This window comes from Leptinotarsa decemlineata, unplaced genomic scaffold, assembly GCF_025532065.1.
Source record: "Leptinotarsa decemlineata unplaced genomic scaffold, Ldec_3_MD MMD2_P_RNA_scaffold_14, whole genome shotgun sequence".
NCBI lineage: Eukaryota > Metazoa > Arthropoda > Insecta > Coleoptera > Chrysomelidae > Leptinotarsa > Leptinotarsa decemlineata.
This window is the reverse complement of record NW_027412528.1, coordinates 5,086,877-5,322,002: the sequence shown is the minus strand read 5'-3', so window position 1 is coordinate 5,322,002 and position 235,126 is coordinate 5,086,877. Positions and strand designations below refer to the sequence as shown.

The 235,126-nt window shown below is 35.1% G+C and overlaps 4 protein-coding genes, 3 long non-coding RNA genes and 2 other non-coding genes across 11 annotated transcripts; 4 read left to right on the top strand and 5 right to left on the bottom strand.

Moving 5' to 3' along the window:
- Positions 1–7,659: 7,659 nt before the first annotated feature.
- On the bottom strand, positions 7,660–12,574 carry LOC141483001 (uncharacterized). The gene is made up of 3 exons (XR_012465848.1): positions 10,255–12,574; positions 9,841–10,195; positions 7,660–9,792 (listed from the first exon to the last, which is right to left on the bottom strand). It is a non-coding gene; the product is annotated as an uncharacterized lncRNA (long non-coding RNA).
- Positions 12,575–14,726: 2,152 nt separating this feature from the next.
- On the bottom strand, positions 14,727–15,065 carry LOC111511279 (uncharacterized). Its single transcript, XM_023167290.2, has one exon. It carries the CDS (start codon positions 15,063–15,065, stop codon positions 14,727–14,729), a length of 339 nt encoding a protein of 112 aa, XP_023023058.1.
- A 23,323-nt stretch (positions 15,066–38,388) lies between these two features.
- LOC141482998 (uncharacterized) lies at positions 38,389–44,266 on the top strand. Its single transcript, XR_012465846.1, has 3 exons — positions 38,389–40,051; positions 41,069–41,381; positions 41,467–44,266. It is a non-coding gene; the product is annotated as an uncharacterized lncRNA (long non-coding RNA).
- Positions 44,267–51,050: 6,784 nt separating this feature from the next.
- On the top strand, positions 51,051–57,153 carry LOC141482995 (uncharacterized). The gene is made up of 3 exons (XR_012465843.1): positions 51,051–51,139; positions 51,224–51,401; positions 51,814–57,153. It is a non-coding gene; the product is annotated as an uncharacterized lncRNA (long non-coding RNA).
- A 7,203-nt stretch (positions 57,154–64,356) lies between these two features.
- Positions 64,357–224,515, bottom strand: LOC111515406 (uncharacterized). The gene is made up of 14 exons (XM_074177075.1): positions 223,795–224,515; positions 216,602–216,676; positions 214,528–214,632; positions 186,954–187,061; positions 182,691–182,798; positions 179,891–180,061; positions 177,371–177,532; positions 172,853–173,024; positions 170,306–170,457; positions 158,033–158,293; positions 155,351–155,521; positions 155,105–155,296; positions 150,166–150,312; positions 64,357–64,410 (listed from the first exon to the last, which is right to left on the bottom strand). Exons 2-14 carry the CDS (start codon positions 216,659–216,661, stop codon positions 64,357–64,359), a joined length of 1,863 nt encoding a protein of 620 aa, XP_074033176.1. The 5' UTR covers positions 216,662–216,676; positions 223,795–224,515.
- Positions 65,993–74,336, bottom strand: LOC141479868 (uncharacterized). 3 transcript variants are annotated; one of them, XM_074177067.1, is made up of 7 exons: positions 73,098–74,336; positions 72,172–72,380; positions 71,902–72,021; positions 70,822–70,926; positions 69,777–69,884; positions 69,005–69,112; positions 65,993–67,754 (listed from the first exon to the last, which is right to left on the bottom strand). In XM_074177067.1, exons 2-7 carry the CDS (start codon positions 72,374–72,376, stop codon positions 67,681–67,683), a joined length of 720 nt encoding a protein of 239 aa, XP_074033168.1. In that variant the 5' UTR covers positions 72,377–72,380; positions 73,098–74,336; the 3' UTR covers positions 65,993–67,680. The 3 variants fall into 3 exon arrangements, with proteins under 3 accessions (XP_074033168.1, XP_074033158.1, XP_074033163.1); XM_074177057.1 differs by lacking the exon at positions 65,993–67,754 and having other exon boundaries at positions 67,824–69,112; XM_074177062.1 differs by lacking the exons at positions 65,993–67,754; positions 73,098–74,336 and having other exon boundaries at positions 67,824–69,112; positions 72,172–72,698.
- On the top strand, positions 74,404–213,197 carry LOC111515407 (G2/mitotic-specific cyclin-B2-like). The gene is made up of 2 exons (XM_074177078.1): positions 74,404–76,026; positions 211,631–213,197. The coding sequence occupies exon 2, from the start codon at positions 211,632–211,634 to the stop codon at positions 212,790–212,792; it is 1,161 nt and encodes a 386-aa protein (XP_074033179.1). The 5' UTR covers positions 74,404–76,026; position 211,631; the 3' UTR covers positions 212,793–213,197.
- Positions 224,516–227,925: 3,410 nt separating the features above from the next.
- TRNAR-ACG (transfer RNA arginine (anticodon ACG)) lies at positions 227,926–227,998 on the bottom strand. Its single transcript has one exon. It is a non-coding gene; the product is annotated as a tRNA-Arg (tRNA).
- A 1,081-nt stretch (positions 227,999–229,079) lies between these two features.
- TRNAK-CUU (transfer RNA lysine (anticodon CUU)) lies at positions 229,080–229,152 on the top strand. The gene has a single exon. It is a non-coding gene; the product is annotated as a tRNA-Lys (tRNA).
- Positions 229,153–235,126: the final 5,974 nt, after the last annotated feature.

Below are 235,126 nucleotides of genomic sequence, written 5' to 3'. Positions count from 1 at the left end.
TATACCTATGTCAAGTAAGGAAAATCAGAATTTCATTCGCTAAACTTGGCAATGAAGAATGTGAAACATGTTCACAGTTTAAACTGCATGATCACAAAGAAAATAACTTGATTGGTGGTTGTCAAGAGTGTATTAACTGGAAAAACACATCAATGCAGCTACGGAGGCAAGGAAACTGTACAAAGCACAAAAGAAAATTCTAGATCCAACTACTTTGGTAGTGTCAGCCGATTTGCAAAAAATTATAATGCTACCCAGAGTAGAAACTTTTAAAAAAGTTTTATTCGCCAAGAAGCTTGTAGCCTATCATGAAAGCTTTGAACCTGGTGGAGATAAGCCTTCTTCTAAACCTTATGCTGTTGTGTGGCACGAGGCAATCACTGGCCGAAACAAGGAGGATTTAATAAGCACATTTTATGCTTTTCTTAAAAAAAGAGAGACTTCAAACACATCATAATTTGGTTAGATAATTGCTCGAGCCAAAATAAGAATTGGTTTTTTCACACGTTTTTGATTCAAGTAATAAATTCAAATGAAATACCTTGTGATACAATAAAAGTCAATTATTTCGAGGCAGGGCACACTTCCATGAGTGCGGATAGCTTCCACCACAATGTGGAGCAATCGCTCGAAAAACCAGGAAAAGTGTATTACTTCCAGGATTTTGTCGTAGCAGTGAGAAATGCGAGGAAAGAAGTAGATGTTGAAGAAATGACACTTTCTGACTTCTACTTACGGAAAGATTTAACATCACGAAAGAAACTTAAAAAGAACCCGAACCGCACTTAGACGTGTGACATTGTTCAGGTAATTTTTGTACTCTTGTGGACACGGCACCTTTACTACATTTCCGCTTCTCTCCCTACGATCTACTTCAGTGATGCTTTCTGGTTTGTGGTAGTTAGAAAAAAGATCAACAGATCTCTTATCCTTCCATTTCATGGCAAGCAGTCCCCTGTTACCGGTGTACCAGTCAAATTCACCTCGGTTCAGTTGCTTATCTGTTTTGAAGATAGGCATGTGACGGCGTGAAATGTTCACAGTTCCAACAGTATATATCCCTCTTTCTTTCAAATATTCCATGAGTTCAATACTATTGAAAAAGTTGTCGAAAAACAATGGGTGATTCTTTCCTGAAAAGCCCTCTGTCAGTTTCTTGACCACTCTGGACCCCAAACATTTTTCCACATCCCCTGTGGAGGATTTTCCGGTATAGATATCAAATTTCAACCAATACCCTGATTTATCACAGATCATCTATACTTTGTACCCTCTCTTGATGGGTTTTGTGGGCATGTACTGCTTCATCGTACTCCTACCCTTGAATTTAATCATAGATTCATCTAGGGCTAATTCTCTACTGAGCAGCAGACACTCTTCAAATTTTTGTGTGAGGTGATCCAACATTGGGTGTACTTTATAAAGTTTATCATACAATGGTAAATCACCTGAGGGAATCATAGAATTATCGTTCATATGTAGATGTGACAAGAGCCAACTGAATTTTTTCAAGGTCATAATTAAACTTATGTAAGTATCATGAAGTTCTAGAGCACTTGCCCAGTAGTCCTTATAGCTTGGCTGCCGTTTTATTCCCATCAATAAGTTCAAACCCAAGAACGCCTTCATTTCTTCAATATTTGTATTAGTAGAGCTTTTTCCTGTTGTCAAATGTTGTTGTTCTGCATATAGATTAGTATGAAATGATAAATGATGGATGAAGTCATCTGTGAAAAATAATTGAAATAGTTGATATGGTGTCATGTCAGTGGAATTCTTCAAAAAACCTGGAACGCTATATTCAGCTACGAATAACGGTGGCGATGTTGGCCTATTCAATTTACCCCACACATGTGGCATACTTTTTTCCTTTATTTGTTTCTTCAGATTGATGCGCAGCATGGATAAGGGCATATCGTCTTCAGAGTCAACAACATTTCACAGGCAATTTCGTCATGATCATTATTTTCGTCCGAATCTATAGCATCAGATATAACTGACTCATTATCAGATGGTAAAGAGTCGACGTAAGCATCGTCCAGCAGTTCATCAAATTCCTTCGAGGTCATACCGACTAATCTGAATGATCTTTCTTCTTTGTTATTTACTATTATCCTGAAAACCATCAGGTACTTTGAAAAATATTTTACGTTGCAGTGAAGCGGTAGTCCAAAAAAATTACCACCAAATCTAAATAATTTTTTCAAACTTCTAAGACAATTTTCAAACGAAGAATGGATTGTACTCACCAACAGTATAGTAAAGAACAATATATAAATATGTATATGACATCAAATTGCGTTACTTCACTGATAACTGTGATTCGATGTAAACAATGAACCTAACCTCCAATCCGCAGTTCGGGAGACTGAGTCTCGATAGGAAAACCAAGCTGGCGCTAAAATCATGATGTCACCAAGTCATGTAGCAACCCTCGGAAGCATTGGCGATGGTGAACGACAAAATGAACCACCATTCCAGCTGAAAAAATGTTTTCAGTAGCGACAATTGGGATGTTTGTTATGTGGTTCAAATCATTGACCACCCAACCAATAAGAGTTAAATACTAATTTTGTGGGGTGACGTTCGTATTTTGATTTCTGACATATGTCACAAGTATTAACATAGTTTCTGACGTCTTTGTCCATATCGGGCCAATAAAAATGTTTTTTTAGTGCCTTTAAGTTTTCGTTAATTCCTCTGTGTGTTGTTTTTGTTTCATAGTAATATTTTAGTTTGAGTTTTCTTTCATTTTTTTCGGTGACGTCGGTTATCATTTTATTCGAAATTATAAAAGTATTGTGTTTGAAATTTGATTTTATCGTTCGGATAAGGGTTTGTACACATAAGGGCGTTAGACGCCGCGTTGAGCGCGCGTTAACAAATGTGAATCCGGTACACATGACAGCGCTAGACGCGGCGTTAGTTGAACCAGTCTATTACCAGTGCCACTATGGAGTTAGAGGAGGTAACATGTCTTTGGTTGTTACACCGTAGATACAGGGCAAGGCGAAGAAGACAAAGAATGATAATTAATGATAGATTAACCATGGGTTCATACGTGACGCTGTACCCGAAATTGAGGGAACACCCCAACGAGTTTTATAACTACTTTCGTATGAATGTAACTTAATTTGATGAACTGTTATCTTTAGTCAAAGGTGACTTATTACCTTGTGAATATTTAGTGAGGTATGCGATTTCGCCAGAAGAAAAATTCGCTGTAACATTAAGGTAATTTACTTAATGTGTCAAAAAGAAAATAATCAGTTGTAAATATCTGAAAAATCTGAGTTAGCTTGCGAAACGCTACTGTCTATTGGCGAAAGGACTGCTCCTGTTAACACAGATTGAGAATAAAGTGTGTTCACTGCTGCTGCAACTGCTGATTGGTTGCTGTAACCGATGTGCTCGGAGAAACTGTCTTGTATTAGGGGACGTTGGTTTATTTGCAGATTGGACCCGTAATCAAATTGATTGAAGGTCTGGGGTGGTGCATGGCCACTGTGGGCTTGGTACGAGTGATAACTCTGTGGTGCTGGATGATGAATGCTTGAAGGGTTGTAGAATTCTTGGGCCCTCTGAAGTACTTCTAATAACTGTATTTTTGTACGGAGACGTCCATGTCCAGGTACTTTTTGCAGCTCCGTATACAAAGACAATCAAAATAGTTTGTCATCATCTTCCTTTGGAACTCTTAGGTCTTTGTTTCCTAAGAGCAACACTTTTATTCAAAATATCTATGAATTGCTTGTCGATAGGGTTCATCTTGAACTTTTTGTTACTATTAACGTTCCTATCAACAGCACTCGTTCTGGTTTCATCTGAAAGTGAGTCTAATTGATTGCTGCTCCCCCATGTGGAAAAAAAATTTAACTATAGACTTTCAAAGGCTCGCCGCTACATAGAATGCACGTTTGGAATCACGGCAAACAAGGGGCGAGTATTTCACAGAGCCCTGAATGTTAATATAGAATTTGCTGAGTCAATTATATTGGCGTGCTGCCTTCTACACAATTACGTCAGACGTAAAGATGGCTCCAGGGAAGAAGATGCTTATTATTAAGCACCATTTGAAAGTGTTGATGGCACAGGACAAGTTCCTCGGGCAAGTAACTACGCAAGAACTGTGAGGGACAAGTTTGCACAGTACTTCGTGACGGACGGCAAACTCCCTTGGAAAGACCGAATGGTGTAAGTGTTTATGAGCAATGCACACTGGTATGTGTTACTATTTTGTGTACTAGTACAAAGACATTGTCTTAATTTTATTATGTCAAGGTATTGCAATTTAAATAAATTGTTATCACTTATACTACGTATATTTACCCAAAACTGTCCTCTGTTCTTTTGTACTGTTTTCTTCTGCAAATATGTCCACAATCTCCTGCCAAGCTGACTTTTTCAATACTCTATTTTTATAATCTGGACACTCCAGGTCCCAGATGAATCTTTTTTTTCCACTTCACCAATAAACAATTCTGCGTCCATTATATACAACATACATATCACAACACAAAAAAGATGACACCACGTGAACTGGGCAAAAGCGCGCGGTCAACCTTCATATGTGTACGCTCTAATGCCCAGTCTAGTAACTCGAAACGCGCTGCAAACGCAACGGTTAAAGTGAAAACTACAAGCGTCGCGTTTTGGGGACGTTGGTTCAAAACGCGCGTTTGCATGTGAACGATCCCATTTGTTCCTAGGTACTTGGCTAACGCGCGTTTGACAAACGCGGCGTCTAAAGTCCTCATGTGTACAAAGTCTAAGAAGAAATTTCAGTTTTTCTGACTTAAATAGTAAACAATAAGACGTTTTTGGTTTCAATATATTCTTTCATTAAATTTGAATATACTTCATCTAGATTCGAATCGTCCGGAATATGCCAATGTATTCGGTTTTTGTCGAATACTTTTTCGAAATTTTATTTTACTTTGTCATTTTTACAGGTTTCTGTTTAAAAAAAACTGTTTTTCCGTTAATCAGCTGTCGCTTCCATACGAACGACAACTCTCAGAAGTTTAGAAACTTGTGTGAGCTAAGGACTAACGAGGTCATACTTTTTAACGTGTAATTCCTAACACGGTTAGGTTGAGATTATTAGGTTGAGATTATTATTTGATTTTTGAATGTATTTATCGGTTTTTCCGTAAAAGGTATGGTAAAAATGGTATCTTCATGACTCATGTGAATTGTTTCATTATCACGAATATCATTTTCTTCGTTTTCTGTGAGTTTAATTATTACGTCTGATAATATTTTTATTTTATCCTTTTCATTATTATTATGACTTTTACTTATTTCTTTTGAACTGCCAGGTTCATTGAAAAATTCGGAATCGATTATTCTTTCAATTTCTTCTGGTGATATGTCGAGAATTTTGTCGATATTATTTATTATTGATGAATTATCTAGATTATCAGGTATTTCTAATGGATGAAATTCTATGCAAGATAAAGCATCCGCGTTAGTATTAAGTTTACCTTTCTTATAAATTATATTGTAGTCGTATTCTTCGAGTTTCAATCGCCATCTTATTAATTTAGAGTTTGGTTCTTTTGATAAGAATAACCATTGAAGTGGTTTATGGTCACTAATTATATTAAACTTCAATCCGAAAACATAGGGCCTAAAGTATTTGACAGCCCAAACTATAGCAAGAAGTTCTCTCTCTATGGTGATGTAATTGCATTCAGCGGGATTTAAAGTTCTCGAAGCATATGCAATAGGCAGATCTTTGCTAATGGGTCCCTGAGATAAACCTGCTCCAATTGCAAAGTTAGAAGCGTCCGTAGTGACGTTAAAAGGTTTTGAAAAATCTTTGTGTTGTAGAATTGGATCATCATCATTGGCACGTTTCAAAGCTTTCTAAGAATTATATATACAGTATATATTTAATTTATATATATATATATATATATATATATATATATATATATATATATATATATATATATATGTATATATATATATGTATATGTACAGAAAGATTTACAAATTTTGTGCAATATTATATACTTTCTTAGCAAAATTCAATTTTATCAAAGAAGTTATTTTAATTTTCAAACTGCAGGAATTACATCGGTCCCTTTTGATAGTTTACCCAAAAATCACAGATATATATATATATATATATATATATATATATATATATATATATATATATATATATATATATATATATATATATATATATATATATATATATATATATATATATATATCTAAACTATCAAAAGGGACCGATGTAATTCCTGCCGTATGAAAATTAAAATAACTTCTTTGATAAAATTGAATTTTGCTAAGAAATTATATAATATTGCACAAAATTTGTAAATTTTTCTGTATTATCGTTGTGCAATACTTAAAGTATATTCCCAGTCATATTTTTTCAATTTTAATAAGATTCCAGAACTACATATGTTTCATTAGAATCATTCTAACATAAATCACAATACAATTCGAAAAAAAAAAATAAATAGGTACAATAATGATATTTTCATTGTAGATAAATATCAAGTACTCTCATAAAATAAAACCCTCTTACATAAAACAAGACTTGCACTTATTACCAACATTAATTTCACAAAATGTTATAGAATATAACCTGGTTTTAGTTCAGGCACATCTTATTTTACTTAAGAAACATTCAAATACAAAATAGGTACAAAATAAAATAGCAATTCTGCACCAAATCAGAGAAATCAGAAGCTTATAAATTGAATATAGGAAATGTACTGGAAGATTTAGTGATTTTGTTTAAATGTACTTTTTTATGTATATCTCTTATTCTAAAGACTGGCACTTCAGCTCGTACTCCATTTTCACTCTGTCTAGTTCTATTTTATTTATTTCAATTTTCATATCAGCTAGCTCTTCATACTTTTTTGATAGGTTGGAGGTTGCAGGATAGGTTGGAGTAACTAATTTTTGATGCCTTCTTCTGGAACTCCTGTGTTGTTGTATTTCAGTATCATTATTTTTCACTGGTGTCACTACTTCACAAGCAGGTTTAGATGGTTTTTTCAATTTTGGTACCAGTTTTGGGTTTAAAGGGCTTTTAAGATGTTTTTTTGTATAATCACCCTAGTTTAGGGCATTCACATAATTTTCTGCACTTGCATAAAATAAAAAGTAAATGAGCTAAGTATATCGCAAAGTTAATGCCATAAAGAAGATTTTTGAGTAAATTTGTTTTCATTTTTTACTTACTCTCCCTGTCAAACTCTGTTATGATTTCTTCCTGTTCAGGGTCTTCCACCACATTAAAATCATTACTATCTGGATCTGGATCCAAACACACTTGTTTTATTCATTATTGATAATGCCAATTATTTGTTTGGATCGTTGACTATAATCCCAGACCTTCCTCCAGTACATCGAATTGACGTTTTCTCTTCAGCTACTTCCTTCCTAATATTCCTCTTGATATTATCATATAATTTTTTCAAAGATTCCACTGTTCTGTATTCTTGATTTGCATTTTCACTATTGAACAAATCTGTAATTTTGTTCCATGCAGTTACCTTCTCTTTCCAAGTAACTCCATCAATTTTTTTGGACTCTACTACATGCTTATATTCACTCACACAATTAAGAAGTAATGATCTATCATTTTTAGTATACTTAGTTCTGGGAACGTTTTCATTTGCCACTTGAGGATTCTGTAAAAAATAATAATTAAATGAATCAGTCTGATATAATATGCCTGATAAAATATGAAAAATATTCAATTATTGATCAAGACTGTTTTTATTTATGCCTAATGACAGGGCTTTCTTTTCTAAAAAAAACACTGCATGCTTTTGGAGGCACATAATTATGGTGTCCGTCAAAACTAATAAAAAGCATTTCAAATACTTACCCATGTTCTAAACACTATGAGATCAAACAAAATAAAGCTGGAGAGAGAATGGCCGCGACCATAACGTTGTAAAAACATGACAAAATATATTAATTGAAGTTAGCTAAAAATGAATCCCAGTGGCTCTCAACCATTAATGTTAACCGTAGTTAAGGTCAACTTGAAACCGCATCGTGCAACAAACTTTATCTTTAAGTTCCACTTGGTATTAAGTGGAGCTTTGTTAAGGAAAAAGTTGAGTTGGGTCGATGCAAATGACCCTAAATATTGAAAGTAAGAACTTATATATTGAATCAAAACTATAATACTGAAAGAACTCTATCATCTATAACTGGCCTTTCATCCAACGTTGATTCTAAAGAAGTAACAACCGTAGAGCAGATGAGGTCCTCAAGCAGTAAGAAAGGAGGAGTGGTTGTATTTTTTTTTTGTCTTATCTTTCGCTAGGATTTGGTAAATCCGGACTATGATAGAAAATACCTCTGTTTGAGTCAAAGATGACATCCAGATGGATTAATGAAGCCGAATCAGTGAATAGGAACACTCTTGTGGCATCCTTCGGGATGCAGGATTAGCTTGAGAAAATTTTACGTAGGAAAGAAAAACCCTATAAGAATATTCGCGTACATTCTTGGAATAATAAAAACACAATGGAGTAGTGGACTCACCTCTGGTACCAAGAGGGTTCTCTTCAGCAAATGAATCGACAACTAGATTCTCCGAAAGACAATATTTTTAATATCAAACACAAAAGGGTACTGCCATTATACAACACATAACATGATTCGCTTCTAATTAAAAGGGATCGGTACTCCCTATCTGAATTCACCTTGTCGACTCTTGTCGTTCTCAGAAATAATTCTGTCAAATTTGTGGGATCTTCATGGAGTTCACACACTAGAGACTATCGGAACTAAACGAAGTCTAACAGTTTATTAGAAGAAAAGAGAGATGGAATGCAGAAAGGTAAATTTGTCAACACGGAATGTCATTTGCGAGTGTATAGGTGCTCCTTGACAATTTACCAATAAACGAAGTCTAACAGTTTATCAGAAGAAAAGAGAGATGGAATGCAGAAAGGTAAATTTGTCAACACGGAATGTCATTTGCGAGTGTATAGGTGCTGCTTGACAATTTACCAATATACTGCTTTCAAAATGAACGTTGAACGAGTCAGCTCAAGATTATTCCAATAACTATATACAACATTTATGATTATGTATATGGGTACATGTGTACATGGGAGGTGGTTGATACGTTTTTATCAGATTGGGTGGTTTAGGAAAACTAGTTAGTGAATATATTACTATCTTTTGCAGTTCCTAAATGGAGCAATGTACAGGGTGGAAAATTGATCAACTTAAAACAAAAATGTACGCAGTGAGTGAAAACGAAAACGTTACAAGAACAGACGTAAGAAGGAGGATAGGAAAAACTCAGATAGTCAAAACTCAACATTTGTTAAAATGGATGTGTTACAAGACCTTGTATTTGATAGTGAGTGACGGTGAACTAGGAGGTGAGCTACATAGGAGACCCCGAGTAATTAGAGAAAGAAACGATCACTTTGCAAACCTCAATGATGTTGATTTTATTAGATGATTCAAGTTGTCCAAAAGGTGTGCACTTCAAGTGTTAAACATGATAGATCAGCGGCTAGAGTTTTCCACTTTTGAGGAAGACGTACCTAGTTATCAAGTGAATATTTAGATCATTCAAAGTAAATTTTTTATTGCATGAACAATACGGTTTCACCTATGAATCGGCTTTTAGTGTGCTTGAGGTTCTATGCCACAGGATGCACTCGGCTCACTGCAGGTGATTTTAGTGGTGTGGGTGAGTCAACCGCTCATAGAATTATCCATAGGGTGTCTGAAGCCATTGCCTTACTGTACCGAGATATATATTTTTCCCGAGAATAGCATCTGAAATAAGTAGGACGAATATGGACTTCTATCAAATTGTAAGATTACCTCAAGTAATAGGTGCTGTAAACTGCACCCACATCAGAATACATTCTCCAGGTAAAATATAGCAAAAATATTTCGAATTGCTCCATTGAAAAAATATATTGATGCTTCGAAACTGCAAAGTTTCGCAACTTTCATTTGATGACTGATGTCATCTTTCAAAGTCTTCGTTTACAATTTTTACTCCACTTCAGTTCAGCCTCTACACTTTTTTATGTGCATGATGGAGTTCACCTGAAATTTCCTCTTCGTTAGAAGTTGATGGTGTATTGTCCGCTTGGCTAACACGTAATGAACCTGGCTTCCTTTGATAAAGCATATAAGGTACCACATCATTCCATTTATTCTTCTACCCGGGCTGTAAATATTATAAAGAACAATTAAACAAAATTATATATTGCAAAATATTAAACTCACCATATCAACCGTTTGGATATCTAGTGGGATTTTAGTGTCATCAATTACATGAACAACAATTACAATTTCTGAACGAAGACTTTCTGTATCACCTCCAAATTTTATCTCAATTCCTGTGCCTGACATCTTTATAATATCTAATATTCTCAAATCTATTTCTGAGGGATCTTCTACCGAATTCCTAGGCCCTCCTCCTAAAAACAATGAAGCAATAATTACAAACAAGTTATACAATGTAACGCAATTTAAAAAAACTACTTACCGGTTCTAATATTCTCAGCACTCTGATGGGCAACTGCTTTTCTAGCACCCCTTTTCAAATTCTCCTAGAGACTCTGTAGATTTTGAACACTACGATGATGTGAGGAACTCCTCGAATTCAACTCATCACATAGTTCTGACCACTTTCCAGTCTTTTCAGCATTGCTCATAGCGTGTTTTTTGCATTCAATAAATTTTGAGTTCTCATGTAGTAGCTCCGTGAAAAAGGGTTTCTCAGACTTCGTAAAATTTGGGCTCCCGTACGTTTTTGTTTGGAACATTCAGTAAGATTCAAATCACCCTCCATAATTCTTGAACTGTCACTGCACACTTTGCTTCTTTCACTGACAGTCAGAGATTTAATGACCACGGAACAAAGAACTCTCGCTTAAATGGCAACGCCTCACAATTAGCTAACTGCTTCTTCTCCAACTGCCAATAAAGGCTGGTGAAAGAAATGCTACTATCAGTCAGGTAACGAGCCTATAGTTCTGTTCTGGTGAAAGTGGCCCTTAAGGTTAAAACATACATGTATCAGTTATATAAAGAGAAAACGGAACACAGTAAAGATGTTCAATATCTGTGACAAATAATACAGAAGTATTCAGTTGCATAAATACTTGGCATATACCTTTCCGGTTGTTTTGTAAAGCTTACTATCATTATCACAAATACCAGTTCACCTAACTTAGATAGACAAGGGCAAAAATTCAATAATACATAAAACCATCGTATAAGACCATCGTTCTCATATATGTCTTTATGATTGATCGTGTAATAACGTGCAATTAAACAACTGGGCTCTAAACAACTTTTATTTCAGAACTCAGGAAAAGACCCGCTTCTATCAAAAAGTACAGTCATACCATAGATTATATCTTAAAACTACCCACTCTATTGTTAACCTCACTTTTTTACAAAAACTGTCAAGGCATATTTTCGCGACAACACGGTGTATACGGTAATTGACACGATACTACAGTACCTCCCCTTATAAATTGAGTCGTACCACTGGTTTTATAGTGCGTTTGGGTTTCTCATTAACATTTACTTTTTTATCCTTAATTATAGGAGTTGGTGAAAATGTCTTAGACACTGGTGATTCAATTTTCAAGGTACTATCACAAGTACTATTCTACTAGCCTTATCCTTCCTACCTCTAGCCTTATCCTTGACTAATTCATTTTGTACAGGCAAACCCGATTTTTCATTCACAGTTGAAGGCAAATTCAAGTCGGTATCACATACATTCGGGTTTATATTTTCACAAATTAGTTCTCCAGTAGAAACTGGTAACTAACAACCTAAATTTCTATCAAAAGCGAAATCAGAATCCTTATTATAAGATAAATTGCGTCTAATCTGGTTAAGATGTCTTTTCCAAATTAAAGCTTCATGAAAAAGTTTACCATAATAAATCCTATTATTTAAAACTTCATCTTTTAAACATTCTACCCATACTTTTCTATTAGGGTTTTTATAATCTCTACACCAAAGTCTACAAAACTTTCTTCGCGCTTTCCTTTGAAGTTTTTAATTTGCTTCTCTGCACTTTTTGAACTTTGAATATTCTTAGGCAATAATAGATTTAGTCTTGTATGAATTTTATTATTGAAAATCATACTTGGTGTCATTCTGGTAGTTGCGTGGATAGAATTTCTTTATGAGAAAAGGTAGCGATACAGTAACGTTTCCAATGAACAATTTTGATTTTTAGGATATAATAATGCTTTCCTTGATCCGTTTTTTACAGATTTAACCGAATTTTCCGCAAACCCATTGGTTGCTGCATGAACAGGCGGTGATGAAACAAATTTCACACCATTTCGCGATAGGAAATTACAAAAATTTTCTGATGTATATTGCAGTCCATAATCGGGTTCAACAATTTTCGGTAATCCATATCTTGAAAAACATTCTCTAAATCAGGTAACAGTTGACTTAGAATCAGTATTATCCATTATAAAAACTTCAGGCCATTTCGTGAAAGTGTCAACAATGACTAAAAGCATTTTACCTCGAACGGGACCCAAGAAATCAGAATGGATTTTCTCATAAAAATGATTTGACACCTGATTCTTAATAAGTCTTGCTTTAGGTGGATCTGGACAAACTTGAAAATAGATCTTATAGTTCTTGTTCACTATCAGAGTTTAAAGATGGCCACCAAAAATATGACCGTGCATTAGTTTTCATTTTTGACATTCCCTTATGGTCTACTTGGTCTAGTGGCACATTTTCAACCTTATTAGGAAAACCATACCTTATATAATTAAAAACTGCACCCAACAGTGCAATTCTGATAGAATTTTTATAGAATCAATTGGCAATAAACTTTCTACCATATTCAAATAATCCTCTTCAGGCTCACTATTCTCACAATCGGGAAATGGCAAACGCGACAAAGCATCCGCTTTTACATTGTCATGTCGCCAGGATGGTACCTGGGGATGTCGGTTGAAGATGACACCCGGCTGGGCGTGGAGTCTCGAGACACCATCGAATCCCAGGTCGCCTGCCGCACCAAGACCAGAGCTGGCGAGTGCTAGACCACCAGGTGATCTGTCCATCGAATTTCCTTCCAAAAGGAAAGTCGGTTCCAACACCTCGGTTTTACGGTGTTCATTCGGCATCACCAAATGTTTAAAAAAAACAAGAGCTCGAGTGGAATTTTTAACGTCCCTACTTCTAGCTATTCTAGTTGCGCCGCGGGAGTACAACTGGCCACCACAATGGCGCTAGTCCGGACCAGAGGGTTCCCTACGATCCCTATCCCTGATTCCACATACTCCTCGAGACTTGACCTACCTATCGTTCCTCTCCCCGAAAACGAGAACAGCCTCCGGAGGCACACGGACGGTTTAACGCCCCCAGACGACAGTGCAATGGAGTAATTCACGTGAATTGCTCCGTAGTAGTACTGGGTCGGCGTTCCTACAGATGTATTTGTGCCTGGGTAGGTCGAATACGTCGAAGGAGGCCGGCTAGTTGGTCCCTCTATGATATCGAATTCGTTTTAGTGAAGTTCTGAAAAGGACAGTTTTGAACTGATAATTTCAGTTTTTGTTATAACTGCAGGCTCCTCGTATTACTATAAAGTTCGGTTTTTATATCGTAGCAATCTCCTCGTCGAAATGGAATATATTTTTCCAGTCTCCCGCAAGAGTTCTGCTTAGGAATTTCTATTAATACTGTTTGTCTTGAAAAAGGCAAATCTAGTAGTTGTTTATAACGAATCCACTTAGGGAATTAATTTGGGGTATTTGTTTTACTTCCCTAGTCTCAGTATAAAGAAACTCGCAGCCGTAGACTCCTTTTACAATTTCAAAGATTTTTATAAAACCAACTTCCAATATTTCTACTATCATTTACTTTGTCAACAACGTTTTCTTGAAGCGCGCTCTACTATGGTCAGAGCCAGACTCTTGCTGCTGCGGCATGCGAAATGCTCTATATTTATTCTTCGGTGGCGCACGCGCGCGTAAGCTCCGCCCACCTGCTATTCATTCTTTGTTCTATCCTAATTGGTTCATTTCTGTACTATATATTGGTTGTTGGTAACACCCCCGCCTTAAGAAGTCGCTTGCAGTTTCTTTAAACCGAGACCAGGAAGTGCTTTTTGTTAGGCAAATCTCACAATAGGTCCTTATCCGCTAGAGCTACAATATTTTATCCCCTTTAACTAATTCCTAACTATATTAGACAAAATATGGTACTTAGTTTCTTGCCTGTCTCTCCTTTCAGGCTCCACTGGCAACCAAATTATTACATGAGAGATCTTATCTATATTAATTCTAAGCTACTTAATCTAAATTCACCGAACGCGGGTTAAGGTGCTCTTGACCTTCACGTGGATGACCCGATCTATACCACCTTTATTTACGACGTAGGTGCTGGGACCGAGCTGCCTCTGGACTTGACAAGGGGTTGTCCAAGTTGGGCCGAAATTCTTACGGGCTCTCCTGTCGTGATTCCTGCTCAACACCTACTGGCCTGGTGTGAAAATGACGGCCGGTGCCTTGTTTTTGTCAGGAAGACTTGTTGCGATATGCGCTGGAACTCTGATGGGCTTCCTCTATGCGTTGGGCACGATTCTCATTATGAGGCCTTCGCTTTCTCTGTAGAGGAGTGTCCCAATCGCCAGGCCGAGGTAGCTCGTAGCCCAGCAAGAGCTGGCAAGGGGTGACGTTGGAAGCAACATTGGTTCGGGTTCATAAATTGAATATGATTTCTGCGAGGCATCGCTCCCAGTGCGACTCGTCTTTGCCTATCAAGGCAGCTCGCAACATCTTCTTTAATTCTTGAACCTGCCTTTCTACAGGGTTGGCCTGCTGGTGGTATCCCGGGCTAGTTCGTATTGTGATTTCGTTCTTTTGACAGAACTGCTCCCAGTTCCTGCCTAAGAACATCGCGGCACTGTCCGTTACCCCCACCTCCGGAAACCCCCATCGATAACATATTTCCTGTGCAAGAAACTCTATCAATGTGGTCGACTGCACGGACTCCGCCGTGTGGACTTCCACCCACTTGCTGAAACAATCTGTAGCCATTATGATGTACCTGGTACCCTTTTCTGTATGGCTGTAAGGGCCAAGCACATCAATCGACACCATCTGCCAGGGACGGTCAAATTAGTTTGGTCGCAAGGGGGCAGCTTCCTGAGGAGGACTTCGCTTAGTTGTCGCACAAGTCAGGCCCGTGTTAACATATGCTGAGACCTGCTTCCGCATATTGCTCCAGTAGAAATGTCTACTGATCTGGTTTTGTGTTTCCTCTATCCCAGGATGACCGGCCTGGTCATGATAGCGCTTGATTAACTTATCCCAACAGCGCCTTGGGACCAGCAATCTCTTGGCATCCTGGTTAGGTCGTATTCTTTTCTTTTCTTTGCTCATATTCTGTTGGATGAGGGTTCGCTCGGGCCCTTTCGATCCGTATCCTAAACCGCGTCACACTATCGCTTGTACGTTGCAGCTCAGCGACCTCCTCGAACCAAGTCTGCATTTGGTTCAACGACTCGGGGTAACAGGCTGCCGCACAAGCCAAGTCACACACATTGAATAACTCGCCCAGCTCATCCGCGAGCTGGAGCAAGATCTCGTTTTCAACTTCATTATGTGCCTCTGACTCTTTATGGGGAAAGAACATTCTTTCCACGTCTGTGTCGAGGTCCATGTTCGTTTGGGTCTGGGTTGGATTTCGGGATAAAAAGTCAGGTAGCTGATTGCTTTTGCCCGGAATATGCTCTACCTTGAAGTCATACTCCTGTAGGAGCAGGGACCAACGCTACAGCTTGGCTTTTTCATCCTTCATCTTATCCAGCCATAATAAAGCCGAATTATCTGTGAAAAGGGTAATGGAGATAATGCTTATATTTTTTTATCGCCCACACCACCGCGAGACATTCCGTTTCGTTAATGTGATACTTTCTTTCGGTGGCGTTTAACTTGGCGCTCCTATAAGCAATTATTCTCCTAGTGTCCCCTTGGGGGTCCATCTGAAAAAGTACTGCGCCTATGCCAATATGACTGGCGTCAGTTTGGAGGCCATACGAGAGGTTGGGGTCAGCTCCAACGGCTGTGAGACAGCTTGTTTTATAGTCTAGAAGCTATCCTGAGCTTCTGAGCTTCACAAGAATTTCCTCCTCTTGTCAATGAGGTCTGTTAGCGGTGCGGCCATCTCGAGACGAAATTCCCGATTTCCGTACGTTCATAAAAATGAAGTACAAACACAAATATCGAAAATGGTCAACGACGAAATAATAAGACCTTCACAATCCCCCATGGAGTTCTCCTATTTGGATCGTTCCTAAAAAACTAGATGCTAGCGGAAAACAAAAATGGCGGATTGTAGTTGATTACCGAAAGATAAATGAAAAAACAATTGACGACAGATACCCTTTACCGAATATTTCAGATATTCTTGACAAATTAGGAAGATGCCAATATTTTACTACTTTAGATTTGGCATCAGGGTTTCATCAAATTGAGATGCACCCAAACTCTATCCCAAAAACTGCCTTCAGTTTCGAACATGGACACTATGAATATGTTAGAATGCCCTTTGGATTGAGAAACGCTCCAGCGATATTCCAAAGAGTGATGGATAGTGTTCTGAAAGATTTGCAGAATAAGATATGCCTCGTCTATATGGACGACATAATAGTGTTCTCAACATCTTTACAGGAACATATTAACAACCTGAAACAAACATTTGACAAATTAAAAGAAGCTGGGTTAAAAGTTCAACTAGATAAATGTAAATTTCTTTGCAAATCTGTGGAATTCTTAGGCCATGCCATAACCCCAGAAGGTATCAAACCCAATAAAAAAAAATAGAAGCCATCGAGAAATTCCCTATTCCGAAGACCTCAAGAGAAATTAAATCGTTTCTCGGACTTGTAGGCTATTATAGGAAATTCATTAAAAACTTTGCAAAATTGACTCAAGAATTCATTCACGCTTTCAATACTTGCAAAAAGATATTGGTAAATGAACCTATACTTCAATATCCGGATTTCTCAAAACCCTTCAATTTAACGACCGATGCTTCTAATTATGCCATCGGCGCTGTTCTCTCTCAAGGCCCCATTGGCCAAGATCTACCCATCGCATATGCCTCTCGTACGCTTAACCCGGCAGAAATCAACTACAGTACTATTGAAAAAGAACTTCTTGCAATAGTCTGGGCCTGTAAATATTTTAGACCGTACCTCTATGGTGTGAAATTCAAAAGTATAAGTGACCACAAACCTCTCCAGTGGTTATTCTCCTTAAAAGACCCTAATTCTGAATTAGTAAGATGGAGATTAAAGCTAGAGGAATACGATTACGGAATTATATATAAAAAAGGCAAGTTGAATACAAATGCCGACGCACTCTCGCGCGTCGAGATGAACCCAATAGAAACGCACGAGGATGATGAAATATCACTAATAGTAAACCCATCGGAATTATCTGATGTCGCCAGCTTAAAAGATCAAGATATAGACGAAATGTTAGCTAATCATAATTACGATATCTTCAATAATACCGAGCCTAAACCAAATCCGGTCGACCAAATTCAAACTACTACAAAAAAACCGAAGATCACAGTCTTAGAAAATATACAAATCAAAGCACCACTTAACAAATCTAAAAAGAAAAACCAACCCGAAATACTCGATAACAATCAGCCGAGCACCTCAAAAGCAGCTACTGAACAAAATCACGAAGAAACGGATAATGAAACCGTTCACACTAATTACGAAAACCCTATAATCACTTTTCCATACACAGAAAAGAGTGTAAATACCTATAAAAATCAAATCATCATAGCAAGCACAGAAAATAAGAAGCTTAAAACAACTAGAGAGAAAATTTTCGACAAAACTAGAGTCCATTTGACCATCCCAAAAGAAGACAATAGAGAATTAATTCTTACTATTATCAAAGAACATTTTGTACCTAGACAAACGTACTGTTTACACTTCAAAGACAAAAGATTTGAACCCACTTTTATTTCAATCATTCAGGAATTTTTCAAAAACGGCGCATTCACCTTATGTATTTCAAACACCTTCCTCACTGATTTAACCGACGAAGACGAACAAAAGTTAAAAATACGACAATACCATGAATCTAAAACAAGCCACCGCGGGATACAAGAAAATCTAAAAGCCATCAAAAGGTCGTATTACTGGCCAAAATTAGATCAAGATGTACGCGATTACATTAACTCTTGTGATATTTGCCAAAAAACAAAACTCATATTCAAACCCACGCCATTGGGTCATGAATCTTTCGACCACGTCTACGCCGACACATATAAAACACACGGACAATACTTTATAACTATAGTAGACAGCTTCTCAAAATTTGGACAAGCCTATGCGATAAAATCATTAACCGCAATCGAGATCGCCAATAAATTAGTTCAATATTTTTGCCACTTCGGGTTATCCAGACGAATAACAACCGATAATGGACATGAATGGAAAAACGAAGTTATACAAGGACTATGTAACCTCCATCATATTGAAATCCACTACACGACACTCTATAATCCAAATAGCATTAGTCCCGTAGAACGTTTTCACTCAACATTAGCAGAAACTATATTCACCTTAAAAAATACCAAACCCAACGAAAGTATAGAAGTACTTATGAACTATGCCTTACTCTCTTATAATAACTCAATTCACAGCTCCACTGATCACACACCTTTTCAAATCATTCGCGAGCGATTAGACTATAAAAATCCATTCGAAACCAACATAAAAGAAAAAATTTCACAATACGTCCAAGATCACACAGAAAATTTGAAAACCACGAACGAAATAATTCATGCCAAACTAAAAGAGAAACAATCAAAGACATTACAAAAAGCGAATGAAAATCGACAACAAACATTAGATATTGACACCGAAGTAAACCTTTATTAATTCCAAAAACGAGACGCCTCCCAAAGAAAAACGAAAAACAAATATGAGAAGATAGAAAACCCAATCGAAATAAGTGACCACAAAATAAAATCCAAATCCAAAACATATCACAAGAAAATATTAAAACCAGAACGTGTTATTTCAGGTAGACGGAATGTACATCCTACTAATCCTCCTCGGACTAGGAGCAGTAGAAGACTTAAAAATAAAAGAAATTAAAAATCCCATACTACCAGTCCACATAGGCCAAGCAAAAATCATTACCTCGAAACACACTTTCCTTTACCATGTCAACCTTACAGAACCCGAATTAACATTAACACATATCCGACAATCTCTTACAAAACTAAACGACAGACACTATTCACAAACAACAATCATTCAATCACTTTTCCATATTACTTGCTGACAAAGCCTCAAACGTAATATCTTTAGCGGACATAATCATTAGCAAACTAAATTCTCTGTCAGAAAATCGTAGGTCAAAAAGAGGACTCATTGATGGAATAGGTAAATTGCAAAAATGGCTTTTTGGTACTTTGGACTCTGACGTCGAAAAATCCATAGATTCATATTTAGAGATTTTGCAGTCCAATGAAAATAAGTTAAATGATAACATTAGGCAACAACAAAGTCTCTTGAGACATATATCGACATCTTTTAATAATAATTTCAGAAAAATAAATGAAAACCAAATTACTCTTGAAAGACAAATAAGGCAGTTGTCACACGATATTAAGGATTTTGTCAACTTACAACACGTATTCTCTTTTTCCAATATTATTGACAATTTATCAATACAACTACATTCCTTACGACACATCATAAATAACTTATAAATTGCAATCTCTTTTGCAAGAATCAATATTTTACATATCTCAATAATCGAACCAAATAAATTGAAAGCCCTGTTAGAAAAACCCAACGAAATTTACGGTGTAGAACAAACACCCGACCTCAAAAAGTTATTGAACTATTATTCCTTATTTTCAGTACAAGTCAATATTCGAGACAAATTGATATTATTTAGAATTCACACCCCTATCGTTACTTCCCTTTTCAAATATTTCCAAATACATCCTGTACCCATCCAAAACCAAACAATTATACCCGAACAACCCTACCTGTTACTCAACACAGATGAATTCTGGACAACATCAGAGAAGGCCCAGGAATAGAAAACCAGTATTTCTGCCTACAACAACATCTTCATAAACGACAACCCTGTATCGCAAACCTCATAAGAACAGGGAAAAATACATGTTCCAGAACCCTGATACATCTCTCGGAAACCAGCATTTCCCAGATCAGTTCGAGAGAAATAATAATTATCCCAGCAGACCCAATAAGCATGGAAACATCCTGCGACGCCGACGGAATCTATGAAATATCTTCACCCTGCATCGTTTCTCTAGAAAATTGCAAAATTTTCGTAAACAGCAAGTAGTTCAGAGCAGAACAAACAACACATGAAGAATTCATTTTCGAATTACCAACCTTCAATATATCGAAAGATAGCAGTAATCGATCAGAAAAAGTATTCCACGTGAAACAATTGGACGCAGAAAGCACCAAAAGAATCGACACCATTGCCAATAATTTGCACACTACCAATCTGCAAGTTATTTATCCAAGAAACCACCACTCTTGGGTCAACACAGCTATAATCATCGCAGCCATCGCAACACTAGCAGCTTTCGTATATTATGTAAAATTCCACCGACTTCAACATCAAGGAATCCAAAAATGCCAAGAAAAAGACAGTCAGAAAATAGAAGACCCCCTATTTTCTTCTCTGGGAAGGGAGGAGTTATGTAGACAATAATCATCCACTGTTTACGTATTTACTTTCTAGAACATTCCTTAGGGTACTTAAGATAACGATAAACCAATGTTTTGTAAATAGCCTTGACAGTATAAAAGGGCACATTTCATGTACACATCAGATTAGTTTTACTTAAGATTTTACTCTGTTAAGATCATTGTAACCAGTAGTTCTCAAAATTGTTAAATAAATAGTTTTTAAAAACAAAGTTCCTTCGAGAAGAAACTTAATTCACGCTGTAAAATTGTTGACACCGGCTGTAAAAGTGCTGCAATAAATCAGGTCTCTGAGAAATTTCAGGGTTTTTTTTTTTCATTAAAAATCTCTACTCCAAGATACATTTGATTTGTTGGTGAAAAGAAAGTTTGGTTTGCCGGATCAATTACTGATAGTCGGGTCGTATTTACATATTGTCGCTGTATGTAGCAAAGTGGAAATTCCCTATAAAAATTTCTTAAAACTGTATCTATTTTAGAAATTACTACTTTTTCTGATTGAAAATATTTGTTTTAAAGTAGTAACTTTTGGCAAGACCTGATTTAAAAACAAAAAATACAATTTTGTAAATAGATCATGTAGTGCTTGGTGTACCTGCTCAATTGCCAGTAGACGTTCGTCCATCAATTTTGATGTAAAAAAAAGTTGTAAAGCTGACCACTGTTCCAATATTATTTTCACTACTGCAGCAACTGAAAGCCATCTGGTTTGTGACGGATGTAATATTTTACGAACATCTGCTTCTACAAACATTTGGAATTCTTTAAATTCGAATTGTCTTTCGCTGCTGGACTTGAAAAATGTGTAGATATTTCTTGTAAGATCCTCGAGTGATTTTGGTAAACTTTTGTAAGCTTGGCTGCTGCATGAATGAAGTGAATGGCACCCGCATTTTAAAATAAATATACCTGGACATAGTTCTTTAAACCTTGATGCAACATAATTGTTTTGGCCCATCATCACATTACAGCCATCCGATCGGAATCCAATTATATTATCTGGCGGTATTTCCTGTTTGTAAAAAGTGTTCATTATTTGGACAAATAAATGTTCGGCAGTTCCTTGAGATTGTACTTCTTCTTCTTCCTTAAATGTAGAAACTAACTCCCACAAAGATGTCAATTTTGCCAAGACTGTCATTAAAATACCTTACTACTATACAAATTGATTTTGTAGTTGCAATGTCGGTGGATTCATCGGTGAGAACACTGAATTTGGACATTTTCAATATATCGGATAACTCATGTTTATGACTTGGACTTATTACATTGGTAATAATTGCTTTAGATTTTGTTTTTTTAACTGCTAAGCTTTTTGCAATTTTTGAATCTGGAAATATTTTTGGCAGTAACGGACATAGGCGATCCATGGTCAAAAATGAAATATTGTGTTCTACTAAAAATCCGCAGAGTTTAAGTTCGGCTATCTTAACATTTTCATCGTGAGTCGAAGATGCTGACTGCATAAACTTCATTAGAATTTTAGAATCTGACTTATCTAGACTCTTAAGTTTTGTCTTGTGTTTGTCAGAGTTTTGATGTGTTTTAATCGTCGACAATTCACTCACAAATTCAGCATTACATTTATATGGATTATCAGGTACAGAACGAAGCCAAGATTTATATTCAGGCAATTCAATCCATGACTGTTTGAATTGCTAAAACAATAAAAAAAATCAAATACTACTTGTTACATTTTTGTTTCTCCTCAATTCTTTTTGGTTCAGTGCACTCAAACTAGTTGAACTGGAGTCATTGTCAGACATATTTAAAACTATTAAACACACTTTTAAATTAAAACAATTCAGTCGCACGCCCTACTTTCGTAAAATGCTGTCTATAATTCGAATGAATTCGAGCTCGCGATATATTAATATTTTTTTCTCCGGGGATTCACTTATTTTTAAATCGGGGATTTACCGATTTATGGATTTTATTTAAAAATCCGCGAATTTCTACTGAACCTAACGCATCTAACGGTATGGCATGAAACTTTCAACAGGTCACTATGATGGCTCGTTCAACCTACAGGAATCTCTTCGCTACAGGTGCCTATAGGTTCAGCCACCATAGCTAGAAATATAGATTGCTACAAATTATTGAATACTTACGATGCCTACTACTGCTGAAACATGATAGATGGCGCATCTGCCGAAGAATCTTCGAAAATGTATACCGACGTACAGGATGTACAGGTGTACACCATAATATAATTCTTCAATTTTTTTAATTAAATTATCGTACAATTACGTGCGGTAATGATGTCAGGACCGTATACCGTATTCGATGTTAAAATACCGTACATGTACGGTAATTACCGTACGGTTGGCAGCACTGCTGACCAGTAAACAGCTAATGCCTCCTTCATAGGAGGCATTGTTAAAACACAAGAAATATAACAAATCGGACTTTCTGAACCTTCAGACATTTCATGCAATAACACAGCGCCCAATCCATACTCACTCGCATCACACTATAAACAAATTGGCTTACTTGGATAATAATGAACCAAAATTCTATGTGAAGCTAATTCCTGCTTTGCAAAATTAAAAGCATTCTCACATTTTTGCGTCTATTTGAATTCTTTACCTTTACCCTCTAAATCATACAAAGGTTTAAGCTTCACTTAAAGATTGTTACAGAACCGTGAGTAATAGTTGATCATTCCACACCAAGCTCGAATTTCAAATATATTCTTCGGTTTAGGTGAGCTAACAATAGCTCTGACTTTTTCTTGGCCCTTTTCCAACCCTAATTTTGAAATTTCATGACCTAAATAAAAAATATTCTCTTTGAAAACCTCGTACTTTCTGACATTCAACTTGAATCTGGCCCTGTCTAACCTTTTCAAAACTTCTTTCTGAATTCTGCAAATGCTATAATTCATCCTTACCAGTGATAACTACGGCATCTAGAAAATTGACTGTCCCTGCACAGCCTTGTAAAACTTTTTCAACAAAATTTTGAAAAATGGAACATGCAGGCTTTGTACCATAGGAAAGTCTTTTAATTTTATAAATACCCCAAGGTGTATTCCAGGCCAGTAATTCACTTGTTTGTTCATCTAAAACTAGTTGATTGTGGCATTTTTAAAATCAAGCTTGGTTAACTTTTGACCACCCTGCAACGCAAAAAAAAATCCTCAATTCGTGGAAGTGGATGATTAAAATCTCTTAAGAATTCATTGACGGTAATTTTGTAATTAGCACTTACTCGGATATCTTCACCATTGGGTTCTATCACTAATGGAGTTTCCCAACTAGATTTTTTTTCTATGGCTCTGTCAGACTCTAATCTTTTGATTTCTGCTTCAACTTTATCCTCTTCTTTTTCAACTAATGATGAACCCTGTATCACAATGCCATTTATTACAATATCTGAGTTATTATTCAGTAACAAATTAAATTTTTTAATAACATCTCGGCCTAACAAAATTTTTGTAGCCTTTTTAACAACTGTTAAATCACAAAGTTTCTGGACATTCTGGATAGTAACAAAAAGTGAAACTTTACCCTCCGGAATAACAATTTCCCCTGAGTAAGTTTTTAAGCGTACATTTGTGCTATCTTATGGCAAATGTCTTAAATTTTCTTGGTAAAATTTCAATAGTACACAGCTAATTCCAGCACCAGTATCTAACTCCATGTAAGTTGACACTTTGTCTAGCAAAACAGGTACAGATATTGGCTTAACAAAGTTAACATTTTCAAAATTTGACAAACTAGAGACATTAGAGAGGCTGCAAATCGTCTTCCTCCTCAACAAAATGACTTTTCTCTATTCTCTTCTCTTTGCATGCTGCCAATATATGTCCTTTTTTACCACAATTTCTACAAGTAAACTTCCTGTACTTACATATCTTGAAGTTATGATTCGTGTTATTACAAAAATTACATCTCAATTCTACTACCTCACTAGTACTGTGCTTCTTCTCCGCCCTCTTATTTTGACTTCTGCTAACAGTTGCCGAACCAGTCCCATTACTTCCAGTCATTCACTGACTCCTGACTTTGTCTTAAAGCACCAAAAACAATTCTCTTTCGGTAAATTGAGAGTCTTGGCTTGAAATGATCCCTCAGTTGGTTCATAAGCTCGTCAAATATTTTTTGACTAGGTTTCAGTGGGCTGCATAAGTCTTTCAAAATTTTATATGTCTTCGCAAAACATTAACTTGTCTGCATTCAACAATAAATATTCAAGTTAGAAGGATCCAACAAATGATCCAGCTCTTAAAACCAAATAATGTTGATGTTTGAGAGAGTTAGGGTTCTGCCAGCCGAAGAAAGGAAAGTCATCTCACCTGGAATCCTGGACTTCTCTGGCGTCGGTGGTTTCCACCGCTCTTTCACACGTAATACAAAAAAGGCACTTTTCCGTGTCACGTTTCTCGTGTTTTCGAGATTGCGATACGACTTGGAGTTGCTATTGCCAGCACGAGCTTCTCGGTGAGAACTGACATACCGTCTGGCGGCTGGCCAGAAATTATGATACAGCGGGAGCAAAAAGTGAGGGCCAAATATTTTGATAGAAAATCTCAAATATTTCTGTTGAATGACCGAGTAATGTGTTTTGAAATAGAAGTAACATAATATATAATAATTAAATGCTTAACCTAAAAGAAGAAAAAATTGAACTAAACTAGGAAGGAACGAGGAGTGAACATTCTCCCCGACCAAATACGCAGTATTTTAGGTATGATCATCGGAAGGTAAAGGACAAAGTTTTACGCAAGGTTTTTGCATAACCCCATGTGCGGTACGTAAAGTTACGACTCTCGTTATTTCGTCCGAACCCGGATGTAATTTTTCAATTCTCCCCAAACGCTGTAGGGTGAAAGTCTGCTCATCTTTCATAAGGACCAGATCGCCCACGTGAGGGGTTCTCGAAGGAGATATCCATTTATGTCTCTGTTGCAGAGTATACAGATACTCATTATGCCACCGTTTCCATATATCTTGATAACGTCTTTGCAGCAGTTGCCAGCGATCGAGGCGATTGATGTTAAAATTAGTCAAATTAGGATCAGGGAGGACTGTCATAGGTTCGAGCGTTAGAAAATGACCTGGGGTCAAAACTGTCAAGTCGTTTGGATCATCACTCATGGCGTAAAGGGGTTTAGAAATAAACAGTGCTTCGACTTGCATCAATAAGGTATAAAATTGCTCATAAGTGAGAATTTGATTTTCGAGTGATCTCATGAGGTGAGTTTTTACCGATTTGATACCTGCCTCCATGAGACCATTAAAATGTGGAGAACTTGGGGCGAGGAATGGCCATTCAAGTTTCTCCTGAATAACAGCATCTCTCATAAGGTTGTTGAGGACGCGGTATATAAACGTGTACAACGATCTCGTCGACTAATGAATCGTCTGAGTGCAGCTATGAAGAAATCAGAGGAAATATCACTTGCCAGCTCGAGGTGCAGAGCTTTTGTTGAGAAACAGACAAAAAGACAAATATAAGCCTTCTGTGTTTTCACCCCACGACACTTTGACATAGTAATTTTGAAGGGACCCCTATAGTCAACCCCTACACACTGAAACGGTTTCAGCTGAGATACTCGATATGTTGGTAGAGTTCCCATAGGAGGCGCGATAGAAGTTGGCTTAGATTTAAAACAAGTGATACATTTACTAAGAATTCGATGAATTGCATGTCGAGGAGAAAGTATCCAGAAATTTTTACATAGAAGGTATTGAAGAGTGCGCAAACCCGGATGGGAAGGATTGCTGGATGTTCATGCTCAAATACGAGACCTGAGAAATGTAGTCTCCCTCCTACTCTAAGCACCCCATCATCATCAAGAAATGGTTTCACTTTACGAAAAGACTCTGATAAGTACTTCTGATGCTGCAGTCGGTGAATTTCTTCCGAGAACGAAACACCTTGAACTTGTTTAACAATTATCATGAAGGCATGATGGGTGTGAATCTGAGTTAAAGGAGAATACGATTTTGTTTCATTTCGAAGATTACTGATGAATCGATAACACCAAGCAATAATATCCGTAATTTTGTCGAGAAACGATAATTTATTCAACAGATTTTCGAAGATATTGATAGTGACATTAGCCTCGAAGTAAAGGTGCCGCTCTTCTTCGATTGATTCTGGAGGACAGACGGGACTTTTAGTGGGCTATTCATCTTATTTCTCTCTGAACCAAGAGGGACCATGAAACCAAAGAGGAAAATTGAATAACTGCGAGGGAAATAAATCTCTAGAAAGTTATTTGTCAATAACGTATGGAGGAGGAGATTGGCCCCAATCCAAACCGAGACACCATAGATGTTGGATGAGATGCTTTGCAGTAAATGTTATAGGAGAAAGAAATCCAATCGGATCGAATATTCTAGCAATTTCAGAGAGCATACTTTTTGTGCATGCATTGTTTGTAGCTGATATGGAATACGAGAAATAATCTTGAGAGGGCAACCATTTCAGACCAAGGATTTTAACAACGGAATCTTGTGTATCAAAAGAAAATACATCTTGCTGACAGTCATCAGGAGAAAAATTTGCAAGGAGAGCAGGGTGATTTGAAGACCATTTCCTCAAAGAGAAGCCACCTTACTCAAGGAGAGCAATCAGATCAGATTGAAATTTCATTGCACCCTCCAGTGTGTTACTTTCTGTGACTATATCATCATGATAAACATCACTGCGAATAACACGAGACGCATCTAGAAAACCGGATTCATCTTCAGCTAGCTCTAACAAGCACTTGATTACAAGATATGGACTTGATGATAATCCATATGTTACAGTTGAAAGTTTGAAATCTAGCACTGCATCCTGAGGGGAGAATCTCCACAGTATGCTCTGGTAATCGCGGTGAGATTCCTTAATTAAAATTTGTCTGTACATCATTTTCACGTCTGAGGTGAACACATGTTTGTGGAGTCGAAAGTTGAGGAGAATACTGATGAGAACTCTCTGAAGTTTCTCCCCTGTGAGCATAGTGTGATTGAGAGAGAAACCTTGGGGTGATTTACACGAAGCATCGAAAACGACGAGAAGTTTTGTGGTAGTACTATTGGGATCAGATACACCTAAATGTGGAATGTAATACATATTGTCAAAAGAGGAGGGTATGTCAACAATTTCCATGTGGTTACATAAAAGATATTCTTTTATGAAATCGGCGTATTGTTGATATATATTGATAGGAAGGAAGAGAGACAACAAATCTTCCGGAAGGAAGGCGGAAATGTGTTTCTTTGAAGAGCTTGTCACACAATAAATCTTCAGGAGAACGATTATTCATTCTAGGGACCTCTTCTAACTCCCAAAAGCGTTTCATAGTGTGATCAAGCGAGGTATCACATAACAACAGATGTGAGGTGACAGCTTTCAAAGTAGGGGAAGACTTTTCCCATATTGATCCATCTGAAGGAAGTATCAAGAGCAACAGGGATATTGGGGTTTGGACCTCCTTGCAGGAGATATGGAAAATATCTGCACCAAGAAGCATATCGATTGGAGCTGAGATATTGAACTGAGGATTTGTGTGATTGAGGTTGGATAGGTGGGACCACTTATCACTATTGACAGTGACACTCGGCATGTTTGCGCAAATATTTGGGAGAACAGCGACATCTACTGTGAAAAAAGGTTCAGGCTTATTTTGAGGTTTCAAATGATAAGTAATTATTGAACATGCATTGGAGAAAGTATATCCTATATTACTGATGCAAAGGACAGATTTAGTTTGAGGTAGTACGAGCTTATGGACACATTTTTCAGTGATGAAATTTGCTTGACTCGCACTATCCTCGAATTGGTTGAAAACATCCCCGAATATCTCTCACGTGAATTCGGGCTGTGGATAATAAAACTGTGACAGATGCGTCATTTGCACTAGAATGGGCGGATGTGATAGTAGATAAATGAGTAAGAGCTGTCACTAGCATATCAGAGGAACTCTGAGCATTGGAAGTTACTGCGGAATTGGGGGGAATGTTGGCGGTTATCGAGGAGGTGGAACTCGAATCGCTACGGAAATGCAGATAAGTATGATGTCTATTCTGGCATACCCTGCAGCAGGATGATGAACTACAATTTTTTGATATATGAGATCCCAGACAGTTTGCACACCATTTACGCTCTTTAACTATTTTAGATTTTTTTTGAGGAGACTGCTGAGAAAGCTGGACACTTATAAATACTATGATCTGATTGACAGAAAGAACATTTATTTTCATTAGCATCAGAATTTGCTAGACGGGCAGGTCTCTTAGAGACAGACGACTTATGATGGGTTGATGATGTATTGTAGCCACTTTTATTAGCCTTAGAAAGAGAAACAGAATCGAAAGCGGTGCATTGTTTTCCTAGATAACTAAATAACTCATCATATTTAGGTATACCTGAAGAACCAAAATGAAGTTCGAAATGTTTCAAAGTTTCGGGATCTAACTTTTTGATAAGAAGGTTAATAGGAACGAAATCCCACTCTTTAAATCTGTTCTGTCTGTTTTTCCGTTAATCAGATGTCGACCCCATACGAACGACAACTCTCAGAAGTTGAGAAACTTGAATTGAATAAACCGATGAATGTTGACCAGTTTTTTAGGTCACCGTTGAATGTAGGTATATTCAACTTTGGAAGTCGAGTGTTGTCGGTACTTGAACTTGCTATTGTTTGTGGATAAGTTTTTTCAAACAACTCATAATGAATCGATTTGGTTAAATAAAACTTTTTGTCAACTTCTTGCCTAAGCAACTTTTCAGTTTCTAGATCGTTATCCTCTTGAGTAGAGATAATTTTTATTAATTCATTATGATGTCGATTGAATTCCTCGTATCGAACTCTAAAATATGAATGCTGAAGTTCATCGGTTTCTGATAATTTCGCTAAATCATAAAGAACACATTATATCAATTGCGGTATCTCGAAATGCACGAATTTGTTTCAACTTCGTAGTTACAGCACTACTCAGAAAAATGAATAGATCTGAGCAGTTCAGAGAATATATTGTCGAAAAAATTGTTTTGTTAACTGAAACAAGGAAAAAATACCAATCTCAAACACGTGAAGTAACGATACTTCAATGTGATGAAAAATGGAAGAGATTTTTTGCGGTCTACGATATACTGCATATCTCGTATTTCTTGACGAAATAATAAATAATTCACTTATAGAGGAGCATTGAGAAAAATTATGAATAATATAGAATTTTTGAAATGAAAACTATACCTCATCAGTAAATAAGAATGAGTTAAACTATCGAGGATCGATAGAACAAGTTATAAAAAGAGGAGTAAAAAACACCGACAAACACTGTGACCTGGACAAAAAAGAATGTTCACTGAGATGTAATCTTATCAATTGCGTATATTTCATTCAACAGTAAATATTCAAGTTAGAAGGATCCAACAAATGATCCAGCTCGAAAAACCAAAAAAATGTTGATGTTTGAGAGAGTTAGGGTTTTGCCAGCCTAAGAAAGGAAAGTTAACTCACCTGGAATCCTGGACTTCTGGCTTCGGTGGTTTCCACCGCTCTTTCACACGTAATGCAAAATTGACTGTATTCTGGGTATGGACTTATCGACAAAAAAAGCACTTTTCCGGGTCACGTTTCTCTGGTTTTCGAGATTGCGATACGACTTGGAGTTGCTATTACCAGCACGAGCTTCTCTGTGAGAACTGACATACCATCTGGCGGCTGGCCAGAAATTATGATACAGCGGGAGCAACAAGTGAGGAACAAATAATTTGATAGAGAATCTCAAATATTTCTGTTGAATGGCCAAGTAATGTGTTTTGAGAATAAAGTAACATAATATATAATAATTAAATGCTTAACCTAACAGAAGAAAATATTGAACTAACCTAGGAAGTAACGAGAAGTGAACACATCTGATGATGAGAAAACATTCAGGTTAAAAATATGAGGGTATATTGTAAAATTGACTGATTTTAAGTTTTAATATAAATTATTTTTATGGTAATAAATAAATTTTCTGACAGAACATTACATTCAGTTAGGTAAAATCACATTTATGTCTTAAGAACCTATGAATATAAAATAAATAAAAATAAAGTGAATAAACTTCAAATATCTATCAATAAGCAACAGAAAGTTACACTTCAGAACATAAGAAAATTAAATAAATAAAGAAAAATTCATAGATATCACAAATTCACTCTGGAATCAATAGCAACAAACTAAATCTTCGATTTTGTCTTTTCAAAATCATATTTTAACAGACTTATTTTAGACTCTTGCTTTTTGGTTTTCAATTCCAGCCAAAGGCTAACTTCCACCCTTCCCAAAAATTATACAGTAAGTGTAAGAAAATAATTATAAACATACTTATTTAGTATCATAACAATGATAGAGAAGAGAGAAAATAATACATCATCTAGTTGCTAATAACTTTTAATTTTCTTATCATTATTTTGGTCTATTTAACAATTTCATGGTACTACCGTACATTGAATTTTAAATATTTTAAATTAGCACTGAGCAGTTAGCATCTGTGATTTTATTTCTTAGTTGAATTGATGAATATTATGATTTAAAAGGGGTCAAATTTCATTCAGATAGGAAGGGGCTATATAAGAAAAACATCCTTGAAATTTGGAAGTACGGTATCTAGGTATGTTGAATGAGTTAATTCTCAAATTGACCATATGTATGTCAGAATGCCTTCTTAGTAAACTATATAATTAACTAGGTGTTTCAGATTGAAGCAACTCAAACAAAAACATTTTTCACAAATATTGGACTCTGTACCTCATATTCAGCTCCTTCATTTTTAACAAAATTGGGGTGACATGTTCACCATATGGTATACAACATACTAATCGCATGCAGGTAGTTTGTATACGTTGTAACTTCTGTTTGTTATATTGCGGCAAAAAATTGTAATACACCAAACAACAATACTCGATATGGGGGTAAATAAGAATTTTAACCAACCTAAGTTTCATATCTGATACTTGAATTTATATAGTGATTTGAGTTTGAAGAATGATACTTTGAAAATGTTTGTCACATGTTCGTGGAAAGACGAAGAGCTATCTATGGTTACGCCAATATTTTTAGCACTGTCTACCCAGTCAATGTCTGCAACTTTTTTTCAAGTTCCACTACTTCAATTTTTTTTTCAGCTAGCAACTCAATTGACTCCAGCCGAGAACATCCTTTTTCTTTTTCAGAGAAACAGGCTTTCTTCGGCTGTACCAACTTCCTAAAATGATATTTGAATTAAATCTACAATTTTTCAATCAGACATGCCCCTCTGAATATTTTTCAGGTACGGTCAGGTGGGTAGCAGTGTTACAAAAAAAATAAATTAGATAATAGTGACAAAAATATTTGTTTAATCAGTCTGCTTTTTGCATACAAATAAACTTTAATAATCCCTGTTCAATTGAAATAACTCAAATAATAACATTATTTTAAACCACTCAATAAAATTTGGACTTTAAAAAAATTAGTCTATTGTTACACTGAGCCCCGCATCTGGGGTACTCTGTTACAGGGTAAGGGGCACAGTGTTACAACATAAAAGTTATCGAAAGACTAACAAATAATAAAGAAAAACAGAGTTACAACATAAAAAAATCAAAAATTAACAACATTTTAACAAATATTAAATTTCTTAACAATATTCTTTGGGAACGTATAGACATCTGTCTGGCGTTTGGTCTTCCTTTCTGCAACATTTTCCAGAGGTAGCGCAATTTTGATATCTTTTAAATATACTGTTGCCATATCCGCTTCAATAGTAGAGTAGAAATTATTGTCAACTTTACCACTTTTACGTAAATAGCTTATGTCATATTCATTATTCTCAATATTTGTGAGTAATTTTCCAACATAATGCCTGACTAGCTGTTTTCCAACAAATTGAACGACTACAAAATCGTCCTTTTTCGGTTCCACAAAATGAGCTAGTGGCAGTTCATCCTCAGACGTTAAACTATCAGAGGAGGCTATCGAGATGTTTTCTGTATCAGTTTCATCGTCAACAAATATAACTCTTTCAACTGTTTCTTTTGCCTTCAGTCTCTTGCTAGGAATTCTTTTTTTAGGCACCTTATTTTTATTTCCTTTTCACAATTTTTTACGTTCTCTTTCCAAGGATTCTCTTTCCAAGGATTCTCTTTCAATTTCATTCTTGATAGGGGTATCAGTTGGGATGCAGCTTTTTCCTCTCTTTCTACCACGATGTGACTTGTATCTTGGCTGAGCTTTTGGATAAGCTCGACATTCTAGAGGAGAAACAAGAATTAAATCAGCAGTAGATGGATGAAGAGTTGTGAATGAAGAGTGTTCATTAGCTGCTATGGATGGTGCTTCCGCAGGTTGGGTTAGCAAACTTGGGCTCACGGATTCAGAATGTCTATTCTTCATCACTTGACGATCGGGAGTAGCTGGCACTTGAACGATCCAAGATGAATGTAGTTCTGGATCAGTAACATGGTCATTACCATCTTGACTTGAACTGGAGGCATCTGAAGAATCTTGCTGAGGTTTAAAGAGCTGTTTGGATCCAAGGGCATCAGAAGACGAAGCTGTTTGAGAATCATGTTTTTGACCAAAAGTTTGACTTGTACTGGGAGCACCAGAAGAAGCTGGTTGAGTTTCTATGATCTGACGTAATCCAGAGGCACTAGAAGGATCTTCATGAGATCCATGAGGCTGACTAGGATCGGGAGCATTAGAAGGGTATTCGAGTGGCCGATTTGTTACTTCGCTTGGCATGAAATCATTGTCAGTAAAAATGTGCCTATCAAATGGAAATATTCCAGTTTTCGGAATCCTGATTTAATATTTGAGGGTGTCATGGCTCGATCGAAAGCTTGTCCTAACAATTCAGTAACATTATAGATGGAAATTGTCTTCCCAGGGTGACGCATCAACCAGGAATTCATTGCTGCGTTGTAATAAGTTTGCAGAGACCCAAATACCGCCACATCAAGTGGCTGTAATCTGTGGCTTGAGTGTGGAGGTATTGTTAGTAAGGTAACACCATTATCCTTTGTTATATTCAACACTGCAGGTGCTAGGCTGTTACTTTCACAAAATGTTTCATGACTTCAGCAAACAATTCGCTATTCATCCATTCGGTGGTTGTGCTAGACCTAGGGTTCCTACTGGTGCACCATTAATCATGAAAGACTTGTATTGCTTTCTGGGAAACACCATTGCTGGAGGTAGTGCTGATCCCGTTGCAGCCACAGCACAACACGTGGTAACGAGTGTACCTCTCTCGGCGCTTGTTACTTTATTTAGCTGTCTAGCTTCCTTTGCTGCAATGACTTTTTTGGGTTTCTGGACAGTAGTGGTCCCAGTTTCATCTAGACAATATACTCTACTGCCATCTGCAAAACTAGGACATCGCCTCATAACATCTTCCAAATTATTAAAAAATTCATTCACATTGTAACGATTGAATGATGTTGCCCGGGTCAGGCTACAAGGTTCAGCCTTTCTTGAGTTTAAATCACTATGCCGTTTTTTAAACCCATATAACCAGTCAATTCCTGTCATCTTCTTGTCTTCCCAGTTTTTTGGAATATTCAAATTATAATAAACAGCCATCTCATAAGCAAGCTTTCTGCACTCAACCGTATCGAGACCATAGCACATCCTGGAACAGTTAATTAAATATTCAACGCAATTTCTTGAATTACACTGAATACGACTCTATTAACATAATTTGGTGTAAGTCGCATATTTTCGGCTTTTTGCGGTGTAATTTTTTTCTTCTTTTCAACATATCTTTGCAATGTCATGAAGTTAACATTCTTTTCAGTTGCTGCTTTTCGAAGACTAATACCACTTTCAACCATCAGAATCGCTTCTGCCATATTTTTTTCAGTATGAAGACCGTAATCCGTCTTCCTCTTACGATTTCGCACCATTTTCCTTTAATACCTGTTAATAATAAAAAAATATTTTAATTGGGGCTGACTGTTACAGTGTCACACAGTGCCCCGTAATACAGTACTTCGGAGGTACAAGCCTAATAGATAATGCGGATGAGTATTTTAGGTTATGTTTGCAACAAACTACTTGCCGGTAATTTATAGCAAAATATACATGAAATAAAGGGAAATTAACATGACTTACCCAAACACGATACGCCCGGAAAGAAATGAAAAACTTTGAAATGATTTTTTCGGCGTTTAATCACATTAAACTTTTTTTGTTTTATATTTCTAAAACACAGTACAAACTGCAGGTATGACATTTGTCTTAATATGGCGGCTTCTGCACTTGACCAACGTGTATACCAACATCATAAAAATAAGGAACAGAGATATTTGCATTGTAACATTGTACCCCGTGTAACACTGTGCCCCCCCTGACCCTACTTGAAACATTTTGGCATGCACTTCAGAAACATTAAATACAACAAGAATATAATCAGCTCAAACAATATAACTTGATCATAAAGATTATAATTAAGTCATGAAAAGTAAACTACTAATTTTTTGAAGATACCTGGCAATTTAAAGGCGGCTAATTTCATTCTGGTAGTATTTTAAAAAAATTACATATTTCAAATCAATGTGAAAAAACTCACTTTTGGCTGCTCCTGGATATTTGTGAATCTTTTTGTCATTAATGTTTGGAGTTTTACCATAAGAATGGTCAGCCACGTATTCAAAATCTGCATTTTTTTGTCTGCCATTGTTATAGTACTTATGTCACATTCAGTTTCTATAACATTTTCATCTTCATTAACGGAGTTTTCATGCGGTTTCAATATAGTATTGATATGTGTTTTCAACAGTCTATTATTTAGTAGAGTCCAATCATCAAGGACACCTTCAGTTTGACTTTCCTCAACTTGGGTATCTTCATAAGACAGGCACGATATACCTGGGAGACATAAATAGAGAAAAATCAATAGGTGTATTACTTGATACAATAATCCCAAATATTTCCAAATAACACTTGTACCTACCAGCCACATCATCTGAATCAAAAGCATTTTGATGGCCCTGAATACTGAAACTGATTGTATCTGTCAATATTTTCTCTTTATCCGTTTTTTTGAGTTGGCGGACAAATATATATTCCCCCTCCTGTGCCTGTCACATATTTGTGTTCTAGGTGAAATCTTTTCTTCAACTCTTTCTTTATGGCTTCATATTTTGTTTTCAATTGCTTGGCAGTTCTGGCTACAAAATAGTAATTATAAACTGTTTCGACTTCAGTAAGAAGTTTTATTGCCACTTACAGGTCATGATGAAGAGGAATTGAAATCAACTCCAACTATTTTCCAGGCCTCTTCTTTCTCCTTCCATGTGATAGCATCAGTTATTTTGCACTCAATGATAAATTTATAGGAATTGACAATTTTTATTAGAAGTGGTCCGTCTGTTTCGGTGAAATTGAATGTTCTTTTATTGCTCATTTTCGATTTTCATATGCCCTCGGAACCCATATAGGTTATAATGTATAACTCATGAATTTTTTGTTAGCAGTTGTCAGTAGAGGGGGTACAGGGCTTCTATCCCACATAGCAATAGATATTCTAGGTATATTTCATGAATATACATTTAAGGATATTGTATTATGCTATGAATATGCCATGGATATATATATCTTCTGGAGAATATTCCCTGGAAGTGCTCCTGGCGAACCTTTGATATATTTTAAGAATATTCCTTGGGAATATTCTTGGAATATCTTATAATATTCTTAGAATATCTAAGGTATATTCTATTAAGAATATTCCAGGAATAGAACCCGAGGAATATTCATAAAATATTCAGGATATTCTTAGTTTATTGTAGGAATATACAATAGAGAAACACCATAGAATATTCTTTAAATATATTTTATGAATATTCTAGGAATATTTGGAATATTCCAAGAATGTGACGAGTAACCGCTATTAGGCATGTATATATTGCATTTTGATACAAGATTCACACAAGTAATAAAACACATAATATTCATAAACAAATATATTTTAAAAACAATATACACTGAAATATTTGACGTTTCAACCAATATTAAAAATAAAAAATCTAATTCAAAATATTTATTCACTGAATAAAATATTCCTGAATACTGTCATATTACAAATATTAGAAATGTATTCAAATTAGGATGTTCCTACTCTCAAACAAATGTATACTAAAAAATATACTAAAATAACAACTCTGTGAATTCATCAGCACTAATTAAAAAATAATAAATATATCATTTCATTGAAAAAGAAAAAGTGTATTACATCAAGAAATAGGTTAGGTTAGGTTTCTCACTTAGAAAAATAAACCCACAAATGAAGTATTTAAAATGAGTGGTATGATGGGTTCTTCAATGAATTTCACTTACTTAAAGTTATCCAAACTTTGCTCACCAGAATAGTTTTCCTTATATTTGTCCAACAATGCATCAGCCAGTGTTTCAATAGTAATACCTGGAACAAAATGTACATTACCGTTCATTATCACTATTTGAAAATGGCACAATAAAACTGGAATAAAAATCAAATAGATATTTTTCGCATAGGTTACTCATGAACATTTACAACATTTTATGACTTGGAGAGCAACTTGCATTGTCTTGTTGAAAAGTAATCATTACGTTTTCAGTTCCTTGGCGCACCTGCCTGTACCAGGTACCACTCTGTTTCCTTTTGGGCAAATTGATACTATCTTGAAAACGAGTGATAAAAATTATGAAAACAAATGATACAAAAGAATGTGTCATTCACTTACTTTTCTCTATTGAAGATACACAACTGAAATCACTCTAGTTCAAACATGTACTTAGTCAAACCAACAAATCCCACACACCAACTCTCCTCGAACCTAAAATAAGGTATAGTAGGTTAATCACCATGACTTTACTATCGATATTATTGCATTTTACTTACTTTTCTTGAAGACTGAATAGATGCAACTCTCCTGTTTGAAGATCCAAAATCAAACTATTCGCTGTACTGCAAATTGGACAACCCCAAATTATAAATGGTACACTGAACGTGACAGAATTATACTTTGATAATAACACCAACACATCATGCATTACACACGCGAACCTGCCACGTCAACCGCCATGTTGAATCAAATGTCTAATTTAACACAAACGCAAATGTACCATGCATTAAGGAACAGCCGCTTTCACAGAGCTTATTCGACTGTCGCGCGCTACACTTCAATTGACCAATGAGAAACGTTTACTCCAATTATTCACTTCCCCATTTCTCTGTTTCCAGGATTTTTCGCTTTCTAATTAAATAATTTCAAATACAAAAAGACAAATAGGATGAGAATTAACCAATTTATTGATGCAATTGGTTCATTTATTGGCCCATTCAAATTTTTTTGTCGTTTCCAACAGTTGCTGTTGGAGCAATTCATCCAGAATCTTTGCGTTGAGTTCAAAAACTGGTTAACACTATCAGGGTTATATATACATTAGGTTATGCATTCGATTAAGATCTTCAAATATTTTTGTTTTTAATAATATTGAATTATTTGAATACGTTATTATAAGATAATTCAAAATTCCATTGTATAGAATATTCCAAAATATACCGTGGGGATATATTCTAAGAATATACCATATGGTATATTCGATCGACAATATTCTTAGAATATTCAAGGGAGAATAATCCATTTATAGACATTCTATGCACATTCTTTCGGGAGACGTGTGCGACGTGATCGACGCATAGAAGGATGGAATGAGCATCGAGTAAATTCATTTGATAGATAAGAGCGCGGTGGAATTACAAAAATAACATGTGTGTCATACAGGGTGTCTCATCGTTTGAGAAAAAACATGTACGGGGTGTTTCAAATAGTCAGCGCGTAAAAAAATGATATAATAATAATAATGAACGAAAAATCGGATTGAAGAAAAAACATGGCCACAGTCATTAAAGAAAAAAACATGTCTGTCATACAGGGTGTCTCATCGTTTGAGAAACAACATGTACAGGGTGTCTCAAATATGTCAGCGTGGAAAATAGTAGTATAATAATAATAATGAACGAAAAATTGGATTAAAGAAAAAACATGGCCACGGGCGTTAAAGAAAAAAACATGGCTGCTGCCATACAGGGTGTCTCATCGTTTAGGAAAAAAAAACATGTACAGGGTGTACGTCGGCGCGAAAAATAATGGTACAATAATAATGATGAATGAAAAATCGGATTGAAGAAAAAAAAAACATGACGTCACTATGTACAGGGTGTCTCAAAATACGTTATTTAAAAAAAAAGTTTAACGAGGCTCTATGGTTTTGACGTGTGATTCTTCAATGTGTACAGGCTGTCTCATTTAGGGAAAAAACATGTCAGGTGCGGGGGGCCTAACGTTTTAGCGTGCGATCCCAATGGGAAACGTTGGAAAATGGGGCAATAGGGATATTCAGCAATGACATTTCAAAATACGTCAGATGCGTTTTTTCCTGTTAGTTGGGAAATGAGGGAGTGGGGGTAAAGAAAACACGCGGGTGGGTAATATTATTTTTTTCGAAAGAATGTTAATGTCGTTAAACAGTTGAAATATTTAGTGATAAAATGATATCTGAAGAATACAGACGGAAAGTTGAAGAGTTTTGTAAACGTGTTCAAGAATTGAAGAAAGCCATTCAATTTTTCGAAGAAAAAAAGCTTGTTTTGAATCGGCTGGATAATTTGAATATTCAAGACAGAGTGTTTGAACGAAAAGTGTCTCAAACGATGTATCCGCTGCGAAGAATTCAACCTCACCGCGTAGAATATGTCACCGCCAATGCTGAGCATAAATTTTGTACTTTTGAGTGCAATAATAAATAATGCTTTGTATGTAAACGTACCAAAGGGCGTTAAATTCATGGCAATTTGTGTGAAGCCCAATAATTTCGATCATGGATGCAATAGAACACAATGGAAATTGATGAGTTCAACATTTGTCAATGACGACCAATTGGCAGTTTTTGCAAGCAAAGTCCCGAAAAATACCTCCTTCAAATACAAACTGAGGCTGATATTCCACGATCTTCAAGAAATTGATACAAAAACTGTCGAATTCATTCCAGAACACGCAAGGCTAGCCAAAAAGAAGTCACAAATGAAATTTGACCTTTACAGAATTCTCATTATAGTATCTACGATATTACCATGTATTTTGATTAGAGTTTTCCAAGAAATAATTATGAAATATTCGTTTCATTTCGAGTCAAGGATAAAATATAATATAGGGAGTATGAGGCGGATGTTTGTTACGGTTAGTGGGCCATCTGTTTGAAAACGGTCGCTTCATCAGTTGTAACTGTAACTCTGTTGCGTTTGTTTGTGTGTGCATTATCTTCAATAAACAGATGTAAGTACAAAATTTGTTTTGAAAACAATGTTTAATCATGTATTTTATTTTCGAAACTCAGTGAAATGATTTTAATTGAAGAGTCTTCAAAACCTTTGGTGAAAATTGCGTGTGTGTGTAATCGAAAAATTTCATTTTTCATTTCAAAACCGAAAGATTTCGTTTTCCAAGCTATTTGTACGTACTTCTAATTATTTCAGAAAATCTTCAAAACTTTTGGTCAAAATTGCGTGTGTGTAATCGAAAATTTTCATTTTTCATTTCAAAACCGAAAGATTTCGTTTTCCAAGCTATTTGTACGTACTTCTAATTATTTCAGAAAATCTTCAAAACTTTTGGTCAAAATTGCGTGTGTGTAATCGAAAAATTTCATTTTTCATTTCAAAACTGAAAGATTTTGTTTTCCAAGGTGTTTGTACGTACTTATAATTATTTCAAAAAGTATTCAAAACTTTTGGTGAAAATTGCGTGTTTTTGCAAACGAAAAATTTCATATTTCCTCAATTCGAAATATCTCGTTTTCCGTAAAATGTTTTGAAAATTTTTGCTCAAAATTGTGTGTGTGTAATCAAAAAAATTCCATTTTTCATTGCAATTCCAAAATATCTCTTTTTCAGTGAAATGTCTTGAACATTTTTTTCAAAATTGTGTGTACTACAGTGTTGGTGTAATCGAAAAATTTCATTTTTCATTTCAAAACGGAAAGATTTCGTTTTCCAAGGTGTTTGTACTTGTGATTATTTCAAAAAGTATTCAAAAATTTTTTTTTCAGATTATGTGTTTTGAAGTTTGAAATACAAAATACCCCGTTTTCCGAAAAATGTTTTAAAATTTTTACTCAAAATTGCATGTGTTTGTGCAAATAAAAAATTTTATTTTCTTTCAATTCTAAATGCGAAATATCTCGTTTTTCGTAAAAAGCTATCAACATTTTTCCGTAAAAAGTTTTTAAAATTTTTGCTCAAAATTCTGTGCGTGTAATCAAAAAATTTCAATTTGTTCAATTTTTTGTTGTAGATGGATCTAAACAAAATTAACGGAATTTCTCTTGTAGACACAGAGAATAAGAAACCTGTGGAGAAATTACAAAATCTTTCGCTAGGAGAGCCGCAGAAAATTTTCTCAGCCCGAATCGTGCAGACGAAATTTGGAAGGACAGTACTGCTCGAGTTGGAGAAGCATATAACGTTTCTATCGCAGAGAGTTACAAAGACCTACGAGGGATTCATAAATCATTTCGAACAAGAAAAGTACGCCATCGTGTTCAGAGGGCTGATCAATACGGGAAAAGCCAATCCTGCAACATCTTTCGAAATTGTAGAAAATTGAGGTTAGTATTGTTGTTTTTCAGTTGTTTTTCTTTAAAAGTGGTAAGATGGGTGATTTTAAAATAATTTTTCTTCTTCGTTTTCCAGATAGTTATATACCCTCCGCCCCTCAGTACAACAGAAACATTTTTCGTCAAGCTTTCCTTTGGGAATCATCTCCGTTCATCGCTTCACCACATTTGACCAAGGTTCGAGTTTCCTACAGTCCTTCTACAGGGTAGTACTTCAAGCTTCCTTCTGCAGCGTTCAGCAAGCATTCATTTGCGTATTCGTCGCAGGAATTTTTTTTTTGTAAGAGAAAATGGTGTTTTCAAAAACTTTATCGCAAATTGATAAATTGCTTGAAGCAATTAAACAAAATTATTCAAGTTCCCTTGCACAAACGTCGTTGAATTTGATTGGTAGGCATATTAGAAAATGTGAGTTGGCAATGAAAAAAATTAAATTTTCAGTGGGGAAAAAAAGAAAATTATTAGTAAAATTAGGGAATTGAAACGCATTAGATGTATAATAAATGTTATGAAAAACGATAAGTATATTGGATCAGGTTTGAAACGAAGCAGTAGAGTTAAATGGGAAACTGTAAATGCAATTTTCTGAGGTAGAGTGAGGACAGGTGTAATTATAAATTTAGCGCACAAAGAAGTGCGAAAATTTTTGAGTGACGCATATTTACTTTTCAAATGTAGAATTTCCAAAATTTTGAAGGAGATGCAATGCCTCAAAGTGAACATGATATCCTTGGGGGATTTCATCAAAACATCGAATGACGGGGAAATTATCGATAGAAAATATTTCAATACTCGTAATGAAATCATTGATTTGGGGACAGATTTGTCTGCTTTGTACAACGAACATGTTGTGGATGTTATTTTGAATAAACTCGACGAATTTCAGGAAAGAGACTCTGGTTGGGCATTGACTAAAATTCTTCTACTTGAGGTAGCAATCAATAAATATGAAATGGGCAACGGTGCATCATTCATACGATTGCCCAAAGAAATTGCAAACAAGCGCGCATGTGTGAATCTTAATGATCAAGATGATGCGTGTTTTTTCAGAGCAATCGTAAGTGGTTTGTATCTTCCCAAAGGAAAGATTACACGTGCATCTTCATATCCAAATTATGATTCGGTTTTAAATATAAAGGGTTTGGAAATTCCTATGCCAATTCGCTGCATCACAAAATTTGAAAAACAAAACGATATTTCTGTGAATGTATATAGTTTAGAAATGAATGTTGTCAAAGAAAAGACATTTTACGAAGTAGTACCTGCACGATTAACCAAAAATAAATTGAATAAACATGTAAATTCACTATCAACTCAAAATGTATATTTTCCTAAATTAAATGAGTATGACGCTTTACCTCAAGATACAGATGACTGTGAAATCAAATAACACTATTGCTATATTAAAAATATGTCTAGATTATTTTCAAAACAAATGAGTAAATATAAAGTACGAAAGTTTTTTTGTGATCGATGTATCAATTATTTTTCAAGTCAGCAGAAATTGGATGAACATATTGTTTTGTGTGAAAATGTAAACGAGTGTAAAATTTCATTTCCAAAATTTGATCATGTTGAATTCCGAAATTATGTATATAAACAAAAATGTCCTTTCGTTTTATACGCTGATTTTGAATCAGTCCTCGAAAATTGCAAGGAAAAGATTTCGGACAAATGTAGAAAATTTCAAAAACATAAAGCGTTCAGTATAGGCTACTACTTGAAATGTTCTTATGATGACAGTTTGTCCAAATTTAATAGCCATCGAGGTGACGATTGCATACAATGGTTTACCGATGAAATGGCTAGCATTGCAAAATTCGTTGAGTCAAAAATTAGGAATATCGAACCGATGATATGCCCTCCTAATATTGTTACTGCCAAGGTATGTCATATATGTGAGAAACCTTTTGCCGAAAAAGACATCATCGTCAGCCTAAAACATCCATTGTCAATCAGCCAGCTGAATTCTTCAAATTGTTGCTTCAGGTGAAAAACTGAGAACTTTGGATGATATCTGTCATTGTTCTTTGTCGAACATAACAGGGTGAAAACTTCAGCTCTCATAAGTGTCAACATTCTGATGATGAACGGGCATTAACCGGGACCTGGATGATTGAGGAGATTGAAAAAGTCGTAGAGTTGGGATATTGTATTTTCGAAACCATGCAGATTTAGTCCTATGATACAGTACAGTTTGGTGTAAATGATTTTTTGACCCCTAGTCATTATTCTTTCAATATTATCCCGTTTGCATATCATGCAAACCGCAACTAAGTTGCGGTTAAGGTCGTATTTTTTTTCTGTAACCCCATGCTGGCGTCATTACCACCTTGCCCACACATGTTTTAAAATGTTTGAAATATGCTTTTTTTTCCGTTAACCAGCTATCACACCCTACGAACGACACCCCTCAGAGGTTGTGCGAGCTAAGGATTAACGAGGACTTACCTTTTAACGTGTGATTCCTAACACGGTTGGACGATAGCAAGTGAAAATGGAGCGTTCAGCCTGCGGCTTGAACCAACGACTCACACATCGGCCGATTGACTGAGTGAACAAAGCACCCACGTCGAACCGCCCGGTTACTTAATACCGACATACTCACAAGGATCATATATATGAAAATGAAGAATGACTTGTGAATTCAGTATTTTTTCAAAATGTTGTGGTGGGTACTCATATTTTTTCTTACCTCACTACTTGTGAAAATGTCATCAAAGAAGAAACAGTGTAGTATATATTTCGATATGGGCACATCCATAACAATAATTCTCTCGTAGATTTTGAATCGACTATGTATAGTTTTCAACAGAAATATAATATTTCCGTGGATGGTACACTGAATTCAGATACTCTGAGTTTGATTGAAAGACCAAAATGTGTAATCGCTGAAAATGCTTTCACGATTCGGGATAAATGGAACAAAATCATTGACATGACGTAAATTTGATTATATAATGTTGAAAAATTCATTAGAATAAAAAAGAAAACTGAAAATCAATGAAAATCGATCAGAACGAAAACAAATTTTCACATAACGTTAACGCGAGAAATTTGCCGAACTTTGTGTGGCATCATATTGCTGAAATGATTTCAAAATTCCTTCGTCTCAGTACGCGCTGTATGACAATTCCAATGAATTATTATTGAAGACGCTATCTCTGCACATCATAATCTTGGTTTTGTTTTCTTTCTCAATAAATTGAGCATCTCTCACAATTCAACAATTATTAACGAAGCCGCTATGTTTGTTTCTCTCTATCACTCGCTGACGTCGAATGACATCACAATTTCCCTACGATCAACCGACTATCATTAACGGCTTATTGCTTTTCCGTCAAGTATTATTTTTGTTTTTTAATTACGTAGAAAAATGTACTTCTCATTGAGTTTTATTTTTATGTATTTCTTGAGTGATTAATGTGATAATTTGGCACATATGGAAATATATGGGTTATTGAAGTGTTCAAAATGGGCGCGTTTATTTTTGGGAAAATATTGATTTTCATTATATTATCAAATAAAATACACTTCATATTGAATCATTCATTACTGAAATAATGTTGACTTCTTTAAATTCGTTGAATATATTTTCATGTTCTTCAGTGGAATTGTGAGGTGACAGTACCCACACACATCTCTGTATCTCTAAAAAATAACAAAGTTAGTTTCCTCAGTCCAATGACGTCCCTAATGTTTTTCGTGAAAGATGTATTTTGAGGCATCTTGTATACGTTTCTCATTGGGATAGCACACACCTGGTATACATTCCTGATTGAAATCGCACGTTGAAACGGTTGTTCATCCTGTAAATTTTCTCTGTTATATGTTTACACACATTCGAAATTTTTTGATATAAGGCATCTCCTGAGATTGCTAACTGACCAAAGGCGCTATTTTGAGCTTACCAAATATCCAAACATAATGGATATACTGGAGAACGAGATTTTTGAATTATTTGCAAGATAAAAAGAAGCATATGCGTAAACTACAATGTTCCACAGTTGATAAATTTCGATTCAATAAAGAAAAACATTTCAAATAACACAAAAACATTACCGTTGATTTCATCAATGTCTTATTGTTTGAAAAAATTTCGATTCTGGGTTACTATATTTTACATGGAAATAAAATCACAAATCCCTTCGATCAACCGACTATCTTAAACGGTTTACTGTCTTTCTGTCACGCGTCTAAAATGTAATAATGAAAATAACCGGTTCAACGCATTGAATTTTTGTGAAATTTATTAATGTGACTTTCAAACACGCGTCGAAATATCATAAATGACAAACGACAGGCTGTCCTTGTATTTTCTCAAGTTGAACTCATGATCAAAGCCACCTCGATTATCGATACATCATTAATGACAAAATTATTGTACGCTTCATATAAGTCACACTGTAAACGAAGGGGATCGCACGTTGAAACGCTAGAGCCTCGTTAACACATCGTGAATATTCAACCATTTTTAACTAAATTTCATAATTATAAAGTGCTACTCAAATGCATGCTAATATTCTAGATACTATAATGAAAATTCTATAAAGGCCAAATTCCATTTGTGACTTCTTTTTCGTTATCCTTGCGAGTTCTGGAACATATTCATCACTTTTTGTTTCCACTTCTCGAAGATCTTGGAATATCAGCCTCAGCAAAAACTGCCCACTGTTTGTCATTGACGAATGTTGAACTTTTTAATTTTCATTGTGTTATATTGCATCCATGATCGAAATTATTGGGCTTCACACATATTGCCATGAATTTTGCGCCTTTTGGTACGTTCACATACAAAACGTTATTAGTTATTTCAGTTAAAAGCATAAAATTTATCATCAGCATTGGCAGCGACATAATCTACGCTGTGATGTTGAATTCTTCGCAGCGGATATCTCGTTTGAGGCACTTTTCGATCGAGCCTTCTGTCTTGAATATGTAAATAATGCAACTGCTTCGAAAGTTTTCAAATTCCAATTTCGAAATTTTGCTCAGATTGAGACATAGCGATGAAAAATCTTCCATTATGTTTCCTTGGTATCAACAAAAACCAATTCAATTAGCGATGACGAAATTTGCAATTGATTTTTATATGACTGAAGTACCAGCACATTCGTTATTCCATTGTTCTCAATTACATTCTATACTTATTCAATCAGAAAAATCGGTTCTAGTTCATATCATAAACGATTTTTGATATTTCTCATGCGTTATTTGTTCGAAACGTATTTTGAAGCACTAAGTGTTTCTGTAAACGCGTTCATATATTTTTTTGTTCGGAAAGTGTGTAGCAAATATAGCGTTTTTTCAAAGCGATTGGAGTGCCTGAACGCATTGAAATCTGAAATTTTTCATGCGATAATCGCGGCATAAATGAACGTATTCGGTTCTAGTTCATATCATAAACGATTTTGTATCTTTCTTTCATGTGTTATTTGTTTGATACTTATTTTGAAGCATTAAGTTACTGTGTATATGCGTTTACGATTTTTTTGTTTGGAAAATGTGTGGCAGAAATAACGTTTTTTCGAAGCGATTGGAGTGCATAAAATTTTGATTAGCGAAACATCCTGAATAATGTTTTGAAGGAAATGATTTCGATATTTTGAATACTGAATTTGCATAGTAATTTTGAGATGAATTTCATTGGCTGATAGTCTGTATTTTCAGACGAAAATTGATTGAAACCGAAAAATCGGTTTTAGTTCACATCATAAACGATATTCAATCTTTCTGTCATGCGTTATTTGTTCGAGACGTTTTCTGAAGCACTAAGTCTTTCTGTATACGCGTTTATATATTTTTTTTGTTCGGAAAATATGTAGAAAATATAGCGTTTTTTCAAAGCGATTGGAGTGCCAGAACGCATTGAAATATGAAATTTTTCATGCGATAATCGCGGCATAAATGAACTTATTCGGTTCTAGTTCATATCATAAACGATTTTGTATCTTTCTATCACGCATTATTTATTTGATAATTATTTTGAAGCATTAAGTTACTGTGTGTATATGCGTTTACAATTTTTTGCTTGGAAAATGTGTGGCAGAAATAACGTTTTTTCGAAGCGATTGGAGTGCCTGAATTGATTGTTTCAACGCATTGAAATTTCGCGAAATATTTCATGCGATAATCGCGGCATAAATGAACGTTTTATCGCGCTTAATTTTTGACATTTTTTTGAAGCGATTCTCATGTCATTTTTGCATCATATTCCGTGACGCGATACAATGCAAATCATATGGGTTTTTAGAAAAAATGAGGGTTTTGAAAATGCATTCTTTTCGATGCGATTCAAATGACGAAACTGTCTCATTTATCGCATCGAAATTTTGCGAAATTTTTAATGCGTTTTCGAGACAAAACTGAACGTTCTATCGCATTATATCCTCCTAGATCCTCGCTACCACATTCCTTTCTCAAACGACATTCTATATACATTTTTCTGTTATGTTTACCTTTATCTGATTAATTCCTCCTGAATGTTTGTTTTTCTTTTGTCGATGTTTCTGCATTTCTTCTCCTTTCATTTGACGCGCTGTACATGACGGTGCTACTATTATTAACGAAAATGTGGTTAAGTGCCCTTTTGACTGCAATCTTTGTTATTTATCTACTCCACGCTGACTTAAAATACACTTCTTTCTCATATAAACATATATATATTGCATCGTATAACTCTCACACACGTCACATCTACCTCGAGTTGGGTATTCCACAAGGTTACGAGGTTTGAAAATGACTAAACTTAAGCTCCATAAGAAAAAGCATTGGATTTTGAGCCAGAAACGATGTTTTTTATTAAATGACGTATTTTGAGACATCCTGTTGAACTGTCATGTTTTCTTAAATGACGTATTTGAGACACCCTGTACACACTGAAGAATCACACGGTAAAACAAAAGAGCCCCGTTGAACTATCCTGTTCCTTAAATGACACATTTTGGGGCATCCTGTACACATTGAAGAATCGCATGCTAAAAAGATAGACCCCCTTAAACTGTCATGGTTTTTCTTGAATGAGACATCCTGTACATATTGAAGAATCGCACGTCAAAACGATAGAGCCCCGTTAAACTGTTCTGTTCTTCAAATGACGTATTTTGGGGACATTTTGTACACATTGAAGAATCGCATGCTGAAACGATAGAGCCCCGTTAAACTCTCATGCTTTTTCTTGAATGAGACATCCTGTACATATTGAAGAATCACACGTCAAAACGATAGAACCCCGTTGAACCGTCATGTTCCGTATGATGTATTTTGAGACACCCTGTACACTTTTACAAATCACACGTCAAAATGATAGAACCCCGTTGAACCGTCATGTTCCTTATGACGTATTTGAGACACCCCGTACATGTTTTTTCCTAAACGATGAGACACCCCGTATATCTCGATGGCAACCATGTTTTTTTCTTTAATCCGATTTTTCATTCATTATTTTTATAATTCAACAACGCCGACGTATTTTGAGACACCCTGTATACATTGACGTCACTAACACAAAAACGAAAAAAAAAACGCATGTGACGTATTTTGAAATGTCATTGCTGAATACCCCCATTGCCCCATTTTCAAACGTTTCCCATTGGGATCGCACGCTAAAACGTTAGGCCCCCTCGACTTGTTTTTTCTTAAATGAGACACCCTGTGCACATTCAAGAATCACACGTTGAAACGATAGAGCCTCGTTAAACTGTCATCTCTTTTAAATGACGTATTTTGAGACACCCTGTACACATTGACGTCAAGTTTTTTTTCTTCAATCCAATTTTTCATTCATTATTATTATTATATCATTATTGTCCACGCTGACGTATTTGAAACACCCTGTACATGTTTTTTCCTAAACGATGAGACACCCTGTATGACAGTCATGTTTTTTTCTTTAATCCGATTTTTCGTTCATTATCAATATTATACCGTTATTCTCCTCGCTGACGTATTTGAGACACCTCGTACATGATTTTTTTTCAAACGATGAGACACCCTGTACACATTGAAAAATCACACGTCAAAACGATAGAGCCTCGTTAAAATATCATGTTTTTATTGACGCATTTCGAGACACCCTGTAGATGTTTTTTCCCCAAACGATGAAACACCCTTTATGGCAGCAATGTTTTTTTCTTCAATCCGATTTTTCGTTCATTAATAATATTATACCGTTATTTTCCACGCTGACGTATTTGAGACAACCTCGTACATGTTTTTTTCTCAAACGATGAGACATCCTGTACACATTGAAGAATCACACGCCAAAACGATAGAGCCTCGTTAAACTGCCATGTTTTTAATGACGCATTTTGAGACACCCTGTACACATTGACGTCATGTTATTTTCTTTAATCCGATTTTTCATTTATTATTATTTTTATATCAATATTTTGTAACGGGATAATTATCTACTTAAAAATATATAGTTCAAAATATTGATAATGAAATCAACTTCATGAGGAAAAAAAATATATTATTCCGTATTCATATAAAATAAACATTTTACATTCAACAATTACAACATTATTGGACATTACCCCCGGACATCATGATTTTCCGCGCTACTGGATGAATGTCAAAAATTAGGTGAGCCCATTATTTGTTTGGAATATATTCTTTCGTTTCGCATAGCCTTTCGTTATAGGATAAATTTGAGGTTGTAAGGATACAGGGAGCAGTTGACATAATTTGAGCTAGATTGTCCTCGGTTTTCGATGTGGATACCTGAAAGTAAATAACACTTCAAAATACATGTGTTTCCAAGCCTAAATAACTAACTCTTACGGAAATAATTTTCCTTCTAATTGAAAATAACTATATTATTGTACCCACCTGTTAGCTGACCGTCCAGTTGTAGTTTAGTTCCATAATCCTTCAGATTGTTTTCGTTGTACCATTTAGGTTAGCTTATTAGTGGTTCTGTTGACCCAGTTTCAGAAAATAAGATTCATCAAGTTAGATTATTAGTCGCGATCTGTGAAACAGTTGTCATCATAGGGCTCGTAAGACAACGTTTCTCTGTTCGCTGATGGAGGGCGCGAGAGGTACCGTTTCACGATTATTTATAAAAATTCATGTCAAGACGTGTCGAAAAGGAAATTATTTTTACTGTTTTTTTGATTATTATATCAAATTGAATTCGGACTAAGTGTAGGTGAATAATTGACAGCTTGTTTAAATTAAACAATAGTGAACAAACATTATCAATTATCTTTCGCCATCTATGGGTCAGAGGGACTTAGAGGTTTTGTAATTGTAAATATACCTAAAAATTTTAGATGTCGATAGGTTTCAAATTATTGCCCTTTCTGTTTCACACACCTTTTCCGATAATTCAGTGATTTAACTTACCGACTTGGAAATGGATCGGAAGTCACGTATTTTACTCTTCACCGATTGGTTCACCCAACGCTGCTCATGACATATGGGCATGCGCTTCAATAAGGAAACGTTTTTCAAAATAGGCTCTAACGGATATAATTTCCCACTAGACTCCAAATCTCAATTTCCGGCTACTCAGGACGGGAAGGAGAAACAGATCGACCTGATTTGGTCATTTTTTCTTTTCGCTCCGTGTGTGTTCAGAAAGAACCATTTTGGAAAATCAGTCTATTAGACACCTCATAGGGGATTAATTTCCATAAGGTTTCATTTCAAGTAAAAAGGTGCCTGTTAGTTTCGTACTTATAGAATATTGCTATTGTTTGGTTGTGGCCCTTTCACCCTGTTCAGGGATCAGAGAACCTCACGTGAGTACGCCATTTTTGTCAACCTTTTCCGTCCATTTGTGCTTTTTTGAGAAGTTTTCTCATTTTCATTTTCTCCTATTATAGGGCGATCTACGTGTGATTAGTTCATAGACGATTTTGTTGAACCATTACGAGTTGGGAACTACTCAAATCAGTATTTTGGAAAAATACTGAAATCTATTTTGTGGAAACCGAAAAAGAAATACTTGTCTTCAGTATTTCTCCGGATTTTATTGTAAATGAAACCCTTCTGAACTGGAAGGTAAGTTGCTCTAATTCAGACGGAGTGTACCTAAAGTGTCTTGTGTAAAATATTTGTTGTTTTCATTTGGTTTTTTTAGTATACGGTTACTAGACATTTGCCAATAAAATATATAATATCATAGTAACGTTCTATCATAATTTATTTTATTTTTGTTATTGATTCTTCCGCTGGAAATCAGCGCATTAATTTTTACTTTCGATAATTTCAGTAGATTCTTGCCATGTTATCATATATATTAGAAAACTTTTGGTTTTTTATTGAAGGTAAAGAAAATAAAATATTACTTTTCATTTCGATCACTGTTTTACGGTGTTGTCCCATTAATTTAAAGTCATTAAGTATACTACTTTTGTATTATGTACTTAGGATGATTTCAATAGAAATCAATGAGGATTTTTTTTCTTTAAAGGGTTTTTTTTGGGGTACCGTTTTCCTGTAGGAAGAATTCACGCCAGATCAACAACCACTCTGGAACATTTTCACTACCTATCTTGGCGGATTCTTTAGATTCAAGATTGTTGTTGGGACTTGGGGGCGGAGAAGACGCGCAAGTACCTGAAACAATAAAAAAATCAGCTATATTTTTTTATATATTATTTACATTATCGTGATTAATAGCTTACTGTTAATTGTGTAAAGCGGAAATTAAGTCGTGTTTTGATCCAGTTAATAATTTTTTTCGTGATACTGCGTCTGCGCTCTGGGCCCTCAGCAAATGACTTCGGAATCCTTGTAAAATATTCTTGAAGGTGACTTACCTGCGGCTTCACTTCCTGCTCTTTGTGTATTTAAGTTTGATTTATACGTAGCTGGCTCTATTTTTTTTTATTGAGAAGTTTAAGGTAACTAGTAAGGAAACTTAGAAAGTTATCAACTCCGTTTGGCTTTAAGTATTGATTTGAATTTGTTTAAAACATATCGATTAAATCCATGAATGCTAAAAGTTTTTTTTAACCTGTGCTAATTTTATTTTCACGTTATCAATATACTGATCTATTGGAATGGTGGCTGGTCAATTTTATTTCTTTTCTCTTGGTAAGTTGGAGAATTGGTAAAGATATTAGTGAAATCTATTGGCATTTCAACTTACCTAGCGCCCAAATAAAAAAAAAAATATAATATACAACATCTGTAAACTCACTCCCGTCTCCTCTGTAGTGAACCGGTATGCCTTGACTGTCATCGTGACAGCCCACCAATCGCAATTTCAAGTATTGAGGTTACAATTTTCCACGCTGACGTATTTGAGTTACCCCGTACATGTTTTTTTCTCAAACGATGAGATACCTTGTACACATTGAGGAATCACACGATTAAACGATAAAGCCTCGTTAAACTGTCATGTCTTTTAAATGACGTATTTTGAGACACCCTGTACACATTGACGTCATGTTTTTTTCTTTAATCCGATTTTTCATTTATTATTATTATTATATCATTATTTTCCTCGCTGACGTATTTGAGTCACCCCGTACATGTTTTTTTTTAACAAACGATGAGACATCCTGTACACATTGAGGAATCACACGACAAAACGATAGAGCCTCGTTAAACTGTCATGTCTTTTGAATGACGTATTTTGAGACACCCTGTACACATCGACGTCATGTTCTTTTCTTTAATCCGATTTTTCGTTAATTATTTTTATTTTATCATTATTTTCCACGCTGACGTATTTGAGTCACCCCGTACGTGTTTTTTTCTCAAACGATGAGACATCCTGTACACATTGAGGAATCACAAGACAAAACGATAGAGGAGGTATTTGAGATACCCCGTACATGTTTTTTTCCTAAACGATGAGACACCCTGTATGACAGCCATGTTGTTTTCTATTACGTTGGCATCCATGAACGATTTGAGTAGTAACTGCAACATTGAGAATCAGCTAAGCTCAGCTTCGAGGTATCTAACAGGAGCATTCAACTACGTATTGATAAACCGATCCTAAGTCTGTTTCTAATATTTTTATCTCTTATTTGTTTTGTCTTATGCTGAAAGCATTCTCTTGTTCCATATAAGTCAACTGCATTTCAAATAACATCAATCTCTTATCTGAGAGAAGGTCATACTTTTTGCCTATGTCGGAGGATGTTGATCTATTTACCACGGTTGTTGGTCTTCTACGGTATAGATTTTAAATGGTGGGGCACCTGTAAAAACATCAGAGTTATGTACTAGAATTCACAAACTTTCAAAATGAGTGAACTTTGTTTTACTTGTATGTTTATCACTTCTTATTAATTTCACAAATCTTAGCATCATTGATTCAAATCTTCTTACGTTTTTTTGTTCTATCTTGCTTCAAGATTGTGATATTGGTAACTAAAGCTGGGCTGATAGGATACAGTAGCATCAAACATTGGGAGATAATTATAAAGTAGGTAGTTATATTTGTGCAATAAATATGTAAATGACAACTTTAAAATAATTGTTCTTGGCAATTTTTTGTAAGAAAAACAACCCAGAAATAAATAACTTTGAGTCAATTCACCAGGCTTGTCTCCTTTTCTGTGTGTGTGTGTGTGTTTTCTGTGCTGTGCTCTGTGTTCTGTGCTGTCTTCTATCTAAAATTCCACTTCGTTATCTTCATCAGAGTCTCTAGACACAGTAGAGCTTTCATCTGCATCATCATCGAATTTGTTGTGAAAACCCACGAATGTTTTTTATTGATAATTGACATCAGCAGTTCATTCATTGTATCTCTTTTTTGTATTTTTGGTGGTGGACTTCAGCCAGTGAGAGTTACTTCCCTCTTTTTATCAGCTGAGGTTTTCCGAAGGTCTTTTTATCTATTTTCTTAGTATTTCTTCAAAGAAGCAATACCGCATATAATACCAGTAAAAGAACTAGCATTGAAGTCATCTGTGATCTGCTGCCAGGTTTTAACCTTTTTCCCTCTAGAAACCCTATCGGTTTTCTTACCCCCTATTATAGATACATATTTATGAGCTACAATTCGAATGAGTGGAGCTTCTCCGTTGAGGTAAAGTTTGGAACTCGTACTTTTTCATTATTTTTGTTAGTAATAGATATGAAAATTCACTGGTAGGTATGTTGTTTTGTCTGATTTTGATACTTGTCGATAAAAAAGTAAAAGTAAACCATGGAAACCCCAATTTTTATTAAATTCATCTAGTATTCGGTTTTTGTAATTCGACAATTGACGCGTAATGAGTAATTATTTCCGAGAAGATACAACGTTGCCAAGTTATTTTGGCGCTTGGCTAAGCTAAGTTCATTGTTCTGTAGTGGATACCGCAAACATTAAAGCTTAGCTTGAGTTTCAGGCGGTCTTACGCAACCTTCGCTTTACAGACAAAACGGCGTATACGGACACAAATCATTTGATTGATGAAAAACTTGATTGGGACTATTTAATGATTTTCTTTCTAAAAATTCCTCAGTATCCAAGCACCTCCATGTTGACTTTTACACTTTTATGGGTGAGTAACATTTCTTCGAGTAGTTTCAAAACTGTTTGCTACAATTTATTAAAGAATGTGGGGTAATCGACATGACGGCTTCGATTAACCACTCTAGCTCATAATTCATCACTTGAATGCTGTGCGTATGATTTTAACACTATCTCCATATTAATAATAATAATATTTATTTGCCATTCAATTTGAAATACACAATAATCTTCGTTAACGACAAATAAATATAGTTCACGCAGAAGGATAAACCTGTGCGTAGGCTATATCATTTTAATATGCAATAGATTATAATGAATGAAATATGAAAAATAACGTTTCTTTTGGTATGAACACAAAAAGTACCAGAAAAATTGTATACAGATATTACATTCGAATCATATATAGTCAGTGTAAATAGAAACATTCAGCATGAACAAAAAGAGCACTAGAAATATTATATACAGATATCACATCAAAATTACATATAGTCAATATAAATAAAACATTTAGGTTATACCTATAATGAAACAATCGCAATAAGTAAATTACATCGAACATCACTCACACATCAATCAAACAAATACCCTATTTTTTAAAAATGAAAAAAACAAACAAACCATGGAGAAGTTGACCTACAGATTACATAACTCTAATCACATACATCTTCTACAGACATTTATACATTGTAGTAATATATATTTTTCACATCAACATATTGGTGTATCTGTGCTCTAGGGAAACCTGAGATCCAAGCTTTAAGCTTATTTTTGAACATATTAATGCCAAAGATAGTTTTGATATGTGCTGGAATAAGATTATACAGCCGAGGAGCTAAGTAAGTATAACAATTTTGTAAAGATTTTTTCTCTGATTTTGGTACATAGGTTGAATTCATTTTGTGTCGAGTTGCATAATGGTGTTCAATTTTTCTAAGTTCATGTTTATTTTTGTGTTGCCTTATAACAGTTTTGTCTTATGTCTAAAGTCAATGTTTCATTATATAACGCTTCTGTGGGGTAAGTTCTTTTTTATTTGTGATTATTTTCAGCGTTAATTTTTGAATTTGTTCTAGGATTTTTATATGAGAATTACTTGCTGCTCCCCAGGCAACTATCCCATAAGAGAGGTGACTTTCAAACAAGGTATAGTATAGCATGACCATTTGAGCTATATCTAGGTAGGATGTCATGCATTTCAATCTATATGTAAGACTACGTAATTTTTTCACCAAATAGTCAATATGTGCATCCTATTTCAAATGGGCATCATCTGATTTTATGAAGCAAAGTTCATTACTTTTGAAATTAACATATTATACACTATCCCTCCGATTATCAACTGAACCAACCGCCGCTGTTTTATGGTCCAACTTACTTCTCGTAAACAAAGTTATGCTGCCTTCAATGTAAGGATGCAAAATGCATCTCTATTGTCTTTTGTTACTCCGAGGTTTTTTTTATTGAATTTGACATCTGACACAAATTGAATCATTCCATTCTGGTGAATCTTATAATTGATGACGTCACTGCGAATCGTTTTTAAATACACGCTCGAATACGAATAAACACCAGAAAACACCCCTAGCTAAGTACAAGTATTTTTAACACGATTTTCTGAGGATATTTTTGGTTGAAACTCTTTTTGCAGCCTCTTCAATATCGTCGGGAACACAATTCCTCACTATTCTTCATTATACCCGACATTAAATACCAGCAAGAACTTAATGTCAAAAATGTGTTTTTATAGAAATATTAAAATTCATCTGTTTTAGTATGAAAACGACAGTTGTACAAAAAACTTTTTATTTTTGCTATTCCGGAGCAGAATTTCGGAAAGTGTGGGGAGAAAATTAAAAACAGAAAGTGTGGTGAAAAAATAAAAATAATGGAAATGTATGATATTTGTGTTAAAAGTAAGTTTTATTTTGTTCGTGAAATTGCTCAACTCGCTACACTCGTTTCACAAACGTTTTCACTCACAAAATAAAACCTTACTTTTATTAACACTCATATCATAAATAGCTATATAGTTCAATGTGAATTTACAATTTTTTTATAGTTCAACCAACATTATTTTTTATATCATCATAATAAATATCTTTAAATATGGTACACACTATCGATTAATGAGAAAATATTGGGATAGGTAAAATAGAAATAATGAAAAAGTGCTTTAATAAAATCTTTAATAAAATCAACCAGTATTTTTCTTCTTCTTATTCGTGTTATTTATGAACGCTCTCAACATTTCTGGTGTTGTCTTATGAAAAACACTATTGTGTTCAAGTATTTCTTGACAAAAGGCTGTGGATGGTAATGTATTGGTCCTCACAGTTCCTTTCCAAAAATACGAAAAGCTTCTTTTTTTTCTGGACTTGTCCATCTGGTTCTTTTTACTGTAAATTAAATTGGAAATAGAAAAATTACCAAATAAATATTATACTGGGTGACCGCTAAAATAGGGTAATCGCTGTTTGAAGGTGGTTGACAATGTTTCGTGATGTATTTCATCAGTTCAGACTTCCATTGTGTAACATAACATAAATTGATTAATTGAAGGATTTCACACAATCGTCCACAATCGTCTTCGGGTGATAACTGGACATCTGACTATTTATAGGTCATTCCCTCTTCTCTCTTTCTGCTACATTGGTTTTAGCGGGAGATGACCGTTTGGCGGGAGTTGGTCTTTTTTTGCTTTATTTGAGGTTTCCATATGTTATGTATCTCTACGCTAGCTTGACTAAATGCGTTGTTAGACAATAGAAGTCCGAACTGATGAAAAGGGTAATCGCTGGAACTCCAATACCTCAAATGATAGTTGGGTGAAATATTGCTGCAATTCTCAATATAAATGCCATCTTTTGACATACCATACAGAAATTCTGGGATCATTTTTTGAAAGTATTGGAGTCAAATTTTGTTAAACTGCTCATGAAAACCCACCGACTTCAATATTCACGTAGCAAAGAATATATACAATAAGTAAAAAGTTAAAACTAACGAGGAGAGATACATACAACAGTTTTCACTTTTGGTTTCTGTTAGAGTTTTGATATAGGGGATGTTTCTTCCCTTTACGGGGCTTTGTTTACGAGATGGAGTTGTTACTAGTTAACAATCTTTCTCTCAGATGAAGGTTTCATATATGTAGCGGAGTCGTGTTGAAATTGATCGAGTCCGAGATACTTTGCTGTCTGGGTAGAATTCCTGTACTGACGAGAGGTAATACCTCGAAACCGCGGTCTGCAGATGATCTATTTGAATTATTTCAGCATGGTCCCGCTACTGGATGAACGAGAGACATCTGCGAGACCTGCCTCTGTGAGTAATCTTGCATAAATGTCTGCCGGATATAATTCAATATCCAGCGTGGTATTAGCCGGGGAAGTAGTTGTTTTTCGACAGATGTTTACCAGATCCCACTGTATAGGACGTTGGGAGAGATTAATATTTCGAAATATTTATTTCCTTATACATACAATAAGTTTTTGAGAATGCCGAATTCAAATTCACTACTCTTATTATGATAGTATGATAAAATACGATACCAGAATGAAAATGAATGTGTATTTGTAGTATGAAAATTAATTCATTTCCATTTTGTTATGGAGAAGATCCAGTTCCATTTACTATTTACAACAATCTGTCACACACTTCATATAATGCAATTTTCCAATTGAAGGAAGAAAGGAAAGAATATCGGGAGACTGATGTTATACCTAATAATAAGAGACAATGAATAAGTTGAAAAATAAAATTGATCATAGGTGGTTATGATTGAAATTTCTGGATCAAAGTTCGATTCTGAACAATATTTTTCCCCCGACTTCTGATTATACTGTGAGAAATGAAGGCATAAGATTTTTGGATCAAAGTTCGATTCTGAACAATATTTTTCCCTCGACTTCTGATTATACCGTGAGAAATGAAGGCATAAGATCACAATATTTAAAAACAACATGTTCTTTTTCCTCCGTATAACTGAAAAATTCAATTCTGGTGTAATAAAATTTAAATTTTGAATGGGGGAGAGGTTTATATAAAGAATTAATTTTTTGAGAAACCAATGATAAGAGTTTTCAATATGCTGAGATCTTCATGCCGAACACTGTGTTCATAAATATTCCTCAGTAACTGATGGAGCAAGTAGTGGAAAAACTATCGCCATAAATGTGAGAAATACTTTTAATTTCTAAGTTACTTTGAAAATACTGAATTCTTCAATAATTTTTTTTTGTGGTATAATCGTTTAAGCTGAAATTTCTTAGATTTTGATTGATACAGCTTTTCAAAGTATGTTTATTTTATTCTAAATTCAATGATGTATTCTGACCTTTTTTACCAATAATCATGATTACCTTTGAAACATGATTCCCAGTTACACATTTTTTTCAGTTCAGGTCTGTACTCAAAGATTTCAAAATTCAAGGGACGGTCTAACACTTAACAAATTCGTCATGCGATATGGCATTGATACAGTATGAGAAATACTTGAAAAAAATTGCTTATTGAAGCCGAGTCCTATTCAAAAGTTCCTATTTATGAAAAGTGCATGTGAAATAGTGTTTTTTATCCTGCTCTTGCTTCAACAATAACATCAGAAAGATAGAAATTAAGAAATTAAAAAACTTGAAAATCGAAACTTGTTTTGGAAAGTTTATAATTCTCCATGAATGACCCATCTGTTATACAACTTTTGCCTCATTTGAACAAAAGCGTATTTATAACCATTTCCGATATCCCCATATTGGATATCCTTATCTTAGACTCACTATTACAATGTTCAAAATCGTACCTGTACTTTTATTGGATATATCTCGGGAATTGTTATTGATCTCATCCAGCTTCTGAGAATCTGAAAATTATTTTTACATCAGTTTCTCTTAATTTAATGTGATCATGTAAATCTGTACCTTTACTTTCATTGGATATAATAATAATAATGTTTATTTATCAAAAAATTACAATATTGAATATATCAGTAGTGCTTGAGAGATGCATAAATAAACAATGGCATCACTGAAGAAACAATCGCAAGATTGCTCCTTGTGCGTGATATAGCCTCTAGAAAAGATTCAACAAAATGACAAAAAAAAACATTCATGTAGCACATAAGACAATATTTAAAATAACACAATGATTGGTTGTCAGTTTCATGCAAGATATTACATGATATAAATATCACAGTCGAGTCGGTAAAAGCGTCGCATCCAGATCAAGTGAATAACACGATCGGTTTGAAATCTCAGTGAAACATAATATACATATATCACATTATAAATTATCTAAATATCACCAATAGATGGTTAACAGTTTTATGCAAGGTATCACATGAGATAAATATCACAGTCGGTAAAAAGTCACATCTAGATTCTTATTAGAGATATATGTCATTGTTTTTTGAATATGACAAACAATTTGTTAAAGCTTATAAATTATAACAGGTTTGAATTTTTGCACTTTTTACAGTAAAATAATTTTTTGGAATATATCTCTGTCATAACTATTTAGCCAATTTTTTACTTGTTTCTTGAACTTAATGTAGTTTTGACTAGTTTTTATGGTTTCAGGTAGTAAATCCCAAGTTTTTGGACCCAGATAGCTGCAGTGTCTCTGTCCCACTGTTTTGTTACATTTCGGAACCACAACACTATGTTTTTGTCTCCTAGTATTGTATGGGTGATCCGAGCGTGTTATTTTAATTTCATTTTTTGGCAATAGAGTTGTCTAACATCGAAAATGCCACTTTCTTTGTATAAATTATCGCTTGGATACATCCTTCCTTTGCCCAAGATAATTTTAAGAATTTTTCTTTGTACAATATTGAGGCAATTTAAGTGTGTGTCATTTACTCCTCCCCATCCTATTATGCCGTATGAAAGTTGGGACTGAACTAAACTATAATACACAGTTGTCAAATGGGTGATATCAAGGTATTTTTTCAAGAGTTTGAATCTTGATATGAATCCTCGAAGTTTATTTGTGAGATACGATATATGTAAATCCCATTTCAAATGTCGGTCAATTTTTATACCGAGGTATTTAATGGAGCTGGCTTCTGGAATTGATATATTCTGGTTTATATTCAATGGCCCCATATTCGGCAAATTGTTAGTATAGGAGGTGAAGGGTAAGTATTTGGTCTTTTCCGCATTCAAAGTAAGTTTATTGTATAAAAACCATTTATTAATATTATTGAAATCTTTTTCCGCCTTCGCTTTCAGTTGTTGCCATGTATTGTCACTATAAAATACTGCTGTGTCATCTGCAAAGCTCAGAATAGTTCCTTCAGAGGTCATTTTCAATAGGCTGTCTATATAGATGGTGAACAGAAGAGGGCCTAAGACCGTGCCTTGGGGAATCCCGTAGGTAATCGTCCTTGGTGTACTTACTGCACCATCAATATCGACTACTTGCTTGCGGTTTGAGAGATACGATTTCAATAGATCATGCGGCTTACCCCGCATGCCAATTTTTTCCAGTTTCTCAAGAAGCCTTGTATGACAAACAGTATCAAAGGCTTTGGAAAGGTCAATAAAAATGCAGAGTGACGGTTTGGAGATGTCGAGTGATTTGTAAATATGAGTCGTCAGTTCCAATATTGCATCTTCTGTAGATCTTCCTTCTCTGAATCCATACTGTTGTTGGGACAGGATATTATGTTTTTTCATGAAATGTGTCATTCTTTCTTTTATTATTTTTTCAAAAATTTTTGCTATGTGTGATATCAGAGAAATGGGTCTATAGTTTGGAATGTGTTGTTTATCACCACTCTTGAAGAGCGGTTTGATAACACCTGTTTTCAAAATGTTTGGAAAGATTCCGTTTTCGAAGCCACTATTAATTATGTGGGTAAGAGGGACTATTATAAAATCTGCTATATGCTTCAACATTTCTGCAGTAAAACCGTCGTGTCCAGGACTTTTTTTTAGTTTTAGTTTTTGTATAATTCGTAAAATTTCTTCAGTGTCTGTGGGATATAAGAACATATTTTTATTGATTTCAACTGTTTGGTCTTTAAAATAACCGGGTTTTAGGATTTTGTCAGCAAGTTTTTGGCCTATTTCACTGTAATGTCTATTGAATTCATCAGAAATGACCTGTTTATTTTTCGTTATATCACCATTATTCAATACAATTTCAGTTATTTTTGTTTTGGGACAAGTTTTGTTGCATATTTCATTTATACTATCCCAAAGCCCTCTTGATTTGTTACTATTTTTATTGATTTCGTTTTGGAAATATTGTTTCTTTGCTTTTTCTGTAAGTTTAATCAAGTTGCGTTTGTAATCATTGTATATTTGTTTGAGTTGTTGATCATTGGGGTTTTCAATTGATAGTTTGTAAAGATTATTTTTTTCCCTTATTGATGTTGACAACCCTAATGTTATCCATTTTTTTCTAATTTTTTCATTATTTTTCAATTTGATTTCAGTTGTATTTTTGTTCACATGATATTTCAGTCTATTGATGAAGAATTCACATTTTGAGTGGACATCACTTTGTTCATAGATGTTGGTCCATGTTTCAGTTTGTAGCGCTAATTTCAACCTTTTGTAATTAATGTACACTTTTTTATTTTTGGGTGTTTCGTTGCCAACTTTCTCGCCCATATCTATTGTCAAAGCAATTGGTCGATGGTCGCTTATTTTATCTTGAAAGATAAAGGACTTTATACGGTCGTGTGTTTCTATATTTGTTTTTACGAAGAAGTGGTCGAGACATGTGGAGGTATCTGGTCTAGTGATATCATTTATATAAGAAATGAATTCGAAAAATTCCAAGTTGTTTTTATAATCTTCAATGTAATCATTTTCTGATAACAAATCTATGTTTATATCGCCAGTTATTATATGGATGTCATTCGGATCAATAGTTTGTAAATAGTTGAAAAAGTGTTCATTGAAATCATATGGACATGAACTCGGAGATCGATATATCGAGCTCAATATCATCTTTTTGTTATTGAATTTTATCTTGAGCTCCAGAATTTTTATGTTACCTAAACTAATATTTGTTTGATCGTAATCGAGCTCATTTTTTATGAATATTATCACTCCATCATTTTTATTAAATGAAGATTCATTATAGAGTGTGGCAAATCCTTTCAATCCGTATATATTAGCATCAGTGACTTTGAAAGTTTCCGTCAATACGATTATTTCAAAATTTTTTTCCAACTGATTTAAATAAATGAAAAGTTCATCTATGTTTTTGGCAATACTTCTTATATTGGTGTGGAAAATTTTAAAGTCGCTGAGTCCTTTCATCAAATGTACATTGAAGTCTGTGACCTCTTTTATATGATGTGCTTGAACGGGTTCATTTTGATACTCTCTTATAAATGGATCCATGATTACTTCAGACGTAACTTTCGCAGAACTGAATAAAATCAATTGAAACAATAAAAAAGTTTAATGGGTATCATTGAGTTATTTTTTGTGACTCGAGCCGTGGCGCGTTCTCGGTTTATCCTGTAGTGACTTTTGTACTTGGATCAACTGGGTTGGCTTTTTTGATGTTGTAGTCTGTGGAGTAGATAATTCTTTCCTAGTATTCTTTTCTATCAACGCGATTGTTGCTGTTGGTGTAGAAGGTGCACTATTTGATTTTGTTTCTGTGTTACCTCCGTTCTCTAGCTCTTCAACTCCATAGGAAATATCATCAACAATTAGCTTGTTTCCTCTTATATAACACTTATTATATTTCTCTTCTTGTCTAGCAAGAGAGAGATGTTTTCTCAGAATCTTGTTCTCTCTCCTTTGAACCGGTGTTAAGTCGTTGACGATAGATATGTTTTTTCCTTTCAACTTATTACACTTTCTCAGTATTTCCTTTTTTTTCAGATATGAAATGAATTCTATTTTCACTGGGCAGTTGTTGGATTTACCTAATGGATAAACGTCACTCAAATCACTTTCTTCAAGTTCAATTTCAAGCAGGTTTTTCAGATCTTCGCTTAAATTCTCAGCAGTAACCTCTTCACGTTTTTTTTTCAATCCGAATATAACAATATTTTTTCTATTTTGGGTTCTTTTCAAGTATTCCACTTCTTCCTTTAGTTTAAAATTATCCTTTTCTAACTTAGCAATACTACTTTTCAACTCCTCAATTGTCAACTGAAGTCGAGTTTCACTGGCTTCAATGCAATTTTTAAGTTCTGCACGATTTTTCAATATTTCTTCGCACAATTTGTCAATTTTCTGTGCAACGTCCGTCATTATTTATAGTTCGTGAAGGGAGGTGTATGGACACCTTTAGCGATCGACGAAAAGAATTTACACTTTATCAGAGAAGGTTTTGTACCTTTTTTGTAATCTATTTATCAATTTGAACACGAGTACTTACACTTTAATAGCTGTTATTCAACGTGCACTTTAACTCAGGTTCTCATATGTAACACAGTAAAATACGGCTCTTTTTAAACTTTTGTTAGGTACCACTTTCAGATTTTAAATATTATTTTTACTAGGTATAAACTTGATTTTTCAACAGAGGGTTATTTATACGTTCTACGTATAAATACTTGTATCATCGGTAATCATCATTGCTCATCTCCAGGTTCCCCTCAGGTTCCCTCAGAATCTATAGAATTATTAAAACATATTAAATATTCCACACAATTATCCTAAATTGACAAAACTGAAAAATTAACATTTTTCAGATAACAGCAGAAGTGACTTTATAAATCATCAAAAATACATTAATTTATCCGTGAATTATTTTCGCCAAATAACACTTGTATACTGTATCCTGCTAAGTTGGGTCCTATACTGCCAAATAGATTTTAGCGTTTTCTGAAAAATTATTTCTGAGTTGATGTGTGACTTGTTTCAACATAAGATTGAATATAAGTAAGATATTTGAGGGTTTTTTTGAGAAATAAATATGGAAAACTAACACAAGTAAGCTTAATGAGCTTCAGTTTCTATAAAGTAAAAATGAATTTTTCAATTTGAGAACCAGTGCTTATGCTATATACTTCCTTAAACAAATTTTAATAAAAAAAGTGAAATTGAATAATTCAGTAATTATATGGTTCAGTTTAATGAAATTCTATAAAAAACACTGGTCATGGTATTTTTTGAAGTTCTATTAGTTTTCAACGGTAGTCCTGTCAACTTGAAAATATAATAAAATTATTGTTTGAATAAATGAACATTTGGAACCTTTGATGTGAACATAAATCAAGAATAGGAATTACCCAAACAACAATGTCAACGTTTTTTTTTCAAAATCAAGTGTGGTCCTACGTGCTTCTGATCACGACCACTGATTTTACGAGAGCTTGGAAATTGAAAATTTTTAAAGCAATATAAATTCGGATGAAGGTCCGATTCAGTTCTCTGCATCCTTTGAGTTCAAAATACAAAATATCAAGGTCATTAATCATCATTTTTCAAGAACTGTCTACCAACAAAACATAAAGCAGATAAGTAAGTAATCAAGAGTAGGTAGATGAAGTAAATATTTTTGGTTAGAGTGGAGCAAGAGTGTTATTAGCTCGAATCAGTATAGGAAAGACTGGACTAGAATTGAGTACATTCTTTTCGGACTTCTATCGTCTTATAATTTGAAAAATTCACTATGTATCAACTGCTACTATCCGCAGTGAATATTGACAAATTTTTAAAGGTTTACGAATTTAAATATTATGGCAATCTTAATTATAGTTAATTTAATTGGCTTTTATTGATGAATAACTCTTCCAGTTTTCTACCTGCTACCTGCCCATAATTAATTGGGGTGACATTAATTTGTCAGCTTCCTGACTTTTGCCACATTTGGTAGTCTGTAATGGTATTACAGGAAAATGGAGAATTTAATGTCACCTCAATTGAAAATGGGCAGGTAGCAGGTAGAAAACTGGAACTAATCAAATTACCTATAATTAAGATTACCATACTATTTAGAGGATTGTAAACGTCTGAACACAACTGCGGATAGTAGCAGTTGAAACGTAGTGAACTTTTTAAATTATAGTATGATGGAACTCCGAAATGAATATACTCAAGTTACATCACAGTCTACAACCTTCAAATAAACTTTTTTGATTGGCGAACACACGTCGAGTGGAATGGACGTTAAATTGATGTTTGGGTAATTTCTATTCCTGAAATAATGGTTTACCTATCACAAAATCAATGTATATTGTCAAATGGAAATATATAATTATAATTACCTATCGTTTCAGTGCACATTTCTGGATATGAGTCTTGAGAGAGATTTCCATCTCCATCTCCTTGGGCTTTTTCCAGTATATTAGACATTCTAACTATGTCTTTTGCTACATTTGGCAGCCTGTAATGGTCCAAATGAATCTTTTCATTATGACCCAAATAATCTGCGATATCTTTCAGTTCCGTTTTACCCAAATCCATCGTAGCACATTTGGTCGCTATATGCTTTCTGAGTTGTGTTCCTCGTAAGGTATTTGGCTTTTCTGCGCCACATAATTTTGAGTATTGGTTCATTAATTTACTAGCCGAAAGATGACTGTGGGAATTGCCAGGCAGGCCAAATAAATATGTATTATCAGAACTGACTCCTGCTTCATTTCGAAATTTCAAAAGCAATTTGAGGGCAATAAAGTTATCTTTGTTTACCATCACAGGTACTCCTCTCATCAATTTACCTCTAATCAAAAAACGTACATAATTATTTACTTTCTTCTTTTCATCTGAGTCTAGATGCCCTAACATTTCGTCATTATCTTCAAGTCTTTCATAATTCAAAAAATCTGAAATTGCTACTCTCTCAATTTCACCAGCTCTTCGCCGATTGAAAAACTGTAATGAAGTTAGGGTCACACTTAATAGTTCTTTCCAAGCTTGAAAAGTAAACTTGTCATTGAGTTTCTTTATGAAAATGCTTCGGCGGTTATCCAAAAATATTCTTAAATGCTGAATGTCTTGAGAGGACGGAAGAATATTTTTTTTCTTTCTGTTTCTCTCCAATTGATTTTCTTGTACAGTTTTATTGATGTCATGTGCAAGACCTTCTTGTAGGAGAAGAAGAAAGTCTTTGACCTCTTCTTGTCTGGTTTTATTTTTTTGTTTAATATACTCTGATATCATATAGAATGCAATTTTCTTGAGATGTGACCCTATTGCAAAAGCAGTTGCTGGACTTTTGTATCTTCCAGTTTCTTGATTCAAGCCACACATTTTATTGATGCTTGAAATACAATTTTCGTAGTGAAGTGGATCAAATATCTCTTCCAATTTAATTTTAGGTATACCAGAAATCTCTCTAAGGGTTATCAGAAATGTGGCAACACATCTCAATTTTGCTCGTATCATTTTGTACAGATGGTGAGATCTATATTTTTGGCATAAGCGATTTCCAAACAAAATGCTTACTTCATCAGATATAATAGTTTTCGTTACTCTGTCATCACAAAGTGATGGCAAAACACTGCTTCTAAGAATATCACTGGCTTTTGAGGAGATGAACATACTTTTCTGCTTAGACATTAAGAAGACATCTTTTGCTCCCTTGATCCTATTTTTTTGACATTTCCGGTAATGAGCTGTTAACGGACATTTTTGAATACATGCCGCCACAATTTCCACAGGGCCTGAATTGATCGGCTGTTCTCTGCTTGGATGTAGGACACCGAACAACAATCAAATTACCCTCTAGATTGTATTTATTTTGGGTATTATACAGGAAATCCCCTTCTACACGAATTTTTTGTATTAATTGACTTCTGGAGATGTCCTTCTTAGAGAGTCTTAAAAACTCTGCAACTGACTCTTCATTCTTGTGCTTGTTCTCTAAATGACGAGCAAATTTTGTTTGAAGCTTCATACAGTATTTACAAAAATGAACTTTTGATTTAGTCCGATTATTTCACTTAAAGACAATTAATTTTTTGTTATCCATATCTGGAGTTGGTAAGTATATTGGAGCAACAATTTGATAATCTGCAAAGCGAAATTTCAACGAGAGTGTTCATTTATAAAGAAGCACGTCATTTCAAAACTCTCCCATAGCTGGCTGGCAAAGTAGCCATATTCTGAAGCTCCTTCATTTCGATGTGACGATAAATGATATACTTAGTGTTCGAACATACCCGAATGATAATATATTATCAAATACTATTATACATTCCTGAGTTAAGAAAGAAACATTTCATTCTGAACCTATTTCGTCACTGCTATATTGTGTGTACCCATGTTTCAATGCTTTTAATATACTTTTTATCTCCGCATTCACAAGTTTAGTTTAAGAGTAGATCTAATTCTTCTAAATTTTTTAAAGGAAAAGTGTCTGTTAACATTGCATCATTCGGGTAAGTTCAGAGACTATTTGGGCATGGTGAAACTGGTATAACAAAATAAAGGTGCGTCAGACAGTGGGTTAAACACCATGTGTAATTTATTACTATTAGTTTTATAGCAATAATATAAACAACTGAAAAATGAATCTTAAGTTATTTTCGGTTGACGAGGTCTAATAAAATTAAAAATGATCCTATAATGGATAAAAGAATGTAATGAGATATGTGATGCTGACCATCAAAAATTTTCCAAAACAGTGGCCAGCTAATTATATACTGTGTGTAACAGGATCATGGTACAACCTCATTTTTCTGTAATTTTTTAAAATGAATGAGTAACATTTGGCACTTCATAAAATATATATTTGTCACTCAACTTTCGAACTGAAGAAAAGAAGGGGGTGTACCAGATTCTGTCAAACATGGTTTGGGTATTTACTTGGGTTCAATTTTAGAACTGAATTGATATCACGGTTCTTTATCAAATATTTTTTGTTACTGTATCCACGAAGACCTTCAAAATTCTGTGCAGTGAATCTGCATTGATACAGTAACAGAAAAACATTCACTAGAGAACCGCGAGACTATTTCAGATCTGAAACATTCCCAAAGTGAATAAGACCTCACAACTATTTATGAAATCTTTATATTTTTGGCATCTGTGCATGCTAGAATTTTTGAAATTTAAGTAATAATGTTTATAATGATATTTTCAAAAAAAGTTATACAGAGTTATACAAGTTAACCCCTTGAACTTCTGGAATCAAAACTGAAATATTATAATACGGTTAAAGAAATTGTTTACGATTACAATTGCGCTCTCTAGTGACAAATCTTTACAAACAATGGTTTGTAGGTATCCATCGTTTAACAGACACCCAATACAATACTCACTTTCATTTCTGGTCCGGGCAACTTCTGAAATTCTTGGTTCAAAGTCGGCATCCATTACTGAGTCATTATCAACTTTATTTGGATTTCGTGATTTTTCATTCTCGGTAGCTGGAAAGTAAAAATAAATCAGAAAAAAAATCGCCTGTACTCTGGTCAGTTTTCATGATTATGGCATTGAGTAACCGAAAAATTGGCTTCCGTTACAACTTTTTCGTATTCTAATCCACAAGCCATGCTATTATCCATAAATGATATCCATAAAGACTACGATGTCTAACCGGCCTTCTTACAGGTCACTGTCATTTGAATCATCATATGCAGAGACTCAGACTGTCGGAAGACAGTGTGTATCGCCTATGTTTGGAAAATGATGAAACAGCAGAGCATAACTTTGTGCCAACCCCGCTGGGAACCGAATCAGGTTTTTAGAGTTCGGCAGAGTCGTACTCTTACCATCTGACTTGCAACACCACCCAACATACAAATTAATCGGCTTCGTTAAAAAGCTGGGTTCATTTGGTCAAGTGTGTGAGCCACAATAAACCCTTGCGGGTTGCGGTGGAGGGTCGAATAGATCCACTCGCTTCAGACCTAACCTAACCTAAGTGTTTAGCTCTAAAAATTCTGGAATCAGTAAAAATTAAAATGTTATAATAATGTTAAAAAAACAGTTTAGCATGCCAATTTCATCCTCTAGTGGCAAATCTGTATAATGAATGGTTTCATAGATATAGATTTTCATCCTTAAATAGACACTCAGTACAATACTTACTTTCATTTCTGGTCTGTTCAACATCTGAAAGTCTTGGTTTAAAGTCGGCATCCATAATAAAGTCATTGTCGACTCCATTTTGGTTTTCTGATTCTTCATTGTCGATAGCTGGAAAGTAAAAATAAATCAGAAACAAAATCGCCAGTAATCTGGACAATGTTTATGATTATGGCAATGAGTAGTAAACAGAAAAGTTGGTCTCGATTACAACTTTTCTTTATTACAAATCCACAAGTCATGCTCTTATCCAGAAATGCATAATTTCTGACCGAAGCTGAGTTGTAAAGACTGTAACGGTAGATGACAGAATTAATAATGGCATAGTATTCTAGAAATCACTGCCCAGTGAAAAATGTGCTGGGTTGTAAAGACTGTAACGGTGGATGACAGAATTAATAATGGGATAGTATTCTTGAAATAACTGTCCGGATTTTCAAATTCTAATATGAGGGTACCATTTTGTCTTTGAAATTGACAATAACAAAGTGATTTGTTTTCCAATATATGCGGTAATGAAGTGGAAAAAAAAATGAGAAAAATTCTGTTTTTAATTTTAATTTCAAAAATGAAATCATGAACTTCATTCAGTAACTTTATTTATTTTAGCTTTCTACATATCTCTTTTATTTATCAACATCTCAATAAGGAACATATAATTTGAATAACCCTGTTTATTTGATAATTGATAATGTTTATGTTACAAAGGTATATTATTTTAACATGTTCTGTCGTTGTTGAGAGGTATACATTTAAACATTTTTTTTCAGAAAATTTTGAGAAAGCCTTAGAAGCATTCATTCTTGATGAGAACAATTAACTGAGTAGAAAAAAGTCATTATATGCTAGAACATTTTCTGAGAACGAAAAGAAGATATGAAAAGTGATTAGGTGTTTACTTTCTGGATTCAATAGACGTTAAATGTTATAATACTGTTAAAAAACTGTTTAGCATGCCAATTGCACCCTCTAGTGGCAAATCTGTTTAACGAGTGGTTTCGTAGATATAGGTGTTCATCCTCAAACAGAGGCCCAGTACAATACTTACTTCCATTTCTGGTCTGCTCAACATCTGAAAGACCTGGTTCAAAGTCAGGATCCACAACTGAGTCATCGTCTTCATCTTGATTATCTGATTCTTCATTCTCGGTTGCTATAAAGTGAAAATTATGAATTAGAAAAAAAATTGACAGTATTTTGTACGATGTTCATGAACATGTCAATGAGTAACCACAAAGTTGTCTTCCTTTCCAAATTGTTTGCAAAGTTTTGAACATTGTCAGAAAATGTTATGATTACCTTTTTTTATCTCTCCTAATTGGTGGTGAAATCTGAATGATCAATAAAAAATAATACAGGGTATTTCAAATTCGATCCTCACCATTGGGATCTCGGAAACTATGAGAGATACTTAGATGGTTGAATTGGGACAATATTGCGCATTTACCTGACTAACAATATGCAGTTGAGAAAGTTCTGAAATTTCGAGTATATTTGGAGATATTCTGAAAAAACAGAAATTTCATAAAATGGTTTTAATTTTTTTGTGGCTTTATTTTTCGAGGGATTCGAAAATAAATTTGCACTTCCACATTGTTACTTTTTTCCTGATACATAATGGTGTTTTCAGACTTGCTATCCGACGTTTCATCTTCCGGCCACCATCATAACAAAGAATTGGAGATATTGAAAAATAAAAATTCTAATCACAATAGGCTTTGACTTTCATATTTCTAAATTTGACTTTCACTCTGTTACACTCAATGAAATTTTGTTAATGTACAAGTCATTGAATTTTTGACGAAAAATGGCTTTCACGAATGAAGAAAAAAGATATATGATACAAAACATATTTAAACTTGTATCTCGAAAGACAACCACATCGAACTATGTTCAAGTTATTGGATCAAAATCTCAGCAAGTTTGGTTCATTTGAAAAGCCGAGGAAAAAAATTGTTAGTCAGGTAAATGCGCAACTTTGCCCCAATTTAACTGTCTTTATATCTCTTATAGTTTCCGAAATCCCAATGGTGGGGATCGAATTTGAAAAACCCTGTATAATCCGGTAGCACAAAAAGTTCTGTGGATATTGAATAATTTTTTATGGGATGGACTTAAAAGTGCTCACTTTCAGTTGCATTCTGCCTAACATCTAAATAATTGTTATTCTCATTAACACTCTGCATATCATCATCTCTATAACTTTTCTGGGCCAAAACATCTACTAATGCCACTTGTGGTATGGTACCTGTAATTAATTAACAGAGGGAATGATGACTGAATTTTGCATTTTGGTTAAAAATGAACATTCTAAATAGTTCACATTAAAAACTAGACATGTAACTAATGTATATTATGAACCCACCAAAACTGCTGTAATGAATGCATGGTAACTCACCGAATTTCTTATTTCCCTGTTCTTTCTTTTCATTTTCGAGCAATGTTCTGCTATCATTATATTCCATTGGAGTAGCCTCATAATAGCCTATTCCTTTATAAGGGGCCCACACTAAATTATCCTCAATGGGAGTAATTTTATTTGTTGACACCACATATAAAATATTGTCGTCAACAAACCTCACAAGACAATATTTCTTGGACATATTCCTAAAAAATAGAAATGATAAAGAAAATTTCGTAAGCCTACACCTGAGAGTACAGTAATGTTTATTCAATTTCGTGTTAATTCTCAATTCGCAGTGAGGAAATTTACTCTAAACCTAATATTTTTTTTATTTGCCACGCACATACATATTTCCTTTTTTGACGAAAAACTTGATTTTTAATTGAAAGGCAATTTTCGATTATAGTTCTTAGTATAAGTAAAGAAGGGTGGTAAATTCTGTAGTCAGGTGGGACACGTTTGCACTCAAGAATCTTACCTGGGTACCATGATTCACTGATTTATTTCATAATGATATCGCAATAAACGAGATAATTACCAAAACAAAAATTATTATCGCCACCCTTGCTTCTCAATCACAAAGGATTTGCCGATTGCGTCTCTCTCTCTCTCTCTCTGTCTAGGTTTTTTTGGCTATTGCTTCCTTGCGGCGCATTTAGCTAAATTTGCCAATTGCGAGTTCGATTGTATATTTTATGTTGTCTCAACTCTCAACTGACTGACGCGCATATAAAATTTGTTGGTGTTGAATTCGTTATTCATTCTTATTCATAGGTTTAGTATTTGGTAACGTTGCATAAACCAAACATTAAAGCATCTGTTCACTTGAGAAGCCGACTTTTTTTGCGATCTTTGAAAGTGTCATGTTCCATCAACTGAATAACTATAAACAACGAAACAAATTAACTATTATAACTTACCTGAGGATTTTCCAAGTTCAGTATTGCCAATCGAGCAATCACCAAAAATCTATAGGGCAAATCTTCAATCTATAAATCTTATCCTGAGACTTCAAATCGAACACCTTCAGCTCTCATTCAATGATCTGTGAACTACTAGATTAGTAACTTGTCGGGTTTACTTGTCACTGTCTTCACAGCATGCTGTTGTCACTTGAACGTCCACTTGTCGCATGTCTGCGGTCTACGCTTGGCCCTTACCCCCCCGTCTCCCTCGTCTTTTGATGCAACAAACCGACCTGCTTATAATACAGAAGACAGAGACAGAAAATTTGCACATATTTATAGAAGGCTAGTTTTTTGTCAGTTTGTTTTTTCGTGTAACACGTTATGAGAGTCTACCACTCCGATGATGTTGCGTTCACATACAGTGAGTTTCAAAAGTTTGCAGAAGTTCGGCAACTTTTTTATTATCGATTTGTCAGAAAATTTTATTCCTCATAGAAATTGGTGCATTGCGAAAAAATTGCATACGAGTTGTCAAAATATCAAAATTGAAATTCCAAAGAGTGTTCAGAAGTAAATTACCTTCATTTTTGACATTATCAAAAGAGTTAATTCAAAGAAGCTGTAGAATATTGAAAGCATATTATTTTCTGTCACTGCCTCCCGAACAGGGTCGTCATAAAAAAAATGTGATTTTATTTTGAGGCCATCTGTGGCCTGTGGCCTATTCCCGTTTTGAGTAAATACATATTTCACAATCCAACTGTGTTAACGTTGAACATGGGAATGTTATATGCAAATAAATTAGGCAGAGTATACAGGGTGACCCGTTAAGACCACGTCAAGCTTAAGAAGAATGTAGATCAACACTCCACCTGATATGTAAAAATTTCCATTATAACGTTTTCGATAGTTATTTTTGTATCCAGCGCACGGGTTGCAAACGAACTTTCTTCTTTCTACAAACGCCCAAAAATATTGTTCTAAAATAAGTTATATGTTTAGCTTGATATAAAAAAATAACGTGAAGGACTCTAAATAATTGAGTTGGAAATTCACAAGCATAAACATTGCGGGTGCAACCTGTTAAATGATCAAATCGATTTAGTTTACTCGCTGGTTTTTAAATTGGCGCATCCGCATTGTAAACTGTAAATTCAGGTACTCAATCAAGCAGTACCTCTGTTAGTACCTACAGAGGTGGTATATAATGGCTAATGTAATGAATCATTGTTAGTTTATTGTATAAGTTTGAAAATGTTCATATAGGACGAAACTGCAGTTACAAATAAAAGTGGTAAAAATTATAGAAAGTTTCATTTATCCTTTCTTCATCATAATTTTTGTATCAATTTTTTATATAATTAAATAATAACATTCACATAACTCGTCAGCCATATTGAACCGCTATTTTGATTTTATGAATTTTGGCAAAAAATCATAAACCCCGAATCCGTGAATTGCCACATAACAATTATGAATAATGACAATTATGAAGAGAATCGGATCATAATCACAAAACTTAGCCGCTATCTTGATGCTATCATCTTAATTTTATGGATATCGACAACTAAACCATAATTTCTAAACTCAAATTTTCCTAGATATAAATTTTCAATGAAATCGGATAATAATAAAAAATTATCTGCCATCTTGGAGCCAATATCTTGATTATAAGAAAACTGTCGCCAAAAACCCCACATTCCGATTTTAAGGATAATCTTGATTTTCTGATTGTTGACAAAGAATCATAATCATTAAACCCGAGAACTCCCCAAAAACAATTATGAATCATACCACTTATCAATAGAATCGAATCATAATAAAATTCATCTGACATCTCGTAGTCACATTCTTGACTCTATAAATATTGCCAGAAAAATCATTATTTTCATCCCTAAAAACCTCCAAATACTAAGTTTCAATTCGACAAAAATCACATAATCCGTCCGCCAGCTAGGAGCTACCGTCTTGATTTTATGGATATCAACAACAAAATCATAATTTCCTATCCGAATTTTTCTACATACCAATTTTCAATAGAATCGGTTCATAATAGGAAAAACCCATTGGCCATATAAAAACCGTCATCTGGAGTATATGAATATTACATAACATTTTAATATTTGTTCCGAAAATCAAATACCAATTTCTTCATATATTTGAATAATAATCACAAAACTTGTTCTTCATCTATTCATATATTGATTTCGAGAAGAATCCAACCGTAGTTACAAAACTCGTCCGATATTTTTGAGCCGCCATTTTGTTGTCACCGGAATTATCAACACCTGTAAAATAACAAGTTATTCCGACGACTCAAAATGAGTCTTAATTTGGACAACTCGTCCTCCATCTTGATTGTATGATTATTGAAAATAATCATTATATTTTACCTCAAGAACTCCCACATAATGATTATGAATAAAATAGGATCATACTCACAAAATTCGTATCTCATCTTGAAGCCACCAACTTGATTTCATGGCGAAAACAAAATCAATTTTTGATCCCGAATTTCCCCACATACCAATTTTAAATGGAATTGGGTCAAAATAAAAAACTCACCTGCCGTCCTTGGACCTGAAAACCCCCACATACCAATTTTGGAGCCGCCATCCTATATTATGAACAAACATTCATAATCTCCGACCCCGCAAACCCTCATATACTAGTTTTGAAAAGACTCGGACCATAGTTACAAAACTCGTCCGCCATCTTGGAGCTGCCATTTTGTTTTTCTCTAGCAATAATTTCATTTTATTGTCAGCTATAATATCCCAAGGACATTGATAACTAACGAAATAATTTTATCACAGTTTTCGAAAGCACGTTATTTGGTAACATCCCGACGCCGAAGGCGGAGGGATGTTACCTAAAATAACGTGCTTGAGGAAGTTGTGATAAAATTATGAGTTATTTATCAATGTTCGAGGGATATTCGGTGAGAAAATTTTTTGCAATTCGAACAAAATTATTTATTGAACACACAGTTATTAAAAGAACAATTCGTATAATGATATTCCGTTGATCTTGCTGTATTTGCCTCGGTTACTGCATAGGTGTTTCCACGCATACTATTGATTATTTGGTTATGATGTTCCTGAGCTTGTTTTGCGTTTAGTGGGATCTGTTTGTAAATTTCTTCGTGCTGCGTCGCGTGCATTCCGCGCTTGTTTGAATGCAACACTTTTAAAGGGGTCTAGCATGATATTATACTCCTTGTAATACTTTTCTTGTAATAATTTGCTTGTTATATTCCATACGGTTTTAACAGTAGCCTCCTTAAACTCTGTGCTATCCTTTTTTCTCATATTAATCGCCCAATCCTTGAGTATTAATGCAAGCTCTTCGAGAGTACGATTTCCATCCAATTCATATTTTCTGGCGTCACAAAACTCCATAAATATTTTCCAAGTGTATTTTTTACTATTGACAGTATTTTTTGGTTTATTTTCTTCAATGATTTTGTCAATTGCCGCATCATTTTGAACACCAAAGCGAGGAAGTGACATTTTCGAAATAAATTGAATTACTGAAATGTCAAACAACTTTATTGTGTTGGTTGCTTAGCAATGTCATGACATAAGTGATAACTACCCGTGAAAACTATCCATGGGTAGTTATCAGTGTAATGATGGTTTCATTGGTTATTTCGACACACATGACTAGAAATAGACAAATTTGATAGGATAATTTTTTTGACAAAAAATTTTCACCATAATTATCAATTCCTTTAAGTTAACAAGTTAATCGGACGACTGAAAGTGGGTCAAAAATGCACAATAGTTACATATGTTCAAGGGAGTAAACAACTCATCTATTTCTCTTGTTTTCATAATATTCATCTACCCTATTCTCGAATTCGAGCTTCACTTTTCATAACCTCTGGCAATTCATTCAACCCGAAGGACTAGAATTATTGCGATAATTGTCAGTAGTGATGTTAGTGAATGAACTTCCCATTGCAATTTATATTTTGAAATGTTTTCCATCTAATCCGAAATGTCCTCAAATTGAATTATTCCTCGGAATCATTTCCGATATGGTATGTCCTCAAACTGTAACAAGGAACTCCCATTGTCCCCAAAATGGTGGTGTACCTGAACTTACAGTTGAATATAACAGAAACGTTTGAGGACAGTCCTCAAATATAGCCGTTTTGTCCCCAAACTCACAGTTACTGGAGAAAACTGTCCTCGAAGTCACAGTTGGTCATACATATATATATATATATATATATATATATATATATATATATATATATATATATATATATATATATATATATATATATATATATATATATATATACCAAAATACTTTATTTTATTTACTGAAGAAATAGTGAGATTCACGTTATCATATTTTATAAGTAGTGATTTGAAACTTGGTAAATGGCTAGCATAAGATGTAAAAGTAATGTAAAATATTTTAGCCACATTGATACTCAGTAGTTTACTTTCAAACCATTGAAATTTTCTTCAACTTTTTCTTTCAGACAGCTCCACGTTTCCGATTTGTACATGACTACTGTGTCATCTGCGAAGCTTATTATGTCCCCTTCCACATCTAGCATGCAAAGATCGTTTAGGTAGATATTGAAGAGAATTGGACCCAGAACTATCCCTTGGGGTTCACCATATTGTACTATTCGAGATTCAATGAGAGTGTCTTTGATTTTCACACATTGGTTCCTTTCATGGAGATAACTATAGAGGGTGTTCCTCTGAATCCAATACTCTCAAGTACCTCCAGAAGTTGATCATGGCTAACTGTATCAAATGCTTTCTTCAAGTCTACAAATATACATAGCGATGGTGATTTTTCCTCTATATATTTACTGATTTTGTTAGTAAGGAGTGTTATTGCATCTTCAGTTGATTTTCACTTTTGAAATCCGAATTGATTGTTTGACAAGATTTTATATTTTGTTAGGTATTTTTCAATGCGTGATTTCAAAATGGTTTCGAATATTTGTAATTACGGATATTGGGCGATAGTTATCCACTTTGAGTTTATTTCCAGGCTTGAATATTGGTGAAATAACAGCACACTTGAATGGAGCTGGACATATTCCACTACTGAATGACCAGTTTATTATGTATTTCAATGGAATTGCTAGTTCTTTCGCTATTAGTTTAATAGTTTCAGCTCTGAGAGTGTCAATTCCAGAGGAATTTTTATTCAAGTTCTGAATAACTTGCAAGACTTCACATTCATCAGTTTTTTCTAGAAAAAAAGAATTCATAATTTTGGCTTTTGGTTTATTTTTTTTATAATTTGATCTTTTTTGTATTTCATCCGCCAAGACTTTACCAATTTCGCTATAGTGTTCAACAAATTTGTTAGCAATTTTTTCCTGGTCAGTAATCATAGAACCATCATTAGATAGAATTTCTTCGATTGTATTCTCGTTACTTCCTTTATTGTCATTTCATTAATAGTTTTCCACAGTTTAGAGAATTCTCCTTTATTATTTTCAATTTTGTTTCGATAACAATTTATTTTGGCTTTCTCTGTTATTTTTTTCACTCTATTTTTGTACTGTTTATATTTTATTTTATTTATTTGTGTTGGGTTGCCTTTCATTGTTATATAAAGATTACTTTTCTCTTCAATGGACTTCAGTATACCATCAGTAATCCACGGATTCCTTTTCATATTTTTCCTACTAACTTTAATTGTGTTTGTGCTTTTTTCCACGATTTTGTTGGTTTTTTGAATTAATATTTGAGTAGTTCAATGTCATCTGTCGAGTATAAATCCAGCCAATTTTCCTCACATATTTTTTTTTAGTTTTTTGTTATCAATAAATTTTTTATATTTCAATAAATCAAATGATTTTTTCTTTGTTTCAGGTGAAATGATTTGTAGTGCAATAGAGAAGTGATCAGTTATATCTGTTTGAAGGGCGAATGAATTGTATTTGTAGTTATTTGAAGCATCTTTTACGAAACAATGATCTATACAAGTACCATAGTTAACCCTTGTTACCGAATTTATATAAGATATGAATCCATGAGCGCTAAACGTATTCAGATATTTATGTGATGTCATCATTCTCCATTATATTAATATCGATATATCCTATCAGAATATGATCGTTAATATTGTTATCTTCACAAGATTCTAGAAATTCTGACAAACTTTCAATGAAATTATTAGTTGATGTAGATGGTGGTCTGTAAATATATGTTAAATTTGATTCACAGTGAAAAAGTAAGGTAACATTTGTCTAGTATTTAATAAATGCAGTTCATAATTAGTACTTCTATCGGCCATAACTCAATAAAAATTTTTTCATTCCATAATGGTTAATCAAATATTTAAAAACTTAATTTTCACTGCTCATGGTGCGTAAAAAATTCAAAAAATGAGATCTACATCTTGTATAGCTTTTTCGTTGCCATCAGCGCCCTTCAAAACAAATTGATGTTCACATAATACTTGTTTTGATTTTGTTATTATTTTTATAATGTTGGGCATTTCTACGAAATTCATAAATGTACTTATAAATAAGACGATGTAGATGTTTCCATTTGTCTTTGCTAACCTATAAATTGTTCATCTGAATTTATAACTTTTACTGTCAAATAATCCGTTTTGCATAGTTTTTTAATTTTCTAGCTTTTGTTATACTGAAGATGATCACAATTGTGAACATGTATGATTTTTCGATCTAACAATTAAATATATTCCTCCTTTTTGTGTGGAGAAAACTTCGAGTTCACCTTCCTCTTCAAAACCGTATATTATTTGACCATTTTATAATAAACAGCTAGTATCATTATAACCCGGTATTGAATATGAAGAATTTCTTGGCAGTTTTAAAATTTTAAATTGAACTCGTTCTGCTTGTATGTAGGTTCCACTTTGATTAAATTTACTTCATTTTCAGTACGCTTTTTTTCTTGATAAATCACCATTGTTGTCACATGGTCGATTCTTTTATCATTGAAATTATTGTTGTCTATAGCTTTATGGAGAAATAACGATGAATTTCAAACGATATCTTTCGAAATTAGCAATTTTTCGTCAATAACTTTAAATACAATGGGGATGATTACGGGAAACTCATCCGGCAGAGTGCGCTGAGTGTTTGTCACATTGGTCATTAGCTGTCAAAGTTTCCACCGTTATTTATTGATTTATTTGAAAGTTTCTTATTTAAATTGCTTGCAATTCAAGATGTATTCTACATGGCGTATCGCTCAGTTGAAGGAGGAGTTGCAGAGGAGAGGTGCAACCCTAGGAGGGAAGAAAGCTGATCTAGTGGAAAGGTTCATAATTTTGCATATTTGAACAACTCTCTCATAATAAAGACAGTTTTTTGCATCTAATTTGCTCCCAAGAAATATATTAATGAAAAAAATCATAGATTTTGTGTTTTTTCACTAATAATTAATGAACATTATTCTAACCTCAAAAACATGCAAGTTTTAAGGTTCAATTTTGTTTTCAGATTAGAGGCTTATGATAGACATTTTAATTTCGAGAATATCCCTCAAGAGAGACCTGTATAATAAAGAACAAATTTTTGTTCATTAGAAATTCATCATTGGAAAATAATCTGAATAAAGTTGGTGTTTGTGTGGACTGGCCGATTAGGTGGCTTTCCTTATCAGGATTACCTTCCTCGGGGTGGAAAGTAACTTCTTAGGCAATTTCTTGTTGGAGGTCTAGATAATTTATATCTGAAAATCAAATGGAATACAGTGGTGGTTGGGCAGTCAATATAATAAATTTATTTATTGGATACTTACCATTGAGAGGAAGCTGGTATCTTTATCTTCGAAAAATTCAGATGATTCACTACTAGCTGGCTTCAAATCACGTTTAGCATTCCTGTTTTTCTAATCTCAACATCCGTGGAGTGACAGAATTCGAAGTACAGCGAAGTATGGAAGGTACAGCTGATTTTTCAAAAAAATTTCTTTGGGGTGAAAACCCTATAAAATTTTATAAAATTAATATCACATATAAGTAAGTAGAATGAATGCTACTTACCAGTTGTTTTTGAAGTAGTCTCAAAAGCAGAATCTTTGAAATGTTCACAACAAAACCTAGAATGATCAGTACATTTGAACTTTACTATCCTCAAAGATTTTTCCCACTTTCTTCTCATAACAGTACCTTCAGGAAACTTATAAACTCCCATTTCTTTGCACCCGAAAGAAGCACAACGACCCATTTCTCTGAATGAAAACGAAAAATCACAAATGTTCCCATATAAACAATGTATCTTTTGATGACAAACACTTAGCGCCCTTTATGTACAACAAATTGACAGTTTGCTTCCCCATTGACGTTGTTCAGTATCAAGGTGTTTCAATGCTTTATAATTTATACAACGCCCAAGTTCATTCAATATCATGATTGAATGTTTCAATATGTCAAATGATGTCAATGTATGATGTATTCCGATGCAATCGAGATCTGGTAACCAATAATATTACTAAAGGAGGCGGTGTCCTGTTGGCGTCCAATAGGTTGCTACCAATTTCGTTTTTGGATCTAAGAGACACACTCCCTGAAGTTGATATTGTAGGCTCCAAATTAGTACTTGGCAGCTTTACTTTAAATATTATTGTAGTTTATATACCCCCTTGTTGCTCCAATATTAACTATGAAACATTATTCGATTTTCTGGAGAGCTCTGATTGTGTTACTAATGGAAATTTTCTACTAATTGGTGACTTCAATATCCCTAAATATGATATAGACTTTAATGATACCAAATTTCAGTACATCCTCAACTTTATGCAAGCAATTGAATCTCAACAGTACAACTCGATAACGAATATTAATAATCGCAAACTGGATCTAGTTATAACAACTGTGACGATTGTATCGTCTCGAAATGTGATCAACCTTTTGTTAAGATAGACGTTCATCATCCTACACTTTCTATTTCATTGAACTGTCCTACTCCTCATATCAATGACTGCTATTAATACAACAGATGCTATCAAGCAATTTAATTTTCGCAAAGCAAACTTTCCAGCTATATTGAGTACGAGCGAAGTTTATGGAAGGGATATAGTAAGCGATGGCAGCGCACAGTGTGGCAGAATTGTGTAACAAAAGGGGTTAGTGAAACTTGTCAAACGCTGTTTTGAAGACGGGTCATTATTCTTGTTGTGTTATAAACTGCAAAAATACCAGTGGAAATGGTCGGTTTAACTTCTATATTTTTCCAAAAGCAGCCTGGAAAATAGATCAAAGAATTAGATGGATAGCTGCGGTTAAAAGGAAAAAGTAAGTGATCGTCTGGCGAATCAAGGATGTCAAGTCAATATCTTTTCTGAAATCAATCTAAAGAAAACAACCTTTATTTGCAATAATTTTATTTACACTGATCACTGTGATGCAGAAATTCAAGTAGATATTGCAACAACTACGAAAATTGTAACAATAACTAGTCCCAGAAAAAAAGATAAAAGCTGTTGCACCAACAAAAAATCATTTCAAGACCAGTCTACTAAAACTACAAGCCGAGAATTTGCTGGTATCTCATCAATAAAAAATTATTATGAACTGCTAGATCTTGCTGGCGTGTCATTCAATAATTTTGTTTTTTTACTAACCAAATTATTAACTGAGACAAAATGTACAGTTTCAATTAAAGTCCGGCTTCTAATATTTTTAATGAAAATCAAAACTGGCTTAACATTTTCAGCATTGAGCGTGTTATTTGGTAAACACAGAACAAGTATCTCAAGAATTTTTCATTCAATCTTAAAAAAATTAGCTTCTGAATTTGCTGATTTGGTATTTTGGCCTACTAGAGCTGCAGTGCAGGGAACAATGCCAGAGTGTTTCAGTCCAGATTACACCAATACAAGAGTAATTATTGACTGCACTGAATTCAGAATAGAAGTACCATCAGCAGTGGATGATCGTGTTGCTTGTTACTCCCATTACAAAAAAGGTTTCACTGCAAAAGTTCTTATAGCAATTACTCCCGGAGGATTTATTTCATTCAAATCCAAAGTAGCGGGTGGGAGAAAAACAGACTCACAAATAACAGTAGAATCTGTTTTAATTGATCTTCTAGAAGCTGGAGATGTAGTTTTAGCAGATAAAGGTTTTCCTGCAATTAAACAAGTTCTAGATCAAAGTGGCCAAGAAATTAGAATTATTATGCCTCCATTTTTGTCGAAGAAAAAAGAATTTTCTCAAGAAGAAACTGAAAAGACTTATGATATTGCTCGAGTAAGAATTCATGTCGAAAGAATTATGCAAAGATTAAGAATATACCGGGTTCTTGATAAAATTTCACATAATTTATTTAATTGTATTGATGATATTTTACATGTATGTTGTGTTTTAGTTAATTTACAGCCTCCAATATTCTCTAAGAGTAATACTGTTGTAAAATGTAAATAAAAGCAAGCTTTTAATAATATGTTTTTTATTTTATAAAGTATTGCACTTTACAGAACTAAACTATTCCTTAAAGTTTAAATATATTATTATAGGTACTATATTATTATTTACTTAAAGCTGAATATAACCTTCAGTTATCAGTTTGTTAACTTACTTTGTTACTGTTACAGTAATTCATTGATTTATCTTTGGGACACTTTGGGTGAGAAGAAGAGAGATAAGTATATTATAAATCATAAGTTAGAATACATTTGAGATATTTTTTCCTGTAAAGGATCGTTTCTGGAGATCAATACAATAAGTTTGGTTATCTTCACAAAATTCTTTAAATAATGCTCAAAGTAAAAATTTTTACTTTTCAAAATAATTTCTTCAATGAATTGTTCATCACGGTTAACTTGTACAGCTACACTGGTATTTCTCAATGGTGAATAGACAAAAATATCACATATTGTCATTCCAGTCACATACATTTGTGACTGGACTTGAGTGTAGTATGGATGGCTATGCCTTATTTCTAAAACATTGTTTATAAGAACTAAGTAGTCCACATTGCATAAATTATTAGCAAAGTCAACTACAGGTTTTTTTCACATGAAATTGGACATTTTACTTCGACAAGCTTTGTCACACGTCCATCTTCAACCACTACTCCATCAATGCTAACGCACAGCCAAGGTTGCTCTTTACTAATAATTGCACCAACAGTTTTCACTTTACAGAAATTAATTTTTTCGTTAAGTAATATAGGGTCTTTTTCATTACGTAAGCCATACCGGGTTGCGACACAATCAATTTTCTTTGGTTTTAAAATATTTGACACTAAACTTTGTATGGATTTGGTTTTACGTGATTTTATACTATGTATATTTTTACTTGCAGTTATCCTCAACTGTCTAATTGCATACCAGTTTGGACATTCTGATTGCTTCATTGTATTACGACAAATGTTAATTATATCTTCATTCGTTACAGCTACATATTTCTTATAATATTCTTGTAGATCTTCTGCTAACGGGTAATCACGTTTGTAGAATTGAAATTCACTCCTAACTGTAAAAAAAAATCAAATAAGCTAAGCAGTCTTCATTCTCCAAATCAACTTTGTCCGATGTTTCAGATACAACTTCAGTTACTAGGCTTGAATCTAGAGTCTGCTCTGTTGCCTGTAATATTCGTTTCAACGATGACTCTTGCAATAATTCATCATACCTTATTAGTGATTGTGGTTTACAACATTCAGTCTTGGATACTGATGGAAACATATCGACTTGACGCATGCAATATCTCCTAACTGTTGACGAAGTAAGTTTTCAGGAGATGAAAATTATTGTTTTTTACCTTTATTTTTAAAGCTAATTTTTTAGTTTATGAGAATTTATGGTTATAATATATATATATCTTAAAGTAACAGTTGAATAAAATAAGATATTTTTGTTTTTTAACTGTTATTGATAGATAGGAGGTATTGATATTTTTGTTAACGTAGATAGGATATTTTCACATGTGATTTTAAGAAATAAATACAATAAAATAAGGTAAAAATAAACATTTTATTTTTAACCAACAAACCAAACAAATTTAAACATTATTAATTGTTATTTAAACTTACTACATACATTATAAAAAACAATTTTAGTGAGGTAAGTTGTCACAACAATGGTGGACAGCCCTTGGTAGGACTGACTTTAATTCCTGTAGATGTTTCAATTTATTAATAGGAATTTTGCATCTTTGGTTATGCATACGGGGGTATGTAGTAATAATTGGAATTTCCCTTGCTCTGGCGGGTAGATCCAACCACTCAGCATCAAAGCTTAGTTTTACTTGAATTTTATCATTTGCATATTTTAGTACTCTAATATCTGTTACTACCGGGTCATCTTTTTTCCTGCCAGGGCGAATCGAGGGATATCTGAAATGTTCGGTTAGGGAAAAGTTATAAAAGAAGTTATAATTCAAATCAATGGCTTCATATGGTCTAGGGTTTTGCCGTGCTTCCCTGGTTACAGACAGATAATCGCTGGGTAGATGAATCTCTCTATTTTTCAACTTGCGGTCGATAGCTGCGTGCACTGAGTCGCACTCCATAAAGGTATGACCACTTTCCAAATACTTTTGAAAAATTGTCACTTGGTGCTTCATTGAAAAGTTTAGAAGTGCATTAGCCATTACAACATTACGATTCTGATAGGTACACCCATCAGAATAGATAATAATTGGTACGTTCGCTGGAATACATTTGTTTTCTAGATAATCTAAAAGGCAAGTAACAAATGTTGACGCTTTGAGCTCATTATTTTGATCTTCTGAAAACCAATAACACGTAGCGTTATGGGTTTTCAGGTCGTAAACTGTGAAATTGTGTACACATAATTTTGTTTTGTAGTAGAAGGCACCGGCTTCCAAATAAGGGGATAATTTTACAGTTTGTAAATCCGCACACAATACTATACACTTCACTATACACTTTTTTTACTATACTTTATACTTTGCTATACACTTTTTAAAGCGTTGTTCTTATCAAGTTCCTTTTCTTCACGTGCTCGGTATTTCCGATTTCTATGCTCAATGTATTTAGCCTCAGGAAGATTTCCAGTATTGTAAGAACAACAGGTATTGCATTGATCTTTTTTGAGTGTGTATATAGATAAATTTTTTTTCTTTGAATCGCTTATGAAAGTATTTCTTAGATAAAGCCTGTAAGTTGTTATCTGCACAATAAGTTCTATAACGCCTGTAAACTTCAACCAGTTTTTTAAAAATTGGCTCCAAAAACAGTTTGGAAGAACTTTTCCTAGCATAATGCGATGGCAGTTTTGGTAATTCATCGAGAAATGTATCTATATTCCCAATACTTGTAGCGGTGCGAGTCTGTAGAGCCTGTCGAACGGTTAATTTTTTTTCTGTGTTTTGGTGCATTCCATAGTTGCTATTATTAACCCATTCCTGCACTGTCTTATATCCTAGATTAAAAGTATTTAGAAACATGGTCCTGCACACTTGTACCTTTTGTCTATTTGTATTTAGATAATATATGAACGTCCCTTGTCGCCTAGATTCCCGCTCAGTACTAATAGTTGTCCTCCTCTTTACTGGTATCTTTTCAACGTGTATAGATATGTATACCTTCCTCTGATCCCACGTCATATCCTTCCAAAAGTACTCGAATAAGCTTGTTCTTTGCATTTGTGATATATCTGAACACCTACTCACTTTGGACAAAATTCTGATTTGCAAGCTGATTTTAATTTTCGTTTCGGTCGTTTTGTGTCGTGAGTCATTTTCATATTTCTCTTTTTGGAAAACCCTAAATAGTCTTCACCTTGTTCCCGCAATTTCTTGTTCTTCTGACGGATCGGTGGCAAGTTAATATCACAAAATTATTTTCTGTACCATTATCAAGGTCTGAATGAAATGGACTATTGGAATCTAAAATGTCTCTATGCAAAGGACCTGGCTTAAAACAGCCTTAAGTTATTAAAACATCAAACACGTAACAAACAAAATGTTACTTATACTATTGTCCTAAACTGGTGTCCGTAGGCTCTAACTCTGTGGCCACAATGTTACTATTATGACCAAAGTCGCATACCTCATAATCAGGCAAAAAAAATTGATTGATTCCTAAAAGAAAAAAGTAATAAATCGAAAATATACAAGCGCTTGTTTCGAATTACCTTCGTTGACTTCTGGGACCAAAAATGTACCTTCGGTGATGGAACTTACATGGTCACTATCATTATGAGCCAACTGTGGTATACTAGACCCATCTTCTAAAATCATAATGGTTTTGTAAGATCATCTACGATTTATTAAGAAAATCAAACTTACCACTTAAAACCACAACGGTATTCTTAGTTTGACCTTCTTCTACTACATTAATTCCCATAATGTCAACCGGCAAATTTGTTAAATTTGTAGCTTGGGCTAGTTCCAAAATTCTTCTGGATCGATTCATTTCAATTCTAAAAGAAATAACCTGTGAAATATCTCCTAACTATACAAAATGGGATAAATTATGTTCCAAGTCAAAAACTCCTATCTATCAATAAAGTTATAACAGTTCTAAATGATACTTTTTTTAACTAAAATATAGTAAAATATTACTCAAATATCGTTATAATCCTTTCTCTCTACTATAAACATTATACAAGGTATTAATTTTCATTAAATATTACAAAAAGTACGTACTTACCCCAGAACAACAACTAACATGTGGATACGGCTGTAACTTTATGTAGTTAGGAGACATCGAACGAAATAAATGCGGGAAAATGTTAGGAGGTATTGCATCAGCCTAATTTGAGGGGTTTTAACGTTCTATGTCGGTTACGAGAATTTGCTAGTACATGCGCACTAATGCATTATATTTACCGTCACTTAAATCTCCATTTAGCTAAAAATGTCAGTTAGGAGATTTTGCATGCGCTGAGTCGATATCTTGAAAGTACCTCCCTTTGGAATATTTACATTGAACAAATTGACGAATGCTAGGTTTGCCCCATTGCTGTTCACAGCTTGTTTTTGAATGACTAACTTTGTTGTTAATGTAATATATTGAAGCAGCAACATGTTTGCATTTGCCGCTTTGGTTGTAAACGCAGCTGCACTTTACTCCGGTGACAACTTGAGAATTATTTATCTGTAATAAATAGATAAAATCGTTAATAGATATAATTTAACTATCGTAGAGTACCAAAATGTGCGAATATTTTCAGGCTAGGAAAGTACTTACGTTTAAACTTGTGTTATAGGGTGTTAAGGTCACCGATGTTTGACGAATGATGTTTGCTCGTATTAAATAACTATTGCCATTGGTTCTTAGTTCCTCGACATTCCTTACGTGTTCAGCTAAAACCATTTTTCCCCTTCAGCATAGTTTGAGACTGGAAACTTATTTCATGTTTTACGCTCTCAAAACCAGTTTTTATAATCACATCCATGTTCCCTTTAATTGTTTTAACAAATATTTATAAAAACACTATTTATTGTTTTTCTATATATTTACTTTATTTATTTTATAACAAAAAACATTATGTACTTGTCATTCACTGTTTGACATACTCCCTTTTTGTTGCGTTTACATGGTGGCGCTGGTGTCGTGCACGTTCCGAATATGAACTGATCAGAACAACCGAATGGTGTGACGTTTCTGAATGTACTGACATCGACTCGGCATGTGATTTATGATATCAAAAATTACACAGTATCTTCTTTCAAACAGTTCCACTGAAAACATTAAAAATACGTAAATTTCCCCGATGGTTCAATGGCGATGTTATCAGCCATATAAAGAAAAAGGAATTAGCATATAAAAACTATAAGAAATATAAAACAGCATTTTATCAAAATCAATTCTCGGATCTGAGAAAAACTGTCAAAACTAAAATTAAAGCAGCATATAGTCGATTTACAAACTTAGCTGAAAATAATATTTTATCTGACATCTCGACTTTCTGGTCATTCATACACAGTAAAGAAGGTCATTCGCGTATACCGGGTATAATGAAACTTGATGATGGGGTATTTGATAAGAACGGCTCGAATTTGTCCGATATTAAAAAAGGCGACTCTAGCGATATCACAAACTACAGGTCAATTTCAATTTTATGTAACTTTTCTAAACTCTTCGAGATATGTGTGCAAAATGTTATTCCTCCTACTTAGCATGGTTTCGTACAACAAAGATCATGTATGACAAATCTTGTATGTTTAAATTAATATCTCTGTACGTACCTGGACAAGCCAAAACAAGTCGATGATGTTTATTTAGACTTTCAAAAAGCCTTCGATCAAATAGACCATTACGTTCTTCTCAGCAAATTGACAAAATTGGGACTCTAACCAACTGCTCACTCTAATTGAATCATATCTAGTTAACAGAAAACAATTCGTTGAATATGAATCTGTCAAGTCGGCCCAGTACATAGTTACATCTGGGGTACCACAAGCTTCTAATCTTGGAACTCTTTCATTTTCAATTTTTAATAATGACTTGGCAACCTCTTTGAATATTCCTAACCTACTGGGATACTTTGGATTATGTTTCTCAGTAATCACGAAATATATATCATAAAATACAGACAACCCTCTACCCTCTTTATGATTCTAACTTAATTTTTGATTTTCACCACTGAGTAATGCTTGCATAAAAATTTGCTAAGTAGCCGCTAATTGACCTTCTTTCAAAAACTTCTCGATTAAAATTTCATGATTTACATACCCATTGGGTATTAGTTCGGTGCTTGATATTTCTTTGCGAATTTGAACAGTGTCATTTGTAGAATTTATTGTGCGTATGTATTCAATCAACGTATTCAGTGGTATGTTGCTCATATATACCGATGATGATTTCGTTTTATCATTTGGATATGGAAATAAAATGTTTCCGCTGGTTTCATATCGCGATTTTCTACGACTCTGAGTTCAGTTAGTCATTTAGCCAACTGAGACACTTAAACTGATGTTCAATTTCATCAGTCAGCTTCTCAACTGCCTGTATAAGTAGGTCGTGTGGTATTTTATTTGAAGGCCTACCTACTGGATTTGAAGAATTTCTTGGTAGTCTAAGTTTGAAAATGTCCTTATAGGATGAAACTGCAGTTAACGTTAGTTACAAATAATAGTGGAAAAATATAGAAAGTTTTATTTCCGTAAAATGAAGTCAATAGAAACAGTTTTCGACTTTTCAGACTCTATAGCTGAGTTAGTATGTAAAAGAAAAAAATTGGAAAATGCGTGTCATTGCTGATATGAGAGAAGGCCTTACCATCGTCCATAGATATTCTAATAAGTCTGGTAACTCCTTTGATGTGGGTAAAATATGCCGCTTTTTTGCGAGCGGTCGTAAATCATGCGGCTACCAGCAGAAATACGTTATACGAGAGTCAGTCAGCAGCGCGAACAATATGTTTACTCGAAAGTGTGTCTACGAGGGTCAGGCGTCAAGTGTTGATCATATTCATTACATATTATTTATGTGTTTGTATGATCTTTCATAGAGATGATTATATAATATGAGATTCTAATAACAATAAATTGAGGAATATTTCGTTGTAATAACTGGCATGAATTACCTGATTTCTTAAATTATGGGCAGGTAAAAAGGTGAGATACTTATAAAGGGACTCCACAATAAAGAGAAAATGAAGATGAATAATCTTTATTTACATATTACCTAATTAAATGGTGATTTTTTGTTTTCTTGAGTATACCCTAATAGTATAATTATAATCTGTTCAGTACTTTGGCATATATATTTAGACACATTTCAAATATTTAGCTGGGGGTTGGTTGGAGTTAGGTCGAATAACTGAAACTACTATTATTTCGTTGCCGACGTTTCGACTTTTATGAAGTCATCTTCAGGGCAATACAAAGTTACAGTAAATCAGATATAAATACACACAAGGTAAAAAATTATTGAAATTTGCGACAAGAATCACTTCTGCGAATGAGAGGTCAAGATTGAGTACATTAGTTTGGTACAATTCAATTGACAGTAAAAATGTAAAAAGAGACATAAACAAAAATTAAAAACTGTAGGAAACGGTTGAACTCACATAAATTTCTGGTTTTCTTGTCTATCAAAATAAAAATTGAAGGACATTTACATAAAAATTAAAATTTCCAGTTTTCGATACTGAAATATATATTTTGTTTATATAATATATATATGTATATATATATATATATATATATATATATATATATATATATATATATATTTATATATATATATATATATATATATATATATATATATATATATATATATATATATATATATATATATATATATATATATATATATATATATATTTTGAGTGCAGGAAGTAAGTGAGTTCCTAATTTTATTTTCAATTGTCGCTCACACAGTGAACTTTTCGTCGGTCAGAAATATACTTCTGTATATTTCAGTATCGAAAACTGGGAATTTTTATGTAAATGTCCTTTTATTTTGATTCTAATAGACAAGAAACCAGAGATTGGGTTCTACCGTTTCCTACATTTCTAAAATTGTTGTTTATGTCTCTTTTTACATTTTTACAGTCAATTGAATTGTACCAAATTTACTCAATCTTGACCTCTCATTCGCAGAAGTGATTCTAGTCGCAAATTTGAATAATTTTTCACCTGTATGTGTGTATTTATATCTGATTCACTGCAACTTTGTAGTGCCCTGAGGATGACTTTATAAAAGTCGAAACGTTGGCAACGATAATAGTGGTTTCAGTTATTCGACCTAACCCCAACCACGCCCCAGCTAAATAAATCTACTAAGGTCAAAAAACGACATCTAATATTTCAAATATTTACAAATTTTGCAAAATTTTGAGTTTCGGATGTTGTTTATTTAAACATTGAGATCTTATTTGCCTGTTTGCAAATTTGATTGTGTAATAGATTCGAACTCTTGTAAACAATGAAAGTAAATAGTCTTTGGGAAAATTGCTACATGGATGGGTGAATTCTACATTGGAATATTCTTTTAAAAATATGTTTTCTACACCATCAAGTATGCAGTAATCATTAAAATTCGAAACAAAAATATTCTCTAATGGTATTAAATACTTCGAAAAATCATTGGGAGGGACTGTTAAGCCACCAAATATATTATTACTACCTTTGTAAGCTTTGAGCTCACAAAATGAAGTAGACTTGTCTCTTTCGGATGATGAACAATATTCCAAACAAATATGACAAGAATGTTTAAAGAGACATCTACGTAAAAAATATCCACCAACATAGACCAGTGTATTTCCCTCCTCTGATATCAAATTCCTACAATCGGTTGATTCTATTTTTATAATTGGAGAAATATTTTCGTAATTTTTTTCCTGAAAACTTTCAATATTTTTCAATGACTCCGATGTTATATTAAGCAAAATATCGCTACTGCCTTCCATACAATTGCTGCCTTCTGTCTCGTGAAAATATCCTATAGCAAAAAGTTTTTTAAATGCTCTGGTAAACTGAATGGCAGTTGGATTTCTAGCGTTTCCACAAGCATTTCTGATTTGACCAAAGTAATTCTTGAGACAATCCTGATTGAGATTACGCGTCAATAAAAATTTATAATTTTCATTATTTTCCATAAATTCAAAACGGAGGAGATAGTAAGCCTCCAACCAAAAATGAATTTCAGAGAATTCGTAACATTCTTTCCTCTTTTGTCTAAAACTTTCAAGTTTGAAAAAAGCGTGTCCATTTTCTTTAAAAATTCGAATTGCCCTGTAGTTCCCATAAAAGCGTGGCATGTTTCCAAATTGCTTAAATTGAATACATCAAACAACTTATTCATGTCTTCAACGAAGTTAGCAGTTACTTTGGCTTCTTCCGGTATTTTTCCAAAGTCTATATAAGTGTGCATAGCAACGGCCACAGAGTGACTGAATACTTGAGAAGCCAATTCAACCTTCATTTTTTTGAAATTATTCGGATTAAGATGTTCGTCACTCAGCCTTGGCGCCAACCTATATTGTTTTGCCTTATCAAAGGTGTACATAATTTCTAAGTAAGATTTTGTCGTAACACCATCAACAAGACAAAAGTTATAGGAGAAAAAGTTATTCCTTGTTGACGTGAGTAAATGTGGAACATCGAATAAATAAAACATATTGGACTCGTCCACGACAAAATAAGATTTTTCAAAAGTTAGTTTCAAACAATTTTTAACTAATTTATAAAAATTTGGGCCTTGATCGGAAGTGACTGCAAGAACATTCAGTCCAATGCCCCTAAGTTTGCGGATAGTCTCGACAATTATTTCTTTCAAATCCTCAGCATTTACAGAATTTTTTGTAAAGAAATATGAAATAGGTTGTTTCCAATTATGAGAAATCCCTCTTACCATAGTCACTAATGCCGAGGTAGCTATGTTGGTAGATCTTTTGTTTTGTAAATCCTCAAAGCCTACGACGACGTCTCTTGACACATTATAAACTAAATTTGATTTGATTGCATAAAATTGATGCATAAAATACAATCCTTAGCTTCACCTGACATCAAAGGTACTCTTAATTCCAAAATTTTAAAAATGAATTCATTGAATCCTGGGGTAATTTTCCAATGTTCAGTCAGCTTTCTCAGAGTAGAGGGAGATGGCAATCTCATAATTTTAGATAATTTCTTGTATGCTTCTGGTCCTAATAAAAATGAGCTCAAAGCAAAATGCTTGACTTCTTTAGAGTACCTGGCTCCTTTGGGATTTTTGTCGAGTAATGTCAGTTGATTTTTCATCAACATAGTGGCCTCCTGTGGGTACTGCTCGTCCAAAAATTGTTCAACATCTTCTCGTGTTACCGTTTTGCACCTTTTTGGAAGATTTGAGCTCGCTTTGCAGCTCCTTAATTCTTCTCCTTAGTCCTTGCTTTCTGGGACTGCTATCAGATAATTTGGAAGAAGTTTGACACGATACATCTATAAAAAAATTAGCACATATTAGAAGTGATTCGAGGAATAAATAGAAAGAATTTTAAGTTAGATTCAAGTACCAATTAGTGTATTTTTACTGAGGAATTAGGTCTTTTTGTGGAGAGGAACAATTTTTTGGTTTTCTTCTTCTCCAAATCAAAAAAATAGATGGACTCTTTCTTCCTTTTTGTTAATGATTCAAACGTCTTTGAATGATATACACGAACCTATCAACAGAGTGTTTGTAATTTTTTTTTATTTTACTTCTTTCATGGAAGTTGTTATTTCTTTTTTTTGATTTGGAGAAGAAGAAATCAAAAAAATTGTATTTTTACCTTCCACGAATTCTTGAGATAAGCCACTTTGGACTGATTTATTGGATTGTAGTACATAATCAGTTTCTTTGTTGGGAATTAATTCTAAAACACATTTGTAATATGAATGAGTGATTATGTTCATCCTCATAGAGCTTTGGCATTTACCTTGTTCAACTTCCTGACATGTATCTGTTTGTGTACACGCATCTAATTTTGAAGGAGCTAATACGTTGGAGGGACCTGGATTGTTATTGTTTTGATCATTACCTGAAAATAACTCATTTGAAAAAATATTCCATGCTTGTGAAGTGGAAAATTTCTTACCGTCCAATTTTGTTGGAAACTTTGAGGGCACAACAGTGGTAAGTAAATGTTTTCCAGAGGAAGTGAAGGATTCATCGTCAAAATGTTTTCTACAAACTCGTATTCTAATGTAGGCTTGCTCAGGTGTTAAGTTAGCATATTTTTGGTCTCCAACAAAACCAAATGCTTTTTTTCCACTGCTGACACCTGCGAAATATAGTTTGAACATTAGTTATAAATAGTATCTAAATCACATTACTACCGAAACATTTTTGACCTATAACTGACATTATGTATTTGATGAATTTATTACCTTGTGGCATTTTTGGGGAATCGAAAAAATGAAATATTTTCACGTAAACTATCACAAGAATCCACACTGCAATAGGTACGGTGAGAAGTCATCACAACAATAAAATATGTTCAAATAACTACAAGAATAAAAGTTCCAATGGAATGTTTATTTCACGCACTAAGTATAACTGGCCGGAACGATGCGAACTGTTCAATCGGAGACACTCTGTTAAACTGGCTCTCCCGTCAAATTACGTTGTGCTTCCAGCAGTCTGGGGTTCGTAGAAGCACCAGTAATGTTGAACTAGTTTTATAACTCTGACTAATTGAACTTCACACAAATAAAAGTTATTCAGACTTCACTATGTGCTTTATTCAAATAGAAAGCTGGTCACAAACTAATTGTGTACAATAACAATTCATGTGCTTATATAGACACACTATGACATTGGTAAAGGTAAAAAGATAATTCACGGGAAAAGGTCTTACTATGCAAGATAATTCCCGAGTAGAATTCATAATCATCAAAAGATAAGTCTTGGTTAAAATGCTTATGATATGTTATAGGTTGTAAACATCAAACAATGGTTGTAAACAATTAAGAGATAAAGTTCGGCAAGAATGCAATGTCAGCAATTACCGGTTGTTATCTATAAATAAACAGGTTAGTCCAGGGTTGGCTCGGGAATAATGTAACTCCTCCCGCCTAAAAGGGAAGCCTAGGGCAGATTGGGCTGACTAGGCTGGGTCTGCTGGTTGGTCAGCTTGAAGTCATCAAGTGGAGGAATGGATCTCCGGTGTCTCAGGTAGGCAATGAAGTTGTATTGGTAACAGGATTTGTAGTAGCATGTTACCCCAAAGTATGTAGCTATGCAGAGTGCCAGGCAAATGAGGATAATGGTCCATATGGGCATGGAATAGGCTGCTACAGGCTCGGCTGGCAGGAAAACTTCATGGTGGGTGTTCATTTTCGCTGTGAGATGTTGGATCTCTTCTAAAGTCATCTTGGTAAGCTTGACTGGTACAGGTCTAGTGTACAATCGGGAAATATTTAATGATGGAAGCTGGATGACTTTCATCGGTGTCAGCTCATCATTTCCATGAGAAAATTTCTCATTGCCAATGAGAAAATAACAGTTTTCTGGGATTGTAATGAGGTAACTCCCAGGTTTGACTTCATGATGGTTTTCGACGGAGCAACTTTCAGTTATAATGACATTGCTCGGTGTCGAGAATAAGACGTTCCATGGTGTGACTTGGTTTGCAATGGCTTTTTCCAAGTGGACATTCAATGTAGTACAGTTGGAACTATATGGAAATACACTTTTCTGTCTCATCAAATTGAATTTCTCAATTTGTGGGAAATGTTTATGCATCTCCAAACATTGATCAGAGGTCAAGTTAGCACCCAACTTCTCCAACGAAATAGTCATAAATTTATAACTATCAATAAATCTCATTTTGAGATAATTCTTCTTAACCTTACCATCTTTATCGGTAAAGGTGTGTGTAAAGATATGCTTCGTGAAAGATATGTATTTCTCTTCAGTTTGCGGGATAACATCAACTTTCTCTTTATTCCTATACAATTCTTTTATGAATAAATGACAATCATAGCCACTCTAATTATGAAAAATAATAGGTATAAAATTAGGCATTTTGAAATTCAAATTACATTTTGAATGAGCGGCATGTGATCTTTTCTTCCCTGTGACATGACAATGATCTCTAACTTTGACTTCACCATCAATAAATGGTTTATTACATATACCACAAGTTCTGGCTGCAACAAACTGTTCTTCTTCTTCGACAGTTTGTGCATCCATTGGTTTAGGGTATCTGAGATGATTTTCATGTATCTCTTTTAAATCATCTTCAATGCTACTCACAAATTTCTGAGCAGCATCTACACCCCTATATGTAACAAATTTTGACAAAGCATCATTATATGAACATTTCATCAAATAAGCCAATGAATATGGAGCATGTTTGAATGTTTTAATTGTGTATGAACTTTCGGGATTCGGCTCATTCATGTGAATCGGTTCAAGCACTGATTCAAAATCAGCATACACCACAAATGGCACCCTCATTTGTCTCTCAAAGTTTTCAAACATCAATTTATTTTCCGCAACCTTCCTACCATATTTATTGACCTTAAAATTGGTGCTTGGTGTTGTGGTACTAACGTGATTACAATCATTCATCTAATGACGTAAAAGCAACCTCTCGTTAGAGAAATATAACAAACATCCATCACAAAAATATTTTTTGTGTCCATGTGCTGATAGTTGAATAGAAACTAATCTTGAAAGATCTTTGATCCAACAATTGTGACCATTACCGGTGTCATCAGTTATAAGTAACAAATTGACATGTCTCCGGAGTCTTCTCTGTGAGTATCGCAATGGACCAATCACTTCATACTTTATTCTGCCCTTCTCAAATTTACTCTCTAAACCGTAAACATCAATTGAAATATCATTTCTATCTTCGAATCTTTCAATACTCTTGCTATTAAGTTCAACCGAAAAATCCATACCTGTGACATCTAAAACATTGGAAAAATGTGTATATGATGTAAGTTGGGACACTCTACCATCTGCAGGATATAATGCTGATGTTATAGCCCAAGCAAAACAGTGTTGATCTTCGTTACGGACATTCACAACAGCTTTCTTCCATTGAATGCATTCAGGCAGCTCCACATATGAACGTCCTTCCAGTGGACTGTATTTATTAATGTTTACTTCGAGAAACATTATTTTTTCACAAGTCCAACCTAAATTATAAAAAAAATTACTATTCAATCTCGTTGAAATTTATAAAAAAAAATACCTGAGTCACGTTCCTGGAATTCTGTCGTTTGAGCCACAATTACATCACGGAATCCATCAAAAACGGCATTCAAATCGGAAGATAGGTCCACTATTTTATTTTGGGAATTGAATGATTTCATGTCCCTCAAATCTTGAGTCTGAAGAATATAATTCCCAAAAACTTCCATATTCACCTTGATGCTTTTATGGATCCTAATGGTCGATTCCAATAATTCAATGACCTTCTGCCTAATCTCATTGAAAAATGACATGTAGTCAGTGGATACAACCGAACTCGCCACCCTGTATGTTGCAATGCGGCAATTGAATGCATTCGTTATCATTTGAACACATGCATTATTTTTATGTCTCATGTTTCTTCGGTGAGAATTCACTTGGGTCATAGGAATTGTCACATTGCAACAATTGCACTTATACATAGGTGTTGCATTATCCACTCTCATCCGTTTCACTGCAGGTCCTCCTTGGCAACTCTGGAGCTGATGCCGACGAAGATTATCACTACGAGTGAAATATTTACCACAGTCACAGGAATACATTTTCTATGATATGTTCTCACTAACTCACTTGATGTAAACGAATGCAACCAACACTCGTCCACTTCTTAAATACACTCTGACGACGTAGCCATCCCCACCTCTCAGTTACATGCGCCAACTCAGTCTCTCAGTTGGACACATTAACAGATGCCGATACGAACAGACAGCGTTGCGCTCTCGTACAGGACAGATGTCGACATAGTCCTCACCGTCTGCGTGTCAACATCGACAGCGAGGGTAGAGCGATTAACAGCCATCGCTGCCTCGAGAGAGGTAGGGACACATCGATGAATACGCATTACTCAGCCATACGCCGTGGAGTGCACATCTCGCTCTCCTACCGCTGAACGGTTGCAGCTGTCACACCACTAACTTGGTGGGCTCACACCGATGGAACATTCATTACTTGGAGGATTTTTGAAGTATGCAGACGTATGTTTGTATACAGATATACACATGATAAATCCTTCACCTTGCTTGCTGTGACGTCACACCGCTTGGTGGACTCACACCGATGGAACATTCATTACTTGGAGGATCTTTGAAATATACAGACGTATGTTTATATACAGAGACATGAAAAACCCTATACCATGCATTCTAACACACGCCCCAACCAAATGTAATTACGTCATTATGTCACACACAAAATCTCGAAAAATTCTGAATGTTCCATGCACCAGACACTTCAACTTGATGTTACTAAACACTAAAAAAGCAATTAATACGTCATAGTGGTGGGGGGAGGCCGGAATTCGGCTGTATGCATCTACTACTTCTGTAGTATGCCTCTACTCCATGTATAGAGTTACTTATTTTCAAATTGATTACTTCCTTCCTTTCTTTGGAAGATTCTCTCATCCATTTTTTTGTATCAGATGGAGTAGTAGAAAGCCAAAAACTTTTTTTCCCAAAAAATATGAACATGAAATAGAATTGCGTGAAAATAAGGAATTCTGTTTGAAGCAGTATCCTATTCCGTTGGCTCATAAAACTATTATTCAACAACAACTGAATGTTATGGGGCATTATAAAGTAAATGGCCACTCCCTATATTTCCCCAATAGTCACTGTTTTAAAAAAGGATAACACGGCGCGTATTTGTTTGGATGCTCGTTTTTTAAATACACTGATGGTAAAAGAACATGATAAGGTAAATGTACCAAATGCGGACCCTGCATCAAATTCGGACAGTTTCCATTTCAATCGATAAATTAAGGATTTCATTGGAAATACGATCTGTTGATATACTATGACAATCTGTTACAGAAACCGGAATTACCAACGTAAAAATTAAATATTCCTGATCATCGAAACTAAGAGAGTGTGAGCAGTTCAGTTCTGTTATAAGAAGAGCCTGTTCTTGTGTTACTTTCAGGTAAGATTTTCATTGCACTATAGTTAAAAAAACATATTTTTTCATTGGTATATGTTCTTATATGATGTCTCTCCTTCATTTCGAAATATAAATTAGTTTTCTGAATTGTAACCTAAAATTATTAATGTGTCAGAGTTAGGGACAACCGTTAAAGGCATTTCCTAATTCGGACATGACTGTGTCAGAATTATGTACATGTTCAAATATTCAAATATTTGAATTCCACATCTTTCTCTATTAAATTAGAGTTCAATTTCACTTTCCTTACGAATTACGACAAGCAAAGTACACTATCCTAATTCTGACACTGGGTGTCATAATTTGATCCAGTGTGTCAGATTTATGTACAGTAGTGTGATTATCTTTCTTACAGAATGTCGGCCAAGAAAAATTGCCACTACTCTTTGGATAGCCTAACTTCTGGGAAGTATCCAGTTGTGTGCAAAGCTGGAGCACCTACAATCCTTTCGAAGGAAGAGGAGGACATTTTAGTGAAGTGGATAGTGGAAGTCGCTAAAGTGGAATTTCCTGTGAATAAAGAACAACTATTGGAGAGTGTAAATGTACTCTTGAGTAAAAAAAAAATTCAAACCCATTTAGAAACAAAGATAAAACCTATTTGCCAGGCAGGCATTGGTATGAAGGTTTTCTCCGACGTCATCCTGAAATCTCCAGACGGATGACTCAAAACTTAGTCCTGACTAAGGCTAGAATTACGGAGCGTAGCCTAAGAGAATGGTTTGAAGAAATCGAAACATATTTCAATGATAATAATTTGAAGGAAATATTGAAGGACCCTCGAAGAACATTCAACGCTGACGAAACTGCATTTTTCTTATGTCCAAAAGGATCAAAAGCACTTGCACTGAAAGGTAGCAAGAACGTGTATAATAGTACAGCAAACAATGAAAAAGAGTTCATTACAACTCTCATTACAGGTTCTTATCTTCTATGGGCTTTCTACTTTACAATTGTTCGTCTATTTCCTTCTACTTATTACACTAATTATGATTTATTTTTACAGCAAATGCAGCTGGAGAATTGCCGCCTCCTATGGTTTTGTTAGCATACGAAAGAATTCCGCAAAGTGTTGTTGCACTCATGCCAAAAAACTGGGGTCTAGGAAAATCGGAATTGGGCTGGATGACGGGAGAAAGTTTTTTCGAGTATATGTCGAACATTTTCCATCCATGGATGATCAAACATAACATACCATTGCCTGTAATATTTTATGTAGATGGCCACAAGTCGCATTTGACATTGCATCTGAGTAACTTTTGTTCAGAGAAGGGTATCATATTGATTAGTCTATTTCCTAATTCTACCCACTTACTCCAACCTATGGATGTAGGCGTTTTCAAACCTCTGAAAACTGGTTGGAAAAATTCTAAATGAAAAATTTGCACTACCGTTGGATTTAGTAATACAAAGCGTTGTTACTCCTGTAATGGTGCGAAATGCCTTTAAAACCTGCGGATTATTTCCATTTGAAGTGAATGCTCTGAATTATAATAAGCTAGTAACAGCAGATATTACACCACATGAATCAGAAATAACTGTGAGCAATGAAACTGTTGAAACAATTGATTTCAATTCACAACATTTGAATTTCATTGAAAATTTTATTGAAACAGATAAAATTCAAGAATTCAAAGATTCCCTTTCTGTTGGTGATAGATGGTCAGGTCCAATACGAGATGAATCTTTATATAATATGTGGAGCAAACTAAAACTTCATGTAGAAGGAACATCTCCAGCAGTTTTACAAAATAAAGAGAACACCAAGCAAAATTCTCATTTCCATGACGAAATAATACCAGAGGATACTCTCGTTTTGAAAGCCGAGTGGCTAAACGACTATTTGTTAGATACAACAAATGAAAACATTGAGATTATTGAATTTTTAGCAGACGAAACGGAGAAGGAAAGTTGTACAGGAATAGAAAGGAATAACCCAAACAGATTTCCTAGTAAACCCATACCGATCCAACATAGACCCACTGTCACAAAGTATCCGACAAATAGACAAGTATTCGGTCCCCCTAGAAATGTATTTAAGCCCACCGGACACGTTCCGAATTATAATCCAGAACCAATGTCAACAACTTCAAGGAATACATATAAAACTTCCAACATTCCCAAATTTAATCAATTTAGACCCACGGGCACTCAAAATTTCCAATCTGAGGAACTTTACCAAATTGACAGTAAAGAAACCTCAGCCGAAAATGATGACTATCTTGACGCAACTAATCAAATTGCCCAGAACGAAAATATATACTTCGGTAATACCGAAGGCTATGATTACGAATATCCAACACACTACGATAATATCGAAGAAAAAGATACTGAACCCTCTCAACCGAACCCGGATGAAAATTTTTGGTCAACATCTCAAACCGATCCCCCTGTATAAACGAAATTTTCTCGGATGCCCACTCAACCGACCTACCGTTCATTGAAATTAAAAATCCGCCTATCAAATCACTAATAGACACCGGTAGTATGAACTCCATATTAAATCCAGCCATTGCAGAAAAATATTTTCCAGAATTTATATACCAAAATCCAACGAAAATCAAAACATCCCTATTTAGAGCCGAAATACCGGCCTTTCCTGAATTTAAATCTTCCGATAAAATAAATTTTATATTATTTCAATTTCATAATCAATTTGATGGGTTACTTGGCCTTAACGATATTCGAAATTTAAAATTTTCTATTGATTTCAAAAGAAACCTACTTAGTAATGAAAATCTATGCATTCCAATTTTTTATAAGTTGAATAGACAACATTTCACAATCTCAGTGGATTCACATGAAATCGTGGCTATTAAAATTCCTGTCAATTTCTATGAGGGCGATGTCATTATACCCGAGATGAAACTTGACACTCTTTATTTACCGGAAACCTTATCTACTGCGAAACACGGATTTGCAAAGACAGAAATTATAAACAACACTGATACACGAGTTACCGTAGTAATAAAAACACCTATTGAAGTAATTCCTTTAACAGGGTGTCTCAAAGAAAAAATTGAATTTTTTCACGTTGAAAATTTTCTGCCTGAAAATGCAAAAAACATCTAATTAGGGTCGATCACTTGAATTTAGAAGAAAAACAAGTAATTATTAGGCTATGTAAAGAATACACTGACATTTTTCATAAAAGCAATGAGAAACTTTTCTTTACAAATCAAGTTAAACATGAAATTAAAACAACGGATGAAGTCCCAGTCCATTCGAAATCATATCGGTACCCCTTTATTCATAAAGAAGAGGTGCAGAAGCAAATTTCAAAAATGCTGGAAGACGGAATAATACGACCCAGTCGGAGCCCATGAAGTAGTCCAATTTGGGTAGTCCCGAAGAAGACAGACGTAAGTGGTAAACAAAAGTGGCGAATTGTGGTAGACTACAGGAAAGTGAATGAAAAAACTATTGAAGACCGGTATCCCTTACCTAACATTAATGACATTCTGGACAAACTTGGACGTTGCCAATATTTTTCCACACTAGATTTGGCATCTGGCTTTCACCAGATTGAAATGGACCCCAACTCAGTTTCGAAAACTGCTTTCAGCGTTGAGCAAGGTCACTACGAGTATCTGCGCATGCCTTTTGGTTAGAGGAACGCACATCTACATTTCAACGTGTGATGGATGACGTCCTAAGAAATCTTCAAGGAAAAGTCTGCTTAGTTTACATTGACGACATTATTATTTTCAGTTCCAGCCTCGAAGAACATATCGCAAACCTCAAACTAGTATTCCAACGTCCCAGAGAAACCAAACTGAAGATTCAGCTCGATAAATCTGAATTTCTCCGCAAGGATGTGGAGTTCTTTGGACATGTAATCACTCCAAATGGAATGAAACCGAATCCGAAGAAAATAGAAGCCATAAAAAAAATCCCCTTGCCAAAAACTGCAAAAGAAATTAAATCCTTTCTCGGACTTTCTGGCTACTACAGGAGATTTATCAAAAACTTTGCCAAAATCACTAAACCATTCACAAAATGTTTGAAAAAAGGTGAACAATCCTGAATTTTTGGAAACCTTCGAACTTTGCAAAAATATCTTGACTAATGACCCAATACTTCAGTACCCAGATTTTTCCAAACCATTTAATCTTACGACCGACGCATCAAACTTCGCAATTGGAGCAGTCTTAAGCCAAGGAAAAATCGGAAACGACCTACCAATAGCTTACTCCTCAAGAACACTCAACCCATCTGAGATAAATTACAGCACAATCGAAAAGGAACTTTTAGCTATTATTTGGGCTGCCAAATACTTCCGCCCATACCTATTTGGAAGGAAATTCAACATTATAAGCGACCATAAACCACTCAAATGGTTGTTTAGTCTTAAAGATCCCAATTCAAAACTTATTCGCTGGAGGCTCAAGTTGGAAGAGTACGATTATGACATCCATTATAAAAGTGGCAAACAAAACACAAATGCCGATGCTCTTTCACGTGTTGAAATAAATGCTATTGAGAACGAATCCATTATTTGCAATCCAGGTGACATCGATGAAGAAATTGGAAATTATATACGGGATGCTTTATTAGGAATAGACCCGAATGAAATTCCACCACAATCGAGAAAAATACTGATAGTCAACCCTTAGACGAGAGACCCAACAAGGAAGAAATACAAGAGATCCCCGAAAACCCCGTTGAGCAGGAGGTAACCACTGACGAAACGGTCCATTCAAATGCAGAGAATCCTGTTCTTGAAATACCGTATTCAAAAAGTGTCACAAATTCATATAATAATCAAATAATAATAAGAAAGATCGATTCTAAAGCTTTCTATATGATAAAAAGCAAACCTTTCATTTCAAAATCTCGATTGACATTAAACTTCACCAAAAACCTCGAGAAAGAAATTATTGACACCTTCAAAAATTATATTGACCCGAAAAAATTATTCTGTATTTATGTCAAAGAATCAATCGAACATTTTATTCCAACGCTTGTAAGAACACTTCAAAAAATACATTTAAAAATCATTCCTATCATTTGGTTATTTCAAAGAAATTCGTCAAAGACCTAACAAACTCAGATGAGAAGAAAAGAAATTTGAAATACCACCATGAGAGTAAATCTTGTCACCGCGGCATAAACGAAACATTCCAAGCATTAAGAAATAAATATTATTGGCCGAATATGAAAACGGATATCATCCGGTATATAAATGCTTGTGATATCTGCCAACAAGCCAAATATGATAGACACTCTCCGAAAATAAAATACTTCCATCACTCTCACACCCACTAAACCCTTCGAAATGATACATATTGATGTATTTCAGATTCTACAGACGAAATTTCTAACAATCTTCGATTCCTTCTCTAAGTACGGACAAGCTATATATTAAATAGCGTCAACACCGTGAACGAAATAGAAGAACTATACCTTTTCATCACTCATTTTGGCGTACCATGTTCCATTACTTATGATAGTGGAACCGAATTCAAATCAGAACCCTTTATGGAATTTTGCAAACTTCACAAAATTCAACTTCATCTTACTACCCCACGCAATTCGAACAGTAATAGCCCTGTTGAAAGATTTCACCTATCTCTTCTTGAAAATACTCGCGTCCTGAAACTACAACATCCCAACACACCCATAAAACAACTAGTCCAACTAACGATTATAGGGTACAATTCGTCAATCCATTCCGTGACAAAATACTCCCCTTACGATGTAGTCTTGGGTAATACAAAATCACTAGACCCTTTTGACTCAACGGACGAACACATAATCAATAACTTCATAAATGACAGGAAAAGTAGGTTGGTTACCCTTTACGAGAACATCCAGAAACGTTGTCAAAATAATAAAGAACGTATCATCAATAAAAGAAACGAGACTCGCGAAGACCCTGTAGAGTTCACAGAAAATCAAGATGTATTTGTGCAGAATCGCGAAGCTGCTCGTAGCAAAGCCAAACCTAGACACATTAAAAAACGAGTTTCTAAAGACTTAGGACTCAAAATTAAAACAACAACAGGAGCAATAATTCATAAATCGAAAGTAAGAAAACCACCTATTCACTCTCGACGTTCTTTACAGGATGACAGAACGGACCACACCGATCCTAATAGTATCCCTTCGACTTCTCATGATGACCCAGGTAATAACCAGCCAAGAAATTGAAATTCAACAACTCGACACTCCACTCTTACCATTAGAACTCGGAAAATCAAGAATCATTCAAACAAAACATACATTTTTACAGTATATTGAAACCCCCCTCTTAGAAATGCAACTCAGAAATATTGAATTTTTCTACGAGAGACTAATAATATCGATCAACAATAAAACTGAATTGGAAAAGGACCAGATCATTCTGAATGATTCGTTCAATCAAGCTGAATATTTCCTAACCACTACAAAAACTACATTGAGTAATATAATTTCAAGTAATCGCAAAAAACGCGGACTAATTAATGGTCTAGGCATAGCAAGTAAATGGCTTTTTGGAACGTTAGACCATGATGACGAAATTAAATACGATTCACAAATTGAACACTATTTGAAAATCAAAATTCTCTCAATCATCAAATTAAACTACAGACTTCTCTTAATCAAAAACTGATCAAAAACTACAATGAAACCATAACCGAACTTCACGATAATGAAATCCTATTGAGAGATGAACTCAACCAACTAAGAGAAGAGCTCAATAACCGAACTAATAATTTATATTCATATTTTGCATCCTTGGGGGCCTTTAGCCAAATAATAGAAAATTGCCAAAGTTTGATAACATTTCTTGACAATTTAGAAAATGCAATCATGTTTGCCAACTTAGGTTATCTCCATCCTTCAGTAATTCCACTTAACGATTTAGTACGTGCTATCGAACACATGGCCAATATCTATGGTCATAAAAAGATCCTCAAAACTCAAAATGCATACCTTTATTACCAGCTGGCAGGAACTCAAGTAAAAATTGAGAAATACAAAATTATTTTTGCAATACATATACCAATTTGCCTAGAAGACGACTTCCAAACCTATAATCTTATTAGTTTACCATACCAAAATACAATCATCACCCCCTATAAACCTTTCCTCATACTCGGTATCGAATATCACCAGTTTGAAGATAAACCATGCCCTCAAATAGATGGTGTGTTTTTGTGCCAACATCATGACGAAACTATAATCGACACCTGTATTATTGCTCTGATGAAGGACGAAAAACCCAATTGCCTGACGAATGAAGCCATTCTGAATCACCCCATGATAGAAGAAATCAATGACCGATTTCTCCTAATCCTGCCATCCAGCGAATCCGTTATAGCCCAAGCGGATTGCGAGAAAAGAATTGTTCACAGAATCGAAACAAATACTCTTCTGAAAATCCCAGAAGGCTGCAGTGTTGTTGTGAAAAACTTCACCTATAAAAACGAAGAAGAAACTATTTTGGGAAACCCACTTATTCTTCCCAAACTGAGATGGAATGTGGCTTCCAAATCTAATGGTGACCAACACGAAAATAAGCCATTGATACTGAAATCAATCAATTTCCAATCCATACGAGAACTTCAAACAGAAGCCAAGCTACTCCAAACGCCATACCTTAACCAATTAATACACCCAGCAATTTGGAATATACCCGGTGTAACTATATGCGTTCTACTCCTTACCGGATTCGCCATACTTTGGTTTTGGATGAAAAAGAAAAATGGCCATCGCAATACCAACCGACAGAAGGACCCTAAAGAAAACAACCCTTTATCCGTATTGTTTTCTCCTGAGGAGGGAGGAGTTATGTGAAAAGATTTTGCAGACTATCCAAGGAAATGCAGTGCTTGCAGATTCCCACCCCGGATCCAGAAACGATTATCATCATAACTTTTTATTCATTCTTTTTGCAGATCTCGATGTGAGAAGTTCTCTAGAAACTTTGTATTGTAATTTTGAGTAAAATAAATTGCTTTTAAAAACGGTTTTCGACTTCAAAGTTACTTGCTTGGCGCGACAACATAGTTGTGGATGCATTGGTCCGGCATTCGGCTGTATGTCCTCCATCACCAATTGATAAATTATTCAAAATACTTCCAATTTTGAAATTACCGAAAAATATACAGGGTGTTTTGAAAAATATTGAAAAGTACCAACAAGAGGACCCCAAACTCAATCGCATAAAAAAGAAACTTGGTGTTGATCCGGACACGGGAATGCATTTTGCAATATTTCAGAATATTCTGTACACACGTCAAAATCAGGAAGAATATTATCTTTTGTGTATTCCTGAGATATTAACTGAAAAAAATTGTAGAAGCATACCACTCTACGTTTGGACATTTTGGTTGTTACAAAACCTGGCGGGCGTTACGGTCCGAAGTATAGTGGAGTAACATGAATAAAACCGTAAAAAATGTGATCCGACAGTGTGAAATCTGTCAAAGGGCAAAATGTTCAACATTGCCTTCTCCTGAACTGTTTCCAATAATTCCATCGACAAAAAATGAGCTTGTTGCATTAGACCTTTACGGTCCTCTGCCAACGAGTCGTGGGGGGGTGTCTTACGTTTTGGTTCTGTTGGATGTATTTACAAAATATGTCACTTTTTACGCCCTGAAAAAAGCTACTACGCGTGCAATTCTGAATCGCATTACCAAGGATTATCTTACTAAAATGAAAACGGTACAAGCTTTTCTGAATGATAATGGTACCCAATTCACCGCCGTCAAGTATCGCGAGACTATGACTTTTTTAGGAATAAAAGTAATATTCACTTCGGTTCGTAGGCCTCAAGCAAACCCGTCCAAATGAGTGATGAGGGAACTCGGTCGCCATGACCAACACACTCGTTGGGCAAATGAACTGTTAAATTTTTCGGTATTTTCAAATTCACTTATTCACGAATCTACAGAGTACAGTCCGGATGAATTACATTTTGGTTCTACTCCTCCAAAATTACTACCTGTTTCTGTACAAGGACCATTTATAAAACAGTTAGCGAGTCAACAAACTAAACTAAATTTAGCGAAAGAGACATTACAGGGTCGTGCCGCTCGGAGAAGCTTCCGGCATCCATCTCGTCCATACAAAGAATATAAACCAGGTGATCTCGTATTGCTGCGGGCAAATAATTTATCTTCTGCCATTAAAACCGAAACCATAAAATTTTTACTCCTGTTTGAAGGGCCCTATGGAATAAAAAAGCAGGTTAGTCCAGTTACATATATTCTGCAATATTTAGATTCGGATGTTCGGATTCACTTGTTCTTGAGATGGGTTTTCTTTTGTTGTCTGGTTGCGATTTTATTGATAAATTCTGTGTTGGTGTCCAGATATCGTAGTTTCTCTTTTTTGGACGTTCTATCGGTTTCTTCGGAGCAGTTTGGGGTAATGAAGGTGTTACCATTCTCTTTCCACTATTGCCTGCAGTCACGGTTTCAGACAGGTCTGTTTTGTTTGTGACTTCCTCGTAGGTATATACTTGGTTGTTGATGATGAGGTTCGTTCCTATCAATTTTGCTTTTAGGTTTCTCTGGCGGGTTGCTCTGAAATGCTCAAGAAGTACTTGGCGTTTATTATATTCTTGAGAGATGCTAATATTATTCAACTTCAGTTGTTCCGCTTGAGACCTGATGCTGAAGAATTGATTGTTTCAGGAAGTAGTGGGTTAGCTTGATGATCACTGGTCTTCTTTTATTATCTTCCGATTTCCCGATTCGATACAAATCTCTGATCGCTGCTTTGTCACAACTCACTTTCAAAATTTGATTGAATTTGTTGTAATCATCTTTGTTCTCTTCCATGCCATACAGTGTCAGGTTATACTTCTTCTGTTGTCTCTCACTGGATTCCAATCGTTTCTCTAGCTCACGTACCTTTTGTTCCAATCTTTCTTTCCCTGTGCACAGATCGGTAATTTCTACACGCATTTCACTAATCTCTTGTTTGATTTCCAATAAAATATTGTAGATTTTATCACTGGATCGAATCATTTCTCTATATTCTTACTTCTTTCTCTTTCTTATTATTGAAGTCTATTTATTGCGAAGTGGCGATGCATTCATTCAAATAATGCCTTTATCGCTAATTATGCAAAGTTTTAACTTACATTAGTGTATTATGCGGGGATTTCTGCCCATATATAACTGGAATTCACTAAACAAAGCGCGGAATAAACCACTGTGAACTTATTGTTTTGAGGAGCACGTTTTTCTAGATAGCCAACAATCTGCCATATTGACAATAGACGGGACTGTAAATAACCAAAACGTTAAAACAATAAATATCTGTTAGCAGTAGGGAATAGAAAGATTCAAACTCTTGGCAAAACAAAAATATCAGTGTAAATTGAAAATCTGAGAACAACTTGTGATACTATAGTTATAGATAACCTACCACATTCCTTGATACTTAGAATGGAGTTTTTGAGGAAACATAAAAACAATAATGGATTTTGATAACAATTCAATAAAATTCGGTAATAGAAACATCAACGCAATTATTAATTTGTTCGAAATTAAGGAAGAGGGGTTTGTAGTGACTAAAATAGAGAATTTAGGAAAATGTTTCTCATACAAGGACTTATATCAGGAAGAGTGCAAAAATACCTCAATGATATTGGGACCCTCAATGGTATTGGGACTGTATCATCAAATAGAAATAAAGAAAATTCCCAAAAGATAGATAGAGAAAAAATATCCGGTGAGGCTCTACTCAACATCAGTTTCAATAATATTTCCCAGTTAGATGAAAACCCAGCCACTACATCATGAACAGGACAATTTCGAAGAAGTAATACACGAAGAATATCCTAAATACCACCACCAGAGAAATTCAGTGATAATATTACCATGGAAAGAAAGGATACTTACAGAAACCCCTCAACACTTGAAGATAAAATTGCTATACAGGATGGCTGGCACGACGATAGGGAAATGGAAAACGAAATAAAGGTCACACTCACTGACGAATTTGTTGTTCTACCAGGCATCGATTACTATTTACCAGTTCAAATCGAGTAAAGCAAAAAAGACCAATTCAGTTTTAAAATTAATGAACAACCAACATTGTCAAACAAGCCCTACATTTTTGTGCGTTGCTTGAAATATCACCAAATTAAACTTTTCAAAGGTTCCACGATTGGATTTTTTCTAGAAAATAATGAAATATCGAATATAGATTCCACCCTGGCACACTTTTTGTTTCCTGTTTTTGATGTAACATTCAAGAAGTCTGATAGCACTACCCGATGATCCCATATAGTTTAAAATGGCGAGAAGTAGATCATAGTTTAAAGTGTCTAAAGCTCGACTAAAATCAAGAAGCACAAGTACAGAACAAAGACCCTCATCTGTAGCTCTAATAATGTCGTCCACGATGTGCAGCAGAGCAGTGGCGCAGCTATGACCTTTGCGAAACCCAGATTGTACTTCCGGAAGTAGAGAAAACCGAGAAAGATGATTTCTCAGCTACTCTTCAACTGCTCGTTCAAAAACTTTTGATAAAGTGGGTAAGACACTAATTGCACGCAGATCCTTATATTCGGTTGGATTAGTTTTTTTGGGCAATACTCTCACCACTGCTCTCCCCCACATCGCTGGAAATACACTATGGGTTAAACAAAAATTCACTATATGGGTGATATATTGCACAATATGGGGACAACACATTTTAATTAATTTAATGTTTATATCATCACGACCTTTAGCATTCGATTTTATGTTACATATAATTTTATTTACGGATAATTCATTTATTTCCTGGAAAGCAAAATTCGGTTCTACTCGATGGTTTTCCTTGTAAAAAGTTATTAGATTTTGAGCTGGCTGCATGTTAGGTATAGAATTAATGAAAAAGTTATTTACATCATTTGGGTTATTCAAATAATCTGGAATTTCATTGCATTTTTCAGATAAGATTCCATTTGATTTTAGTGTTTTCCACATTTCTTTATTATTTTTAGTGTTCTCTAACTGATAACATAAATATGCTTTTTTTTCTCTCTGAATAGCCTTATTTACATAGTTCCTGATGTCTTTATAATACTGCAGCCGCCCCTCAGTTCTATTTCTTTTCAATGCTCTCAGTGCTTTGTCCCTAGTAGATATCATCTGCCTCATGTTAAACGTTAGCCAGGGTGCTTTGGGTTTGGTGACTCTAGAAGTAGTAATGGGAGCATGCCGATCAAATAAATTATGAAGGATATTTATCAACAAAGAAATTTTTCCATCAATGCTTTCTTGATCGTAAATCTGGAAGAATGGCATATTATATAAGTCTCTCTGAAAAAGTTTTTCATTAAAATTTTAAAAATTCCTGTATGTACACATTTTTTCAATCCGCTCCTTATCAAAAACTCTTATTTTACATTGAACTATGAAGTGATCTGAAATTCCATTATTATCGATGACCCCCATTCTATTTCAGAATTTTCGTTAACTATAATTAAATCTAAAAGTGATTGGCTGTTTTTACCTATTCTAGTAGGCAAGTCAATGATTTGAGTCAAACCAAAGTTTTTTAAAACTGTTAAAAGATTGTCTACGTGTTTATTTCCGAAATCTAGGACGTTGATGTTGAAATCGCCAGTGCATATAAGTTCATCAACAGTTGGATGAAAATAACTCAGAGTATCTTCGAATTCTTCTAAAAACAGTTTTTCATCCTGTTGAGGGGGCTTGTATATTACACCCAATGCAAAAGATTTCCTTTGAAGAGAAATTTTAACCCAAAATTGTTCACAAAAACGGTTCAGTCGACTGATGACTTCACATTTCAATTTATTCGAAACATATATACAAACACCACCTCCTCGGCTCTGCCTGTCTTTCCTAAATAACTTAAAACCATTAATTTTGATCAGATTATCCTGTATGTCCGCTTTCAGCCAAGACTCGCAAACTGTAAAAATATCAAAATTTTCCTGTATTATAATATTTTTAACCTCTGAAAATGACGGTATCAGAGATCTAACATTCAACCCGCCTATTTTCAAATAGTTCATATCAAATATTTTAAATCACCTATATTAAGACCCAAACAATTTTATCTCAGCAATGTACGTCCTTCAAAGCAAAAAAATAAATATTTTAGCAAAAGGAAAACAAAAACTGAGGAACGAAAAAAGATCCTACTCTCACTCCAATCAAAAAAGAAAAACGTAGCTATAAACTAAATGGGCAGGGATCAACTGCACCCATGCTGTCGACAAATTTTTCTAATTATACTTGTAAACATTAATAAACAAATTCATTTCTTGAGTTAGCTTTGAAGTGTATTATTGAGATCCACTTATACATATATATATATATATATATACACATACATACACATATATACACATACAGACTCATATATACATATATACACACACACACACATATATATATATATATATATATATATATATATATATATATATATATATATATATATAAAAAAAATGAGCAGAGAAAGAATAAATATTCAGATAGAAAGTCTATCAAGATCACCAAAGGAATTTATTTTAGATACATTTGCCTCTTCGTTGATTTTACCAAAAATAGATCCCCGGTTGGTCCATACTTTTCCATTATTACCAAATCTTCTGATGGCAGCGGTGAGAATTTGACGCTGCTGATTTGTTAGATCCTCCCTGATGATAAGCCCAGTGTTTTTCAGAGATTTCTTCTTATGGTAAACATCATTTTTAAGATTGTTCGTGGTAAATCTCACAAAAATAGGTTTGGGTTTATTCAAATTCGCCGATTTCATTCTACAGCAATTCTCAATGTTCACATGATCAATATGCAGTTTCATTTTGTTTTTAAAAATATCAATTAATTTTGAATAACAGTCTTCATCATTTTCCTCTGAAACACCATAAACTATGATATTTCGACTTTTTCGGTACTGTTCATATTTCTCTTGTTTTTCCATGAGTGTGTTTATTTGTATTTCTTGATTTTTTAAGTTCATCAACATACTCTCATTTTTTTCTTTCAACGATTGAATTTCTTTTTCAAATTTTTCATTGAGTGTCTCTGTTATAGTGATAGTTACCTGGTTGATAAATTCTTCAGAAGAACAAAGTTTCAGAACTAAATTTCTGACTAACGTCTGCAGATCTTCCTCGCCCCGTTTGTTGGCTCGAGAACCCATTTTCAAATTTTGTTATATGGTGCAAATCAAGTACCAACTCAGCGATGTAATATAGAATGATTCTATGCACACAATCACTACACTAACAAAGCTTGTAAGATAATAATTTACGAATTTATAATACTTTTATGACAGCACGTGAAACACGTCTAACCCATACGAGACATTCAGGTAGAATCAGGTAGAATTCAGGTATCTATACAGATGGCTCAATAATAGATGATAAATGTACTTGTGCATTTTACCATTCCAATAATGAATATTCAGAAACTTTTAGACTATCTGATAAGGCATCGATATATACTTTGGAAATCGTAGCTATTCAAAAAGCCCTTGAATATATTGAAGGAAATGATAAAAAGAATTTCATGATATTTACAGTTAGCAAAAGTGCTGTAGATAAATTCAGAAATTTACAAATAGACAGCAATCTTTCACACATTCTTTTGAATATAATTGGTTTGAATTAAGAAATTCTAGAAAGTAACAAAACTCTAGAAATTGTATGGATTAAGGGTCATGCAGGAATTGATGGAAATGAAATTGTGGATAAAATGGCGAAGAAAGCAGGTGGTAACAATATTTCTAATATCAAAATACCATACACGGATCTAACGAAAGTGTTCAGGAAAGAAATGTTATATCACTGGCAGGAATTATACTCTGGATCAACTTCTGGTCAGAGTTATAGGATAATTCAGGAGAATCCGCAAAAGTCTCCGTGGTACAGATATGAAATTAATAGAAACTTCATCAGATCAATCTGCAGAATGCGAACTAGACACGCAATGTACCCAGAATATAAATTCAGAATAGGATTAGCCGAAAATCCAAATTGCTTACGTGGAAAAATTGGTACGTTAGATCATCTAATTCTAGAATGTATCGAAAATAAAGAACATATTGATAACCTATACGAAATACTGAAAAGTGAAAATATAATATTCCCAATAAGATTGGAAGAATTTCTAATTATTAGAAAAAATAAAAATCTTTTTAAAAGTCTATTCGAATATATCAAAAAAGTTAATTTAGAATTATAATTTTACTTTTCAGTGAGTATGTATTCTCTGTATATTGTAGAATAAAACTAACAGGACTACCAGCTAGCTTATAAGTCGCGTTCTGTCACGTCCCAAACGAATGTAAATCCATTCTTATATTGTAAGATGAGAATAAGAAAAACAGAAAGAAGGAAAAAAAAATGGAAAAAATTTTAAAAAATTAAAAAAAAAGAAAATTAAACAGAGAAGAGAAAAATGTGTACATATTGAAATTCTTAGATAACTCACATAAAACAAGAAATTATTAAAGAAATAAAAAAAATAAAAGTTAAAAAAAAACGAAAATGAAAACAAATATTAAAAAATGAATGAAATAGAGAAAAATAAAAAATAGAAAAGAAACACAACTCATTGGTACTAACTAAATACTAACCTTTAGAAATAAATAAGAATGTATTATAAATCTATAAAATATTAAAATATTGTAGGAATTTTACATGTTAAAATAGACTGGCGAATTGGTTATACCAACGCCATTTGAACTCATCACACACCGATGAAGACTGCAGAAATGATCCTTATATGGTGACCGAATATGTTCAGGATATTTTCAAGTATATGAGAATCTTGGAGAACAAGTATCCTATCAGGAAAGGTGTCCTCGATGGACGTGAAACAACTCCGAAGATGCGAGGAATACTCGTCGACTGGCTGGTGCAGATGGGTTTGAAATTCAAAATGCATCTTGAAACACTTCATTTTTGTGTGTGAGCTTTGTAGACAGATACTTACAGGACAACAAGGTGGGACGTAATACATATCAGTCCACCACTGCCGTAAACGTAACCTGTTGTAAAAAATCCACTTTTCGTCGCACCGATTCAAAAAAGATTGCTCTGGTTACTCAATAGCATAGAAGGACAGACATCGAAACGTGACAATTCCTGTCAATCGTTCAAATCGTAGAAAACTCACTTCTCGTGCGTTTTATAATAATAATAACAATAATAATATTGAAGGGGTTATATTTATTAGGAGTGATTAATTTTTGGGAAAGAAAGTTTTTGGCTTTCTACTACTCCATCTTGATACAAAAAGAGAAGGATGAGGAAGTCTTCCAAAGAAAGGAAGGAAGTAACTCTATACATGGATGTGTAGATCATGCAAAGAAGTAACTTTCAGACACAAACTGAAAGAAAGTCCTCCTGAAACAGCTACTTTCATATAAACATTGAATTATACGAAAGAAAAAATTCTTTCGAAACAAATACTTCTATATGAACACTGAATTATACAAAAAATACTTTTCTCTACTCAGTTTGTATTTCAAACATTCGTTGTGGAATAAAAAATCAGATATCATTCACATGAGTTCTACTTTAAATGAATGGTAACAAATTGCACTTACATAGAACACTGCCATCCTCACTGGTATACACCGATGTTTCGCCTTAAGACACCTGCCCTAAGGCTCTTCAGTACCAAATTGGATAAGATTATAGAAAATACACACACTTCATTCATGAATTACGATTTTTTAATGTCACGGAATAAGCTTGATCTGCTTATGTCATCGATGACATCGTAATGACATTCATTCACCAATTTGATTTAGTCCCAGCCAAGTGGAATCTTATTTGAATTGAAGGGGTAATATTTTTTAGGAGTGATTAATTTTTGGGAAAGAAAGTTTTTGGCTTTCTACTACTCCATCTTGATACAAAAAAAGAAGGATGAGGAAGTTTTCCAAAGAATTTTTTCTTTCGTATAATTCAATGTTTATATGAAAGTAGCTGTTTCAGGAGGACTTTCTTTCAGTTTGTGTCTGAAAGTTACTTCTTTGCATGATCTACACATCCTTGTATAGAGGGTTAGCCAAAGGCTATCTTCCACCCCTCCCAAAAATTATACAGTGAGTGTAAGAAAATAATTTTAAAAATATTTTTTTACTGTCATAGCAATAATGATAGCGAAGAGAAAAAATAATAGATCATATAATTCCTGATAACTCTTGATATTTTTATCATTATTTTGGTCAATACAACAGTTATTGCACTACAATATATTGAATTTATTTTTTTTTCAAATTAGCACTGAGCTGTAAGCATCAGTGATTTTATTTCTTTCTTAAATTGATGAAAATTATGAAATTAAAAGATGTAAAATTTCATTCAGATAGGAAGGGGCTATATAAGAGAAACATCCTTGAAATTTGGAAGTACGGTGCCTAGCTATGTTGAATGATTTAATTCTCAAATTGACCATGTGTATGTCAGAATGCCTGCCTAATGAACTATTTAAGTAACTAGGTGTTTTATTTTGAAGCAACTCAACCAAAAAAAAAAATTATCAAATATTGGACTCTGTACCTCACATTCAGCTCCTTCATTTAAAAAAAATGGTGTGACATGTATACAGCATACGAATCGCATGCAAGCATTTTGTATACGTTGTAACTTCTGCTTATTATATTGCGGCAAAAAAGTGTAATAAACAGAACAACATTACTCGATATGGGGGTAAATAAGAGTTTCAACTAACCTGAGTTTCATTTCTTCTGATAACTGATAATTGAATTTATATAGCTATTTGAATTTGCAGAATGATAATTTTTAGCACTGTCTACCTAGTCAATGTCTGCGTTATCAAGAGTGAGCCTAAAGTTACACTGAGTTACTACTATTTATCTTTGAGACCCTATGCATAAGGCCAAAGTTTTATTTGGACTGATTTTCAGTTCATGATTTTCCGAGTATAGGAATGTTTTGTGCAAATCTGTGTTTATATTGGCCATGCAACTTTCTGTATCGGTGTTATGAGTAGCCAAATATAACCGTATATCATCTGCGTATAGATGTACTTGACAATGTGATAAGAAAGTGGAGTAATCAAAAATAAATACTGAAAACATCAAGGGTCCTAAATTACCTTCCTGTGGTACACCTGAGATTGTTTCTTTCAGGGATGACCATGAGTAATCATCCAGTTTGGCTCTTTTGACTTTTCCAATAAATTTTAGTACCATCAAAAAGCTCATGCTGGCTAGACTCAATTTTATGTTTCACCTGTAGTTACGATCCAAAATTACCTTATAGAAAGAAAATTCACATGAAATTTTCCTCATGGAAAAGTTCCATTTTTTAAATATCTTATAATTTCAGTTTGAAGTAATACCCAGAGTCCATATGTTACCTGTGGATCTGATTTTGTCTTCAATTAAATCAAAAGAGTACATCTAATTTTAATAAACTCGTTAGCATACCAGAATAGCTACTTCTACCTACCTCTCTCTTACCACCATTTAATTATAAATATATGAAAGAGGATGACGTCATGATTCGAAACGATCAGAAAGGGTTTCGATTAAGCCCTTGCCTCGTAATTACAGTAATGTTATTCAAAAATAACAAAGTTTGAGTTTAAAAAGTGGATATTTATCTGATAACATTTTCAGGTGTAGTGGTATTCGTGAAAAATAATTTCAGGCAATATTCCCATGTGAAGGCTGAACGAAACAAGAATAAAGTATGACCAAAAAACGAAAATTTTCAACAAGAATATAGGCAAATATCATACTGTGGAAAACGTCTCTTGACATATTATCTATATAATGAAAATTTGACCTATTTATGTTTAGAGTGTATGTATTAGCAATCAAAATGAAACAACTTATAGCTGAATGAGTGTATACAAAATCAACACTTCCAAAATACAAATTATGAAATTATAAAACAACAAACATAAATTAATTGACGCTCCGGGGCGACTTAACTGATTCCAGTGGCGCATTCGCTTTTTCAGTTGCAGGAAAACCCGAAAATACCTGTAGCACCACATCATCTGAAGATCTTGATCTGCCAATGTCCTCTCCCTCATAAAACAAAATGTAGTGTGTCTCCCGAGGCCCCAATCAATTCAAGACCAGTCCGTTTCGTCTTTGACAAATGCGTAATAATGACCAGATTCAACGCCAGAAATACAGCGAACAATGACTGCATGAAAATTATAATAGTGGTCTGCTAGATTGAAGTGTTCATCTATTTCGAACCCTCGTAAGAGTGGTGCTTCCGTCTGAGGTTGAGTCCTGTTTAAAGATCATTAGTATCATTATTATTAGATTGACTGTTGCCTCGGCTATACCTGTTTTCTTATAATAGTCAGTTAGTTTGGCACATTTTTGGCAATACAGTCGATCATCACAGCTTGAAAGTTCCATACCATTCAGATGATTCAACATGATATATATCCATGAAAACAAAATTGAAAATTATAATCATCAACAATATAAAATTTTGACCGGTAGAGTTCGTTTTAATCAGATTCACCACATTTAGTCATAAATAACACTTCATTTCCTTATTTCCTGTTCTTTCGAAACCTCAAAATATTGAATTGAAGACAAAAACTGGTCAAAGAAGCAAAAACTCAAAAATGGTGTGTTTCAAATATAATTATTCAAATGTCAAAATGAAATAAAAATTGAAGGAGTACATCATTGAATATTTCTCCATTACTGGTTAGTTGTCATACCGGCTAGTTGCCTCACCAGAGATCCCATTAATAATGAATTTGAACTTATTTTTTCACAATCCAGCCCAGCAAACCTTCTCCTAATTGTTTGATATCGTAAAGTGTCACTTTTCATCAAAAGTGTCGCTAAGCAAACCAGAACGTCTTCGAAGTCGGCATATTCGTAACCCGTATATTGAATGAGGGTTGGAGTCCACAGCTTCGACAAGTCGCTAATGTCGTTCAAAATACCCATTGACAGACAACAAGCTGCAGCAGCTTGAAGCGAGGGTTTAACGTGGCTCATGTCATATTTCATAAGAGCCAGTTCCAGCATATATTTGCCTAAGTTATGGTGAATACTGCGCATCTTAGCAATCTGACCGTACCTCTTCAAAAAATGAATGGACGAGGGGCGACCCAGGCCGAAATCGAGCTTATCTAGCATGTCTCTCTCCATTTTCAGAATTTTTCTACGAGAATAGATGTGGCCGCATATAAACTTGTAATCATACAAGCGGGGAGAGCACGTGTTTTCATACTTAGCAGCAATTAACAATGCAGTTGTCCCAACTAACTGATATATATTACGCGTCACCTTCTTGTTGTCCTGTAAGTATCTGTCTACAAGGCTCACACACAAATGAAGTGTTTCAAGAGGCATTTTGAATTTCAGATGCATCTCTATCAGCCAGTCGACGAGTATTCCTCGCATTTTTGGCGTTATATCATGACCATCGAGGAAACCTTTCCTGATGAGATACTTGTTCTCTATGGTTTTCATATATTCGAAAATATCCTGAATGTACTCCGTAACCATCTCAGGATCATTTTTGCAGTCTTTGTCAGGGTCATCAATAACTAGTTGCCTGCAGGAGTATGATGCGACAGCAGGCTTTGTCTTTGTCTTCGGGTCTTTGTCTTCGGGAACTGTGCCTTGGTTTACTGTGCATGACCCGGTAACACTAGAAATTTTGTTATCTTCAGGCTTGATTTCCTTGCAGAATCCAATGGTTGTTGTTTCAGTTTGAGGCTGCATGACAACTGAGGTTGTAGGATCTGGAAGTTCGCCACCTTCATTGATAGAAACCCGTAGATTAGTCCCAACTTTTCCAAGAGCGGTTCCTTTCCGATTATCCCTTGATGAGTCTTCTGAGATGTTTTCCTGAATGGTTTTTGTAGTAGCATGTGATATGATATCCATTATGTAACAGCAATTATAAAAATTCACTTCATAAGACGTGGAAAAACTTCAATACAAAGTGAGTCACAACTCCACAATGTGTACAAGGTTCTTTATAAATCACCAAACTGATTGATTCCCATAATCGTCGCCTTTTATACTTTTATAATGAAATGGAAATTAGAGAGGGGGGAGAGATAAGTAGATAATCAGGTATACAAACGACGTTATTAAAATTATATATCAATTAGATGATGAGGATGACGTCACGATTGGAACCGATTAGAAAGGTACTTTATCATCATAGGTACTTTATCATCTGTACAATATGAAATAATGATGAAGCACTTGAATCAATGCTGGTATTCGAAACTGCAGTAACATTAGTAACTTATATATTGTATAAGTTTGAAAATGTCCTTTTAAGACGAAACTGCAGTAACGTTAGTTACTAATAAAAGTGGTAAAAAACATAGAAAGTTTAATTTTTTTTTTCATCATTATAAAAAATTAAATTCTTTTGAGCATTTTTTAAAAATTATTTTCTTATAAAAACAAGTATTCTACTTAAAAAACATACACTCATTTATTTGCATGCGATTTCCTGAGCTTCTCAATAAATTGAGTCCAATGAATTTGAAAAAATTTTTAGAAATATTGATTTGGTCAGATTAAGCGAATCCCTCTAGATAATCGTCAGATTATGAGACAGCACGTCTAAAACATACAGATGAACCATATATATCTCAATCTGACGCGCTTGAGTATTTCAAAATGGCGAATATTTTTCGCACATATAATGGCCGCGAGTTTGCGTCAGATCGAAATCGTCAGATTATTGAATGGGAGTTTTCTTTTGTTGCACTCCCTTAGAAAATCTGACGCGTTCGATTATTTTTTTTTCTTTTCAGTTATAACCCTTACATACAACCATCCGCATCACGCAAACGATCAGATTAACATACGAACGTTATTAAAAATATGTAGGACATCGATACTATCAATATCTGACGCGCTCGAGTATGTCCTAGCAACAGTTTTCTTTTACATATTTGAAAATCTATAGTCGCTTCCCCCACCGATGAAAAGGTATATATTATATAACTTTTTTTTCTTATCATCTAAGCTTTGCAACCTAATATATCTCAATGACGCTCGAGTAAATCCCCAGTTTGCGTCGTGGGCTCCCCTGCTATAAGTAATCGAAGCGAAACAACTCATAGATGAATGAGTGTATACAATATTAACACCTCCAAAATACAAATCTTGAAATTATGAAACAACTCAAATTAACTGGCGCTCCGGGGCGACTTCGTTGATTCCAGTGGCGCATTTGCTTTTTGAGCTGCAGGAAAATCCGGAAAAACCTGTAGCATCACATCATCTGAAGATATTGATCTGCCTCTCTCATAAAACAAAATGTAGAGTGTCTTCAGAGGCTCCAATAAATTCAATACATCTCCTGAACACTTAGTGATACGACTATCGTCAAACTTAAACCAGTCCGTTTCGTTTTTAACCAAGGTATGATAATAACCAGATTCAATGCCAAAACCACAGTGAACAATGATTGCATGAATATCATAATAGTGGTCTACTAGATTGAAGTGTTCATCTATTTCGAACCTTCGCAAGAGTTTGGTGCTTTCTTCAGAGGTCATGTTTATGAGTGTTGTTAGACTGACTGGTACCTATACATGTCTCCAGTTAGTTAGTTTGGCGCATGTTTGGCAATACAATTATTCATCACCCGTTAAAAGTTCCCATTTCAGATGATTCAACATGATATCCATGAAGACAAAATTGAATATTATTGTAACGAATTAAAGAATTAACTGTCTTAAACAAATTTATTTTAACAATACTTCACTATCACAACTAATTTATTCACACCACTCAGTAACTAACGCTTAATTTATCTTCACCGTTTGTTAACCGCTTGATTCGCATTCTTGGTACAGACTACTCTTCGGGACGGAGAGCGACGTTTTTATATTGTCAACGAACGTTCCGGATCCCTCTGCGGATTTCGGGACTCATCCGCATCCTTCCCGCTCTTTCGCGGTATTCCGTCATGCGTCGGTCAGGGCCGGCTTCAGATTCATTACATTGCCCCCTTCTTAAAGACGTTTCGCCCCGAAATGTCATCCTTGGCGTGTGTCGATACCTGCAGAACTCTCCATATTTGCACTGTGAAGTTCGATGGAAGTGACACTCCACAGTCTTTATGCTCGGTCGTGGAAGATGGTTACCACACACCAGAATCTGGATGCCGCTGGATCTGAAGATCGTTTCCAACATGCTTTTCACAATTCTCCAGTCCAGCCTGTCGAGTCCAGAGGCTAATTTCGGGATCGCCAACTCCACGAGATTTTGGTCGAGCATCGTCTCCTTCAGTCTAGTAAGACTCCTCCAGACATCTTCATAGGATGGTTTGTCTCGAGAATGCTTTTTGGTCACCAAGTAGAAGATGTTTCTCTGACCCTTCTTCAACTGTAGCACTCCTCTGACTTCTGGATTCTGTTCTCGTAATACTTGAAGCTGACCGAATTTCTTGTTGAATACCACAGCGATGCCCTTGGACATTTGGAGATCCTCTGCCACGCAGTGCGCTAGGGCGTAATCAACTGGAACCTTGAAAAGGTCTCGTGGCTCTTCTCGAGTTACCCCATGTACGACCTTCTGTCCGTTCGAGTATAAAGACATGAATTGCTGGAACGTCATTTCATCCTCTGGTGGTCTGAGGGCGCGAACTTGGTCGTGATTTCCAGCATAAGGAGCCAGTCTATTAAAATGGACGACCCTAGGCTTTCCTCGAGGTGGCTTATGGATTCGGTAGACGAGGTCATTAATCTTTTTCATGATTTTGTACGGACCTTCCCACGAGTTCCGCAACTTCGGTGATAAACCACGGCGGCGCTTAGGATTGTACAGCCAAACTAGGTCGCCGACTTCGAATCCTCCAGCATTCGCCTTGATGTCATAGGCCTCCTTCATTCTATCGCTGGCACTCCGGATGTTCAGACGGACTCGTTCATGAATGTCGTCCATTCTCTGCCGAAGCTTGCTGACATAGTCTTCCCCCGCAGTGTCTTGTTCTGGAGGCATCCCAAATTTTAGGTCGCAAGGAAGCCGCAGCTCTCGTCCCATTATAATACTGGCAGGGGTTTGGCCGGTTGACTCGTGCACTGCCGAACGATAAGCCAGCAGGAACAGGTGGAGGTATTGGTCCCAGTCTCTTTGATGGTCAGAGACTACCTTGGACAAGTGGCGGTTTATAGTCCTATTCATTCGTTCCACCATTCCGTCGGACTGTGGATGTAAGGCTGTGGTTCTGGTCTTTCGAATGTCCAACAGTTTACATATTTCTTGGAACAGGTTGGACTCAAAATTTCTGCCCTGGTCCGAATGCAGCTCCAATGGGACACCGAATCGACATATCCATTCCTTTACCAGGACGTCAGCGACGGTAAAGGCTTCCTGGTTGGGCAGGGCATAGGCTTCTGCCCACTTGCTGAAGTAATCCATGGCTACCAGGATGTATTTGTTCTTATGGTGGGACTCTGGGAACGGGCCGGCGATATCGATGGCGATTCTCTCGAAAGGACTACCCACGTTATACTGGCGCATTGGAGCTTTCGGTCGTATCCTAGGTCCGTTACTGGCAGCGCATACAGCACACTTTCTGCACCAGTCCTTGACGTCGGCTTGACAATTAACCCAGTAAAACCGTTGTCTTACTTTCTGGAGGGTCTTCGTTACTCCCAGATGTCCTCCAGTGACTCCATCATGAATTTCTTTGAGCACCTCCCGTCGTCTGCTCCTGGGTACCACTGTCTGGTGCCTTTCTTCTGCACCGTCTTCAGACTCCAACACCCGCTTCAGAACCCCGTTTTCCAAAGTAAGGGAGCTCCATTGTGCCCAGTAGGACTTGATCACTGGCGAATAACCTGCTACCTCCTGCCACGATGGTCTTCGATTACTTTTCTTCCATCCGATGACTAAACCAAGATCTGGGTCTTTCTCTTGGTCTTCCTTGATCTTATCATCCTCCCAGTTGTCGTCTACAGCTGTAGTTCTACAAATAGCTGCTTCCTTCTCTTCAACTCGTCGACAATGTGAGCAGTCATCGGGGCAAGGTCTCCGTGATAGGGCATCTGCGTTTTTATGGCTAGTCCCAGCTCGATGTTCTATATCGAAGTCAAATTCTTGTAATCTCTCAATCCAGCGCGCTACTTGGCCCTCGGGATTTTTGAACTGCAGAAGCCATTTGAGAGCTGCATGGTCCGTTCTCAACAGAAATCGTCTTCCATACACGTATTTGTAGAAATGCTCTACTCCTTTGACTACGGCCAATAGCTCTCGCCTGGTGACACAGTAATTACGCTCTGGTTTACTGAGCGTTTTGCTGAAGTAGCCAATAACTTTCTCCTGTCCATCCTGGATTTGAGAAAGAACTGCTCCAAGTCCCACGTTGCTGGCGTCCGTATCCAAAATGAACTTTCCGTCAGGTAAGGGATAGCTCAAAACGGGAGCGTTGATCAAAGCTCTTTTCAGCTTCTTGAATGAGTCTTGGCACTCCTCAGACCACTGGAACTGGATCTGCCCTTCTGTGAGGCGAGTCAATGGTTTGGCGATGTTGGCAAACCCCAGCACATATCGGCGGTAGTAGGTGCATAAACCAAGGAAGCTCCGAAGCTGATGTATGTCTTTGGAGGAAATGTCAATTAACTTCTCCAAATCTTTAGGCAAGTTGTTGGCTTGGCTAACTGAACTGCGTACACTCCGTATGACAGAGGAAATGGACGAACAGTGCCCCAGCATTGTTCCCTTCTTCAAGGTCACGGGAAAGTAGTTGACATTCATGACCCTGACCGGCACAACTTTATCAACACGCAACAGGGTCTTCCCCAGTGCAATTCCTCGTCCAATTTCCTCGTCATGTATCTTGGGCTCGAACATTACCACATTCCCGCTGCTCGCACCACCGTCCAAGCGAGCTTCTATTATGGTTTCAGCCCTCTCAGGTACGCACACGGTTCAATTCTTGCCGGTGTTTTGGCAAAGGTTGGTCCAAGAATGGTTTTCGTCGCACCTGTATCTAGCAGCATGGTGCAAGGCTCGTTGTTGATGAGGCCGTCTACGAAAACACCTTTGTCTTGTCGTTGGAGAACGGCAACATGTGCGTTTTTTACGAGAGCTTGCTGGGTACAGGCCGACGATTGCTCCCTCTCATCGACCTCCTCTAGTTTTCCTGATTTGGGTGTCGATTCTTTGATAGCTGGACATTTGCTACGCACATGTCCAATTTTCCCACAGTTCCAGCATCTTATATTTTTCCTCTCAGGCAAAACTTCTTTCATTACTTTTCTGATGGTGGCCTCAATATCTGCAGGCACTTGTCCATCCTCCTCGATAGCTCGAACTTTACTCTGGCTCTTGCAGGATTGTTTTGCAGCCTCAAACTCCAGAGAGCTTGCCAGTGCATCCACGAGATGTTTGGGATGAGCTAGCGTCAAGGCCTGTCTCGTTTCTTGGTCGCGAAGTCCATCCAAGAATGCTTGAACTGCTAACCGCTCCATTACATTTTCGGGTGTAGCAGGATACGCCAGACGGACCAATCGAGCTATGTCGGCTTCAAACTCCTGTAGGGATTCTCCTGATTTCTGGCAGCGGTTCTTGAGCTGTGAATGGTAAACGTGCTCTAGGTGGGCCTGTCCATACCGCAGTTCAAGATGCTTTACAAGTTGGTCATAGTCTTCCTGTTCCTGGGCCGTGAGGGTTTGCAGGATATTCGTTGCTTCTCCACGCAACGCCAATGTTAATGCTACCGCCTTTTCTCCTGCATTCCATCCATTCGCTCTGGCCGCAGCTTCAAATTGTCGGCGGTAATTTGCCCAAGGAGTTTTTCCGTCGAACTGGGGCGGCTTCATGGAGAGCTTTCCTGGTTCAGAACTGAGTTTGACATCTTTCAGTTCCGGAATTGAGTTTTCAGTAACCGTTTCTGTGGGGTGGGCAGAATTAACAATTTGGTTTTGCAACTTGCTAATTGTTTTTTTCATATTGCTGATTTCTGCCTCGAATTCGCCTTTGATTTCATTGCCTAACTGTTTTTCCATTTTCTTCATTTCTGCTCCGATTTCATCTTTGATCTCCCCTTTGATTTCCTCTCTGATTTTGTCTATCTCTGTCTCGATGGTTCCTATCCTTTCTTCGAGTAGGCTTGCCACACTACAAAGCTCTTTCTTCAAGCCTTCTGCATTTTCTAGAAGTTCTTCCTTAGCACTTCGAATTTTCCAGAAGCTTCTCCTCCAGGCACTTCGAATTTTGTTGAAGTTCATCTTTCAGCGATTTGGTGTTCTCCTCGAGTTTGTTCATTATTGAACTCCAATCACCCCCAGAAACTTCGAATAAATATGTTTCGGGATCTTCTCCTGATTCAATCAAGTTGTCCCATAGTCTCTTCTGGAGTACTGATTTTTTTCCGGAAGAATCCAGTTCTCTCTCCTCCAATTCTTGCTTCAATTCGGCAACTTTCAAGTCCACTAGGCGCACTTTCCTTGAACACATTTTATCTCTTACTGTCTATTTCACTCAAAACTGAATATGTCCACTTAATGGAGTCCGAAACACTTATCTATTATCACAAGTCTATTTTTCGCGAGAAAGGTCAAATAGAAATGGTAAAAAACATAGAAAGTTCAATTTCTGTTTTTTCCATTATGATTTCCTACCACGTAGTAACGACTACATTCATCAATTAATTGATTAATTAATCACGAACGAGTCTCTGTGATCAGCTGTGATGCCGTCATGGCAACATAATTCAGAGTGGGGACAGAGTGAGAGAATAATAGATAGAGAAAAAGTGAATAGAGAAATAGAAACTCGGAGAGGGAAATATAGGTATCAGACAGCTGCACGCATTAAATTGAAGATGGGTTACAGAGAAGGTGCTGCTGAAGCCAACATTAACCATTCGCATTGTGTCTCAATAAGGAAACCACTGAGAGGTAACAGAAAGAAGACCGCTTTATGGAAATTTGGCAAAAGGCTGAGGGATGCCACCAAACACATTCCTATTGCCAAAAATCAAGGAACAAAACATATTTGTTCAATTTTCAAGGAAGTTTTATTATGAATAATAGATATAGATACAATTGAATTCTGTTAGAAATGTATTATATACATTAAACATCAGCAGGAACTTTAATTGTGACTTTAATTAATACGCGTGAGCTGTAAACAATACTGTTTGTTGGTAAACATGGCGTCACCTGACACGGCCACTTCATAGTAAATGCGATAACATGAAAATAGTTAACTGAAAAGGGATGTCAAAATGTGTTTTTATAGAAATATTAAATTTATCTATTTTATCTTGAAATTGCTCATCTCCCTACGGTCGTTTCGCAAACTTTTATTTTCGCTTACGGAATTGTCATCATATCTTGATGTTTTTTTTAGTGGGTTTTCGCTTTTTAGAAGCACCTGGATGGCTTATCGGTGTCAACCACTGCCCCAAACGTAACCTGTTGTCGTAAAAAATCCACTTTTCGTCGCACCGATTCAAAAAAGATTTAACCTGGTTACTCAAAAGCATAGAAGTACAGACATCGATACCTGAAAATTCCTGTCGATCGTTCAAATCGTAGAAAACACACTTCTCGTGCGTTTTATAATAATAATAACAACAATAATAATATCTTTTACTATGCATAAAAAATACATTTATACATAAAAGGGTTAACCAAAGTCTATCTTCCACCCCCCAAAAATTATACATTGAGTGTAAGAAAATAATTATAAAAATACATATTTACTATTATAATAATGATAGAGAAGAGAAAAAATAAAAGATCATATAGTTCCTAATAACTCTTGATATCTTTAACATTATTTTGGTCAATATAACAGTTTTATTGCACTGTAATACATTGAATTTGAATTTTTTTAAATTAGCACTGAGCAGTAAGCATCAGTGATTTTATTTCATTCTTAAATTGATGAAAATTATGAAATTAAAAGATGTAAAATTTCATTCAGATAAGAAGGGGCTGTATAAGAAAAACATCTTTGAAATTTGGAAGTACGGTGCCTAGCTATGTTGAATGAGTTATTCTTAATTTGACCATGTGTATGTCAGAATGTCTGCTCAATGAACTATTTAAGTAACTAGGTGTTTTATTTTGAAGCAACTCAAACCAAAAAAAAAATATCAAATATTGGACTATTGGACTCAGGCAATATTCCCATGTGAAGGCTGAACGAAACAAGAATAAAGTATGACCAAAAAAACGAGAATTTTCAACAAGAATATAGGCAAATATCATTCTGTGGAAAACGTCTCTTGACATATTATCTATATAATGAAAATTTGACCTATTTATGTTTAGAGTGTATGTATTAGCAATCAAAATGAAACAACTTATAGCTGAATGAGTGTATACAAAATCAACACTTCCAAAATACAAATTATGAAATTATAAAACAATAAACATACATTAATTGACGCTCCGGGGCGACTTAACTGATTCCAGTGGCGCATTCGCTTTTTCAGTTGCAGAAAAACCTGAAAATACCTGTAGCACCACATCATCTGAAGATCTTGATCTGCCAATGTCCTCTCTCTCATAAAACAAAATGTAGTGTGTCTCCAGAGGCTCCAGTAATTTCAATACATCGCCAGAACACTTCGTGACACGACTATCGTCAAACTTAGACCAGTCCGTTTCGCCTTTGACAAATGCGTATCTAATAATGACCAGATTCAACGCCAGCAATACAGCGAACAATGACTGCATGAAGATTATAATAGTGGTCTGCTAGATTGAAGTGTTCATCTATTTCGAACCTTCGTAAGAGTTTGGTGTTTCCGTCAGAGGTTGAGTCCTGTTTGAAGATCATTAGTATTATTATTAGATTGACTGTTGCCTCGGCTATACTTGTTTTCTTATAACAGTCAGTTATTTTGGCACATTTTTGGCAATACAGTTGATCATCACGGCTTAAAAGTTCCATACCATTCAGACGATTTAACATGATATATATCCATGAAGACAAAATTGAAAATTATAATGATATCATCAACAATATGAAATTTTGAATTGATAGAGTTCGTTTTCATCAGATTCACCACATTATGCCATAAATAACAGTTCATTTCCTTATTTCCTGTTCTTTAGACACCTCAAAATATTGAATTGAAGACAAAAAATAGTCAAAGAAGCAAAAACTCAAAAACGGTGTGTTTCAAACGTATTTATTAAAATGTCAAAATAAAATAAGTATAAAAGGAATACATCATCAAATATTGCTCCATTACAAGTTAGTTGTCACACCGGCTAGTTGCCTCACCAGAGATCCCATTAACAACGAATTTGAACTTATTTTTTCACAATCCAGCCCAGCATACTTGCTCCTAATTGTTTGATATCGTAAAGTGTCACTTTTCATCAAAAGTTTCGCTAAGCAAACCAGAACGTCTTCGAAGTCGGCATATTCGTAACCCGTATATTGAATGAGGGTTGGAGTCCACAGCTTCGACAAGTCGCTAATGTCGTTCAAAATACCCATTGACAGACAACAAGCGAGGGTTTAACGTGGCTCATGTCATATTTCATAAGAGCCAGTTCCAGCATATATTTGCCTAAGTTATGGTGAATACTGCGCATCTTAGCAATCTGACCGTACCTCTTCAAAAAATGAATGGATGAGGGGCGACCCAGGCCGAAATCGAGCTTATCTAGCATGTCTCTTTCCATTTTCAGAATTTTTCTTCGAGAATAGATGTGGCCGCATATGAACTTGTAATCATACAAGCGGGGAGAGCACGTGTTTTCATATTTAGCAGCAATTAACAATGCAGTTGTCCCAACTAACTGATATATATTACGTGTCACCTTCTTGTTGTCCTGTAAGTATCTGTCTACAAGGCTCACACACAAATGAAGTGTTTCAAGAGGCATTTTGAATTTCAGATGCATCTCTATCAGCCAGTCAACGAGTATTCCTCGCATTTTTGGAGTTATATCATGACCATCGAGGAAACCTTTCCTGATGAGATACTTGTCCTCCATGGTTTTCATATATTCGAAAATATCCTGAATGTACTCCGTAACCATCTCAGGATCATTTTTGCAGTCTTTGTCAGGGTCATCAATAACTAGTTGCCTGCAGGAGTATGATGCGACAGCAGGCTTTGTCTTCGGGTCTTTGTCTTCGGGAACTGTGCCTTGGATTACTGTGCATGACCCGGTAACACTAGCAATTTTGTTATCTTCAGGCTTGATTTCCTTGCAGAATCCAATGGTTGTTGTTTCAGTTTGAGGCTGCATGACAACTGAGGTTGTAGGATCTGGAAGTTCGCCACCTTCATTGATAGAAACCCGTAGATTAGTCCCAACTTTTCCAAGAGCGGTTCCTTTCCGATTATCCCTTGATGAGTCTTCTAAGATGTTTTCCTGAATGGTTTTTGTAGTAGCACGTGATATGATATCCATTATGTAACAGCAATTATAAAAATTCACTTCACAAGACGTGGAAAAACTTCAATACAAAGTGAGTCACAACTCCACAATGTGTTCAAGGTTCTTTGTAAATCACCAAACTGATTGATTCCCATAATCGTCGCCTTTTATACTTTTATAATGAAATGGAAATTAGAGAGGGGGGAGAGATAAGTAAGTAATCAGGTATACAAACGACGTTATTAAAATTATATATCAATTAGATGATGAGGATGACGTCACGATTGGAACCGATTAGAAAGGTACTTTATCATCATAGGTACTTTATCATCTGTACAATATGAAATAATGATGAAGCACTTGAATCAATGCTGGTATTCGAAACTGCAGTAACATTAGTAACTTATATATTGTATAAGTTTGAAAATGTCCTTTTAAGACGAAACTGCAGTAACGTTAGTTACAAATAAAAGTGGTAAAAAACATAGAAAGTTTAATTTTTTTTCATCATTATAAAAAATTAATTTTTTTTGAGCATTTAAAAAAAAATTATTTTCTTATAAAAACAAGTATTCTACTTAAAAAACATACACTCATTTATTTGCATGCGATTTCCTGAGCTTCTCAATAAATTGAGTCCAATGAATTTGAAAAAATTTTTAGAAATATTGTTTTGGTCAGATTAAGCGAATCCCTCTAGATAATCGTCAGATTATGAGACAGCACGTCTGAAACATACAGATGAACCATATATATCTCAATCTGACGCGCTTGAGTATTTCAAAATGGCGAATATTTTTCGCACATATAATGACCGCGTGTTTGCGTCAGATCGAAATCGTCAGATTATTGAATGGGAGTTTTTTTTTGTTGCACTCCCTTAGAAAATCTGACGCGCTCGATTGAATTTTTTTTTTTTTTCAGTTATAACCCTTACGTACAACCACCCGCATCACGCAAACGATCAGATTAACATACGAACGTAATTAAAAATATGTAGGACATCGATACAATCAATATCTGACGCGCTCGAGTAAGTCCTAGCAACAGTATTTTTTACATATTTGAAAATCTATAGTCGCTTCCCTCACCGATGAAAAGGTATATATTATATAACTTTTTTTTTCTTATCATCTAAGCTTTGCAACCTATTATATCTCAATGACGCTCGAGTAAATCCCCAGTTTGCGTCGTGGGCTCCCCTGCTATAAGTAATCGAAGCGAAACAACTCATAGATGAATGAGTGTATACAATATTAAGACCTCCAAAATACAAATCTTGAAATCATGAAACAACTCAAATTAACTGGCGCTCCGGGGCGACTTCGTTGATTCCAGTGTCGCATTTGCTTTTTGAGCTGCAGGAAAATCCGGAAAAACCTGTAGCATCACATCATCTGAAGATATTGATCTGCCTCTCACATAAAACAAAATGTAGAATGTCTTCAGAGGCTCCAATAAATTCAATACATTTCCTGAACACTTAGTGATACGACTATCGTCAAACTTAAACCAGTCCGTTTCGTTTTTAACCAAGGTATGATAATAACCAGATTCAATGCCAAAACCACAGTGAACAATGATTGCATGAATATCATAATAGTGGTCTAATAGATTGAAGTGTTCATCTATTTCGAACCTTCGCAAGAGTTTGGTGCTTTTTTCAGAGGTAATGTTTATGAGTGTTGTTAGATTGACTGGTACCTATACATGTCACCAGTCAGTTAGTTTGACGCATGTTTGGCAATACAATTGATCATCACCCGTTAAAAGTTCCCATTTCAGATGATTCAACATGATATCCATGAAGACAAAATTGAATATTATAATAATATCATTAATAATATGAAATTTTGAATCGACCGAGTTCGTTTTCATCAATTACTCACCCCATTTCGCCGTATATAACAGTTCATTTCCTGTTCTTTCGACACCTCAAAATATTGAATTGAAGACAAAAAATGGTCAAAGAAGCAAAAACTCAAAAACGGCGTGTTTCAGATAAATTTATAATTGAAGGAATGCATAATCAAATATTGATTTATTACTGGTTGTTGCCATACCGGCAAGCTTCCTTGCAAGAGAAATTTAGCTTTCAGGAATGATAGTCACATTGATATTTTTGTCATGGATAGGTACTATTTTTTTAATTCTTATTGATTTCAGTTCAATGCAATTTGTATTATCTTACATGCAGATCTGATTTTGTTTTCAATTAAATAGGTACATTCAATATTTAATAACTCATTTGTAGACCAGAATATCTACTTCTACCTATCTCTCTCTTATCACCATTTAATTATAAATATAAAAAAGAGGATGACGTCATGATTCGAACAGATCAGAAAGTACTTTATTACCTGTAAAATATGAATTATTGATGATGCCCTTACATCGTAATCAGTGCTGGTAATCAAAAATAACAAAGTAGGAGTTTGAAAAATGGACATTTATCTGAAAATGATATTGTTAGTTCTGTTTAGAATAATATACTTATCATTCAACATCTCCCTCCGTCTGACTATAATCACCTCTGTGATTGCATTCAGAAATCTTATATTCATTTTCATAACACCAGACACATAATCCACATTGAAAAATTCCAAAATCTATTTGACGAGAAACAATAATGTTTTTTCTTGGATATGAGAAATAAATAGCAGGGGAGCCCACGATGCAAAATGGGGATTTACTCGAGAGTCATTGAGACATATTAGGTTGCAAAGCTCAGATGATAGGAATGAAAAAAATGTTATATAATATGAACCTTTTCATCGGTGGGGGAAGCGGCTATAGATTTTTAAATATGTAAAAAAACACTGTTGCATGGACATACTCGAGCGCGTCAGATATTGATAGCATCAATGTCCAACGTATGTTGATCTGATATCGTTTGCATAATGTGGGTGGTTTTTCGTAAGAGTTGAAAGTGAAAAAAAAATTTAATCGAGCGCGTCAGATTTTTTAAGGCAGTGGTATGTGCAACAAAAAAAATCTCATTCAATAATCTGACGATTTCGATCTGACGCAAACTCACGGCCATTATTATAATGTGCAAAAAAAATTCTCCATTTTGAAATACTCAAGCGCGTCAGATTAAGATATATATGGTTCATCTTTATGTTTTAGACGTGCTGTCTCATAATCTGACGATCTAGAGGGATTCGCTTAGTATGACAAAAACAATATTTAAAAAAAAATTAATTCATTGAACTTATTTAATTGAAAAGCTCAGGAAGCACCATGCAAATAAATAAGTGTATGTTTTTCAAGTAAGTTTTCATTCTATGATTTTTACCACTTTTATTTGTAATTAACGTTACTGCAGTTTCGTCCTATAAGGACATTTTCAAACTTATATATTGTATAAGATTGAAAATGTTCTTATAGGAGGAAACTGCAGTAAGTAATGTTTGTTACAAATAGAAATGGTAAAAAACATAGAAAGTTCAATTTCTGTTTTTTCCATTATGATTTCCTACCACGTAGTAACGGCTACATTCATCAATTAATTGATTAATTAATCACTAACGAGTTTCTGTGATCAGCTGTGATGCCGTCATGGCAACATAATTCAGAGTGGGGACAGAGTGAGAGAATAATAGATAGAGAAAAAGTGAATAGAGAAATAGAAACTCGGAGAGGAAAATATAGGTATCAGACAGCTGCACGCATTAAATTTTATCGACGAATAAATAAATTCAATGCATCGCCAGAACACTTCGTGACACCACTATCGTCAAACTTAAACCAGTCCGTTTCTTCTTTGACCAAGGCGTAATAATGACCAAATTCAACGCCAGAACCACAGTGAACAATGACTGCATGAATATTATAATAGTGGTCTGCTAGGTTGAAATGTTCATCTATTTCGAACCTTTCAAAGAGTTTCTTGCTTCCGTTAGAGGTTGAGTCTTGTTTGAAAATCATCAGTGTTATTATTAGATTGACTGGAGCCTCAGCTATACTTGTTTCCTTATAACAGTCAGTTAGTTTGGCGCATGTTTGACAATACAGTCGATCATCACCAGTTAAAAATTCCATTTTCAGATGATTTAACAATAGGCTTTGCACGGACTGGTTATTAGTCGTATTAGGAAAAGCTAGATGAAGTTCCAGAAATTCACATAAGTTTTCAGTACTCCTTGAACATTCTCCACAAAGTAAACAAGTGACGATTTTTCCAGCAAAAGATTTACAAACACAAGACGAGATGGGTTGTACGGAATCATTCAGTCCAGAGCGGTCAGGAGTATTGATTTTGCTATTGTTTCGCTCACGAAGAGTATACAACAAGAACCCCAAGAATTCGGAACAATCTTCTTGTTGTCCTAACGAGTATCTAGTGGACTTCAAAGACTCCAGGAAATCGGTTGGAGGGAAAGATGATACCTTTTCACGAAACTGCAGCTGCATGAACGGCTGTTTGAGTTTGACGAATAAGTAGGAAACATTCCCGTTCTCGTTCATCATTAAAACTTCGTTCTTGAAATTCTTCGTCATGAACAACACTTGTAAAATGCTATTCATGTAGCAGGTGTTTCCTAAATTATCCAATCCAATTTATTTTTATTATTATTAATTACAAAGTCAGTAACCTTCGAGTTGTTATCATGTCCTGATAGTGGTTAATATCTTCTGAAAAAACATTTGTGTGTCTCCAAAGGCTCCAGTAATTTCAATACATCGCCAGAAAACTTCGTGACACGACTATCGTCAAACTTAGACCAGTCCGTTTCGCCTTTGACAAATGCGTATCTAATAATGACCAGAGTTTGGTGTTTCCGTCAGAGGTTGAGTCCTGTTTGAAGATCATTAGTATTATTATTAGATTGACTGTTGCCTCGGCTATACTTGTTTTCTCATAACAGTCAGTTAGTTTGGCACATTTTTGGCAATACAGTTAATCATCACGGCTTAAAAGTTCCATACCATTCAGACGATTCAACATGATATATATCCATGAAGACAAAATTGAAAATTATAATGATATCATCAACAATATGAAATTTTGAATTGATAGAGTTCGTTTTCATCAGATTCACCACATTATGCCATAAATAACAGTTCATTTCCTTATTTCCTGTTCTTTAGACACCTCAAAATATTGAATTGAAGACAAAAAATAGTCAAAGAAGCAAAAACTCAAAAACGGTGTGTTTCAAACGTATTTATTAAAATGTCAAAATGAAATTAGTATAAAAGGAATACATCATCAAATATTGCTCCATTACAAGTTAGTTGCCACACCGGCTAGTTGCCTCACCAGAGATCCCATTAACAACGAATTTGAACTTATTTTTTCACAATCCAGCCCAGCATACTTGCTCCTAATTGTTTGATATCGTAAAGTGTCACTTTTCATCAAAAGTTTCGCTAAGCAAACTAGAACGTCTTCGAAGTCGGCATATTCGTAACCCGTATATTGAATGAGGGTTGGAGTCCACAGCTTCGACAAGTCGCTGTTGATAGTATCGCTGTTGATAGTATCGATGTCCTACATATTTTTAATAACGTTCGTATGTTAATCTGATCGTTTGCGTGATGCGGGTGGTTGTACGTAAGGGTTATAACTGAAAAAAAAAAATTCAATCGAGCGCGTCAGATTTTCTAAGGGAGTGCAACAAAAAAAAACTCCCATTCAATAATCTGACGATTTCGATCTGACGCAAACTCGCGGTCATTATATGTGCGAAAAATATTCGCCATTTTGAAATACTCAAGCGCGTCAGATTGAGATATATATGGTTCATCTGTATGTTTTAGACGTGCTGTCTCATAATCTGACGATTATCTAGAGGGATTCGCTTAATCTGACCAAAACAATATTTCTAAAAATGTTTTCAAATTCATTGGACTCAATTTATTGAGTACATTGAATGAGGGTTGGAGTCCACAGCTTCGACAAGTCGCTAATGTCGTTCAAAATACCCATTGACAGACAACAAGCTGCAGCAGCTTGAAGCGAGGGTTTAACGTCATATTTCATAAGAGCCAGTTCCAGCGTATATTTGCCTAAGTTATGGTGAATACTGCGCATCTTAGCAATCTGACCGTACCTCTTCAAAAAATGAATGGATGAGGGGCGACCCAGGCCGAAATCGAGCTTATCTAGCATGTCTCTTTCCATTTTCAGAATTTTTCTTCGAGAATAGATGTGGCCGCATATAAACTTGTAATCATACAAGCGGGGAGAGCACGTGTTTTCATATTTAGCAGCAATTAACAATGCAGTTGTCCCAACTAACTGATATATATTACGTGTCACCTTCTTGTTGTCCTGTAAGTATCTGTCTACAAGGCTCACACACAAATGAAGTGTTTCAAGAGGCATTTTGAATTTCAGATGCATCTCTATCAGCCAGTCAACGAGTATTCCTCGCATTTTTGGCGTTATATCATGACCATCGAGGAAACCTTTCCTGATGAGATACTTGTCCTCCATGGTTTTCATATATTCGAAAATATCCTGAATGTACTCCGTAACCATCTCAGGATCATTTTTGCAGTCTTTGTCAGGGTCATCAATAACTAGTTGCCTGCAGGAGTATGATGCGACAGCAGGCTTTGTCTTCGGGTCTTTGTCTTCGGGAACTGTGCCTTGGTTTACTGTGCATGACCCGGTAACACTAGCAATTTTGTTATCTTCAGGCTTGATTTCCTTGCAGAATCCAATGGTTGTTGTTTCAGTTTGAGGCTGCATGACAACTGAGGTTGTAGGATCTGGAAGTTCGCCACCTTCATTGATAGATTAGTCCCAACTTTTCCAAGAGCGGTTCCTTTCCGATTATCCCTTGAAGAGTCTTCTAAGATGTTTTCCTGAATGGTTTTTGTAGTAGCACGTGATATGATATCTATTATGTAACAGCAATTATAAAAATTCACTTCACAAGACGTGGAAAAACTTCAATACAAAGTGAGTCACAACTCCACAATGTGTACAAGGTTCTTTATAAATCACCAAACTGATTGATTCCCATAATCGTCGCCTTTTATACTTTTATAATGAAATGGAAATTAGAGAGGGGGGAGAGATAAGTAAGTAATCAGGTATACAAACGACGTTATTAAAATTATATATCAATTAGATGATGAGGATGACGTCACGATTGGAACCGATTAGAAAGGTACTTTATCATCATAGGTACTTTATCATCTGTACAATATGAAATAATGATGAAGCACTTGAATCAATGCTGGTATTCGAAAATAACAAACTTTGAGTTTAAAAAGTGGACATTTATCTGAGATCACTTTCAGGTTGGGTGGTATTCGCGAAAAATGATTTCCTGAAATATTTTCATCTGATTGCTGAATGAAACAAAAATAAAATATTATCTAAAAAAGAAAATGTTCAACAAGAATAAAGACATATGTCATACTATGGAAAACGTCTCGTGGCATATTATCATTAATAAAAAATTGAATTCCGTATTCTCTAAAAATTGAACTTCAGCGACTTGTAGAGTTTTTGACTTTCTAATACTCCATCTTGATACAAAAAAAGTGGGAATCTTTCGCCGAAACAAATACTTTTATATGAACACTGAATTATACAAAAAACACTTTTCTCTACTCGAACATTCGTTATGCAAGCAGGTAAAAATATAAAAAGCCAAAACCTAGTTGCCGAAGACAGGTTCACTAGAAGCTTGCTGCTGAGTCATACTCCTGCGGTGAAGACTGCAGAAATGATCCTTATATGGTGACCGAATATGTTCAGGTCATTTTTAAGTATATGAGAACCTTGGAGGACAAGTATCCTATCAGGAAAGGTTTCCTCGATGGACGTGAAACAACTCCGGAGATGCGAGGAATACTCGTCGACTGGCTGGTGCAGATGGGTTCGAAATTCAAAATGCATCTTGAAACACTTCATTTGTGTGTGAGCCTTGTAGACAGATACTCACAGGACAACAAGGTGGGACGTAATACATATCAGTTAGTTGGAACATCTGCATTTTTGGTAGCTGCTGAATACCAAGAGACCATCCCTGCATGTATAATTTGAAGTTCATTGGCGGTCGCATTTATTCTGGAAAAAAATTCTACAAATGGAGAGAGACATACTGCTTAAGCTCGATTTCGGTCTGGGTCGCCCCTAATCCATTGAATTTTTGAGGAGGTACGGTCGAATTGCTAAGATACACAGGGTTCACCATGTCTTGGGTGAAATATATGTTAGAGCCGGCACTGCACTGGAATACGGCATGAGGCACGTAAAACCATCGCTTCAGGCTGCTGCAGCCTGTTGTCTATCAATGGGAATTCTCAATGGCATTAGCGACTTGTCGAGTCTTTGGAACCCAACCCCCATTTATTATACGGGTTACGAATATGCTGACTTCGAAGGACTTGTAGTTTGCTTGGCAAGAATTTCAACCAAAAGTGAGACTTCCAGCTTGCAAACTATCAGGAGGAAGTATGCTGGGCCGGAATGTGCAAACATAAGTACAAGTTCGTTGTTGAAGGGATCTCTTGTGAGGAAGCTTGCTGGCATGGAAACTCACTGGTATGGCAACTTTCCAGTAATGGAGCCCCAAACGTAACCTGTTGTCGTAAAAAATCCACTTTTCGTCCCACCGATTCAAAAAAAATTTGCTCTGATTACTCGAAAGCATAGAAGGACAGACATCGACACCTGACAATTCCTGTCGATCGTTCAAATCGTGGGAAACACACTTCTTGCCTGTTTTGACGTTTCCAATAAATTTTAATAACATTAAAAAGCTCATGTCGAATATACTAGTAGACTCAATATTATGTTTTACCTATAGTAATGATCCAAATTTACCTTCTAGGACGAAAAGTCTCATGAAATTTTTCTCATGGACAGGTACCATTTTCAAAATTTCTTATAATTTCAGTTTGAAGTAATACCCTGAATTCATATATGTTATACATGTGGATCTGATTTTGTCTTCCATTAAATTAAACGAGTACATCTAATTTTCATTGATTCGTTTGTATACCAGAATATCTACTTCTTCCCACCTCTCTCCTCTCACCATTCAATTATAAATATATAAAAGAAGATGACGTCATGATTCGAACAGATCAGAAAGTGATACAATTAGGTATTTTGTAACTTTTACAATATTAATTAATGACGAAGCCCTTGCCTCCGTAATAACAGCCCTGTTATTCAAAAGTTTGAGCTTAAAAAGTGGACATTTATTTGAGAACATTTTCAACCTATTTTCAACTATTTACCAATCCTTATTCATGCGATGGAATAGAAACATATAAGGTAAGTCGCCACATCCTTCCCTTTCAGTACAAATATTAGAGCATTCATATTATGCAGAATATTTACCGAAAATATCAAACAGTATTCAGAAACCCAGAGCTAACTAATATTGTTTTTCAGGCGATATGGCTCTAATATGTAGTAATCCTTCTGGAAGTGATGAATAACAATCTATGCAAGAAATATTCTTGGAAAGGCATAGGGAATAAGGCAGACAACGGCTAAAAAAATGATAGGTGAAGAAAACTGAGAAACAAACAATAACAACTATTTCAACCTAGCGAGGAATTTCGGATCTCCAACGTCGATTGGCAATAGGAGAATGCGTAAGTACTGGTCAAAGCAGTTAGTCAGGGAGCATACATTTATTCTTGCACATTTCAGGTATGGTTTTCTATGGAACGGAAGATTCCCATTACCATGGGACACCAGACAACCAGCTGGTGTTGATCTCGATGGCGCCTTAGAAAATGATCCTGCAGTGACTACGGAATATATTCAGGACATTTTCAAATATTTGAGAATCATGGAAGGTAAGTATCCTATTCAGAAAGGTTTCCTCGATGATCACGAAATAACTCCTCAGATGCGTGCAATACTTGTCGACTGGCTTGTAGAGATTCACTTTCACTTCAACATGCATCAAGAAACGCTTCATTTGTGTGTTAACATAGTAGACAGATATTTACAAGAGACAAAGGTAATGGAACGTGACGTTTTTCAGTTGGTTGGTGCATCGGCATTGCTAGTAGCTGCTAAATATGAAAGGACCTACATTCCCAGAGTGTATGAATTCAAGTTCTTGTGTGCCAGTCTTTATTCTAGCGCGCAGATACTGCATATGGAAAAAGACATTTTGAAAAAACTGGATTTCAGGCTGGGCTATCCCTTGTCAATTCATTATTTGAGGAGTTGCGGTAAGATTGCTGGGATGCAGAGTATACATCACGTTTTAGCTGAATATTTATTGGAGCTGGCACTTATGAAGTATGGAATGAGCCATGTGAAGCCTTCGCTGCAAGCCTCTGCGGCTTGTTGTTTATCAATGGGAATTTTGGATGATGTTATGAACTTGTCACATCTGTGGACATCTACGCTCATATACTATACGGGGTACGATTATGCTGAGTTGGAAGATGCTATAGTTGGCTTCGCTAACATTCTGGTTGAAGATTACTCTCCCAGTTTGCAAAGTGTTAGGAAGAAGTATGCTGGCTCAAATTGCGCGAACATAAGTTTGAATCCGTTGCTGAAGGGACCTCTTGTTGAAAAGCTCGCCAATAGGACGTCAAACAGCTGGTTATGGTGAAATGGTATGGAATTTTTTCCCTTCGTAATCATGTAATATATTCATTATTTCAATAATCAATAAGTTTATCTAATGTTTCCAATGGACTTTCATCTCCCATTAGCGTATATTGTCGTTTCTGAACTGAATGTTACCTTGTGATTGTTCATGAAGGAGCTTAGAAGACAGGGTAATCTTTTGAAATTGTAATATATGCGCTCTATTTTGTAACATATGGCTGCTTGTACGAAATATGAAACTTACCAATTGTATCATTTTCCTTGTCTATCAACCATTATCTTTGTGTTCTGGGTAGGTAATGCTAATAATAGCTTCTTGACCTACTAACATAATGACTGTTTATAGTTGTGTTAGCCGGGTTACATAGCAGAATGAATTCACTCCCTTTTTTTCCTGATTGATTCCGCCGTTATTCGATGAGTATCCATAGTAATTTCATAACCTACACCTTACTTAATTCACTACAAAAAAGCTACTATGTTAGCGAAACACGTCGTGCCGAAAGAAAAACGAAGGCAACTGTTTTGGATTGTTTGAAGACAGAGGAAATCAGATTAAAGTAATGAAGGGCCATAAATGCTATCGCAATATGAAACTTTCGAAATGATCAGCGCCTCACATAATTTTAGTTTGAGTTGTTTGGTGAGTAAGTCCCGATTTGGAAAGAGTTGCCTTAAGATGTCGAAAGACATTTGTATCAAATAGCTAACATGTTTTGTAAAGCGCAGTTCAGAATCAAACCACAGGCCTAAGTTTTTTGCTTCAGTTACAAAAGGCATAACGTCACCATTCATATGAATATCTCGTAATCTTTTTGGTCCAAAGATCATTACTGCCGACTTTTTTTGGAGTTTAACTTCAATTTATGAAGTTGAACTCCAAAATATCAAAGATGGTCTGTAGATCACGATTAATGAGGTTTTGAGCGGAATGAATGTCAGAAAACTGAAAAGAGAAATACAGTTGAGTATCATCTGCGTAATGATGAGTGTTGCATTTTTCTACCTGATGGAAGTCACAAATATATAAGCTGAATAGTAAAGGACCTAGAATGGATCCTTGAGGAACACCTTTAGTTATTGGCAGAGTCTCTAAGCTGATACCGTCCACCATAACTCTTTGAGTTTGGTTCGCTAAGTAATTTCTAACCAGAGACAGCGCATTCACAGAAAAACCGAAGAAGCTGAGTTTATCGCACAGGATGTCAAAGTCAAGAGTGTCAAAGGCTTTATTGTTTCTATAAGGTAAACTACAGTAGCATGCAGTTTATGCTTTCAAACAGTATAGCAGATCATATTCATTTTTATCCAAGTTTTCAGTTTAATCTAGTACAATAATGTATTAATGTATTTCTTCTAGGTGAAAATTCGATTAGGCTTTACTGTAGTCCAGAAGTAATAAACAAGTTTATTTACTTTCATCGACAGCTTTGAAGAGGGCATCGGTGATGGAAAGTAAAGCTGTGGTTGTGCTGTGTTGAGGTCTGAAACCAAATTGCACAGGTGTGATGATTTGGTTATCATTTATGAAGCTGCAAATTTGGTCCTTTATGATCATCTCAACAACTCTTGAAAGACAAGGTAGGATGGTAATAGGCCTCAGGTCAGAGAAATCCGAAGAGGAGTTGCGCTTAGCTAAAGGAATAATCACAACTTGGGAAAAAAAAACCTTAGTTAAAATGGCATTAGCGAGAAATCTTAACGGATCCAATAGATGACTATCTAAGAGATGGATCATTAGGAGTGAGATATTGTTTGAGCCGACTGCGTTACATTTGAGACGATTCAGGCAATTCTGTATAACTGCAGGCGAGACCGAACTGAAATGAAAGAGTTTATGAATTAATGAAGGAGAACGGTATCGTTATAATAATGAAAATTGATAGTTTGAACGCTCAGGTTGGGGAATTGAACTGAAGTTTATGTTAATGAGGTTCGCGTCATTCAAGTTATTCGGGATTTCTGTATTGTTACTTTTTCTCAAAATTTCTAGTGATCTCTAAGTGTTCCAAGTTGCTTCCGAATTTTTCTTCGCATGAATAAAATCGAGTTATGCTTTTTTCTCACGACGAATTGCTCCGGTTGTGTAATTCCTGAGATCTTTATAACTATTCCAAGCAGTAAGAGAATGAGTTCGCCTAAATTTCTTGAAGGCACGGTCTCTAAAAGCAATCATTTCCTTGATAGTGTAAGTCAGCCGAGGGGCTGGTGGCTTTCTGACTTTTTACTGAGGATGGGGGTGTGCCTGTCAAACAGTTGGATAATATTTTTGTTCAGAAACATAGCCGTTTAGGCCAGTCTAAAATTACCTACACTGCAGGTTAATGGACTGACAGTTATAAGAAAAAAACTACTTCCCTAACTAATACCACGAAGGGTGTTGGATTATATCCGAAAGGTGTCAGTGCAGGATTTTCCACTGAAGTTATTCCTGCATATGCTGTTGGCGATACAACTGCCGCAATAGATTTTCAATTATTGGAACACACTTGTAGACTGGTTTCGGGCTGTTTGTCTACTCGTCAGTGCAAGGTAGTGTCTATCATCAATATAAAGTCGACGATTTCCGATAATTGAAAATTGAGTTCCTTCAGTGTATCATTCCTCGAGCCAGGCTGAAGCGAACAACAAACAACTGGTTCGTCATCGCCCCATCTGCCTGTGAACGAGGTAACCAACCGCATATCCAGGTAAATAAAATTTGTAGTACCTGTTTTTCTCAGAGTCATTAATATCATTTAATTGGTGCATATTACCTAATATCACCTAATAAATAGAGATACATATACGAATAACTCATTATACGTCAGCTGTTGTAGCAGTTCAGTAGTTGAGGAATTTTGCAAGATAACAAGTTCATATCGATTACAATTGGTTGGATCATTTTCAGGTAAGTTGATTATGTACTTTATTTTATGAAGAATAGGGAAAGTTATTTAATATAATTCTTAGATATAAAGTTTTCGAATAGTGTATGTGGTAGTTGAATGAATGCGTAATTTATGTAGTTGAACATTTGTTTACTATGTGCATTTCTTAAGTTGATTCGTCTTATTTATTCTTAAAGTAATCCTAGTAGTGTTTGTTTCAGAATGGATAATGCACAAGGTGGAAAGGAAAGAAAACAATTTGGAAAAGTAAATGCGGGTGCTTTCTTCGAAAAAACTATTCCAACTATTGGATATCCGATAAAAGCGTCTCTGACAGATTTCGACACCTCCGAGTCATCTCCAGAAGAAAAGGAGTATCTTCTGGAGAATATAACGTACTTGAAACTCTTGGAGACTGATATGAAGATAGATTCCACTATTGTTGAAGAGAGAACAGTATTTAGGAGGATGATAATAATCAACTGGATGATGACAGTACAGTTGTGTCACTGTTTCGACATCGAAACGCTCCACCTCAGCGTTTCCATTCTAGACCGATTTTTCAGTAGGAGAAAATATATGAAGAATGAAGATTATTTCCTTATAGCAACGTCGGCTTTACTGATTGGCTGGAAGTACGAGAAACGAAAACACTCGGAGTTGCGGAAGTTTCTTGAAAATGCTGTAATTCGTTACAGTCACGGAGAAATTTTTCGAATAGAACGGGAAATTTTGACTACTTTGAATTTTGGATTGGGACAACCCTTGCCATTGGATTTTCTGAAAATCTATAACACGGTTGGAGGACTCCAAAGTGATCATCAGTCCCTCTCAGAATTCATTCTAGAGGTGGCTATTCTGGATTTCAGGTTGAGTCACGAGAAACCGTCACTACAGGCCGCTGCTGCTTATTGTGTGACTTCGGCAATTGCAAGAAGAAGTTTAGATGTTTCGTCGATGTGGACATTCCAATTGGTTACTACCACAAATATCTGTTTCGCAGATTTTTGTCATATGGCATTCAGAATCTTGGATCTTGCACCGTTATCATTTTCTCCGTATTTGACTGCAATGAGATTGAAGTACAGTAAGTTTTCCGAATTAGCCGTTGGACTCGGAGTATACTGTTGTAATAAAACCAACCATCTCTACATAATGTGTGAAGTATGAATGACGTATGAATTGTTAAGTAATTGCTCTAACCCTTACATTGATATTAAATAATAAAAAATAATTCTGTTTGTATCTGTATATTGAATCAGTCCAAATAATGCAAGTAGAAACACTGAAACTCAGTTCAAGCACTGTTCCTGAGCACCAGAACTGCAATATCTCGTCGCACGTTTTACCATCCTAGTTGACGTCTACAGGAAGTGAAATAGACTTATGTTGAAAAGAGTCTTGCAGTTTTGGTGTTAATGATCATTGCTTTATTGGACTATTCCATGCCACAGGTGCCATTTCCACTTTTTTATTAGTGTATTATATGTCTTATTCAGAAAATTTCCCAAAAATAGTAATGAAGTATTCAGCAGTACATGTTTTCTGTTTACAAAAAAAAACATTGAGAATCATTGCAAATGCTTCAGCATTCGACCACTGCCAACCGTTTTTCATGAAATATAATATCATGCTTTTGCCATCTTCATATATATATTATTGTGTATTGGAGATACATAAAAATAACCAAAATTATGAAACAATCTCTCATAATCATGAATATAACACCAGATCTGGCGACTTATTGAAAATACCCAAATTTCGTTTGACAACATCCAAAATGAATTGTTTAAACTTTATATAATAAATTGGAAAATATTTTACGAAATAAACTATCCTGATGAATCTGCAAACTTCCTGGTAAACACGTTATCAACATTGTATAATGAATGTTTTGTCGAAAAGATTATAAAAATATCCAAGCAGGATAACAAAGAGTTTGTTTTCGATAATGATATGCAACAAGTAAAATGCACTTTGTTTGCTGTTCATGTAATTGCTTGTTCAACTGCGATGTATATAACACTTTGAAGAAGGACTACAAAAATAAAATAGAGCAAGGAAAATTGAATGCAAATAGTAAACGACTCCTATAACAAATGCTGCTGATAACAAATAAAAAACAGCTTGAGACATATTCAATGAAAATAGAATCAATAAAAATTCTAATTCCGTGTTAGGAATCACACGTTGAAAGGTAAGACCTCGTTAGTCCTTAGCTCGCACAAGTTTCTCAACTTCTGAGAGTTGTCGTTCGTATGGGGGCGACAGCTGATTAACGAAAAAACAGATTTTAAACAGATCTGAATTGACAGCTGATGATTTCTCGGACTTCTCTGATGTTGTAAATAATTTAATGAATAACTTCAACAATGTAGGCAAAGCAAAGTTTTCAACATTTTTGAATAAAGCGCCTAATGCAAATCAATCATTTTTTTAATTCCCAGTCTGTGATATTAAAATTAAAACCAGAATATCACAATTAAAAAATAAGAAATCTAAAGATAATTACAACCTAAATAGTGAGGTTCTAAAAATGGTAGCTGATTCACTTGCTAAGCCTATTGCACATTTGATACACACATGTATCGAGAGCGGAACTTATCCTCAAATATTTAAAATAGCTCTAGCTACTTCTATTCATGAGGAAGGATAATTCAACAACACAGACAGTTACATGCCTATTTCCATTATACTTGTTATCTCAAAAATATTTGAGATTGCACTAAAAAATAGATTATTAGAATATTCTGAAAAAAAGAACGTATTGAGCAATGCTCAATTTGGTTACAGACAGAGGAGATCTACTATCGGTGCAATCTGCGAAATGTATAAAAATATTCTAGAAGCTTTTGAGGAGCGTGAATTGTGCTGTTCGCAATTTTATGACATGTCTAAAGCGTTTGATACGGTGAATCACGGTGTATTATTACAAAAATTAGAATATTATGAGATCAGAGAAAAAGCTCTAAATCTATTCACATCCTACCTCGCAGGTCGCCAGCAACGTGTTAAATTCAACGGCGACATATCAAAACATTTAAAAGTCAATTATGGAGTACCACAGGGTTCAGTCCTGTGTTTCGTATCATTTCTTATTTACATTAATGATATGACTTTCAATGTAATGAATGTGCTCCTTTAATGTACGCTGATGATGTAACTTTCTTGTTGAGTGACACTACGCCTCACAATCTTCTTTCTAACACTAATGCATCTGAAACCTTTTAAGCAAAATGGTCTAGAAGCAATTATCTAACTATAGATGATGATTAAACCAAAACGTTACATTTCTCAACTAAGAATAATATAAAAAATAATGAACCAGTCAAGCTTTTTGGAGTGTATTTTGACTCATCTCTGATTTTTTTTCACATATTCACAAATTATCAAATTGACTATCCAGGTGTATATACATGTTAAGACAACTTAACAACATAATAACAACGGATTGTTTGAGAGTAGCTTATTTTGCCATTTTTTAGAGCATGATGACATATGGACTAATAGTTTGGAGTTCATCATGTCATCTAGATATAATATTTGAACTACAAGAAAAAGTGGTAAGAATCATGGCACAGGCTGAATACGACGATCATTGTAAACCTCTTTTCAAAAATCTACAGGCCGCTGCTGCTTATTGTGTGACTTCGGCAATTGCAAGAAGAAGTTTAGATGTTTCGTCGATGTGGACATTCCAATTGGTTACTACCACAAATATCTGTTTCGCAGATTTTTGTCATATGGCATTCAGAATCTTGGATCTTGCACCGTTATCATTTTCTCCGTATTTGACTGCAATGAGATTGAAGTACAGTAAGTTTTCCGAATTAGCCATTGGACTCGGAGTATACTGTTGTAATAAAACCAACCATCTCTACAGAATGTGTGAAGAATGAATGACGTATGAATGACGTATGAATTGTTAAGTAATTGCTACATTGATATTAAATAATGAAAAATAATTCTGTTTGTATCTGTATATTGAATCAGTCCAAATAATGCAAGTAAAAACACTGAAACTCAGTTCAAGCACTGTTCCTGAGCACCAGAACTGCAATATCTCGTCGCACGTTTTACCATCCTAGTTGACGTCTACAGGAAGTGAAATAGACTTATGTCGAAAAGAGTCTTGCAGTTCTGGTGTTAATGATCATTGCTTTATTGGACTATTCCATGCCATAGGTGCCATTTCCACTTTTTTATTAGTGTATTATATGTCTTATTCAGTAAATTTCCCAAAAATAGTAATGAAGTATTCAGCAGTACATGTTTTCTGTTTACAAAAAAAAAACATTGAGAATCATTGCAAATGCTTCAGCATTCGACCACTGCCAACCGTTTTTCATGAAATATAATATGCTTTTGCCATCTTCATATATATATATATATATATATATATATATATATATATATATATATATATATATATATATATATATATATATATATATATATATTATTGTGTATTGGAGATACCTAAAAATAACCAAAATTATGAAACAATCTCTCATAATCAATGTGTTTTTTTATATTGTTTTACTGTTCAATTTTTTAGAGCAACCGGTATGCGGTTACAGAATTCAGAGAACATAATTTAATTTCCATGTTCTGTTATCACGGATCCATTATAATTTCATATTTCAAAATTTTTGATGCCAGAATTGGCTGTCGCATGTCCTCTGTGCGTCCATCAGGAAGGTGCTAAATTATTATGAGAATATTCCCAAATTTTACGTAAAATAATGAGTGTTTTTCTAAATGTGTAACAATCTGTTCATTTTTAACAATGATGTAAGTGGTTTTCCCATCATACAACAGTGAAGTGCTTTATAATTAAAAAGATTTTTGAGGCTATTGTATTCAACTTAATTTTTCGTAAGTATCAATCACAACTGTTCAGAAATGTTTCATACCATTCTTCATCTTCATACATATAGAGTTCCAGAAGGATAGCTAATAAAGTTTCGAAAGCTTGAACAGAAAAAAATATTTTTTTTCTGTTTCGAAACGACAGATATTTTCGCAATGATTTAGTTACTTAACAGTTTTGATTGCCCAAAAAAATGAAAAACCAATATTTTCATTTCAAAGAATAGCTTCAAGAAAGAAATAAATATTTGGGCTCTAATCCTGAAAATCATCAAGGTTATCCTTCAATTTAAAAGAAATTGTTTATTAACGGAACCATTCATAGAAGTAAAATTGTGATTAAATTCCCACGCTGGTTAATGAATATTTCTTCAGTAAATCATCTTCTTTCGGGGATAATTTCTCAAATGATCAATAACTACAATAGTTTTTTATATATTCGCAAAAATGAACCCGTTTTTTGTTCAACCAATTGTTTATGTAACTTTTTCGCGCAACTTGCTCCAAATAGTGAATTACTCTGGATGAAATTGAACCCGAACTACAGCTCAATCATAATTTCCTTTGGAGTTTTACTCAAATTGCGTGAAGTAGCAGTTCATATCCACAATTGAATTGAAAATTTGTACAGCTAAAGAGAATATTGCTCTCTCATTACTAGACTGCATTTCCGAAAAACAACAAATTATTACAACAATTATGTAATGCATTCCGAATAATAAACCTTCGACTTACCAGTTTCAATATTGGAATGAATGCAAATGAACGAACACATTTCAATCATCAAGAGATCAAACACTTGTTTGAAAAATTAACAAATCATTGTTAACACTGCGTTAGATATCTTTGCATAATGATAAACTATACTTCAGGTCTTAATTATTGAGATCAACAACCGCAACCCTTGGAACTCAAAAACTTCAGCCACACCATCATCTGCTAGCTGCACTGAATTCAAATACGAACAAAAATTGTTCGGATAAAAAAAACATGCAAGATCACTCACGGGCGGTCCCGGTACTCCAGGTAGTCCAGGTTGACCGCTTTGCCCTGGTGGGCCCGGAAATCCTGCGGGTCCTTCTTTTCCTGGCATTCCTGGTGCTCCGCTTGGACCTTCTGGGCCTCTGTCTCCTGCTGCTCCACTTTCACCAGGCTTGATGAAGAAAATCCAAATTATACCACCTTTAAATACTCATAACAGACATTTGTTGTTCTTGTTGTATTTATTTATCTTCCAGATCATTATTATATTAGACATGTCAATAATAAAAATAACAATAAATAACTATATAAATACAAATAAATAAACATATACCTATCAAATAAAACAGGCACTATACAAAACACTACAAGCGACATACTGATGCAAATTTCAAAATCATTGACAAAATATTATAAAAAAACATAAAATATAATATAATTATATACATTCGAAAGGTTTAACATAAAAATAAGAAGGAAAAGCAGTGAGAACAAGTTATATCAAGACATCCCTTTGCAGGAACTCATCTAAGCTATAATAACCTCCGTTCGTCAATAATTCTTTGATATGGTTCTTGAAACTTACTAAGTGTAGGTCCTTGACATCCTGTGGCAATGAATTATAAAGTATGATGCCGTTATACCTAAGAAATTCCTTGAATCTCTCAGGTAAAGTGTTTAGTTCGTGTTGCATAATTATGAGTGACTGACTCGTGATTGAAATGAACCATGTTGTATATCACATGAAGCAGAGCTCTATAAATATAGATACAAGGTAAATTTAATATTTTATATTTTGAAAATGAAGCTCTACGGCTAGATCTCAGTGTAATGTCAAATATAATTCTCATGATTCTTTTTTGTAGAATAAATGTACGTCTTGCGCCAGTAGAAGTACCACAATAGTATATTTTGAACCATGTGAGAATAGGCCAAAGAATAATAGACCATCTTGACACCATCTAAATCAAGCAACTCTTTGAGCTGGCGTATTGCAAATATTGCCTGGTTCAATTTTTTACACACATGATCAATGTGAGGCTCCCAAGACAAGGTTTCATCTAAGTACATACCTATGTGTTTGGCTGTATCAGATAGTTGGACGTTTTTAAGATTCAATGTCTTTCTCAAGGAGAAACCCAAGTGGATTATTTTATTTGCATTCAGTTTCAGTTGGTTTCTGTCACACCAAGCAACCATAGCGTCCATGACTGAGTTTATATTGAATTCTAACTCATCTATTGTCTTACCATACACTGATATGGTAGTGTCATCTGCGAACATTGCGGTGTAACCGTGTTTGATATATTTCGGGAGAACATTTATATAGATTGAAAACAACAGCGGTCCTAATATTGAACGTTGTGGTACACCAAGGATAATAAAGTGTTATTCAAGTTCACAACCATTTTTCTATCAGATAAGAATGACTTAATCCATTCAAGTAAGAATCCTCTGATACCAATATTGTACAATTCACTGATCATAATTTCATTTCTTACTGAATCAAATGTTTTCGCTAGATCAAATGAGATTTAGACTACATACTTTCCCTTATCAATGTTATTGTAAATTAACTCAAATTTACTAGCAATAGCTGCTTCAACCGATCTAGCTTTTCTAAAGCCATGTTGTTGATCAGATAAGATTTTGTATTTTTCAAGGAATAGAACAATTCTGTTTGCAACTATTCTTTCTAGTAGTTTTGATGGCACACTTAATAATGGAATTTGATCAAATAATGATTGTGACAAACAGTTTTGGGACATACATACATAGGTAGAAATATATTACTTTATTTCCAACAGGTATGACTTTTTTGTGCTATAAAGACATCAGAGCAGTGAGAGGAAATACCCCTAAAGCACAATTGACAGTGGACTTGGCCACAACCTCTCATCTAACCGTTTTTGAAGTAGCGAAGAAAACAATCCGCGAATTCCCAATCTACTATGTTCAGTAGGATAGAATAATCAATTACCCTTTGTGGTACATTTCTGTAACGTGACAAGATAAAAATCTCAGGAATTTTTTTCAAACACCTCCAATGTCATGTATATGAGAATCATAAGTGAGATACCAGATTATCTCTTCATATCCAACTTTGGACCTCATAAGGTCATAATGCTATATCCCTTTTACCTCTTTTATCGTGGAAATAAACATTATGAAGACTAATATATGACTTTCTGATGAAAAGCTTGGTCCATATGTAAAACAAAAATGAGTTTTCAATCAAAATTCAAACCTAGATACTTCTTAACGTTTACAAGACTTATGGATTTGTTATCAATTTCATAAGAATATTCTACTTTCCCTTCTAGAAAAGGACAAAATATGTCATTCACGTGAAAACGTTTTTTGGTGTGTTTCACCTTCAACCAAAAATTAAGAAAACTTTCGAACCCCCCTAAAAATATTTTCTTTTCAGTTCGTACGATATTTAGTAGTGTTGACATTCAAGCGATTATTGAAACACCAACTGAATATCAGGTCTTGTTCTTCCTTTAAGTGTTCATAACACAACACAACAAAGTTTTTGTTTCGGGGTTGAAATTAGATGATTTTAATGTATTTCCACGTGTTAAAACCGAAAGTGACCATAAAAATTATATATTAGCTCTTGTTTTCAAGATATAGTATCATTATATTATATATATATGTATATTGAGTTTTCAACAAATGAAATATTTCATCACCAACAGTTGGTACACATGTTTGTTTACATAACACCCCTCTCATCAGCTGTTCTTAAGTAGAAAACATAACCTATGTGAGTTTGTCAATTGTACGCACGTGGTTGCTATTGAAATTATCGTGTGAAGTTGATTTTTAAATTAATTTAAGTGCTGATCTGAAATGCCTCGAAAGTGTGTGGATTCTGTCGATAGCTTTTGCTATATATATGGTGAAATAACATTTAAGGCTCAGAAACGTAAAATGACACCTATCGTTAAGACAGCCTATGAACATTATTTTGGTGTGAAAGTTGGGGACCAAGATAAATCATGGGCTCCTCATATATGTTGTAATTCTTGTTTCGTCATATTGCGAGAGTGGCTGAAAAATAAAAACCGGACAATGGCTTTTGCAGTACCTATGGTTTGGCGTGAGCCTACCAATCATACAGACGACTGTTATTTCTGCTTAACTCCTCCCATTAAGCAAGGTTTATCTATGAAGAAAAGAGGAACGGTTAAATACCCTAATCCCCCATCTGCTCTTCGGCCTGTACCACACTCAGACAATTTGCCAGTCCCTTCTCCACCACAAAACTATGAAATTTTAGAGGAAGGTGATGAAGACTGTTTAGAAGGAGCAACCCATCCTTCTACATCCTATGACCCTGATTTTGAGGTAAGCGATAGGTCTAGTGATCCGCACAGAATTAGTCAAGCAGAGTTGAGTGACCTTATAAGAGATCTTCGCTTGTCCAAGGAAAAGGCTGAGCTGTTAGGGTCAAGACTACAACAGTGGAATCTTCTAAAACATGATGTGAAAATATCTCAGTACAGACAGCGTCAAAAAGATTTGCTTCCTTTTTTTGAGAAAGAAGAAAACCTCGTAGTTTGTTCTGATGTTAATGGTTTGATGGACTGCTTGAATTTGGATCACACTCCATCTGAATGGAGACTGTTTATAGACTCTTCAAAACTAAGCTTAAAAGCTGTACTTCTGCATAATGGAAATCAGCTACCTTCTATTCCTATAGGTCATGCAGTTCACATGAAGGAAACGTATATAAATATGAAAACACTTCTCCAATCAATCAAATATGAACAACACAAGTGGCACATCTGTGGTGATCTGAAAGTCATTGCTATACTCCTAGGAATGCAATTAGGGTTCACCAAGTACTGTTGTTTTTTGTGTCTGTGGAACAGTCGGGATAGAAAATCTCACTATAAAAAAATTAACTGGCCTACACGAGACCTAAACCCTAATGAGAAAAATGTAGTTTACGAGCCTCTTGTAGATCCTAAGGATGTTCTCCTTCCCCCATTACATATTAAGTTGGGACTAATGAAAAACTTTGTGAAGGCCATGGACCAGGAAGGACAAGCTTTTAAGTACTTGAGAGCAAATTTTCCCAGGTTGAGTGATGCTAAAGTCAAGGAAGGCGTCTTTATTGGGCCTCAAATCCGTGAAATCATAAATGATCCTGCTTTTGACATGATTTTAACAGGAAATGAAAAAAGAGCCTGGGAAGCCTTTAAGGGGGTTGTATATGGGTTTTTAGGTAACAAAAGAGATGATAACTTCACAGCATTGGTTAAAGAGCTTCTTCAAGCTTACCACCAACTTGGATGCAACATGTCCTTAAAAATTCATTTTCTTCACTCTCATCTTAATTTCTTCCCACAAAACTGTGGAGCTGTGAGTGACGAACATGGAGAAAGATTCCATCAAGACATTGCCTTAATGGAACAGAGATATCAGGGCCGTTGGAATGAAGCAATGCTTGCAGACTACTGCTGGTCTGTGTGTAGGGATGCTCCAGAAGTGCTTTATAAAAGACAAGCTAAACGACAGCGATCTTACAATGAATCGGATGGACTTAATTGAAATTTGGTGGTACAAACTTCTTTTATTTGTCAAAACACTAAGAATAATTTTTTTTTATTAATTTTGTACTTAAAATATTCTAAAAGAAACATAACAATATTGTTTTACGTACTTTCACTTTTCACGTATAGTATAACTACTCTTTAAGATTAAGTACTGTGTATCTCAAAAACCAGAGCTAATAAAAATTTTTCATTGTTATTTTCGTTTTTATCACCCCAAAATTAGTAGAAATTGACTAATTTAGTGTAGGAAACATTAAAAAAATATTTTTTTGTTGTGTTGTGTAATCATCTTCATCAACCTTCAGTAGAGATCTGCCAAAATCATTGTCGAAAGATTGATGTGAATTTTCCAAAATTAGTAAAGTTTTGGAGAAATTAATTGAAAATACTCACCAGACCTGGAGCTCCCGGATGTCCTCTCGGTCCAAACATCCCTGGAGATCCTATACCTTGAACAAGATCAGCAACACGCGAACTCACATCTCCAGGTGGTCCCGGAGGACCTGGCGGTCCTGCTGTACCAGGTTTTCCTACGATTCCAGGAGCCCCCATGGGGCCAGGAATGCCTGGCAGCCCCGCCGGTCCCTATGAACCAAATACTCTCAGTAAATGTGTTTTTTATTCTATGCAAGAACTTACTGAATTTCCAGGATATCCTCTAGGGCCCACAATACCTTGTAATCCCTGCTCTCCTCGATCTCCCTTCTCTCCAGTTTTTCCAGCTATTCCAGGTTGGCCATCACTTCCTGGTCGACCAGGAGGACCTTCCAGTCCCGTTGGACCTGAATCGCCTCTTGGTCCAGGAGGTCCCTGTGAGGAAATGACACTGGGTGTAGAATTTAATTTGGAAACGAAAACACATATGCAGGAAAATCCATGTATGAATTGAGTTCCACAACATTTCAAAATATTTCGGGGTTATCTGGTATGTTGTAGTATGTGTGATTGATGACTTGTTTACTTTATGGTAATTCATGATCACTTGAATGAAATGAATAAAAACACTTTTGTCTAAATACCACTGGAAAATATTATTTTACAAATGAAGAAGGATCTCGAGTGCTCTCGAATGATCAGTAATGTTCTAGAAGTTCATAGAAAACAACATTTCCAGATCTTCTACAGTGTGGTCCACTAAGTGTGCAACAAATGGGAAACTTTTTTGTTATCGATTTCCCAGAAAATTTTATTCTTGACAAAAGTTGGTGCATGATCCAAAACTATACCAAGTGTATCTGAAATGGCTTTATGACAAACACCATACAGGATAGGCCAAAAAATATAAAGTTTGTTCTAGAGTAAAGTACCCTTATTTCAAAAAATATAGAAATATGTTGAAAACAAAAGTTGCTTAGAATTGAATGTTATGTTCAGATACGAAGTCATGGCCTGGTATTCGAATTTTTTTTCGAAGCGTCTGTGTATGTCCACCTTCTCTTTCGATGCATCTAATTGTTCGCTCATAAAATTTGTTTAATGTAGATCGCAACACATTAGCGGGAATATTTCTGCAATGGACTCGTATTGAAGTTTCAAGCTCATTAACATTATTAAAGGGGCGATTTCTGTAGACTTTTCGTTTTGAGTATCCCCTTAAGAAATAATCTAGAGGTGTAAGGTCTGGAGAACGATGAGGTCATCGAGGATCGGTATTTTGTTCTAACCATTTATTACGAAATGTCCTATTCAGCTACTGAGAAACATTTCTAGTAGAATGGGCAGGACATATGTCTTGTTGGAACCATAACTTTTGCCGTTCTTCTAATACCATATCATCCAAAAACTCTCCTATTTCAGTTTCCAAAAAGTTCAATTACCTGTCACCATTCAAATTCTCGCAAAAAAAACGGACCTAGTAATTTATAATTTAATATACCACACCAAACGTTTGTTTTCTGATAGTATTGATTTTTGTTGTCAATAATAAAATTTGGGTTGACTTCTGACCAACATCTGCAGTTTTGTGATGATAGAAATCCATTTGTTGTAAAAGTAGATTCATCTCCAAACAGAATACATCGATGAAAATCTCGTTGTTTTTCTATTTCACTCTGAATCCACATGGAAAAATCATATCTCAAATTAAAGTATCTTTCTTGAAATGTACAAATGAATGTAGGTTTGTAAGCATGGCACTTATGTTTCTAGAGAATACGCTTCACAGAGGGTTTTTTTAATGCCGGTATTATCACTAATTTTTTGGGTAGACCTTCTAGGATTTTCTACTACTGCTGAAAGTACGCCAAGCTGGTTTTCTTTGGTGCATACAGGTTTCGTACGCTGCGAATTATGTTTATATTCTAGTGAGCCGGTCTGTTTGAAATTCTTTCAAATTCTACTTACACTTGAATAGCAAATTTGTTTGTCTGGATGCCGCTCGTTGAAAATATTTGCAGCTTTGCGCATTGTTTTATAACCATCACCACAGATTAAAACTAATTCTGTCTTTTCAGTTAACGTTAATAATACTGGGCGATGCATTTTTAATCAAGGACAAATATGAAAACGTTTTACAGGCTAGTTTTAAGAAGCCACACTATCAAACTACAGTATTGTTTTAGGGCGTAAGTGTTTTTTGTTCATGGCTATCCGCGATAGTTGAGGCATTGTTGTCAGAATAAAAGAAATTTTATACTTTTATTAACAGTTTATTCATATGAACATTTAGTTACTGAAGTATTTGCCTCGTTGAAAAAGAGTATTTGTTTTATTCTAGAGTTCTGTTAAATATCGTTGCAACAAACATGAAGTTGACGGTCACCTAAAAAAAATACAAATCCAAGTAAATTTTACAAATACACTTTAATTTGATAAAAAATACTCCAAACTGATTTGATTGTGGCTACTTCAAATACATATTAAATCAAAATAGTAAAAATATGTATCATACGGAGCAATTCAAAATTTTCCAAAAGAAAAAAAAATCGAATAGCAGGCCATCACTTCGTATCTAAACATAACTTTTAATTCTAAGAAACTTTTTTTCACAGCATATTTCTATATTTTTTGAAATGAGGGTACTCCTGAACGAACTTCATATTTTTTGGCCTATCAAGTATGGTGTTTGTCATAAAGCCATTTCAGGTATACTTGGTATAGTTTTGGAACATGCACCAACTTTTGTCAGGAATAAATTTTTTTGAGAAATCGATAATAAAAAAGTTTCCCAATTGTTGCAGACTTAGTGGACCACACTGTATATTCAGAGATACGTCTCAGGTGGAATTCGAAATCTTCTCACATGTAATTCTATATTATATATTAAAAAATTTTTTTATCTACCCAGTAATTTTCAATTTGAAAAATTAAAATCAAACATACGGATTCCCCATTTATTCCAGGAATGCCCTCTGGTCCTTGGATGCCATCAGCACCAGTGAGAACTGGAGGACCAGGTAAACCAGGGAAACCTCTTTCTCCTTTTTCCCCCATTTCTCCATCTTTCCCTCTTTCTCTTGGTGGTCCTGGTGGACCTGCACTTCCAGTAATAGACTCTGATCCTGGTAATCCTGGAGGACCTGGTTCGTCGGCCTCTCCTTTGGGACCTGGTGCACCAGTTAAGCCAGGGATTCCGGATGGACCCTGTAACGTTCGGTGAGAATTGGTTTTGAAAACTAATGACATATGTATTGGAATAGAATGAATACTGTTAACAGTGATATTCATATTCGAAAGTCTAATATTTGATCTCTAGAGTATCAGGAATTGCTGTGATGTGTCCATTGTTTGGTTCCGAAAAGGTTTTATTTATATTCGCATTGACAGAATAATTGATCAGTTTGAAAATTAGATTACTCTCAAAATAATTATATAATATCAGGACCGGGAAAGATATTTTGGTACTCTAGTCAAATCTATTGTAAGGCGCTCCTTTCTCAACCATAGTAAACATTTGAAATCGAAATTCTGAATGAATAGCTAGTGTAATTTCAGAATTTCAGAAAATTAATAAAATGCATTGATAATGCGAATGATATGAGCAACAACGATCGAATTACCATTTTTTGTTCTCTGAGGTTTTCGTTTGGATCGATGATTTGTGCTAACTCTTTTTGCGTTGAAAATATTCCCAAACCTACCAACCTTTTTTGTGGCATACATGATCTTAGGTGAAGTTTGCCCTTCGAGACGCTTCTTTGTTGTGAAGCCTGAGCCATTGATCCGAAGCCTGAATGGTAAATATCTTACAGAGTACCCGTGGGTTGGGCTACCTATAGGGCGAGTCCCCAGCTTGCGGATAGGGGAACGGCCAGGGGACTGGAGGACTTGTCCGGAAAGCCAATGTGGCCTTACGGACGGGGTCGTCGGACTCCTGGTCAGTGGCAGAAATAAGTAGGGTGACGGGAACTAAAACTCCCCAAAAGCCTCTGCAAAACATGCCACCGTGGACCAGCCTACCCAAGCTAAGGTGTGGGGAATCGTGCCGACAGTTGAATAGCCGCAGGGTGATATGCGATTACGAATGATCCCCATGTAGAACTGGGCGAAACCTCATTGTAATCAGTCTACCTTTGGTGATGCGGGGCTCTGCCAGAGTTGACCAACTCTTTCCTTGCTACTCGTGGGCACAAAAATGAATGAAACAAACACAAAAACAGAAACAAAAAAAAAACAAAAACCAATCCCTAGGCTGGACAGAAGTGCTCACCTCAATCTAAGGCAATAGCTGGGGATGAACAGAAATGGTCACCCCAATCTACCGCTTGGAATGAGGCTGGACATAGCAGATCACCTCGTGATGTAAAACAAAGGCGGCAAAGGCTTGAGCGCATTTGTGGCACCGAGGCCAAAATGGGAAATAGATCGAAAGAGGCAGGACTGGCAGCACCTATAAGTGCACCCTCCTCCTCCCCTACTCCAACTTCAAACGCAACGGCACTTTCTGCGGCAGTCGCCAAGAGCTCCGCCTTGAATAAAGGCAAGGAACTGGCTGCCCCTGCAAGAAAGCTCTCTCACTTGTGCACCTCCACGGAGGGCATATTTCCAGCTTCGATTTTTCTCTACGAATTGAAATTGATCTAATGCGCTGCCGAAACAGCCCAACAAATTAATCAGACATTTGGCAATGTTGGTGTTGATGAACGCACTGTTCGACCGTTGGTTTGTAAAATTTCGTTCCGGATATTTTAGCCTCGAAGATGAGTCCTGAAGTGGTCGAACTATAGTAGTCCTGGATGAAGATGTGACAACCCTGGTGGAGACTGAACTATTACAAACGATGCGTGGGATGACGAAAGAACTGGGCGTCATCTCTCATGTGGTTATTCATGGTTTGAAACGTATTAGAAAAAAGCTTGAAGAGAGTGTTACACGATTTGAAAGAACTACAGAAAGTGTCACGTGTCGAGGTCGATTTTTCTTTACTTTTGAGCAACCAAAACTATCATTTTATACTATACTGTATCTGTAGGGTAGGGAGGGTGAGTGTAAGCCCACAGTACTTAGGCTACATGTGATCCATTTTACATCCTCCTGAGGAGTTGTCCTCCTAGGTCATCGTCCATCCTGTCCCTTCCAGGAAGGTGGACAGGTTACTGGAATACATCTCCTTTTTATCGGCAGGTCTAGGCCAAGAATCGCCGAACACAAACTCTCTTATTGACGGGCACTCGCACAGGACATGCCTGACAGTTTATCTTCCTGTTCACTCATCCTGCATAGAGGTGTGTCCACCAGCCCCATATTATGGAGGTGTTTCCTCAGTTGACAGTGAGCAGTCAGAAATCCTACTGTTAGGCGTAGATTTTTCCTGGTCATTGCCAAATATTTTTTCGGCGCCAGCTTCCCAGGATCACCCAAGGTGATTCTGGCTAGATTACATCTTTTGGTTTCGTCCCATCTCTTTAAGGATTGAGCATGGGTGTAACACTTGACTAGTTCCGCAATTGTCGAAGTCATCAGGCCGTAGGTGTCATTGGGTCCTAAAATTTTTAGTCCAGCCGCTTCCTTGGCTAAAAAGTCAGCAATGCGATTACCTTTACTCCTGTCGGGCCCTTCAACCCACCTCAGGATAATGTTATTACCTACCGAGGCTTTGGCTGAATCTTGGTGACACTCTAGTACTATCCCTGAGGTTATACTTTGTCTATTCAAGGCTAATAGGGCTTGTCTGCTGTCAGTGCAGATTGTTATGTTTTTGCCAGAAATTCCTTTCTTGCTTAATTCTTTTGTGGCGATTGAGATACCAGCCAGTTCTGTTTGGACCACGCTGGTATTTCTTCCCATTCCCCACTTAATTCTTAGGCTTAGTGATCTGGAATACACTCCACACCCTCAGCCTTCTTTGGTTTTTGAGACGTCTGCGTAAATTCGTATTGCATTTGAATCATCTAACTCTATTTTTTGCTTTATTTGTATTTTGTAGGGTTTATTAAACACAAACCTGGGTTCAATTGTATCACTGGTTGCCTGCAGCAGAGGTTGCACAGTAAGCGCTTCCCGCCACAGGCCCAGCCTCAATTGACCCATTCCTACTTCGGGGTTTACACCAGCCGTGCGCAATCGTACCATGGTAATGACCTCCTTAACGTACAGATCAAGAGGGGTCAGACTCGTGATTAATTCCATTGCCGCGATTGGTGTTGTTCTCATGGCTCCTGTGATGTTTAAACAAGCCATTCGCTGTATTTGGTATAATTTTTGGATGGCCGTTGCTTGTAGAACTTTCGGTCCCCATGCAATGGCTCCATACGTTAACATAGGTCTTATTATTGCAGTGTAGATCCAGGTGACCACACGGGGTGAAAGACCCCTTATACTATACTACTATACAGTGTATTTCAAATTCGATCCTCAGCATTGGGATCTCGAAAACTATGAGAGTTACAAAGATGGTTGAATTGGGGCAAAATTGCGCATTCACTTGACTAACAAAATGCTGATGGGAAAGTTCTTAAACTCCGAGTATATCCGGAGATATCCGGAAAAAACAGAAATTTCGAAAAATGGTTTTTATTTTTTTCCGGGCTTTAGTTCGCGGAGGATTCACATCGCTAGTTTTTCCCTGCTATATAATGGTGTTTTCAGATTTGCTATTTGACGTTTCGTCTTCCGGCCACCATTATTAACTTTATTTTTTCTTATGGGCGATACATTGGACTATTTCTGTTTTGAATATCACCAGATTTTACCGTTTCAATGATGTGTATCATAAATCATCATTCTTTTTCGAAAAATGGCTTTCGCTGATGAAGAAAAAAGAGTTATGATACAAATTTATTACAAATACGATAAAAACAGTTTTAGGACATCGGAAATGTGTCAATGTGGTTTTAGACCTGGAAGAAATACTGACACATCTTTAGCAACTGTAACGACAGATATTTTAACAGCCTATGATCAAGGTTTAAGTAGTGTTTTGGTGTTACTTGATTTTTCCAAAGCTTTCGATACCATTAGTCATGAACTGCTTTGTGCTAAATTGAGATATTGTGGCTTTGATAATAAATCAGCGTTTTTAATGTGGAATTATTTTCTCAGACGTTCTCAGAGAATATTAGTCAATGATTCGTACTCATCCAAACTTGATAATCTTTCAGGTGTCCCGCAGGGGTCTATACTGGGCCCATTACTTTTCATTATATATACTGCAGATATTTTAAATGGAATAGAACTTTGTAAAGTTCAAGCTTTTGCAGATGATACACAGATTTATCTCAGTTTTCATACTGAAAATTTCGAGACTGCAGAAAAAATCATGAACAATGAATTGAATAAAATCAAGACATTATCAGAAGAACACAACTTGAAACTCAATTCTGAAAAATCCAAAGTATTATATTTCGGTAGTAAAAATAATATGAACTTCTTGAAGAATAGTTTTAATCTTCGAATTGATAATACTCTACTGGAAATCTGTGACTCAGCCAGAAATCTTGGTTTAGTATTAGATACAGACATGCGTTTCTCTCAGCACATAAAAAATCTTATTGGAAAATCTTTCGCATCCCTGAAACTAACTTATTTACCATAATCGTCATATTCTCAGCTTCAAAATGAAGCGAACGTTGTGTGAATCACTTGTCCTGAGTCACTTCAACTATTGTGATTTTCTTTATGGACCATGTCTAACAAAAGTCGATAAGGATAGAATACAAAAAGTGCAAAATAGCTGCGCAAGAGTGATTTATGGTATTAGAAAATATGAACATATTTCACATAAAATCGTAGAATGCAACTGGCTCAATATGTACAATAGAAGGCAGCTTCACATGGGTACCTTTACACACAAACTTTTAAATGATCCTAACCCGCCTGCATTGATCAATAAATTCATTCCTCGATTCAAAATACATTCACAAAATATCAGGCACAAATCTACCTTGACCATGCCTCAGCACAAAACTGCATTTTTCCAAAGGTGTTTTGTCTTCAATTCCATCCAAATGTACAATACTCTGCCTGATGAATTCAAATTATTCAATATAAATAAGTTCAAATATAAATTAAAGCATTTTTTACTTGGTAAGCAGTAAGCATATTTATACGACCAGGCATATTAATTACTTCGACTACTTCATTCACAGCTCATACCCCATTTCAATTTATCATGATTTTATAGCTAGCTATGTATGCACCCATAATTTAATTTACAAGTTATAATTTATATCTCATTTTATTTCATGTTAGTCTGATAATTTACATCTTGCCAAACAATTTGTTAGAATATATATATATATATATATATATATATATATATATATATATATATATATATATATATATATATATATATATATTTCTTTTCTTGGGCTGTGTCCCTCTGTTGGTTGAGTAGAATAGCTTTGAGCTAGACTTCGCCAACAGTCTATGAATGACCCAATTATGTACTGTTCTAGAATGACAATAAAAGGCGTTTATTATTATTATTATTAAATGTATTCAAACTTGTACCCCGAAAGACGACAACCACATCGAACTATGTTCAAGTTATTGGATCAAAGTCTCACCGAGTTTGGTTCATTTGAAAATCCGAGGAATAAATACGGAGACAGAATGGACCAGGAAACTAAAGAATATTTGATAAATGAGGTGCGTATGAGGTAAGTTAGACATTGAGTTCTTTCCAATGAAAACTACTAATTTGCAGGTAAACATGAAACCGGGGAAATCTACACGTGAAATTTCCTCCCAAATGAATATTTGTCATACAAGTGCTTGGAGACATCTCAAAAAAAGCGGTTTAAAATGTTACAAAATACACATATCTCAAAAATTGCATCGAGGTGATCCTAAAAGGCGATTGGAATTTTGTAATTGGCTAATGAGAAGACCTGATTTTCCTGTTTTCCGGGAAAATGTAATTTGAACAGATGAAAGCACTTTTACAAACTGTAAGATATTCAACAGAAATAACGAACGCATTTGGAGCATAAACAACCTCAGGCAGTTCCGAGAAATTCGACCTCAAGTGCGATTCAGTTAACGTGTGGGCAGGAATTCACGAATATAGAATTTTGGGTCCTCATTTATTTGACGGAATTCTGAATGAAGAAACCTATGACTAGGTTTTAATGTCGATTTTCGAAGACTATTTGGATGATCTACCTTTGGCTAACTAAAACAACATCTGGTTTTAACATGATCGTGCTCCACCGCGCACTACCAGACGAGTATCTAATTACTGAAAGGTTCGGTGATAAATGGAGGTGAAGTGGCCAGCAAGGTCTCCAGACTTAAGTGTTATGGATACATTCTTATAGGGTACACTGAAGAAAAAAGTTTATGGTCAGAGAAAATATCAAAATATCGAGGACTTTCAACACAGCATTGTTGGAGAGTTTGGAAGATTGAGAAGGTAAATAATATTCGAAGATTTGCATAGTTGTGGTATGAACAAGGCCAGCATTTTGAGCATTTGCTATGATTTACTTGTGTCTTTACATTTTAGTTAATTATTTTTATTTGTTCAAAGTTCTATTTTCATTGATAAGGACACAATGTCTAATTTACCTCATACACACCTCATTTATCAAAATTTTGATTTTTGATTCATTGTCCGTATTTTATCATTGGCTTTTCAAACGAACCAAACTCGGTGAGATTTTGATCCAATAATTTGAACATAGTTCGATGTGGTTGTCGTCTTTTGGGATACAAGTTAAAATACATTTCCGATGTCCTGTTTCTATCGTATTTGTAATACATTTTCATATCTTGTTTTTGTTTCATATCTCTTCATTCGTGAAAGCCATTTTTCACCAAAAATTCAATGACTTGTACAACAATGTCACTGAGTGAAACAAATTGAAAGTTAAGTTTGGAAACATCAAAGTCAAAGCCTATTATGATAAGTATTAATGTTTTTCAATATCTCCAATTTTTCTAAATAGAATGATAACTTGTGATACATCATTGAAAATTTTAAATCGGATTCTATTCAAAACAGAAAGAATCCAATGTAGCTCCTACAAGAAAAAATGAATTTGATGATGGTGACTGGAGACGAAACGTCTGAAAACACCATTAGGTATGTAACAGGGAAAAACTAGCAATGTGAAAATGCAATTTATTTCCGAATCCTTCCCAAAATGGAGCCAGAAAAAAATTTCTGTTTTTTCCAGATATCTCCGGATATACTCGGAATTTCAGAACTTTCTCAACGGCGTCATGTAAATGCGCAACTTTCTCCCAATTCAACCATCTTCGTATCTCTCATAGTTTCCGAGATTCCAATGGTGAGGATCGAATTTGAAACACCCTGTATGGTCAGCGCCAGAAGTTATTCACAATAACTTTCTGTCACTGTTCAACAGAAATGGTCCTATTCTGTTCCACGACAATGTTGGTCCACACGTTCCACAAATCATCGTCCGAAAATTAAACGAATGGAGCGTCGAGGTTCTACTTCATCCACTTCAATCTCCAGACCTCTCGCCAATAGACTACCATCTTTTCTGGCATTTCGACAACTTTATCACCGGTAGAACCTTCGCCAATCAGGACCAGGCAGAAACGGCCTTCTTCGACTTCATCGAATGCCGAGCACACAATTTTTATTCTGACGAAATCCATCGACTTGTGTTACGTTGGCAAAAGAGCACTGATCCAAAATGGCGCCACCCGATAACGAATATGGATACTAACAATCAAAAAGTCGTGAAGTAACTTCATATTGAATATAGAGTGAAGAAAATAACTTTTGTCTAATTTCTAGTGAGTTTATTATTTGTCACGACAGATTTCGGTTTATTAGACTATTTTCAAGGAACTTGGTCTAATAAACCGAAACCCGTCGTACAAATAATGAACTCAGTAGAATTTACACCAAAGTTATTTTCTTTATTCTATATTCAGTTTGTTTCAAAATCTCTTTTAATTTTTATTATTGAAAGTTTTCATTTAACTTGATTTGTATGTATGTTAACAAATCTTGCAAGTTCAATTTGACCCACTTCCCGGTGTCCGATTGACCTGAAATTTTGCATGCTGGACCAGAGCCGATGACAATGCATGGCCATCATGAACGTGACCTGATGCTGCCAGGATCGGCTCCGTACGAGAGATCTTCTCAGCTGTAAATAGCAGAGACACGAAATTTTGTATACGCATAAAAGCTTGTCGCGACAAGCTTATATTCAATTCTGTAAAGTTATAAATGAATGTGGTTAATGTGGTTTAAAATTTCATTTAAGTTTCATCTGACTGAATATGTAGAGATTTCTTATAGGCATCGCGACAAGCTTTTATTATAATTTCAATTCTGTAAAGTCATAAATGAATGTGGTTAATGTGATTTAAAATTTTATTTTGATCTTTTTAGAGCACGTAAATGAAAGGTTGTTTTAAAATTTTTTTATTTCAATTTCAATTTTGTTTTATTGTACTTTCATTTCAGGTTTGATTTTAATATTACTGACATTTTTAACTATTCATTTCAATTTTATTCGTTCTTTCAGAGATTTCAAATCATATTAGAATCATATTAGACAATGGAAGTCCGAACTATACTATAATTCCAAAATAGTAGACACTAAATTCTCAGAAATGAATGACGTTTTGGCCTTAACCTGTCTCTTGCAGTGGCGTACGGAAATTATAATAATCAGAAGAGAAAACATTATTATAAAATATATAGATTCACAACCTTGACAGCAATGTTTTGGTTTTTATGCAATAATATTTCCGAGAATTTGGTGCCTATTATTTTGGAATTGTACTATAGTAAAATATCTATTTATAAGAAATCTGTTATTCCGTTAATCAGCTGTCGCCTCCATACGAAAGACAACTCTTAGAAGTTGAGAAACTTGAGCTAAGGACTAACGAGGTCTCACCTTTTAACGTGCAACTTTTACGATTTTTCTACCAAACGTTTTTTTCTTGCATTTTTACTGAAAATACTTTCACAAACATTTCATTTGATCGAGCGTTTCAATGGCAATACTTTTTTATATGTGATTTGTAATTTGTACTCATGAGTTGAAGAGAAATAAAATAAGTAAAAAATTCCTAGAAACGGTTGAGCCTGCAGCTCCGGGAGTTACATTTCAGCGAAACCATCAACGACTTTCCGTCGAAAAAAGCTCGCAAAGTTCCATTCGTTAACGCGATAATTCGGTTTTTGATAAATTGTATTTGACTTTAACAATTACTACAATCTTTGTTGAGATAATTTTCTTTACCGACAATGATTGTTTGAAAGATTTGACAGACATTTTTTTTGGAAAATGAATAAGGAGGCCTAGGGGTAACACTTCTTTGTTGCCTCAAGGCCTCCAGACTTCCAAATCCGGCCTGGATAGAAAATCCGGAGTTGATTGTTATGAAAATAAACAAAGATTTGAATAAAATCTAACAAACTTGACCCTCACTACGGGTTAACCGCATCAGGAGTTGATAGAAGCAGTTAATTCTAAGAAGAGTTACTTTTGTTGGACGATTGAAGAGCATAACATTCACATGAAAAAGTACCTCTTGCAGGTATGGAATCGTTGGTAGGCATTATTATTGTACGGAATCATCAACATAAAGGGCCTTGTATGAGGCGTATTATGAATAATCATTTTGTAGGGTCATATTTCTTCGAAGAACAATTGAATAGAAGATTTTCACAAGGTGATCGAACACCTACCTGATGATACAAAATGTAAATATGGTTTCAACTAAATGAGGTGAGTACATTGAAGTAGAAGGACCTATTTCTTGTCAGCTGAGGTCGCCGGAAATAACATCAGTGGATTTCCATCTTGGGAAACAGTAAAATCGGAGATTCATCTTACCGTCCCTACTATACGGAAGGAAATAAAAATAAGATCGAGTGAGACATTTCAAAGAATTATGCCTTTTCATCTGAGTCACATGAGACCAATTTTTATCGGGAGATTCGTGAAATGCACTGACATTGTCGAAGATATTTTGAACGTGTGTTGAAAGGGAATACCTTGCCTTATTCTTCTTTGAATAACATTTAACACGCTAGTGTATTCAGGTAGATAACTTCATCTAGAATAAGAGAACGAACTGAAATACAGGATGTTCCATTTGAAAAAGTCTAATGAATGAAAGGTGTCTAAGTGGAAGAAACGGCGACATTTACGCTTTCCACGAATTGAAACGTCTTTGGGTAGAAATCAAAGGAGCCATTGGAAAAGCTTATAAAAAATTCATTCAGAAAACTGAGAGCGAGATTATCCATAACCTCAATGAGTTTTGATCATCAGCAAATCTAATCATATATCCCTGAAAACATCAACTGTATCATCAATATGAACAATGTCGAAAGTGTGCCCTATTTTCAAAAAAGAAGATAAAAGTGAGATAAAAATTTCAGACCAGTTTCATATGCAACTTTTGTAAAGTGTTTGAGATGTTTTTTGAGAAGACAATCTACTGTAATGCAACATTATTAGCCCCAATCAACACGGTTTCATGAATGGAAGTTCAATCATCACCAATCCTGTAATAATCACTCATTATATTTCGGAGGGAATTGATTGTCAGTCTCAGACTGATGTCATCTACACTGATTTATCTAAAGCGTTCGACAGACTTGAGCATAGTATCCTTCTCAACAAGCTTTCGACTTTTGGGTTATCCAATGACTAAATTATCCTCTTCAAATCGTATTTTTACAATGGCCTCAAGTCTGTCGAATATGTGGCCACATCTGATGTACCACAAGGATCAAACCTAGGACCTCTACTGTTCAATATGTTCATTAATGATATCGGAGCTGAGATTGATGTCAATTTCCTTTTATATGCAGATGACTTGAAACTCTATCACAATATAACAAGTTCTAATGATTGCGAACGTCTCGCCCTGAATTAAAATCGTGTTGCTACTTGGTGTTGGAAGAATAATCATCTCTCAACATATCCAAATGTAATGTAATGTCCTACTCACTGAAAACGAATTTGACATTACACAACTATGTCATAAACAATCAAGTTCTGGTGCGTCCTGACCTCACTGATCTATCTTTTTTTAATGAATCTAGTTTAACGTATAACAAATACCAAAGTATAAAATTAAAAATTCATTTATTTCACACCGTCAGCCGCCATGGGGATTCTTCTAGATCTACTTCCTCTTCACATTTTTATGGAGAGAGAGGCTAGATGGACTGCATACAGACTTGTGCACATCGTCAATTGCACAAATCAATCTTCAATCTAACGCAGAGTACACTAGACTGCTGGTTGATACTGGAAGTCACAGAATTCTGGGAATGACCTCTGACATTATGCCTCCAACTGTCAACAGTACACTGTATACACTACACTGTATACAGTACACTTCCCAAGAAGAGCTGGATCCTCTGGGAGGAGGAATTATTAAGAGCAGATAGTTGTTAGTTCATAGATAGATCGAAATCACTTCCAGACTCTGGTGCAGGTATTTTCAGTTGCAGACCCAGGACAGATATCAACCTGCCTAGGGACCTATGCGACTATCTTTCAAGCGGAACCTGTCATTGGCATCGCTTTAGGTTTTGCCAAGCGAACAATGAACACCTAAATGGCAAGAAGATTTAAGAACCTCTGACAAAATCTTCCAGGATTGGGTCACTCCCAGGCGTTTATTCACCCTTCGAAGTTTGAAACTAAACAGTTGTTGGACTACAGTAGAGATGAATTACGATGTCTAACATGACTCTCACAGGTCAGTGTCGTCTGAATCATCATATACAGAGACTCGGACTGTCGGAAGACAGCGTGTGTCGCCTCACTTTGGAGAGCATATACTTCGTGCGTGCTCCGCTGCGGACCGAATCAGGGTTTCAGAGTTTGGCAGGGCCATAATACTCTGAAAGATCACTCAGCTGAAAGATAGGCTTTGTGAAGAAGCTGGGTTTATTTGGTTGAGTATGAATAGGTGTAAGCCATAATAAACCCTTGCGGGTTGCGATGGACGATCTAATAAACCTACTCACTTCTGACCTGACCTAATCTATATCAATGAGGTTTTTGAGGTGTGTTAAGATTATTTGATAACTTTAGGTTTCGTTGGAGATTATTTTCTAAATTTTTTGAAATTCACATGACAAGGTACACACATTTCTGATTTTCTATTCTATTTTCGAACAATTTGAAATAAATTTCAAATTGTTCGAAATATACACTGACATTCTTTTACAAAATAATCACTTACCGGTTGTCCAATCAAACCCGGTGGTCCTTGAATTCCTGGTGGACCAATAAATCCAATTTCTCCCTTCAGACCATCAAGACCAGGTGGTCCTTCTTTTCCTGGAGGTCCTCTACTACCGTCCAAACCAGGTTTTCCTGGTAATCCTCTGTCGCCTGAAAAACAATAGTATTTCTTTTCAGTTGATTACCGATCTCTTTATGGTGAAAAAAAATTGATATCATCAGGCTCTATACTGTATTAGTTCAATAAAATTGTTTGGATTCAATTATTGTAATGAGGAATGTTCCTCCTGACGAAAATCAAGTAGTTTTCATAAAAGAGGTCTAAAACAACGCATTTTGAACTTATAATTTCGACCTCTTTCTTTGAAAAATAATTTTAATAATGAAAATAAAAATAAAAAGGGGAATGAAATAATGCATTCAACATTTGAAGGGATTCGTTTCTATTTCACCATTTGGCAACATCGGTTATAGCTAATAAAGGACAATGAATCTGTTACCTGTATGGGGCAAACAAAGATGACGTATTTCAGAGGCGTGCTGTTCTGTTTACTTATGTTCCGAGTTCCGAAACATTGTGTAACATATGACATTTTGTGCACCTATATAAATAAACAAAACAACTGGTGTTTATGTGGCTTGTGGAGGTGGTATTGAACTATAATTTATATTTTGCCTTGATTTTTGATTTATAAAGGTAATTTTACATTTTTAAAGTAGAATATCTAGGTATGTACAAATTATTTCAAGTTGATGTAGGCGCTGTTGCCAATATGTGAATTAGAAACAAATCCCTTTAAAAACTAAAACCCAACATTTGATACATCAATTTGAATACGTTTCGAAGTGAATTTGAAAAACTTATGAATTAAACTCAACTTTATTCTGTTGAAACTTGCATTTGCTGTAATAACCTAAATTGAGGAACATTCCCCATCACTCCCCTAGGTCAGTCAGCTTTTACTAGTCTGAATCATTCATATTATATTCTGTTAAGAAAGTATCGTGATCCGATCATTTGAAAAGTCCGCGCGAAGGAATTGTCCGAATAATTTTTGTAATAATTATTTTGGTACAACTGTTGTCTATACTCACGCGGAGATGAAAATATCGAACAATGAATTTGCTATGAATTTTGCATTGCAAAATTCGTGTGCTGAAGCGCTGAAAATGTTTATGTGACATACAGTGAATCAACTTCATGAAAAACACGAGCGTATTAGTGGTACAGTGCATTTGAAAGTGGTCAAGAAGTGGTGGAAGATTTGCCTTGCTCTGGTCTGTCGTCAACATCCTCAATTGACCTTAACGTCGCTGAAGTATATTGGTGACTGAAAATCGTGGAATCGGTATGAGAGGGATAGCCGCTGAAATTCCTAAACTTCACAAACCAGTTCTTACAATTATAAACGATTTTTTTGGCATAATACACGTTGCTGCTCGTCTAGTGGCTCGAATTTTCTGTCTAAGCTCAATCGTGTGAAGGTTGCTGAAGACATGCTAGAACGGATCAATACCAACCCCACATTCATAAAACGCATTGCAACTGGTGATGAGACCTGGATTCACGAATTTGATACAAACCGGTCAATAGGCTTTGGAATGGTACCTACCAACTGCGCCAAAACCTCGATCAAAAATGAAGGTGATGGAATTCTCACCAGAAGGTGAGAAAGTGAATAAAGAATATCATCTGGGCGTTATGCAATGTTTGAGAGAGCAAATTCGTCGACGAAGACTAGATATGTAAAAAAAAAACATGGATTTTGCCCCATAATGACGCTACATCTCACAGGCTACCATTTTAAAGAATTTCTGGTCAAAAACCCATCAAACCGTATTAAACAGTCACCGTATGCAGCTGATATGGTTACGGTCCATTTTTTTTTCAAAACAGTAGTTATCTAACAATGGTTCTGGATACAGGTTATCGAATTCTTCCACCCTTAGCTGTAGGGGTGGCGTCGGTACGTAAAGACGTGCCAAAAAGGCTTCGAATGTACCCCCGAGAACAAAGGATTGACGTAAGTACTTGAGCACACCTGTTAGTTCTTGTAGAGATCGTCAGTAGCCAGAAGTGGTCGTCGAATAAGTCTCAAAATGACCTTAGTGTACCCATGAAGGGAAAAATAATGAAATGTCGTGGCTTTTTGAGGAACCTTAGTGTTTCCTAAATTATCAATTATCAGAAGGTCGAAGAAGTGCCAAAATGACCTTAATGTAATAGGTGACCCCTTTGGGATGTGATGAGGACCAGTGATAATGCTTTTGTCAAAAGGGTGCAAGTCGCCCGATGAAAGCCAGCCTTGCCTAGCCACACCTAGACAACGTGATATTTAGTTTTTTTTTCTAGGACAAAACACAAGCCGTACAGGAAAATTTTCAAGCTCTAAGAGCGGTGCCTGTGTGGAAGTGGTGATTCACATAGTTTACTGGAAAACATTAACGATAACTTGGGTACATTTTAATGGAAAGACATTAATACATTTCAATTAATAATTGTTTTTCTAATTGTTTATTATGAATTGGGTTGATACGAACTAACCTGTTTCTCCTTTGAGCCCTTGTTCCCCTCTCTCACCCTGATCACCTTTGTCTCCCTTTGTTCCAGGTATTCCGGGAATGCCATGTTCTCCTGGTGGTCCCTGCGGACCAGGAAGTCCTGGTATTACTTTGCCGTCTGATACAGTTGTTACTCCAGGTGAACCCGGAGGACCCTGATGAACGAGTGGAGTATGAAGATTGTGGAAGTGAAAATTTGGAAATTTATGGATATTTTTTTGAAAATTGTTTTCTATTGATGGATTGGAAGATAAAATCGGCGACGTTTTTAAAATAAAGTGAAATCAATTGAAAATTAATCAAGAAGAAATTGTATTTTTGATAAATATGAAATGGTAAAATTTTTCAAAACGTCAAAGGGAAGTCTATCGTGAAAAACAAATACATAACACGCGAAGAAATGAAATGATTTGACAGATTCTTCAAAATAGTCACCATACCGACTACTGAAATATTATTTTGTTACAGGTTACTTGACTTATTTATTCAAGTAGCCATCTTCTAGATGATGAGTATGTTATTCAATTAGTTATTTTAGGTGTTGAATGTCTCATTGTTCTTCTGAAACTGGATATTTTACACTTTGTCTTATATAGAACCCCACCTTTTTTTTAATTAACACGCTATTATTAGCTTCACATGTATGTGAAGCTGTTTGTTTGTTTGTGGATCCCAAGCTTGGGATCTGTATTTGACAGAATTATCGACATTATTGCTTGATCTATTCGCGGGCAGATGGCGCTGTACCTAACTTCCTTGATATATCGACATTATTGATTGATCTATTCGCGGGCAGATGGCACTGTATGTAACCTTCTCGATATAATTCGAAGTCACTTTACATGTATTTCTTTTGAAAAAAGTATTTTTTTTACTTACACGCGCGCCTGCTGCCTTATTTGTAACCCTCTTTTGCGCGCCTGCTGACTTGGGCTTGGTAGCTGATTTTAAGGCTCCCTCTCCGGAATCGGAAAATATCAATGGTCATTTTTTAAACAATATACGGCTGATTGATCCCAAAGTTTAGATAGAATAAATATAGTTTAAAAAGACTAAAAACACGCTTTTGAAGAACATCGAACTGAAAAGTTAAAAAAAAATCAAACAAGCTCAAAAAAATTATTTTTAACTTTTTAGTTCGATGTTGTTCGAAAGCTTCTCCGTAGTTTTTTAAACTATATTTATTTAAGATATTTTTGAGTTTCGTAATTTCAATTTGAAAGCCACCGGTAGACAGCTGTTTCAAATTGTGAATGATCTAAATAGGAGTACTCATCTACTTGTCTCTTCCTTTTCATGGAAATATTTTCCAGCAGCTTCACTGTATTAAACTTTCTTGATTTTATATCATTTCTGAAAACATGTGTATTCGTTGTCTGTATCAAGTCGTATCTTACTGATCATAAACAGCGTGAATGGAAATAGTTTTCAGTATTCGATATCGAGTAGGAAAATTAGGACCTCAGTGTAGCCATACTTTTCAGTTCTACAAAAACAAAAACGTTGAACATCTAGACACTTTATAGGTCCAGGGGTCCACCCAGAGCTCATTATATCGAATTGCTGTCCACAAAAATCTATTCGAACATATACATACATACCAATGATTGCACTAAAGTGATATATTTTCATTCAAAATATATACAAAGATAGGGAAAAATATATAATCATTATCATTTTTACCGAAGGGTGAGCTGATCGGGCCCTACCTCTGGAGCTCCGACACAGTCAGGGAAGCACGTCAGCATGATCAACCATTGATCACTTCCCACACCGCAGAGTAAGTGATCATTGCCCTGCCAAGATTTTTGCTTTCGTGCTGCAAGATCTTGATATTCGTAAGTAGACAGAGCATCATTCCACCAAGGACTCCAATAACCAAAACAACAATCTTAACTAAGTGGTCAGGGTAGAATCTACGGAGTTCGAAGAGAGAATCTCAATATTTCATTCGTTTCTCCTTCTTTTTTCGGACGATATTCATCTCACCGGGTGCTAAAAACTCCACAACTAATACCATCTTGTTCTGATGGTCGAGAAGAACTACATCAGCCCGAGGGTGGAAGATGAATCGTTTCACTAAATTCGGTACTTGTCATTCACCACAATGAACTCAATAACTTTCACATATAGTCAGTGGGCATACTTTCTTTCCTTATACGAGGAATTGGACAAATTTCAAATATGCAGTTGGTGACCTCGTTCACAAGCAGATGAGGCGACGATAACCCTGTTGTTTGTTGTATGCTTCAGCTTAGTTCGAGGAATGATACTCTGACGGAATTCGATTTTCAATTATCGAAAATCATCGACTTCATGTTGATGATATACACTACCTTGCACTGACGAGTGGCCAAACAGCCCGAAACCGGTCTGCAAGTGTGTTCCGATGATTGAAAATATATTGCGGCAGTTGTATCTCCAACAGCATATGCAGGAATAACTTCTGTGAAGAATCCTGCACTGACACCTGTCGGATATAATCCAACGCCTTTCGTGGTATTAGCCTGGGGAGTAGTTGTTTTCTGATAGGTGTCAGTCCATTAACCTACTGTGTAGGAAGTTGCGACTGGCCTGAACGAATTGTTCTTAGATAATTGGAACTCAATAACCTCCGGAGCGTAGGGCAATACCGGCGTCTCGTCAATACCGTAGATAGTAATAAAACACCCTTATCATTATCACTGTTATTTTCATCATTATCAGCATTATTGATATTACTATTATCATTGCCAAGTGTCTTAGGAATACACGCTTCATATTAGCTCAAGCTTGGGATCTGTATTGACAGAATTATATACATTATTGCTTGCTCTATTCGCGGGCAGATGGCGCTGTTCGTAACCTCCTTGATATTTCTTGATCTATTGACGGGCAGATGGCGCTGTACTTAACTATCGAAATTATTGCTTGATCTATTCGCGAGCAGATGGCGATGTAAGTGACCTCCTTGATGGGTTGTTCAAAATGAAATGAAAATAAAAATGGATTTTGAGAATTATTAGTGCCAGCGAAATGTTAGCGAAATTTTGTACTGCAGATGAAATATTTAGATATTTAAATATTGTCATTTACCCGTAATTTAGTACAGGAAAAAATTTTGAACGAAACGAAAGATACATTTTAAAATCTAATTTGATTATTTGAAAGCAAACCAGAATATGGATTTCAATGAAAACGTTATCGTAAAATGTACACCTAAAAATTCAGTTACTTAAATATTTCATAAATATGGTTTGAAAAACTAAAAAACACACTTTTAAAGAACATCGAACTGAAAAGTTTTTTTTTAATAAGCTTGAAACAAAAACGATAGAAAAATACAAGTCAGTATTATTGTGAAAAAAGTTTGGGCGCTTTGTACCATATTTTTTGCATATCCATCGCCCACGCTTTTTTCACAATAATACTTGTATTTTTTGTTTCAAGCTTATTTCAAAGAAAATTATTTTTAACTTTTCAGTTCGATGTTCTTTGAAAGCGCGTTTTTTAGTTTTTTTACACTATTTTTATTCACTGACAATCTTTGACAACCAAAGTTTTACACTCTGATTTCAATAAGGCGCTTGAATGGGTAATCATTATTGTTAACATTTTTGAAGGTATAGCCTTTTAGTCTGACAATTCGGAATCATTTATGGGACAAATATTGACAAGAGTTCTTCATCTGAAAGCTGAGTTGTTGATGTGTTCACAAGATACTGAATCAATATATTATTGGCCAAATTTCTTAGTGATTTCTTTTGCTGAATTTCAATTAATTTGCCAAGGGAAAAACATTCTTACTGTAAGAATATCCTCACATAGCAAAATCTTATGTTTCTTTCATGATTTGATTCTTGCCGAGAATTGGATTCTGGAGCTGATAAGCTTGCATATATTAGTATATAGTTATAAACTGCATTTTTTGATATAATAAAAGAAGTGGCTGATCAACCCGCGAATTACAAAAAAAAATATTAAATTACAATTTGACGGCATGACTAAAGTTGATTTTCATCTCCAATTTTTGGAGTATACTGTAGGGAAGAGAAGACAAGGAGACCTTCAAAATGTTAGTATCGCGAGTCACTTTTTATTGGAGAAAATTAACAAATTTTTGTTATGAAAATTGGAATGGAAAAAAAAATAGACAACATTCAGAAAATGATTTGCTTGTTGATGTTTCTGAAATAGAACCTCGTCACGGTGAATTGTTAAAAAAAAACAGATGAACAGGCACAGATTTGCATTGGAATTGCAGTTTTTCTTTAATTATACTGTATGATCTACATTCGCCTTTTTTTCTATTCACTTCCCTAGTTAAGCCTGATCAATTTTCCTTGGGGTTGCCACCCAGTTAAAATACCCTGTTACAGATGGTAACACATCTCTGCTCGTTACTCAATGAGCAGTTCAAATAATATCACTAAATACTAAACTAATGTACTGATTTCCAAATGCCCATAATACCAAATGTATCACAGAGTATTGGCATCAATAATTCAGTTGAAAAACTTACAGGTACTCCCGTGTATCCCCTTTCTCCTCTCAAACCAGGTTCACCCCTTTCTCCTTTCAAACCTGTCGGTCCAGGACGTCCATCTGTTTCATCACGACCAGGATAGCCTCTATCCCCTGGGAGTCCTGTGGGGCCTCTCACACCTTCTACTCCGGGCAAACCCTATGAAAATTATACAGTGGTCATTACATCGAGCTTTAATTAGAAGACAGATGTGAAATATAGTGTTTAACATTGAAATTTCACTGAAAGTTTGAGATCAATCAATCATTATTAGCCAATCAGTATAAAGCGATTCATCCTGAAACGTTGCTTCTCATCTATTTGAATAGAAACAACAGTTAGTGCCATATCGAGCTTTCATTAAAAGTTCATGGTCAACCAACAATCAATAACCAATCTAGATAACTTGAGCAAAAAACAGTGAGTTGATTCTGATGTGAAATACAGCGTGTGTTATATCGAGCTTCCACCAGAAGTTTGAAGTCTATCAATCATCAATGACCAAACAATATAGGTGAAACAATAATTCCCCACATCATGCGTTCCATTCAGTCAGCCCACAGAGCAGTGAGTTGATTCAGATGTGAAATACAGCGTGTGTTACATCGAGCTTCGATCAGTAGTTTGAGATCAAGGAGAGAGAGAGAGAGGAGATATAAACAAAATCAGCAACATACGAAAAAGTGCATATCAGAAATGCTCAGAGATTGAAAAAAAAAGCTGGCATAAGTGTATTATATCTGGAGGGGACTAGGAGAATGTTCCTCAATTTGGGTGATTACAGCAAATGCAAGTTTGAACAAAATAAAGTTGAGTTTAATTCATGAGTTTTTCAAATTTACTTCGAAAACTATTAAATTGATGTTTCACATGAAAACTACTTGATTTTCGTCAGGAGGAACATTCCCCATTCTGAAGGAACAAAATAGAAATTGATCAATAAATAAATATATGACCTTGTACACACACTACACAAGCGTTTTCATACTAACTCAATAGTGTGGATAAAGCTATTGAATACCGAAACACGTTTTGGTTTCCATCAAGTATAGACCCATTTCATCATATGTATTCTATCAATGTTTATGCAATAATATTTTGGTAACCAGTGAAGGAAAAACAGGAGCCAGTACTCAACAGGCTCTGGAAATTTCATTTCTACGATATCATCACAACAACATTTATTATTCACAATTAGTTTGCAGAGGTCCATTGAATTTTTATTTAACATTATTGAAAATAATAAATGAAATAGTAAAATGAATTTTTTGTACGGCTGTCATTAGGAGTGATATTTTTAACGATTGTCAAGAGTATCAAAAGATGATGTTTACAAAGTAGCATATGAAAATATTTTTAACACGACTTTTTTCGACCAAATAGCAATAAACAAAACATAATTATTCAATTTTCAAGGAAGTTTCATTATGAACAATAGATATAGATACAATTAAATTCTGTTAGAAATGTATTATATACATTAATTACATTATTATTATTATTATTTATGAACATTAATATGTATAAATAATTAGAACAACTGCTAATATTAATACCTCGCGATGTTGAAGAGCCTTGTAATATATTTGAACTATCTGAGTTGACAATTTCATAGGCATCAACATTTAATTCTTTAAGTAAAGAGGACGATGCTGTAACGCTGGAGCTAGCAGTGGAGATTATTCTTTCAGCAATAGCCTTCATATAAGAAAAATATTGATTGATGTAACCCTCAGCTTCTGTTGTCGACTTCCACCCTCCGTGCTTCTTAATATCCGTTATATCTGCTACTGATTCTGCTAGCAAAGAAGTAGAAAACCTTCTGTAACAGTGACCTGTATATTCCTTTGGTTTCGGAAGGTTCAGAAACTCAGGAATGGTAGAGGGCATTTAACCAAAAGTGTTTATACCAAATGGGTTTATGTGATATTAGTGGTGGTAAATATTTTTGTTTCTTGTGAATGTAATAGAGTGGCATTTTTCAAGATTGAGGTATAAAGAGTAATTCTCGTAGAATTTCACAAGATTATTGATGTCGTTCTGAATAAGGAGTGAATTGTTGGAACATGTCGTCACCGTATGGAATACTTTCAAGTCGTCAGCATACTTTAAAAAATCGCAGTAGGAGAAACAACTAGATATATCGTTAATATAAATGTTGAAAAGGAGAGATTTTTTTGGTTACAATCCAATTGAAACTCTTCTTGCAGCCTCTTCAATATCGTCAGGAACCCACAATTCCTCACTATTGTTCTTCATTATGCCAGACATTGAATACCAGCAGTTGTACAAAAAACTTTCATTTTATTCACTCACGAAATAAAATTTTACTTTCAACACTCATATCAAAATAGCTATTTCACAGTAAAAAAAATATGTATTTTTTAGAACTATTCAAGTTCTATTATTTTATCGATTTACAATAACCTGGAAATGTAAACTTTGAGTTCACCATTGAATACGAATAGAATAAGATGATTTTGATCTGCAATGACAAATGACATTCATAGTGATTACCTGTGGTCCTCTCGGTTCAGGAGGTCCCACTGGACCCTGTATAACTTCCCCCTTAGCTGTAATGGTTTCTCCAGGTGGTCCCCTAGGTCCTATCGGCCCTTCTGTTCCTGGAAGACCTGGTATGCCGTCGGTTCCTCTTTCTCCTTTAGCTCCAGGGGCACCAGCATCACCCTTAAAAAAATGGGGAATTCCAAAAGAAAGAAGCAGTTTTAATACGTACGTACATAAATGCAGTACAAATTTTCCTTTATATATATTAGAAATACAGTTTTTTATGACACCAGTTCACAAGTATTTCATGCCAGTGACTAAAGGAGTATTTTGGCCTTTCAATTGATTTAAATTCATCAACAAAAAAGGAAGTCATGTCACTTGTCGTTAGGCTTCTTCGTTTTAGCCCGTCTATAAGTATACTGACAACGCGCTCTTCAAACAATTTGAGAATACCTCCACATAGATCTATATTATTTGACAGTTTTTACTGGATAATTCTTTTTATTCAATTGAGGAATATCTCACTGTCTATTGTGTTTGGATCTATTTATTGATATAAAACATGTATACTGGACCATGTGAATATCCTCTTGGATCTAATGACAATAAAAAATATCATTTTTATTATGCTACATTCCAATAACTTGATCACTGTTGAAATCAGAACTACTGAATGATTCTACTGAAATCATTCAGTAGTTCTGATTTCAACAGTGAGTGACCGTTCATACATTTTTTCTTTCAATGAATTTTGAATGACCTCCACATACTCTTAACTTTCTTTTTCGAAAATGGAAATATTGTTCGATAAAACATTTTGAGAAAGCTGTGATAAAAGAATAATTTTCCATTCGCAGCTTTCAAATTCTTCAGAATTAGAGTAACTGATAATAATAATAATATCGTTTATTATGCATGAAAAAAAATTTATACATAAAAGGAAAAAGGTTAGACAAAGGCTATCTTCCACCCCTCTCAAAATTTATACAGTGAGTGTAAGAAAATAATTATAAAAATACTTATTTACTATCATAATAATGATAGAGAATAGAAAAAATAATAATAGATCATATAGTTGCTAATAATTATTAATATTCTTAACAATTATTTTGATCAATTCAACAATTTCATTGCACAACCATACATGAATTTAAAATTTTTCAAATTAGCACTGAGCAGTAAGCATCTGTGATTTTATTTCTTTCTTAAATTGATGATTTAAAGGGGGTAAAATTTCATTCAGATAAGAAGGGGCTACATAGGAAGAACATCCTTGAAATTTGAAAGTACGGTGCCTAGGTATGTTGAATGAGTTAATTCTCAAATTGACCATATGTATGTCAGAATGCCCTGCATCATATATTGGACTCTGTACCTCACATTCAGCTCCTTCATTTTTAACAAAAATGGTGTGACATGATCACCATATGGTATGCAGCATACGGATTGCTTGTTATATTGCAGCAAAAAATTGTAATGCGCCGAACAACAATACTCGATATGGGGGTAAATAAGAGTTTTAACTAACCTGAGTTTCATTTCTTCTGATAACTGATACTTGAATTTGTATACCGATTTGAGTTTGAAAAATGATACTTTGAAAATGTTTGTCACATGTTCATGGAAAGACAAAGAGCTATCTATGGTTACGCCAAGATTTTTAGCACTGTCTACCCAGTCAATACTTCCCTGCGGTACCCCTGAGATTATTTTTTTTAGGGATGCTTATGGGTAATCATCCAGTTTGACCCTCTGTGATCGGCCTGTAAGATAGCTGGTCATTCATTCAAGAGAAATGTCATCGAATTCTATGAACTTGAGCTTGCTGATGAGTAAATCGATATTAACGAAATCGAAAGCTTTACTTTGATCAAGCGGTACTAAAATGGTGACTTTTGATCGTGACGCAAGATCGTCGATTACTTTCATGAGGGCAGTCTGTGTTCCGTGTTTTTTGCGGAATCCAAACTGCTCGTACGGGACTATTCGATTTTCTTCAAGAAAAGCTCTTACTTGACGGGAAACATTTTTCTCGAATATTTTAGAGAATGAGGGCAGAATGCTGATAGGGCGTAGGTCACTGAACGTGGTAGGTGTATTCTTTTTCGGAATTGGAATTATATTAGCAACCTTCCAAACATCTGGAAAAATACCCTGTCTGAAGGACTCGTTGAAAATATGTTTAACTTCATCAATACAGCGTGGTATCACTATAGAAATCATCTTGATATTTCTATTGTCAATACCTAAAGCATTAGATTTTATTTCTTTGATAGCAGTCAATATATCATCATCACATATGTCGGTGAGGGGAACGTTCATAGGAGCGTTCAATTTATTATTATTGTAGAATGAGTGTTATTATTTACTAGTGAATATCCAGCCACGTTTAAAAAATAGTAACTGATTTCTTCAGGTCTGCGTAGTTCAATTGGCAGGCTATTGGTTTGCGAGAATGATTTTGTAGCAACACCCCAATGTGCAAGATTTCTGCAAATTGTGTATATGCTGTTTTTCCACGTCTCACTGCAACACTGACGCAGTTGCGTGAAGTTGCTGTCTTTTCTTTGAAATATTTGATATTAGGATAACTGGAACTTCATTTTCTCATTGGAAACAGTGTCACAAACAAAGCATTGCTGAACCCAACTATCCTTCAAGGACAAACCTGAGTATGTAAAAAAGAAGACGTTATCTTTAGGATCTACAAAAACGTACATCAAAGATAAACGAGGCTCTTCAAGGTCCTTGGTTCAAAACTCAAAGCATAATTTGATATTTTACTGTGTTTTTTAACATGTCTTACCTTCTCACCATTTTGACCTGGTATTCCATCTTTTCCAGGAATTCCTGAAGAACCTGGTATGCCTTGAGGTCCTCTTATTCCCGGCATTCCTTGTAATCCTGGGGAACCCTAATTGAAGATTATTTTATATCAATTATGATGTTTTTTAAAGATAACCTCGATAAATAAATGAAAAGAGTAACTTGGAACCATGCTAAGATTTTTCAAAGATATACTTTACTCTTACAAGATGATGAGATTTTGCAAAAACTAGTTTTGAGATTCGATGAAAATGAATAGGTATGCCGAAACTGAGAGATTTTTGTTTTAATGATCTGAAAGCAATTTTTCATACAGTGTGTTTTTATAAAAATGAATGGATTGTATACATTCAAATCTGGAATAAGACGTGGTAACTAAAGAAAATGTCTATGAAATCATGATTTTAACAAAAATACGTGTCTGTTGTTAAAAACATGAGTTGACGTAATATTGATAAAAGCCTTCATCAGAATCATAGCCATTAATCAAATCAAATTTTCGAACGAATGTGATCAATCACAATGGATCACTTATTAAACACATTCTCAGTACGTATCGAATATAGTAAAAAATAATTTTCTCATCTTTTGGAACATTCTAAAAGAAATGAGAGTTTTCTACTTTTCAGATGGTTATTCATAATTCTATTATTTTACGCATATGTGTTGAAGTATTTATAAAATTTCAGTTTCAATATACCTATATACCTATATATCGATATATATCGTATATCAAAGACGTAGTGAAAAGTAACTGTTTCCTGATTGGAAATAGAAAAACACATTCATGGCTGTCATTATGGCTGTCATTCATCATACCTTTACTCTCTACTTTATCTTTCTTTTTACTTCTGAAAAGTTGTCACAATATAAATTATAAATTGGACCATTCATACACCACAATTACTTCAAGGAACGTTCTGTGGGTGAATACTTTTTCTTAAAGGAATCCTTACGGTAACTGCAGTGTGGTCAATATTACTCGTATTCATGACATTGCCTTGATCAGCTCTTTGTTGATAGTGACATTCTGCTATTATATATGAAGTGTGAGATACATCAGCATACCGGGTGACATAGAGTCATGGTAGACTCCCTTCTTTTCTTTATTTCTCAAGCTATTTTTACCAAATTCGAAATATTGAATATGCTCACAAAAAAATAGTTCTTGACCCAATGGGAGATTTTTTCAACTCTCGGTTTTTCTGGACATGACATCAAACGTTGATTTCAAATGATACAACCTGTATACTATTACATTTCTGCTATCTACATAACTTTCTGAATCCGGTTATTGAAACACATGTTTCTGTCAAGAGGCCTGTCAGATCACCTGACTCAACCCCTCTTGACGTTTCTTAGGTCTTCGCGGGTCATCAGGAAGTTGCTTTCAAACGATAAAACAAATTTTGTCAACCACCTTCAAACTAACTTAGTTACTGAGTACATTGTTGGTATTCGTATTGATAACAGAAACGAGTTAAAAATACCACAAGTTCATAACAAAAAGAGTGCATATGCAGCTAATGTATATGTAATGTTGGCAATTTTCTTGAACTCATCACCAGTTGTACGATATCTCGTGCGATAATGTCGAAAGAGAAGCTTCTTCAAGTATTTTGAAGAACGGAGTTTGGATTTATGGTACACCCCCAATCAATTCTTCATTTATTCAGCTATTTTTCCGAAATTCGACACAGTGAATGTACTCATGGAGAGGAACTTTCAATTCATTTATGTTATTAGTACGATCTCCAACAACTAATTATAACAGTTCCTCAAAATAGCTTCTTCCCCAATAATCTGCAAGGACCAACAGGAAGTTCAGAGGGGTAAAGTCGGGTGATCTTGCAGGCCATTCTACAGAACTATGTGTTTCAACCCACAGTTGAAATACCAACTATGGGGTATCATCGGATTCTGGAACGTATGATATTTGTAGGATGTAATGGTATACAGGGTGTTTTATTCGAAAATCAAAATTTGAAAAACTGGAAGATAGAAAAAGTTTTCCGTTACGTCAAGAAGTGCCACTTTGTGAGCATATTCAGTGTTACGAATTTCATGAAAAAGCTTGAGAAATATAGATAAAAGTGGTTTGTGACATGAGTCTGTACCATCCGGTGAAATTTATAAAATTTCTTCACTACCTTTTTGTCTGCGAACATTGAATATTCCATTTTTTTTTAATTTGTCCCAAATCGCTATTTGGAGAGAGAATTACAGTTTACGCGTCACTTTTTTTCACAACGGTGGTTGAATGATTCAATTTATCAATTATTGATATTCATTATTAAATTGAAGGCAACAAATTGAGTACAAGTGAAAGGTGAGGTGTATGAAATAGCCCTTAGAGATCATGCTTCGTAACAAAATATCCATAACTACAATCTCATGCAATATTGCAGCAAACTACGTTTTCAGTCCCATTCATTATTACGTTATGAGACATACTGGTTCACCATTGGTGCCTTTTTCTGGTTCACCCTGTAGTCCCACTAGTCCAGGCTCACCTATCGGACCAACAGGACCTCTTAGACCAGGAAGTCCCTGTTGAAAGTTAATAGGTTGTTAAGGTGCGAAAAAAACATTCAGTGGATAAAACCTTGCTCAGTTTCGAAGCTACGCTGGTGCTAGATTAGAAATTAATTGAGTTAATACTTTTGGGTTATCAGTCATAGTAATTATTCATAAAAATTCATGGGTGAGTGTGGAGGCCCTGGACTTTTTTGCATGTCTATTTCATGTTGTTCAATTCTTTGATACTGATCAATCAATTTATTAAAGTCAGATACATATTCTTGTCTATAATGGACGCTACATATGTTCGATAATAATAACAGTAAATTAAAAAAAAAATAAATGAATAACAATAAATCAGTGGTGGCGTTCAGTTCTTGGGAAACGCCTAAGTGAAGATCATGTTGCGTATTTTCCTAGATCTGGACACAACCATGAATTCAAGTAAGAAAAAAAAGAACTATTCATTCGTTTCAGTAGAAAATGAAAATTCATAAGAAATAATAGAAATTAATAGAAATCATTGATCAACGACCAGGAGTCTTGGATCAGTCAATCAGCCGAAAGGGAGGCAGGTTCAATTGAGATAAAGACAATACTAGATCTGGATACAACCATGAATTCAAGTAAAAAAAAACTATTCATTCCTTTCAGTAAGAAACAAAAATTCATAAGAATTATTAGAAATCAATATAAATCATTGATCAAAGACCAGGAGTCTTGGATCAGACAATCAGCCGGAAGGGAGGCAGGTCTAATTGAGATAAAAACAATAGTACATCTGGATACAACCATGAATTCAAGTAAGAAAAAAAATATCTATTCATTTCTTTCAGAAAGAAATAAAAATTCATAAAAATTATTAGAAATCAATATAAATCATTGATTAAAGACCAGGAGTCTTGGATCCGACAATCAGCCGAAAGGGAGGCAGGTCTAATTGAGATATAAACAATACTAGATCTGGATACAACCATGAATTCACGTAAGAAAAAAATAGCTATTCATTCCTTTCAGTAATAAATAAAAATTCATAAAAATTATTAGAAATCAACAGAAATCATCGATCAAAGACCAGGAGTCTTGGACCAGACAATCAGCCGAAAGGGAGGCAGGTCTAAGTCAGATAAACACAAAAATAGATCTGGACACAACCATTAATTCAAGGAACATAAAAAAGAACTATTCATTCCTTTCAGTAAGAAACGAAAATTCATTAGAATAATTAGAAATCATTGATCAAACACTAGGTGTCTTGAGCCGGACAATCAGCCGAAAGAGAGGCAGGTCTAGGTGAGATAAAGACAATTTGTATGGAAAATATGTATGTATGAGTATTTAATGTGGCTATACTTCTTACAGATTATTTTTTCTCTAAATAGTTTACAATTTGGTGTCATCCCACAGTTCATTTGTCGAAATAATAGCGTTGGATGGTTTTAGGATTATCGTTTATTTGAAATTTGAAACCCACTACTTCGCTGTTGAACCCTTTTCAGACTGTCCAATTATGTATAGTATTTGTCTGGTTCAAAGAACTGGATAAATCATTAGAAAAATAATCACAGAGCTGAAATGGAACTTGGTTACGAATATTACATTTATCGTGAGTTATATTTTCTGTTTGGAATATTACTTTCTGGACCTACGAATTGAACAACAGTGAAATAGGCATGAGAATTTAGGTATTATTGGAGCAGTCCAAATTGTTCATTTCACATACGGGAAAACCTGGTGTACCAGGTTGGCCTCGTTCACCCCTTGGACCTGGAGAACCCAATCGTCCTGGTTGTCCTGGAAGACCTATTTCACCGGGCAATCCTGGCAAACCCTAAGAAGAATAAAGTTCAATATGAATTTGAAATTTTTTGCGACATATTTTCTGTTTCGGCATGGGTGTTTATCGGTGGCTCAATGTATCAATCAGTACGATTAACGAACCTGTAACAAATCAAATGAAAAAAAAAAAAAACTGAAACGTAGTGTTTCGATCAATGATATTATTCTTGAGTATGAATATCTCCTTTGTTTATTTTATGTATATTTATATCTCAAAAACTAAAACTAATTGATCTGGTTCAAGGTCGAGATGGAATTTGAAATCAATATCTTCAGATGAACATTTCACCTCACATATCTTTCTGAAATAGTCTGATCAACAAGTTCAAAACCATGAAAAATAGAGATAAAGATTCTAAAAATTTGAGCGATAGCTCATTCGATTTGGAATCACCTCTAAAAAATGTTTTTGAAGGATTTTGGTGCAGGTAAAAATTGCAATTGTTATTAACAAAATAAGATTTAAAAAAATGGTATTTAGTTTTCGTTAATAACTCAAAAAATATTGATACTCAAGCAATTTAGAAAAAAGCTCGTCAAAGAGGAGGAAATTTCCGATAAAAAAGTCCTGACTCCCGAAACTCTATCCCCATTATTTATAATTTTAATTTGATTTTGAAAATTTCAAAAGTTTATCAAAAGAAATAATTTTTTTATAACATAAAATGTCATTTTGAAAATTTGAAAAAATTCTAGTATCTTCTTAACACTTGAATAAATCGAGTCCCGTAAAAAAAAGTTTTATTACCATTTTTCAAAAAGGTATTCAATTGTTAGCTAAAAAATTTTTCCCAATCTCCGTTGGCATAAATAATGGAATGAAAGGTATAAATAATTGGCCTATAAATTTTAAACTTCATGGAGCCCTTTTGATATATATACTTCATACGATCCTGCGATAAAAGTTATTAGAAATTCATCAATTTGTTAATTATGATTCAATATAACTATTGTAAAATGAAATATCTAAAAATTGTTGATAACATTTTTTTTCAATTGTGTGTTTTCACATTAAACAATGGCAGTTATTACCATAGGATATGAATTCTTTACTCAATTTATTCAATGAATTGTTTTAAACAAATAGAGAAATTCAATATTTTTGAAATTTTTTTTTGCCATTTTGTTGTCTAGAGATAATTTTTTCTATTCATTATTTAATTGAATTGTTTATTAGTTTAACAATTTGTTGTAAAGAAATATTGACCAACGTTATATTTTTTTCTGAAGCAGAAAAAAATTATAAAAACAGCTATATATAAAAAAGTGCCACTGAATTTTTTCTTATTACCGTATCGTATGATATTAGAAAGTATTATAATAGATAAAAAAATGTTTATGGTACTTTTTTATATATAGCTGTTTTTATAATTATTTCTGCTTCAGAAAAAAAATATAACGTAGGTCAATATTTGTTCATAACAAATTGTTAAATTAATATTTAAAAGTATAAATTATGATATTTAAGAGCAAAATTATTTCTTAACCAATCATTTAATCAATCAAAATATAAAAAAATCGATTTTAAACAATTAAAAATTAAAATTAAGAAAAAAATAATGTTTTCAATCATAATTATCTCTAGACAACAAAATAGCAAAAAAACATTATTCAAAAATATTGAATTTCTCTATTTGTTCAAAACAATTTAATGAACAAATAACGTAAAAAATTCATATCCTATGTTAGTAACTGCCATTGTTCAATGTGAAAATAGACATAGCTAAATATCAATTGAGAAAAAAAAGTTTATCAATAATTTTTAGATATTTGATTTTGCAATAGTTATAAAAAGTCATAATTTACAAATTGATACATTTTTATGAACTTTTATCGCAGAATCGTATGAAGTATATATATATATATCAAAAGGGCTCTACGAAGTTTAAAATTTATAGGCCAATTAATCATACCTTTTATCCCATTATTTATGCCAACGGAGAAATTTGTTGGTTAACAATTGAATAACTTTTTGAAAAATGCTGATAAAACTTTTTTTTTCTACGGGACTCGATTCATTCAAGTGTTAAGAAGATACTAGATTCTTTCAAATTTTTAAAATGACATTTTATGTTATAAAAAATTATTTCTTTCGATAAACTCTCTTTAGCGGCAGCGCGCGCATGCCGTAACAGCCGCGCTGAACCCTATTTTGAACGTCAAATGTAAATTATAAATAATGAAGATAGAGTTTCGGGAGTCGTGACTTTTTTATCGGAAATTTCATCCTCTTTGCCGAGCTTTTTTGAAAATTGTTCAAATATTAAAATTTTTTGAGATATTATCGAAAAACTAAATACCATTTTTTTAAAATCATATTCATAAAAATAACAATTGCAATTTTTCAATGAGCTATCGCTCATTCGATTGGGAGAGTCATGAAAGTTAGAAATATTTTGCGTGTTTTGATTTTTTGCTATCGAAAAAATGGATCAGAGAATTATCATCGAATGTTGTGTGAAAACTGGAAAGAAATGCTATGAAACACATGACAGTGGCATATGGTGATTGTACTCTGACTTGAAAACGTTTACAAGTGGAACAAGCTTTTCACAGAAGGTCAAGAAGATGTGAATGCCAAAATTGATCAAATGTCGAAGTTTTACTCACTGTTCTCTCCAATTACCGTGACGTAGTGCATGTGTTCCCAAAGACCCATAAAAGAACGGCTTTTGCGACGATTGAGTGATTAAAACTTAGCAAAATGTGCATGACAGACTTGTATCGAGGATTATTTCGGAGGAGACAAAGCAGAAATTGATGGATACAAATTTTTTTCACCTTATTTATTCAACAGACACTGTATACGAAGTTCAGGCGGAAATCTGCTTTGGATTTTAGTTTTCGTATTTGCATGTAGTATATGTTGATCTTCGAATGAAGCATGGATTTAATTCACTGGAATCCGGTGGTGTACATAGAATTTTATCATCTCACCGTGTGGGCTCAAAGGCATTTTTTGTTTAGGTATATAATATGGATTGAATTGTGTTTCAAGATGTTCGTTGATACTTCATGTAGTGCATATAGAGCAATTGGAGTAGTGGAATTGACCGCGGTGGTAGTGCGCCCGACTTACGATCGGGAGGCCGTGGGTTCGATTCCCGCCTCGACCAGATATTTTTCTCGAGAGATTTTATCTGGTTGAAGCTGGGATGATTCTGCAACCGTGTTAGGAATCACACGTTGAAAGGTAAGACCTCGTTAGTCCTTAGCTCGCACAAGTTTCTCAACTTCTAAGAGTTGTCGTTCGTAGGGGGGCGACAGCTGATTAACGGAAAAACAGATTTTTTTTAAACATCAGACGTAAATAGTCCTTCTTCCTCCTAACTTTTGAACGGAATGAGATATCAAGGTCGAACAGAATTCACTTGTAAATATACTTGTACAAGAAGTACTAAATTCTTGACGCCATCCTCTTTTCCGGCGAAAATCAGGTATGCCTGAGGTAGGCAAATGAAGTGCTCTTTATACAGTGTCATCCCCAAAGTATGCACCATAAGGGAAACTTATTTATTAAGGGTTTTTCGACAAGATGTTATTTTTGATAAAAGTTTGTGCATACCCTAAAACTCAACATGCACCAACGAAATACAGTAAAACACACGTAATATACGAGGAGCCTTCAAATATTTGATTTTGAGACAAGAGTAAAGTACTCTTATTTTGAAAAATTTCAGAAAATGCTATTTAAAAAATTTGTTCAGCATTGAAAAATACATCTAGATTTGAAGTCATGACCAACAGAGTGAAGTTTTATTTTTTTTACTCATTTTTTTTAAATGGGCACTACGAAAAAAAATGCTAAAACGATAAATATATAGCATCCTGTATAAGACGGTTGATTTTAAAAGCCTATAATATTACAAATTACACAACTATGGTGTTAGCCACGTTCAATTTCTTTGAAGAGTAAAATAATTTTCAAGTTTTTGGTGCAAAGTTATTTTTATTTTTTATTAACACCAAAAATCATTCAAAATCATGCAGTACTGTAACAATAACTTGATATTCAATAATATCAAATCACAAAACATCAAAATAAAATAGGTATTTCGGAACACACTCGTTGATTCTCTGGAGATTTTCTTGTCCAAAATAATCTCCAGAAAATCAATGAGTTTGTTCCAAAATACCTATTTTATTTTGATATTATTGAATATCAAGTTCTTGATGAATACCGTATAATTTTGAGTAATCTTCGGAGTTAATAAAAAATAAAAATAACTTTGCACTAAAATCTTTGAAAATTATTTTACTCTTCTGAAAAATTGACCGTGGTTAACACCATAGTTGGATAATTTGTAATATTGCAGACTTTTAAAATGAAACGTGGTATACAGGATGCTGTCTTTTTATCGTTTTAGCAATTTTTTCTTTTCGTATCTAGTCCCCATTTGAAAAAAATGGGTGGAAAAAATAAAACTTCACTCAGATGACCATGACTTCAAATCTAGATGTATTTTTCAATGCTGAACAAGTTTTCTGTATAACATTTTTCTAAATTTTTCAAAATAAGAGTACTTTACTCTTGTCTCAAAATAAAATATTTGAAGGCTCCTCGTATATTACGTATGTTTTACTGTATTTTGTTGGTGCATGTTCAGTTTAAGGGGATGCACAAACTTTAATCTGAAATAACTTTTTGTCGAAAAACCCTTAATAAATAAGTTTCCCATATGGTGCATACTTTGGGGATGACACTGTAGAAAGTATTGAAAATTTCGAGCGATATTTGAAAAATCGAGTGTTCTATTTTTATATACGTGAGGTATATAAATGTAGTACACATACAATTATCAAAATCATTTGGAGATTTGTTTTATGAAATCATACAAAAACATTTAATGTTTGGAATGAATACCTCATTTCACCCTTTTCACGACTTAGTTATGTACGTCTATGGAACAGCAACTTGAAAATGAATTATTACTTTCTTATTCGAAGAAATAGTCTATAACATAGTACAATATCGCTTCTTCGTGTTGTGTTTAGTTTAGTATTCAGAAGAGTCTAAACTTTCGATAGTTGAAATGAATCAAATCGAAATACTAGTAGTTTATTCCTTCCAAATGATTGCTCATTTGAGACAGTTCCTGGAGAGAAAAACATACCCACTTTCTGAAAGTACAATTTTATTCGGATTTATTTTAAATCACCACAAATCAAGGTTCCTGAATACATGATATTTCTAAGAATTTCAAGTTTATCATCATATCGATTCTGGACATCCCAGGCCTATTCTAATCATAAATACATAATCCTCTGTGCAATATATTTGAATGAGGCAATGAATTATTTGGATTTTATTAAACTTTCAAAATTCCGAAAGAGATTGGATATAACGTGAACAAAAGATCGCTCTCCTCTCTCTCTCTCTCTTTCTAGGTTTACTTGAACAAAATATATCGTACCTACTGGTTGAAAAAAAAAAACAATTTTCACCACACCACATTAGTACAAAAGAGATGTGATTAGCACATTTCTTTTAGGATATAAATTGTTCAAAAGTCATCAAACATTGAAATCAAATCTTTGGAAACTTCAAACAAATGAGTATATAACGACTTTCACCCTGATGATAAGTATGAGATGACTTGAGAACATAATAATTATGTAGTAACTATTTCCAAAAAAAAATTATTGTTGATTTTGATTTTTCTGCTCAGGTATCTTCATGATTCATTTCATTCTTCATACGACATTTTGTTTACTCAGGGCCATCCTAATTTTTTTTTCAAATAAAGACCTGTATTTTTAAAACAAATTATGATGCCTTTCTCAATCCCGCATTCTTTTTTGTATAACTAATTATTATTTCTCGAAGTTTCTCTTTACATAAAATAATCAGTTGATTGAATCTAGAATTGAATATCTAGGTAATTACTTGATTTGTCATTACGGAGGAAAAACCGAACTTCAAGCCTTTAATTGATATTCAAAAATCAAATGTACTAGTAAAAATGTCGAAGGTTCATTATTCAACTCTGAAATTTTGACAAAGTCGTAATCCATTTAATATACAATATGTTATCATTACATGAATCGAATAACCTGTCCTTTCATTTTCATTCAGTCCATTGTCCCCGAGAATGTACTCGATATATTGATAATCAATACATACGTCATAAAAAACACAACATGAAAAAACGTTCATAATTCATTAAAGCTGGGGTATATATGGGGTATTTTTCTGTGTATTGATGAATTCAGGATTTGCAGAATTTGCTATAAAACTAGAGGTATTTGACAAAACTTGATGAGGGTGGCGCTAAGTTAACGAAACGTCGTATAAAAATAAGATAATTGCGTGTTATAGCCTTCATGAAGTTCAGTCAGAAACATTTCAAACATTTTTTCATCATTTGAATAATGAAGATACCAGAGCAGAAAAATCAAAATAAGTATTTTCCCAAAATAAAATCTAGAGGTGTCATGTCCGGTAAACGAAGAAGCCATCTGTTTTCAAAACAGTCTCGCCACTGAAATTATGTGCTAGTGCTCCATCCTGCTGAAAATAGATCATCTGACGAGCCTCCAGATCAAAATAATAATAATGATAATACGTCTTTATTCATTATAAAAATACAAATGGAATAGACAAAAATAAAATGAAACAGTATACAGGAACAATAACGGAAACAAAAAAAAACTTCCAGTATATGGTGAATAGGCGGAGTATCAACCAAGGCTGTTTTTTAACTCAACCTGGAAGAAACTATAGATAAATGATATGAACACAAGTCGAGTTAACAATATCAAAAAATTTTAGTTATTGCTCTACTTTAGAAAATTCATTTTAGAAATGCCAAGGTCGGGAACGGACAAGAGGCTAATGAGATAAATAAGTCTTCAGTCTTTTTTTAAAGTTTGCGATGGTGTATGATCGAAATTCGCAGGGTAGTTGATTATAATATTTGGGTGCATTATACGAGAAGCAGCGGGTGAAGATGGAAGATTTGTGTTTGGGGATGACTAGAACTGAACTGTTCCTTGTAGTGAAGCTGTTAATCGTAGATAATGTTTTGAGCTTCTTCAGTAAGTAATCAGGTTGTCGAGTTATCAAAACTTTATGTGAGTTGGTAAGAAGATGTAGAGTTCTAAGTTTCTCAACATTTAACCATCCTGATTCTTGCATTGCTGGGGATATACGGTCATATTTCCGAATATCAAACGAGAAACGTAGACAGCTATTCTGAATACGCTGTAGTCGGAGAACATCCGATTGTTTTAAAGCAGGTCCATAAATACTGTCGCAATAGAAAATTTTTGACATAATCAGAGACTCGCATAGTCTAAGTTTTAAGTTTGTGTTGAGCAAATCACGATTAGGAAAAAGCTGTCTGAGAACGTTATAAGAAGATTGGTTCAGATAGCTGACATGTTTAGTAAAGCGGAGATCCAGATCAAACCACAATCCTAAATTTTTTATCTCGTCCGCGGAGGGAAGTATATCGTTTTCGATGCGAACTTGAAAGGTAGAGTTGGTGAGCTCTCTGTTCTTTTTAGCTCCGAACATCATTATTGGGGATTTGTCTGAATTGAGCTTGAGCTTATGGGCAGTAGAAATGTCAAAGATGGCTTGGAGATCGTTATTAATATGCGACAGAGCAGATGTAGACTCGCCAGGCGAAAAAGAGAAATATAACTGCGTGTCGTCTGCATAGTGATGTATATTGCATTTTTTCACGGACAGGTAAAAGTCACTAATAAACAAGCTGAGAAGCAAGGGCCCAAAAATATATCCTTATGGCACTCCCTTTAATACCAGCAGAGCATCTTAAATAACTTCATCCACAACAAGCCTTGGAGTACGATTCTTCAGATAGTCTTCTAAGAGACACTGCTTTCCGAGAAAAACCGAAGTGGACAAGTTTGTCACACCATATATCATCGAAAAACTCTTCCAACACTCTTGTTGATGAATTAATTTAACAGGGTCTGTTCAAAGAACCATGGTAGAAAAATGGACCGATTATTCTGCCGCTAAATAAACTACATCAAACATTGATACTAAATCGTTTTTTGCGTATTGTGGGGATGGACTAGGAATGGACTATTTTCTATTTTACATCCCACAATTCGAAAAATTAGCCTCATTGCTCCATATAATCTAATATATAAAAATAGATGTTTGTTGGTTGGTTCGTTGGTTGGTAACTGATAAACTTCTACATCGCTCAACTGATTCTGATTCTGTCAAAACATTGGAACAGCAGCAATACAACAGTACTAATTAGTACTAGAGTACCAAATTCTACGCGGGCGAAGTCACGGGCAACAACTAGTATTCCTATAGAAGTTGGAAATTTCTCTGTATTTATTCATAAACCATCGACAAAATCCCAATCGTCTCTCAGAACTCGCACCAGTATTTTGCAGACTTTTCAACCTGTCTTAGAAGAGAGAGGTTTTCCTTCTTGTTAGAAGCCACAATATCCTTGAATATTTGACCGTGTGTGGCATGAGGGTTTGCTGGCCAAACTTCAAAGCTATGGCTTGTCGAATAATTTTTGTGTATGGCTCTCCAGAGATCGGCATCGGTTTTCTCCAAAAATGTCTCCAAACCGGATATAATAATGCCAGGAAAGATAATATCAGTATGTCTTGGCCCAAACATGTCACTGGAATTGCAAAAGCCGCTTCTCAAAAACTTGGAACACTGTTCCGAACCAGAAAACTTCACACACCTCAGCAACTTTTGATGCTTTATTGGTAAGAGCTAGTTCAGATCCAAAATTATTTAATTCAATGGTCATTGCATGGTATTCGATCTCGTTCAGTATTTTCTACGAACTGACTTATTTTTCAAAAATTTTGTGTACCGATATTATTATGTATCCTTTTTCAGGTGATATCTATTTGACGATGTGTTCTTTATATGAACTTTTGTGTCAGTATGATGGAGAATTTCATAAAAAAATCATTAGTGAGTTCTACTCGTTTTGAAAATTATTTTATGTAGAAAACTCTACAGAATTGTAATTTACGCAATGAATTATTTACAGACTTTTTTGTTTTGAATTCCTTGATTTAAAACAAAAAGTATTTGTTGATTTTTATTATTTTCAAAATAAAGAACTACTTGAGAGGGGTTGGAGGAAGACATCTCTTCAAAAGTCTGTTCTCTCTATGTGTGTTAGTATGGTAAGAAAAGTGTTGATAATACAATTCCAAAAATAATCAAATTGTTAGTTTCCTGTGATTTCAAAATTATCTATAAACTTATCAAAATTGTAATTTACGTCTATAATCATGCATAAACTTCTTTGATAAACTCCTTCACTGAACACAACAAAATTATTTGTTTCTTTTTACTATTTTTCGAAGTGAAACAAATGAAAACTTCAAAAATCAAAGTCAAACAGAGCACATTACTGGACAGCTATAACTTTGTCTCTTTTTTATGGCAGTCAATTAATGTACTTCGTTTGATTTGATTTCTTGCGTTCTCATTTTTTTCATCTGACCCCGATTATGTATTTCAGCCTCAGAAAGACGTATTTATATGTCGAAACTTTGGCAATTTATAAAACTTCCAAATGACTTTCATTGCTGCCCTCATTTCTATCTTTCCTCTCGAAAATTATCCAGAAGGATAAAATAAACATAAACTGAAAAGTACTTCACCTGGATAATTGAATATACCTCAATAAATCTACCTGATACTTTTATCTTATTTCTGAATTTGTAATGGGGTATTGTCTTTCAAGACCTTATATGAACAAATCGCCTTGTTACCTGTTTTTTTGAATTTTTCGATTCGAGGAAAGAATATGGAAGATTTCCAAAATACCCCTTCCATGGATACTCCCTACACAATCCATATTCCAAACTCATTTCATATTGATTTTCAGTTGTCAAGAAATCAGTGAATATTACATTTGTGAGTTATATTGTGAAAACTTTTCTGAATGTAAGTAAAACTTATTCATTTTGAATATTGTTATATTCTAATAATAGATAAAGTAACTGGCATAGTTGTCAAAGTGCAAACGATATAAACAGGGTTCAATTTGTGTGAAAATAACATTGAAGAAAAATAATTGTTACAGAAAACACAATCAGTAAGCTGAAAGCTATATATACACACATATATATATACAGTGTGACCCATTTAAAATGGAACCACCCCTGTAGAATGTGCATTTTTCAATCAATCTCAATTTTTTTTTATTGAAATAATAAGCATGAAAAACTGTATCTTGACACCAACTTTCACAATTTTAGTTTCATTTCCAAGGCACTCTATGGTTTTTTTTGTTTGTCAAAAACGGCAAAAGTTTATTAGGCAATTTTTGTTTTCAAATTTGACTACACCACTGGATTCGTAGTCGTTATAAATCAAAACTGTCAAATTTTCATTAAAAAATATTTGTTAACAACGAAGTTACAACAACTTCAATTTTGGAAACAAAGTATTTGTTTGTAATTTTTATTCAGATTATAGACATATTTGAGATCTGACAACACTGTCATCACCAAGTAGAACACCAGTGAATTTGTACAGTGAAAATCCGAAGTCAACAGCTCAATGCGTTCTACAGTTATAACTCCTGAAAATATGGTAATGTGAGAGATTTGTGGTGCAAGCGTTTTGTAATAAAAATCTGACTACGCCACTGGATTTGTGGATAATATTCCCTTAAAATCGTTCATTTGAGTGTAGGTTACGAGAAGTGAAAATTAAAATAAAAATTGAATAATTGAATAACAGAAAATTAAAAGTTCATTTTCAAGTTACGCAGTAGTAGACCAAGTTCAGAATCTCATGTCATGGGATCTCCCAATTGCGCTTTTACCAAATCTTGATAGAATCTTGAAGTATTAATGGTCATACTTGTAAGCTTTTTGGAAGTTTCCCAATAATAAATAATAGTACTTTTGTAACAGCGCACCTGGAAAATCACATTTTATGAGATTCTGAACTTACTCTACCTTTTTCTATAGCTGATGAAAACAAAATGTATACAAACAAGTTTCAAAGTATTTATTCAACAATTAATTGCCATTAAGAAAAAACTGATACTAAAATAAACATTGATTTAAAACTAAACATTCAAATTTTTGTGGCTTCTACCAAACCTCCATTAAGTTCAATACATTTATCGTATCTCTTCCGAATATTGTTTACACTATTTCTTATTTGTTGAACTGTAATTTCGGCACAAGCTTGTCGTATCCTTTGCATGAGTTCAGCTCGATTCGTTGGTCTTGTTTTGTATACTTTTTGTGTCAGAATACCCCACAGAAAAAAGTCTAATATTGTTAGATCAGGCGATCTAGGTGGCCATTCAATTAAGTCACTACCTCGTCCTATCCAATGATTTGGAAACTGGTTATTTAGCCACTCTTTAACAATCCTCGAATTGTGCACGGAACAGCCGTCGAGCTGAAAATATAAATTTACTTGTTCCGCAAGAGGCATTTCATCTATTTCGTCCGATAATTGGTTATTTAGAAATTCCAAAAAATTTTGCCCGTTTATGTTTCCATCAAAAAAATATGGACCTATTATTCTATTTTGTACTATACCACACCAAACGTTAACTTTTTCGGAATATTGACTTTTACAATTTATGATCCAGTGCGGATTTTCCGTAGCCCAATACCGAGCATTTTGCGATGAAACTACCCCATTGGTGCTGAAAGAAGCTTCATCACTAAACATTATGCAGTTTAAAAAATTTCTTGTATTCAGGTACTCGCCTTGTGCCCACAAACAAAATTCCATACGTTTCACTTCATCACCTGCCTTTAAAGAGTGAAGAAATTTAGGTTTAAATGCTCTCATTTTGTTTTGTTTAAGACATCGTCGAATAGTCTCTCTCGGTAAGTTTAAATCCAAACTAGCGACTCGTAAACTTCTGTTTGGGTGGTTTCTAAAATAATCTAAAACAGCACCTTCGTTTAAATTTCTTCTTCGGTGATTATTTTTTAAAATATGTTTGCTGACTGCACCGGTTTCTTTAAATGTTTTGTTAATTTTACTGACGGTGCTTCTGTCAATGGGAAGTCGATTTGGATGTCTGTGATTAAATATCCCAGCTGCTTCTCTTTCACTATGATAATTGTCCCCAGAAATTCTCACAATTTCAATTCTTTCTTCTAATGATAATTGCAAAGCCATTATTAAATGCACGTAACTAACAACTATTATTTTATTTATGATTAACTGTCAAAATCACAGCCTACTGTTGATTTATTATAAAACCTTTGCATAATGAGTTCAGCTTCCTCAAATTATTGATATCTCCTCTAAAAGATTGTTTTAGCTGAGTTATGAAGAATTTACAGGGAACAATTTTTGTCCTGCTCTCTGTTTTATTATTGAATAAATGATTTCTATGCTTTAAATCAATTTGATTTTAGCGGCTATGCGGAAGAATGTACTAAGTACTGCATAACTTGAAAATGAATTTTTAATTTTCTGTTATTCTAGAATACACTTCTCGTAACCTACACTCAAATGAATGATTTTAAGGAAATATTATCCACAAATCCAGTGGCGTAGTCAGATTTTTATTACAAAACGCTTGCACCACAAATCTCTCACATTACCATATTTTCAGGAGTTATAACTGTAGAACGCATTGAGCTGTTGACTTCGGATTTTCACTGTACAAATTCACTGGTGTTCTACTTGGTGATGACAGTGTTGTCAGATCTCAAATATGTCTATAATCTGAATAAAAATTACAAACAAATACTTTGTTTCCAAAATTGAAGTTGTTGTAACTTCGTTGTTAACAAATATGTTTTGATGAAAATTTGACAGTTTTGATTTATAACGACTACGAATCCAGTGGTGTAGTCAAATTTGAAAACAAAAATTGCCTAATAAACTTTTGCCGTTTTTGACAAACAAAAAAAACCATAGAGTGCCTTGGAAATGAAACTAAAATTGTGAAAGTTAGTGTCAAGATACAGTTTTTCATGCTTATTATTTCAATAAAAAAAATTTGAGATTGATTGAAAAATGCACATTCTACAGGGGTGGTTCCATTTTAAATGGGTCACACTATATATATATATATATATATATATATATATATATATATATATATATATATATATATATATATATATAGGGAGAAAATACACAGAACACGGAGCGAAACCCGAGAAAACAGCTCATCATATATATATATATATATATATATATATATATATATATATATATACTTTCGATAAATTTATTACCTTCGTCAGGACAACTGAAATAGATTACAAGATACTTTTTTCAATAATAAGAGAATGAAAAAGAAACTGAAACAAAAGGAAATGAAAAGCATAACAAATTTTGAAATAAGTAAAATTTTGACAGTGTCGTGTGGAAAAATTCTGGGCGATTTTCTCTTATCTTTCTCGTGTTGAAGTAGAAATGTATAACATTGGCTCAAATTGCAGTATTCATACAATGTTCTTCGTTGGTGATGTAAGCCATTTCTAAAATTGTTTTCTCATTTAAATTGGTTTCCATATTTGAAATGTCGGTGTTCTCAAATTCCAATCTGTAATCCTTCCTATTGACGTATTTACTCAATGCGCAAAATCAACATTTCATCTGCAGTCGCTTCTATGTGAAGTTATGCGACCAATAAGAGGCCAAGAAGTCTGTTCTTTATATGTTTTGGAACAACCCATACATAAAATTTTGGATATTGTTGACTTTACTATACTATAATTTATAAATAGAAATTATGAAGTGATTGTTTTGAATCATATAGAATAATTTTTGTGTTCATTCTTGAATAAAAATGAAGGGCTGTAATAGATCATCCAGTCCATTTTGGGAGGTTGGTGGAACTGTTCTCTTATAAAGAATTATACTATTTACTAGAAATGGCCCACATCAATAACAAAGCACATTATAAAAACAAGAAAACAGATCTTGATAATTTCAGTCAAATTTATACTTCATACTATACTTACTTGAATGCAAGAAAGATAAGAGAAAAGCACCTATTATTCAGAATTTTCCCACATAACACTCTGTTTTGACTTTTATTTTTTGTGTTTTTGATTTCTGTTCGTTTTGTTACAGTTTCTTTATTATTTTTTCATTAGTAAATGTTCCTTATTTATATCTTTTTGAAAACGTATATTGTCATGTATTTTAGTTTTAACGAAGTTAGGTAATAAATTTACCGAGAGCTTGAAAGATAACAAACAATAAGACTGTAACCTCCCAAATTGAATCGATTTATATTGAAGAAACAGTTTATTCAGTGCATAAACATAGAACAGAACTTCTCTCAATTGTTTCTCATTACACCACACGTTATACCCTAAGTTTAAGTCTTCCCATACCTAACTCTTCTTTAACTAAAAATTGTATATTGTATAATGTTCTCAAGATGTATCTAACTACCTGAAATGCGTGTGACTGTACTGAAGCAACTAAGGATTTTCTTATTAAGAGGTTCTATTATAGTTTGCAAGAATTTTATGACGATAATTTTTAATCATATTTTATACATATATTTGTGTTTTCATACATTATTTTAGCATTTTAAAAATTATTTTTGTGTTTGTATGTGTACATGTGTGTGTATGTATACAGGGCTTTTCATGATGAGCGTTAATTAGCCGTTTCTGACAAACTATTTAACGGATCAACCTGAAAATTTCACAGTATGCATAAATCAATATGACCTACACGCCTGAAATATTTCAGACGAAGCGGCGTTGTCGCTTCTACTATAAAGTAGCGGCTTCTTTGATTATTCAAATGGAACACCTCGTATATAATATCATATTATGATTCATTATCACTTTGTCAACAAATTCATATACTATTTCCCTATACCTATCTATTACCATTTAGAAGATATAAATTAATTTCGATATTTTTTTAACCAAACATGAACTTTTACAAATGCTGATAATCTTGAACTCTCTTGCACTGAAACGATCAAATTTGAAATGGAGTGGAGTGATACTATGAGGATCTTCACTCCGAGTCATATTTTCATTTGCCTCATACAGTGTCTTCAAAAAATGCAGATACTTTGATCTCATGAAAAAATGAGTGGAACTCAATTTTTTCGAATGGAACACCGTGTATATTTCAACATGTTCAAGCTCTACATCCAATTTTAGATTAACTTTGTTCAGATAATACTATTTCTATTTTGAACCGTTTTCGAGATTAACTGTTTCAAACGGAAACTGACGTGGTTTTCTTGCTCATTTTTTTGAATTCATCACTTAATTTGGATATTCAACATTCTTTTCATACTGGTATTGGTCTCTAACGTACAACAGTACACATTAATATTTTTTAATAGTGTGCTTTGGAAAAATAAATAAACCAATTATTTAACGTCAGACTTTCGTTGGTGGTTTTGACTGATTGTGATAGCTACCAATTATAATAGAATAATGTCAAGATTAGGTTACAGTAATGAAGAATTCTTGAATTTATTAATAATTTATGGTGAGTGCAATAGAATTGCAAGTAGAACATGCCGAGTATTTCATGAAAGATATCCACAACTTCCGAAGCCGAATAATAATGTGATAAATCGACTACTAAAAAACTGTAGGTTGAATGGAACCTTCCGTCCAAAAATCATTCGTAAAAAGACTAAAGTGGATGATGATGACAATGATATAACAGTTTTGGGATACTTTCATGCATTTCCAAATGCTTTTCTGCATGAGGCTGAAAGGGAGATAGGTATACCCTACGTGACAATTTGTCGAATTCTTAATAAATGATATCCCTATAAGTTCTACTGTGTCCAACATTTGAAAGAGACTGATTTACCTCGTAGAGTGGAATTCTTTGAATGATTACTTGTCAAGACTCAAAAGGATGAACATTTCCTTGACAATATCATATGGACAGATGAGGCCAAGTTCACAAAAAATGGAGTTTTCAATAGACACAACAGTCATTATTGGGCGCCAGAAAATCTCCATGTTGTCCGCCAAAGGGGTTTTCAGGAAAGATGACAATTCAATGTATTTTGTGCCATAAAGAATGAGTCAATTTTTTATATCGAGTTTTATGATGATAATTTGAATGCATCAAAATATGAAGATTTACCGAGGAATGGAATTCAAATGATTTTAAATAATAGACCAGGAAGAGAACGTGTATGGTACCAAATGGATGGTGCTCCACCCCATAATTCTCATTTAGTCAGCGAAGCTTCAACCGAAATCTTCGAAAACAGATGGATTGGTAATAATGGACCTTTTCGTTGGCCTCCTAGAACACCAGATGGCAATCCATTGGATTATTTCGTGTGGGGTTTCATTAAAAATATGGTTTACTCTACTCCAATAACAACATTGGAAGATATGAAATCGAGAGTTTCAACTGCTTTCAATAGTTTGACTCCAGACTTGATCAGAAGCGCTACACATGACAATCTTTTGAAGAGATTACATGTTTGTTTAAGTAGAGGTGGAGATGTGTTTGAACATATTCTGAAATACACTGACGATTAAATTAAATCATTAATTTATGGGTTTATTATTTTCAGTTCGTGTTTCAGCGTTAATAAAACTATTGTTTGAAGAGAAGTTTCATTCGATGGTTGAGGAGTATTTTAATAATTATTTTTTCATTGTATTATCTGTGACTAATTGAGAAACATCAAACGAAATCTGTTTTACAAAAATGAGTGATGAGCAAGGAAACCATGCCAATTTCCGTTTGAAACAGTTTATCTCGAAAACGGTTCAAAATAGAAATAGTATTATCTGAACAAAGTTAATCTAAAATTGGATGTAGAGCTTAAAAAATGTTGAAATATACAGGGTGTTCCATTTGAAAAAATTGAGTTCCACTCATTTTTTCATGAGATCAAAGTATCTGCATTTTTTGAAGACCCTGTACGAGGCAAATGAAAATATGACTCGGAGTAAAGATTCTCATAGTATCACCCCACTCTATTTCAAATTTGATCGTTTCAGTGCAAGAGAGTTCAAGATTATCAGCATTTATGAAAGTTCATGTTTGGTAAAAAAAATATCGAAATTAATTTATATCTTCTAAACGGTAATAGATAGGTATAGAGAAATAGTATATGAATTTGTTGACAAAGTGATAGTGAATCATAATATGATATTATATACGGGGTGTTCCATTTGAAAAATCAAAGAAGCCGCTACTTTATAGTAGAAGCGACAACGCCGCTTCGTCTGAAATATTTTAGGCGTGTAGGTCATATTGATTTATGCATACTGTGGAATTTTCAGGTTGATCCGCTAAATAGTTTGTCAGAAACGGCTAATTAACGCTCATCATGAAAAGCCCTGTATATGTTTGAAACTTGGAAAATATCTTTGGGTGATCAGCAGAACGGAAGTGTACTCTTATAACATAAATTATTCCAATATTTCGATGAAATTTATTATTATCTTCAGGGAAAAGCTACAAAATGTGTATAATGGTGATACAATATAAAAAATTATTATTATGAAAGGTCTCAACTTACTGTTAGTCAGGCTGGCCGTGTCGAAAACAATGTTACATAGTTTAAAATCCAAATAATCTGCCCCAGTAGCATCAGATTTTATTTTGAAGAGGTAATGCTGTACTGTATCTATGTCAACTGTACTGAAATGAAATGTGTAGGCGCCACGGTAGGCGTCGTTACCAGATTTGTCTCCTCTCGAGTATTCCCTTTTGGGCTATATCAATTCAAAAGTTAATATTACACAATCTGGGACAGGTTATGTTATACTATGGGGTTTATCAACAAAAATTACTAAAAATGATTCATTTTCGAAACATTTTGTCTGATTCTGAGGGGCGGATTATTCACATCCACACTGTATTATTAAATTATTATCGACCATTTTTGTGAAGTGGACGGACGGAGTAAAGTTGATCGTGTAAAAGTTTTATTAAAAATAAGAAATGACGGCCCCCTTCCCTCACGTCGGTATTCAGGCCGGAGTGGTTCGAATAAACACGTGAAGGGGGTCATGTATGTGAAATTAAAAATCGAAAGGTCTGCCTTTGATGAATGAAAAGTGTTGAGAAAACAAAAAATGTAAGACAAAACTCAGAGTGGCAGCATTGCTTCGAGCAAGACCGCCGCGCCATCTGGTGAAACTCCTGTCAATTATTGACAGGAGAAGCCTGGCCAAATGCGCCCGATTGGGAAGCAAGGGCCATTGAATGACAGAGAGGGAGGAAGAAAGAATTTTCAATGATGTGGCTTATTTGAATAATTTATTATTTATTCGTTACTTTATAGATGCGCTGTATACGGGTTGGTGTGAAAAGTGTTCGACCTTCACAAGAAGATAGCAGCACTTGTAAGTGAAAGCTAGTGAATTTCGTTGTTAATCTGTTGACAGTTACTCATTAGAATTTCAGCCATTTTGGACGCGTTGTTGTTAAATAATAATAATTCATTTATTTCGCTTGTTAAAAAGTACATAACAGTGAATAATTCTATCAATATAATAACAAGGAAAACGTCATGAGATTTTGTGCTTTTTATATCCATATATTCAAACTCAAGTATTTAACTAAATATTTTAAAAGAATTGAGATAAAAAGATGAAAAATATATGTAGGCACATAAAAGTAGCGAAATACTACAACAGTAAAATTGAGGGTCATGGTTATATTTGAAAAAATTAAAATAATGGTAATGTCAAATAGTAACAAGAACGTTAAAGAAGACAAAAAAAACACCTAACCTAAAATTCCTCAAGGGCGTAGCGATTTTTTTCTATGAGAGCAGCTTTCAGTCTTGATTTAAAAATATTGAAATTTGGCGTATTCTTTACCGAATCATCAAGCTTATTGTAAAATTTTGGTCCAAGAAGAAGGTGGCTTTTTGGTATATGGTGGTTCGATGCATATGGGGTATTATTAAGTTTTTAGAGCGGGTAGGGTATTTATGCTGATTAGATATAAAATTATGACCAATCTTGTACATATATATATATATGCATAATTCATAAATATAAATACCCGCAACGGTGAGTATTTTGAGTTCTTTGAAAATGTTTCTATACGATTGCCTCCATCCTATACGAGCATTAGTTCTGATGGCATATTTCTGTAGTGTAAAAACCCTCACTGCAGGCGATCCAGTGCCCCAGTTCAGTATTTCATATTGCATATGACAGTGTATTGATCCATAGTACAGATTCAACAAAACTTGTTTACTGCAATGGTTTGACATAAATCTTAGCGCATAGCAATTTCTGCGGAGTTTGTCGCAAAGAGTTTCAATGTGAGGGATCCAGGTGAGCTTGTAGTCCAATGTAAAGCCAAGTATCTTTGTTGTTGAGCAAGATTCAACATACAACTCCTCGTTCTCATAAATGCTAAAATTGTCATGAGCAGAATTCAGCAGAATTTCATTAATGATGTTTTCGTTTGAGTGAGTTGATGTGATTGTTTTTATGAAAATGGGCAAAATCGAGTATCGAGCTGCCATTGAATATTTGTTTTGGAAGGCAATACGCCTACGTAAATCAAAGATGAGTTGGATTATGTGTATGAGGACTCTGCACAATTATTTATGAGAGTAAAATTTGGGTAGTTTATTTTAAACGTTGCCGTGATAGTTTGGGAGACGATGGACGTTCGAGACGTCGAAAAACTGCATTTACCGACGAAAACATCGGTAAAAGTTCACCAAATGGTGCTAGAGGACCGCCAAGTTGAAGTGAGAGAGATAGCAGAGATTTCGAACATGTCAAAAGAACGTGTTTGTTACATGTTAATCAACATTTAGGCTTGAGAAAGCTGTCCGCACGTTGGGTGCCGCGTTTGCTCACGTTGGACCAGAAACGTGTTCGATAGAACGTTTCCAACACTCTGTTGGCGCAGTTTAGGCGCAATAAGTTCGAGTTTTACCGCGCTGAATAATGAATGTAGATGAAACTTGGATACACCATTATACACCCGAAACAAAAATACAGTCGAAACAGTGCAATGGGGAACCGGCTCCAAAAAGGGAAAATATTTTTCGGCTGGGACAGTGATGCGAATATATTTTTGGGACAGTCACGAAGTTATTTGAAAAGATTATCTTAAACAAAAACGATTTATTTCCAACAGGAGTACCCAGCTACAGGAAATGCTATTATTACAGAGTATATATGAAATAAATAATAAAAATAATGGAATATACAAATGTACAAAAGTGAATGCTGAAACAAAGTATATACAAAATATTCGTATTCGCAGAATTTCAAAAGAGGAATGAAAAATTGAGAACATAACACAAAAAATTACAAATCATGCAATGTAGCAGTACTGACACAAATGTTATTTATAGTATTATTATAAGTGATTGTGGATACATGATACCAAGGCGTTCAGAGAGTCAAAATGAATATCGCAATGCTCACAGTTTTCGTGAAGCTACTGCATATAAAATTCAATGGTGATCGTAGCATAAACATTTACGCGTGATGCTTCGCCATAGAATTTCAGATTGTGTCGACCTTCACTTCTTGGGTCTAAAAAATTTATCTCGGGTAAAATAACCGTACTGTCAATATTGCTGTTTAGTAATTTATGCAGGAATTTCATACCAAGGATAACTCTCCTATTTTCCGAAGATGTCATATCAAATCGTGTCAACAAAGACATAAGTATTTCAGGAACTTCCTTTGCACACTCTCATTTGATGTTTTTTGGTAGTCGTAAACTGGATTCCATAATACAGAGTCATAATCTAACTTAGATCTGGCATAAACAAAATATAACAATTTTAAGGTGGCAATACTTTTGAAGTTTTTGCCATTTTTGTGAATGAATCCAAGCATCCTATTTGCATCAGCAGTCATATTTCTTATATGTGCTGTAAATGTTAATTTACTGTCGTCTGGTATACCAAGATCTTTTGTCTCATGTACGCGGTTGATTGTAGCATTGTTAATGATATCAGAATGAGTTGTGTTTCAATTTTTTATGTATCTTTGAGATTATGAATGAATTTTCCATTGATATGAGTGACAAATTTGCTTTGTATAGATTCAAGTCATTCAAATCTTTGAGATAAGTCGAATACCTTACTTACTTACTTGAATAACATGGAGTTCTATGAAAAATAAACAAGAAAATCACAAAAGTCATAGAGATATACAGTGTGTCAATTTGAAAACTTCCCACCCTCAATATCTCCCTTCCAGTACATAATATGAAAAAATGGTCAGACAGGTCAACTTTATTTGCAAGGGGGACACTCTGAATGAATATTTTCAACCCTCGGGGTTCAACCCCCTAGGAGGGGTGGATGTTACCCTCAGAATTTCAAATGGAAAGGGGGGTCAAGTGGCACATCATTTTGAAGGGCATTCAATTCGCTTGCCGACGGTGCCCTCATTTATTATTTTCCGATCAGCAGTATCCGAAAATGTAGTTCTAAACTAATAGAAGTAATTAGAATTGGCCTATACTAAAATGCCTGGTTATCAAGTTAGTATGCAAAGAAATACAATTTATTGACTCTCTTATAAGTAAAACTTGTGATGACAGGTCAGCTTTTCAACTTTCCATCAGGGGTAAAATTAGACAAGCCTCAAAAAATTTACATTAATTAGTTATCTGATTTCGGTGACTTTCATTTGGGTTTATTATCGGATTTAAAACTCTTATCCCTTTTTTGTTACTTCTGCTATAAAAAGTATCGTTTTTTGAGCAAAAAAGGTGTTCATCGCATTCAAGCCATTTGGTAGTACTATCATTTCAGTTTCATTTGTTGAGCTGATCAGCGATACCTTAGAAAGTGTATAAATTGTAAGAATGGTTTACACTATCCAAGACCGAATTGAAATAATTTTTATTTATGGAGAGGTGGGCAAGTGCGCACGAAGGGCGGCATCTCTTTTTAATGAAAAGAAATCCAAATCTAAATATAAGTCACCGGTATGTGCTTGATTTGGTGACAAAGTTTTCCGAAACTGGTTCGGTGAAGAATAAAAAAAGGAATAACCCCAGAGTACTGAATGAGGATGCTCAAATTGAGGTGTTGGGAACATTTGCTGCAGAGCCGACTAGCTCCTTACGATCAGTAGCAGAACAGACGGGAATGTCACACGAGACTGTAAGGAAAGCACTGAAAATGCACAAATTTCATCCATATAAAATGCAGATTCTCCACGAGCTCCATGAGGATGATTATGACAGAAGAATAGAATTCTGTGAAATCATGACTCTTCGAATCAATGCTTTACCTAATCTTCTGTTCAATATCTGTTTCAGTGATGAATGTTCATTTTTCCTGAATGGCAATGTTAATAGGCAAAATTGTCGCTATTGGAGTGACGAAAACCCTCACAATTTTCGAGAAGGACATACACAACACCCACAAAAAGTTAATGTTTGGGCTGGTATTCTTGGAAATGCCATTATCGGACCTTTATTTTTTGAAGAAAACTTGAATGGTGATCTGTACCTAGATATGCTTCAAGCACCTATCGATCCACTTATAACTCACGAGCTCGAAACTCAAATTGATGCACACGGTAATTTACTGTTGCAGGAAGATTTGTTACATTTCCAACAGGACGGTGCGCCACCTCATTATTTTCGCCCCGTCCGACAATGGTTGAACGAGCGATTCCGGGAGAGATGGATTGGCAGAAGGGGATCAATTGAGTGGCCACCGAGATCACCGGATTTGACTCCATTAGATTTTTTTCTTTGGGGATATCTCAAATCTGTCGTTTATAAAACACAGCCCACTGATATGGATGACCTCAAAGGACGAATTACAGCAGCATGCCGGTCAATTAGTGGTGAAGTTTTCCAAAATGTTCGAGAGGAGTTCGAAAACAGACTGTATTACTGTTTAGAGCAGAATGGACAACATTTTGAACATATTATCAGATAAAGCGTAACAAGATGGTTGAAATTTGTTTTTTGTAATTTAGTATTTTTTGTTTGCACTCGATGCGTATTTCGTTAACTAAGTAGTTCTACATTCCTCTCACATCCACGAATTCGAATATTACTCAAGGGTTGGAACGATGCTCACCTTTTCCAATAGTCCATTACAATCATTTGTTTTGAATACCAACCTGAATACCAAACATCTAGTGCGGGCGAGTTTTAATCATTTATTCTTATTCACTTCTAATCACCGTTCGTTTGGAACGTTATTGTTCAAAAACTGCTCATCAAAAACTAATGAAAAAGGTATCATTGGCAAGAGAATTGAATGCCCTTCAAAATGATGTGCCACTTGACCCCCCTTTCCATTTGAAATTCTGAGGGTAACATCCACCCCTCCTAGGGGGTTGAACCCCGAGGGTTGAAAATATTCATTCAGAGTGTCCCCCTTGCAAATAAAGTTGACCTGTCTGACCATTTTTTCATATTATGTACTGGAAGGGAGATATTGAGGGTGGGAAGTTTTCAAATTGACACACTGTATTATGTTTTAATATATGTTATGAAAAAAAGAAAAATTCAATATATAGATATTTGAAAATAATGAATAATCAATAACGTCAATGGCAGAAATAGTGAGTAATTTTGGATTCATCCAATCTGAAATAAACTTTCTATTGTGAATTGTTGATTGAATAATCGTATATTGAAGTTCGCTTTTTTCTTGTGAATGATATCGTTTTACATTCGGACACGTTCAGTTGTAGACGATTATTATTACACCAAAGTTTGATTACATCTAATTCATGTTGTACACGTTGGCAGTCAGTAATGTCGTCGATTTTATAATATAGTTTCAGGTCGTCTGCAAATAGTAGGCTAGGAATATTCAAACAGGTTGCCAAATCATTAATAAAAATTAAAAATGAAAGAGGTCCAAGATTAGAACGTTGTGGTACCCCAGATGTAACTACGTACTGAGTAGATTTGAAAGATTTATATTCGACGAATTGTTTGCTGTTAACTAGATATGATTCAATTAGAGTAAGCAGTTGGTTAGAGAGTTCCAATTTTGTCAATTTGCTGAGAAGAACATAATGGTCTATTTGATCTATAGAAACCATAACAGCTGAAGGCAGAACTCCCGGAAAAACGGCCACATTTGCAAAATCAGAAAATTCTGTTTCACCAAGACAATACACCGTCTCAGACCTCAGCGGTTGCCATGGCAAAAATGCACGAATTACGGTTTGAACTGCTTGACCATCTGCCTTACCAGATCTAGGCCCAAGCGACTATCACCTTCCTGAACAATTATTTCGTGGAGTACTATTGCGACGAGTCATAGATATGGGAGCATCGCTGGGAGAAGTGAGTAGAGTTAAGAGGAGACTGACTTATGAAAAAATGTCTTGTATCAGTGTTGGATCGAAAACTTTGCAGACCACCCCCATACCTAACTCAACGTTTCTGAATGTCGTGTATACAGACAGCTCAGAAGGAAAAAATCGGCTAATGACTAGAAAAACCGAAGTTTCTGAAGACGCTTCCAGACGTATGCGAATATCTTGCATGATTTCGTGTTTTTAATTAATAACAATTTTCAATAATACACACTCAATTAAAACCAGCCCGGAGAGCTGTATGAAATAACATTACTATTGAAAAGTCACCAAATACTGAATGTGCACCAACTTCTATTATTCTTTATTTTTTTTAATTTTTTTCAGAATGACTATGAAACAATTCCTTAACGGTCACGCTAAAACAGCATCAAATCATCAGAGGTCTGCTCTTGGCGAAATTGGAAATATGATACAAAACGTTGTGCCCAGTGATAAATGTGGTTATATAGTGAACCCTTATACAGAATTAAAGAAAAATGTCAACGGAACACTTCCTTTCAAACAAACCAAGAAGATACCCGAACGACTTATCCAATCTGTGAAAAACGTTCCTAGACGCGAAGTAGGTCAAGAAAATACCAATGGGGAAATACACATTGAAAGGGATAACTTGAACAGTTATTCCTCACAACACCTGGATGTTATATACCCCGATTCCATGAATACAGAATATACTGCAGATATATTCAAATACCTCAGGAACCTGGAAACCGAATGCTCTCTAAAGGAGGGGTTCCTGGAGGGAAAAGATATAACCTCAAGAATGCGTACAATTCTGATAAATTGGATAATTGAGGTCCACATGCAATTTGAACTGCACATAGATACCCTCCATCTATCTGTATCTATTGTCGACAGGTTTTTGCAAGAAGATGAAACAGTTACCCGAGAAAATCTGCAGTTGCTTGGCATTACTGCCATTTTCATTTCCTGCAAGTATGAGGAAACAGATGTCCTAGAGCTGAAAGACTTGGTCTACATGTGTGATAATACTTTTTCTGGAAAGCAGATTCTCGAAATGGAGTGGAAAGTACTGAAGAAACTGGATTTCAAATTGGGATGTCCTTCATCTTTACGTTTCCTGAGGAGTTTCAACGAGATTTCGGGTGTTCAAAGTGAGCATCACAGTTTGGGAAAATTCATTCTCGAGCTGGCATTGTTGGAGTACGAAACATGCTATATAAAACCTTCTTTGCAGGCTGCTGCAGCTCATTGTTTAGCAGTGGGTATTCTTGGTGGAACTATAGACTTGTCCCAACTGTGGACACCCAGCCTAATTCACTATACTAATTTTAGATTTTCCGAATTCGAAAACGTCGTTGTCAGCTTAGCGAAAATTTTAATCAAAATCAACTCTTCTAAATTCCATGCCACAATCAGGAAAAAGTATGCACACCAAAGATACAGCAGGATAAGTTACAATCCTGCACTGTGTGGACCTATTGTGAAGCAGCTAGCTACAGCTGACACAAAGGAAGATATTTAAACAATTTTAGTATATATTGGACATATATAGAAATTTACTTTGTCGATAACTTTAGTATATGCTGCACATATCTAATAATTCAGTTCGTCGATATACATATTGGCATGAGAAAAATCTGCTGTAATAAGGAAACCTACGTCAACAAAAATTTACTCATATATTCAAAAGCCAATTCTGTTACGACTATATTATTTTCTTCTGTTTTATTTCCAAACGAGAGAAAATAAGTACTAATTTTTTCATTGTACTATTTTATTCATAAGAGTTGTACTATTTTTATTAAATTATTATTTATTGGTTGATTGATTATTCTATTCAAAAATTGTGAACCATATTTATATACTTGTGATGCACTGTTTGGAACCTTTGATCTAATAATGACTATTACTGGAGTTCAATCCCAATACCAACCCGTTATTTTTAACACTTCGACACGTGTTTCAATCACCAAGTGAACTGTTTACTTGGTGATTGAAAGACGTGTCGAGGTGTTAAAAATAACAGGTTGGTGTTGGGATAAAACTTCAGTAATATTAACCACATTTATGTACAAATGGTCATTTACAGTTTCATGAGTGAAGCAGTGATAATAAAAAAGACATTCAGATGTATCAGAATCACTTTTCTACTTTTTACATTTTACTAATTAATATATATAAATAAAAATTAGTTTTTATTTCAATACTTCACGCAAACTCCAACGTTCCTGTTCGAAATTCAACCGAAAGGGTCGCAAACCGAAAGAGATTGGGAACCTTCGTAAACCGAAAGAGATTGGGAACCAGAGGTTCCCAATCTCTTTCGGTTTGCGACTCCTCAAATAATCGTTTTTTTTTCTTCGCGACGTCCTCAATACATAAGATTTGTTTCTAATTTTTTTACTTTCTTGAAAATTTTTTTTCCAAGTGTAATATATCAGTGGTACGACGTTATCAGTGAAACTGAATAATAATGTTCCATAACTTAATGAACTCAGGAATGAAATATGAAATTTGATTAGTTTTTGACGAAAATTCCGAAAATTTCAAATATTCGCAACTAACACACACCTTAGTCTTTCAAGGAAGTCATTTTTTTGTGGAGGAAAATCAGTTTTTTATCGACCTTTTTTGGGTATTTGTTATCTTCCACAATCTGAAAAATATAAAAATTATAATGGAGAACTTTATACAAGTGTAGAAGGGCAAACTTTCGGGGTAAACTGAAAAGTTTGCCCTTCTACACTTGTATAAAGTTCTCCATTATAATTTTAAACTTTTTCAGATCGTGGAAGGTAACAAATACCCAAAAAAGGTCGATTAAAAACCTTAGTCTTCTTCTGAAATGTTATTTCAATTTTATGAGAAACCTCAATAAGTAAATTGTTTGATGTAGCTGTTACTAGGAGATCATTATGAAAAATGTGAATTGAAACTTTCTATCTCTGTGTACCACTTGTAACATTACTCAATATTACTTTCGGAGGATATTTTATGACGAATGACGTCATAAAATATCAATATGGTAAAATAAAAAAAATATTTGACCAAGAACCAGACTCAGTGACCAGTTAATTCGAATAATATCATGAATGTCACATTATGTGAATACCTTGAATTATTGAGGTCATCAATAATGAATAATATCTTTAAAGAGAAAACAAATTCCGAATCGGATTTTGTTCTCTTCAATCATAACTTGGGCCGTGAAAACCTATGTTCTTGTAATGTTTTTTAATTTCAATGAAAAAACTTACGTTAGTCCCGTTGAATCCTGGCGGTCCTCTTGGACAAGTTACATTACAGGCGGTTTGTGGCATTGGAACTGGGGGCCTGGGAATAGCTGGAACGGGCTTCACCCTCTGCAGAAATAAAAATGGAAATAAATGTTCTTTCTAACACATGTTGTATTTTTCCGATTTACCAACTTCTCTCAGAAGGCTGCTCAACTTCAGTTGAATGCTTAATACCCTACACCGCTAAATAACAATTTATATCATTCTCAATAAATGAGTACCTCATTTTCAATGAAACAATAATCTTGAATTGGACTAGTGTGAGAGTCAGGAAAGTACATTTGGACTAATAATCGAAATATTCAAGAGAGAAACGAATACACCGATTTTATTCTTGCGAAAAAAAATTGTAAACTTGAATGACGTGAACCTCATTATCATAAACTTTTGTTCAATTTCCCAATCTGAGCGTCTAAACTATCGAATTTCTTCACTAATTCATATACCTTTTCATTTTAATGCCGAATTGCCTGAATCGTTTCAAAAGTGACGCAGTCGGCTCAAACACTACCTCACTCCTAATGATCCATCTTTCAGATAGTCATCTATTGGATCTGTTAACCTTTCTCACTAATGCCATTTTAACTAAGGTTTTTTTCCCAAGTTGTGATTATTCTTTTAACTAAGTGCAACTCCTCTTCGGATTTCTCTGACCTGAGGCCTATCACCATCCTACCTTGTCTTTCAAAACTTGTTGAGATGATCATGAAGGACCAAATTTGCAGCTTCATAAATGATCACCAAATCATAACACTCGTGCAATTCGGTATCAGACCTCAACATAGCACAACCACAGCTTTACTTTCCATCACCGACGACCTCTTCAGAGCTGTCGATGAAAGTAAATTAACTTGTTTATTACTTCTGGACTACAGTAAACCCTTCGACACTCTTGACTTTGACATTCTGTGCGGTAAACTCAGCTTCTTTGGTTTATCTGTGAATGCGCTATCTCTGGTTAGAAATAACTTATCGAACCGAACTCAAAGAGTTATGGTGGTTGGTATTAGCTCGAAGATTCTGCCCTTGACAAAAGGTTTTCCTCAAGGATCCATCCTTGGTCTTTTACTATTCAGCTTATGTATTCGTGACTCCCAACTGTCGGTAGAAAAATATAACGTTCAGCATTACGCAGATGATACTCAACTGTACTTCTCTTTTCAGTTCTCTGACATTGATTCCACTGAAAACCTCATTAATCGTCATCTCCAAACCATCTTTGATATTTCATCAGCTCATAAATTGAAGTTGAACTTCAGAAAGTCGGCAGTAATGATCTTTGCACCGAAAATATTGCGAGATATTAGTAAAAATAGTCTTCATATTCATATAAATGGTGGCGTTCTGCCTTTTGTAACTGAAGCAAAGAAATTAGGCCTGTGGTTTGATTCTGAACTGCGCTTTACAAATTACATTAGCCATTTGATTCACACATCGATTAACATCTTAAGATAACTGTTTTCAAATCGCGTACGTGGTTATCACCATAGTTGCGGATTTCTGTAGTAGGATTTCTGACTGGTCACTGTCAACTAAGGAAACACATCCATAATATGGGGCTGGTGGACACACCTCTATGCAGGATGTGTGAACAGGAAGATGAGACTATCATGCATTTCCTGTGCGAGTGCTTGGAGTTATCGTCAATAAGAGAGAGTGTGTGTTCGGCGAATATTGGTCTACACCTGCCGATATAAAGGAGATGTTTCCCAGTGACCTGTCCACCTTCCTGGAAAGGACAGGATGTACGATGACCTAGGAGAACAACTCCTCGGTAGGATGTACAATGGGTCACATGTGGCCTAAGTGCGTGGGCTTACACTCACCGTCCCTACTCTACAGATACAGATACAGAACGCCATAGTTGAATAATTCGTAATATTACAGACTTTTGAAATAAACCGTCGAATACAGGATGCTCTCTCACAAAAACCTCATATCCACTGTAGTCCAAATTGAAAACCTGTAGACGATATGTAAAAGATAATAAATTATTAAATTTCTAATAACGAAATGTAGTGAAAAACAGACTTACAAATGGAAGCTCTGAAGAAGTTTCTCTCTCTGGCCTGGTGGGATCACAGCTCATCACCATCCACTGCAGATCGATCTATAAAAATGAAATTATAGTAGTTCAAGTGACAATGTGAGAACGTGATTAGTGAAGTGTGCCGCGAAATTTTTTTACTTTGGAAATTTCATTCACATCATTAACGTTTATGTTATCTATATTTGTATTCTTTCCAAGATTTTCTGCACGGTGAGAGTATTACAAGTCCTTTGAACTTCTACTAACCATGAGGAGTAGTTTGGACAGTTTGATCAAATAGTTTTCCAAATCCTTGGATGAACATATGAACAATGATCTGTCAAAAAGCACTACAAAATATAAAACAAAGTCGCTTTCCGCTGTCTGTCCCTATGTGGTACGTCTAAAATGAGTGGGCCTATTCAACTCTCCAACGCAATTCGCAAGGGTTTATTGTGGCCCTATGTGTGCTCAGATCTTTACATACAGTCGCATAAGTTCCTAGGCAGGTTGATATTGCGACTGAAAATACCTGCACCAGAACCTGTAGGTGTTTTTGATCCATCTGTGAACCAACAACTATATGCTCTTAATATGTCCTTCTCCCGGAGGATCCAGTCCTCTCTACTCGGGAACAGTACTTTATAAAATAGTTTGTAGTTGACAGTTGGAGGCATAAAATCAGGAGTCGTTTCCAGAATGCTGGGACTTCCAGTGTCAACCAACAGTCTGTTGCACTCTGCATTAAATTGATTTGTGCAACTGGCAATGTGCACAATTCTATATGCCGTCCATCTAGCCTCTCTCTCCAGAAAAATGTAGAGAGGATGTTGATCTGGAAGGATCTCCATGGCCGCTGACGGTGTGGTACTGATGGCACCACTGATAGCCAGACAAGCCTGTCTCTGTAAGCCAGAGAGCTTCGCCTGGGCCGTTTTCTGTAAAGCCGTCGGCCATCAGGCAATTGCACTATAAGTGATCATTGGTTTGACAATCATCACATAAATTCAATGGATTCGTTTGGGACCTAAACCTAAAGTTTGACAACAAATCTTTCGATATGTCTATAGGGACTGTCTGGTTTTGTGTGAAACTTTTTCCAAGTGAGCGTTTCAGGTGAAATCTCCATCAAAGACAATGCCAAGATATTTTACCCCCGTTCCAAATGGAATGACCTCATCATTAAGGGAAAGTGGCGTTAGATCATTCAATTTTCTCCTCCTGGTGAAGGGGATTATCATACTTTTGCTGGGGTTGACAGACATCTGCTCCTTCAGGCACCAACTGTGAATAACGTCCAACGTGCTTTGGAGGATATTACAAGCTATCATTCCCGACGTGGACCTTGCAAGATGACAAGGTCATCTGCATGAGCTTGCAGATCTACTTTTCATTTGTCGAGGGCATCAAGCAGACTATCCATCACGAGCGACCACAGAAGGGGAGAGACTACCCCATCTTGAAGGCAGCCTCTGGTGACCCTGAACCTAATGGCCTCGCTTTGAAGAGTCGTAGTTGCAGTTCTGTTTACCAGCATAGCATAGATCCAGCCAGATATGGTCGATTCTATATCTTTCGTAGTCAGAGACGATCCTTTAGATTCAGGTAGTGCATTGTCAAATGCTCCTTCAATATCGAGGAATACAGCAACCGCAATCTCCTCGTTGTCAAGGAATTGGGAGATTTTCTTTTCCGGTTTGATAAGCATACTGGTGATTATTCAGGGGGGATGCATATAATACCATCCTCCTGATATGCCCGTTCAGTATCTTCCCAAGTCCTTTCAACACAAAGGATGTAAGGCTGATTGGTCGTATCGATTTAGGATGTTGATCTCTACGACCCACTACAGGTATATATACCACCCTTGCTGCCAACCAACTGGGTGGTACAGACTAGCTCTATACAATTTTATGAGAATAGCTAGAATTATTTTCAGTCCATTTTGAAGAAAAGCTGGAAATATACCTTCCTCCATTCAACTGCCGGTGCTGTGATAACCCTTCTTGACGACCTCCCAATCGTTCTTTTTTGAGCGTTTAGCGCCCTCGAAGATGGGAGGTCTGTTGTTATTAAGAGTCAGATTTCCAGGAAAGTGGTTTTCTATCAAAAGCTCTAACGTTTCTTTACTAGAGGTCGTGAATGTTCCATCGGGTCTTTTAAGCGACCCAATTCCAGCAGTCGGATCTCTAGAGAGAATCTGGTGAATTCTTGTGCTACTAGGTAAATCAGAAATACTCTCACAGATCTTCCTCCAAGACTCCTTTTTTGCCTTTCTAATTTCCTTGTTGTATATCGTTAGAGTAGTTTCATAAAGCTCCCAGTTACCTGACTCCTTAGCTCGATTGAATAATCGTAGAACTTCTTTTCTTTGCTTTTCCAGGCTTTTGTTTCACTAAAAAGAGTTATGGTTATCTCTTCAAAACCTCAGTAAACAGTTCTCCTGATAGGATGAGATCACTGCTTCGCGAAATATGTATATAACATGTAAAGAGGAACACTGATAATTTTAGAGGTTTCTAATGTGATTGTAAACGCTGGCTGAACCATACGAGATATATCAAAAAATGTACTACAGTATTGTACACCTTGAAAAGGTCTACAAAAAGTCCGCGGCGGTGTGTATTTTCCTCTTGGGGATAATCCAAAATAACCATATCTTATTCTCAAGAAATATACTCTTTACAGCATTTAATTTGAATGAATTTTCTCGAAGCCGGCGGTGCCGGCTTCCCAGCCGGCACCGCCACAAGTTGGCACTCTACGCAAGTTGGCACTCTACGCAAGTTGGCACTCTACGCGGACAACACAGCTCTACTGGCAACATCAACAAGCCAAGCGCATGTCACCAGATGCTTACAACAGCAGGCGAATAGACTAAAGGAATGGGCCAACCTCTGGAAAATCAGTATAAACCCTGACAAGAGTCAGGCGATACTGTTCACCTAGAGCATCAGTTCTCAAACTGTGGGTCGCGACCCCCAGGGGGGTCGCGGGATACGGAGGAAAATCAAAAAAACAAATCATTCATAGCTGTAGTTTTTATTAATAACAAAATTTATAGGCTACACAAATTTGTAATACACATACAAGTTGAAAAAGGTGTAATAATATTTAATGGGAAACATGAGCTTGTTTGGAATTAACCAATTTTTTTATGTCCGGAATGAGTTTTGTAATACACAAAAGAATGTCATTTTCCAGGGTCAAACGATTTCTTGATTTTGTTTTGATATTCACCATTTTGGAGAAACCTTGTTCACAGTTATAAGACGTAGAAAATGGCATCAAAGTCTGTAATGCTTTTGTAGACAGTTCTGGGTATTCTTTTTTAATACCTATCCAAAATTTGTCGATACAAGCACTGTTAAAAGTGAGTTTTGCTGACTGATCACTTGAAATTTCGATCAGTTGATCATGTTGACGAGCAGTTAGCTCAGCTTTTGTTACGACTTGATCACTGAACGGATTGACTACCCACAAAACCCCACTCGTATCCTTATTTGGAATGTAATCTGTCAACTATTCAATCAAACCTTCGAGATGAGAAGATACTAGTAAGGAGAGAGATGAAGTGTCAGGGGATGTACAGTAGGATGTAGACAGAAACCCTATAAACTCTTGAGTTAGTGTAAAATTTTCAAAATCTTCTTTCTTAACTCTTGCGTTCCAAACACTGAGTTTTTTTACAAATGCATTTACTCTGTCTTGAGCATATATCATATTTTTGTCTGGTCCTTGTAGGGATAAGTTCAAAATATTAAGGTGAGAGAAGATGTCAGTCAAATAAGCAAGCTTAACCAACCACTTTTCATCACTGAAAAAAGTGGAAAGTTCGGGTTTACTATCAACCAAAAATAACAACATTTCTGACTTTAATCCAAACAGTCTGCTTAATACATTACCACGGGATAGCCACCGTACTTCAGTGTGAAATAAAAGATGTTTCTGCAAGGCTCCTACCTCTTCACACAAAATATTAAACATCCTACTTTGCAGCGGGCGACTTTTAATGTAGTTCACTATCTTGACAGCTTCATTTAAAACTTGCCGTAATTCATCTGGCATTTTCTTAGCTGCCAAAGCTTGCCTATGTAAAAAGCAGTGAACTCAGCTTGCATTCGGTGTCAATGATTTCAACCTGGCAATTAAGCCACTCTTCTTTCCCGTAAGGGCCATTGCTCCATCACTACAAATTGAAACACATTTCTTCCAATCAAATTCAAAAGGTTCAGTTGCTTGAACAAACACCTTATAAAGACTTTCACCTGTTGTATTATTCGGCAGGGGCTTACAAAACAAAATATTTTCATGAATAGCATCACCGTAATCGTACCGGATGAAGCATAAAAACTGAGCACAGTTGGCAACATCTGTTGACTCATCCAACTGAATTGCAAAAAAAGTACTGTCTTTTATTTGCTTCTTTAGCTGGTTCTCAACATCTTCAGCCATGTCACATATTCTTCTTGAAATAGTATCATTTGATAACGGGATTTTTTTCAATTTTTCAGCATCTTGAGGACTGATTATATTTGAAACCATATCAATTGCAGCAGGAAGAATGAATTCCTCAGCAATTGTATGGGGTTTCCCTTTTTTAGCAATCTTCAGTGCTACCTCGTATGAAGCTTTAAGAGCATTCTTATTAACATTAGCAAGATCCGTAATGTTTACCTGTTGACTTCGAAGGGAGAACAGTTTTCCTTGGAAAAATTCCACTGGTTTGTCTTTCAAAGCAAAATGTTTAGTTTCTAGATGGCGTTTCATTTTCGAAGGACTTCATGCTTTCAGCTGACAACACTTCATTACACACCACACATTGAGGTTTGTCTGCCAGTTCAGTGAAACCGAATTGTATGTACGACTGGTCATATTTGCGGAATTTTGTCTTTCTGCACTCACTAGCACTAGCATCACTACTTGACGACGGTCTTCTTAAAAACTTATCCATTGATACTTTTTCTAACTGTATTTGCACGCAATACTACTCACAAGTACACACACAGTGCTGAGTGATCGACTCAAGAAGCCAGACTGTCATGTCGTCTGCCGTCCACCGGCTAGCAGAGAGTGCGCGCGCAAACAGGCCCTATGAGTCATCATTGCTTTGTCATTGTTCGTGCCACGAAGTGAGTTATCCCACTTTCTCTTATTATAAACAACTCAAGTGACAACAATTTGTATTTATTTTTATTAGTTAATAGTATTTTTATGGATAAAACTTAGCCAATAGTGTTTTTTTTTTCATTTTTGTTTATATTTAAAAATAGGGGGGTCGCCGAAATACTAGGTCTAAAAAGGGGGTCGCAGTGGCAAAAAGTTTGAGAACCCCTGACCTAGAGGATGGTACACCAAGAAGCAAACGTCACCTTCAATGGACAAGAGAATCCATGGACCAACGAAACGAAATACTTGGGAGTCACCCTCGACAGAAGACGGCAGAGAATAGGGCTAGGGAGAGCCACCAGACTAAAGCTATATTCAATTAAAGATCGCGAAAGCAACATGGGACTCCAAGTGAAGTTGCTGATAATAAAGACCGTATTACTACCAATAATCCTGTATGCGTGCACTGCATGGGGCCAATGCGCAGCGACATATAGACGAAATATTTAGACGATTATGAACGGTGCGTGCGAGCAGCCGTAAACGCTCTAAGATACATGCCGAACAGATATATATTCCGGGATCTGAGTATGCCCTCTACCGGATTGAGTGCCCTGGGATAAGAATATCGCCCCACAAAATGAATTTTGTGAGGAAAACTTAATATGCTATTCCTTCCACCCCCGATCTTACGTGAGCTGTCCTCAATCCTTGTTGACGGGCACTTCAGCAAGATTCACATCTGACCTCCTTCAGTCGAAAGTGAGCCTTTAGGTAATTTTACTTTCTAATCTAATGTTTTGTTTTATCTTCCTGACTGAATTTTCGCATATGGTTCTCAAAAACTACCCGGAGACTATTGTTTAAAAAGAGATCGCGGTTGGACATGCAATACGTAGACGCTAAGCATTAAATAGAGATGACCCCAGATTCCGAGAGAGAGAAACACAAGAGGTCAACCAAACAGAATCAGAGACCAACCTCGAGTGTCTCTATCAGGCGCTCCGGTAAGTATAAAAACTTTTACCAGACTTCAAGCCCACTTGTTCGCGATCTAAAGACATTCTTCTCGGTTAGTTTTTGGGAGATCCATGCAATAATCACATTCGAGTAAAGTCACGATCCAATAAAATACTAGATTAGAAAGTGAAAGTTCCTAAAGGCTGGCTTTCGATCGCACTAGGTCAGATGTCAATCTTGCTGAAGTGCCCATTAGTAAGTTGAGGACTGCTCCGGCGGAGCGGGGGTGGTTGGACGAGATGGGATGTTCTGTACACAGTAACCGTGTAGGAAAGATTTCATCTCAGGGCACTCAACTCGGAAGAGGGCATGGGGGAGCTTCTCCCAATAGCACTTTATGATTACAAGCGATGGCACGCATTGATTTGTAGATTTAGTATCAGCACCCGTGCGGAGCCAGGGGGGATGTAGGTCGCTAGTTTTCTATAATCGAAAATAAAACTAGGATTTTTGAAGTTCAACTCGCTATGAAAGCTTGTTTGATAGGTATGAAATTCGAGAAGGCAAACAATTTATCACATCTAGTGCGAAACTGATCCAACTGAAAATCGTCACAATGATTATTCAATGTTTTGATTTCCTCATTGTTGAGAATAGCTTCGCATATTTCCATTTCATTAGTCAAAACCAACTATCTATTTTCTATTAGTAAAACTATGTTAGATATCTACTACTTAAAGAATATGTACTCACCGGAACAGTTAGCTAATAAAAAAGGTAAAGTATTAGAAAATGGTGCTATACAAAAATTACAGTGATAGTGAGTTTCGCAAAATATAATACATAATATCAATGTTATAAACAACACGACTTCATATGAGTAAGGCAGGATTTTACAGGTGTAGAATCCCAATATGACAAAATTGATAAGAGTTTATACTAATCGTATGGCAGAAAAAAAGGAATTATCTCATATTCGAAGTCTGGGTTGTTTTCGGATGGAAACTTGATTTCTTATTAATGATATAAACGAATTCTGGGTCGCTGTTACCCCTCTTCACCTTAACAAAAAGTGCAGATCAGTATTTTATATACAAGTGTGAATTCAAGCATGAAAATAATAAACTTACCGGTACAGTTTGTGTAGAACTGCCTAATTTTGAAACGGAAATTTTGCCATTGATGTCAATAGGGCCCCTTGGTTCTAATAGTTCTTCAAAAGATTTTTTGCCACATAAAGCATCACTCTTTCTCGTGACACACCAAAGTGAATTTTGTGCCAGTTTTTGTCGAACACCTGTAAATAATCAGGACATATTAATTTCCCTGGATTGATTCGATTATTGAAGGCTGTAGAAAATTGAGTTAGTAATGATATGAAATCTCCTTATAATAGGGGATCCCAAGCGGGGATTTCGGGATTTACTAAAGCGCGGCAGATTGATATACAGAGGGATACCTTTTGTACCCGGTTAAGTACCTCCACCAAATATGAGCCCTATATATAAGGCCGCTCGTGAAGAATAAAGGATCAGATTAGTAAAAAAAAATGTATCATCAGAAACTCTCGACCGCGTTAGATTAAGGTGGGGTGAGTTAATTACATGCTAAAAAGTGAATATTTCAGTAATCTGACAATTTGAGAGTGGCGTAAAGAAAGGGGATGGCAGCGAAGTTGTAAAAAAATAACGTCATTCGTTTTTTTTTCTTTATTTTGAAGAAAATAATTTCGATTTCCCCAAGTCGAAATAACAAAGATTCATCGATAAAGTTCAATGTGTGCAGCTGTGTGATACCTATATTTCCCTGTCCGAGTTTTTATTCCTCTTTCACTTTTTCTCTATCCATTACTCTCTCCCTCCGTCCCCACTTTGAATTCTGTTGTTCGTGATGAAGATGATGATTAATTAATCAATTGATAATAAAAAAAAATTTGAGCACTTTTTAAAAATTATTTTTTTATAAATACAAGTATTCTACTTAAAAAAACAGACACTTATTTACTTGCATTCTATTTCATGAGCTTTTCTATTGAATTCAATGATTTAACACAAATTAAGAAAAATATATTTTTTGTCAGATGAGGCAAATCCCTCTAGATAATCGTCAGATTATAAAACAGCACGTTTAAAACATAAAGATGAAAGATATATCTCTATCTGACGCGCTTGAGTATTTCAAAATGGCGAATTTTTTTCGCACATTATAATAATGACCGCGAGTTTGCGTCAGATCGACATCATCAGATTATTGAATGAGAGCTTTTTTTCTTCCACTCAACATCCCCTTAGAAAATCTGACGCGCTCGATTAATTTTTTTTCTTTTCACTTGTAACCCTTAAACGATCATAATCAAAAATACGTGGAACATTGATGCTATCAATATCTGACGCGCTCCAGTATGTCCATACGATAGTATTTTTTTACATATTTAAAAATCTATAGCCGCTTTCCCCACCAATGAAAAGGTATATATTATATAACATTTTTTTCTTCTTATCATCTGAGCTTTGCAACCTAATATATCTCTATGATGCTCGAGTAAATCCCCATTTTGCATCGTGGGCTCCCCTATTATTAACACAGTTTCAATATTATAGTATGATATTTATTGAGAGTCGAATGGGGAACTGTAAGTAAGTATATAATGAGCAGCTCGAAATTGAACAAATTTTGAATTATTTCATTTTATTGTTTTCAAAAGGGGTCATTCTGTAAATTTGTCAGTATTGAAATTCCGTAACGGATAAAAAAAATCTCGAATCATTTTGAAATTTGTGGCAGTTAGGTTAGGTTGGGTAAAGTTAAGTCGATAGTGAGCGGGCTTATTCGATTATTCACCGCAACCCACAAGGGTTTATTGTGGCTCAGACCTTTTCAAACTCGACCAAACAAACCCAGCTTCTTGACGAAGCCGATAAGTTTATATGGTATTTTCTTATTAGTCAATGGGCTATGCTTGAAGACTGGCAATAAACAAATCTAAAGCAAATGGAACTTCAAACGTTCAAGCCAGTTTCTATATACCTACACAGTAGGTTTAATGGACTGACACCTATCAGAAAACAACTACTCCCCTGGCTAATACCACGAAGGGCGTTGGATTATATCAGACAGGCGTCAGTGCAGGAATCTTCACAGAAAATGTCCTGCATATGCAATTGGCAATACAACTGAAAGAGTCGACCTTCAATTATGGAACGGGCACACTTGCAGACCGGTTTCGGGCTTATTAGCCACTCATCAGTGCAAGATAGTGACCATCATCGACCTTAAGTCAATGATATTCCTCAATTGAAAATCGGAATTCTTTCAGAGTATTTCATTCCTCTTCCGAAGTTGGAGCGAACATCAAAAATGTCACTCCATCTAGTGGACGAGGAACTAACCAACTGCACATCCGTAATTTGCCCGATTCCTCTAAATAAGGAATAAAAACTTTCTTATTAGTCAATGGGCTATGCTTGAAGACTGGCAATAAACAAATCTAAAGCAAATGGAACTTCAAACGTTCAAGCCAGTCTCTATATACCTAGTCTCCTATACCTCTAGGTATATAGAGACTGGCTTGAACGTTTGAAGTTCCATTTGCTTTAGATTTGTTTATTGCCAGTCTTCAAGCATAGCCCATTGACTAATAAGAAAGTTTTTATTCCCTATTTAGAGGAATCGGGCAAATTACGGATGTGCAGTTGGTTAGTTCCTCGTCCACTAGATGGAGTGACATTTTTGATGTTCGCTCCAACTTCGGAAGAGAAATGAAATACTCTGAAAGAATTCCGATTTTCAATTGTGTAATATCATTGACTTTAGGTCGATGATGGTCACTATCTTGCACTGATGAGTGGCTAATAAGCCCGAAACCGGTCTGCAAGTGTGCCCGTTCCATAATTGAAGGTCGACTCTTTCAGTTGTATTGCCAATTGCATATGCAGGACATTTTCTGTGAAGATTCCTGCACTGACGCCTGTCTGATATAATCCAACGCCCTTCGTGGTATTAGCCAGGGGAGTAGTTGTTTTCTGATAGGTGTCAGTCCATTAAACCTACTGTGTAGGTATATAGAGACTGACTTGAACGTTTGAAGTTCCATTTGCTTTAGATTAGTTTATATGGTAAGTAATATTCAGGTCAGATGGTAGTGTGGTTTTACCAAACTCTGAAAACCTGCTGCTGCTGCTGCTGTTTCAAGATTTTCCAGAGATGACACATACTGTCTTCCGACAGTCCGAGGCTCTGAGTAAGATGATTCAGACGACAGTGACCTGTAAGAAGGTCTGTTAGACATTATAGCTCATTCCTAACGTAGTCCAACAACTGTTGGGTTTCAAGCTTCGAAGGTTGAATGAACACCTTGGAGTAAGCCAATCCTGGAAGATGCTGCCAGAAATCTGTAAATCGCCATCCAGGTGTTCAATATTTGTTTCGCAAAACCTAAAGCAATGCCAATGACAGATTCTGGTCCGATGAAGCTACTTGCAGCCCTCTTCTTTCCAAGGGAATCAGCAGCCTCATTGCCTTCCAGACCATTGTGGACAGGAATCCAGACCAGAGACAATTTGTTAAGTCTTTCTATTGGGGAGAGTCCTTTTTGACAATGTGCTAGTAACTTAGACGTTGCTCGAGAAAATTTGCATTGACTTGTGTGTGAGGTTGAATTCTACCAATCTCTCCGCACACAATTGAACAGCTTGAAATATAGTCGCATAGGTACCTAGGCAGGTTGATATATCTGTCCTGGGTCTGCAACTGAGAACACGTGCACCAGAGCCCGAAGGTGTTTTTGATCCATCTGCGAATGTTATAAATAGTATTGAAAAGTGTTTATAATTCATGAATTGAATGAATGAAGCTTCCAAGCCTGTCAGTAGGTTGAAATATTTTTTTCCAAAGTTCTCACACAAGATTTGTTTTGAATGAAAAGCCAAATAGGTATTGAAGGGAGAGATTAGTTTCTTCGGGGTAGAAAAGATTTTGCCTCTTTACTTCTTCATCTTCAAACAAAACATGTGGGAAAATTTCAAAAGAAAGAAGAAAGCAATTGACTTCAAGAAATCTTTGTTTCATATTTTTTTTGTTTTGCAAAAAATGTAGATATTCATTTAAGAACATTGAAATGTTTCTGGTTTAAAGTAATATTTGAAAAGAAACATCCAAAAAGTGTCATTAAAATTGAAATCGTATCGAGAAATCTGGAATCTAATCAATATTTTGAATATATATTTTTTCTCCCAAAAATAGGTGAAGGTTAGAAAAAATTGCGATCCTGCCAGGATTCGAACCTGGAATCTTCTGATCCGTAGTCAGACGCGTTATCCGTTGCGCCACAGGACCTTGTTATAACTTATATGAACTTAATGCTTTAAAAACACAATTTTTCCAATTCGCAATAATTCATGATGAATTCAAATAACAGTGTAAAATAATTGAACATAAGAAAAATCAACTATAAAGGGAATTAATGCTCCTCTCTTTAAAGGCTATTTGTGTATTTCAATAATTATACCAATACATAGGTACTCAATAGGTACTCATACATAGGTACTCAATACATAGTACTCAAATCAGATAAATAGGTACCGAAAGGTACCGAAAGGTACCTATTTGAGTATATATATAGGTACCTAGGTATGTTGCACATCCATCTTATATTTACATATATAGGTATATTTTGAACGGTGGTAATATTTGAATTTCTTGTTTGCTTAAAAAACTAAAAATTGCTCTATCTCCATCTCTTGACAGGATATCACATTATATAAGGTTCAGATAGGTAGGTACCTATTTATAAGAATTAAGGATTCACTTTAAATTACATCATCAGAGTTAATGTTTAGTCAATGGTAGAGGTAGGTACCTAAGTAGGTACTTCAAATATCTACTACTTTCCTGAGGATTATCGAACTGAATCGTTTGTAGCCTTCCTTCGTAATTTGTGATTGAGAAATCGATCCAATTCCATTTCTGGGATTCAGCGAAATCGATAATTGAGGTTTCAATTCCAAATCCGTGACTCGTATGATGTGCCAAGTAGTCTTTGGCAGCCTTCTCGTTCTGAATGTCGAAATAAATGAGAATTGATCTGGCAATCCTAGTGGGAATATGTCTCTGAAATAGGAAATAAAAAATTGTTAGCAACACATTAGTTTTTACAGGGATGAGTATCCATTCAGGGAAAATTAAGCATCGATAAGAGTCATTAGAATGTTTAATCTAGAGAATAATCTGTAGCAAACTACATTGTCAGTGTTGGAAAATCAACAAAAATATTATTTTTAGCCAGTAACTAGATTTTTCTGAATATATTCATGATATTTTCGTAATACGCTTTATGTGTGAAACTAATCTCAATTTTGCGTTTTCTTAGAAGAAGAATTCTTAATTTATATATTACGTAAAATTCAGTGTTTCATAAGCCCGGCTAGCTCAGTCGGTAGAGCATGAGACTCTTAATCTCAGGGTCGTGGGTTCGAGCCCCACGTTGGGCGCTATTTTTTCATTTCAATAACTGTCAAATTTATCAGGAAACATCTTTTTATTGTTCACTTTTTATGATTGCTCGTTGTTATTTACGTTACTAATTACTCATGACGAAAATGAAATAGTAGAGAATGATGAACATGCATATTGATGATACTTCGATGTTTATAATCTTAGGTAACTAATAGAAGAATCTTGGGCTAAGATACAAGCCCATACATGAAAAATTTCACGATAATTATATCATGCCGCCATCAGAGAAGAAGCGAACTCAGCATTATCTCCTGACTCTGCAGAATTTACTTGTTTGCTCATTTGTTTTATTCAAGTCAGTCAGTAACTAGCATTCACACTGTCAACATCGTTCTTTTGAGCTAAAAGTTGTATTTCGTAAATAAATAAATCTTTTTAAAAAGGAATTTCCATCACTCGTTGATGTTTTTGGCGCAGTCGGTAGGATAATCAGAATTGTGACGAATCGATCGCGCAGTTTTCGTGTTAACGATTGACTGATTATCGAACTCGAAATTGAATTTTGGTGATTAGTTTGTGGACTTGAATTACGGAGTGGCTTCTCAAACTTCAGAAAACCCAGTCTATTGGAGACCCGTACCCATTGTCAACAGCCTTTCATCGAGTTTTGGGACCAACATAGCCCAATTCTGCAAGGAGCACTGCCTGGAGAAGACAGAATAGCCGATCCAGACAGAACCCCTTATAGTGGATAAGTAGATAAATACCATGCTCAAAGTCGTACTCATATTGCTGTAAGTATAATTTTAATGTCGCTCAATCAACTGATGGATGCATTAGAAAATTTGGATATAAATACTCCTTCAACTGACTCACAAAGATTTTCAAACCCTACTCCTACACAAAACACAGTCCTGAGACCACCTCTTCTCAATATTTTGCCAAATCAACTCCCTGATATAAATATGGCTCAATTTAAAGCAGAATATTTAAGTTGCTTGCCAGAATTTGATGGCAACCCCAATGACCTTAACAGATTTTTATCAATTAGTGAATCACTTATCACAAATTTTTACGATAATATCAATGTAGATAATTTTCAAAACATTTATCTGCTGAACTCAATCATTTCCAAATTAAAAGGAAATGCAAAGACTATAGTAAACATTCAAGGAGCCAAAAATTGGCAAGATTTGAAAACAATATTAACTAGAAATTTCTCAGATCAAAGAGACGAGGTTTGTTTAAATAGAGACCTTGTTATGCTCAGACAATCTCATAACGAAAACGCTCAATCATTTTATGATAGGTGTTTGAATATTTTGAATTTGCTGTGTAGCTACGTAAATGTTCATGAAACAACAGATATTGCCAAAACTTTAAAAAGAGAACTTTATCAAAATTTAGCACTAAAAACATTTTTATCCGGACTCAAAGAACCCTTAAGCACCACACTGAGATGTATGAAACCCAATTCACTTAGTGAAGCACTACAATATGTAATACAAGAGGAAAATGTTCACTATTTTCAAAAATTTTCAAATAGAAATGATGCAAAATCTGTTGTAAATCAAAGACCGATACAACAAAGATCAGGGAATATCCCAAATAGTAATAGTACCTCAAATTTGCACAATCAAAACCATTCATTCAATTCTAACACTCCAAATAACTTTTTCCAAAGACAAAATAACTTTCCTTCCCAGCCTATTAATATTCAACAAAGGTCTAGACCTCAACCACAACATTTTCCAACAAATGCACAGGTTTTCAAACAACCGCCTCAAAATGTTTTCAAACCTCAAAACAAACCGCAACCAAGACCTTCCCCTATGAGTTTATCAACACAAATGAGTGTTTCCACAAGAAATACTAATTTTGCACAGCCATCCACGTCTTTTGTAAATAGGAGACCACAACCTCCAAGAAATTGGATTAGTGAAGAACTATTTAATACAGAAACGGACGAAATCATTGAACCCTACCAATCTTTTGAATCCGATGAATATTTTGATACTGCTCAAAATATTGCCATTGATAATCAAGCTGAATCATATAATGAACATTTTATTTCCGAAGACATTGAACCACCAGAAAATGAAAACATAAATTTTCATCAAGAGCCTCGGAAAATGTCAATACGAATCCACAAATAATTTCTTTCAATTCCTCAAATTCAAGTGAACTATCATACATAATTTTTCCAGAATACAACCTCAAACTTTTGATTGATTCCGGTTCAACCAAATCATTCATTGACCCCGAAATCGCCTATAAATATTTTCCAAATTCAATTAAAAATGACCCATTTATAGTATCTACCGTTTTTCAAAAATCTGCTCACAAGTACAGTGCGGAACTTCCTTCCTCACAAATATTCAATTTACCAAAACCAATGAGTTTAAAATTTTTCTTATTTAAATTTCATAACGTTTTTGATGGTCTCATTGGCCTAGACAACCTTAAAATTTTACAAGCTAGTATTAACTTCGACAAAGGATATTTAATAACACCATACACAAAAATAAAACTTTTATTTTATCAGACTAGTAACGAACTTAATTTAGTCACAGTGGCGCCGAGATCAGAATAAGTGATAAAAATCAAAACATCTATTCCTAATGGCGAAATTGTAATACCTCATTATAAAATTCATAATTGTCAAATACCACAATGCCTCAGTACAGCAAAAAACGGTTTTGCTTTAACAACCATTTTAAATAACACAGTTAACCCAGTAACGTTAGATTTTTCGAAACCTTTCTCAGTCGAAAAATTTGATAGGAATGAAATCCAAAATATTGACTTAAACAATTTTGAAATATCTACCAACCGAAAGTTAGACCTGTCAAAGATAAGAACCGAACATATGAACGAAGAAAAAAAATCAAAAATTCTTGAAATTTGTGAAGAGTTTTCTGATATATTCTATAAAGAAGGAACTCCCTTGACTTTCACAAGCAAGATCAGACACCACATACGAACGACAGACGAAATACCTATATATTCGAAATCTTATCGATACCCGTTTATTCATAAACAGGAAGTCGAGAATCGAATAAAAAAAAAAGCTTGATTCAAAAATCATTAGACCAAGTAATTCTCCATGGTCGTCACCCATGGAAAATTAACAAACAAACTCTTGCCCAATTCAAAAACCTTTATGAAAATACAATGACAGAAAATCCCCATGAAGTAGATGTTGACAGCATATTCAATAACTTCATGGTGAACTTCCAGTGGTGTTTTAACAAAGCATCCCCAAAACAAATAATATTACAAAAACAATTAAAACCAGGAAAAATACCCTTTTCTGCAGAACTACATTCCGAACTAAGACAGCTGAGAGATCTGAACTGGCTTAAGAAAAGAGTTAATGACCCTACTATATCAGAACATTATAAAAATGTAAAAAATTCTGTGGATATAAAAATTTGCAAAGAAAAAAAACAATATCACTCTGACTTAATTAACAAATCAAATAATAAAGCCAAATCTCTCTGGAGATTAGTTAATGAAAAAATGGGCAGGATCAATCAGAAAAAAGAAATCACCCTTACTGTGAATGGGACGAACTTGACAAAGAATACCGATATAGCAAACCACTTTGGGGATTTTTTCGCAAATTCTGTCAGTAACACCATACAAAGCCTCAATTTACCAAGAAATATGTGTACAACTAACGACATACGAAGCGCAAAATCTATGTTTTTTGCGCCAGTCAACGAACATGAAATAAAACAAATAATACTAACAATGAAAAAGAAATACTCCGTAGGAATTGATGAAATACCAGCTATTGTACTAGAAGAATGTGTTGATAAAATCTCCATTCAATTATCTGAGATCACTAACTTATCTGTCACCCAAGGTGTGTTTCCAAATAAATTAAAAACTACCAAGACTATCCCTGTGTTCAAAAAGGATGATCCCCAATCTGTCGAAAACTATAGGATGATATGTATACTTAGCTGCTTTTCCAAAATCATTGAAACAGCCGTGTATAATCAGATAATCAACTACCTCAATCAAAATAATATAATAACCCCATCCCAACACGGCTTCCGCCGCAATTACTCGATAGAAACCGCTTCAATAGAATTGACACAATACATCCACGAAAATATCGACCAGAACAAATATGTGGCAGGAATCTTCTTCGATCTGACTAGCGCCTTCGATACAATCAACCCTGAATATCTAAAAATTAAATTAGAAGCGATGGGCATCAGAGGACCAATCCAGTCATGGATCCAATCTTATATGACGGGCAGGAAACTCAAGGTTCAGATTGAGGATGAGTTTTCTAGTGAATTCGATACCTTCATTGGTACCCCTCAAGGAGGGGTGTTAGGCCCACTTTTATTCCTACTATATGTGAACGACTTACCCTCATATATAAATCATGGACGCGTATTCATTTACGCAGACGACACAACAATTATAGTTGCAGCTGATGGCCTATCTGAGCTGGAAATTTCAACACAAGCAGTCATGAGTAACTTCGCACAATGGTGCAAAAGAAACCATCTTATTATAAACGAGAAAAAAACTGTGATGATCGAATTTACTGCACCGCTGAAGAATGAAAACAATTTAAAACTATTAACTAGCACTAACACTATAATTTACTCATCCAAATGCACCAAATTTCTTGGAATAGAACTTGACCATAAATTGAACTTCAACAAACAAATTGACTGCCTATGTAAAAAATTGAATAAACTTTACTTCGCGATGAATAGTCTGAAATCGAATTTTTACCGATGTCAGCTGATTAACTTATACTATGCCTTAGTCTACTCAGCGATCAGCTGCAACATAATCGTGTGGGGCAGGGCGACCGAGATAACAAGAGTATTCATTCTGCAAAAGCGATTTATTCGCCTGATATTCAACTTGGACTATAGGGAATCATGTAGAGAGACTTTTAGGACAAATAGCTTGATGACTTGTACAAGCATTTACCTCTACAAGCTATTAAATTATACCCACCAGCACAAAAATAAGTTTCAAAAAAATAGTGATGTCCACCAATACAACACTCGAAACAAAAACAATGTCCACTTAAGCAAATTCAACCGTCTGCACCTGAAAAAATCTCCACTCTATGCAGGAGGATATTTCTATAACCTGCTACCAGATGAAATAAAAGCAAATGAAAATATAGTCAAATTCAAATCCACCTTGAAATCATTTTTGATTGACAACTGTTTTTATTCCCTAACAGAGTTTACTGAACAATTACTAAAATGAAATAACATATTCTCATCCCCTACATAGCACCAGGCATTTTATTCCCAACTCTACATGTACGAACTTTTAAAAAATATGTATTGTATTATTGTATTGTTAGTATTTTTAGGTGTATTTTTCGTTTTTTATTAAGATGTATTGTAATTTTATCCTGATTCGCAACCGAACACGGTTATTAGACTTATCTCATGTCATGTAAATGATTCGAAAAGATCAATAAATCTATCTATCTATCTATCTATATATCTATGGGTCGTCCCCCAAAAGGCTGACGCTTCAGGACAACAAAAGTGGAGGGTAGTTATCGATTATCGGAAGCTCAACGAAAAAACGATTGACGATAAATATCCCCTTCCAAACATTCATGATCTCTTGGACAAGCTTGGGAAATGTCAATATTTCACGACATTAGACCTGGCTAGCGGTTTCCATCAGATCGAGATGGAAGAAAAAGACATCGAAAAAACGGCATTTAACACGGAAAATGGACATTACGAATTCCTCAGGATGCCATTTGGTTTAAAGAATGCTCCAGCAACTTTCGAGAGGGCAATAGATAATATTTTACGAGGAATCCAAAACGAAAAATGTCTCGCCTACCTTGACGATATAATTGTATTTTCCACCTCTCTTCAAGAACACTTGGAACGACTTAGATGCGTATTCCAAAGGCTCAGAGATGCTAATTTCAAGATACAACTTAACAAATCTGAGTTCCTACGAAAGGAAGTTGCCTACTTAGGTCATATAATA

Bases quoted from the DNA above. Each gene is read 5' to 3' on its own strand.
- LOC111515407 (XM_074177078.1), top strand. From the start codon at position 211,632: ATGACTATGAAACAATTCCTTAACGGTCACGCTAAAACAGCATCAAAT.
- LOC141479868 (XM_074177057.1), bottom strand. From the start codon at position 72,376: ATGTCCAAGAAATATTGTCTTGTGAGGTTTGTTGACGACAATATTTTA. The intron at 69,885-70,821 runs GTAAGTATTGTA...TTTACTTTCCAG, and splicing joins TGAGCAGACCAGAAATGGAA to CTATCGACAATGAAGAATCA. The intron at 69,113-69,776 runs GTAAGTATTGTA...TTTACTTTCCAG, and splicing joins TGAACAGACCAGAAATGAAA to CTACCGAGAATGAAAAATCA.
- LOC111515406 (XM_074177075.1), bottom strand. From the start codon at position 216,661: ATGGTGATGAGCTGTGATCCCACCAGGCCAGAGAGAGAAACTTCTTCA. The intron at 180,062-182,690 runs GTAAGACATGTT...CATTTTTTTAAG, and splicing joins CAGGTCAAAATGGTGAGAAG to GGTGATGCTGGTGCCCCTGG. The intron at 155,297-155,350 runs GTAAGTTCTTGC...TTTGGTTCATAG, and splicing joins GAGGATATCCTGGAAATTCA to GGACCGGCGGGGCTGCCAGG.
- LOC111511279 (XM_023167290.2), bottom strand. From the start codon at position 15,065: ATGGCTACAGATTGTTTCAGCAAGTGGGTGGAAGTCCACACGGCGGAG.